The 288,358-nt window shown below is 47.8% G+C and overlaps 1 protein-coding gene across 4 annotated transcripts; it reads right to left on the reverse strand.

Moving 5' to 3' along the window:
- Positions 1-23,445: 23,445 nt before the first annotated feature.
- Positions 23,446-194,909, reverse strand: PTP4A3 (protein tyrosine phosphatase 4A3). 4 transcript variants are annotated; one of them, XM_067558337.1, is made up of 7 exons: positions 194,758-194,909; positions 142,822-142,945; positions 62,065-62,849; positions 52,045-52,137; positions 36,724-36,854; positions 34,781-34,855; positions 23,446-32,853 (listed from the first exon to the last, which is right to left on the reverse strand). In XM_067558337.1, the coding sequence occupies exons 3-7, from the start codon at positions 62,167-62,169 to the stop codon at positions 32,736-32,738; spliced, it is 522 nt and encodes a 173-aa protein (XP_067414438.1). In that variant the 5' UTR covers positions 62,170-62,849; positions 142,822-142,945; positions 194,758-194,909; the 3' UTR covers positions 23,446-32,735. The 4 variants fall into 4 exon arrangements, with proteins under 4 accessions (XP_067414438.1, XP_067414437.1, XP_067414440.1 ...); XM_067558336.1 differs by having other exon boundaries at positions 62,065-62,816; positions 194,758-194,908; XM_067558339.1 differs by lacking the exons at positions 142,822-142,945; positions 194,758-194,909 and adding an exon at positions 116,488-116,621 and having other exon boundaries at positions 62,065-62,816.
- Positions 194,910-288,358: the final 93,449 nt, after the last annotated feature.

Below are 288,358 nucleotides of genomic sequence, written 5' to 3' on the forward strand. Positions count from 1 at the left end.
AGCAGCCGCAATGTGCGAGGCGCTTTCCAGACATACAAGGGATGCTCCCTGCCTGGGGGAGCACATGGTCTAAGGACCGAAAGGTCTGGGAAGGGACAGAACAAAAAGAATTTTCGATACAAGTCAAGAGGCAACACTAACTCTCTGGCCGCATTACAGACAAACCAGGTGCATTAGCCCATTGGGCTTTAAGAAATCAATCAACCTTGAGCTTCGTGAGATATTTCCATCTCCCACCTGAACTTAAACGAGAGATGGGCCCCAGCCCCAAACCTTAGAACCAACCCACCTTGAACTGCTGAGCCGCCACCCCCAATCGAATTTCATAGCTCACCCAGATTTCCACCAGGTGCTGAGCAAACCGCCTGGGTCCCCACACCCTGAACACTGGCATCGTGGGAGGAGGTCGATCTCTAGACCCAGCCTCCAAATGGGCCTTAGCACAGGCTATAGCTACACATACCTTTAGTGAGGCTTTGTGTACAAGCAGCGCCCCCACCCCCAGTGTGCTCGGTGCTCCCCACACTGACAAGATCCTGTCTTAAAGAGCTCACAGAAAGAGAGAAACCCCCCCAATCCAAATAGATACATAGTAAATTAATATCAGTGATCCCCACATGAGCCTCAAGCCAGAGCACTGCTGTCCCAGTGGTTAGAGCAAGGGCTGGAGACTGGGATTCATTTCCCCCCCTTTGCCACAGACTTCCTGTGTAACCTGGGGCCAGTCACTTGGCTTCTTGTGCCTCAGTTTCCCCATCTATAAAAGGAAGATGATGGCACTGCCCTGCCTCACAGGTGTTTCGTGAGGATCAATACAGCAATGACTGTGACAGGCGCCGATACGAAGGTGATGAAAGCTGTGTAAGTACCAAAGGCAGATAGATAGAATCCAGCCCAAATGAGCAGGCTGGCTTCTTGTAGGTGTAACAGCAGAGGCGGGGCTTGAGGAGGAAAGGGGTGTGGCCTTCCAGGTCAGTTCAGAGAGGATGCTTTATACAGAAGGTTTAAGACAGCTGTGAGACATGGACAAACTGGGGATGAAGGCTGGCATCACAGGAGAGCTGCGAAAGTCCTTGAAGTTAAAGGTAAGCAATCTGAGCTTCATGTTCCAGGTAAGGGATTTGGGGGGGAATGGGTTAAAACCAGGAGAACATTTGGCAAGGAAGGTGATCTTAGCATTTGGACTGGGCCAGGCTGTGGCAGGGAGGATGGCGATGACAATAGTAACAGGCAGAGCAGGTCGGAAATGTTCCGATTTTTCTGTCGGAGGGTTTCCAGGGAGCACGTTTGATGTCAGAAACATCAAACTAGTCCTGCTGTGGGAAAGTGTTGGTGTCTCTGAAAGGAAATATTTGCAGGATTTCACTCCCATGGAAGATGCTGGGGTACCAGCTTTGCATCCTGACTGGGGAGGGAAAATATTTCCAAAATATCAAAACAGTTCCCAGGCCAGCTCTAGTCACAGAGAGCGTCACGAGTCAGAAGAGGGCTTCAGATGCACCACGAGTTCACTTTGGGCTACTTGAGTTTAAGATGAAGGCAAGTGATCACACGCAGGAGAGGTCAGAGGGACAGGCCCAAAAGGCAGGGCTGATGAAAAGCGGAGCAGTAGGTTTATGTACATTCACACCAATAACTGGCACTCACACTGAACGTGGAGGTGTCTCTCCACATCTCTCCAGCCACTTGCCTGCCGAGGAGGTCAGGTTAAATCTCCTGTAAACAGAGAGCCAGTGCAGGAACTAGGTTATTGGGGTCTTATGTTTGGAGCACATATTTCTATGTCATCCATCTATACCCTGAGCCTACTTCACCCCTAGTGGTGAGCCCGATTGCTGATTTTTTATAGATCACATCTATCCAGAGGGCTTTTATGATCTTTTTTCCTGACCAGGCCCAAGGAGAGCTTAGTCCCACCTTCATTTCCCAACTCGTTTCTCCTCCACTGAAAAACAACGATTTACAATAGTTGCCTTAAAAAAGAAAATGCTCCAGTGACCTCTGGTGGCATCCCTTGGAATTAGTGGACAATATAATCAATTACTGAACCATGCTGGCCAGTCTTCAGGCCCAGACTTGAACAAAACAGAAGACTGGACGAAGAGGAAGTTATGTTTAGTCTCTTTGTTTGAAGGGATGTTCAAGGCAGGCGACTGTGATTACAGAGGAGAATTTTAAGGCTGATCCTTTGCTCGTTTTGGGTCCATGACGCTTATGCACCACAGCTTCAGTCACCATCACATAAATAGCAATTGTTTCAGTGCTGGGCCTTCTAGTAGAAACCTCCAGCTATTATAAGACGGTGAGCAGAGAACTGCAATAAGCATCTGATGCACAGCTGTGTTTGCAAGAAACAGACTTTGCTGCCATGTGACCATGGAATAATCTGTCCACTGTCTCCAGTGGATCCCATTACAAGTACCACCCCTTCCTTCACACTCCCATCTCTTGCTCCAGAGTTTCCCAAAGGCACTAAAGCACAGGGGTTGCAAAACCCAATACAACATAGCAAAGTGAGGATGATATTGCAAAAATTCAGCGAGATTGTTATTAGAGCTGGTCAACAAACAGGAAACAATCTGAGAAACTTTTTCCCACTCATTTTTCAATCAAAATGTCAAAACATTTCTCCCAGCTTTAATCTGTATTTTAATGCTTCTCTGCAGCGTTGGACACCCAAAACCAACAGCACTCTGCTATAGCAGCACAACACTTGAGTGAAACTGACAACAAAAGGATAAGTGACCGGTATTTTTTCCACAGTCAAAGATGTACAGAATGCAAACAAAGAGCTGGAATGGTTTAAAATATTTTTTTTTTTAAAATTCTGTTTTAAGAATCTCAGGGTGCTGTTGGTGACATGAGTATGGACAGTTTTTTGAATGACAATTTTAATCTTTGTGGGGTCTCTTGAAAAGCTGTGAGCTCCGCTCTAAACCCTGCAGCACATTTCTGATGATCGTATACAGCAATATTCCATTACACTAGTTATTAGTCATTTTCTTTTTCATTTTTACTAATGGAATTTTTTGCTTATAAGGCCCACACTGGGTGGAAATACAGTGAGATGTAAAGTGCTTCAGAGCCTGGGATTTTACAGCGTGATTGGAGGTTTACAGAAGGTGCTTAGGCTCTTCAGAAGTAAAACTCATAGAGCAGATTCCTTTTCTTTTGTTGCCCACTCACTCTATACTTAAAACATGAGGCAAAACAGAATCCTCTGCTCTGTCAGACACTCCCACTGAATTGCTTTTTCAACTGCAGTCAACAAACCAGATTACCATAAACTGAACTTTAAGAACCTCACGTACACTGGATGAATTGGAGAAAAAACATAGAAAAAAACGTATGTCTTTTTTTTTTGGTCCCTAATTTTGGTCCTTCAATTCATCTGGCCTGCCAAGTTGTGACACCATCACAGCTGAGAAGAGCTATGCTATCCTATGTTCCGACAGTGGCCAATGCCAGGTGCTTCAGAGGGAATGAATAGAACAGTTAATCATCAAGTGATCCATCCCGTCGGCCATTCCCACCCTCTGGCAAACAGCAATCCCTGCCTATCCTGGCTAATAGCCATAGATGGACCTATCCTCCATGAACTTATCTAGTTCTTTCTTTTTTTGAACCCCCTTATAGTTTTGGCCATCACAACATCCTCTGGCAAGGAGTTCCACAGGTTGACTGGGCATTGTGTGAAGAAATACTTCCTTGTTTGTTTTAAACCTGCTGCCTATTAAGGGACACACACAAAAAGGGGAGAGAAAAGAACAAAGATAGAAAATGCAGCTTCTCTCTCTGATGTTGATATGCATTTGCAACCTCACCACTGGAGAAACAAAGGCTGGCCTCAGAGCATCCTAACTAAGCACAAGGAAAACTTCCAGAAAATTTGTGCTGGCTCCCATTTGGGGTGCAGGCTTCAGGGACTGACCCACTGAGTTCCCGTTCCTGCCATGAGTATCTTTGTGGTGACTGCAGACACCTGGCTAAGTGTGGCACTTTCATAGTTCTGTAGGCCCTGCCCCAACATGCTATAATTGTCTTCTAAACAAATCAGAGACGTTTAGGCTATCAAGTCCATCCTTCTGGGGCCAATGCAAAATGCTTCTCTGAAGTCTATTCTGGAGTGCTTTGCTCTAGCTAGTCTGGTGGTCAGTAACCTACCTCGGCCTAGTTACCCCTTGGTGCACACACAAAGTGTCCGTCTTTCTTGCCAGGAGGGCAGCTTGAGTTAGCTCCAAGTTTTTCTTTATTTTTTTTTTTATCGTTGAGTTTAAAATCTTTGAAATAAACGGTTTTCACTTAAATTTGAACTGAATCAAAATGATTTTTTTTTTCAGTTTGAGCGTCCGCCCACCCCACTCTTTGCACCTTTTTCCAGGAGGGGGAAAAAGGACGAAGGAAGACACGGTTTCATTTTTTCAGGGTTTTTGCCAGATTTCATTTCCGATCGTTTCACTGAAAAGTCAGAAAACTTTGAGCAGTACAAACATTTTCATGTTCCTCAAAAAGCCATTTTTAATTAAAAGTTCCCAGCCTGTTCTACTGGCAGGGTTTCCTCTTCCCCATGTCACTAATAGCACCCAAAATTATCCAAACAACCAACTTTCAAAAGCTCCCTGTAGCCATCAGCATCATCCACCATTCAAAAGAAATTAGAATGCCAGTGCCTCGATCCACATGTTACACTATGTGGGACTGGAGTGTGTGTGTGTGTGTGTGTGTGTGTGTGATCTTGAACATTTTCTTAACTTAGTTTTACATTCACTATTTGATTAAAGGGCAGAGATACAACCAGGGGTGATGGGATTGTAACATCAGATTCAAGCACATGCCTGTCCGCTCCCTGCTGGATACATCTTAGTTGCTCTCTGTTCCCTAAATGCCTTCTGCTTGTCTTGAAATCAGAGACCTCTCGCATCAGTCACTTGTCTTGGCCCATAGAAGAATGGCCAACGGCGAAAGCCACAACATTGCTGACTTGTATGTGTTTTGATGAGCCTAGGTGTGAAATTCACCATTAGCAAACATTGCCTTGGCCAGGTGTTAAATCTCACATTTGCCATTCAGTTAACGGGGGTTTAACACACAGGACAGTTATGGTGCAAGGAGTTGAGAACCAGACTAAGGGGACACCCCATTTTCCTCCAGCCTCATCTTTGTGGGGTAACCCCAACAGCATTCTCCCCCAGTAGCGACAGTCTAGTCCCAGCAGAGCTGTGCAGGGAAGCCACGCTGCTGATGGTTCAAGGCGGTTGTGACTGCAGCCTGGATTGAAGAATCTCTATAATTACTGGGCAGGTAGCTCGGCACATCACTGGGAAAGGCTCAGCAAATCTATTCGGGGCAGGCATTGGCCCAGAAAACTTGTTTGATGAAGAGTTTGATGGAGAGTTCATTGCGCCTTTCCTTCCAGCTTAGTCAAGCATTGCAAAGCCACGAGGCTTTAACCTTACAGCTTTACGCTGACGGCCTGAAGCCAAACTCTCACGTGCCGTTGACCTGAAGAGACGTCGGCTGAAGGGAGGACAGGACTCGGATGGGAGAGCGCCTGGGGAAAGCCCAGGTGCTCCAGGCGTGGTGATGCAGATACACGAGGTGGCGCTCTCACCTCTGCGTCTGCGTCCAGCTGGTGATTCAGTGTCCCAGTGCAGGTGAAAGGGTTTGCCCATCACATTCGGGAGCTAGTCAGTGGAAGGCACGAGCTGCCTCCATTACCAACACCACAGAGCAAGGAGTGGCGGGCTGACAGGTCATGGCCCCGCCCTGTCTGCGCTCCTCCTGGCTCACGGAGCCAAGAGCTTGCTTTCCCCGCTGCCCGCTCTCGCTCTGCCCAGCGCGGCCGCAGAACGCCAGCCACAATGAGCCAGCAGCGCGCGGCCCCGCCTTTGGCCTGGCCTCAGCTGGGGAGAGCCGTGTAAAGGCCAGCCGCCAGCCGCGGGTCAGCGGAGGAGGAACCCAGCCGCTTCGGCCGTCTGACAGCCCAGTTGCACCCTGTCTGCTGGTGGGCGCGGATCGGTGCAGAGGGACCAGTGCCAGGAACGTGGCCCACCGGAGAGGGAGGCGAGAACAGCAGTGGGCCCAGCCTGAGGATGGCGGCTGGGAGCCTCCGTGCTTTGGTGCCATCGGGAGGGTATTTCAGGTGCGGCCAGGCCGCTGACGCAAGGCACGGCCTCAGGGCAACACATAGTCGTGATCCAGGTCCACAGCCCCACGGGCAGTGGCGGGCGTCCCTGCACGAGCTGACCCCAGCACTGCCGGCTGGTGCTCTGAATTCATCACCTACCCACCCCTCTCCCGGGCACGGGCAGCCGGGTGGGCCAGCCTGTGGGTGAGCGGCTCAGCGTACACTGGCTTTCCGAGCCAGCAGGGCCTGTTCAACGCAGAAGGCTCAGACCCTGCAGAAGGGGAATGGGAGAGACGAAGGCCCCCGAACCTCACTCCTGGCCCGGAGCTGGCATTGGCGAGATAACAGGCTAGCCAAAGGGACAGCCGGCAATTCAGCTGGGCTACCCTTGGTCAGAGCCGCCCATTGTATTGGGAGGATAAATAGATGCTGGAAGAAGAGGAGACATACACCATTAAAATGCATGGTTAACACCCTTCCTAGCCCCAGGATCCAGGAGGGATCCAACACACAACATAACTCACACACAACGGGCTCAGGTGCGGAGGTTGGGTGGCAGGTAGAAGTCTCCTGCTGTTCTGTTTCTATGACTAATGCTGTGATGCACCCACAGCCCGTAGGGTTGCATAGCTGGCACTGTGGCTCCTTGCATCATCATCATGACGGCAGAGACAAAGGACTGATTCTCCTGCTCTGGGAGCACAGACCTCCAGCACTTGAGTGAGTGTGTCAGCTCTTTGGGCAGGGGCTGTCTTTTTGTTCTGTGTTTGTACAGGGCCTGGCGCAATGGGGGCCTGATCCATGATGGGGGCTCCTAGGTGCTTTGGTAATACAAATAATGAATAATAATAAATAATAATAATAATAAAGGAGAATCCCTATTGGCAGTGTGGGGCCTCTGATACACAGCTGAGCACTTTTGATTCCATCCAGCAGAGGGCAGTGGCACTCAGACACACCAGCCATCGTATTGTAACGCTTTGCACTTACTTAGCATGGGGAGCACTTCAAGCGCCTTAGCAAATGACAGGTTATGGGGGTGACCCTGAACACAGGCATAAGGGGCTGAGCAGAATGAAAGGGGAAGCGTGGACAGTGGGGCAGGGAGAGACACAGACACAGCGCAGCTGATTCTTTTACTGCAAGAATGATCACAGCAGGTCTGAGCTCAGTTATTCACCGCCTCCATCCATCTGTTGAGCATCCACAGCCAAACAAAAGCCAGCGCGGCTTTGTCTGGTGCCGAGGTCTCCTGGCTACGTCCTTGAAGGCAGGAAGGGCACAGCCTGTATTCCGCACACAGACATCCAAGGAAAGGGCTCTGGGTAATTAAAGTGCAGCTCACATTCGCCTTTGCTGGCTGGTGTCAGACAGGGGATGTAGAAAGCTCGATAGCAGCAAGAGTGAGGCAGACAAGAAAAATGGGAAACACAGCGCGGAGCCAAGCGTTCCATGTGGAAACTGACGGCAGCGCCAGACACTCTCCGTTTGAAAACGGCCCCCACGGGCCTTTGGAAAGGAACGATTTAAACCTGCCGTTCTCCCTGCTGGCACTTCCCCAGCTAGCAATCCCCCACTTTCCTCCTCCTTCGATCGCCCGGAGGTGCCGATTCCCACCCTCTTTGATCGGTTTGATGGACCCTGCTCAGGATGGAGGTAACACACCCGGGGCGGGGCTGTTTTTGCGCAGCGTGTTCTGCTGGCATGGCAGCGCTACTGGGCATCATCACCTTGCCCCTCTCCCGGCCGGGGAAAGCTCATGACACAGACGGAGCAGTAACTGAATGACACTCACCGGGGCCGAGAGCCCTCTGACTAAGCCAGAAAAGAATCTCTGATGAGCCGTCCCTGATGTAATGAGTGGGAAGGAGCAGAGCCCAGAGTGCAATTGAGTTTGGCAGCTCTCTATGGACAATCAAAGGTCAGCCTGAAGTGTAACTTTTTTTTTTGGGTCTGTTCCATGGCTTTTGTTCAAGGCTGCCTCGGCCTGGAGGACAAAGCTCCTCTCCCCCCGCGGAGAGCTAGCAGCATGGGTGGGCAAGTGGCTCTTTGTTACAGCAGAACTTAGCATGCCAATCACTTTGCTTTAACACAAGCTGCAGGGGGTGGAATCCAGAACAGACCCGTGGTGGAAACGGACAAAAGATGGAAAAGTGCCGATCCCGGCTCCGGCACCGAGGCTCGTGCCTCCTTTGAGCTCCATATTTTTATTATTTGTTATATTTGCAGTGTTGTCATTTGCAGATGCCCCAGTCAGACTAAGGCCCCGTTGTGCTAGGTGCTGTACAGACACAGACCAAAAAGACAGTCCCTGCCCCAAACAGCTTCCAAGCGAACGTAAGACACCGCTGGTGAATACAATCCGACCGATGGGGGAAATACAGAGAAACACTGCGACAGCATTCGTCAATGGGACAGGGAGCAGACTCAGCACACCAGCAGCCTAACTTTTTTTTAGGTATTTAATATGTTAACAACTGTCCAGTCATTTTAGACCGTAAGCTGGTGGGGAAGGGACAGTTTCCTAGCCTCAGTCATGATGGCTGTTTCACCTGTTCCAGTAATTCACATATGAAATAATCACAGACCGGGGGGCTCCACTCCTGGATTTCACTAGTGTTACCTGTTGTGCCATTTTATGCTCACAGAAGGAAAGGAGCGAAGAAGCTGTTGTTCCACCCCAGCCTACGTTTCCATCTCTCTAACGCCCTGTGTATAAGAGAAGCAGCACCCGCCGGGCTTATCTAACCCAGCCAGGGGCTAGTGGGTTGGAGGGGAGGGGAGGATCCTCACCAACGAGAAAAACAAGCCCTAAAGTGTGTCAATTGGAAATCAAAGCGGCCATAAAATTGACCATCCACCAGGCTCATTGCACACAGAGGCGCACCCACACGGCGTCCCACCGGCTTCACTGAGTTAGCTAGAGCTAAACATGAAGTGAAGGAGGGAGGGCTATGAAATGGCATGAAGGCTGTATATATATTTGCAGAGGGGATCTGCAAGGAGGTGGAAAGCCAGGGCAGTGGAGGGACAGGGAGGCTGTTCCAGACGTCAGGAGCCAGCCAGTGGAGGAGATAGTGTGAATGGATGGAAAGGAAGCCAGTGCTACATAAACAGGAGGGGACAGGGGAGCAGAGAGGGACGAAGGCCTTGAGAGAGGCTGGAAGAAGCCCACGGAAGAGCCCAGAAAGGGCAGCTTTGAGAAGTGGCTGGCAAGATGAACGGGGAGCCAGAGAACCCTGGCCAAGGATGGCAACAGCTATGTCTGTGCTTCAGGGCACATGTGCCTTGCCGCGACCCCTGAGCCGTGCCACTAACGGTAAGGAGGTTGCACGTGTGTGTAAGTCAGCACGGCAGCGTCCTCCGTCCCTGCCTCTGAGCACCCACATGTGACCATCCCTTCCCTCTGTCTGATCTTCTGCTTCTCCTTCCTCAGCGGGGCCCCTCCTCTTTCTTTCAACATGCCCTGCTCCCACCACAGCATCGCTGGTCACTTCCATGGCAGCTGTACACGGTCCTGAGACAATGTTTTCACAGAGAGTCAGTGCCTTCAGGTGGGGAAAATCCCGGGCACAGAAGGGCCCTTTGATCTAGCAAAGTAAAGCACAACAAGAACCAATGGCTGGAAGTTACCACCAGGAAGTTACCATTTCTCATAACACAAGAACTAGGGATCACCCAATGAAATGAACAGGCAGCAGGTTTAAAACAAACAAAAGGAAGTATTTCTTCACACAGCACACTGTCAACCTGTGGAACTCCTTGCCAGAGGATGATGTGAAGGCCAACAGGGTTCAAAAAAGAACTAGATAAGTTCATGGAGGTTAGGTCCATCAGTGGTTATTAGCCAGGATAGGCAGGAATGTAAAACCATGCTCTGAAGTGTCCCTAGCCTGTTTGCCAGAAGCTGGGAATGGGTGACGGGATGGATCAATTGACGATTACCTGTTCTGTCCATTCCCTCTGAAGCACCTGGCACTGGCCACTGTCAGAAGACAGGAAACTGGGCTGGATGGACCATTGGTCTGACCCAGTATGGCCATTCTTATGTGCTTATGAGAAATTCAAAATTAGAAATAGGCCCACACTTTAACGGAGGGCGATTAGTCACATGGGACATGAGCCAGCATCATGCATGCCTCACAGTCAGGGCCCCGACCAGAGCACAACACAGAGATGGCTCTAGTGGCACTAAAAGACAGTGTCCTCGGGTCCATGGACACAGGTAAGATTCCAAGGCTGGGATCGTGCTGCTCGGCTTCTCTCCAGCCTTGGGCACAGTGGACCACAAGATACTAAATTGCATAGCAGGAGTAGATAGTCCAGCACTACTGCAGCTCTCCGGCAGAACTCTGGGGGGTGATGGGTAACTGCTCCTCTGCTCTGAAGACCCTCACCTGCATGGGACCATACGACCCCCGCTTCTCTTCAGTATCTACAAGAGACGACAGAGATGGAGATCTGCCTTGGGCTCAGCTGCCATCTCAGCTACCAGCAACGCTCGGGTGTACCTCTCCTGCTTTGAGCCGGGGGTTGGACTAGATGACCTCCTGAGGTCCCTTCCAACTCTGATCTTCTATGATTCTCAGCGGATGCAACCACTGCCATGACTGTAACGTCAGAAGACCTACAGGAAATCAGCTCTTGGAGGAAGAGTAGCTGAACCCAGGTGAGACCAAAGGCACACTCATTGGAAAGGAGAAACACCTCAAAGAGCTGGCCAAGACGCCCTCTCCACTTTCCCCTGAAGGCTCAGATCCTCCATTGCGCAGCCTTGGGGCCAGCTTTGCTCCAGGCTAAGAAAAAGTTGGCAGGGGATTCAACTGATAAAAGAATTAGAGGCCAAGAATACACTCAGTAAGAGTCAGCGGGTTTATGAGACAAGGTCATCAAACAAACCAGATTTCATTCTTTGATGAGGTTAAAAAGTTGGTTGATAAAGGTAACTATGTAGGCCTAATAGACTTCGTTAAGGCGCTTGATTTAGCACTGCACAACACTGTGATTAAAAAAAGGGCACGGCACAATCTAAGTGGAGCACACCCTAAATGGAGTCAGAACCGGCTAATTCACAGTCTCAAAAAGTAGTGGGCAGCATCGTCTAATGGGGGCGTTTCTGGAGGGATTGATGCTATTTAAAATTTGTCATCAATAATCTGGAAGTACATATGTAATCACTGCTGCTGACACAGAGACTGGCAGAGTGGCATATAACGGAGCTGGGCAGAAACTGGTCCTTCGGGTTTGCGGAGGAGGCTGATTTTGAAATGTGATTTTTGTTCCAGTTTGGAACAAAACCCAAAAATGTTGACATTGTCTCTGAAACAGAACGACTGTTCCCCACCCGGCTTCTCTGGGAGCCCTGGCTCTGGAGCAACCTGCCTGGTGGGCTGCCCTGGAGCTGGGGACCCTGGAAGCTGAGGGGGCCCTGAGCCTGGAAGCTTGGGAACTGACACTGCCAGGTTTCTGGCTCCCTGGTAGACCACCAGAGAGGCAGCAAAGGAGCTGGGTGGATGAGCTGGCAAGAAACCAGAGAGGGTTCAGAAGATGTCTGGTAAGCTGTGCTCTGTGGGAGAATTTTGTCGAAATCAAACTTTCTCTGCCAAACCTTTAGAACCAGCAAATTCCAATGACAAATGTTTAGTTAAAATGTTTCCAAGAGTAAATAACGATGAGGGCAGGGCAGTCGACTAGAGCGATCTGGATCACATGGCAAGCTGGGCCCATTCAAACAGAATGCCTTTTCATAGAGCTAAACGCAACGTTACACAACTAGGAACCAGGAATGCCGGCTATACCTACAGAACGGGGAGGTGTTCCTGGAAAGCGGTGACTCTGGAAAGGATCTAGGCATAAGTAACGCTGATGGAAGGTTTTCTGCTGTGCAGAAGAATGTTCAGGACAGCTGCTGAGCAATGCACTTTCTCTGCACGTAGCCACCGATAAGCTATGCTGTGAGGTGCAGCATTTGGAGATTTAGGGGCAGGACTCATCCATGGTTCTGTGTCAAGAGGTCTTTGGTCACTGGCAATGGCAAAGGGGTCCTGAGAGGACAGAATGCGGACGTCTGACTACCATGTCTGTTGCGGCAGGTGGGAGCGATAAGGATCGTTCTGCCACAATCTTGCTTGAGTTTGATAAGAGTTCTGGGAATCCAGGACACCGGTGAGAATGCATAAAGCAGGTTCCTTGTCCCACGGAAACAGAGACACATGCAGTAATGATCCAGGGCTGAGACCTGCTCTGGAGCAGACGTGGAGACATTTCCTGTTCTGTCAGGTCGCAAGTAGGTCCTTGGATGCAAAACCCTCTATGCGAAACACCCAAGCCAAAGCATTCAGGTTTAGAGACCACTCGCAGTTTAAATTGAAGGATCAGCTCAGATGATCTGTGAATCCATTCCGAACTCAGGGCAGGTGAGATGCTTTTCGAGTGACTGAGATCTGAATACACCATTTCCATAACTTGACTTCCTTCTGGCCAGGGCTACTGGAGATGTCCTTGCTGGTTCACATAAAACGCTGCCGTGGTGGTGTTGGTGAGAACCTGGACTGTCAAATCCAGGAGCGCCTCAATGAATTCTATGGTTTGGGCAGGCAATAAGACTGACTTCTCTCTGTTTAGTTGCAGGCCCAATGTGTTGAAGAGACATAGAGAACAATGGCCTGAACCTGGTGTCTGGAGCAGCCCCAAACCAGCCAGTTGTCCAGGTAAGGACACACATGTATGTCTCGTTTGCGGAGGTAAGCTGCTAGCACAGCTAAGGGCGTGGTAAAAGCCCTCCGGGCTGACGATAGGCACAACGGCATTCCTGTGAACTGTGGTTGTGTCTTACTATGAACCTTGGGACCTTCCTGTGGCCAGGCTGGATTGCCACGCTGAAGTAGGCATCCTGTAAGTCAAAGGCGGCATAGCAGCCTCTCAGATCTAGGGAAGGGATAATCATGGCTGGGGAAACCATCTGGGACTTTGTCTTCCTGATGGATCTGTTTAGGTTCTGAAGGTCTAGGATGGGTCTGAGACCTCCTGTGACTTTGGGAATTAGACAGTACTGGGAATAGAACCTCCTGTCCCGATGGAGAGGGGGCACATTTTCTATCCCGCCGAAAGAATGTAGAGTCTGCACTTTGTGTCTTAGCACAGACCCATGAGAGGGATCCCTGGAGAGGGATTGGAGGAGAAAGGGTGGGTGGGGAAAGGCCGAAGAGTAAAGAAGTGCAAGGTATATCCTGGTTCCACCATGCTTAGCACCTATTTGTCTGAGTGGATGAACTAGGCATATAGGAAATGGGGCCTATATACCACACCATCCCTAGCAGAGCAACCTTTAGTGTTAGTTATCACCTTCCCCCTCACCATCACCAGTGGTCGTCATCTTGGCATCTCCCAAGGCACGCAGGCCGGGATACATCTTTTAAAATGTTATGCCGATGCCACTATGTCTAATGCATACTCAATGCGGGTTTCTCCTCTTTTCCTAATTTGGAGTTCCTCACCCTATTAATTTTGGTGCGCTCTTTTCCCATAGGTTACAAGTCCTTTATTTCAAACTTCTTAGCATTAGTTATGGTGGCACTCTTGTATTCAGACATCTGCTGATTCTCCTAACTTCAAATCTCCCTAGCAGGTATAAATGAGCGTCTTGTGGTTACCTGGCAACAAATTAGTCATTACAGCATTCTATCTTGTGATATCTGAAGATCTAGGTGAAAAGTTCCAGAGGGGTAGCCGTGTTAGTCTGTGTACAGCAAAAACAACGAGAGTTCTGGAGCACTTTAAAGACTAACCAATTAAATTTCTGCAGGCATGAGCTTTCGTGGGCTGCATGATGGCATCTGACGAAGTGGGTTGCAGCCCACGAAAGCTTCTGCCTACAGAAATTTAATTTGTTACTCTTTAAAGTGCTCCAGGACTCTTGGTTTTTTTTTTGAAGATCTAGGGTTACTCCTGGTTAACTACTTATGCTAAAGTTTATGGCCCTTATGATTGGATTAATTCAGTGAAGCTATTGTCTTACAGGCCTAGAGGCTTGTAGATTCATTGCATTATTGCCTTCACTTATATCTGTGCCTTACCTAGCAAATACCTATACGCTACCGTCCCGCAAGACCAACCCAGGGAGTCCTTTCCCTTGCCTCTGCTTCAAGCCTTTCCTTCTTCTCTGGACCAGACTCTGATGCTGGAGGCATTCTCTCTGGGGCTGGATGACTTTAAAGTCTATCAAGAGCTTCTCAGGAAAACGGCAGCTTCTCTGGGCATCCCAATGGAGCCTATGGAGGAGAATACAAACTAGTTCATTGCCATCCTCCATCCCACTGTGGGAGGGAAGGTGGTCCTGCCTATGAAAGAGGATATCATGCAGCCAGTCAAAATGATCTGGCAGACCCCTTCCTGCACTCCTCCAGTGGTCAAACAAATGGACTGGAAATACCAGGTTCCGTCCCAAGGGCTTGCACAGTTCTATTTGCATCATACCCAGACTCGTTAGCTGTGGCTGTGGTGCATGAGGGAAGTCGTCAGGGCTGTGCTAGGACTACCACCCAACAGCAAAGACACTAAAAATGGCAAATCTACAATTCCAACTTGCTAACTGTCACAACCTATGACTTCTCCAATTGGCAGGAGGCCATCTCCCACTTCATCACCCGCTTGCCTGAAGATAGAAAGGGAGCAGTTGCTGGTTCAGTGCTGCAGGTTTCCCTGGACATAGTGGACTCTGCAGCCAGGGCCGTGGAGACAGCTGTAATGACGCACCATTCCTCCTGGCTGAAATCCTTGGGAATTCCTACAGTGATGCAACAGACAGTTGGGGACCTCTCTTTCGAAAGGTTCTCATCCAAAACACAGGAGGCTTTGCACACCCTCAAGGACTTGAGAGCAGTTCCGAAGTCCTTGTGCCTCTCCTCAGCCTAGACAGCAATATTACCGCTTCTGTCAGGCTGACCAACCTAAGGGAGGCAAAGATCACAGACACATTCCACCTCCTCAGGTCTGAGGCATCCCCAGGCCTTGAAACAGCAGGTTTGACTTCTGTGTTGAGGACGGCATGCCACCCGGCCTGAATCTATCTGGCCTTTTCCTGCCTTTCTACTTCCATCCCTATGTGAGTATAGGGATACTCAGCTCCTTCTGTACTCTCTCTGCCTACGTTGCTGGGCTGGTGTGTTTGTAACTTTGCTAATAGTGGTAACAAAACTATTCCAAATACAGACAGTTTTCCCTAATTGTGAGTGTTGCAACGCTGCATGTCGGGGTTCCCAGTTAAACAGGAATTCTAATAATACTGAGCCTGATCTTGGGACAAGGACCTACCAGACCAATAGATCAGGAACCATGTATGTATGTGTACAGTGGCTGTTACAGAGCTGGCAATGGTAAATCAAATGCACGGGAGTTGGGAGGCTGCTCCATACCGACTGTTGTCGGCCTCTCAGAGCTGGTGGGGAAAGTGTGCCTCCTGGGAGATTGACTCAGACAAGACGATGGAGATCTGGAAGCCGGAGGCATCCCACAAGGAGACACACCGAACTGGGCCCCAGTTTTGCCTGGCCCAAGTGACCCAATCCTTGGATGGACCTTTCTCTGAGCCCTGGCAACAAGAAGGATGACAAGAGTGAGCTCTACGCTATCAATACTGGGAAACCTCAGAATCGACTTCAGAGTCCGACAACAGCTTGGAGTAGCCGGAAAACCAGGGAGATGTGGTGCTGGGAGGAATCCCCAGGGACCTCAGTCAAGACCTAGGTCTGGAGTGCAGGTCTGTGGGCAGCATGGACGGCTTCCCAGCTACTGGAAAAACTCAATGTGTGGGGGATCCATGGAAGGTGGCAGTATCGAGCCTGAGGCAGGGGGTGCCACGGACGAGCCGACGTTGACAGTCTAGAAGGCGGCGTCAGGGCTGAGAGAGGGTCTTCACCCTGAAGCAAAGGTGATAGTGATGGATAGTGATGCCCACAGGCATAACAAGTGTCTAGCCATGGCATAAGCCTGTGGCGTGGTAGGTACCGACGTGGATGGCTTGACCTGCCGTGCTCAGGGGAGATGGTTGTGCCACAACTGGAGAAGTAGCTGGGCTCAGAGGTCCCTGAGAGGACACTGAAGTCAGCTGCTCAGATCTCGCTGAATGAGTCGGTTCCAGGGAGCCGAAGGGTTTGCTGTACCTTTGGTACCTGAAGGCGCCTCTGTGGAAGAGACCTGCACCCTAACCTTTGAGCTGCCAGACGCAGACTTTTGCTTGTGCTTCTGAGGCCGGTGGCTCTGATTCCCTGGGATCCTCTGAGGCCTCTTTCAGGCTGATTTAACCAGGGGAGCACTTTGGGAAGGAGTCTTTGAAGCACTTCCTTTTAGATGACAGAGGGGGCTCCGACGCCGGTCTAATGGCAGCCTCCATGAGGCTATATCAGGGATGCTCCTCCCCCATCTTCTTCGTCCTAGCCTTGAAGCCACAACAGATAGAGCATCGAGCTCTGATGTGGCCCTCACCCAAACACAAGGCTGGGGTATGAAGGTCACACACAGGCCCAGTTTCTGGCAGCCTGCACAAGGGTTGACGCCCAGGGACACGACCATAGGTTCTCCCAGCACAGGTGGGGTCCTGAGAGCCACTGAACCGGAAAAGCCCTAACAGCCAGGCTACATCAACAGAAATACACTTAAAATTATAAACTAGTAAAAGAAAAGAAAGCTTCCCAAGAGCTTTTTGAGTTCCATGAGGTAGTTCGAGTGGCTATTCACCAGGAACACTACCACCACTAACAGTACGCAGGAACTGGAGGAGGGCCCAGTCTCTCCCCTTTATACTCGCTCATGCAGCACGAACTTGGCAGTGGGTGGGGCCAGTCCTCCAGTACCGCGAGGGAAAACTCTGCATGAATCATAGAATCATAGAATATTAGAGTTGGAAGGTACCTCAGGAGGTCATCTAGTCCAACCTCCTGCTCAAAGCAGGACTAACCTCAGCTATATCATCCCAGCGTGGGCTTTGTCAAGCCTCAGCTTAAAGACCTTTAAAGATGGAGATTCCACCACCTCCCTAGGTAACCCATTCCAGTGCTTCACCACCCTCCTAGTGAAAAACTTTTTCCTAATGTCCAACCTAGACCTCCCCCCCTGCAACTTGAGACCGTTGCTCCTTGTTCTGTCATCTGCCACCACAAAGAACAGCCTAGCCCCATCCTCCCTGGAACCCCCTTTCAGGTAGTTAAAGGCCGCTATCAAATCCCCCCTCATTCTTCTCTTTTTCAGACTAAACAAGCCCAGTTCCCTCAGCCTCTCCTCATAAGTCCTGTGCTCCAGCCCCCTAACCATTTTCATTGCCCTCCGCTGTACTCTCTCCAACTTGTCCACATCCTTTTTGTAGTGGGGGGCCCAAAACTGGACACAATTCTCCAAATGCGGCCTCACCAATGCCGAACAGAGGGGAATAATCACTTCCCGTGACCTGCTGGCAATGCCCCTCCTAATGCAGCCCAATATGCCATTAGCCTTCTTGACAACCAGGGCACACTGCTGACTCATATCCAGCTTTTTATCCACTGTTACCCCCAGGTCCTTTTCTGCAGAGCTACTGCCTAGCTCGTCGGTCCCCAGTCTATAGCTGTGCATGGGATTCTTCCTTCCTAAGTGGAGGACTCTGCACTTTTCTTTGTTGAACCTCATTAGATTTCTTTTGGCCCAATCCTCCAGTTTGTTTAGGTCATTCTGTATCCTACCCCTACCTTCCAGGGTATCTACCACTCCCCCCAGCTTAGTGTCATCCGCAAACTTGCTGAGGGTGCAATCTACCCCATCCTCCAGATCATTAATGAAGATGTTGAACAAAACCGGCCCCAGGACCGACCCCTGGGGCACTCCACTTGTGACCGGCTGCCAGCTAGACATGGAGCCATTGATCACTGCTCGTTGAGCCCTATGATCTAGCCAGTTCTCTATCCATGCTCGCTGTGAAGTTGATGCCCAGGGTCCAATGCCCTTCAATCCCAAAGGGAGATGTTGCAACAGAAGACACCTGCAGTCAGGGAGGAATGAGAGAAAGCTTTTAGTGGCTGCTACTGTTGGCAGTCAACTCCTTCGCTAAGAGAACCACCCGTACCTCTCAGTGATGGGCTGTCGCGGACAAGCTTTGGTGGAACAGCACCTTAGAAGACACAGCAGTTTGCAGCAGAACCCGGCACTAATACTTGGTCAGCTTCATTACAGAGAAATCACAGAACTTTTTGCCAGTCGTCGGCTGGCCATGGTCCTGTGCTGACACCTCACACACTTCTGGTACAGAGAAGAGCCAGTGCGACAGCAGGAAACTGTCCTGGAGAAAGAAGAACATTCTGTGTGTCATTTGCACTTCATTTTTTAGGACTGCTATGAAGAAGATTCCCAGGGAGCTATTTAGCGTGAGTGGTTACTTCCTTGCAGCTTGCACTAGCTAGAATAATGACATCTCTTCAGGTCTCCACTGAAGCATCTTCTACCCTTGCCGCTGAAACGTTTTCCTCTCCTAGTGAAAAAGCTTTTCCTAATATCCAACCTAGACCTCCCCCAACTCCTGCAAATTGAGACTGCTGCTCCTTGTTCTGTCATCTGCCACCACTGAGAACAGCCTAGCTCCATCCTCCCTGGAACCCCCTTTCAGGTAGTTAAAGGCTGCTATCAAATCCCCCCTCATTCTTCTCTTCTGCAGACTAAACAAGCCGTGTTCCCTCAGCCTCTCCTCATAAGCCATGTGCTCCGGCCCCCTAATCATTTTTGTTGCCCTCCGCTGGACTCTCTCCAATTTGTCCACATGTGACCAATACATCTTAAAACAACCATTGCGCTTGCCCAAAGGGGACTCTCATGCTCAGGTAACCCAACCACGCACCAATGCCTGCTCAAACAGATGGGCTGTGCATCAGCCCCAGAAGGTCAACAGACTGAGGGTGTTTCACTTACCTCCAGGGGTGGAATTCCAAAGGAAAGGACAGAGCTCCACCCGCACTCCCACCCATGGATCTCGAAGAATGTCCAGCCAGAAGACCACAGACCTTGACCTGTCGATGTTGCTCTTCCATTTGTGCAAAACGTGCACTACCCGGATGCACATATTGCCAGGGGCTCAGGGTACGTTGCACTGCCAACGTTGACCAACGCAACGACCTCCAGTGTTACTGCAAAAGGGCAGTTGTGGGCAGCATGAAGGGAGTGGAGATCACGTTTGTCTTGGATCCAGTAAGCGCAGCGATGCCACGCGAAACCCCGTGTCCCAGCTTGTAGGGGAGAACAATGTTTAATAGCAACTGAGATGGAGCCAAATAATGACGATGCTTAGCGCTTATCCACAGATCTCCAAGTGCCTTGCAAAGGATGGATTAATACTGGACTGGAAGCTCTTTGGTCCAAGGGCTGAATTTTTGTTCCGTGTTTGTACAGTGCCCAGCACAATGGGGATCTGGTCCATGACTGGGGCTCCCAAGTGCTAAGGTTTACTTGTATTACAATACCCTCTTTCACAGAAGGGGAAACCAAGGCACAGAAAAGCAGCAGGACTTGGCGGCGGTCACCCAGCAGGCCACTAGCAGAAGTGGGAATAGAACCAAGATCTCCTGATTCCCAGTGCTGGACCAGACTGAAAACAGGTGCAAATGATTTCTAGGCAGCCCTATAGACTAACAGCTGCCTAAAACGGCGTTGTCAGGATATATACGGTAGTATAACATGGGACTGAGTCTGATCAACAGCTTGCTGTCTAGCTGGCAGCTGGTCACAAGTGGAATGCCCCTGGAGTCGGTGCTGGGGCTGGTTTTGTTCAACATCTTCATTAATGATCTGGAGGATGGGGTGGGTTGCAACCTTGGCAAGTTTGCAGGTGACACTAAGCTGCGGGGATGGTAGATATACTGAAGGGTAGGGCTAGGATGCAGAGGGACCTAGACAAATTGGAGGATTGGGCCAAAAGAAATCTGATGAGGTTCAACAAGGACAAGTGCAGAGTCCTGCACTTAGGACAGAAGAATCCCATGCACAGCTACAGATTCGGGACTGACGAACTAGGCAGCAGTTCTGCAGAAAAGGACCTGGGCTTACAGTGGACAAGAAGCTGGATACGAGTCAGCAGTGTGCCCTTATTGCCAAGAAGGCTAATGGCATATGGGCTGCATTAGTAGCATTGCCAGCAGATCAAGGGAAGTGATTATTCCCCTTTGTTCAGTACTGGTGAGGCCACATCTGAAGTATTGTGTCACTTTGGGCTCCCCACCATAGAAAGGATGTGGACAAATTGGAGAGAGTCCAGAGGAGGGCAACAAAAATGATTAGGGGGCTGGGGCACATGACTTACGAGGAGAGGTTGAGGGAGCTAGGTTTGTTTAGTCTGCAGAAGAGAAGAGTGAGGGGGGATTTAATAGCAGCCTCTACCTGAAAGGGGGTTCCAGGGAGGATGGAGCTAGGCTGTTCTCAGTGGTAGCAGATGGCAGAACTAAGAGCAATGGTCTCAAGTTGCAGTGGGGGAGGTCTAGGTTGGATATTAGGAAAAACTTTTTCCCTAGGAGGGTGGTGAAGCACTGGAATGGGTTACCTAGGGAGGTCGTGGAGTCTCCATCCTTACAGGTTTTTAAGGCTCGGTTTGACAAAGCCCTGGCTGGGATGATTTAGTTGGGGTTGGTCCTGCTTTGAGCAGGGGGTTGGACGGGATGACCTTCTGAGGTCCCTTCTAACCCCATTCTTCTATGATTCTATGACTGATCTGCAAGAGGGTTGTGAAACCAGAGGTGCATTTTACAGCCTGAAATCTGAGGGGGAGGGCGACTGCTATAAAATGTAAATGCTCATTCAGAAGCAGCCTTAGGCCGTCTGGTTGGGAGCTAATCTCCGGCGTGTGACCTGCACCAGTAATGAGGCTGATTGAAGGCACAGCTTGTTACTGCACAAACCTGTGGGCAGCTGGTGCCTTGCAGATGTAACATCAAATGCCTGGTTCAAAGCTAATGGTTAGATAACAATCTTAATTGCAAAGTGTGTAGGGATGGTACGGGCAAGCCAAGGACGACTCCAGCCCTGTTATCTGTACTCGCCTTTCCTCCGAGCCAATGAGTCACTTTGCTTCACATCGCACCTTAAAAGCTTTCCTGAGCCTCCTGCTTGCCAGTTCCAGCTTCCCTCTCCCTGCCCCGCGTACCCCACCCAGCCCTTGCTGTACTGATCCGGGAGCTCACCGTCTTGGCTGCATTTACATTTCAGCCTTTTCCTTTAACGACATCGAAGCCCCTCGGCTGAGCTTCCCGGCAGAACAGCACAGAAAGTCTTTGCCCGTCTGCCCCAGCCAGCAGGTGCTGGATAAAAGCTCATTTTCCTGTTTAATTCACAAACTCGGGTTCGAGACGTGGGCAAGAGTCACCTGGAGTCGGCGATGGTGTTCGTCTTCCGAGGCCTGGGCCGTGCAATGGCAGGCATGGGATTGAAACAGGTCCCCACAGAATCCCTCTGACGAATGAGGGCCTGCAGCTGGGCCTGGGATCCGCGACTGAAACCCCGAATGGGCTGGATGGTTTGCCTGGTGGAGCGGCTTTGCCCAGCAGGAGCACTTGGTCAGCTGCTTGTCAACGCTCCTGCCTGCAGCTGTGATTGTTCCGGCCATGCTCCAGTCTGCTCCGGCCCTGGGGCCCAGCTCAGTTGCTGACCCCAGTTCTGAGCCCCGGTTCCCGATTCTGGCTCCGACCACTAGGCCTGACCGCCCACACCCTGCTCCATGAGAGTTTGTACAGCCCACACAAAAAAGGAGGAGGTAAAGAAGGGGTGTAGGAATGGCTCGGTTACTGAAAGACAACTCGGTGGGGGGGGGGGAGGTATAATAGAGGTCTGTAAAATCATGACTGGTGTGGAGAAGTAAATAAGGAAGTGTTATTTACTCCTCCTCATAACAGAAGAACTAGGAGTCACCAAATGAAATGAATAGGCAGCAGGTTTAAAACCAATAAAAGGAAGTATTGCTTCACACAACGCACAGTCAATTTGTGGAACTCCTTGCCAGAGGATGTTGTGAAGGCCAAAACTATAATGGGGTTCAAAAAAGAATTATGTAAGTTCATGGATAGGTCCATCAATGGCTATTAGCCAGGAATGCAACCCCATGCTCTGGGTGGTCCTAAATCTCTGACTACTGGGAGCTGGGACTGGATGACGGGGGACGGATCACTCAATAATTGCCGTTCTGTTCATTCCATCGGAAGCACCTGGGACAGGCCATTGTCAGAGACACTGTCAGAGAACTGGGTTAGATGGACCATTGGTCTGACCCATTATGGCCATTCTTATCTTATTTGACTTTTCCTTCCCACCTGTCGTACCATTGATAACTACTCGGAGTACATTTTTTTCCAACTAATTGTGCACCCAGTTTAAAGCAATTTCATCTAGACTTTGCTTATGAGAATGTCACATGGGGCTGTGTCACAGGCCTTACTAAAAATCAAGATACAGCAACATGTACCGTGCAGTGCTGGTTTCCTGGTGTACTGGTCTCTAATCGGCAGTTCTGAAGGCATGTCTATACTCCTTCCTTCTCATCCACCTTCCTTAGGGGGGGAGACTGCCCGTGTGGACATCCTGTAGCTTCTTCTCTTTTTACCTTGGAGCAGGATTCAGGAGGATTCCAACATGCAGACAATAACTTACCAGGGCACTGCTGTCTGCCACAGAGACAAAGGACACAGTAAGCTGGGCTTGATTCCCACAAAGGAAGGCTCGGTGGTAAGGAACAAGAGTGGAGATGTAGGTGGGGTGGAGTGGGGACCTTGTAGGACAGGACAAAAAGCACTGAACTGGGAGACCTGCATTCGATTCCTGCTTCTGCCACCAACCTGCAGTGTCATTTGGGCAAATCACTTCTCCTCTCTGGGCCTCTTTGTCCTTCCTCCCTCGTTTAGACTGTGAGCTTTTGGGATAGGGATTAATTTTTAATGTGTGTCTCTACCGCGCCTTGTAGGATAGGGCCCTGATCTCACCTTGGGCTTCTAAGCGTACGTCTACTCAATGAGAAGCGGCATGCCTCAGAGCCTGGCTTGACAGATTTGGGCTACAATGCTAAAAATATCTGTGTAGACTTCGGGCTCTGAAGCCCCCCCCCCCCCCAGGCTTCAGAGCCCGAACCATGTCCCCACAGCTATTTTTAGTGGAGTAGCCTGAGTCCTGCAAGCCTGAATCTGTCAACCCAGACTCCGAGACTCGCTGCCGCGTAGACATCCCCTCCGCGCCCCCGTGACACAAGCAACACCCAACAGAAGCTTGGGCACGTAGTACACGAGACAAAGCTCTAAGGCCGACGCTAAAGAAAAATCCACACCACCAGGTACAAAACAGTGAATCCTTTTATTTTGATTTTGCTGTTGTTGCTGGAGGCGAAACCCCCTTATAATCCACTTCAGGAATTTCATAAAACTCAAAAAAGTGATTACTAAAAGGCAGACAATTTTACACGAGACATAAGTAAACAGACTTTTTTTTTTAAAAGGTTATAAAGTGTCAAGATCCTATACCTCATCTGCATACCCCAAGTGATGTTGTCTGGTATAAAAGCACTGGATATAATAATTTAGCTATGGCTCAGACCAAAAAAGTCATCGGGCTTATTCTATATACTACTAACATTGCCCATGGAGATTAAGAGGAAAACTATACGCAGTTCTTTTTTGCAGAGAAAGAAACAGCAGGGAAATCAAGTTCTTTGGGGAGAATATTATCTAAAGTAAAGCAGAACACTTAAAAAAACAAAACAAAACAAAAAAAACCCCTAAAAATGTTGGTTATATGCTTGAAAACGTGGTGCCCCATGTCCCATAACTCCACACTGAGCAAAGACGCCAGGTGAATTCTCGTCTCACCAGACAGTATCCATAATAAGATCAAAAGCTGAAGGTACTTGAGCTTGGGTTAGAAGCAAATGGGATAGAAGAACTTGTAAACTGCAGTTTAAAAAAGGAGCTTCCTTTCGCTTCCCGGTGTCAGTTTTGAAAAATAAAGCAACTTACCCATCATTTTGTTTGGACAGAGGAGACTCTCGGCATCTTCCCAAATCTGCTAATGGGAATAATCTCGCTGAAAGCTCTTTCAGCCCAAGCACGGTGGTGGTGGCTTTATCTCAAAACCCGTAATATAATTTACCGATACACATTCTTTAAATAGGTAGAAACAAATCTGAGTTAAAAAGGTGGCCATTTACAATGGCGGTTCACACGCCTCACGACTGTTGCCTTTTATTATTTTCTTTCTTTTCTTTCTTTTTAATCACAAAGCATTGAGAACAGAAGGGAAACATGATCATTTGAAGCCAAAACATTGGAACACACACACAGGAAATGCCTTCCCCTTCCTGTTAATATTTCCCACCCCCCATTCGAGCTCAGTTAGACAATTCCTCTCCTTCAGGAATAGCGCAAAGGTTCTTCATATGCTGCTCAGAGAGTATCTGTTTATAGCGATCATGCTGAATTTCTGAAATACATGCTAGGGTTTGGAGCAATGTCAGTGCTATGAATTTAAATATTTAAGATAATTCATTGGGGAAGAAGGATACTGTTTAAGATGCCTGCAGATCAAATTTGTGCCTTTTTATTGTTGGCTTCCTTATGAGAGACAAAGGAGACAAGCAATGTTAATTTCTCCTGCTTTTTGTTTTTAATCTGAAACGTCAGAAATGTCAATCAGGTTCTCCCCTAGTTGGCTGGGACAATCCAGAGAAGTGGTTCAGGAACAGTCTTTATCCTTAATTGAAGTGGCCAGGGCACCGATTCTTTAACTAAGAGTTCTCTTCTTCCAAATGTTTGTTGGGCGTTTGATGTAAATGAGGGTTAGCAAAACCAAAGAAGTACACAAATCACTTCTGCCACTGAGCTACTCTCACGTTGTTGTTACGGTGCCGCCAATATCAGAAACCTGCTTGCTTGCCAATTGCCTGAGGAAGAAAGGGTGGACAAAGCAGGAAAAATCCCAACACGTCAGGCCTTTTCTATTTCCTTTTAAAATACTTTGCGGCCAAGCTGTTCAGAAGCGGGTACCTCAAGTCAGGCTCCGCACCCAGCAGCTCCCACTGAAGATAGGGGTGGACGAGCGCTCAGCCCTTCTGAAAAAACAGCGCCCTTTCATTTTAACTGCCTAAAAATGGACTTAGGCGCCTCACTTTAGACACCCACTTTTGAAAATCCTGGACCACGAAGCACAAAAGGGCACAAAGCTGATTTTTCCATTCTTTGCAGGTCACCTTGGGGAAGGACTCAGTCAAGGAGCCGGGGGAGAGAGGGGGGATCACAAGTGAACATCCTCGAACCAGACCCATGCGATTGTTGAAATGCCGCATGCATGAATGGCTGTTTCCGGGTTCATCATTTCAAGGCAAAACAGTAAGGCCCTGAATCAAGCCACTGAAATGATAAAGCAACGTCAGGGGTAAGAAGGAGAAATGACAGCCCTTCTCATCCGTTCCATTTTGGGGAGTGGAGGCAGAGACATCGCTCTGGTTGGCTGTTATAGACTAGTGCTACTAGCCAGAAATGGTGGCAAATGTGAGAGACAAACAGGAAAATCTGAGCACTTTTTCTGGTTTATTTTGTTAATCCCACCTAGACAATCCCAACTGCAGGCTTTACAACTGCATCTTTAAGACTCCATCCCTTTTCTGTACACGTATTTCCCATCCTCCCCAATCCTAACCCCAGCTCTGCTCCCCCCAATCTCTTCTACTTGCCGGTAATGACCATGCAGGCTCATAGATTTGTTCAGAGAAGTTCTGTGGGACTGACACTTCTGAACCAGCCGTGAGCCCGAGAAAACAAGAATCTTCCCCACCCCCTTACCAAAAGCAGAGGTGCCTCAGACCCAGAACTACACACTTAGCAAATGGAGGTAACAAGTTCTGTCACAGGAGAGAGATGTCCATCTAAAACCAAGTACAGCAGGCAAGGGGTGCATGGTTTTGCAGTGACCTGGAAAGCTGGTCACCACTTTAACTCTCACGGGGGCTTCCGAGGGATTTCACAATACTGATCCTCAAAGCAAGGCGGAGACAGTGGTCTCCTCTCACGTCACATCTACATGGCGGTCGCGCCATGACGTCAAAGGAATCGGTTCTGATTTACAGTGCTGGGAAAGGAGAATTGCCACCAGCGTGCTTAGCCTGTGACTTCTGCTCCCCTCCAAAGAAAGAGAAAGCCCACAGAGCTCAGACCACACACACTGTGACAGACAAGAGCCAACTGCTTCGATCTCAGAACTCTTAATGGAGTCGGTTGCACTTAGGGGCTCCCAGAACCGAACCAGGCCGAGCTCTAACACTCCCCCCGACCAACCTACTAGATTCGAGGCCATTGCCATGCCGTGCTGTCCTGCGCCACCGATCACCACTGAATGCCCCAAGCCTTTGTGATGATGCCCCTCCTGCTCACCCCGGGCAGCAAGGCTGTTACCCTGAAGGTTACGGTGAGGAAGGGACCTCACATCACCAGGCTGCCGCCGTAGAAACATTTCCACAAGCGCACTCCAGGCATTTTGGCCAAGAGGGACCGGGACCATCTGGGTGGCTAGGCCAAGCACCCTCCCACCGCTGTTTGACTAACGCAGCCCTGATGGAGGCGGGTCACAGCAGCAGAACTGTGCAGCCCCTCTTCCAGGCAGGAAGAGGAGGAACTCATGATACATCCACGACAATCTCTGTTCCCTTCCCCCAGCCCACAGGTAGGGCAGGATCTTGCTTCCACTGACTGCAACGGTGCAGAATCAGGCCCTTCCAGCAGCTTGTGATTGACACCCACCCCAACCAGCCCCTATCCCACTGGCGTCTTGCCCAGATGAAATGTGCTAGTGAAATGGATTGGAGGGGAAACACCCAGGGTGATAGGGAGTTCATGGGAGCTGGGTGGGCATCTCCCAGAGAGCAGGGGACAGGCTGGGTGGAGATGCATGTACTCCTAGAACATGGTGCAGAAGTTAAGAGAACCTACGATGACTGTGCAAATCCCTAGTGGTGACGGAGCATCTTTTGTTAACGCCTGCAACTAAACCGACAGGAGAAAACCAGAGAGAAACAGAGCATCCAACCTGTATCAGTTAAACACCACACTTAACCCCTCTTCAGGCTGCTGCTGTAGGTCTCTGCCATCTCTAACCTCGCCGATACTCACACACACTCTACTCTCCTGGCCCAGGCATCTTTGTAGAACATCTGCCAATTTCAGAAGGAACCAAGATGGGGATTTCTGCAGCGTGGAGTCTGGACAATGGAGAACCACCGTGGATGTCGCCAGGAGAATTTAAGGAGCCCCTCTGGGTGGAGAAGTGCATTCCCTACCGTGGAGAATACTGGGAGTGAATCAAGGACAGGGCTGGGGAGAGAGCTCGTACTCTAGACTCTGTAGACAGACAGGACCTCAGTGTCATCTCACTTCCATGGAAAGGCAGTGAGCTCGTGGGAGATCTCTGCCGAGAGCAGAGGCGGCTGAGAGAAGAGCTGCTGGCAGAGAAATGCAGGAGTTACAGAACAACACACTGCAGGCTGCGCGGAGGCACCGGGAAGGCGACGGATTGCTCGGTGACGTGCGCACCTGAGGTCATCGCTGTCTGCGAACGGCACACAGAACCAGCCAGAAGAATAACGCTGGCCTCGGTGCAAGCGTTCTGCGAGGTGCTGTCAGTGACTCGAGAGGCGGCGTTTGGGGGAGACGGGCAGCATGGAATCATTAAAGCTGCACTGGGCTCCTTTGCAGATGCCTGAAGCGTCTCTAAAGCCTTCCTTATGAGATCAGATTGGGACACGGCACGGCTAAGATCTTCAGGAGTGGCCGGTGAATGTCAATTTTAGGAGCCCAGAATTTGAGACTTCAAATGGTGCCTGATCTTTGGGGGTGGACGCTCAGCACTTCTTGAAAGTCAAGGCAGCTCAAGCTGGGCTCCCCAAAAACAGAGGGACTCCAAATCACTCGGCATTGTTGATAACCCGGGCCCATCCACACTAATCGGCTCCGTCCTGCTTCGATTTCTGCCAAGGTGTAGATGAAATCAGTACTTTTCTGATCCCCACGGGGTATTGACTGAAGATGTGACGACTGCACGTTACAATCCCATATTACGCAGAGAGGCAGAATCCTGTCCATTAGCGGCTCTGTGTTGGTCCAGCACAGAAGGTGAGAGGGCCCACGCATATTTGCTACCTTTTCAATTCTGGATGCAACAAGCGTGAACAAGTTGGTTTGGTTTCCTGGAAGGAAGGTTTTGCAGTGGGCTGTGGCTCATCTGCCCTCAGGTCTTTTGTGTTCTGTTCAGGAGGGGGAAATTTGTATTTTTCTTCCCCTTTCAGGGGACTCCCAGCCAGCATTTCTCGACAGATGAGCTGCAATGCCCTGGAAATGGAGCGGATGGGAGAAGAAGGGCCAGACGACATGCGGAAGGCAAATACGTTCCATCTTTAATCTGTTAATTTCCTCCTGCCCTTGCCAAGAAGAAAACACATTTAAAAAAGCCTATTGTGGATGGGTGTTTAAATATGTCAAATCTGCCACTGGACAGCCGCCCCATTAGCACGCCCTGCAGTGTTTCTGACGTAATTGTCGCCATGTGTTTTCACACACCCATGCCGCAGCACGCCTGCATTAAGGATTTCGATTGGGGGCGGGTGTTTGGCGTGGAGCACGTAACAGCAGATTCCAACGCCAAAGCCAGGCCCTGACTCCGAGGGCGAGGAAGGCGAGTTTGAAGCACGTCCAGGGCATGCAGCTTGCACGCGGTTTTGCTTGGAGTTCTTCCGGCGTCAGCGCAAAGCGGCGCCTCCTTCACTCCTGGCCGAACAGCAGTTGCAGGGGTTGTGTGGTGGGATGGGAAAGATGAATTGCTGAGCCCACACACGCTTCGGAGGCCTGACAAGGAGGTGCCGGCCGGCAGAGATACTGACCTGGGAACCAGCAGATGTAAAAGCTCATAGCGCTGACAAACTGGGAAGCAGATAGCAGTGTAGAGGGCTAAGGGAGGGCAATTCCCCCATTTACCCCCAGACCTGCCCCTCAGGTTAGAGGGGACGGAGAAAAAGGCACAACCTCTGCTCTCACGCTGACCTACGGTCCTGCTGCTATGGAAACCAACCAGAGCTTTGTCCCGGGGCCCACACTCATCAATGGCAACGGAGAGGTGTCTGGAGGGAGTCACCTCCAACCCCCGGCTCAGGAAGGAAGGGAACCTCTCCCTTTTGATTGGGGAAGGAAACGTTCCCTCCAGCAAGAAAGCATTGCAGCGACAACGCCCACGCCAGGACGACTCAAGACCAGATGGAGGGCCAAGCGGATCAGCACCACGGCCTGCTCTGCCTTCAAAAGATGGCAGCCAGCTACCGCCAAGGGTGTCCGCCAGCAACAGCAGCAGGCCTAGGCCGGGGAGCTTCGCCGTTACGGAAAAGCCAGCCTTACTCCTCCTCCTTCCTCTCTCCTTCATGTAACAAGCTTTGGAGGACGTCAGCCACACAAGTCATCGGCAACCCATAAACACAAGCTCTCTGGGGGCGACTGGTTAGCCCAGCCGCCCCGTGAACTGATCAGCACTTAGATGCTGCCTCACCTGCCACACGCCCCCCGGCCAAATTCACACCTGGCGTAGGGGTGAGCTAGCATTGCACTGGCATCTTATGTTCTCAACCGCGCAGCGGGGAGGGAGGAAATGGGCCAGCTCCCACGTCGCACGGCCTTAAGCAACAGGGCGCATCTCCAGCCAATGCAAAGCATCCTCTGCAGAGCCAGGGAGGTCTCCGATGGGGACTCAGGGCAGCTGCTGGGTGGAGAACTCCCTCTCGCTAGATTCCTTGGAGCCGTATCGACCTGGAGGTCCCATGGACCTCTCCCCCTCCCCCCCCAAACACTCCTTCGACTGCAGGTTCGATCTGCTGCAAGGGACGGTGGCTGCTTTCTCTCCATTTTAAACAGTTCCTGGATATCAAAGGGGGGGAGGGAAGATACTGTGGGACTGGCCAGCTAGCGGCAGGACCTGGAACAGCCAGAGGGCTGGGAAGGACGGAAAAAGCCCTTCCCTGGGGCTGCCCATCTGAGAAGTGTCCCTGAAATGGAGTTAGAGACGCACCCCAAATCGGCCCCCGGCTAGGGAAGAGGAAGCTGGCAGTGAGTGATTGAGACTGGCTCCTTTAAGAGCCTTGTTCTGGGCTCCGAGAAATACCCAGCCACAGGCAGCAGCAATGGCAACCGGCCATACCAGTCCTCACCATCGGCGAAGCAACATGGGGCCCTCTTCTCCCTGACACAGAAGAAGGGAGAGACTCCCCGGGTTTCCCCACCCCCCATGGGACCTGCATGCAAGAGACCGGCCTGCCTTGGCCCCTCTCCGAACCCAGATCCCCGGTGGCGTTCATGCAGATTAGCACGGGAAGCGCCGAGGAGGGCACCACCACTTAACACGCTGCTAACACGCGATGGCTTCTCGGCACTTAGTGGACAGACATTCATCCCTCCTCCCTGCCCCTCTCATCTCTTCTTTTGGGACACGGACACCCACACCCGTGACGTGCACGAGCCACAGGGGACGTGTGTGGCGGAGCTGGGATTCTAGGCACTTGCCGTATGTTCTGCCCGCCAGCCTTCAGTGGCAGCGTCTGAGCCAAAAGCTGCCCACGGCAGCACCTGTTCTCCTTCCCATCACCAGACAAGCAACAAATTAAACATTTTTTAAAGCTTGTGCCTTTAATAAAGAGGTCAGAGGTGACAGTACACACGTGGGCAGGGACTCATGGAGATCTGTCACTCGCTCTGCCCTGGAGTCCCTTAGAACGGAGGAAGGGGTAAGAAAGAATAGTAGCACCTTTCTGCACAGGCCCAATCCTCTGGTCCCCCTGTAAAGCTGCAAGTTCTGGCTAAGCAGAGTTCTCCTGCAGTCACCGCTTCACCAGTGTACTGGCTTGGCTTCCTTCTGTAACTGAGGTGTTTCTCTTCCCTGTCTATTGCACTTACCCATAACATGCGTGTCAGGGGAGAGGGGCGCAGCTTCTCCCCAACCCTCCGGGGGAGCCCAGGGCTGCAGCAGCTTCTAACATCCGGAGAGCACCCAACAACTCTTAGTTCTTGCATGAAGGTTGCCCAAGGGCTGTGCTATCTAACTGCAACCCTGGGTCATGGCCAAAGCCGGACGTCACACAGAGCAATCGGAACCGGAGGGCTAGCTACCTGAACGGGACCCTGCTGCAGCAGACGCTGTGCCAAGGGGGAGATTAGACCCAGCCAGAGGGGAAAAGACAACCAATTTCAAGAGAAATATCATCCCCCACCCCCTTGTGCTTCCCGGGGGTTCACTTGGTGTACAAAGCTGCTCTGTCTTCCAGCCACATGGCGGCTTTCCAGGTGGAACAAGCACATCCTGACTACTTACACTAAAGCCGAACCAGACGGGAAACTCCTACGATCCAAGAACGAAGCTCAAATTTCACATATTCCCAATTACCATGCATGCTTTGCCTCTGCCACTTCAGATGGTTGGGCTGCCTCTTCTCCCTTCCCGTCAGCCCCCGGCCCCAACCCAGTCCCGGAGTCTCTCGTTGTAGGTGGTGAATATGCTTTGGAACACACCTGTCCAAAGCCTGTCCACACCTTCTAAGCCCCACTCGGCCCGGCTAGGAGCCCCTTGGCTAGCCCTAGTTCTGCGCACTCCCTTCCATCTCCCCTGGCTCCAGTGCACAACCCCTGCCCCCAAACGAAGACCCTTTGATTTCAGAAGGAGAAAAGGAACTCTACATCCAGATTCGTTTCAGGCAAAGGAGGGGGGTAGCCAGGAGGGGGAATAGAGCCCTTGAAATATGAATGAACCGAGTTTTCTGGCTGAGAGTTAAGTTCCTGCAGGACACACAGGGGACGTTCAGCACAGGACTGGTTCTCAGGAATGGAGCAGCGTATGTACGGTGTCCTCTCCTCCCTCAGCGACACCCTGCCCTGAGTGACTGACGAGACCCCAACTCCACTGAACCCTTTAGGGAAATAAAACAAGCCACTCGCCCTGAATCCTATGGGCCCCACTAGCACATGTAACGGTGTTGCCCTAACGAAAATCATCGCACAGAGAAGGGAGGGGGAAAAATGCCTGTGACTGGTGCAGAAACCCAGCCTCAGAGCACATCCTTCCCCACGATCCAGCAAAGCCAGGGGAAAGGCTGGCACAGCATGTATTTGACAGAGCGCTGGATGGCGGCTATCCCATTCCAGGCAGCAGGCAACTTTCCCTCCCACAACCCATCCCCTGGGGGGGCGCAGCGTGGACAGATCTCTTCCTGCACTTGGGTTCGGTCCTACAATGGTTTTCACTCTCTGTGCAAAGAATTCAGATCAGCTCAAGCTGCGCCTGCATGTGGGGAAAGGGTGAGAAGGAGGGAGAGAGATTTTTTGGGGGGTGGGAGGAATGATGGGTTAATTCTTTGTCCATTAAAACCAAGAGCAGATGCCTAACCAGCTACCCTCCTTGACTCTAGCCGGCCAGAAGTGCAGTGATTCTTTAAAGAGAGAGTGTCCTCATTGCAAGGAAAGCTCAGCGCCACCTAGTCAAAGCTCCCCGCAACTCCACCGCCCGACCCGCCTGTGTGTGTCTGCGCGTGTGTTTTGGCAAGAAGTTGCTGAGGTTACATGATGCAGCATTTGTTCTTGTGGTTGTGAGGGTCCTTGAATCGGAGTCTCTGCTTTGGCCGGTACTTTTCCAAGTACATTAGCTGCTTGCTGTTGATGGCGCCCCTGCGCTTCCTGGAACACAAAGAGAAAGCCATCAGTGCTCCCCGAACCAGCCCTGCACCCCAGCACTCTGCTTCACTCATCTCTCAGGGCCCACGCGGCAGAACCCAGAAAAATGAACAGGGCCAATGTCCAGCAAGGGGCTCTAAACGCTGTGCTGGAAACAACAGGCACCTCAAAGGCTGGGAGTTCAAAGCCAGAGGTTGCTGCTCAATTAGCAAAGCCAGGAGGCTCGTTCCTAGAAGCTGAATTTCTCCCCCTTCCTCACTCTCAGACTCAGTTGGCCGCACCAGCATTAACCCTGTTACCTGGGGAGTCAAGACATAGGGGATGGAGCAAACTCCCCTAGGCTGAAGTTAAGCAGAGGGAAATTTAGGCTGCATGTTACCCTAGCAGCGAGATCTATTAGGCTCTGGATTAGCCTAACCCAGGGGAGTGGTAGGAACCGCCTGGTTCAGGGGCTTTTAAAACTGGACTGCTATTGATAACAGACTAGAGAGAACACAGGGTTGGTCTGGATCTGCCAAGTGGCTCTTCTTTTCCTAGTCCCCGATTTACTCAAGCATTTCACACTGCTCTGTCCTGCAAACACAAAGAAAGCTTTCCACTGAGCAGGAACGTCTGAGTAGGACTGGTCCTCTGGGGCAGGAACTGGGGATTGGACCCTAGACAGAGACTGATTGACTTGGTGTTCATGGAAAACCTGTCTCCCTCCTGCAGTCATAGCTGGTGTCAGAGAAAGGGGAAAGACAGAACATATTTGCCACATATTTGCAATCTAAAAGGGAGCTTCAGGGCATGGAGCAGAATATATTCTGAAGACCAGAGTGGGATTGTAAAAGAATATAGAAACGCTGGCTAACAGCAAGTATCAGCTATGAGAAAGGACATCTATTTTAGCCCAGGCTGACTTACTCAGCCAGAGGGCCACAAGCCAACAGAATTGGTCAAGAATTCCTTCCAGAGGGTTTCCCAGGATCCAAGAATGCCAGAGATCCGAGCCCTTCCCCACTGCCCCTTCCCCAGATCTGCAGACCGGCAAGATATAAAACTCAGTCATTAAAAAAAAAAAAAAAGTCACAGCACGTCCGGGCTCGTTCTCCCATACAGTGCATGACACTCACACTGCTCTCCGCGCCTGCTTTCTGTTTAAGATGATTGCTGGTCTAAAAACAGACTTATCCACTCAAATGATGACCCAGTTATTTCACCGCCCAGGACCACTGTAATCTTTGTTTCATTTAACGAATAGCTGTCAATGCAGCAGAGTTGAAGGCTCAGCCCTATGCCTGGGGGATCCTCGCTCTGCTAATGAACTACTCCGGACTCCAAAATGAAGTCTGCATTAATAGGTCACTAGGAGTTTAGCAGACTAATTATTCCCTGATCCCTCTGGCCCACAACCACCAACATAGCTGGGAAGCAGTAACCGATGAGCAGCAAAAACAACCACACAAAAAAAAAGGTGGGCTGGGTCTACACACACTGACCCCAGACAGACAGCTGGACGCATGGAACACAGTGCAGCCACGGGGAAAGCAAAGAAAAATATAGTGCCTGGTTTGGTTTTAAAGCTTATATGATGCTGGTGTCTAATTTAGAGCTAGGACACTGACAGGCTTCCTTGCCTCTCTCTTTGCAGGCAATAGGCACGTGGGACTCATTGTCTCCATCTCCTGTCAGTGCGGGAGAGGATAAAGCAAGCATCTGAAGGTTATTTCACCTTGCGTCCACCCAACCACTCAGAGGAATTAACGAGTTCGCCTCCGAAGTGCATGCCCTCCCGGCCCCCGGTACAGCTCTGAAACAGGACTTGCCCGTCGTAAGCACCAGTGATTTATTCCCTGGGGCACACCGGCACGGAGTAGCAAGAGCACCATGTCACTCTGGATATTTTATGCTGTCGACTTAGTGCAGGGGTTTATTATAGGGCACTTACTGTCTGATGAACTGAATGGCGTCTTCATACTTCATCCCACTCTCAATCAGAGCCAGTGCTACAAGAACAGGAGCTCTGGAAAGGAATTAAGAGAGGAGTCACTGCCTGCTTTAATTAAAGAAATGCCAGCAGTGGAAGGAGCATTTAACCAAAAAAGCCCAAATATTCATTTACTCTGTCCAAACCCACTGTAATCACATCCAAACAGTCCCTCCATCATGAACGCGCAAAGAAAACCAATAGCGTCCCAGGTCATGCAGGGCCCTCACAAAAACAGAAACTCCAGCATCCAGCTTCTCCTACAGTAGGTTCCCAGAGCTAACTCCAGCTGCACGGTTACAATCACGTGTTCATTGCCATTTCCCACCATATAAACTCTGGTTTTCAGGCCTTGTAATTTGGCCACAAAAATTAACCTGTGGTTGGAGCTCTGGGGCGCAAAGTATCCAAAGCCTATAGAAATGACAGTCCTTTTAAAGCGAGGACAGAGTTTACAGCTGGCTGCTGCTCTCCTTATAAAACACAGCTTTGATTTCAGAGGAATTTGGCAAATGACTTGCAAAAAAAAACCCCCAAAAAAACCCTAACACCAAAAACAAAAAACCACAAAATAAACAAAACCAAACCAGACTGAAGTATCTGAAAAGTGGCTTCTAGTTTTAACGGGGGGAGATTTTACAAGCCACATTTATAGGATAGACCTTAGTGAAACCTACATCATTGTGACAATTCAATACGTGAATAATACAGGTTTTCAGGAGCATATTAAAATCTGTTGCAGATGGCGGTGTGACAACCTGCACCTGGAGTTCTGCTTTGTTTCTGTTTTTTCTTAGAACCAAAAGAGAGATTCATTCCCAGGCAGAGGACAGGCTAGAGAACCCATTATCATGCATCACAGCAAGGGAATGACAGATCACGCCTCTAATACAGGGAAGGGATGAAGCCATCACTCTCTTTAACCTGCCCAAGTTTGGCCAGGCAGTTGATTTTATTCCTTCCCCAAGTACCTTCAAGGGCTTTCAGAAGCGACAGAGTGAGCAAAAAGAACTGCCGCTGTGCGCTCCACCTGCTCACACCTTGAGTGTTGGGCTGTGAGTTCAAAGCCATCTCATGGATCCAGTTGCCCAATTCCCATGAAAGCCAAGTGGGTGGCATTTGTGAGATGCCACCGTTTTATTTATTCAGACACCCAAACTAAGGAGCCAAGCAGAGCCCATGGGGACATTCAAGTCGCACATGGGGGGAGCCAACTCAAAGAACCCAGCGGAGTTCCTATTTTGAACACCTGCCATGAGCGATTTCTCATCATGGCGACCCGTAGGCGAAGCTCATAAAAGTCTCTTGTTGAAATCCAGCACGTTTAAAAAAAACCCCTAAGGAATTAAGATCTCTTCCATTGCTTTGGGCAGTGCTGTCGTAGCTGTGTTGGTCCCAGGATATTAGCGAGAGGAGATGGGGGAAGTCGTATCTTTTACTGGACCCCTTCAGTGGATGAAAGAGACAAACTTGCGAATTCGAGCGCTTGAGTCGCCTGAGGGTTTGTCTCTTTCCCCAACAGACGCTGGTCCTGTAAAAGACGTGAGCTGCCCCACCGCGTCCCTCTAACCTGGCCTGGGTTCTCCTGCCAGGATCGGAATTTTTATGATCCCGTTTTCTTGGTAAAAGGTTTTCCCCCCTTCCTGTGTTGCGGCCTGAAAGACACCGCAACCCCTCCAAACAATGGGGGAGCCTGACACTACAAAGGGCAAGGTGAGTCCCACTCTAAGCCAAGCCTGATGATATGCACAGCCCGGCCCAGGGCACAAAGGAAGAGCTGGGAAAAGGAGGGAGAATTTATCTTCCCCTCAGCTCGGTAAACTACAGGGGATTTAGCCGTTACTTGTAACAGGAGATGTGTCCCTTTCCCAAGAGCTCCTGGCTCCTTTTGAGCCCTCACTTACCGGCCCAGGCCAGCCACACAATGAACTGCCACGCAGCAGCCGGGGTCTTCGCAGAACTTGGTTTTCAGCAAGTTGAGCCAGTCTTCCACTATTTTGCCGGGAGGAGGAGCGCCATCATCGAAGGGCCAGTCCTAATCGAAGGGCAGGTGGCAGGGGTTAGCGACAATACATGAAGTCAGCACTCTTAAAAACATTGTGAGAAGGAAGGCACTTGAAGCTTCCCCCAATCTCCCATTTCACCAGGGCTACACTTCTAAAGCACAGCGTCCTCCATACAACAGAGGGAGGGAGCTCCGTGTAGCTCCATCGTAGAGCTGTGATCCAGAGAACTGGGCTGTTCTTCTCTGCCACGGACTTTGGCTAAGTCGCTTCACATCTCTCTGTGACTCAGTTTCCTCAGCTGTACGAAGGACTCGTTGCTATGGATTACTGGTAGGCAGTGTACCTAGTGGACAGAGCACTGTACTGGGACTCAGAAGAACTGCCCCTGGCCTGCCGGGCGACCTTTGGAGAATCACCTCTACGACTCAGTTTCCCCATTTGTAAAACAGGGGTAATGATACTGAGCTCCTTTGTAAAGCCCTTGGAGATCTACTCAAGAAAAGTGCAGGGAAAGAACAGACCTCACCAGGGTGGGACTGTGAGGCTCGTAATTACAGGCTTTCAGATCCGGGAGTGAGTTGCTGTAAATGTTTAGCAATAAAAGCCACACACAGCTAAGAAGGTAATGAGGGGGATCCTGGGTTTCTAAGCAAGTTAAGTTGTAAGGGAGCCTGCCCCCCAGGGTAACTTTACAGCCCTGACTGCAGAAGGTAACAGATGTCGCTTATAAAGGTTCATTTCTAGGGTACGGCTCCTTCTCCAACTCATACTGCTACAGATAGAGAGCGGCCAATCCATCTCCGGCCCCCATAAACTCAAAACACATGCGGCGTTTGGCAGATGTTGCAGGTCAGATGTTTGAGCTGAGTGTGGGTGGGAACAGTGACTGCTGGCTCAGACCCTGCCGGCTACAGCCACAGGGAGCGGGAACTCGGAGGAAAACGGACTTCCTTCCCGAGCCAAAAAGTTACAACTTCCGAAAGGCCTCCCCCTCCGGCCCCATCCCGACCACCGAAAGAGAGCCTGCGAGCTGGCCTGCGTCCCGGAGACTGACACCAATCAAAGCACAATTAAGCAACCAGTGGAAGGCTAGCCCTCCCCTCTCTGGGGAAAGGGCACGCAAGGTCAGAAGGACGGTAAAACGAGGAGGCTTCTCACCACAAGGGAGATGGATACAGATAGCGAAACCACAATATTCCCTTGTTGAACTTGAAACAAGCACTCCCTGTCCCTACCCCTCACTGCCTGTTCCTGGCTAAACAAAGGAGCTGGCGGATACAATCCAGGACTCCAGGGCGCAGATGCGATGGGTTCTAGAACTAGCACGTGCTTCAACATCTGGCTCGGGCGCTGAAATAAAGAAGCCCAGCAGACAACGCGCAGGAAGCGGAGGAAGCAATGCCCTCACTGCCTCACCGTTCCAGCACGCCCCAAGCAGCTGCCGGGCGTATCGGACAGGTAATGAATGCCCGTGTTCAGCCCTCTGAGGACTTTGGGAGATCAGGTTACAGCCATGGGCCAAATGGCTAGTGATTTCGGACACCCAGCTTGACACACCTGAAAGAGACCGGATGTTTAAAGGCCAAGTGCGCGACTCTTCCTGGAAGCCAGGACCCTCTAAGATGCCTGCGGTTTGGCACTTAACTGTAGGGCCTCCTGAAATCATCCTCTCGTTTGGAAATCTCATTCATGAGACTTGGAATGAAATCACTTTCCACGTTGCCCAACAAGGCATTGCACTATGACACACCGTTGCTAACCGTGAAGCCAGGAACCCTGGGCACAGCTCACTTGTCTCTTGAAGCCTTTAACTCAAGACTGGCTGTCTTCCTGAAAGCTCTGCCCTCGCTCAACCACCAGCTACGGGCGTGGTGGATGCCGCACTCGGGCCTTTGTTAGGCTGGAGGTCAGACGAGATCACCAGTGCGGAGGTTTTGCAGCTTTAAGAGCTATGAATCCATAAACAGACTCTGGCCCTGCACATCGGACAGGATCCGCGGAGAGTCAAGACCAAGGGCAGGGGTGTGTGCAGAAATTGAAACTGAAATGCTTTTGGAGGGGCACGTTAAACACACACAAATTAAAGGGCCCTGTGATCTCCCTCCCAGATTTCTTGAGACACTCAGCAACAAGGGGGCAGCGACTCCCCCTGGCAGCGGCACGCTCCATGTCCCTGCAGCCCGGGGAGGGAGGAAGCAGCAGGGTGGCTGGCTGCCGACTAAGCTGCTCCTCTCACCCCCTACCGCAGCAGCCTGCTGCTTCTCCTTCCCTGTTGCTAAAGTCCCAGCACTGCTGCAGACCGAGTCACGGGGTGGAGGCGGGGGCACTGTGAGAAGCAACAGGCTGCAGCTATAAGGGGTGGGGGCAGGAAGAGCTCAGCCGGCAGCCAGCCACCCTGCTGCTTCCTCCCTCCCTGGGCTGCAGGGACATGTTGAGATTTTGGTGGGGGCCCCGCCCCTGCTTGCTACCCCTTGTGCACACCCCTGACCACGGGCTTTTAGGGTCCCAGGAAGCCGCAGGGACACTGTTCTTCACATGGCTCGGTTCAGAGTTACTGCGAGTCAAGTGAAGAGCTAACGAGGGGGACAGAGCAGACACGTACCAGGGATGACTGTGACCCATGTGAGGGAGGCCAGGGTTTGTCGGGAAGGTAGGTGTGCTGTCCCCCTTCCGGGCTGCCTACGAAGCAAGTCTGCTGTTAGATTCAAGCTAACCTGCTGCCTTCCCCGCTCTGGTCTCGGTCTCCATACGCACGACACACACAGATTACCCTCACAGGCAATCGTATCGCCCACAGCGATTACACATACAGAGGAACGGGTAGGCAGGGGCTGTGAGCTGGGATCGCTGCTTCTGATTGGCTACAAGCTGTCTATGCTATGGCATCCTTCCATCCCTGGGCATCTCCCATCCCCGCCCCACCGCTTGTTTGCCTCAGCCACCTGTTGTCTTGCAGGCACCAACCACACAACTGACAGGCACGAGTGGGTTGTTCGGGTTAGCGAGGCTCTCTGTGAACACAGCAGCACAGGACCCGAACTCCGGACCACCTGCTCTTTGGACAGTGCCCGAGCCTGGCTGAGGCCTCTGGGTACAGCCAATACCAGCAGTAAGGCAACGTATGGCCCAAGTTTTCCCTTTCATTATTGGGTTTAATGCATAATAATACTCAAGCGAGAGTGGTAAGAATTAGTGCTATTGTTATTTCCTCATCTCTAGCCACTCAGGACATGCAGCATGAAGCCAAGATTGGCGAGGAGCTGCGTCGGGCCGCAATGTATGCTTTTCATGCAACGTGCCAGGCTCTGTATCCAACAGGCTCTGGGGAGAGTGTGTAGAAAACCAGCTACGTATTTGACGCACATGGCATGGGAACTGGCTAGTTCCCACTCTGAGTGGCCACTGGGGAAGGGGGGCTGTGCCAGGAAGGAGGGAGAGTTCCCAGCTCCCAAAACGCGAGACCAACTTTTCCCACCTCACCCCTGTCGGGGCCCCTCCTCCCCCAAGAATCCTGCCATGCCCTGCTAGGGTCCAGCCCGTGCGGGATGGATGCAGCTGTACAGAATCTGCAGTGGGAATAATGAGCAATATGGGGGGGAGGCCGTAGGGCTGCTCTATGGGGAAGGGTGTTGTGAAGCTTCTAGAGAGATAGGAGAGCTCTGCTGGCGATGGAGAAAGGCTTTCCTTGTTGGGGGCGGATGGGAGGGAAGGGGCTGATGACTGGCGTGACTCGGTGCATTCTAAGCTGTGTTACAGACAGACAGGCGGACGGACAGCTTGTGAGTCAGGCACCCTCAACAGATAATTACCTACCATGCTAAGTGATGGCTATTTCATCTTAAAGCAGATTAGTCGGCTAATCCCATGACGCTTCAGATTGCCCCGTACATGGCCTGAGCCTTTCTGATCTGTAGCGTGGGTGGCAGCAGAACACAGAGCTGTATGCCTCCCAGCTCCATCGCGCAGACACAGGATACCCTCACCCCCCTGCTATGTACATCCCACACGCTGGACCACGGATCTGAGGTTATAGGCAGCACCACACATAAAAGACACAAGCCGTGCGTTATTCCAGCTTTTCGCTCCTCCACGGCTACTGCTCATTCTGCCCCCAATTTCAGATCACAGCAGGTCCTCCTGTCATAATTTTCATGGAACAAAAGCTCTGGTTGGTTTGAGTCTCACGAGCGGGGTTGATGCCCTTAGCAAAGCGGGGTGTGCTAGATCTTTCAGAAAGCCGCACGTGTTTGTGTGTATAAACTGTTCACTATGTCATTTACAGACCCCCACCCATTGTGACAGCTCATTTTCACTGCACACACAAGCTTAAGTGAATGAAAGCTTTAGGCGAGTCTACGCCCCCATCATCAGTAGGAACGTTTAGAAAGATGCTTCCCAACAGATTTACAGTGCTGTCCTACTCTCAGATAGTGACAGTGGCTGAGAATTTCAGAAATGACGAGTTATTTTTCGGTGCCCAACTTGAGGCAGCTTAAAGGGGCTGATTTTCATAAAGTGACGACCCTCTGGGGATCAGGCCCCATTGAAACATCTCAAGTCGGGCACCCGGAACAAGCAGCCACGTTTGAAAATGAAGTTGCACAGGTGCCAACAAGGGCAGAAGAGAAGGAGAATGGGGTTGCAGAGGAGTGACTGAGGGCCCCAAGTTGGTCTGTAGAACTTGACTACTGGCATTGATACGCAAGTAAAAGAGAATCCAATTTGATTCAAGCGCTGTCTAAACACAAGTTTGCATTGGTTTAATTATACAAGTGCAAACCTACGTGGATGTGTTTGGGTTCAGAGCAGTTTATTTTGGTCTAGCTGAAATCTGTTTCTAACTGACAAGCTAAAACTGAAATAAACCAAGTTTATACCAAAGTCAGAGTGTCCACACAACCTTTTGTACTGATTTCAGTTCAATAGGTTTAAAAGGGATCATAACTTTAGATGAACGGATGCAACCCTGACTGCCGACAAGCCCTCAGAGCCCTGAATGTGTTTGCAAGGCTGCTGGGTGTTTTGCTTGTCAATTATTCCAACACAACGAATGGGGAAACTCCACAATGCTATTTCACCGAGCCGTATTTCAAAGCAGAGCGGCTCTGAATCCATCAGGACAAAAGCACAACAAACTAGTGCATTTTATGAACACAGTTCTGTAGTTACAAGTCCTTTGTGGCACTTTTTCTCAAAACATTTTGACTCTTAAAATGAGCACATCTTCTAAGTGCTATGGGGGTTGAACCGCATCACCCCCAGCAATTTAATGGGCCTCTAATAGTTAAAACCCCAGGCGGTGCTTGCAAATAAAAACTTATCCACAAGTTTTCAGACAGAATTCTTAATGGATTTTACTGCAAAACAAACATCGGTGGAAGTTGGTGGACATGATATACCTTGACTTTAGCAAAGCTTTTGATACTGTTTTCCACAGTATTCTTGCCAGCAAGTAAAATAACTATGGGTTGGATGAATGGACGTAAGATGGATAGAAAGCTGGCTGGATTGTTCGGCTCAATGGGTAGTGATGAACGGCTCACTGTCTAGATGGCAGCCGGTCACAAGCGGAGTGCCCCAGAGGTTGGTTCTGGGGCTGATTTTGTTCAACATCTTCATTAATGATCTGGATGATGGAGTGGATTGCACCTTCAGTGAGTTTGCAGAAGACACTAAGCTAGGGGGAATGATAGACACACTGGATGGGTAGGGATAAGATACAAAGTGACCTAGACAAATTGGAGGATTGGGCCAAAAGAAATCTGATGGGGTTCAACAAGAACAAGTGCAGAGTCCTCCACTTAGGACGGAAGAATCCCATGCACAGCTACAGACTGGGGACTGACAGGCTAGGCAGCAGTTCTGCAGAAAAGGACCTGGGGTTATAGTGGATAAGAAGCTGGATATGAATCAACAGTGTGCCCTTATTGCCAAGAAGGCTAATAGCATATTGGGCTGCATTAGTAGGAGCATTGCCAGCAGATCGAGGGAAGTGATTACTCCCCTCTATTCAGCACTGGTGAGGTCACATTTAGAGTAGTGTGTCCACTACAGAGAGATGTGGACAAATTGGAGAGAGTGCAGCGGAGGGCAACAAAAATGATTGGGGGCTGGAGCACATAATTTAACAGAAGAGACTGCAGGAACTAGGCTTATTTAGTCTGCAGAAGAGAAGAGTGAGGGGGGGATTTGATAGCAGCCTTTGTCACTAGGAGATTGGAGAAGCACTGGAATGGGTTACCTTCGGAGGTGGTGGAACTCCATTCTCAGAGGTTTTTAAGATCGGCTTGACAAAGCCCTGGCTGGGATGATGTATTTGGGGTTGGTTCTGCTTTGAGCAGGGGGTTGGACTAGATGACCTCCTGAGATCCCTTCCATCCCTAATCTGTGATGAGTCAGTTCTGCGGTGAACTTGACTCTCAAAGCCTCCCATCCTGCAAAGACTTACAAACATGCATATAACTTAGAACTCGATGGGGCTGCTTGCACTGATGGAGTTATCCCAGCTTTGTTCACTCTGCCATTTGCCACATCCCCTCTGTCATTTTCTCCCCTTTTTCTGAAGTATTTCTTTCTTTCCCTCTTTTACCAAGTCTAATTTCACTCATACTAAACTATTTTAGACACGATCACAGCTTGACATTTCTCTTTTCGGTCGTTCGTTCCATTTTGCTTTCACACCCATGCTTATTTTCCCCTTTAGTCTTTTTCTTTGTATTCAGTTGCATTCCTGCAATCTGATGGTTTTTTTCCCTTCACTAAAAGCTTCCACAGAAACTTTTCTTAAACTATTTTTTTTTTGGAGGCCGGGGAATCCACACACTCCTCACAGTTTTTCATGATAAGTTCAGTTTTCAAAAACAGGCCAAGTGTCTTCAAAACGTTCTAATCAGATCTTTCACGAGAGAGCTCCAGTGTGAAGACAGAGCCCATGGGAGGACGATGTGCTGACCTATCTGAAATGAAATACACATGCCTCAGAGAGTCTATGTATAGTGTGACAACTTCATCCTGGTGGACTGGTCTACATGGAGGGGACCTGGTGACAAGTCTAGAAAGGGAACATGGTCCAGTCAGTAAAATGGGATGGAGTCCGGAGAAGTTTATTCCCAGCATTGCCTGTGACCTGTTGCATGACCCTGGGAGAGACACTTCACTTCTTTCCTCTCCAACCCACAGCCTGCCCTTGTCTACTGAGACTGAAAGCTCTTTGGAGAAGGGACTGTCTCTTGCAAAATGGGGCCTTGATCGTGGATGGGACCTCTAGGCACCAGGGTAACACAAATAAAATATAATGTATCTACTTCTGGGGTTATGGGCTATAATTATGTATGAAGAGCACCTATCCCAAGCAGCAGATGATGACTCAACATTGCAAATGCTGTACAGAGCAGAAAGAATGTATGTGGTCATTAAAGCCCTGTGCTGAAGTCATCACTATTGTAAGGTCATAAAAAACCCTGTCGACTTTTTAAAAAAAACAAAACAAAACACATCAATGATGCAATTTCAACTATCCACAGCGCACTGCTGGAGAACTGGTGCCCTGTGCACTAGGGAATCCGACTGCCCAAGTCATCCCATCTCTTGTGCAGCGACACTGTGTGTGCTTTGAAAGCGCTTTGCCTTCTCACCACGCAGAGGAAGCTGCAGCTCAGGGATGGAGAGTGACCACAATGCATGGTTTATCAGGCTGTTAAGCTTAAAGTGATCGAGGGTTAGAAGTAGTAAGCATAAGTCATTCCCATTAGGCTATATAAAATGGGGAATAGTAGACCGAAAAGCACTTATTCTTTTGCAGAAATTCTGTGCAGGTCTTCGATCTGTACAGCACATGTTCAACTCAGAACATCCCTTATCCCCTGGGAACGAGCGCGATGTGATTAGAACACTGTGTACGGAGTTCGTATGGTGCCTCAAAAAGCCTCAGATGTACTGGCACCTTCTATCTTGCTTCGGAAAGTTTCCCAACACACTCATCCTTGCCACGTCTCTCCTCCAAGAGAGACTCAAAAGCCTCTTAAACTCCTCCTGAATGCATGTCATGCACAGCGTCACATGGGGGCAAGCTTGCAGAACAAAGATTTCTGCTCCTTCAGAGAGAAACCCAGCGATCTTACTACACAACCGGGTTTGCATTGTGCGGCACAGGGACCGGGTCTGATAGGCGCACGAGTCTCATTGCAGGGCCTAGTAATCACCACTTCTGAATCCTACCCGGAAGCAAAGCACACTGCAAATTAAGCCGTTTCAGATCACACCCTTACTGCAACTGCATCGCTTTTGTTCGTCATCTGAGACCGCTAGGGCCACGGGGTGTCCTCAGCCTCTACAGATCCAAACGTGAAGCATTTCCATCTCCGTTTGAATGGCCAGTGCCCATGCAACCCTCAGCCGAGCCGCAGCTGGACGGCCGCGTTGAGTAGCTTCAACATTTGCGTATTGCTCCCAACAGCAACTGCGTATGGAGGTGCTCGAAAGAGAAGGGGCTCATTGAACAGTGCGCGTGCATGCAGGCAGAGTATTGGGGCTGTGTGCGCTGTGCTGTGCGCACGTACACTCAACGGGCCTCATCCCTTGAGCGCCCCGTCCGCAGACGCTGGGAGAGCACCGCAGACGGGCAGCCCAGAGGTGGGCACCTCAGGGTCATTATGTGCTAGAACTATTGCATGCAGACGGTGCATACTGAAAAAATTAAACAAGGGGCGGGAGTTACATCCAACATCGTCCTCTGCACTGCATTGATCAACTCTGCCTTCCACAGCACAGATGGTGGAATCACTCTCTGGTGCGGGCCAGTAACAGACAGGCTCTCTCGCCTATAGTGGAGCAGAAATGGACTGAGTTAGAGAGTACACGGTGGGGGACAGGGACCGGAGGCCGTACAACATCTTCACTTGACACAGCTTGGATGGGCAAAAGATCACCACCGGCCCCAAAGAAAGTGGGCAGCTGCCCCTCTCCCTAAGCCAGGCAGGTCGAGAGAGCTGTCAGCTGGGTGACAGCTGCTCACGTGTTTAAAAGGGAAAGGGAAATGAAAGCTGCTAGGGGCTTTAAGCACTGCGGGGTAACGAAACCAGGAGGGCTTCACAGTCATTTCAAAGGATTCCTCCCACTCCAGCCCCCTTGCTATTTATTCTGCCTTTTTATGGGCCACTGATGGCGGTGTCAGCTTCCCAGCCTAACCAGCTGGTTCTGCTGCAAGCTCTGTTGCAGGAATGCCCCCCCAGGCAGTGCATGGGTGTCTGCGTTCAGCCGGCCTATTTTACAGGGGTTAGTGTGTAAAACGCACAGTTGAAAAAGCTTCTGCTGTTGTGGACTTTGTCTGCCAGACCAACAGGACACATGGAAGCCCAGGCTATGGAGCTGCCTTTTCTAATTTAGCGTGTCTGATTTGGGGAAACGATATATATTTTAAAAAGTGATAAAGGGCCCCCAAAGATTCCCCCTTCCTACAAAATCTGATCTCCCCCAGCTCCTTCTACTTTTACTTCCAAATCCCCCCTTTGCCCTCACTGGCCGGCCCTCAGCAGCCTGGTTTAGAAGCTGACCGAGCGGCTGGTTCTGTATCCCAGTCTGAGTTCTGTGTAGTGGATCAGACAGCCACGCTCCGAGTCATACGGCTCACTGCTCATCCCCGCCAGACAACACACTATGCTCCTGAGACACACACCGCCCTCCCTGCCCCCCGGCCTGGTCTCCAGAATCCTCCCAACGCGTCGCTCCTGGAGTTGTAATGCAGCCGTGCTCCTCTCAGACGCGCACGTGCGACACTCCAGTCACCTTGGCACACACCGGGACGGACCTGTCGTCTCTCCAGTCTCACCTGTGCGCTAGCGATAAGGGCTTCTTGCCATCTGCTTTATTTTAAGTGAGCCAGGTGTGCCAGCTTCACATTAGTCGCTAATCCGACTCCTGGACGTCAGCGCCACAGGTAGGGAACAAACACCACACACACTCTCTGCATCCGATGTGCATATATAACGCAGTGAGAGCGACCGTCTGTTCTGGAGAGAGAACGTCCGATTGCCCTCAGCGTTTCAGGCGCATTACTGAGGAAGGGAGCTGAACAGATTACCTGGCAGAGACCTGTAAGAACTCGGGAGCGTGGCTCTCATGCCTGACCTCATCTTCAATTATTTCTGATTAAAGTCAGACTAGGCAGTTAGAAAATCTATGCCGGCTTTTTGCTGACTGACTGCCTTGAATACTCAGCAACTGCTGAGACAGCAAAAAATAAAGCGTAATTTTCATACCCTCTGGATGAGACAATACAAGCGGGGAACATGAGCAGCGTCACTCCCTGAGGAATGGAACATTTACAACCCTGGGTGTTTTCCGGCTCCCAGTGGAGATCATGTTAATATCATCCCCACTCGACTTGATTCCGCCTTCTTCTCTTTCCAGTTTTGAGGCTGTGGGGCCCTGGCAGGAATCTGCAGTCTGAATTCCAGTTATTTCAGTAGGCCATTGGGAATGACCAACAGTGAGCTACAGAGTTGCCGGGCATATCATCAATTCACAGCACAGAGGGGAACGTCTGCATTTTAAGAAGTGCCTCTAAAACTGGGTGCTCAGCGTAAGACACCAGGGGCTTGGATCTGCAGAGCGGTTGTCGCTTGTTCACACCAAATGAAACCAACGGAAGTGGAGGGCGCTCAGCACTTGACTCTGCTGCCAGTTGGGACACGCAGAACAGAGGCACAAAAAGCCAAGGGCTGCCGTCGAAAACCGAGCCTTAAACTTTTCTCAGGGACCGAGAAACGTGTCAAACGGCGGAAAGGGTTTGAAGGAGGCCGTCAGCGGAGCAGAACCAGCTTCATGGTAGCAGCGCTGGGCTTGCGGATTAAATCCCGGTGCTAGGAGACTGGCAGCCACAGAATTTCCCGTGATGACGGTCACTGGCCTGCAATGGGCAGGTCTCTCTGGAAAGTCTCCTGAGTGGCTGGAGGGGAGAGTGGGGGCGGAACCTTACAGTTTTGGGCAGCAGTGATTGGTGGCTGTACACACCACCTCAGTCACCCATCAGACAGCCAGGGGGCAAGATGCCTAGCAGGAAACATGCAGAAAAACGGTTTCATGGTTTCCAAAGCCGCAAGGACAGAGCGTGGCCAACTCTCAATACCCTTGGGAATCCTGGCCTGTTGTCTGTGGGCACTGGGGCTCCCTTGAAGGTCCATGGGTCTAGGTGGGTGCCCAAACTGAACAGCTTTAACCATAATGATCTCAACTAGGAAAACAGGCTTGCAATAAGAAGCAGAGATGGGATTGATCTAAGCTCCCCCTACCCGGCATGAATAGGCCGTCTCTCAAACTTCCAGATCTGAACACCCACAAAGTTTGGGGAGAAAAAAGGGCAGGCAAACTTTGCATCTCGAGTCCGTATCTGGAGGGGGGAATAAAGAAATAAGCCACTCTTTCATAGGGCAGCCTCCGAATGCTGCAACCAAGACAAACCCCAGAAAGTCAATAGGCCTGTAGCCTCCCCTTGTACGGGGTTTTTCTTTTCCCTTTAATTAAGAGCAGTTGGATTTGCTTCCAAGAAAAATTCAAGGCTTTGCTTTTTCTGGAATTGCCCTCTTGTTAAAAACACCCCTTTCCCCTGTGTTGTTTTGGAAGCGTTCGTTACAACCCTCTTATTAAGGAGACAGAATTTTAGCTTCACTGGGTGAGAAAGGCTCAGCTGCCATTCCAAGAGCTCAGACAGCTGCCAAAGCCACACAATAGGGACATTTAAAACTAAATTAAAAATCAGGCCAGCTTGAAAGGGGGCTCCACGATGCCCTAAAAATACAGCTAATGCAGCTAAATACACAAAGCCTCAATAAACTGTCCTCACTGTTACCTTGCTCCCTTTGCTTACACACACACACACACACACACACACACACACACACACACACAGCCTCAAGGATGTCTTTTAAAGGGTGAGTTTGCTCATCCTTAAAGGTGTCTCTGATCAAGGCGCGCTAAGGTCTGGATATAAAGCAGCGGTGCTTAGCTGTTCGAGAGCTGCACCTGGCTTCCGTGCAGCTGAAGATGTTGGGACATTAGAAATCTCTCTCCTCTTCCTTGCTCGCACATGCACATTCACTCCTTCTAGCAGGTTCCAGGGAGGGAGGAAGCGAAGCACCCAGCTTTAGAAAAATGACACAGGATTTCCAGGGGGTTATCTGATACCGAAAAAGAGGAGCTGAGGTCGATGAGAAGCAAGCTAGAGCTCACAGGGAAACCCAGGCTGGCTGTGAAAGCACAGCTCTGCCTGACACTAGCATGTGGCATCCATGCAGCCTGTCTGCACAAGTCCTCCTCTCCAAGTGTTAAAGCCCAGGGACTTTACAAATTTATAAGCACACTAACTGGTTCTGAAGGCTTCCAGAGCTTCAATTACCTGCCCTTTGCACCTAGCATTAGACAGCAGAGGAGAAAAAGGCCTGCACTAACTTCTCCCCGGTCACACAGATTTTAGAATAGGAACGCAAAGCCCAAAGGAAAAAGAGGGAGCCATCATGCGTGCTAGTGCTCGAAAGTGTATCATTTGGTCTCCACTGATAGCTCCTGCCAGAAGCTTTCACACCAGTAGTTCTGTGGTTACTTCAATTATACCTTTAGGGCTTGAAATCCCTCTAGAAATTGTACGTTTCCTGGTCGCAAGGAAAGTGGTTCATGGCAGTATCCATCCATACAGGGATTCCACAATGACAAAAGGAATGTGCATTGACTGGCATGCCAAAGTGTATAAAATCCTGTAACCTACAGCTGATAAAGACGGGTTATTGGGCAGTCTCCCTGTCAGGACAGGCTTGTCTCCCTACTTCACCTGACATACATTTGGGCCAGTCTAGTTTCAAATGTGCATTCCAGAGTATAAATGAATTTAGACACAACCAGAGCAACGTACTCATGCACGCAAAGAGTTAAGCATTCAAGCTAGCTAAGGTCAGGCGATCTGAGCTCTCTTCCCCTCTCCAAGTGTTGGCCGGGAGCTTTATTCCTCATTTCTGTCTGATGCATTGCAAGAGGATCACAGAGCCATGTTTCACTGCATCACTTCTGTGCAACTGGTGGGAGGGAGCCTCCGGCAGAGGTGAACTTTGGTCCCTCCTGTCTCCTATGTCGCTATGACTAAGATCTGGCTGACGCACAGAACTTGCACTGTTATACAGGCACATCTTTGTGTTTAGACAAGCCCTGAGCATGACGAGGGGCATGTCTGACTGGAGCCTGTCCTAATTAGCACCGATTTAGCACATCTCAACATCAAAAAGCTTTGCGAACACTAATTAATCCTCAAAACACCCATCCCAGAGAAGTAAATAAGTATCCTGTGTTCCAGATGGGAATGTGCACACACAGAGACTAAGGCCTGGTCTACACTGGACGCTTTTGTTGACAAATGTCAGCTTTTGTCGATAAAACAAGGCTGGTGAACACACTGCAGTCATCCCCCTCCCCCCCGACAAAACGGCCCTGTTTTTTCTGACACAATAAAACCCCCTCGTCGAGAGGCATGGGGCTTCTATCGGCAGAGCGAGGGCGACACAGTGTCACTGTAGACACCACGTCCCCTTAGAGCGGTGGAGGGGCTGCCATACATTCACCGCTCTGCTATAATTATAGCGGTGGCTGAAAGCCGACATATCTTATGTTGACACATTTTTGTAGTGTAGACAAGGCCTAAGTGTATTGCCTGAAGCCACAGAAAGAATCAAGAGTCCGGGTTACAACTCCGAGGCCCAATTCTGCACAGACAAACCTGTGTGAATGTGGACTAACACCATCATTGGCAGAAGGTTACTCCATAACTGGCCATACTGGGTCAGAACAGTGGTCTGTCCGTATTCTGTCTTCTGACAGGGGCCGGTGCCAGAAGGAATGAAGAGAACAGGGAAATGTAATGAGTGATCCATCTCCTGCTGTCCAGTCCCCTCCTCTGACAGTCACAGGTTAGGGACAGAGGCTGTCCGACTGTGGATGGGACCGCTCTACTGTGTCCTGGGAAGTCTCCTCTGTGTACCTCTCTGTCTTCCTTAGCTCCTGCAGCTCAGCTACTCTGGTCTCAAGAGCCCGTGCTCAGTCTCAAAGGGCCATGTGCTGCTTGCACTGAATGCACCAGACACATAAGCCACCTGCCCACAAGGCAGGTAATCATACCTGCTGCATTGGGTGCAATACATTGGATAGCCCTCCCTCTGCTGCTGGACTTCTGCCTCCATTATTTTTACTCCTGCAGGGGTGTGCGCGCGGGTTCTGGATCTATATTGTCATAACAGGGTAGAGATTTCGGGTCCCAGGAGCTCCTGGCTTCCAGTCCTATGCTCACTCCACCCCTCTCTTAGAAGCGGTAACCGTGTATCTGTTCTTAAAGCGGTGCGGTCTCCTGCAGGGGCGTGGGCACATACAAGGCGGCAGCTGACGGTGGAAACCCTGGGGTTTATTCCTTTCCCCTTTAAAGTGATCAGCATCTTTACAGCATTTAGTCACAAAGCAATTGAGCACTCCTATACTTTTATCACCTCAACGGAGACACAACAGCAGCGACTTATGGCGCTGAACAGAGGCGCCACTTCAGAGGCAGCTGCTAGCTGAGACGTCATTGGGAAGGTCTGTGATGGCAACAGAGCAAGTATTTACAAAACTGAAACATACGGGAGAGGCCAGGAGCAACAGGTACTGCCTAGGCGCGGGCATCACTGCCTGGGGTAGAGAAGGGGCTCCCGGCAGAGGCATCTGCTCTCACCATTCGCAGCTCAGGCTATGTAAGTCAGTGCTATTACTTTTGGCTGCGACTAGCCGTCTAGCCTCTCTAGTCTCGGCTGTCTAGTCCCTCTGCTGGGCCGATGCCTGGGTGTGGCCCGCCTCTTTCAGTCCCAAGTGGAACGTGGGCTGCTCTGAACCCGAGCCGGGCTTGGCGTGGCCTTGGCTCTGCCGTGGGTTATAGCAGGCACACATCGGAAAGGGAGGCCGTGGGCTCTGCCTGGGAAAGGGGAGGTCCCGCGTGAGGACAGAGAGCGTGCAGTCACTCCAGAGGTAAGGAGCACTGATCTAGCCCATCTCCCTTGCACTGTAACAGGCTGGCTACGCCCAGTCGGACCTGGAGGAGATTCTACTGCCTCCCGCAGCCGCTTGTGCCCGTCCTCAAACTGGTGCAGAGACCGAAAGGGGCTACTAGACAGGGGACTCTACGGTGAGGACCAAAGCCCTGAAGAGGCTACGTACCATTACTGTGATGCCGTCCTTCTCCAGGGGCGTCTTGTCGTAGGTCACTTCACACACCCGCACGACCGTTGTCGCTCCGTACTTCTTCAGATCCTGGGAAGGGAGGGAAGGGAGACGTTTTACGTACGGGCAGATCTTCTCTAAAGCAATTCTACCTGAGGGGAGACAGGTACCCGCCCTCTCTTCTCACCAGTGCTATTTGTGTGGCTCTCCTTCCACACACAGGCCCGGACTCAGCGAGGCACTGAAATGGGTGCCAGCAGGAGCCACATGCTGTGCCCACGCTTCCGCGCCTTGCTGAGTCAGAATCATAACGTGCACGGCCGCATGTGCAGGGAGCGCTTCAGGGCTGCAAGAAGTTATTTCGCCCTCGCCCGCTCCACATTTACATTCATTATCCCCTTGATCCTCCCACCAGCCCCTCCGATGTGGCTTCCCCTGGCCCCTTTCCAGTGCTAGCCCTGAAAACAAAATCCTGCAGCACACACAGCTGCACCCCTGCGACGGCATGGCCTGCACGTGGTCTGAGCACAGGAGCGTAAACCAAAACTCCTGGCTAATTCTGGCAGAAACCAACTCTCTGGGACCTTGGGCAAGTCAGCATCCGTGTGATGCTTTGGGGGGTCAGCCAGACCAGTAAGGGGTTCTGTTGCCCCCTGCCCAGTAACCTCAGGTGCCCTACGGCTGTGTAAGTCCAAACGCTAACATCAGCGCCAGGCCCACAACATAAAGGTCTCACCCCCAGCTTCGGTAACCCGTGCCTGCTTGGTGTGGTGCCCTGTCCCCTCCAGTGGCATCTAGACCATGTAGAGATTAATGAGTCTGCTATAGCCTTAGCTAATAGTCCCCTGGCTTTTAGCTTATGCACTAGAGGCCCTCACACCAAACTTCAGAAATCCCAGGTTTGATCCCAACGTCTGGCAGCGTCACATTTCCATCACCCAGTTACTCCTCTACAGGGTGACCCCAACAACCCTTCTGGTCCTGAGTCTCCCCAAATCCATCTCCCCCTGCAGTATCCAGTCCCTCTTGCCGAACACTGTCAGAGGTAACAGCAAATTGGATGCCTCCAAAGAGGTGATCCGTACAGCAGCTTGAAAGGTCAGCTGGGGCGAGACATGTCACTTTAAAACACAACACTGAGTGGGTGTGCAGTAAAACTCGGAATGAGTTTATTAACAAAGAACGTAGAGTCAAGTGATTTCAAGCCAGAGTGAAAGAGACACAAAAGGGTTACAAACAAAACCAAACGAACCTGCTTTCTGGTGTCTAATTCTTAATTCTAGCCAGATATCACTTCCTACTCACACCAAGTTGTTAGCATTCTCCAGCATGACTGGCTGTTCCAGCCAGGATCCACCCTTCCTCCCGTGAAATGGGGACCGTGCTACATGCCTGGCAGAGGCGTTGTGAGGATTAATTAGTATTTGTACAATGAGGTGGGAAAGCTATGTAAGTGCTGAGTACTGGAATGGCAAAGTTTCCCTTTTCCTACGCAGGAAAATGCCTTTCTAAACATCACTATAACAGGAACCTCACCATGAGTGATCTTCCCATGACCTCACTAGACGGTGCATTTCCCTACATCGGAGGTCCTTATAAAGGGGCATATCTGTAATAGAAAATGTTTATCAAATCTGCCAATAATTACTATAGTGCTGATGTAGTTCTGCTGATTAAGCTCTTTGGGGCAGGGCTGGTCTTTCTGTTCTGTGTTTATACAGCACCTAGCACAGATGGGCTTTGGCATACCTGGGGCTCTTGTAACAATGAGCGGCAGTGTAGTTCAGTGGTCAGCGCAGTGGACTGGGATATAGGAAGATTGGGTTCTATTCACTTCATTGCTCCATGCCCACTTCAGCTCTTCAGCGAGCATCCCTTGTTCTGTATTTGTACAGCACCTAGCACAATGGGGCCCTGATCTTACTGTAGATCGTTAAGCACTGCTGTAATGCAACATATTTTTATGACAGCTACTGGAATCTAACCCTGCTCAGAACACAGCTACATGACACTGTGTTCAAAAGCCCTGTGTCTTGCCTAGAGAGACTTGGACAAAAACCTTCACGTAAACGAGGTTAAGAGGCTGACAAATATGAAATCAGCGGCTCTCAACCTTTCCAGACCACTGTACCCCTTTCAGGAGTCTGATTTCTCTTGCGTACCCCAAGTTTCACCTCACTTAAAAATGACTTGCTTACAAAATCATACATAAAAATACAAAAGAAGCGTCCCAGGACGCTATTACTGAAAAACTGCTAACGTTCTCATTTTTACCATATAATTATAAAATACATTGACTGGAATATAAATATCGTACTTACATTTCAGTGCATCGTATATGGAGCAGTGTAAACAAGTCACTGTCTGTATGAAATTGTAGTTTGTACTGACTTCGCTAGTGCTTTTTATATAGCCTCTTGTAAAACTAGGCAAATCTTTAGATGAGTTCAGGTACCCCCTGGAAGATCTCTGCATATCCCCAGGGGTACGTGTACCCCTGGTTGAGAACCACTGTGTTAAATCACAGGGCGTAAAGATAGAAAATCTGGCGTAGGGAAGAGTGGGATTTTTTTAAGCGACAGCCAAAGAGGCAGGACACCTTCGCCGCTCCTTCAAGTAGTAAACACAAGCAAGGACATTTATTTTGAATCCAAGGAGGTATGCAAAAGCTCATCTTGTTGCCCATGTAACCAATCAACATTCAAGGACAACATAACCAATTCTAGGAAAATGAAGGGCTAAAAACAGCACATTGGCTATGGTCCCAGGTGCTCAACGGAGCAATACCAGAGAGCGAATTTTTAGCTCCACACACAGATAACGTGAGCACTCTCTAACTTGTCCTCTGCTACAGAGCGTTTTCCTCGTGCTCTGCATCAAACACGGGTTTGCCTCTGCACTGCAGACACTGCACCGGTTTTCCCCAGGGCGTGTTTGCAGCAGAAAGGTGACAACTAGTTCAGTTAACAGGGCCCTGGGGAGGAAGCAGGGATGTAAAAAATGAGTTTAATTAAGAATCTGTTTAAACGTTCTAAAAATAGAACGTTTAAACGGTTAAATGCCAGGCGGGGAGAGAGGAGGAAGCCATGTTGGACTCGGGCAGCTCTCACTCAGGAGCTGAGACCATCTGCAGCTCCTCCCTTCCACTCCCCACTGGGCTCCATGCTGGGCTCCGCGCCTCCCCCCACTCGCTAGCGGGGAGCCGGCCCAGCTGCCGCTCCCCCCCCAATTCAAATGGTGATCAGCTGTTTAAAACGTTTAAACAGCTGATGACTGTTTAAATGGTTAACCTTTCACATCCCTAATCGGAAGTCAGGCACGGATTCTACTCTTGGCTCTGCCACTGACCTGCTGAGTGACCTTGGGCAAGTCCCTCCGTTTCCCTTGTCTTGCCTATTTTAGACAGCTCGCTCTTTGGAACGTCTCTTGCTCTAGGTTTGTCCAGTGCTAGCAGATTGGGGCCCGAATCTCAGCGCGGGGCATGACGTATATTACGGCAGCACCTCGTTAACAATAATATAACGAAGTGTGAAATCCTGCAAGTTTCCTCCTTCCTCAGTAAAATGCTCACGGTGCACAACAGCAGCGATCCAGGCACACTCCGGAAGGGAGAGATGGAGGAGAACGTCTATTGTATTAACAGGAGTGTCGTGTATACGACACAGGAGGTAACTGTCCTGCTCTCCTTGGTTCTGGTGAGGTCTCAGCTGGAGTACTGTGTCCAGTTCTGGGCACTGCACTTGAGGAAGGATGTGGACAAACAAGAGAGAGTTCAGAAGAGAACAACAAAAACGATAAAAGGTTTAGAAACCGGACCTATGAGAAAAGGTTACAAAATTGGGCACATTTAGTCTTGCCAAAAGACGACTGGGGGGGCGGAAGGACACCCGATAACAGTCTTCAAATACATTGGGGGCTGTTCTAAAGAAGACTGTGATCAATTGATCTTCACGTCCACTGAAGGTAGGAACAAGAAGAAATGGGCTTAATCTGCGACTAGTGAGATTTAGGTTAGATAGTAGGTTAAGGTCTGGAACAGGCTTCCAAAGGAGATTGTAGAATCCCATCACTGGAGGTTTTTAAGAACTAGTTGGACAAACACCTATCAGGGATGATCTAGGTTTATTTGGTCCTGCCTCAGCACAGGGGGCTGGACTTGATGACTTCGAGGTCCCTTCCAGCCCTTCATTTCTATAATTCGATGAGCCATATTATCTTCTGCCAGTGCAGTTATTGTCTGTAGTATATTCCTCCAGTGCTTTGGCCAGGCCAATTTTTTAACTGCTCAAGCAGTGGGAAACATGCAGAAATATTTGGGTATAGACAGATTATCATGGGGAGAGGGAGGGGGAGGGGGAAATCAGTCTCACTAACACCTCAGAATGCAAAAACGACCATCTAATAAGCAATATCCAGTGTGTTCTGATTACTATCCATTATGCTTATATGGTCCCCATCACCCCAGTGTTAATGCCATTTTATCCTCACAGCATCCTTGGGAGGTAGGGCAGTGCTATTACCTCCATTTTACAACTGAGGAACGGAGAGGCTAAGTGACTTTCCTATGGTTATAGAAAACGTCTATGGCAGATTAGGGTATTGAACCCATGTCTCCCCAGTCCTAGGCTAGCATCTGAACCATTGGACCAAGCTTTGTCCCTTGCAGTGTAAAAGTGCGTGACCGCGCTGTGAACATGCAACTACCCAACGTTAGGTGCTCAGAGGACAGAGCAATTGTCTTCTCCAAATGGGGGCCGAAGTCAATGGCCTTGTTTTCTGCTTATGTCAGGGCTGACTTTAGCCCTTAACATTTTGCAGGTTCCTTACAATTCTCATGACCATTTTCACATCACCACTATGTTTTCTAACGAGTGCAGGTGACAGCTCTGGTGATATTTTACTGCACGTCCCGAACAGCTCGTTAAAAAATATAAACCTGACGAACAAAGCTAGTCACAGCTTAGAAGTGATGACACCTGCTTCAGATTTCAATGCAGCAAGCAGTTTGCCAGTACGTGCTCACACACATTAATGACACATACAATCCACTGGAGCCAGATGTGGAGCCACTGAGTCAAGTGGAATACACTTTCTGAACGACTGCCAGCTTGACATTAATTTTTTTAACCTACTATTGTTGCAAGTAACACTGAAGATTATGATAAATAACGAGAGAAAAATAATTATTTCTTTATGGTTTGTGCATCTGACAGCTTCGTGTATAGTAAGTTTTACTGCTTTCTTTATATTTCCAGTCAGCTGGTCTGTCTCCTGGGCTGTTTGAGTGCTTGTCTTTCACACAGCAAGAGAGAAGAGGACAGCCATTTAAATAAAATAAAAAAAGTTAATTGGAAAACTACAAAATCTGGTCGGGGGCTCTGCATGGGAGTAAAATTTGAAGTGACTTTAAATTCTTTTTGAAATGGAACAGATTTAAAATTGACTACGTCCCTGTAAGCAACACATGCATAATAGGAGCACTCTGTAATGTAAGAGTGGCTATTAACACTCAACGGTAGACATCAGAATCTATACCTAACATGGTAACCAAGAAGGAAAACGACTTGATTACAGTCTGTGGGAAACACATATTTGATAATGGGCTCTTCAATCTAGCAGACAAAGTCTAACACAATACAATGGATGGAAGTTGAAGCCAGACAAATTCAGACTGAAAACAAGTTGGACTTTATTTTTTTTTAAAAACAGTGGGAGAAATTCACCATTGGAACAACAAGGGTCAAGGTGGATTCTCCTTCACTGACAATTTTTTTCAGCAAGATTGGATGTTCTAGGAATAAGGTCTGGGGAAGCTCTGTGGCCTGTGCTAGGCAGGAGATCAGACTAGATGTTCACAATGATCCCTTCTGGCCTTAGAATCTAGAACTCTATGAAAGTTGGGAGCCAGACAATGTGTAACATGACGTGCAGGCTAAAGTGTACACGATCTAATTGAACCCCAAACCCAACTACATTTCAGTTTGCTGCTCTACGTCTATGCCTAAACTAAGCAGTGTCTAACCCCCAGTGCCCTTCTCACTTATGCAGGTGCAACTCTTCAAAAGGAAGAATTTCGATTTCCTTTTACAATGCTGTGCAAAAAACCCCACCTCTGATGTGAGAGATTCTCCTCTATAGGTTCTGGGTCCACCACTTGTTTCAGTTTCACTCACCAATGCAGTAAGGAATTTGCAAATTACATTGGGCATCTTCTTGACACACCCAGATGTTTTGTTGCCACATCCCTCAAGAAATTTACTTGGATGCTACAGGCAGTCAGAGACTTGGTCCATTTCCAGCATGGCGTGGACTGGCCTCAAAGTTCGATCTGACAAAATCAACTGACTTACACTTTACACAAGATCATCTGAATTGCTTCTTGCCTGAATGTGGCAAATCTACTCTCATACCAAATGCTTCAAAGTTATGAGCACAGAGAGAACGTTTTATGTTGCTCTCCCTCCTCCCACCACGTTCAAAACGTTCCCCTTCCTTCTCCCTCCCACACACAGCATACATACCCACCCCCTTCAGAATCTGCGAGGCTCACACCTGCTTTGGGGGGTTCTTTGCACATGTAAAAAGGAAGTCTCTGGTGTCGGCAGGTGTTTGCTTCTCAGGCTCTAAAGTGATTACGTTTTACATCTGGGACAAACAGTTTATTCTTTGGCTCAGATGTGAGCACCAGCCATGTCCCGGGGAAAGCATCCTCAGAACATTTCTGACCGTTTTCTAGTGCTTGGCATTCTGACGGGCAAGCCATTACAAGACAGCTCCGGCTCATGCCTTTACAAGGATGGTGCCGGGAACCCTGAGATGAAGGTGAAAAGAGCGGGTCTAACAAGGTTTTATTTTATGACACAAACATGGCTTGTGATTAACCTCCTTATTTCCAACTTGTCGCAAACCAGTTGCTTGAAATCTCCAGCTTCAGGTCAGCAACGCACATGAAGAGTTGTGTGTTCGTCACCTCACGCTGTTCTAATAAATTCTACTTGTGCTGCTTCCCAGCTAGCAGTGACTTAACACTGACAGCTCGTGCACAGGTGACACTGACTCACACGGAACCAGTAAGTGGAATGCTCCATGGACAGTGCAGAAGAAAGAACTGTAAGCTAGATACTACTCCATGTTCCAACCGCTACACACAAATACTCCACAGGTGGGCTTGTTTCAAATGGTAGATGAAGTCAGTTTGCATGTTAAGTGCCTTGAGATCTTCTGGAATGGCAGATGCTGTATAAATGTATGGGGGGATGTCACGTGTTAAATCAACAGAAGAACATGCGCACGTAAGCGTGGGATTCAATCTGCATTCATGCTGTCATTGGCCGGCCTCTCCCCCAAACCACGTCCACAGTTTGATCAATGGAAGGTGAATGGAAATACGCTGAACAGAGCAATCCTTCTTCTTTCCCACCCCCCAGCCTTGCTCCTCTGGGGAGAGCCCCTGCATTTGCGCACAGCTGCTTTGGGATGAATGCAAGGTGATAAGGTGCGCTGCACAGCTGCAACTGTTTCCAGAAGGAAAAATACATACATCTTAATGGAGAAGCCAGAGCCACACAAATGCTACCAGCAAGTGAAATAAACTCAGCTCCAGAATAGGCTCAGAATAGGAGAACTCCGTTTTCAGATCGAAGCCTTTTCCATTTTGGTGAGCACAGAGTAAAACTCTCTCTCCTTGGTGGAAGAACACGGCTCTTGTCAAAGCAGCACCCTTCCTTTCCCACACACGTGGGAAGCGGCGGATAATGCCAGACACACTACTACTAATTTTACCACCCTGCACGCTGCAATAACTTGCTTTGCCGGCGTGATATAGAGCCCAGCCAGTGAGCTCATTAAGATTGTTATCTGTGCGATGCATCGCTAGGCAAGCATCTCTATCGCCTTTAGCCTGCTAAGCCTAATGAGGAATAGGAGCTACTGGGCTGTGGCTGGAAGACTGTAATTTATAAAATTCCACAACTGGTGGAGGTGGAGGGCAGGGAAGGGTGCACGTGTGTGGACAGAGACAGGAGCTTACTCTGAATGCTGCGGTGATCAAGTGCTATAACGAAGCAGTTTCTCTGCTCTCTGACTCAAACGGCGATACAGCTTGAGTTCAAGAACATCTCAGTTCTGCCTCTGATAGAGGCTGAGGTACAAAAGCAATGAACAATGGTGTTCTTCGATGCGATGCGTCTTTGATTCTTCTGAGATGCCAGAAGGCTAAGCATGAACAGAATGGCTCACAGCGATCTGGAGATGACAAACATCATGGATACTCTACCACATCTTGGAGGTTTTGGCATGACAAGGGAGATTACAGTCAGGTCATCGACTATATCCCAACTCCTCCCTCTTTCCTCCTGCAGAAGCAGCCACAGAAATACTTGCAGAGCAATGTAGTCAGCTAAGTGCAGTCATGGAGAATACAAAGAGAAGCTCAAAAGTGGGAGCCTGGGTATACTAGATTGAGACAGACTTCCTCTAATGCAGTCCTTGAATGTATAAACAGGAGCAGGAGTGGGGAGATTTTATTACCTCTGTATTTGGTATTGACGCACCTGTTGCTGGAATACTGTGTCCAGTTCCGGTAACCACAATTCAGGAATGATGTTGATAGATTGGAGGGGGTTCAAAGAAGAGCCACAAGAATGATTAAAACAGGGAAAACGTCTGACAGGGACAGAGCCAAGGAGCTCAAACTATTTAGCTTAACGGAGGGAAGGATAAGGGGTGATTTGTTCACAGTCTGCAAGTACCCACATGGGGAACATACATTTGATAAGAGGTCTCTTCAATCTAGCAGACAAAGGGATAACAGGATCCAGTGGCTGGAAACTGAAGCTAAAGTCAGACTAGAAAGAAGGCACACTATTTTTTTTAAAAAAAGGAAGGCAATTAACCATTGGAACAACATTCAAATCCCCAGATGGTGATGGATTCTCCATCACTGGAGATTTTAAAATCAAAGTTGAATGGATCTGCTCTAGTTCAAACAGCAATTAGTGGAGGGAAGTCCTATGGCCTGTGCTAGGCATGAGGTCAAAGCAGATGATCACACTGATCCCTTATCTGTGGCTAAGCGCTTCTGTCCGGAAAATAGGCCTCCAAACTGCTGTGAAGATGGTGCTGTGTATTATGAAGATTGAGCAGCTTAGTGGTGAGTACTCGCAACGGGGAAAGCAACCTCCATTTTCAGATCCAGATATTACAAGATGTGCTCCCCTCCTCGGCAAACAAAGAGCTAGGTGACAGGCTGCCCTGCGCTCAGAACTCGGGTCACTCAGAATGAGTCCCAAGGTACCGGGGGGAAAGGCTCTGGACTGACATACCGGCAAAGGAGGAGTGTTATGGCCTGTATTACAGCACCACCTCTCGGCACCAACTGAGCTGTGCTGAGAGGGCTGCACATACACGTGGGGCGGGGCTGGCAGAGCTGCCTAGAGGGCTGAATGCCCAATTCCCTTTACTTTTAAATCTCAGTCATAGAGTCCCTGCCCCAAAGACCCTACAATCCTAGCAGACAAGACAGACCATGGGTGAGAGCAGACAGCACAGTATTACTGCCCTCATTTTACAGATAGGGAGTTGAGGCACAAAGAGATTAAATGAACTGCCCAGGGGCACTTAGGTAGCTTGTGGCGGGGCCAGGAATTAAACCCAGATCTCCTGAGTCCAAGTCCAGCAATGTAACCACTAGCCCATCTTTTTACCCACAAAACAGGCAAAAGCAGTACAAGCTTCCTCTGTAGTTTACCAATGGGCTGCACTCAGACAAGGTGCAGCTAGCTTACTCCTCCTCCACTGAATCCCTTGGCTTCTCTGCTGAGAATGCCAATTATGGTGGTGTGCGCAATGTGGGCATTAGTTGATGGGAACCACATGGAGACCAGCAAATTCACTTCACAGAGGCCAGACGGATGGCCGTGCTGGCTGAAGCTAGATTTGAACTGGTGTCCCTAGGAGTTCAAACCTCTATAACATGCTACCAGCTCCCTGAACCACCCGCTCCCTTTGCCTCCTTACCTCTATGAAGGTGCTGAGTGTTGCATTGGTGGGGTTGTGGGTAATCAGGAACCTCATGTTTTTGTAGCAGACCTCCACTGGCGCAGGCCGATTCATACGGGCCATGGTGACGTGAGGGAGGGAGTGGGAAATAAAGAAAGAAGGGCGAGATGTACAAAGCCCTGGAGTTCCTTTGGGGGAAAAAAGTAATTTAAAAAACAAAACAAAACCCCAACACAAATGTTGTGCAAATATTCCCAGCTCTTGGGAGTGTGTTAGATCCCCCAACACACCAGAAAAACCAAAACCAAAAAAAAAAACCCCTGTGCTTGAAGCCAAATAAAAATAATAAAAAATAATAATCTCCCTTTGTAGTGTCAGTTTCCTGTGTGTGTGCAATCCAGAGCCACCGCCTTCCCTGCCTTCTGCGCCGTCCGGTTTCCTTGCTCTCCCCTCTAGGAAGGCCTCTGCCTTGGGGAACCTCCTGGCGTGCCGTTTCGCTGCGTCACGTTACCCCATCTGGATAGGTGGAATACTTAGGAGCAGCGACGGGGGCCCGGAGCGGATCAGGCTGTGGCAGCAGCCAGCAGAAGTCCCTTGGCTGCGAGAGCCATGCACGGGAGATTTGAATGGTTAAACCCAAGGGCACGGACCCAGGGGCAGGTGAGCCAGCAGAGACCCTTCCTCAGTGGACACAATGTTGTGCGTGGCAATACTCAAAGCTGCTCTCCGGCACCTCCATAAATCCACAGCCACTCAACGGCAGAGAGAGCCTGGAAGGGAGACACACACACAGGATGAAATCACTTTGGGGTTGGGATTCCAGTAAACAGAAAGCTAAGCCGGGCCACGTAGTGCAAAATTAGTAGGGGACACAGCTGCTGTGTCTGAAGCCAAAGCCTTTCCCACCCCTGCCTGGAGTGTCACGCTGCAGGAACGGTCACACACCGGGCCGCCTGAGGTGGATGTAATGAGATCAGACCAACGAACAGCGAATGCCAGCAACAGAAACCAGGCAGGCGAGCGGCGGAGCAGAGAGCTTGCGGCCAGGTCGCCTGGGCTGTATTCCCAGCTCTGCCCTTAGCTACGCAGGGAACCTTGGGGAAATCACCTGACTATTTTCTCTGCCTCCGTTTAGCGGCAGGTGTGCCCTCTGCCTGGATCGGGGGGTGCTCTGAGGTTGAGGGGCTATGATGTGCTTTTGTTGGCTAAAAGGTGTTAGAGGAACGCACGATACGCACTACGCGGCCCGTGCTGCTTCTTCAAATCCCCATCTCCGGCTATTGCGTCAGGCGGAGAAACTCGGGAATGGCTCGCCTTCTGGGAAGGCCCGTTTTCAGATACTGCTGGCCAGCTCCACATCTGTGCTACACCAGGGCCAGCCCCCGGCTGCCCGCCAGGGTGATGGGCAGCTGCGCCCTAGCACTGCTCGTCGGGATACCCCGCGGGATGAACCCACAGAGCTCAGCCAGGTACTTATCTGCTTGGAAAACAATCACCTCTGACCTGACCCCAGAGTGCAGGACAATGCAGAGGCTCACCCCTTCGCACAAAGGCTCCTTCCCTTCCCGAAGCCTGGCAGAGCAGGCCTGAGGGTGGGACTGGGAGGCGGGAGCTCAGAGGCCAAGGCCCTCCACTGGAAAAGCACTGCCCCGCCAACCCAGCTCTGCTCGACCGAGAGAGACGCCCAGCACCCAACACGTGGATCTGCAAAGCCCGAGCTCAGCTCTTGGGCCTGAAGCCCGGCCGTGCTCTGGGGAAGAAGAAAGGGGACCGTCTCCCTGTGGTTCACAGTCCCACACACGGGGGGGAACTGCCTCTCAGCCCCCTGGTGCTTCCCTCTGACTGGCAGACAGCTCACTGTGCAACACCTTGCAATTGCCTTCACAGAGGCAGGCGGAAACACGGGCACTATTGTCCAGGGCACTTGGCAATCTAGCAGCGGACGGGGAGCCAAGCACACTGCGAAGCTCTCCTATCAAACCGGGATTTGGTGTGACAAAGATCACAGCAAATCCTTGCCCTGGTTGGATTGTGCGGGCGTGGAGAGGGAGCTTCCAGTGCGGGGCCAGGTGTTCATCAGCTTAGCTTCAGATGGGCAAGGTGGTCACAGCAGGTTGTAGGCTGAAGTTAAACTGCCTTGCTTAGCTCTGAGAAACTCCCAGCGAGGCGCTTCCAGCCAGCTCTGTCTGAACGTGAAGGCTTCCTTATCAGACACACTGGCAGCTGCGCTCTTGTGCAAGCCATTTCTATTAAAAAACCTCAGACAGCTGCAGAGAAACGCAGCTGTCTGCTTTGCAGAGAAACAACAAACCAAGCCCCGAGTGGATCCATCCCACGCACCTTGGAAATGTGCAACAACCACTAGCTACACCTGAGAATGGGTTACTGGATCCTCCGGGGCGGGCGGGCAGAGGCGCCCTGGGGGCTTCACGAGGGGGTGGGCGGGAGTTTTAGGCCATCAGAGCGTGGCAGCAGGATTTCTTTAGGAGCTTCACCAGACCAGTGCCTGATAAGATAACCAACTACTGCTGTGCAGCTTCCCCCTGTAGGAGCACCAGCACAGGAAGGCAGCTGGTAGGAACTGTGACGCAGACCCTCCCCCTGGGGCCACACGATTTCTCACTTGTCTGATTTAAATTAAAGGGACAGAAATGAGGGTTATCCACTTCATTTGTGCTACTATTATCCCACTAATACCCCCCACCCCCACTTCAGTGCTCCAGCATACCTCCGTCCCACATGCTATGCCAGGAGCCCTCCACCCTGCAGCAGTCCATCCTTTACAGAGTCAGTACTGGAGCAGGATTTGAACGTGGGCTTCAGCACGCCATGACAGTATCACACGGGTCCTTTTAAAAGGCGTCTAGAAGCAACAGCTGCTTAGCGCTTTCCATAGACCCCGAAGCACTTTATGACACGGCATAAAGACAGACAGACACCCCGAGGCACGGAAAGAGATGTTCCAGGACGCTGCCGCCTGAACCATGCTATGATTGACCTAGTCCAGAGACGGATGCAGAGGTGTGATGCTCACACACATTATCTAACTTGCACTAAGTACACGAAGCGCTTCAAACCTGTTAGCTAGCGTGTGTTAAACCGTACCTGCTAACATCACACCTTTACCTCCTAGTCCAGACAGAGCCACAGGAACAATCCAGTCTCCCGACGCAGGGACCCTTGGTCACAGCAAAGGACAGCAGAAGAACCTACCCCGCTCCCTCTGAAGAGGCATCTAGTACCCCAGCCCCACGGTATCTAGGCTCTGCCGCCCCCTCCCCACAGATACAGCGCTGCACGGCTAGCCACCTCCATGACGGGTTTATTGCCTCCCTGAGGCTTAGGCCACAGGTCCTGGTGAACGCGCCAGGTCCTTCGGCCTGATCCGCTGCAGCAAATTCTAATGTCGCACCGAGGCTGCCCGTGTACCCAGAGGAGAAAGACAACGCAGCAGGGAAAGATGTCCAGGATTAAAGCACAGGGAAAACCCTGGATGAGGGTTTAGAGCTCCCGGGTGGGAAAAGATCTCACTGGGTGGATAATTTGAAGTCTGATTTTTAGACCTGCAGACTCCAGAGGTACCACCTGTAAGAGAGGGAGTCTCATTCACTTCTCAATTATACCTGCCTACAGAAGGACATTCAAAGCCTGAAGTTTTCTTCCAACTAGGTACATACATGGCCCTCACACTGTAGTATCTGAGGCCTCAATCACTGAGGGATTTTATCTTCACAACACGCCTGTGAGGGAGGAAGTATCTCAACTTTACACAGGGGGAAGGAAGGCAGAGAGGGTCTGTCTACACAGCAAACAAACCAAAAACAAAACCACATCTCACGGCAGTGAGACACCAAGCCAGGTCAAACTGACTCCAGCTTGTGCTACAGGGCTTAAAAAACAGCGGTGCAGACATTCCCGTCCGGAGCCCAGGCTCTGAAAGTGCGTGAAGGCTGGGCCTCAGAACCTGGCCTCCAGAATGACTGGGAACATCTGCATTGCTATATTTTAGCCCCATCACTAGAGCCCCATAAGCCCAGGTCAGTTGACCTCTGAGACTAACTGCTGTCAAGTTGTTTTTTTTTATTGCTGCGTAGACATACCCGGAGAGACTTGGTGACTGACTTACCCGAGGTCACAGGGGAAATCTGTGCAGGGCCAGGAACTGATCCCAGCTCCCCCGCCGACTCTCGGTCCAGCTCTTAGCTACTGCCCTCAGCCCTCCTGTTGGGATTTCCCTGCCCTTTGAGTGACTAAAACAGACAAACAACAAACACGCTCCGCTTGAAAGAGCAAGCCCGTGATTAGCCACAGTGTCTGCCTGAGATCTATCCCTGTTTTCAGTCAGCTCAACAGCGTTTTCACAATCGCAGACTCTGCAACACCACTGAAAGCGACAAGGACCTCAGACACAGGGAAAGCTGAAGAGTCCATTCTAACCACCGAGATGCCAAGGTGACCATCCTAGAAAGAGAGGAAGGATAAGGGACCCTGGGTTCAATTCCTGCCTCTGCCACGTTGCTAGTGTGACCGTAGACAAGTCAGTCACTTAACCTCTCCGTGCCTCAGTTCCACATCTGTACAATGGGGATAACAGCCCTACCCTGCCTCATGGGATATTGTGAGGATAAAGACATTAGCAATTCTGAAAAGTTCCAGCGGGGTAGCCGCGTTAGTCTGTATACAGCAAAAACAATGACAGTCCTGTAGCACTTTAAAGACTAACAAATTTCCGCGGGCACAAGCTTTCGTGGGCTGCAACCCGCTTCGTCAGATGCACGAAGACGCATCTGCAGATGTAGATGCATCTGACGAAGTGGGTCACAGCCCACGAAAGCTTGTGCCCGCAGAAATTTGTTAGTCTTTAAAGTGATACAGGACTGTCGTTGTTTTAGCAATTCTGAGGCACTCATATTACGAGGTCCAAGAAACCAAGACAGAGAGATGAATGTGCTGGTTGGTCCAGGTGAAATGTCTCCTTACACGGCCCAAAAGCCTCATCAATTACAAGAAGCCTGAAAAACGGCAGCGTTTCAGAATGGAGCCTGGATGGTCACAGAGGCCTGCGCAGAAGTGGCTGGCACCGACAGGATCAACAAAGATAGATTTCTCATCCCAGCCGTGCTGTCTCCAAGCTCCAGGAGCCAACAGTACTGCACTCCTGTCACTCAGCCAGGAACGGGAGATTTGATAGGGTCTGCAGATCACCCCCCGGAAGGGAGATTCCTCTGCCAGATGGAGGGTGGCCCTGCCATGGCAGGGTTGAGAAATTAAGGGTCTAACTGGGATGCATTGGATGCCCCTCTCTCTGCCCAAATTAAAGCAAACTAGAGGAGGGCCTCTGTGACAACACTGATTCCCCTTTGGATTCTCTCCTGTTTGAGTCTGAGGAGTGCAATTAATAAATGCTACTTAATAAAAATAAGCGTCTTCCCTCCCTTCTACTTTGTTCTGTGTTTGAGCAGCACCTAGCGTCATGGGGTCCTGGCCCTTGACTAGGGCTCCTACATAGTACAACATCACAAATGAACAATTACTTATGCGCCTCCCACCCCGATACACCATCTCCTGGTGGAGAGAGCACCGGGATTTAGCTGGATATAAGTTGCACACTGCCTGGTTTCCTTCTACTGGAAATACTGTATTCCATTCCAAAACCAAACAAAACTAAGGCCAACTTAGCTGACTCTATATGATCCAGTTAGTTAAGGTGCTAGCCTGGGACTTGAGAGACCTGGGGTTTAATTCTGTGCTCTGCCACAGACTGTGTGTGTGTGTGACCTTGGGCAAGTCACTTAGTCCCTCTGTGCCTCAGTTTCCTCATCTGAAAAGTGGGGGGCTAATAGCACAGCCTTACCACACACAGGGGTACTGTGAGGATAAACACATTAAAGACTGTGAGGTGCTCAGACGCTATGATAGATAGATAATGTCTCCTCACCCCATCCCCCAGCTCTGGTTGATTGAAGCCAGCTAGATAGAGCAGTCTGGGCCGTAAAGAGCCACTTCTGTGTGTTTCCAGAGGAGACTATAAAACACAGAAGTGAAAAGTGCACAATGCGCTCGTTGAGTGCCATGTACTTCTGCTTCAAGATGGTCTGGGCAGGTTTAGCCTGCGTTCAGGGGGCAGCTCACAATTGGACAGCTAAGCAGCATAGGTAGGGAAAGCTGTGGGGGAAAGAAAATAGACATAACCAAGGAGGAAGAGGGTGTATTTCAGCTGGCAGCTGATTTTGTAAGGCACCGAAGTGCAAGTTTGCTGGAAGCTGGTTTGTAACAGTCTGCTAACAAAAAGCTGGAGAGGGAGGAGGGAGCGAGTAATCTCTGCCTGGATTTACAGGATAGGCAGGAGATTAAACACAACCAACATGCAATCTAAAGAGAGGTCATTACAAAGTATCAGCGGCGCTAGCGAAGAGAGCCATGGCAGAAAAGCAGCTCGCACTCACCCCTTATTTATGGCTTGGAAAGCTGGAAGTGAACACTTTGAAAAAGTGCAGTCAACAGCCGGTGCAGCGCCACGTCCCTGCACAGAACATGGGCTAGAAAACTAATCACTGCTCGGTGCAGTCCCCTACTGCCCAAGACAGAAGGGAAACGGTTAAAAGCAGATACAAGGCGAACACTTGCGTTTATCTTCCCCCGACAACGAACTGACACATTGCTAAGACAGAGGAGCTGCCCCAAGCGCCACTTTAGGAATACAAACATGGAACTTTCCCCTCCAAGTGCAAGTGCCATCTGCCACAATTAAAGCTGATCTCAGCCAGCAATCGCTGAGAAAAACCCTTCAGCATCAAGATATTTTGCTGTTAACACTCGATAAGGAAACATTTGAGATTAGGGGCTTTACAGCCGTGTCTAGCTAGGTTTCCAAGCAACGGCATGCAATTTATTACACACGCACACCCGGAACAAAAGAGTAGCAGAAATTTCTATCCGTATCTTACCTTTAAGTTGCTAGTATCCAAGCAAACACAACACAGTAGGGCAGGAGAAACCACATGCTATTTCTGTCCTGAATAACTCACTCCGCTTGTAAGCAGTCAATCTGCCCTAAGCGGCCACATGACACTGACACCGCTCAATGGTTAATGTCAAACAAATTCACCTCTAATACCCATAGGTCAACTAAGCCTTTCCCGCTCTCTTTTTTTGGTTCGTCAGTCCATGCCTGTTCCTGAAGAATGAAACCAGAGGTGCATTCCACTCAGAAACCTCCTGAGGTGCTGGAAAGCTATTAATAAAACTATTAGTACACGAGAGGACGAGGGAGAGCACAGAGAGTGTCCTGGTGTGTGCAAATAAGTAACCAGCAGCAATGTGAAACATCAAGGCTGTAAGAAGGGGCATGAGGAATATGCTAAAGATGAACATCCCCAATAGCCATCCTGGGGAAGGGAGAGTGCAAGGCAAATTATAACGAGCCTTTCCCTATGAAAGCTTAGCTGGCTCTGGTGCACGTGCGTGCGTGCACACACGGTGTGGATGCAGGTGGGTTAAAGAACAGGAGCTGATCAGAGCTCCAGAATCACTGCTGACACATATAGCAGCGCCACACACCCAGGTCTTGGGGTGCAGGGTAAGAGGTGGCACATGACAAGTGTCCACCGGTATTCCAAAGGTGTAAAATGGATGGGGCAGTACATGGGAGTATATCGAGCCAGAATAGGAGATTAAGGAAAGGAAACATGGAGCTAAAAATCCCTTCCAAGGGGGAAATTTCAGGCTGTGGAAGAGTCTTCCAAGGGAATAGATAGAAGTGCCAGGGACCTGTTGAGTTAGACTCATTTTAAAGGGAGAGAATTTGGATCATTTTCCAGGCAGGCTTTGGAGTAGCTCCCTCCCGGGAGGGAGGATTTTCTTGTGCATTTCACAGTGAAACACATTGTTAAAAATGAGCCACGTTCAGCTGCCCCTCATTCAAGCCACTGCTGCTCAGCAGTGAAACTAGACAGAGCACCCTGTGAATACACTGCAGGGAAGAACTGTGGACGGGTCAGGAGAGTGTGAACGTGGGAGAAACGGGGGAGCTGCCTCATTTCTATGACTTGAGGACATCCCGCATGTGGTCTACAAGCCGCCTGGCTGAAAGAGACGCTCCCCACCTGATCACCCCACTCAGCGCTGGCAGGAACCCCCCCGACTCTTGTTTGGAAACTCACACCTTCACCAGGTCACAGGCTGCTTAGCGCTGCCCGGTCAGATACTCAAAATAGCACATAAGCACATAAGTAAACAGAGCTGGGAGGCGGCTGAGGACAGAAACGTCTTGGTTTGGTTCTCTTGTTGTAGAGACAGCACAAAAAGCAACTGGAGCTGTCAGAATGCTCCGCGGCACACCTGAGAGAGGAGGCGACCATCAGAGGCTTAACCAAGTCCGTGCCGTCCTCTACCTTTTACACTACAGGCGGGACAGCGCTAACACCGCCTTGTCCGGCGTACCCAGCTGTTTTCTTTCCATTTAGTGGGTGCCTCTGAAAATCGCTGACAAACACCCACCAAGGGGGTAAAGACGGAGGGAGAGGGTGATGGGCCATCCAACTGTGTCACCTTAGGGAAGAGCCTAAAAGCAATTCCTGTTGCCGCTGGAGCTATGTACCCGCTGTTGTTAGAATTATGCTGCACCTGAAGACTGCAAGCAAAGTCAGGGCCCCACTGTGTTACGCACAGTATAAACCACATAGTAACGGCCCATTTTCTGCCTGCAGCGACGACAGTGTAAGGGGACAAGATGAAGGGTGGGGAGAAAGGAAATATGATCCTCCTCATTTTACCGAGGGGGAACCCAAGCATGGAAAGATTCAGGGCCCAGACTGTCAAGGCGATGAACACTTCTGAAAATCTGGCCCCGAGCTCTCTTGACAAAACTGGACAGTCAGATCTCTCGTGTCCTAACCCAGTGCCTGTACCACAAGCCAATCCCTCCTCTCCTACCTAGACTCTGTGTCCACTCAGTCAGGGCCAAGTTTTCTAATTAACGGCCTGACTCCAGGTCCCCAGAGTCAAACGTAGGGCCCTCGTTTCAGCAACCATCTTTTGCAAACTGCTGCAGATCTCCACAGCCGTAAGCATCCTAGCTGTGCTCCCCAATGCTCTAAGCACGCACCGGACCAGCAAGTCTCAAGAGGACAGAAAAATAAACTGACATCGAGATACAGCAGATTTTCCTTCTCCTTCCACCTCTGCTCTCACAGCTCGTCCAGCTTTCCCAGTGTAATGACACTCCGTGAGAAGATCCTTGCCCACCCCTAAAAACCCTCTGACAGGCTTTATACCTTGACATGGGGCAATGTGGACCAATAAAATGGTTTCATGCGCATGAAGCCCGTGGCACATTCAAGCACTGCACAAATACCAACTGATAACTCAGGACACCACTCCAATGAGATGGGGAAAGATTTACCTCTCTGTGAAATGGGGATAACAGGCTGAGGTTAACTGACTAGCCAATTTCCACACAGCGAGTCAGAGGCAGCGCTGAGATTGGAACCCCGACCCCTAACTGCTGCTGCCGTCCAACGGGCCACGTGGCTTCTCTGACCACTCTCCACAAAACCTCACTGGAAATTTGGTTTCCTGCCTGGGAAACTTAGTTTGTGTGAATTCCTTTGTGCTAATGTAAGGCTGTTGGGGGTTTTACCCTCCCAGGGCAGTACGTGGAAATCAGACAAGGCCAAGCAGATACCACGCTCCGTGAGAACTGTCAGCTGCCCAAAGCATGCCAGCACAATTAATGATCCCACATTGGAACTTATCACTGTCCAGCGTGAAATCAGAATATATGTGCATGCTGGGCTCTGAGCAATGTAAAAGGGGAGCTGAGAACATACTGCATTTGCACTGGTGATGCCTGAAAGGGCACCCAGGGACTTAAATTAAAAACAAAAAACAACAAATCAGCGCTCCATGCGTAACGAGAACTCTATCTCCTTGTACTATATAAAGGGCAGCCTGGAAAGAGACGCTATGCCCTCAATTCACAGTCTTGGAGCTCTCCACGGAGATGGCTTCCCCTCTAAAATGTCTAGGTCCCCTGACAGGTTTCAGAACGACAATCTAGCCCATGCACCTCCAACAGATACCGGGGGGACCGATCACGCTGCAGAAACACTGAGAACTCCTCCGTAAATGTAGATGACTCAAGTCAGTCAGCTTGTCTGTCTAGAAGTCTGAGTAAATCAGCCGTGTTTTCCAGGGACCACTAGCAGATTGCTTCGGGGGTTACGGCTTCAGTCAGAAAGAGAAGCAACTCCCCTCATGTTTTCCCACCAGAACCTACCGTCAGAATCTTAACCACTGCATGGTGTGTTCCCCACAGCACCGGTGGGGCTCAGCAATGTTGAATTTCTAAGGAAGGCGTCTCTCTACTGCCTGGAGCTCCGAGCATCAAGAGGCGTCTTTTCCCGCTCTCACTGCAGCGAGCTCAGTGCCTGGAAACGCTTCTGAAATCTTACCCACAGCAAGGACGGGAGCATGCCAGCCCTGGGTGTCAGGATGACAAAGTCTTCCTTGCGCTGGAAGGGAGGAGGTGAACACGGTCCCCTGCAGCCAAAGTGCTTAAATATTCTATTCTTCTCCTTTTAAAACTTTCCCGGAGGAAGCAACCTGATGAGAAGCAGACCCCACTGTCCTCTCGGGAAGCGAAGTAGCTGAGTATCACGTTTCTGAGGGCTATTTATAACGCGCCACATCACACAGGCTTGCCCAAATCACCACAGTCAGGATGCAGCAGCTTGGACGGGGTTGTTTTGAAAGGAGTATCCGGTGAAAGCCCCTCTGCACTTCAGATAAGCACTGGGGCACTTCTCTTTCACTGCGGACACCTGCTTTCTATATTTAAAACCCTGCATCTGTTGAATACATTCAGCTTGGCCATAAACAAAGCTGTAAAAAGCTACAAAGGTTGTTTTTTCGGGGGAATGGGAGGGGGCAGAAGGCAGTAGTACACACAGTGAGACAAGCTGGACATTTCCACTAGCTCCCTGCTCCTAGAAAAAGAAGAGAAACATATAGAGCCTTTTTTGGTCACTGCATCGGGGGAAAAAAAAGAAGCTAGTAGCTGGCCACCATGGCAAAAGAATCTTGACTATTAATGGGCAAGGAACTGTTATTAATGGCTGTTAAAATCATGAGTCTTCTTCCTCCTGTTAATAGATTGATTATTATTTGCATCATACTAGTGTCCAGACACCACAACTTTGTCAGGGCCACATCGTGCTAGGTGCTGTACATATGCATAGTAAAAAAAAATAGTCCCCTGCACCAAAAACTTTACAGCTTGGATTTTTAAAAGGAGCTGAAAGCATGTTAAGTGCTGAAATTCCAGGGAAATTCAATGAGATTTGGACCCTTACTCCCTCGGACTCCCTTGAACAAGCAGGGAGAGGACAGGCTGGCAGGAATTCAGGTATGGTTTTTGCAGAGTTTTGCTGCATTTGCAAAGTCTGTAGGGGGTGCGTGTGTGTTACTAGAAGCTGCAATGACAGCTGACCACCTGTCTCCCTATTATCAGCTGGCAGTGTTCCATAGGCATCGCAGTAGAAACAAGTCTTAAGGAGGGATCTGAAGGAGGATCACTCAGTGATCAAACTATTAACTGGGTCAAATCCAGATTTCAGTCACATTGAAAGCTATAGAAACAGCGTGAGCCGAATCATTTCCCCCACACTGCACAGGTTGACTATAGAAGTGCTAGTTGTACCATGAGAGCATTTGGTGCTTTCACCCTACCTGACTATAAATAGAGTTTCTCTAGAGTTGAGCTCACAACAACCAGGTCCAGCTGCTCTTTTTTTGGACTAGGAACTACAGTGCCGCACGTGTTTAGCACACATTCTCTCTGTGCTGGAACAGCTCCAATGCACAACTAGAATGAAGCTAAGTTTCAAATAGGCAAAGGATAGTCTCATAACGAAAGCACAGGACTGGGACTCAGTTCAACATGGGAACTGCTAGACTGGATTCACGGTCCAGTATCTGTCTCTGACAGTGGCCAGAATCACATGCTGCAGAGAAAGGTACAAGATTGGGATAATCTGATCATCACATAGGTGGTCTCTTAATCCCGAACAGTTAGAGATTGGTTTAAACCCCGAAGCATGAGGTCGAATATCCTTTCCAAAATGGATGTTCACATTAAATGTAACAACTCTGGCTTCTGTTATCCATGTCAATATCTAGGCCCTTTTTAAATCTTGCTATGATTTTGGCATGACCAACATCCTGTGGCAGTGAGTTCCACGGAGTATTTCCTTGGATTGGTTTTCGCTCTCCCACTTTTTCATTTTACTGATCACCCTTCGTACTTGTGTTACAAGCCAGAGAATGGAAGTTCCCAGTTTACCTTCCCTACACGGCTGATTCTATATAATCATGCCCCTTCTTATCAATCCACCCTCTATGGGAAGCAATACCAATCTTTTCCATCTCTCTTCATATAAGAGCTTTTTCTTCCCCTCTATCCCTTTCACCACCAATGTTCCATTCCTGTTTCTGCCACAAGCTTTCTGGTCAAGACACTTCTCTTCTGTCTGAGTTTTCTCATCTGTAAAATGGGGATATCATGGTCCTACTTCAAAGGGAGGTGTTGAGGCTAACTTCAAGTTTGGAATGCACTTTGAGACCCTTGGATTCAAGGAGCCATAGAAGGACAAAGATTACTATTAGATCTGCTGATCCTTTGGTTAGTGTTACTTTATTTTTTTTTTTTTAAATGATCGTGACTGTGAGATTCGGACACTGCATTTACCACAAGGCCACACCTCATCCTTGAGACACACTTATCAGAGAACAACATTCCGGTTCACAGCATGTCGTCACATAGATGAGACACATCACCAAGAACTGGGGATTCTTAAAATGCATAGCAACGTGGAGTAAATTACCAGTAAGGGCTGACTTCTATGATCCACCACTAATAACTGTTACGAACTGTTACATGCCACACCTGTATAGCACCAAAACTCCACGAGAGCATAGTTGAGCACAGACTTAATGGTATTCTGTGAGTCCTTCGCTGTTTTCATTCCACATCTCTTTACTGTGTGATCATCAATTTCTAAAACTCTGGCCTTTACCTGTTGCAAAATCCAAAGACAGAAAGCGATAGAATTACAAGAGATAGCAGCAGTTTCTCATCGGAAAGTTTCATTCTGAGAGCCACTGATTGGACACTGCAGCATGGAAATCTACATAAGTCTTTCATTGGAGTTTTTACATCACTACAAATGGAGCCTCAATATACATAGAAGCCAGGACTTGTGGGTGACCAAGGCTAAAAAAAGATTCTGAGTTACACTAGTAAAGTGTAAATTAATACATACACCTAGTAAAAATGAAAGCCAGTGCCACCACCAGCACGAACTAAAATGAGACGAACACTTTTCCCGTGGCTATTTTCTCCCAATCTCCACTGGTCTGCATGTCATGGTTTCACATATACTGGGATGGGAAACAGACATTTGCAAATGTAGCTGAATTTTTCTTCATGTTATACAGTCCCAGGTAATGAGATTTACATTGGTTTGAAGATTGAGACTTGTTACTGTCAGGGTTGAATCTATTGAAGTTTAAATGATGCTCACTCATTTTCAAAGTATCTTTAATTTTTGCATACGCACCTAGAAACAGATGTGCTTCAAAATTTAAATATATTCAGCCAGGAATTACTAGGAATCTCAGATTCCCACCAGCATTTACACTAGCAATTCTTCTCATCTTTTGCAGAATATGCACTAACAGACCATAAAAATCATGTCATTTGATTACCTTCCTTACAATGCACATCAGTGTATTAATTGAGTGCCACAGGTTTATTCAGCACTTTAAAGACCCATGAAAAGACAAGGAGACGCTCACAATCTAAACACACCAATCTTGTTTGTGATAGTTTCAGAGGCTGTTCCCTGAACAACTTTTAGAACTAGAAATAATGTTAAATGTTTCGACTTTTGAAATGTTTAGTAGCCAGCTCTCAGATTGCATGCGTTATTGCAACACTAGTGCCTCAAGAGATTTCACCAAAATTATAGCAGGATGAGAAAGAACTAAGCTGAAAAAGAATGCCATGAGTTATATCATCTGATCTATCACGACCTAGCTGTGTTCAAAGCATTTTGGCACACCAACCTCAATACTTTCAAGACCGCCAAAGTCTTCCAAAGAAAGGTCCTGAATGAGCAATCAGTAAGAAACCACTGAAATCCCTGACAGCTCTCTTAAAGCATTCCACCCCCAGCTCAATATGGCAAAGACACAACTCCGACACTTAAATAATAATCAGAAGCTATTTTGGACTTTTATCCCAAACATTAAGACCTGCAATAGACTGAGGGAGCAGAAACCTGCATTCCACATAGGAAACAATTTCTTCTTTTTAAGTCTCCACAGGATCCAGCCCTTGCTCCAGAAAAGCTGCCAGTTCCCAGTCTTTATTTACTCCCTCCAGAGAGTGCTTTGCTGCAAAAGGATGATCCGTTTGTTGACAAAGTGTTAAGTAGCGTGCTCCACATAAATCTCCCTATTTATTATCAAGGCTGCATGTACATTCATCAACCACTGCCAAGCACTTAGCAGCTGCTGCATTCCCCTTCAGTGTCACCACACTACCAGCGTTTATCCTTGGGCTTCACAAAGTGCTTTGAAAAGCTTTTATGTACAACCCGCAACAGCGACTGTACATAAAACTAGGGTTACGCTGCTTTCTGTTCAGAGCAGTGTGGCCTAGTGGCTAGAGCATTGGCTTGGCACTCAGGAGATCTGGGTTCTAGTCCCAGCTCTACTGTTGGCCTTCTCGATGACCTGGGGTTCAGCATGTCACTTCTGTGCCTCAGTTTCTCCATCTGTAAAATGGAGCTACGATACCGATTTCCTTTGTAATGCCCTCTGAGATCTACTGATGATACGTGCTATGTAAAGAGCTAACTATGATTATTAGTTCTACTTTTAGGTTTGCCAATCACCATAGAAACTCCGGGTTGCTATGCTATAGATGCATCTTGGCCTGCGTCTGAAGTAATACTTTGCAATGACATACCACCATCCAGTTAAGCATGCCACATCACTTTACAAGCATTAGGATAGCATCTCACAGGGGCAGATAAACACGCACATTTTACGTGGAGGGGGAGAGGTTAAGGCCCTGATTTGCAAAGCAATGAGCATCTGCAGCTCCCGTTAAGCTCGGGGAGAGCTGTGGGTACTCTGTCACTGCAAATTGAGCCAGTAATTCAGACACAACTTCAACAAGCCCAGTTTGCCATGTCTGGCCCACGGCCATGCCTGACATTACACTTAGTCAATGGGAATGGCCGGGGATAGACGCTGGAGCCCTTTGTGTTCTAGCCATGCTGCTGAGAGTGCATTTCTTGTGCCAGCTATAACTCTTGGCAACTCCTCTTTCCTTTCATCTAAGCAGATGAATTTAGGTTTGGCCAAAAGGAGCATGTGCTGGGTGGAGAGTTTTCTAGGGCTACAAAGCAGCTCGTCTGTGGCCCTCCTGCACTCCCAACACAGACCCACTGCAATACGGGCAAGACATGTATTACCTTCTCCATCGCAGCTAAACAGCCACTGGCAGAGAAACCTGCATCGGTCCATGCACTTCTGGCCCTGGCATTATTTACAACAGGGACAAGAAGCGGCAAGGGGCTGACGGAGTTGGAAGCAAATTCAGGGTGTTTCACTCCAAAGCGGGTGCCTGGGGTAAGAATTCTCACAGGCTTGCAGAGAGTCGGCAAACTCAGGCAGTGAAAGAGACCTGGGAAAAGCTGAGCTTCCGAGTACTATGCGTGCACAATCCAAATGCCAAAACTGGCACACCAACCCCCTTCCATCTTGAAAATGGAGTAACCCCAAAGGTTTTATCCCGGGGAAAGAGTATCTTCTCTTCCCCGTCACTGACAGCTAAATTGTGAGGGAAACACAATTTCTTGTCAATCAGACCGGACCCATTGCTAGAATCTCAGACCTGTATGGGAAGAATTAAGCACATTCACTATTTAAGGAGATATTTCCATAAGCCTCCACAAAGAGCTCATGACCCTCCCTTAACATAGCCCTGCTGGAGAGATGTACAACATGACCAAACTGGAGAGTTCAGAAAACGGCTTCTCAGTTCCTTATTGACATTTCAGTTGGTGGAGCTCTGACTTGCCAGCTTCAGCAGACTTGTTTCATGGGGTAGCCAAGAATTCGACACGCAGACCATCTCATTTATCCCCATCTCATTCCTGAATGATTGTACTGTCAGCACACACACAGTTCAGCCTGGTGGCGCCACGGTCGCCATTTCTCAGCAGAACGGCATTTCTGAGAGTTAATATTTCAGATATTGGACAGTGTCTCTACTGCTCCCCCCAGCATGCACCCCCACCAGCCTGCCTGCAGCCAAAGAAGTCACATAAGAGGTTTTTTTCTTTTTCTTTCAGAAATAGATCTTTTAGGGTGACCAGATGTCACTTAGTTTTTGGTTCATGCCAAAAACGCAGGGCTCCAGATAAGCGTGGGGTAGAAAAGAAGAGAGCCAAGAACCTGAAGAGCAAATGTTTCCCAAGAGAAACTCACTGGCATTCTCTCCAGCAAACTGTTTTCTTTGTTTTGTTTGCTTAAAGAAAGGAGGTTAAAGCTGAAATCCTTTAAAGAGACAGCGAAAACAAATCCTTCCCAGCATCCTACCCACTGAAACGCTGGGTATTATCAGTATAGCTCTTACATAGCGGTAAGTGACGCATTCGAAAGAGAGGAGCTGCCGCAATTACTACTTCCACCAATTTACCTGTAATTGATTTGTTCCAGCACCTCCTTCTGACATCTTTATTGCCTGAAAAAAGTAGCTCACTCCCCAACACCCTCTGTAGGGAGGACTGACGCAAAGAAATATTTCGTTTCTTTGCAGCATCCTTATTGTCTTTAATTGCTCCCTTCACGCCACTCCATTGCACCTGCTGATTATTTTGCAGGCTTCCAGCTTCTGATACACACAGAGGATTTCTTGTTTTTTATTTTTAATGCCTTTGGCTATTTGCTCTTCACAGTCCTTAATTTTGGTATCTATCATTGTTTAAGTTCCTTTCTATTGGCTTCACCTGGGATGGATTTCCATTTCTGAAAGATAGCTGTCCGGCTCAACTAACCTCTGAAAGCTTGTCCTCTACCCCCTACTCTATTTTTCCCTCTTGATTTTGCTTCCATTTCTGTTAGGGGCATGCATGCCTTGTGTGATCATGGGTGTGGTTAAGCAGTCATACCATGCTGAGCCCATGGATTTTAACTTCCTCAGCTTGGATTTTTAGGCCCTTTATGACCAGCTTCCTCTTTTAAAATCCTCCTTTTAAAAGTTTCATGCTTAGGGGGCAGTTTCTAGCACCATCCTTCCGCAGAGGATGCTGGACTTCATTAAGTCAGGATGCATGTTAGCTACTTAGTGCTTCAAGAATGCCATGAGTGAAGCAAGAGCTGTTTGTGACATAGGACTCAGTGGAGGGCAATACATGATGACTGAGGAGATCTGGGTTTGATTCCTGGGTCTGCCACTCTCTGCCTCAGCTCCCACCTGTACAATAGAATCACCTTTCCTTTCTTCCCTCTGATGCCCCCCTACCCCATTTTGTCTATTTACAATGCAAGCTTTTTGGGACAGGGTCTCTCTCTTCCTATGCATATGCACAGGTTTATGCATAAGAGGTGCTGATCTCACATGAGGGCCTCTGCTAGCAGAACACTTGCATACCGCACTCTTCCGAGATGCAGTCATTTAAGGTAGCGTTGAGAAACTGCTTCTCTAAACCATGTCCTAGCGTGACCTACAACCAGTTTATGTGCTGGCAAATGAAACGACTGCTTTATGAGACTGGGTTGCTCCTGATCTCCCTCGACAGTGCATACTCTCTATCCTCTCTCCAGATCTGGAGGTCAGTAGCATAACCAGATTCCTATGTCTTGGGTTTTGAATCCCCCCTCTTCACTCAGAAGTGTTTTCTCGTTAGAGTCAAGATTTACAGCTAGAGCCAGAAGGAGGAAGCAAAGACCACAACAGAGCAGGGCATCTACGCTCCTTGAGAGCACTGGGGACCTTTTATTCCCTCCCAATCCCACCTTTCCCTTGGCACACGCTGCATCTTCCCAGCCAAGGACCTGAACAAAACTGCACCGAAGACTGCTTGGAGATCAGCATCAGAGCTGTCTGCAGAGCAAGGAAGGAGCAGTCACCCCCTTCCCCGACACCTTCGGGGAGGAAGACATTCTGAACCATCACTTAGTGCAATTCACAGGAACAGGTTAGTAGCAACGTAGGAGGGGCTAGCACCTTGTTCGGCTGCCAAGTTGCGACTGGTTAAACACAACACAGAGGCTTAGCTCTGCTGGAGCGTGAACAGCTGCTTGCTGGGAACCTTGCAGTCCCTGCACTACTTAGCAAGGGAGCCCAGCACAGCTTTCTGCACCGCTGTTCTCAACGCTTTGCAGACTCGCCGCTGCCCCAGCTGAGCGTTCCGTCCGCTCTGCGCTAGGGTCAGCGAGCGGGGACCCTGAGCATGGTGCTGGCTCACCTGCCTCACTCTTAAATAGCACTGACGCCTTTTGCTTTAACGATCAACGGCGCCCGCACTGCACACGTTGTCTGACTATTGTCCAGTGTTCTCAGACCCCGGGAGAGGGGTTATCCCCATTTTACAGTCAGGAAGACGAAGGAAGACATTAAAACTCCCATTTCCAGAAGTAACCAACTGTTGTCTAATGCTGGGTGCTCGACCTGAGAAGTCCCGGGCTTGGTTTTCAGACGTGCTGGTACCTACTGCCATGGAAGCTAGAGTTGCCCAGCCCCTCCAAATGGCAGGACTTGGGGTCAGTGGTCCCCCAGTGAGGCACGCCTCCCTCAGCGGGGCATAGAGGAACATTCAGGGAGCGTGTGGCCAGGGGTGGGGTTGGGCCTGCCCCCACGAGGGGTGGGGAGGGAGCACCACGCTTCCAGCCCTGCTCCACTCCCGCCCCAACCCCGCTGAGCCGCAAGCCCCCCGCCCCACCTCCACAGCCAGGCCAGGGCTGCCAACTTTCCAATTTCTGAAAACTGGACACCCCTGCTCCACGCCCTCCCCTGAAACCTCCCCCCTGCTCGCTCCCCCCACCCCCATTACTCCCTCCCCTTCAAAACTAAAACTGGCATTTGATTCTTGCTGAACACGGTGTAACTGCTTTGAATATTGTGAAAAGAAAAAGTTAAAACTTTTTCGAAATAATGATTTATTTGTAGAAGAAAAGTTCCAGAGAAAAGAGAAGAAGTTCCCGTAATTGTCGCTGTTCACACATTCTCACCTTCTAACCAAGGGTTGTGAATAGGCCTCATCTACTCTGCCTGCACTGACTTTGTTAGCACTTGCCCTCCCCCATTGTTGTTTCTTACCCTTGGACGTATATATACATACCTCCTATCTGTGATTTCCATCTCATGCATCTGACGAAGTGGGTTGCAGCCCACGAAAGCTTATGCTCGCAGGAATTTGTTAATCTTTAAGGTGCTACAGGACTCTCCTTGTTTTTATTTGTAGAAGAGAAATATAAGGAAATGTCCACCCTCCCCTAACCCATGCATTCTCTAGCCCTGAACATCAGTAACTTCACGGCAAGGGAATGTGTCTGTCCCTTCCTCTATATATTTTACCTGTGATTTGCATTAGTCTCATTTTCTAAAATACATTATGACAAGCTATTTACCTCAGGCCCCAGCTTTGAAACCCGCTCCTCTCCCTTTTAGGAATTTCACTAATAAATCACTGTGCATAATACGCCAGGCTTTCTGATATGAATTCACAGCATTCCCTTAAGAAGCGGTTGTCCTGCCCTGAAAGCTTGTGTATTACAACTTGCATGTGGATCCAAAAAGAATACTAAAAAACCTCATGTTATCTCCCTTGTCTACCCAAAAATATCGGGCTTTGGAAAATCTGGGAAGTATCCCAGCCAAACTGAAAACCTTGTCATATGTCTTTATATATTGACTTGAAACAGATGAAGCTTTAAATTGTCAGCAATAATAAGCATAAGTATCTAGTCTGCTTGCAACAGAATTATACGGTAGCAATTGTTATGTTCTCATTTCTCCTTCTGGTTTTTTTCTTCTTGCACAAAGCACCTTTTATAAAAACAAACAAACTTTGGACAGCATTTGAAATGCAGCCGAAATAAACATCTTTAGGGGGAAAAGGCTATTTCCTATTCCCATCCTCTCTCCTCTTGGGAGGGGGTGTTTAGTTTGGGTTTGGATTTGTGTTGTAGCCCTGTTTAGATGCTGGGATCTCAGAGCCTTATTCGGGGGCTAATTCCTGGGCTCTGAAGCTGGGGCAATGTAGATGAGACACTAAAGAGAGATTTTAAGCTTTGACTGGAAACATACAGCCCAGCCAACCACACACACAGCTCAACACAAACACAGCCCCAACACAAAATACTCATGCAGTGCAACACAAAACATACACACAACAGAACAGCACACAGCATAACCCAAAACACACTGTATAATCCAAACACCTGCCACCACCTGCATACACAGCACAGCACAAACACACAACCCCGGCCTTGCATCCCTGCCCCACAACACCCGCAGTCCTGTCCACCGCAGTCCCGCGGGGCACCCAGAGACGTTCCGTGTTAACCGTAGCAGCCGGGCGAGTCACAGCTGCGCAGTGGGGACGGTGACTTCACGCCCTGGGACCTGCTGCTGGGAAGCCCAGAGCGAGCCCTGAGGAGCAGGCAGGTGAACTTGCGGGCTGGAGAGAGGCAGCACGGGAGTGCGAGAGACAAGCAGGGAACTGGCCTGGCCCATCTCCTTCTCTCCCCTGGGACTCACCTGCCTCCTAGAGCCAGGCTGGGAGACTATCACAGCCATGCTGTCCCCTGGATCTCTCAGCAGCCAAGTGCCACGTGGCGCCTGTTTGCCCCAACTGTTCTGGCGCCCCTGCAGGCGGTCACCGGACTTTGGCGTCCGGTCAATGTTTCTGACCAGACACTGTCGGGTGCCCTTTTCGACTGGACTTTCATCTGGACATCAGAACCAGGCAGGCCTGGCACCCAGCCAGTGCTCAAGGCATTATTTGCCAGTGTGGCTTCTCACCCCGATAGCCACATGCTCTGAGTGTTATGACGACACTTCCTTGCAGCACACGCAGCTCCTTGTGGCAGGAGATCGAGAGGTGGCGGGTAAACAGTGACCCCATGTTTTGCAACATAATTCCTGGGCACATTTGCTCAAGCGGGTCTTGGTACAAATGGACCAAGTCAATCCTATTCAAATTAAAAGAATGATGTTTCCATAGGCAAAGCAGGGACACGCTGTTCCTTTCATTGTTCCTATGACCTTTGGTTTTAATGGGAAAAGGAGATTTAGAAAAAGCCAGGAGGAGAAACAGGAAAGCAAAAGTTCATCCTAAGGTACCCGCGTTATTCTGCATTCCACACACAACAGACATGGCTGTAGGTATTTTATTAACGTTTCCTTTTCTGCAATGAATCCCTGCACAGTTCCTCGCAGGAAGTTTAAAACACACACGTGAGACATAGGGCCCAGCAAACTTGGCTTCAGTCACAGACATCTCAAGTGGAACACGGAATGTAAGCACAGCGAACATGTGCAGCATAACGAGATGGCAGCAGGTCCCTGCCAGCTGTTGCACATCGCCGGAGGGGAACAGCAGCACAGTACCCATCATTTATATTAATATGCTGCCTTGTGTCACGAAGGATCGCAGGCTTCTTCACAAAATATATTCAGAGCGCACTAGGGGAACTGCAGCTAATTCTGGGGAGCAGGGTAACGACCAACAGGTGTACAGCACAGCACAGCAATCGTGGTCAAGGGCAGTAGGGTGATGTCCTATACTTGCCTGAAGTATCACAGGAACTTGAATGTCCCCAAAGAGCAGACTAGACCTTGGGTTCGAATTATGCATCTGATAGCTCACAGAGCAGACGCCATGGAACTCTACTTGAGAGAAGTTAAGGGCTGAGCTGAGAACGTTAAGATCTGAACTGTATCTGAAGGCATTTCTGATATGTGAAGCCTGATGCTCTGTCTGTTAAGTTATTCCTTCTGTCCTGTAGAGGAAAATTTGATACACTGCAACACTAGGTTTTCTTTTTAAAACCGTCTTTCTTTAGTTCATCTTCATGATGTCTCTCCCATCTCCAACCCAAAGGAAAACTGCATTCACGTTTCATAAGGACGCACCCGGCTAGTTTCACAACACGCTACTTGGTTAACTTTATGCTCACAGAATTGTCCTTCAGCGCTGCCTGAGAATCAGGTCACAGACGCATACACACTAGAGATGGAAAGGCCATTCCCAAGCTGCTTTCTCTAGGCCTTCTCAATAGCTGAAAGAGTCTCTCAACCAGCCCTCTTGTAGGTTACAACCCAGGGGGACCCATCCCCCCCAAAATAAGTGACTTTGGTTCAAGTGTCATTGCCAAGTGTTGCTAACAAGCTCAGTCACCAAGCAGGAGTTTGCTGCCGAGGACTCCAAAAGTGGGGGGTGAAGGGCGGATCGTGGGATCCACGTTGGCAACATCTCGAAGACCCACAGTTACTGCCAGGTGAGTAACCACTCTGCCTTTCAGGTCTGTGTCAGCATGGATCCCACTATAGACGGCTGGCAAGATGCATCCTCACTGGATGGTGGGAGTGAGGCGTTTCAGCTGAACTACTCCTCTCCCAAACTTGGCACCTGACCTGACTGCCATGTCAAGATGCATAATAGTCATCAAAAGTTAGTAGGCTGCGCCATGGAGATCCCAAAGGCTGGCACCTTTCTGAAGCAGGCTGAGGCTGCTGCTTGTGTCTGGGGGGAATGTGCCTTAACGTTTGGAAGGAGAGACTTGCTAGTTAGTTGACAGCAGGTGGAAATGCACTGTGTGATCCACTCAGAGATCCTCTGCGATGAGATGGCCTGGCTTATTGATGCACTGATGTGACAGTCTGTACCCCATGTTCACCCCTTTTGCAAGACTCTGTTAAACTTGGTACAAAGCATACTGTGTAAGATCTGATTGGCCGATCATTATTGTCCGGGAATAATGTGTGTGGCAACATTGTAGGTAAAGTTATAAGATTCCACTGTATAATATTACAAAGACAAGTTGCAGCTCGTTCGGGAAGGCAGTCACAAACAAGTTCCCCAGAGACAAAGGCTAGCCAACGCCTTGGCCAGGTGTCAACAAGATCAAATGGCCCATCACCTGATTAAGTGGCCAGTCTTCTGCAGGAGAGAGGGTCTGGGCAAGAAATCTACATTCTGACAAAGAAGCAGCTCCTGGCAACACAGAGTTTCTGTCTCCTGAATATCAACTGGAAATGATTTTTGCACAAGAGAAAGGGTGATAAGAGGAGACAGCAGATGTCACAAATTATTTCTCTCTCGCTCTCTACCCACAGCATCATCAACACCTGAAGAACAAAGGAGGCTGCACTGGACTTGGAGGAGTTCAGCCACTAAGACTGTTTGGAACATGTGGCGAAAGAGACCTTTGCTTTGCATTCACTTAGCTTGTTAAGTTAGGTGTTAGTTGCATTTTACCTTTTATTTCTTTGTAACCAATTCTGACGTCTATGCCTCATCACTTGTCACTTAAAATCTATCTTTCTGTAGCTAATACATTTGTTTTGTTGTTTTTTCTAAGTCAGTGTGCTTGGACTAAAGTGTTTGGGAAACTGCATTTGGGATAACAAGATCTGTGCATATCCTTTTCTATTAATAAATGATGGACTTTATATGAGCTTGCATTGTCCAGCAGGGTGCTGAGCAGTACAAGACACACACTTCTGGGGGAAAGTCTGGGGCTGGGATTTTGCTGGTGTTGCCCTGTAATGTAACTCATGGGTGGCTGGCTATCGCACTCATACAATCGAGGTCCAGGTGATTTACATGCTGGAGGCTCTGTGTGAGAGCAGACCAGGAGTGGTTACTTTCACAGCAAGGAGGGTAAAAGGCACCCAAGATTGGAGAATTTGGGGACACAGCTGTCCATCAGTCCAAACTGTAACCTGGGTAATGTCACAACTGGATATGGTCACAAAGAGGTGTGGAGAGAGTCTGAAAGGCTTCGTCCTGTTATAGAATCATAGAAGATTAGAGTTGGAAGGGACCTAAGGAGGTCATCTAGTCCAACCCCCTGCTCAAAGCAGGACCAACCCCAACTAAATCATCCCAGCCAGGGCTTTGTCAAGCCAGGCCTTAAAAATCTTTAAGGATGGAGATTCCACCACCTCCCTAGATAACCCATGCCACTGCTTCACCACCCTCCTAGTGAAAAAGTTTTTCCAAATATCCAACCTAGACCTCCCCCACTGCAACTTGAGACCATTGCTCCTAGTTCTGGCATCTGCCGCCACTGAAAACATCCTAGCTCCATCCTCCGTGAGACCCCCCTTCAGGTAGTTGAAAGCCACTACCAAATCCCCCCTCACTCATCTCTTCTGCAGACTAAACAAGTCTAGTTCCCTCAGCCTCTCCTCGTAAGTCATGTGCTCCAGCCTCCTCATCATTTTTGCTGGCCTTGGCTGGACTCTTTCCAATTTGCCCACATCCTTCCTGTAGTGTGGGACCCAAAACTAGACACAATACTCCAAATGTGGCCTCACCAGTGCCGAATAGAGGGGAATAATCACTTCCCTTGAGGGTTGAGGTAATAAAGCAAAGCTCTGCGGACATCCAAAGCATTCAGCTTCTTTTCTCCCAGCGCCGAGACTGGTTTAGGCTGCTAAAGCACTTGGTTTAGGCAGATTCCCGAGACAGCATTAGGGATGCACTTGGGGTGTGGCTTAGGGCCACCTTGTCGTCCATGTGAAAGGAAACGTGAGGCGGTCCAGCCATGATGGCTTGAGTTCATCGACTCTCCACATTGAGATAATGGCCACAAAAGAGATTGTCTTGATGGTAAGGTAGTGCATGGAGCACTCCTAGCAGTGGTTCAAGGGAGACTCTGTAAGCTTTACAGCAATGACATTGAGGTCCTGCATGAGTTAGGTCTCTGCCTGGAGGGCAAGTATGAAGGAGCCCCTTGAGGAATTTTGGTAGCGTAGAATGTGAGAAGACAGCACGACTTCACTGGAGGACAACATTATATTGCAGCTAGATGGACCTTAAAGGAATTAAATGTTGACCATGTGTGTTTCAGGAGCAGCGTGTAGTCCAGGATCTTCAGTATCATGGCCTCCATTGGGTTAATGCTATTCTGAGTTGCCCACTTGGAAATTTTTTTTCCATATTGAGGAGTATGTTTTCTTGATTGAAGGCTCTCTGTTTGGTAAAAGAAACTCCTGAACCCATAGGGAGCAGTCACGGTGGTGTTCAGGGATCCAACATTCAAGCCAGCAGCCAAGCTGGAAGGTGTATGGTAGGTTGCTTGGACGTCTGTAACGGGTCCAACAGGCAAATCTATCTCAGCCATGATGGTGACAACCCCATCCCATCTAATGTTGGATATATTCCTAGAGATCAGGAAAATTGGTGGGAAAGCACACAGGAGTGCTTGAGTCCATTGAAGGAGAAAGGCACCCAGCAGGGATCCTGAACTCACGTCTCCTGCAGAATGGAAGTGTAGACAACTTGGTGCTGTCCTTGATGATGAACAAAAACTACCACTTTGTCTAGGATGGATTTCCGCAGTGACTATTAATGGCTAATTACAGCTACCCAAAAAGTCTGGCAGGCTGTTGCTGGCCGCTGGGAGATGCAGAGCCAACGGGGTTACCCACAAGTTGACCCCACAGTCAAATCTCCATGGGTTGCTGGCAGAGAAGGGCCGACCAAACATCTCCTGACTTGTTTATACAGTACATTGCTGACGTATTGTCTGTCGCACCATGGAGTTGCACAGAACAAGCAGGAATGCTATGTAGGCCTGTCTGATGGCCCTCAGTACCAGGACATTCATGTGTAATTTCAGATCACCCTGGGACTGTGCACCTTACATTTGCGGATGAGTCAGCTGGGCACCTATGCCTGTCCCAGAACTCTCACAGGACTTGAGGTGGGACTGTGATACTTCTGTTCATGTGATGGCTGGAGAGGGGTGCATGGACCTATAGTTGCCAGGGCCAGAGGTGAAGTCTGCAAGTGGTGTCATGTATGTGCAGACCGACATGTGGCCTATGAGTCTCAGACATGCATACACTGCTGTCGTCAGGTGTGGCTTAGGTCACGTACCAACTGCAAAGATCAAAACCTGGCTTCTGGGAAGGTAATCGCTGATCTGCAGTCGAGCAAGCTTCTGTTAACTGTATCATCTGTGACTGGGGGAGAATGCTGTGTTGTTCACAAGGAGTCCTAGTCGAGAGAACAGCGAAAGGATGCATTCCAGAGCTGTCTGTCTCCTGTTGGGACCTGCCCCCATCAGCCAGTTGTCCAGGTATGGTAGTCACAGATTCCCTGTTTCCTTAAATGCATTGCCACTAACTGACAGGTGAATGCTCTGGATGCCGTGAAGAGCGTAAAAGGCAGAACCCTGTACTGACAGTGCTTGAACACTATTGCGAGTCTTATGTACTTCCTGTGGGCCAGGTAGTTGGCTATGGTGGAGGCTGCTTCTCGATGTCCGTGATGGTGGGCCCCAGTGCTCCCATAGGGCTAGAGGTGAGTGGGTGGATTGTTGTCCAGTCCAGTGCCAATCTAGATGGGCTGGCGGTGGCAGAGACCCGTAAGAGAAGCCTATATGTCTGCTAGGGCGTGTCCATGCACCACGCAGCAGCAAGTCTTGGAGTCTAGGTCCACAGAGTTGGACTTGTGCTACCACGCTATCAACGACTGTGTAGACCTTGGGGCTGGGGCTTGGACTCTGGAAGCCACCCCCCCCCCCCCGCCTTAGACTTTGGAACCCAAGTTCTGAGACTTGCCTCCCTGGGCTGCTGCTTGCTGCGTAGATGTACCATCAATGACGGACCTCAGGGGAGGGTGTTCTCTGGAGAAGCGAGAAGAAGTAAACCTCTTCTGGGGCAGTACTGTCATGTAAGACAATATCATTCCCTGAGTCTGTACCCATGCTGGTAGGCGTCGCAGCACTAACAGCAGACCCGATTCCACCCTAGTCTCATCCCCTCGAAATCAAGGTCGACACCAAGGGGTGCACTGTTGGAGCTGGGACCAGTGCCGGTGGAGCCTGCTGTATTTCAGGCTGTTCCTTCTCCCCAGCCTGCGTGGGGGTTGGTGGACATCTTACGGGAGGCTTTGTGGGTCTCCGTTCTTACGGAAGCTCCTTCTTGGGCTTCTGCTTCCACGTTTGGTGCAGCCCTTTCTGGTTTCTCACGGACGCTGGGGGTGTTGATGCTGGATGCAACGTTGAGACCAGCTTTGGGGCATGGGAATCTGTGTTGGTGCCGGATCTCCTTTGCGCTGTCTTCTTTGTGCTGCTCACAAGTGTTGTTGGTCTGCTCAGTTGGAGGAGGTGGGGGGGAGGCAAGATGATGCTGGCTTGTCCGCTAGAGGATTCAGGAATCTGATTCCTCGGGCTCTGATGAGACTTGCATGGACTGTTCCAGAAGAGAGGGTTTCAGCTTCATGTCTCGAGAGGTGTGCAGTCTGGCGGAGAAGGACAAGCGTTCCGAGCAGCTGCTCAGAATAGGAGATTCCACCAGGCAGAAGAAATATCTGCTGAGTCCAGCCTTCAGGGGGTTTAGACCATTGCAGGAGGGCCAGGGCTTGAAGCCTGCAGGTTTCAAGTCTGCCATGTTAAGGAGCCCTGTATTGCATGTGTATCTGGGGAGGTGGCAGGGATCTGACCAGTAGGTCAGTCCAGGTGGGTTAGATTAGTTCAGGGTGGTCAAGTACCGGAGATGTGAAGACTCCGTCCTGCAGACTTCAGCAGGGTTTGAAGAAGTTAAACCTGAGTTAAGAGCTAGTTGGTTGGACGTTTTCCAAGTTCCATCTCAATGCTGATGGTGATAAGAGGGAACGACCCCTCCCTGCCTTTATGCCCTTGTACAGGAGCACGAGGCAGTAACGGATTCGTACGCATCCCTAAAGGACACTGCTATTGAAAAACCCTCCAGTCTCACGGCCAAGAGGTGCAGGCATACCTCCAGGGGGATCCACACTGGTGCTGGCTTGAAGAAAAACAGGGGGCCAGCTTAACTCCATCACCACCACTCAACAGAATGTGCAGTCGACCACGCACACGTCCATTTTGCAACTGAAAGAGCTGGAAATACTTCCTGCCTCCCTACGCCAACCTCTAGCTGTTGTACAGCAATGTGACAGAGCTCATGAGCCATCATCATTTGCGAGAAGGCTGCTTTACTCTGTGCAAAAAGAAATCCTGTCCACCCATCATGCTCAGTGAAGAAATAACAGCCTACAGAGACGGGTCTGCTCATAGCCTTGTCAGTCCATCCATCCATCCTGCTGCTGGTCCCATGCCATTCGCCGTTATCTTTAGCTTGCCACATAGCAGCACCTGGCCCCATCATTATGTGACACACTCATTATCCCACAGGGGGGTGTGAGGAACCCAACACAGCAGAGACTAAAAATGATACATCCCGTTACACACCCAAGTCTGTCATTTGGAGCCAGCAGTATGCGGCACTGCTTCCAAGTAGCAGATTTTAAAAGAAAGCAAAAACATAAAGAACCAAAGAAGGAAAAGAAAATTAAGAACAGAGGCTGGGGGTTTTGAGGAAGCAGTGAAACGTATTCTCTCCATTGTGACTGCTGGAATATTGGTGATCAGCTGAGTCGGAATTAATGTCCACATGCCGCTGGTTGCATGCAAGAGTCTAAACCAGCATGGACTCACCAAGGAGCTATGCTTAAGCACGAACTTTATACTCTTAATGTCAAGACCAGCCGATTGCATTGTCCCGCTTTAAATACCGTCTGAATAATGATTTGCACGTCACCAATCCTGGGCTGCAAAGATTGACGGCATAATGAACGACGCTTCAGCCATAACAGCGGCTGCCAGCGGGAGTGCTAAGAAATGTCGCTTTTAATTAAAAACCTTGTTTTGAAATACACCGCACAAGTTCTACATGGGGAGAGAGGTTTTACCCACCGCGGGAGCGAGACGCCATGCAGAGCTGAATGGGCACAGCATTCCTTCCAGCCGGGAAGGTCGGACACAAGAACACGTGGGCACAAGAGGCGCAAGGTATTATTCAAAGGCTATGTCGAGAGAGAGTCAAGTCTTGTTTCAATTGCGTTAGCAACTTTCCTGGGCTTCTGGGAAACGCTCTGCGAAACAGCTGCATTGAACAGGGCTCTATGCTTGACACGCCCAAGGCACCACTATTTTCACTTGGTCGTCTAGTGCCACGGCAGAGGTTTTCAAGAGCAGCTAGGAATTTTGGGGATCAGCTTTTGGATGCTGGAGTACAGAAACTTTCAAGGGGCCCAATTTTCAGAAGCCAAAGTGCTCAGCGCTTGCTGCAAATCAAGCCCCTTTCAGTGCATCTCAACCTGGGCTCCTGGAAGTCACTAGTCACCCCCTGAATTCCAGTCCTGTGTTCTAACCCCTCCCACACTGCCACCCCCCAGAAAAGGAACGCCCAGCCAACATATTATTAAGAGGGAGAACTGGAGCAATATAATGTCAGGGGTATTAAAAGAGGAGTGATGCAAAAGGACTACTTCCTTCCCTCCAATAAAACCTGAAGCTTCTGCCCATGTTTTAGCTGGTTCCAGCTGCACTGATGCCAAAGCAGCACGAAGGTACAATAATATGCTCCAAGCATTCACGACAGGCTCAAATACAGCTCTGTACAGCTTTTTGAAAAACAACAATGCAACATTTTCAGGACTTGCATCACATTACTTGCACTATTACTCAAAATTCTGTTGGAGAAACGACCACGGTCCTGCGAACTACTGAGAACGAATACTCTGCAACGTACTTCAGGAGCTGAGGTTCACTAGGAAATTTTTACCATCGTCACTGGGTAGCAAATGTCAGACATGTGATCCCTATTCTATACGCATTCAATATTTTTTATTGGCTTTGGTCCATTGCTGCCAGTAATCTGGATTCAGTGGGAACTGATTGCATATGAGCAAAAAAAAATACTAATTTCCCACAAGGTCTAATTTTCCGTGGAAGCATGTCAGCTATTTTGGCAAAACCACGTTCTGGCAATTCAGCCCTAGTCCATAAATTCTTAATGGGTTTTCAATCACAAATCATCCCGGCAATATAAGCTGCAATGCCGATTACTATATTAAGCATGACAGAACAATGTAAAAAGGGTTTTTCAAGCAATATTAATAACCTATCAAGTGAATAAATATCCTTCCCACTCAAGAGCTACGGGAGATCTGGACACTGCGGAGGAATTTGCAGTAAATAACCTTTTGGAGGAGGATAGCTTCCCCCAGCACACAGTCCTAGGTGTGCCTTGGCTTTCAGACTCTTGCACTGCACAAACTCAACCAACTACTCAATCTGACAAGGCCCAAAGAAGGGAATCTGAAGCGAGGGCTGTACGGAGAGCTTTGTGTGGCCTAGCAGATAGAGAACTGGACTGAGAGTCAGGAATCCTGGTTCTATTCCCAGCTCTACCACTGAATTCTGCTGGGTGACCTTGGGCAAGTTACTTAACCTCCCTGTGCTTTGTTTCCCCTCCCCTTTGTCTACCTTGTCTATTTAGAGTACAAGCAGTCTGAGGATGAGACAGTCTCTCAGTGATTATACATGTATTGTCTCTACACAATGGGACCCAGAGTCCTCATCTACCACCTCTAGACACTGCTCTAATATAAAGAACAGAAGGAGAGCAATTGCTTCACAGCATAAGCAGCCCTTCCTAGAGCCTCAGTTTTATGATTCATCATTATCCATGATAAAGACAAAAGAGCAACCAGGAGAGATTGGTGCCTGATTGTCCTGAGCACAGGGCGGGGGGAGCAGGAAACACAGCTGTGGTCTGGGCGCTGAGAGCCAGGACTCTGTTCTTAAGCCACTTCACTCCTCTGTGCTCCAATTTCCCCCGTTTGTCAAACCAGGATAATGCTCACCTCACCTTTAGAACACAGTGGGAGATTTTAAGGATACAAAACCCCACTAAGTGCAAAAGCACTATTAGTAAGAACAATAATCCTGACCTAACCGGCCTCCTAGGCTAGTGTCCCGTGGAGAGTAATTATTCCAGAAAGAGACACTCCAACAGGATCCCAAAAGAATGTACCACTGTTTAACTGATTACAAACACACACCTTTCCTAGTGAAGACACAATTCAGGACTTCATGACTATCAATATTATGTAATGATGTGGCCCTTTGGAAATTCACAGCAGCAGTGGTGATAGAAAACAGGGTCTTCCTGGTCCAGAGCCACAGCTCTTTAATGGGTGAGCTAAAGGAGAATCTCTTTTAGCTACAAGCAGTATAGGATCTTGGACACAGCTGAGCAATTCTGATTTCATCCAGCAGAGGGCAGCATACACACTACAAGACCCAATATATGTCCATGAGTGATGCTTTAACATACCATTCTTTCACCTCCTGGGTTCTGGAGAGGATGCAGTAAAGCAGCGGTTCTCAGCCTGCGGCCCAATCAGCACACAGCTGCAGCCCACGTGGCACCCTCAGGCCCATACAGGGAGCAATGGCTGAGGCCCACAATGGTAAACAGGTTGAGAACCGCTGCAATAGTCATGGCTCAGTGGTGTGTGAATGGGAAGCACGGCTGTGAGTGAGCAGAACTGTTACACCTAGCCAGGCCGTAAGTGAAACACACACGGGTCAGTATCTGTGGACCTGCCACATCCTCAAGCGACACAACAAGGCATGTTTTGCTTACCGGCTTCGGCAGAAACAGGGCTTCCGTAGCAAAGGATGCTGGCAGCTCAGTCGAGGCACCGGGTGTGTATGGGAAGCGGAAGGCTCCTGTCCTTTTAGTCACTTAGCTGGGGCCACGGGGTCCCCATGCAGAGCACTGAGTTCAGCCATATTTCAAAGTGAGTACGTAGAACCACAGGGGGTTTTAACCACAACTAACTGCCGACAGCCACGCATCACCGGGGTGTGTATTATACACACAATCGGTGTGGACGGCGCACACAGCATACGAATCATCTCACAGCTAGCGGCAACCTTCCTACCTTGCACTCTCATTACCCTCCGCTAAGAGCGCGCTGAGGCAGTTCTATCAGGCGAGGCGACAGAAAGCCCCCAACTGTGGTAACGAGCAATGTTCCTGGGGTGCAGCAGCCCAGTAGCATTTTGATGAAGAGTTTCAAGCTGCAGCACAGAGGGGAGATGGACGGCTAAGAACAGAGAAGCAATGCAACAGCTTGTGCTGCAGGAGGTTGTGGAACTCCCCGTCCCTGGGGCTATTCCACAGCTGGACCATAGACATCCATCTAGCTGTGACGGTTCAGGGATGAAACAGTCAAGGGTCAGGAGGATGGGCCAGCTGACCACTGGAGAACTCTTCTGATCCACCCAGTTTATCTGACTAGCATTAATTACTACGTTAGATTCAGCTTTCATCTAACAACACTGCTTTGCACCAGCAGTAAAACATACTGTTTTAAGGGTATGCACCAGCAGAGGGAAATGGGGGTGCGGGTGGGGGCTGTCGAATCAAAGACAAGCTGAAGCCGAATATCACTTTGAACAATTGGCCATGAATAATCTGCCCAAGACTCACCTTGGCTGCGTCTGTACCTTTCAGAAATCCAGCCACCAGTTTTGCAGTCTCAAATGAGGCAGGAAGCCACAAAAAACCCAGTCCGTCAGGTTGCTTTCAGCCCGCTTGGTATTTAACATTCTGCACAAAACAATGGCTTAAGTCTGCTACAATCTGTCTTCAAAGTTGGGTTTTGCATTTTAATTTACATAGGCAGAGGCATTAATTTTCAGGTCTGAACTGTCTGAAGCTCCAGAACACAAACGGTTTTTTTTCAAAAGGCCCCTGAAAGAAACACAGATCAAGCAAATTGCGATTTACATTTTGCCACAAGCATCTTTTGCTGAAACCTCAACTGCCAGTAACTGTAGGATACATGAGTGAGTGATAAGTGGGCGTTATCAAGCACATTTATGAGTATGTCTCATTAACCCTTAAACAGCCTCCTCCAGGAGACAAGCAAAGGATTGCATTACTTAAAACAAAGAGCTGCATTCCTCCCAATTCTTCTACTTGCTGCCTCATCAGTGCTGAACAGAGAGGAATAATCATTTCTCTTGATCTCCTGGCAATGCTCCTATGAATGCAGCCCAACATGCTGGTACCCTTCTTGGCAACAATGGCACATGGTTGACTCATATCCAGCTTCTTGTCCACTGTAGCCCCCAGGTCCTTTTCTGCAGAACTGCTGCTTAGCCAGTCGGTCCCCAGTCTGTAGCTGTGCATGGGATTTTTCCATCCTAAGTGGAGGACTCTGCACTTGTCCTTGTTGAACCTCATCAGATTTCTTTTGGCCCAATCCTCCAATTTGTCTAGGTCACTCTGTATCCTATCCCTTGTGGACCTGCTCCATGATTTTTCCAGGGACTGAAGTGAGGCTGACCAGTCTGTAGTTCCCCGGATCCTTCTCCTTCCCTTTTTTAAAGATGGGCACTATATTTGCCTTTGTCTAATCATCTGGGACCTCCCTCAATTGCCACAAGTTTTCAAAGATAATGGCCAATGGCTCTGCAATCACATCAGCCAACTCCCTCAGCACTCTTGGATGCATTGCATGTAAATGATATTTTCCCCAGAGGGATGGTGCATGTAGAACTAATGGATTTTAATGACAATTTAGCCATTTGCTTGTCTCCAGAAGGAGGCTGTTACCCAGGGAGGTGGTGGAATCTCGATCCTAGAGATTTTTAAGGCCCAGCTTGACAAAGCCCTGGCTGGGATGATCTAGTTGGGGTTGTTCCCGCTTTGAGCAGAGGGTTGGACTAGATACCTCCTAAGGTCCCTCCCAACTGTAATATTCTATGATTCTAAGTTCACCCTTATTTTTGTGCTAGTAATTCACCTACAAACAAATAATGATTTATTAATTTATTCTCCATTCAAAATTGATCAATGGTTTATTCAAACAAATATCAGCTTATAGATTGTTTGCAGTGGATAGCCGAGTAGTGAGACTCGTCACCTAAGTCACATGGCATAAAGGCTGCCAACACTGTCTTTCAAAAATACAGGACGTTTGATTGATGGAGGGGTGTCCAGGCCAATCTGAGCGGTCTTGCGACCCTGGGCATTCCATCCGCATTCTAAATCAATACAGGACACCTTTTATCCCGTATTTTAACCTAAGGTGCAGTGCTTCCAGAGACCTGCTATAGTATGGGACAGGCTATTTTTTATTTAAATAAAGGACATCCCTTGTAATACGGGACTACTGGCAACCCTACAGAACACCTGCTCCCCAATCAGATGACCTAACCTTTATGTACTAATTTTGCTTCTGCCCAAAATGAAACCTGGTTAGTCACCAATTCACTTTCTTTTCTGAATTAAACTCTGGCCTGCAATTTGGCCTTCACAAAATGCTTGTAAGAACAAGAGCTCACTCAAAGATCTGTGAAAAATGTCAGTGCAACAAAGCTAATTCAGAGTAAGTTTCCGAAATATGTTAGCAAATACTTCTCTGCACTCTGCCCAGATCTAGATACAAGGCTCAGTTTTAGTGAAGCACTTTATGATCCTTGGTTTCTGGGCCTAATTAGTGCAAATGTTTATTACTATATTAAAAACCCAGACTCAGATCTGCCTCTTGTTATGAGCAAGAGTGAAGCTGACGGCCCAGCCCAGTTCCTGGAAGGTACACAGCAGGAGGCTGTGGTAACACAGAGGCAGAGTCATTTGGGCAGAAGCTCAGTAACCTGTGTGTGTTTGTAGGCACAGATCCATTGTGAAACCTGGGGGCACACTCAGGGCGGAGATTGAAAACACAAAGCACTGGGGCAGGCTGCTTCAGACTGATGGAGAGTTGGGACTTAAAAATATCCCCGCGAAGACTCACGCTGTTCAGAGAAAGACCACCTGTAGTGAATGCTTCTGTACACAGATGGGATTGGATTGTACCCTCGGAGGTCAACAGTTTCTGGCAGACCGACAAGGGGAAATAAAGGACTCTTGGCCAATAAAAAGATTCCCTTGTTCTAGATCCTGAATGTTCAAATTTAAAGTTACCAGGAAAGCCCAGGCCGGGGGGAGCTTGTTAAGGAACAAGGATCCACACTATATAAGGGTTTACAGATGTTGTCAACTATACTGAAGCAAACAGGTAGCCAGTGCAGCATACAGAGCACTAGAAATGTACCTGAGATCCCCTGCACCATTAACTAGGCAGGATGTTTCTGTCGGCACTAGCTAAAGATCTGGAGCCATAAAGCTGGAGAAAGTCAAGCCACGAATCACCATGAGGGGGTGGGAGACTGTGTCAAATGGAGATGGAGAAAAAGCTCCTGGCTACTTCCCTGACCTGGGAATCCAGGTAGAGTCCTGCTGATCAGTAAGAACTCCTAATCTGCATGCCTCTGACAGCTATCTGTAATGCAAATCACTAATTACAGGTGCAGCTACTCGTTCAGGGAAGATAGAACATTTACTAGATGGCTTGTGAAAAACGAGAAGCCTCAAATAAAGCACATAGCCAGAGATTTTTTTCCCCTGCAACTCTGACTCACCATTTAAAACCCTCTTCACACAGGCAGCTTGCTCACAGGCGAGCGCGACCCACACCTCCGCGGGGCTGCTACTCCCCTCTGACAGGGCAACACGTGAATCAGAGGGGCAGAAAACATCCCCCGCAGCGTTTACGGATGGAGACCGCATCAAGCCATGGAACTGCCAAACAGCAGCACCCCCGGTGAAGAGGCGAGTCCAGTGCCCACGCTAGTAAGAGAGAGGCCATAGATGCCCAAAACAGGAGCTGGCTCCTTATACAGGACGAGGCTGATAGCCAGGCATTGTTCAGAAAGGCTCCCAGACTTTATCTACATACTTCTACGGCCCTCGTCACCACGGCACCAGAGTCTCACAGTCAGCATAGGAAGTATTATTGCCATTGTACAGCTTAAGAATCAAGGCACAAGGCAAAATGTTAACAAAGGGCCTACATCCAATTTTGAAAAGGGACTTCAGAGAGGAGACCAGCGTAGAAGACCCGGCCCGTCCCAGCTGTCACGCCACTCGCCCACGGTCACAATGGCAGCCTATGTCAGAGCCAGGAATTGAACTCCCATCCTGAACCTCATCCCAGTGCCCCTCCACAAGACCACCCTTCCTATCACGGCTGGGGAACGTGCTTCCTCCGACCCTTTGGTCTGGCAGAGCTTGGATTCGTGAGCCTCCCGAACGCCCTGCAAGACCCGCCTTGGTGCCCCAGTACTTGGGCAAGAGGCTGTCCTACGTGGAGAGGTTGGCACTGGATAACTGCAGGTCTTGGCACTGACGGCAGGGTGCGTTGTGGTAAGATCGGATCGCAGAAGTGCCCAGAACAGGATGGGAGTCTCTGGGTCAGACAGATACGCACTATACGAATTGAAAGGCAAAGCAAGCTAACAGCAGCACTGATGGAGAAAGGCACAGCATAGACAGGTCCTCTGCATTCTCCCACGCACATGCACCTCAGTGAACGTCTCTTGGGACCCTAGTTCCCATGGTCTCCTGTTACTCCTGGAGAGAGGCTGCTACACAAGCCCCATTATGTGTGTTACACACACCCAGGCAGGATGAGACCTCGAGATTCGCTCTCACGTGTAAAATGAACTGGCCAGGTGTGCAGAGGGGAAAGGCCTGTCCTCTAACAAACCCACTACGCACCACACCTCGCTTTGCCCATTGGGTGTTTTTGCTGGGCTCGGGAACGCCAGTCATTCTAGGTGGTTCGCCATTGAAAAATGCACGTCAAATCGTTCTGATTGCTCAGTGCTCCGTGTATCCTGTGTCTCCCCACCCCATGGCAGCCATCTGAGCTGCACTGCAAGCCGCCTCCCATCTGCTCGAAGGCCTGGGAATGTCAATCACGCCGCTGTCAGCTTCCCTTAGGATCAGCACGCCACTCCCTGCTCTGCCCACGGGCTGCCCGGCTCAGCGACGCCAATCCGGAGGAGAAGAGCGAGCCTGGGGGTGTGGGAGCAGCACTTGTTCGCACAGAGAAATGAGGAACGGACGGGACGGTGGACAAGCAGCAGCGAGGTTCCCTATTCCAAGGGTCGGGGCCCCCTGGCTCATAGAGGATCTGTGCCTTGACCGGCAGAGCTCAGCTCACAGCTGAACCCTAGTTATCCCCACGTGAAGCAATCAGAGAGGAGTCCAATTCAGCCCTGGAATCATTTGGCTCAGAGTTATTGCTGACTAGCAGGAATTAAATTTGAACCGTAACCAGAGTCATTCCCCCCCCCATACCTACCCCATCACTGTCTAGCCAGCAGCTCCATTTTCACTGGTCCCCAGCATGCAGGGGCTGCCCCAGAACCGCTCCAGGTGCAAGGCCCAGCTGTCATTCCTGCAGCTGAATCCCAACGCCGGCCAGCAGGAGAGGCTCTAGATCAGAGTTTCCGGGGGGGCACTAGCTCGCGCCAGCAGCGTTCTGGCACGGGGAGTGCCCGGCTAATTTGCTGGAGCGTGCTGCTTTGGCACCCACGTCTGGAACGAGCACAGGAGAAGCTGCCTCACGTGGCGCCCTCGTTCTTTCAACGGCCACAAACGGCACAGAGCACGGATGAGGTTTTCTCGTCTCTCCAAGTGGGGCAGTGCCGACTGACCCGGTGGGGGGTAGCACTGCTCACCCTCCATTCCTTCCCACCACGCACACATGCAGGCTCATGAAGTCTCTGCAGCCGGGGAGGGGGGGGTCAGGGGCAGCAATCCCTCGTGGCGCCACTCTAATCTAACCCGAGGTCGAGAGGGACACTGGGACTGGGACGTTCGCTTAGCTCAGGACCCGTTCACAGAGGACGGCCCACGGGACACACACAGCAGTGAGCACAGCCAGGCAAGCTTCGGCGATCCTGCTGCTACCCCACCAACTTCAGCACGAAAGGGCGGTTCAGCTTTGCTGGTCCATCTGAGCTTCGGTTACCCTGTTGGGATTGTCCACAAAGGGGGCACGCACACACCTACCCACAGGAACAATACAGAGACAGGCAGGCAGCATAAAGCTAGTGGATAGGACACCGGCCTGACTCAGGAGACCTGGGTTCAATTCCTGGCAAACCACAGCCCTCCCTGTGCCTCAGTTTCCCCACCTGTAGAAATGGGGATAAAAATATTGACCTCTTCTGTAAAGCACTGAGATCTATGCAGAGATATTATTATACACAAGCCACCAAATAGCCATCAGACAGTAACAGCTTCCAGCTACTCCTAGTCCATACCAATCAATACCATACTAATACCATACCAATCATATCTGATCCGATCTCTATTGATCCCCTGGGCAGCCCCTTCTCTCCTAGATATACAGGGAGGCGGGAGAGAGAGTTACCCACAGCTATCTAAAACTTAGTACTAATGAGTTCACGCACTCTCACCGGTTCGACCATCACTCTATATATGCCTCTAGCAAAGTGTCAATAGCGCCATTTAATCCCCCACTCTGGTTGTAGTCCGACTAAGGTTACTTATTGACAATAGAGTCCTTTCAGTCTGGAGATCTGTCCCAAAAAAGCCTGCCGCAGCTCTCAACGGAGTAGGTGCGGCTTTGTTCTGCGCCATGAAGTGCCTTTTGTTAACAGAATTGCTGTACTGAACTCTCTGAATACGAAACTCTCCTCTTGTTGGATGAGGACCTGAATTTCTGTGTTTTCTTTTGGAAAGGGAATAAAGAATTACGTGAGACAGGCTCTTGCCCCATCTGGGGGACCACCTTAAGGGTCTAATTTCCATCTTAAAGCTCCCGTTTCTCTAACTTGCCAAGTAGCCCTTGGTTACCAGCGGTTTTTCAGTAGTTGAAGGATCTGCTGCTTTTTCCGTCATCTCTAAACAAACTGAATGGAGAGCAGTTCTCTTTCATGCCAACAGGCTTGAAATGCCGCCATCCTGGTGTGAGAGGTCTCGTCTACTTCCATAGAGCTTTGCAACTCTATCACACCACTCTTACTGCAGTTACAACACACCACACGTCGCCGTGCACAGACTCTTCTTTTCAAAAACAGGTATATAAAACCAGTGCAGGACAGAGGTGAGACTGGAAAGAAATCTCCACAGATAATCTCCTTGATAAATGAATCTACATTAAGCTATAGGAAGAGATCCTTCCTTCACTTTATTTACAGAGCCCAAACGGCCAAAATTCTCACACTTCACCTTTGGGCAGAGATTGTTTTTGAAGAGGTTTCACAGCAAGGTGTATTACAGGAGAGAATAGGTGTTTGGGTTTTGGTTTTCCCAGCCATCTCAGTGAAGAGAGCTAAGGTTGAACATTACTCAGGCTTAGCACACACTTACTGGGAAATTCAGCAGCTGTCGACGGGAGTTATGTAGCTTGTGTAACTCCCGTGGACTTCCTAACTTCCCTTCCACGTGGCGTCTGCACTGCGCTGTGCCGACGGGAAATGCATCCCTGTCGACGCAGCGCTACGCCTTTTGAGGAGGTGGTTTAATTGAATCGACTTCCAGATCGATTGAGCGGGTCTTCATATGGAGTCTGATAAAATGCTTGTCCTTTAAACAAAGCTTATTTTTACCCTTAAGAATTCTTACTGGCTATAAAACAATCAGTGGTAGAGGATCAAAGGGACAGGTGAGGGGACAGGATTATTTTCTTGGTTGTGACGGAGGGTACACCTACACCTCAACAACAAAAATCTCCCACGGCAGAGAGTCTCAAAGCACGGGTCAGCTGACCCACACTACAGAGCTAAAAACAGCAGTGTAGACATTCTCATTTGGGCTGGAGACCAGGCTCAACACAAGTGATGGTGGTGGATCTCAGAGCCCAGACTCCAGTCCAAGTGAGGACGTCTACATTGCTGTTTTTAGCTTGGTACACGAGTCCAAATCAGTTGACTTGGGACCCTCTGCCACAGGATTTACTTGCAGTGTAGGCGTAGGCTGAGTTGCAGAGATGGGGATTGTTGAGAGTTGGAGCATGGGCCAATATTTTTAAGAGTGCTTAGCGATTTTTGGTATTCGGCTTGAGACACCTTGAATGGGGTCTGATTTGCACAAAGTACCCAGCACCCGGGTCTCAAGTTGGGCACCCAAAGGACTGAGGCCTCCATGATTGCTAGTCACTTTTGAGAATCCTGGGCGTGCATTCTTACCTCTCATGCAAGGTAGCAGATTAAAGGAAAGGTAAAATGTCAGCTGCAATAAAACGTAAAGCAACAGCAGCACGGGTCAAACTATTGCGACTAGAATAGATGGTGTCTGGATGTGTACATCCAAGTTTGTGATAGACCTGATCAACGAGAGAGTTCCAGTGTAAAGACCTTATGGAAGGTATCACAGTTGTACCATCCAACCAGGACTCTGATGCCACTGAGAAAAACTGTATCTGACAACAAGAGAGATTATATTGGCTACAACCCATAACCAAAGCAAGGGAACTGCCAAAGGAAAGAAAAGTTCAGAAATTCCCAGTGGGAGTAAGGGCGTGGAAGGAAACAGGAACTAAAGATGAAAGGCCTGGAGGAAAATAACAACCCAACATCTGTACACAGCGCGCTAAGTGGTGATCGGCCCAGGTGCAGCCTTGCCAAACAGCCGGAAAAAGCAGATCAGTGTCACCAATTTGGGCCTCGCTCGCTTTTAACAAAAGCCAGGAGCCACCACACAGTCTGACATTCAGGCGGGACATATGCATCAGTCAGTAGAGGGAAGGAAGAGGCACGTGGTGTAGGTACATCTGCCTCCAAGAAGCTGCTTGAAAAAGAAGTAGAGCTGGTAGGAAAATGCTATGTCTCTTGCCATGACAAAGTCTGAAATAAATGCAAAATTTGGGAGGTTTCCTCAAGATTTTTCAGTTTTCGGAAACTGGGGTTTTAGAGTTGGGGGTGCTGGCAGAGAAAAGTGGACATTTTTAAGACAAATGAACATTTGTATTTAGAATAGAAGAGGCCATTTTTCATTGAAATTGTTAGAAAGCAAAATATCGACCTGCTCTAGCAATAAGCATGCAAGGGAGTGACAAACCCAGCCATGTTGCAGAAGGAAGAGGAGAAGGGCTAGAGAGTATAAGTCAGGAACACATACACAGATACAGCGTGCACATGAAGAATTCATCACAAAACGTCTCCCACTCTCCTTTGCAAGACATGGCAATATCTTTGTCACCAGGCTAAGGTCCAGTACGGGATGGTGGCAGAAAGCACAGAATGGAAGTATATGGACCTCCCAGGGTCAATGCAAAGCCTGTTCCTGGTTGAGAGTTTTGATCAAGATGAGCAGGCCCAACGGACAATAAGAAGGAGAGGCTGTATGTACTCTGAAGAAGAGCATTGCTGAAGGCCTGTGGCCCTGCAGGGATGGTGGAGGAGTCATGCAACCAAACCGTTTTCCAAATGACAGCAAGGATAGCCCGGTGATTAGGACACCAGCCTTGGGAGACATGGGTTCAAGTCCCTGCTCTGTTACAAGTGACTGTGGGCAAATCACCAACTCTGTCTGCATGTCAGTTTCCCCATCTGTAAAATGGGGCCAATGGCATTTCCAGATCTCACCAGGTGTTGTGAGGGTTAGGGGTTCCAATGCTCTAGTGACAGGGGCCATACGAGCACTTAAGACAGATCCCTATTTCACAGAGTTTTCACAGTTCTGACCACATTTATTGACTGATCGCTATTTGTTAGAAACTACTGACCACAAGTTGGATAAGGTCACGTGATCCTGTTTTCACCAGCTGCCTCGACCATGTTTTCCCAATAGGTGCAGGCCTCACACCCCACCGATAGTCAATTTTCCTCCAATGGACAGAGCAATACATTTCACACTATAAAGTCAACCCCAGTTAGTGTCTGTATCTCCCGACACACTGCTGTTAGTGCAAGTTGGTAATCAATTATTTTGACCTAGACTTACTGCATTGCTTGACTTGCAGTGACCGGAAGACTTGCTTCCATGCATGCCCCTTTCGTTTAACCCTTCCTTCCCCACACATCCCACAAGGTGTGACAAGAGAATCTTGCTATCGATTCCTATGTTCTGCAGGGTAGATGAAGCATTAAAAAACAACCACCAGCTTTAAAGACTGACCTCATACAGCGTTTAAGTCAGGTGCTAGTGTGGAGGTCTACATGTTGCGGGGAATTACTAGGTGATTAGGTTAAGCTGTGTAAGGATGGGTAAGGGAGGATAACAGACGAGCACTGCTCAGAGAACCTCAGCTCAGTTGCTGTGGAATGCAGCTGAAGCCCAGAGAAGCTGAAATTTCTACCAGTTGCCATTTAATTCTTTACTTCTTACTGAACTACAACAGTTTCTGCTCTTAGCAGAAAGCAGATAGTTTACCTACCCAGCCTCAGGGCTTGTCGACCCTTGGAAACCTACAGAAGTAGCTATTCCAGGATAATCTCTTATCCTGGAACAAGAACACCTACACATGGACACACCCAAACAGCTGTATTGGGAGAGTTATTCTGGTAAGTTACCGAATGTACACAAGGCCTTAGTCTCCTGCATCATTTAGGCAGTCTGTCCCTGCATACTCTAGCTATTGCAACAAAATGATGACGGAAGTTACAGTCTGGAAGCCCTGATTTTATTGTTGTATAAATCAAGAACGAACAAACCGAACAAGCCACATTGCTGACGCAGATGACGACTGTAAAGTGCTGCTCTTTAGCAACAGTTTGCCTAACCGAGCAAGGACAGAGAATAAAAATTGCCTTGAGCAGTACACTGAATTCAAGCCCATGGCTTACCCTGAACCAGAGACACAGGACAACAACAAAAATCCAAACCTGCCTGTCTGCTCTGAAGAACATGTACCGTTAAGAACTGTTTTATTATCTATGATGTACCGGCAGGCTCCAATGAAGAGCAATGGCCCAATGTACTAGGGCAGTGGTTCTTAACCTTGTTGGAGGTACTGAACCCCGCAAGTTTCATACGTGCATTCACCGAACCCTTCATAGTTGGAAAAATAAAAATGTTTTTTTTTTTTCAAATTCAAAACATAGATATATATATTTTATTAGTGCACAAAATGAACCATGCATCAGTTGCACATAAAATCACTGTGTTCAAAGAACAAAACCAACAAAACATGAATGTCACACAAAAACAAAAACATAACTCAATGAATATTTACTGCAAATCAATGTGACTTTTGCTGTTGCCTTTCAGAGACAAGTTCAGAAATGCGCGGCTTCACCTTGGCAAGTGCCACTCTCATATCATTTTCACAACAAAGTCTGTTCCTTTTCTTCGTTTTTATGTCTACCATCCTCGAAAAGGATTGCTCGCAAAGATATGTTGTATGAGTATCTCAAGGGCTTTCTTAGCAATAAGAGGGTACGGTACGATTTGGTGACACCAAAACGTTGAGAGCGTTGTTGTTCTGAAGAGCTGCTGTTGAACCGGCTCTGCTGAAGTTCAATGATTTCGTCGAGGTACTCATCATTGACATCTGCTGTCGCAACACTAAACGTGAACGGCTGTCTCACCCATGCTGGATATGACCCTCTGGTGGGGAAGTATCCGTCAAGAGACTTTGCGAGCTCATCTAAGTGCATGGCAATTGCTTGCTTCAGTTCCCCGGGTACAGAAATGTCTCCGATTCTAGACACATGTTCGATCTTACTTACACAGTCGTCCAGCAGGGGAAAGTTTGCGAAGTTATCATTCTCTGTTCGTCGTTTCCATAACGGTAGCTTTTTTTGAAAAGCCTTCAGGTTTTCTTCCGCTTTGATGATGTTGACTCCACCCCCCTGCATCTGTTGATTGAGGATGATTGAGAGCATCGAAGATATCGGCCATGTACGCCAAAATGAGAATGAACTCAGAATTTTCGAAGCAATCTGCATGACAATATTGGTGCTCTCGCAAAAACAGGGCTAATTCCACACGCATGGCAAAAACACGATTCAGCACCTTTCCCCGGGATAACCACCGAATGTTAGAATGGTACAGAAGTACCTCGAATTCAGAGCCCATTTCATTACACAGCTCTTTGAAGATGCAGTGCTTCAGAGCTCTATTTCGCACACAGTTCACACATTCCACCACAATTTTTAATACTTCTGCCAGTTTTGGAGGCAAGGTTTTTGTTGCCAACGCATGCCTGTGCAGAACACAGTGCGTAACAATGATGTGTGGAGCATCGACTTTCACCAGTGCACCAAAACCAGAGTTTCGTCCCAGCATGGCTGGAGCTCCGTCCGAACAAATTGCAGAAACCATATCCCACGAAAGATCATTGTCTCTGAAAAAGTCATCCACAAGTTTCTTCACGTCGGCTGCCTTAGTTGTTGTTGTAAGAGGCTTACAAAATAAAAAATCTTTCTTTATCATGTCGTCTTTCACATAGCGCACAAATACAACAAGCTGGCTTAGACTGGAAACATCGGTGGTCTCGTCGAGTTGGAGGCTGAATTTTGCTGAGCTTGATATCAGATCTGCAACTACTTGAGCCAAGATGTCATTGCTCATGTCATCTATTCTGCTGCTGATGGTGTCATTTGAAAGAGGAATTTGGGACAACTTATTTTCAGCAGCTTTTCCCAGCATGATATTCGCCATCTTCAACGCAGCTGGTTTTACGAGTATTTCACCAATGGTGTGTGGTTTTCCCTGCTTTGCGATCAGGTACGCAACTTCGTATGATGCTGTTAAGATCGGTTTGTCGATGGGTACAAAGCCGAGAACAGGCAGAGTAGCCCTTTCATCGAATCTGGCTCTCTTCACCTTGAATTCAGCAAGTGTTGTGTTCTTGTATTTCCCATCTCCATGCTGCTTTAGGAAGTGTTCCCTTAGTTTTGCCGGTGCTAGACTAGAATTGCTCAACTTGGCATTGCAAATCATGCATTGAGGACGCTGACTCCCATCACATTCCGTTATACACGTGAATCCATATTGTACGTATTCGTCCGACCACTTTCTTTTTTTGCTCGACATAGTACGAAGGGATTGGAATATTAAAAAGGAAATCACAAATGACGTACAATCACGACAGTCACAAGTCGACTACTGAGCGACCAAGTTCTCTGCAGCACAGATATCAAGGCCAAGTGAGCAGCCAATGATGGCCGTGCGGAGCGTGACGTCACGAATCATACGAGTGGGGTGAACGGCAGGGCTGCCAGGTCGTGCCATGTATGGCATTTTTTGCCATAAATTACGCAACAAATTTTAGAATTTGCCATAAATATTCGTCAATATCCTTCAGTTTCTTATGGTGAAACATTGAAAATGCCATAAAAGTATTGTGTGAATGCCAAAAGTATATTAATGCACCTGGCAACCCTGGTGAACGGAATGGACACACACACACCTCTGCCGAACCCCTGAGACTGACTCACCGAACCCCTGGGGTTCGATCGAACTCAGGTTAAGAACCACTGTACTAGGGGCTGTACGCACACACACAGAGAAAGTCCCTGTCCCAAAGAGTGTATTGTCTAAATCAGTGTTTCTCAAATAGCGTTCCGCGAAATAATGTTCCGCGAAAAAGCAGAACCGCACCGCCGAAATTAAGAGAAATCGCGTGCCGCCGAACAGCTGGCAGCGCGCCGCCGAAAATGGCTTAGAGAGAGCGCGCCGCCGAAAACGGCCTACACCGCGCTGCCGAAAGGGGAAAATTTCCTCGACTTGTTGGCGGAGGGTATGGCATGGCCGCGCAAGGGTTCCGCGGCGAAATATAATTGAGAAACACTGGTCTAAATAGACAAGACCAAAAGGGACTAAGGCCCTGTCTCAGCACGGTATTTAAACATGCACCTAACTTCAGTATGAATGCTGGCATGCCGGTTAGGCTCATGTTTAAATACCCCACTGAGCTTTCATAGATTCAAGGCCAGAAAGGAACCTGTAATCACCTAGACTGACACCTCCTGCATAACATAGGCCAGAGAATTTCACCTACTGATCCTGCACTCAGGCCAAAACTTCTGTCTGAAACTGGAGTACGCGTGCTCCCTTTAAGGATACGTCTACACAGCCAGCGGCAGTGAGCCTCCTTGCCTCAGTGCTAGGCCTCTCCCTAGGCTTCAGAGCCCAAGTCATGTCGTCTGTACAGCCTTATTTAGCACTGTGGTGCACGCCCCATGAGCCCAAGTCTGCTGACCCAGGCTGGGAGGCCAGATAAACAGAATTAGTTGAGAGTCAGCAAAAGAACCTAGGACTGAATCCAGTTTCCAGTCCACAATGAACAACAGCTTCACAATGCATGATAAGCTCCAAACCCCAGTCCTTCTGCAATATCATCTACTAAATCCCAGCAACCTCTCTGCCCAAAGCCATTCTTAGCAGCCTCAATTGCAAAGTCCAAGGCTGGTCCCGTGTAATGCCAGACTTCTCGATGTCTAGCAGGAATCCAATCAGTCACTGCTTGCCTGTCCATATCCTTTATAGTATTCCTGGCTGGATTCCTGGGAACAGTCCAAAAAGTAACAAATGCTCAACCTACAAGGCAACTGGGCTGGATTATCCATCTCCTCTAGGGGGAGAGGTAACCCCGCATCTCCTGGCATGAAAGCAGAGCTCTGTTCCTGTGCACACAGCTTCCTTATTAACTAAGGAGACTCAGAATGTTCCCCTCCCAGATGTTGAGAGCATGACTCTTTAAACAAAAAAAAAGAGAAACCCAGCCTCAAGCATGAAATCTGTACAAAATAGCCAACACGAGAAGCTCTCATGACCCTGACAAATTTAGTTTTATGAAGACTATACTGCCAGTTCCAACCATCTGAGTTTGCACCAAACACTATCTAAGAGGCTTAATAAAAGAAACCTTTACAGAGACACGGCTGTGCTTTTTTTTTAAAAAAAAATTTAAAAAAATTTTTTAAAAATTTTTTAAAAAATTTCTGGATCCATATTTAAAATATACTTGTCAGGAAGACACAGATCAGCCAATTGTCCGGTGAGAATGCAGCAGAGGCGCTCTATTTCTCACAAAAAGCTTGTTAAGACTAGGTCGAGCTACTTGACTTCTCAAGACAGTCAGGAAAAAAGGTTACCCCGAGGCCAGCCAGAATGTACGGATAGCAGACCCTTTTTTCCTGCGTTGCCTGTAAATCTGGATACTTGAGAGAATTAGCTAAAGATTTATTTACTTTTCACAACCCACCGCGTGCATCATATCAGCCGCTCCCACGTGGCGCTTAACTACTCCAGCTTGAAAGAATTAGCCCTGGACGGCAGCGCAACAAGCCGCCAAGTTTTCAATATTTCAGCTTTTCAATGCGAAGAGAGACATGACAGTGAGTACAAGATAAGAATCAGCCGCAGACAACTCACTCATAGCCGCGGCAGTGACTCCTTCTGCATGCGCGCTACCCCCGTCGTGCTCAGAGCGAGATCCCCCCACTCTTCCCCAACAGCAGCCCGGAGCTCTCCGAAGGCTGCACCACCATGAGAGCTTTTCCCAACTCGGATCCCAATCAAGGATGATAAAACTTACGGAAGGGAGGGGAAAACCCAGAGAACGAGGCAGCTCTGAGAAACCTAATGCACACTCTGAACTACAAACACCAGCTGCTATCTCTGGCAGCGGTTAGTTACGCCTTCGGCCCGCAGCTCAAGCCACATCCAGACCCACCTTCAGCCTCCAGACAGCAGCAGCAGCCCCCTCGCCCCTGTTTCAATGAGCTAGGAAGAAAGCAAACCCAGGGCTGGGGGAAGAAGAGGATGAATCAACGTGCTCCCTGCTGTTGCGCGCTGCGATGTCTGTGTTCAATTAGTGATCTCAAATGCCAGTTCGGAGCAGGGGGGTGGGGGAAAGAGAGGCCAACTCCACAGGGAATCGTAATATAATCATTTAAGCCGGTTGCCTCGCAAATCACAGAGCTCCAGTCCTGCGCTGGCGTGGCGCCAAAGCCTGGAGCGCTGCAAAAAGAAGCCAGACTGGAAAGCAGGGAAGCTAGCAAGTGTGGCTTGGATTTAAATGTCGGTACCAGCCCCGGAGGAAGCTGATCCAGATCACAATAAACAAACCGATTACACATCAGGCTTTCAGCAGGAGAAGAGGAACAGAGAGAATCTGAGATGCTTTCTCCTTCTCCAGCACCCCAATTATTCCCCTTTGGGAACGTTACAGGTGGCGCACAGGATCGCTCCATTTTCTCTCTCTCCCAGAGTAAAATGCTCAGCTGTGAGGGAGTTCAGGAAGCGGGCTGTTCCCCCAGTTCAGTGTCAAACCCAAAGGGAAGGCCGGTTTGGTGGCTGAGGTGCTGGACTGGCACTCGGAGATGGGGGTTCAGTTCCCTGCCTGCATCACTTAAGCACATAAAGGTTAAGCTTCTCTATGTCTAAACTGGGGATAAGGCTACGTGCCCATCTCCCAGGGCTGCAGGGAAAGCTCATCCCTTAATTAAAGTCTGCAGAGTGCTCCCAGATCATCTGAAGGAAAGTGCTATAAGAAGCACAAAAGTATGATCAGGACTTGGAAAACTGTCCCACTGGCTACAAGGCAGGATGAAAAAATACTTTGGGGACTGGAAATGGGTATCAACTGAAGCCATGATCCCCCCCCCCGTCAGACTGCGTGTCTACGGCCTGCCACTGGGAACCTAATGGCCGAGACGGGTGTTCTCATGTTCCACGTGGAACTAGCAGGGGAATGAATGACGATGAGCAGACACTCCACAGGACCTGTTTCCTGGCACTGGGGGAAGGCTCCAAAGTAAGCCGGAGACATCAGCACCTCATGTCGGTCCTATAACCTGAGCTCACATGACCGATTTCCCATCGTCCTCCAGACAATTCAATGCTCCAATGTCTCCCTGGGTTGCTGCCGTATCTGGAGTGCAGTGATCATTACCAGGCATCTCAGTGCAAGACACAGGAGGGGAGTTCAGAAAGGAGGAATAACAACAAAGAGGCTGGAGAGAACATTTCTATTTTAAGAGCTTCCTCCTGCTTAGCAACCTGAATCTGGTACCCATCGTCTCTAACACTGGGTGCCAGGTTCTACCAAGGGCTGATGCACGAACAAACAAAGCACAAGAAGGGTTGCAACATGTGGAGGTGGCAGGAGTGGAGGGACATTTGCTGGACTACTTCACTGCAGTAGCTGACCCGCAAGCGGAGATTATTCCATAGGGAGTTTTGCAGAAAAATGAGTCCATAGGTTCCACATGGCCCAAATCAACTCAACCCTCACTAGAGGATATAAGCAGCTATGTTTGGGCTCATTCAAATTCCTTGGCCTTTCTCCAAGACAACCAACAAAACCAGCCAGTCACAGCAGTGGCTGGGGACATTTATTCCCTAGAAACGGGACTGAGACCATCATACCGTTTTATCTGCTGTACGTGTCCGTCAGAGGGTAAATTTCAGCCCTTGCTGAACTGGGCTGGATTTGAACCCTTGGCCTCAAGATAAAAGGGTTGCGTAACTATACATGCCCTGTCCATGTTTTAAGAAGGAGTTCCCACAAAAATACCACCATTAGCCCATGGAAAAATCCCTGTCCTCCCAGAGTGAGGGATTCTGCAGCGGCAGAGGAAGGAATCTATTAATCAGTTTACCCTCAACTTAAAACAAAAATTCCCTTCAAACCAGTTCCAGAGGCAAAAGGAACAAAACCTGCTCTTCAGATGTATTTTGATGAGCCTCAGGGCCATGGCCTCTCTGGCAGGGATTAACAGAACCAGAGAAGAAGGGGTAAGCCTCCAGCGATAGGGAAACCTTTCCAATTTAGCAGAATTTTAACAAGGCGCTCACCTGACACCCTTCTGCACCACATTTCTGTCTGCAGCGTATCATCACTTCCCTCAGTCATGGAGTCCTCAGCTCCCATCTGGTATTCCTGTCAGTCTGTCCGCACCTTGTAGGCACGGGGCTCCCCACTGTTTCCTCACCTGGTTGGTATCTCCAGCCTATGCCAGGCGTGATTTTTGCAGTGGAGGCTTTGAATGCCACAGCTGGCAATGGGCCTGTGGGTTGTTGTAATGCTCTATAATGGAGGCAACAACAGCTTTTTATAGCTCTCCTGAAGCCATTGTCTTTTACTCATCGCAGGCCCCAAGCAGCTTTTGGCACCACACAAAGGCTCCTTATGATGTAGCTTCACACAATATCCCAGCTTGCTGTCAGGCTATTTCCTTTAGGGAGGCTGGGGGCTATTTACACGAGAAGGGAGAGAGGAAAAGCAGAGGGTGGGTTGAATGGTTTCAGCATAGGATTAGGAATCTGAAGGTCCTGAGCTCTAGCCACCTCATCTGCCTCAGTTTTGCCATCTATAAAATGGGGATAACACTGTGAGAGACCTCATTCGCTGATGTCTATACAACCCTTTGAATGTGGAAAGCGCTCCGTAGGTGCTAATGGTCATCGTACTATCTGGCCAAACAAGCTACTTTTCTTAAAGGAAAACCAAATGGCTCCCCAGCCACAATTAAACCACCTTTCCCAGCACTGCTGGGTTAAGCATAGCTCTCAAGGAGCCAGGGAGTATCTGAGTCTGGGCTGTGTTTACACTTAAATCACTACAGTGGATCACTCACTACAGCAAAAGAAGGGCCCCCCCCCCGCAGTTAATCCTCCTGCCCGAGAAGTGGTAGCTAGGTTGATGGAAGAATGCTTCCATCAATCTAGGGCTGTCTAAACCAGGGGCTGGGTTGGCTTAACGACAGCACTCAGGGTGGTGGATTTTTCACCCCCCCGAGTGGCGCAATTGGGTCAACCTAACTTTTTAGTGTAGACCTGGCCTGCGTGTAATAACTGTTCTCATTGTTTCATGTTTACATAGGGTATTTTTAATCCAGTAGGACCCCACCAGTCTTTAGAAACATACACAGGTATGGTCTTTGCCCATCCCTGAAAGCCATCTTCCTCTGAGAGGGAACACAGCAGCGGTTTACGCTGTTCACATGAACTCTTAGCTCTTTAGCACAGCAGGTGAAGAATCCTATATGCGGATAATCTAAGATACCCCACTGGGGTACAAACAGCATATTGGCATATTTAGCGGGGAAAGAAACCTGTGCTTAAAAAAGAACTTCATAGTTAGTGCTGGCCAGCAAGACAAAAAACTCTGACCAAAAAAATCCCAGAGGAAATATCTGTCCGGTTTTCCTACCCATGCTAATTCTGCTGTTTAAGACAACGCACGGTCTACGACAGACGTAAATAACAGCTAACGTGCACCACGTAGTACAGGCTGACCATCAGCTGCAGCTGAACAATGCATCACAGAGTAACTCAAGAGACTCCTCATTCTTTCCCATGGAGGAAAAATGCCATGGGATGTTTAAATGAACACCGCCGGTCAAGAACTAAATGACTGCATCTCATCACCGTGCAGTGATGGTGTCAAGGATAAAGCATCTTCTGCTCCCAAGCCAGGCAGGGGCCATGCAAGGTATCTGGGGGTCTGGAGGGCGGAAGGACATCAAGCCAGCCAGTAACTCTGTTTCACAAGCCCTGCTACCATCTGAACCATTAAGCACCGAGTGGTAGCATGGTGAATCAGAGCCACTCTGCATGGGGCTGTATCCAGAACAGTTTGCTAATCAGCAACGCTCAGGACCTCACCCAGAACCAGTCCAACTCTATCTGTTCACCTGGGAGTTTGCAGCTTGCCCTTTAAATTATTCCCCCATGAAAACTCGCCAACTTGCGCACCCTCTTGGGCTTCCCACTGAGTCCCGCCCTTCTGTCCCAATCGTTTACACTGTGAATTCTTTGGGTCAGGGATTGTGTCTATCTGGGTTCTTATGCAGCCTCGACCACCATGATACTGAACATCTTCGCTTTGCAGACTTTACGCTTGGGGCTGCACATTTATAACCACCATTCCACCGCAGAACAGAAAAGAAAATGATAATTTTATCATGATCACGATCAACGATCATTTGATCATGGTGTCAGCAAATTCCCTTTTTGGGTATGCAAGAGGAATACAGCTGCAAAGATACAAGAGATACGGAAACCCAAAGCTTTTTCCCTGCCATCACCCTTCCCCCGCACCACACACACAACCCTTGACTCAGATTAAACAGAAATAATCACAACGCCAATATCTCCATACTGGAATTTGGGGTATTATTTCAACCCTTCCTTGACAGTGTCTATATACACAACATGATATGCGCTTGTCTCCAATCCAAGCAAACTTTTCTGGGCTGTCTTGTTCAGCTCTCCTGCTTATCAGCTAGTTCCAATGGCTTCTCTCTCAGCTTTCTTTTGTTCAAAGGTATTTCAGACCTCCACACTCAGCCATCCCTCCATTTTCACAGCATCTATTGTCTCCTGTATGACTCAGTCCCGAAGAGCAACAGTCTCTTTTATTTTGCCCAGCAGCGGAAGGCTCATTGCTGTCGCACATAAAAAACTATCTTCGGCCTCTGACTCTGCTGCAGACACTGACAGACAGAGCTAGAGTGATAATGTGCCAGAGAGCATTACTTACAGTGTTGGCAGCAGGAGCAGCCGGGGCTAATGAAGTAACTTTTTTCAATGCATCGTGTCCTCTGGATTGGCATCATTTTGTAACCTACCTTATTACAGGATCTGTTCAGTCTTGATAGGATCCAAAATGCAAATTAGGAATTTATTACCAAATTGAGCTGACTCAGGATAACACCATTTTGCCAGCAGTAATTTGCATGATTTGTAATCTAGTCTCCACAAGTGCACAGCACGCAAAGATGCCTGCATGCAGCACTTGGAGCAGACGTCTGTTACATCTGCTGCCGCCCAGACCCGTTTCTGGCTTGATGCGTAAGAAACAATCAGGCTGCTGGTAAAGCACTGCCTCCTGATTCACAGCATTGCACAAATGCCAAATCTCATTACTCAGCTGTCGTTATTTATTGGTGCCCGAGTTCTTGGGTATTTATCTGCTTTGTTTCTTACACATCAGGCCAGAAGGCAGTCTGCAAATGAAGCCAAGGCTCCACTGAGCTAGGCACTGTAAAACACTAAAAATGCTAAGAGATCGTCCCTGCCCCAGGAAGACTTACAATCTAAGGGTATGTCTACACTGGAGCCGGGGCTGTAACTTCCAGCTCAGGTAGATGGATGTATGTGAGAGCTTTGAACAACCTAGCGCGCTAAAAACAGCAGCACGAGCAGCCCAGTACCTGACTGGCTACCTGCCCCACATACGGTCTCAGACATGACTGTACTCGGGGCAGCTAACCTGTCCCACCCACTCTGGCTATCCTGCTATTTTTAGTGCACTAACTTAATCAAAGCTAGCACATGTACCTGTACCCATCTGGAAACGACACCTCCGGCTCCAGCATAGACGCACCCCAATCAGACATGGAAAGAACACAAGATTGGTGGTTGGGTGGAGGGGAATAGATACATGAAGGTGAAGTAACTTGCCCAAGGTCACGGCACATCAGTGGCAGGCCCAGGAATAGAACCCTACATCTCTTGACTTCTGGTCCCATGTACTCTATCCGCTAGACCATACTAACCTGCTGATCAGCCTGCAATATACGCCCAAAACGACTAACATAAAGTACAGCTTCTCCCTTCCTCAACCAGCTACCTCTAGTGTGGTGAGACCCAACCTGGAACTCTTAAGCTCAGTTCTGGCATCTCGCCACCATAAAAAAAGGATAAATTGGCAAGGGCAACGAAGAAAATAAACAGATCAAGAGGCTGAGGACTTGGTTTAAGAGCAATGATTTAAAGAGCGAATTGTTTATTGGTTATAGAGGGTCCTGCCAGCTGCCTACACTTACCTGCACGGTGCATCATTAGGTGTAGTGAATTAAAACAGAGAAAGCGAAGATTTAAGTTGAATATCAGGGGCGACAGCCTGGCAGATTTCCTGTAACACTGTTGAATAGTTTCCCAGAATTTTATGGCACATGCAAAATTGGACCGGACAATGATACTCAGTACCTATGTATATTCTCATGCACAATACCACGCCCTGTAGCTGAGTGTCAGCAGAGTTAAAACCTGCGTATTTTACTCATATGTTTAGCTATGTACAAATGTCTATCAACTTACTTGTTGTTTGGACAGAACAACAGACTAGGGAACACTACAGCAGCGATTCTCAGACTCAGCCTAGCGAGCTGCATCTAAAACACAGAAGTATTGGATGCAGCACCTGTGTGATCTTAATCAGTGCAGCCGTAATGGCTTCTTAAACTGACACTACACATCAAAGACATTTGCTCATTGCCTGACCACAGTCTACAAACTACAGTCCAACAACCAACAGTACTAGCGAGTCTATGCCAACTGTGGAGGAATGATCTAGAGGGCCTCAACAAATCTTTTCTTTTTCTATGTACAGAAGGATCCCCTTTATCCAGTCTTCTGAGCGCCAAATGGGTGGGTACGAGAGACTCAACCTTTGTCTCTCTTGAGCAGCCTGTCCAAGCCAACTAGACGTGGGGCCAGCATAATGCAGAAGCAGCCAAAAATCAAGCCCAGCTCACCTGAAGGATGGGTCACTTGGAGGAGAGCCAGTGAAAGGACAATAAGGCGGTGAACAGATGAAGCAGAAGAGACCTATCCCTCTCGAAACACAGCAGAGATCCCAGTCGACCTTTTAACGGCACACAGGGATTTCCATGTTGACAGAAGGGAATGCTGGAACTCAGCAACCCAGAACATGGTCTTGTGCTGAAAAGAACGGAAACGCCTGCCTTAAACCATATCTATAGCTTAAGGAATGGAAACAGTTTCTCTACTGAGAGAGTGGAAGAGAGCGTGCGTGTGTGTGTGTGAGGTTTGGAGACAGAGTATTATTCACAAAGTCTCCTCTTTGCCAGCCAATCAGCACGTCCCAGCTATCGGCATAACAGAACGGGAACAGCTTTGGCTCCCTCCCACACTTCTGGCAAGCCGAAGGCTTTCTGGTCTCTGTCTGGGCTGTGAACCAGAAGCAGAAAGTAGGTTACTGTCTCAGCAGCAACAGCAGGCGTAGCCGCCGCCACCACTGCAAATGAGTGTTTCAAACACGATCAGTGCAGCAACACAACCGGACTCAGCAGCCCCTAGGCATAAGCCCAGCTGCCGAGACTGGCTTTCAACATGGCAACGTTCCTGGGAAATTCTTCAATGCTCCTGAAGATAATTTTTTTCAAGTTTATTTCTCACCCACGAGCCAACAGAATAACCTCTAAGAACATAAGAGCAGCTATGCTGGGTCAGACCAGTGGTCCATCTAGCCCAGTATCCTGGCTTCTGACAGTGCTCACTGCCACAAGCTTCAGAGGGAAGGAACAGAACAAAGCAATTATCAAATGACCCATCCCATGATGTCCAGTCCCAGCTTCTTAGGGACACCCAGAGCATGAGGTTGCATCCCTGAACATCTTTGGAGAATAGTCATTGATGGACCTATCCTCAATGAATTTATCTAATTCTTTTTTGAACCCAGTTATAATTTTGGTCTTTGCAACATCCCCTGGCAGCGAATTCCACAGATTGACTGTGCGTTGTATGAAGAAGTACCTCCTTTTGTTTTTTTTTAAACCTGCTGCCTATTAATTTGATTGGGTGATCCCTGATTCGCGTTAGGTGAAGGGGTAAATAACACTTCCTTATTCACTTTCTCCACACCAGACATGGTTTCACAGACTTCTGTCATATCCCCTCTTAGTCTCTTATTTCCAAGATGTACAGTCCCCGTCTTTTTTAATCTCTCCTCATATGGAAGCTGTTCCATACCCCTAATCACTTTTGTTGCTCTTCTCTGTAATTTTTTCCATTCTAATATATCTTTTTTGAGATGGGGTGACCTGAACTGCACACAGTATACAAGGTGTGGGCATACCATGGATTTATATAGTGGCAATATGATCTTTTCTGGTCTTTTATTATCTATCCCTTTCCTAATGGTTCCTAACATTCTATTAGCTTTTTTGACTGCTTTGAGCTGATGTTTTCAGAGAACTGGCCACAATGACTCCAAGATCTTTCTAGAGTGGTAACAGCTAATTTAAATCCCATCATTTTGTATGTATAGTTGGGATTATGTTTTCCACTGAATGTTACTTTGCATCTATCAACACTGAATTCATCTGCCATTTTGTTGCCTAGTCACCCAGTTTTGTGAGATCTCTTTGTAACGCTTGGCAGTCTGCTTTGGACTGAACTATCGTGAGTAATTTTGTATCATCTGCAAACTTTGCCACTTCTCTGTTTACCCTTTTTTCCAGATCATTTATGAATATGTTGAACAGCATTGGTGCCAGTACAGAACCATGGAGGGACCCCGCTAAATACCTCACTGCACTGTGAAAACTGACCATTTATTCCTGCCCTTTGTTTCCTATCTTTTAACCAGTTGCTGATCCATGAGAGGACTTTCCCTCTTAACCCATGACTGCCTACTTTGCTTAAGACACTTTGGTCAGGGACGTTGCCAAAGGCTTTCTGAAAGTCCAAATACACTATATCTACTAGATTACCCTTGTCCACATGCTTACTGACACCCACAAAGAATTCTAGTAGATTGGTGAGGCATGATTTCTCTTTTCAAAAGCCATGTTGACTCTTCCTTAACATATCGTGTTCATTTATGTGTCTGATAATTCTGTTCTTTACTGTAGTTTCAACCAATTAGCCCAGTACTGAAGTTAGGTTTACTGGCCTGTAACTTTCAGGATTCACTCTGAGGCCTTTTTAAAAAATGTGCATTACTTTAGCTATCCTCCTGTTATCTGGTATAGAACCTGATTTAAGCAGTAGGTTACATGCCACAGTTAATAGTTCTGCAATTCCATATTTGAATTCCTTGGGTGAATACCATTTGGTCCTGGCGACTTATTACTGTTTAATTTATTAATTTTTTCCAAAACTACCATCTCTATTGACACCTCAATCTGGGACAGTTCCTTACATCTGTCACCTAAAAAGAATGGCTTAGGTACGGGAATCTCTCTCCTATGCCCTACACTTAAGACTGATGCAACGAATTCATTTAGCTTCTCCACAACAGCCATGTCTTCCTTGAGTTCTCCTTTAGCACCTCAGTCGTCCAGTGGCCCCACTGGCTGTTTGGTGGGCTTCCTGCTTCTGATTTACTTTTTTTTTTTTTAAATGTAGCTGCTAGTTTTTGTGTCTTTTGCTAGTTACTCTTTGAATTGTTTTTTGGCCTGCCATACTATACTTTCCACTTCACTTGCTAGAGTTTATGTTCCTTTTCATTTTCCTCAGGAGGATTTAACTTCCAATATTTAAAAGATGTCTTTTAGCCCTACCTCCTCTTTTACTCTGTTATTAACTATGGTGGCTTTTTTTTTTTTTTTTTTCTTGCTTTCTTACTTTTTTTTTAAACTATTATTATTACTTGGGGTTTACATTTAGTTTGAGCCTCTGATAGGATGGTTTTTAAAAAAGTTTCCATGCAGCTTGCAGGCTTTTCACTCTTGTGACTGTTCCTTTTAATTTCCATGTAATTAGCTGCCTCATTTCTGTGTAGTTCCCTTTATGAAGTTAAATGCTACTGTGGTGGATTTCCCCAGCACTGCTCATATGTCTGTCTAGATGTCTCGAGAGATCCACAACCTTCGCACCCGGCAGGCAAGTCACCCTGTGGCTCTCCCGGTCATCACCAGCCCAGCTATCTATGTTTCTAATGACTGAATCCCCAATTACTATTGCCTGTCTCTTCCTAATAACTGGCGTCTCCTCCCCTGGAGGGGTATCTTCAGTGCAAGAGGATACCATGACATCATCTGGAAGGGGGGTGCCAACTATGACATCATTTCCCTACATTTCCAGCTTCATGTTCTCCTTCCCTGAGACTTTCCTCCTTAACAGCACAGAGGCTGTCAGACTGGGGGTGGGACCGCTCCGCCGTATCCTGGAAAGTCTCGTCTATGTCTCTGTCTGTCTCCCTTGGCTCCGTCAGGTTAGCCACTCTGGTCTCAAGAGCCCGCACTCTGCCTCTGAGGGCCATGAGTTGCTTGCACCAAATACACACATATGCCACTTGCCCTCAAGGCAGGTAATCCTACATGCTGCACTGAGTGCAGTAAACAGGATAGCTCCTACTCTGCTGCCGGACTTCTGCCTGCATTATTTTTGTTCTTGCAGGCTTTTGTTTCTTTGTGTGTGTAAGGGGTTATCGGCTTAAATTGAGAAATCTTTGTTAGGTGTATCTGATTCTCACCACCCCCCCAACCTCTGTCGCAAAACTCCCGTATGCTGCTGCTGTTTGCTAGCTCCTCTGGTCCCTTACAAGCTGGCTTTTTAAATCCCTGTTCTCCCTGAGTTCACCCCTTGTCAAGCAATCCTAAGGGGTAGGGATCAAAAGGTGGCAGGCTACAGCCTTGCTAGAAAGCACTCAGCCTTGTCTAGCAAGCCACAAGTCTCAGCACACGGTCCCCTAAACAGATCCCACTACAAACGTCAATCAGGCAGGCACACGGCAAGTAAGCAAGCACACAACAGCAAACTAACAGAGAAACAGAATAAACAAAGTGCGGTGCCTGATGCAGCTAAGAGTGCGTGGGGTTTCCCTAGCACATGAACAGAAAAAAAAGTTAAGTTCTGAGAGGAGGCATACAGAGGAGAAATCCGATTTCCACTCCACCTGCTACTGCAGACAGAGGTCCATGCTCCTGTAGTTATCTTTGGGACTCGCTTTCCATTATAAACTCAAGAGTCACATTTATGACCTCCCAGTTGAAAAAGAAAATAAAGACTCCTTTCCACCTAGAATGACATGGGTCCTCTTGACAGAGGAGACTTTTGGGGGAAATGTTGAGGCTAACCAGACAGGGGACACAACAACAAAGGAAAAGGAAGCAGCAGATGTCCAAGGGAAAAAGCCACCTTTCCTCTAGCTGCTTTTGTGGAAGATGGAACAGATTTGATCTCATGTGGGCCTTTGTTTTGCAATAACTATTGTAAGGTGGTCCAGTGCTGGGAGAATGAAAACAGGATACAACCAGATTAAATGGGTATTCACCTTGCATGTTGATGAACACAAGGAAATCCAAAAGAGACTATTACTATCACCTTCCGGAGATGCTTTAAATCACTTCAGACAGGAAAGGAACTGGGAGACCAAAGAAGGGACTGTTGGCCGGAGCAACTCAAAACCAATCTGATTAGCTGCCAAGAAAAGGATCTACTCATTCATTCTGTATTGGCAGCACAGAGCTCGGGGAGAGCTTCCAACTTCAGACATTGCAACACTGCCTTAGAGGCAAGCATCAGGACAAATCTGGCCCAAGATGCAGGTTTTGCAATAAGGTTTCACATCACCTAACACGATTAGAAACGCTGCCATTACACTCTATGTAAAGATACAGCTTTTCATAAAAAAGGCTGTTTCCATTGTAAATATTCCTCTGCAAGGTTGGCAGCCCCCTGGAGTGTCTGCAATGTGGCAATCCCTGATAGTGACACGGACTATCAGGTCATTCTCAAGCTGAGAGAAATGCAGACGTAAATCAGATGCATAAATATTGAGAAGTCCGACTGAAGACTTTCAATTTAATAGCCAGCCACATTTCTGGTAACAGTGTGATTTAAAGAGGGAAAAAAAAAAACTTGACAGCGTCCCTCAATTATAATATGAGATAGAAACATTCATGTGGTTGATGAATACATTCAAGATTCAGTGCTGTCATGGCAACCAACTATTACTGAAAACTGAAGCTGAAATGATCCAGTGGAAACCAGAGTTAAACCCGGAGTTCTGTATTGCAAGCCACTGGACACTGTTGCTCAGAAATAACGTAAACTGGAAAACTTCTGAGAGACAAGGCCTTCAGAGATCATTAGCCTTAACTTTGCTCTCCCATATTTTTGACTAATCTCAATTTATATTCCCAGAACATCATCCTCCAATACAGCCCCTCTTCTGCGTTTCCAATATGAGTCGTATAGAAATATCGCAGGAACACAAGGCGTGTGTGTGACCTATTCGTCCAGAGCAGATTAGTGGCCTGGTAGTCCAGTAGCCTCTCTCTCCGATAGTAGCCAGTTCTACATGCCTCAGAGGAAGGTACGAGAAACTTCATAATTGTCCAGTAGGGAACCATTATCCCATGCTGCTACTTACGGGCAGCTCTGTAACCACACAGCGCCACCCGCAGATACTTTCACATGGTACGCCCGCTCCCCCCCTCCACACTGACCCTCCTCTTTGCCTCTCAGGAGTGTGCCCTCCCCCCACACTAGCCTGACCCCCACGGTCATGAGACCCTATATCCATCCCCTCTCAGGAGTCCCAGCTCAGGGAGTCCACCTCCCTTCATGGGAGCCCCTGCCTCCCTCACCCCAGCCCCCACTCCTAACCGCATCCTCCTGGCAAACCGTGGTACAGGAGCCTCAGCTGCTGCATGGGTTCGTGCCAGCTGTGCTCCCAGCGGCTATGTGACCTGTGCGCTGCAGTGGAAACAGCCGCTGATACCCACGCCTGTAACAACAGTCGCCAGTTGCAGTTGCGCGCGCGCACACACGCGCGCACACACACACACACACACCCCCACGGTAGGAAATACTGGTGATTCAGAATGTGGCGTGCTTCCCTCCAAACTAGTACTGAACGCTCCAGACTGGTGCCAGGAGGTGCCATCTTTTAGATAAAGCAAACACATAAGAATGGCCATACTGGGTCAGACCAATGGTCCATCTAGCCCAGTATCCTGTTTTCTGACCAGGCCATTGCCAGGTGCTTCAGAGGGAATGAACAGAACAGGTCATCATCAAGTGATACATCCTATCAGTCATTCCCAGCCTCTGGCAAACAGCAATTCCTGCCTATCCTGGCAAATAGCCATTGACGGACCTATCCTCCATGAACTTATCTAGCTCTTTTTTGAACCCCGTTGGCCTTCACATCGTCCTCTGGCAAGGAGTTCCACAGGCTGACTGTGCGCTGTGTGAAGAAATACTTCCTTTTGTTCATTTTAAACCTGCTGCCTATTAATTTCATTGGGTGACCCCTAGTTCTTGTGTTATGGGAAGGAGTAAACAACACTTCCTTATTTACTTTCTCCACCCCAGTCATGATTTTATAGACCTCTATCATATCCCCCCCTTAGCTGTCTCGTTTCCAAGCTGAAAAGTCCCAGTCTTATTAATCTCTACTCATATGGAAGCTTTTCCATACACCTAATCATTTAATTTAGGCACACTTTTCTGTAGCTTTTCCAATTCTAATATATCTTTTTTGAGATGGGGCGACCAGATCTGCACGCAGTATTCAAGATGTCGGTGTGTCACGGATTTATAAAGAGGCAATGTGATATTTTCTCTCTTATTATCTATCCCTTTCCTAATGGTTCCCAACATTCTGTTAGCTTTTTGGACTGCTGCTGCTGCACACTGGGTGGATGTTTTCAGAGAACTATCCACAGTGACTCCAAGATCTCGTTCTTGAGTGGAAACAACTAACTTATAAAACTCATTTTATATGTATAGTTGGGATTATGTTTTATGCATTACTTTACATTTATCAAAATTCGATTTCATCTGCCATTTTGTTGCCCAGTCACCAATTTTGTGAGATCCCTTTGTAACTCCTCGCAGTCTGCTTTGATCTTAACTATCTTGAGTAGTTTTGTATTATCTGCAAATTTTGCTTTTTGACCTTTTTTTGTTTACCTCTTTTTCCAGATCGTTTATGAATATGCTGAACAGTACACAGATCCCAGTACAGACTGGGGGACACTAGTATTTACCTCTCTCCATTCTGACCATTTATTCCCACCCTTTGTTTCCTAAGTTTTAACCAATTACTGATGCAGGAAAGTACCTTCCCTCTTATCCCATGACAGTTTGCTTTGCTTAAAAGCCTTTGGTGAGGCACGTTGTCAAAGGCTTTCTGAAAATCTAAGTACACTATATCCACTGGCTCAACCTTGCCCACATGCTTGTTGACACCTTCATAAAATTCTAGTAGATTGGTGAGGCATGATTTCCCTTTACAAAAACCATGTTAACTCTTCCCCAACAAATAGTATTCATCTATGTGTCTGATAACTCTGATCTTTACTATAGTTTCAACCAATTTGCCTGGTACTGAAGTTAGGCTTACTGGCCTGTAATTGTGGGAATCACCGCTGGAAATTTTAAAAATTGGTGTCACATTAGCTATCCTCCTGTCATCTGGTACATAAGCTGATTCAAATGATAGGTTACATAACATAGTAGTTCTGCAATTTCATATTTGAATTGTTTCAGAACTCTTGGGTGAATACCATCTGGTCTTGGTGACTTATTACTGTTTAATTTAACAATTTGTTCTAAAACCTCCTCTAATGGACACCTCAATCTGGGACAGTTCCTCAGATTTGTCACCTAAAAAGAACTACTCAGGTTTGGGAATCTCCCTCACATCCTCGGCCGTGGAGACCAATGCGAAGAATTCATTTAATTTCTCCGCAATAACCTTGTCTTCCTTGAGTGCTCCTTTACCATCTCAATCATGCAGGGGCCCAACTGGTTGTTTAGCAGGCTTTCTGCTTCTGATGTACTTACAAAATTTTTTGCTGATACTTTTTGAGTCTTTGGCTAGGTGTGCTTCACATTCTTTTTTGGCCTTTCCTAATTACATTTTTACACTTCATTTGCCAGAGTTTATGCTCCTTTCTATTTTCCTCAATAGGATTTAACTTCCACTTTTTAAAGGACGCCTTTTTGCCTCTAACTGCTTCTTTTACTTTGTTGTTTAGCCATGGTGGCACTTTTTTGATCCTCTATGTTTTTTAATTTGGGGTATACATTTAAATTGAACCTCTATTACGGTGTCTTTAAAAAGTTTCCATGCAGCTTGCAGGCATTTCACTTTTGGCACTGTATCTTTTCATTTCTGTTTAACTAACCTCTTCCTTTTTGTGTAGTTCCCCTTTCTGAAATTAAATGCTACCGTGCTGGGCTGCTTTGGTACTAGCTGCTCCAAGAAAGCAGTCATTTAATGCCACAAAAGCTCACTCGTGGTGATTAAAGGTGCCGTGGGACTTTTCCCAGGAGCATAAACCCGGATGCCTTGGCTGAAATTGGGTCATTGCATTCGGTCCATCTAAACTCACCCTGGGTACAATGTTATTGACTCCCTGTCCTAAACTATGACACAGCATTTCTGTGAGCTATTCAGCTGTTCCTCCAAGAACTGGCTGCATTGTGACAATAGGGGAAAAAAGCACGAGCCACCAGTATGTAGTTTGGGATTCCTCGGGAGAAAAAGTGCCATAGGAATCTACATCATCAACAGATACAACGTATTGGCACATCCCCTACCTAGGACAACACTGTAGAGCAGCTGTGGTATGACTTCCTCTCATCACTTCTGAAGCAATGTTCTGACCCTACGTGACTTGCTTTGGAAAGAAAAGCCAAGAGCTGTCTGTAGTAAATTGATCTCTACCCTTAATCTTTGCTACTCCAAGTCTCCAGCCCATGAAAATCGCTTCCAAGAGGAAGCGCTGTTGAGGTGATTGTATCCCCCCCGCCATCATTCCTCTGTTGTTCCTAAGCCAGGCAGCAGGAATGAGTCCAAGCCTGCACAAAATGCACTCAGAAAATACTAGTCTGGTGGCTCAGGCGTGGTGCACAGGAGCCAGAGCAGCCGCACCCAGGTAAGCGCTATACTTGAAGAGATGCTCCTGAACTGAGCTTCCAAAAGCAGGGGGAGAGGAGGGACGACCTGCTGGCCTGGTCCAAGAACAGCAGGCCTGCAGGCACGGTCACAGAAGTGCTTGCAGAACAGAACCTTACAGAGCATGGAAGAACAGGCAGCTCTTGTAAGCCTGGTCCATGCAGGGGAAGGAGATGATGTCCAACTGCGGCCTGAGCCACGGTAGCACATCCTGCAAGGCAGAGACAGTTTGCACTGGTTAACGCAGCGCAGGGTAAACTGCGTCTGCACGAGAGCTTTGCACCAGCGACTACTCCCAGCACCCATAAGTCCTCACTCTTTCAGCAACAATTTCCACTCTTGCTTTCAGCTTGCAGCATGATTGTTGTACAGCAGAGCTGGTAGGTGACGCAGACAAAGAACGGGAATGTGATGGGGAAGGTTGAAATGAAGCTTTGCACCAGAGCAGTTTCTAAGCACCCATGCTTCTCCCGCTTCCAGGGTGCACACAGACCATTTATCGCCTCCCCCAGCTTTTATTAAAAGTCCTGCCCCACCACCGCAAGAGTCCACGCCAGCTCTACTGATTTCATGATACAGTTCCACTGCTCACCATGTAGGACTCTGCTCCTTTCTAGAAGTCCAGTCCTGAGATTCTATACCCACCTCAGGGACTTCAATCGGATTTCCGGAGAGCAAAGAGAGACCAGCGCAGGCCTCAAGGCTCATCATGCCATAGGTACAACCTTGTTTCATACTGTTACCCTGACTAGCATGAATAGGTGGTCGCAAGATGGCTCAGGTGTTAACAATCACAGTTAAGAGGTTTCTGCATCTTCCATATGCCAGCAGGCAGCCTGGAAATCAGAGGTTTCTATTACATATGCACACTTCTAAGGTACCTGTCGCAGAAAGCCTGTGGGTGCTTGAATAGAAATAACTGGAAGCAACTGCATTTTTTGTATCATAGATGGAAAAGAAATTAGGAACAATTTAATAAGAGATGACTACTGGCTTACTGTGCTTCGAGCGTCTAGCATGCATTAAGCTAAGATTTCTTAGTGAGTTACATCAGACTAATGCTAAATTAAAGCACAAGTAAATGAGAAACAGAAGTGAACGTGTACAGAATATCATTAGCCATCCCCTCACAGAACAGAGGTTATCTGTGGATCACATCGGACAGTCGCCAGCGTACGGACTGTTCACAGATTACTGTAACCAGTGTTACAGATGAGGAACACAACCGTCTCACACAACTATGAGAACGCAGAGGAATGGACTGGGGAGAAATCAAAACAACATTTATATTTACACAACACCTCTCATCCAGAGAGCCCAAAGAACTTTACAGACAAAGTGGACCCTTACCCCACAAAGGACATGCAATCATTTCTGGGGTGGCATACACCAGCTCTCCAACAATGCACAGCAACACTACTGAACCGCTTAAGGCCGGACTGGAAGAATACAACATCCAACTGAAACTGGAGTGGGAGTGGGGATTGAGATGGGTAACTGCTAGAGCCCCGTGTTTTCAGCAAATGCAAAACACCCAAACATAAAACAAGAACTAGTGTATAAAAAGAATTAAAACAAAAATTCACCTCACAGTAATGGCTCCTGCAGCTCCTATCCCTCGGGGCTGGGCCGGGGCCTGTGTTGTGACCTGGCACATGAGGTCCAGACACCCCTCAACCTCCAGCTGGACCTCCTCACTCCCTTCCACATGGGTAAAATGCAACAAAACAAAATTCCCAAAACACTCAAACAAAAAATTACTAAAAAAATTCAAAGAATTTCACGGGGCTCTAGGAACTGCATCCCACCTCAGCCAGAATTCTGTCAGGACAGCAGGGCCAGTAACCTTCATATCTCAATGAGCAATGTGGGACCATCAATAACCTGAGTGTAAGCCTCAGCCTCTCGTGGCCCAATGTCCCTGGAACACCTCCCCCCCAGCGTGGCTACTCCAGACTGATGCTAGCATGTCACTTACTGAATAACCTGCTTCCCCAATCTCTATCACAGATTGGGGTGAGATCTATGTGGGTGGGGGGCAGATTAGCCCACATCTGCCTCCCCTGTGGTTCTTACAGCTTCCGTGAAAGCATCGGGTCCTGGCCACTATTGGAGACAGGACGCTGGAGTAGTTGGACCATGAGGTCGACCCAGTTTGGTGATTCCTATGTTCCTGCAGCATCCCCTTGTAGGCCTCCTATCTAAGTACTGCCCAGGCCTGACCTTATTTAGTTTCTGAGGTCTGACAGGAAGATAACAAGGCTGGGGAGTAGCCAATGACTACGGCTCTTTCTTTTTGGTTTTTACCAAAAGTGTCCTGGGTTTTACTAAAACCATTAGTTGGTTTGGACTGATTTTCACCTCAATTTTGGAAGCGCCGCAACTCCCTGGCTCCCTGCTTTGCAACGAAAGATGGTAGCGTGGTTACCTGAGTGGCCCACGTTCCCCAGAAGCCATGTCTCCTTCTGGAGCAGGGTGCCGGGTCAGAAGAACCCTCGTAACTCAGGCACTGGAGTATGTACTGTTGTCAATCCCACGCCCACCACATACACGTTACCCGCTTTACAGACAGCACGGAGAGTTACCAGCATTCAAAGTAAATAAAAGTTAATGAGACTAGTTTTCATACTATAAGGGTTTGAAAATGAAAAGCTGTATCTAAGTTTCAGAACATAAGCAGGGGTAGGGGGTGAACATTCAAAAACACCACAGGGGCGAAGAGAGTGATATTTACCCCCATATTTGCTCAGAAAGCTGCCAAGTTAATTTTTTTGCATCAATTTACACCAGTTTTTAAATGTTTGCAATAAACACTAATTAAAGTGTCCTGGGAAATTTTAAACAAAAATAAAACCCAAAATCAGGGGCCTTTCCAATGACAAACCATTTTTCTGTTTTTAAACAGAAACAGGCTGTGCAGTTACCGACACTCAAAAGGCGGTTCTGTAAGAAAACCCACATATGGAAATGCATTTCCCTTGGGTCAAAGCAATTCTGAAATGGAGAACTCGTCAAAAAGAGTTGCTGACTCCCCACGGACTACCTAGAAACGTTTGCTGTTTAGCACAATTTTGCTTAGACTTTACTTCCTTAAGGTTGTTTGCATAAAAAAAGCGTCTTCGGTGAAAGGCAAATATTTTACAGAAATGCTGGTGTTTTACATACTAAATGTCCCTAGAGCATGCAAGAGAGGGAGAGGCAGTATTCTCTACATTTCAGACTCTGCAAGCCATACAATCAAGGTCCAAATTGCTACAATTCCCCAAAAACGCAGCATTCTGAAACATCACAAGGCCAGGAATGGCAGGATTTTAGCATACTGCATGGTTTCTCATTTTTACTGCACCCCTCCCCTTTGGGCTACAGAATAAAAAGTTCATTTTAAAGCCTCATAGTCACACAATATACTTAAACCCCCCTCTAGTCTGAGCCCATGTGGGATGGGTCCAGAGAATTCCTGGCGCCTACATGGAATCCAGTGGAATTCCGGGTAGCTGGGACACCTCAGAATGAGGCATTTTGATGCACAAGAATAATCTGGTTCCTGCTGGTGACGTTTGCTCATCTCAAATGGATTGTGTGCCGCATGCCCTCACTTACTTACTGCTGGGAGGGTCATCAGGCTTGGGGAAAATACGTTAACTTATCCGATTGCAACCTGGATCTTGCTTACGGCTGTCCCAGAAAACAGGAGTGTCCCTTTTTCTTGGTGTCACGCTGGAGTTAACTAATACGTTAAGCTGTGTTGGATGCAAGCTGTATGTACCTCTTCCTTCGAGGATAAGTTGCTCTGTCCTTACTTCCATGTCCGCCTCCTGAAAGCATCAAATAATCTACGTGTCTGACAAGAAGAAAATCTGGCTTCCCAGCTCCTCGTGCCCTGCCCTGCGCTCTAGGGACAGCACATCCTGATAGGAAGTTGCCATGTGCACTGGTCCCAGAGCGCAGCATTGGCTGGAAGGGCCCGTCCAGGCTGGAGGTTCATTTTCTCTTAGGTTGAACGAGCTGATCCAGTACATGGACCTGAAACGCCAAATCTGCTCAGCAACACGTCCCATCCCAGCCTCCGCTGCCAAAGTCACCTCCAACATCACCCACCTCCTCGACCACACCCCTCCCTTCTCACTCACCTCGCTGGCTCCCAGCTGTGCTACAGAACAAGCTCAGGCGTCTTCTCTTGACTTTCCAGGCCCTACACACCTCCGCTTTCTGCCCCAGTGACACCTCCCTATCTGTCCCTTACAGCCCCTCTCTCCCATGCAGCCTCTCCTGCTCCGAGAGCCCTTCTCTTTGCCGACCTCCCACTCGTATCCCTCCTACCAACTCAGCCGTGGGGGTTTACAATTGACATATGTGACCCCAAACCAGCTAATGGGACCATTTCAATTCTGTCACCTCCCCCACTGCCTTTTCATCGATTCAAAGGACAGAAGCAACCGCTGGGACCCTCTAGTCTGACCTTCGGCAGAACAGGTGTGTCGCTGTATGCCTGTCGCATCCATAGTTCAGAGCGTGTGCTCTCTAGGGCCACGGCCTGCTGGGGGGATGGTTAAGCCTCTAGAACATTAGCAGGCACTAGAAATTAGGTTTTACTTAAATACTTCGATTTTGGGTCACAGCTGGGTGGGCAGCCGAATCCTAGACCCAGGCTGGCCTGGAACCAGTCAGCTCACAATATTGTTACCACGCAAGCACCCAGGCCTTTTCAAACGGAGCGTTTCTCAGAGCTCTCGCAAGGTCCCAGCCCCAGCATTTCTGCCTCCGGAGGGAATCCCGAGGGAAGTTGGTGAATCGAGCCCGGGAAGGAATGGTACAAACGGGGTCCGTCGGCCTCAGTTCTGCTCATTGCTGAGCTCTAAAGATTCTCCCCCTCCCCGTACTGCGTAGCAAGCCCTTCGCTGCTGCAGAGTGCAGACTTGGCAGCATCCCCAGTGCAGATCAGGTTCACTCTGTTTGGAAAGGGAGTTCAAAGGGGAGGGTAGAGCAAGCTGGCCCCTCTGGAGGGAAATATTCTCCCACCAATGGTGAGCTTCTGCGCGGGAGAACCGAAGCGTATGCATCTGCATCAGGAGTACAGTTTACCTTGACCTGCATTAAGTAATCCTAGCCCAGCCCCCACCTACGCTGAATGAATTAAAGACGCAGTTGAAGGGTATAAATCATTATCATCCCTGGGTGGGTGGGTGGGTGGATATCCCGGCACAGAAATCTGGTTAGAAATGATCCCAAGGTGCGGCACGAGAAGTCCCAGACTCATATCAATACTGAAACGCAGCCGCTTCGGAGGTGGGGTTCCAACAGGCTCCCAGAGAGAGCGGACTGAACATTTCCAGCCAAGGATTGCTCACCATGGCAAAGATTTCCTCTTGCATAAAGTGAGGGGGAAATCCAACCCCCAGGAGGAGCAGAAGACATCTGTGTCTAGTTGCTCCCCTGTAACTGCACTCCTCACCCAGCAAACCTCACAGCACCTCCCTCATGAGTGTTCACCCAGCACTCACTGCACAATACTGGGGTACGCAGATTCATTACAGCACAGAAGCCTTTGGAAAAAAACATACCCCCCACACACTGCAGCAGCCCCGCCCAGCCTCCTGGGGACTTCAGGCTCACTCCAATCAGTCTCAGTACAGACCTGCCCCAGCAGTGGTATTATGCAGAGATTTTCAGGCGCCCGTTGGGCAGATCTGCTAGGGAGAGAGGATAGCGTTTCCAATGCTTACAGAGTGTCAAGTTATTTATAGCCAGTGCTGTGCTGTAACTTCTCCTTGGATCTATACACAGGTTTGTACGTCAAACACCACCGGGCAGCCGGATTGGTTTGTCTGAAACAATGCACATCTCTCCACGGCAGAGAAGCTGCCCATTCTCTTATCTACTGCCCATGTGCTGTAGCTGTGGGCAACCTGCGATGGGAATGACATCACGGGATGCTGCAAAGCCATTTCCCTGATAATGTTATGGCACCACCAGAGGCACGTCTGGTGATTTACAAGCCCCTGTCACGAGGAACTTAGAGGTGAAATGGCTTCAGGTCCCATTTAAGTCCGAATGGTCCAGCAGATAGAGCACCGGACTGGGATTCAGGAGAACTGGGTTCTATCCAAACATCCTGCTGCGTGACGACTTCTCTTGCATGTCCCTCAGTTTCCACATCTGTGAAAAGGGCTAAAATTGCCAACCTCCTGTGTAATGCACCTGGTGATCAACGGGTGAGAGGCGCTCCATAAGAACTAGGTATCATAGCCAGTGACACCAGGGCGAGCAGGATTAGGCCACAGTTTAGACACAATTCAGATCATGGGATCTGCCCTTCCCTCCACAAGTACCAGGCAATTATACAGTGGGAATCATCCCGTGCTGGTCCCAGGGCAATGAACCAGCTGTCCGTTTCCAACAGGCCTTTTTCAGCTCCAACTCCTAAGAAACAGGTGTGAAGAGGAGGCTCACCAGGGCTTTTCATCACATAGGGAACATGGACGTTGATTTGGTGTTTCGGACACAACCACTGTTGCTGCATCTTTTCCCAGCAACATGGCAATCTTAGCTGCCACAGCCAGAAAGCCAGTTTTCTGTGCACTGACCACAGGGCAGGTCTCGTCCCAGATGCAACAAACTAATCCCTCCAGAGCAAGACTTTTCAGGCTGCCCTGCGTGTAACACAAAACCCAACTCTCTTACAGTCAAGGTAAGTGAAAACAGCATGCAGCTACTTCCCAAGGGAGCTCTGTCTGGCCAGTGTTTGAGGACGGTCAGAGTTCCTTAGCAAGTTCATCTGACCAACCACCACCGACAGCATCCCAGCTTCTTGGGGAAGCTGAGCAGGGAAGAAAGCGTCAGGGCTATTAAACCCTCCAAACGACCACCACAAAGCAGCGACGGAGAAAAGGAGTTACTGACAACCCCGCCTCCCGGGCCGCAGTCATGCCCTCGCACAAACTAAGCAGGGTCTGGCTGGGTCAGTACTTGAACATTCCCTGCAAGTCTCCTCTTCTGAATCTGAGCTAGCAAAAGGAGGCATAAAACGCAATGCTCCAGGAGAGCATCAAGCAGCACTGTGCAGTCAGAAGGGCTGGGTAAATTGCAGCCATGCCAGCACTTATGCCCGGGACCAATGGCAGCTCCATGACATTCTGCTACTTTCACTCACCCGGCACTTGCAATGGCATTGAGTTTCTTCACTTTGCTTCCCAAACCGCTGTGCAGCATGGCTGCTCCTCCACTCCCGCAGTCTCTGCACTGCAGCCGCTAGCTAAGCTGGGTGTTTTTATGCTTTCACTGGTATCGCCCAAGTAGACCCAAAGTTCACGGAGAGCTAAGGGAAGCACTTAAGGAAGCCAACTCTATGAAAGTTGACGCACCATGAAACAGCCTTTGGGACGAGGCAGAAAAAGCAGCGCCTGGCTCCTGTCTGCTGACTCGCAGCTTTGTGTTCAGGCTTTCTCGCCAAGGTCTGTCAAAAGCAAAGGCGTCACCTGGTGCTGCTGCCATAGCTCGTCTCTTGAAGAGCCCAGCTTTCCAGTGGGGCTGGGCCCTGTAACTGAGGACAGACGTGGACTCTGTGACGGAGTGAGAACAGAAACCAAACTGATCTGGTGAAGAGGGGAGGGGAATCTTGTCCCGCACTATTCTTGTATTCGATCTGGTCGCTCCCAACAAGCAGAGTCAGGAAGGATGCAATTCTTTGCCCGAGGATCTCAAAGTCAATTGCAATATGGAGCACCTGGCAACGTGGCAGCTATGGGGCACTCACCCTCACGCTGGCCCTGTGATGTCAGCGGGCATCCTTACTTCAGAAGCATGCGGCTGCGCAGCTGACCCAGGGACACACAGAGTGGGGGACGGAACCCACGCTCTAGCCACTAGACCACAATCCCCTGCCAAGCCAGTCTGAGCTCCGATCAGCACGGCACACACGTTTCTAACAGCCAACGCAAAGAAACTCCTCCAGAAAAGTCTGCCCACTGGAATGCGCTATGCTACCTGCTGTCAAAAAGCAAGTCCAGTTCACACAGGGAACAGCAGGCCTGCAAGTTAAAAATGAATGAGCATTTCCTGCACCCTCTCCACCGCATTTGCCTGAAGCGAGAATGATAAATTAAACTACAACCTGGTATAATGCATTCATCACTGTCCAGGAGGTCTCAAGACTCTCAGTGGAAGGCAGATGAGAAACAAGTACAAAAAAATCATTCTTTTTTAAAGTGGAAAAAAAAATCCCATTTAAGAATCCTGATGGGGAAAGATAAAGTTCTATATGGGAATGCAACACACTATGCACCAACTGCGAGCTAGGTATTAATACTACTCCCTGGGAGCCAGAGGCGATGCCTGATGGGGAGCAGAGGGGGCATGTGGGGTCAATATGCCCCCCCCTCCCCCATTTGCTGCTGGGCTTGTACTGAGCATGCTCTCAGAAACATCTGCTGAAGCTGGCTGCCCTCACTCTGCCCCTCCCCTCCACCCCCATCGTCAGGCATGGGTCGTCTCCACTGGGAGAACCTGAAGAGAATTTCTAAGCTAGTGGCACCCGACCTTTAAATAGCAGAATAGCAACGCTGCAGCCGTGAAACGGCCAAACGTCTCGCTAGTCAGCCTCCTGCCACCCCATCGTTGTTTTTAAAAACCCATGATATTTTTAAACCAATGGGGCAGGGAAGGGGAGGAAGGAGGCTTCTGGCCTGAGTGTTCAGGGAGCACATGGGACACACAGTCAAGCTTTTTTTCTGAAAATATGCAGGCGAAAGCTCAGGGTCTCGCCTCATCACTTGCCTCCAGGAGCTGGGGCTTTAGACCTGCATTAAAACTCATGAGTCAGGGACACTGAACTTCGAATGAAGTTGCACAGAGCTACTAAGAGACCTTTTTAAAGGTAAGCATGGTAGGGAACAATCATCTTTATTTAAAAAAAAAAAAAAAAAAAAAAAGCTAAGCAGGCTTCAACCTGAGCAATGAGACTTACCAGTTAGTCTGCTCCAGATTTTTGAAAATGAGGCTCCAGAGACATCTCCGCTACCTGCATTTTTGCACGTTCCTGTTCCCTTTGTGTGTATGATCTTGTGCTGCTTCTTGCAACATAGCCAGTTAATTGCCACACGTGCGTAGCTACAGTTACACAAGGAAGTGCAGCCTCTTTCCACAGCGGACAGGATTGACCTGTCTTCTCAGCGCGCAGCCCCGTGGTTAATTCAGAAAGGTATATCTGCACCCATCACCGAGGAACTTAGGTGCTTTGCATCAGTAAAATCATTCAGATCAAACACCTGTTCCCTATTATGAAGGTCAACCAAAACCCTGGGCCAACAGAGGTCTTCTGTCTTGAGGTCGGTCAAACTCTGGGTTTGACAAGCCCCTGGAGGGAGCGGGTCACGGACACACAAGAGCCCGCAGGGGGAGCGACCCATCTGGGATTAGTGCTCAGGGTCTGCTCATAAACACAGGCTTCCATCGTGTAAATTAAAGGAAAATCTCTGTTAGTGCCGGGAGAACTGTTATGTACAGTAGCCATGTAGCTTTAAGCAGGCCAGCCACTGGAGGGACATACAACCGCACAAGCAAGTGCAACCACCAGCCGGCAGAGGGCAGTAAGTCACATACCCCCACTCATCCCCCCAGCCCGGACAACGCGTTCCATAGGCTGGCATTTGCCTGGGAAGTGCCTCGTCCAAGCCTAATCAAGCCTTCTTTAATGATTGGCTTTTCTTTGGTGCTCATGTCCATGGTATCCCTGCACCGCAAAACCCAAGGAACGTATCCTCACCGTGATAAGGAAACAACACCTCCGTTTTACAGTCAGGGACCAAAGCACAGATATTGAGTGACGTGACCAAGATCACACAGGGAGTCTGTGGCAGAGCCGAAGATTGAACGCAGGTCTCTCAAATTCCAGGACAGTGACTTAACAGAAAGTCATCCTTCTGCTCTTGCTCAGCTTTCAAGTTCACCCTCCGCTCCACCCTGCCCCAAGAGAGAAACACCAGCTGCACCACCCAACCGGCACTGGCCACTGTCCTGTAGGCTCCATTGAAGTGTGAATGACAACACACGAACTGAACAAGCCTTAAAGCACTCCCCCCCCCCCCACCCAGCCCCACTTTCCTTTTTGCACTTCCAGCCCCTTGCCTACATGTCTTAGTAACACCCCATCTGCTGCCTGATTCCCTGCCAGCTCCTCCCCCACCCCTCCACATTCACCCCCTTCTCACTGCCTGCCAGGGGGCAGAGCCTGATGCAGTGGGCTGTGGATAGAGACAGGGAAGGACCGGAGCAGCCAATGCAGGCACTCGTGCCCCGGCTCGGTGGGCACTCTCAGAGGAGCAGAGCGTGCTGCTCCTGCGGTTAGAGGGGAAGGCAGGCAGTCGGACGTGAGCTGCAGAGGACGTCTGCCCAGCAGATCCCCACGGGGCTCATCCCCTTGCTGCTTGCACATGAAGCAGAGGAGCTGGGGGAACAGCACTGCCCATGTAACCCTTTAGGCATAAGGCCAGCAGTGCCCTTTCACCCTTCTGCTGCTCGCTGAAGCAGCTCTCCGTATGCAGCCACGCATACGCACGGCATGGCAGACAAGATCAGGGCTCTGATTCTGGGAAGGCCGTTTGCTCTCAAGCATCCAAACACAGCCTCCTCAGTAACAGGTCAGTGAAACGGTCTGAATTGTATAAGCAATGTTATGAGTAAACACACCGCTGGGCAGGTGACAACCTGAAGGAAGCTCAGGACAACGCATCAGGGAGTGATGACGCACTCAATTCTGGGACACGTGACGGAGGAGAGGGTTGTACCAGAAATAGCATCACAGAACAAGGTCCCCGGGAGTGGCTCTGGCACACTGGGGTGTGCAGGAGGAATTTGCACTAGTGACATAGCTGAATGTCGGCTCACGTGAAGACTCGCAGGGACCCGGCATGGAAAGAGCAAGACACCTGCTAGCGAAACTCCACTGCAAAAGCCAACCTTATTCGGAAAAACGCACGCCCAGCTCAGCATCCATCACCTTTCACCTGCCGTCAGGGCAGGTTTCTTCACCATCTCAAAAAGAGGTGAGGACAGCAGTAGGCGTTGGACCGTGTGCTGCGAACAGCTTTTACCTCGCCCTCTGCACCCGCCAAAGAAGTGGTGAATGCCTCTCGTTTTGTGAAGGACTCTCTTCACAAATGGTTTGATCTGGTGGGCCATGCAGGAGTGGCGGTCGGGGGGGTAAGGCAGGGAAAGTCAGGACTATTCCAAGCTCAGCCCACAATCCAAGATATGCCCACTTGTGCCAAAATGAGCCGCTCGTCAGAACATTGGGAGGTCTTAATAGGAGACTCCCCCTGTCTTTAATGCTGTAACCTGCAGTGAAATAGCTAATGAAGTTGGTATTGAAAGAGACATTAGGATGTAGAGTCAACATCCTACCTCGATGAACAGGGGACAACTTAGGCCTCTCAGCTCTTGTTGCAGGCTGTTTGGAGACTCCTGCAGACATCGTTTCATTGCTTTGCACTGGATCCATATTTTGAAGGTTCTCTTCACAAACACAAAGGGCTTAGAGGCTCAATACTGGCTTAAAAATTAAGGCTTAGATACTGGAGATACCAGTTTGCCAAGCTACCCCAATTCAACCCAGGATCCCTCTCGCTCTCCATGGCTGTCCTTTCATTCCCCTTTCTGTCTGTCTTTAGGTGACCCAAACTGTCTGGGCAGGAAAGCACATCAAAGGTGATGTACACACTGGGGTAAGTTACAGGCTGCAGGGCAGGATTGCAGCAGGAAAATGACCCACACGGAGGCGTGACGTCCCTGCACTGCCCCTTTGCACACACTTCTGCCCTCCAGTTGGTTGTTTTTCCTGCTACCATCCTGCCCTTCTGCCTCCTTTGCACGGCACTAGCATTCGATATGACGACTGCACACTGCATTTGCATGTGCAAACACCTCCACGTTTGCATGTAAAAACCACCGCACTCACCTAACAGGCAATACAAACACTAAATTGCACGCACACCCTTAAAAGATTATTAATGTTGCAAAGCCAAGGACGTGGAAGTTAGGAAATGCCAGAATTAAGGTTGCTGGCTCTTGTCCTGTCTGGACCTAGCAGGAGGGGCTTTCACAGCAAAGGAGAGAGTTCTGGGGTTTGGACCTAGACCTGGGGTGGAGCAGCCGGTCACCACAATTGCAGGGAAAGTCCGTCTCGGCCCCAGGCTGGAGCATGCTCACCGTGGATGGAATCTTCAAGGAATTTAGCAGCAAAGATTTAGCAAGTCTCTACGTGCGTTTTTTCAAAGGCTTATAGCTTTGCCAGAATCGGGCAGATTTTCCCCGGGATGATAAAAGGTCCATCCCTGGACACAGGGATCACCCCCTGCCAAATTTCAGGCCCCCGAGCGAAATCATGGGGGCACAAGAGCTTTAAACCGAAAACAAAAACGTTTTCTGGTGACCTCTCTTTTTTTAAAACATCGCAAAACATCCTTTTCCTTAGCCTCTTTCTCTGCAAGTTCTGAGCTGTTTTGGCTAAAAGACCACATTGCCTGCCCGCCCTCCTCCTTCACCACAGCCTGCCCGCCCCCCAAAAAAAGCAGCACGAGGCAGACACCTGGCATGAGAAGTTTCAGCCTAAAGAGTTAAAGTCTGCCCAAGTTATAAGCAACTGAAAACACAGAGGGTGGTACCAGCTCTGCCTACAATATATATACTGTAAGGATGGAAGAGATTACTGTGCTGGAAAGGGTTAACTATTTTCAGTAAGCGGAGCTTCCAGTTCACATCTGCACACGTCAGTAATGCCTTGTAAACTAGCTTAAGAAGCCTCCTTTTCTTTTTCTTTTTTTTTTTTTGAATACACACACTTACATATGCACAAAGCAAGGCTTGTGAACCAATGCAAGACTTTCTCAGACCCTAGCCGAACATGTGAAGAGCTCTGGAAAGGAGGCCTAAACCACAGACTTTCCCATCTCCAACATATCTGAAATCCCATCAGATCCAAGCAGCCACTTTTTGACCTTGGGAAAAAAAAAAAGGGGGGGTTGGGGAGAAGGGGAGGAAACACAGTGAAAACAGGAGACCTTCTTAACGTCACTCGGTGGAAAGGGAACTACCCTGCCTGTTCCGAATCTGCCAGCGACCCAGGTCATGTGGAAGTGTTTAAGATTTAAGTCCCCCTAAGGGACTCGTTTCAACATTCCTATCTTTCCTGAGAATGCCCCTTCTTTTAGGCTTACATCTCCCCTCCCCCTTTCCTAGAAGAGCTACTTACTTTGCTGATGTGGTTTAACTACTTGCTTTTGAAATTAAAATTCTCAGCACAGCCCAGGGTGATCTCTCCATGTCAGCTCCCACTACCATTGTAATTGTACTTATGTGCATCTGAAATGGCCCACAGCACTCCAGTTTGTGGGGCAGGACGGATTCAACCCTCTACCTAATAGTGTCTACACTCAAATGAGGCGTTTAATACTCTTCTTAAAAAAAAAATCTATATAGATATATTGTTTAATTCATAGAGAACTTCAGGAATGAATTGAGGGAGAATATTCCTCCCAGAAAACCCTGTCAGGCTGCCAATGTACTTTAGAAGGGGGGGAAAAAACAAACAAACAGCTGAAGATTTTATTTATTTATTAACTTTGAGCCATTTCCTTTAACCCTCTGCAGAAGGGCAAAGGATGGGACATAAGAACCAATGGTCCATGTAGCCCAGTATCCTGTCTTCCGACAGTGGCCACTGCCAGGTGCTTCAGAGGGAATGAACAGAACAGGGCAATTATCAGGTGATCCATCCCCTGTGGTCTATTTCCAGCATCTGGCAGTCAGAGGTTAAGGGACATCCAAATCATGGGGTTGCATCCCTGACCACCTTGGTTAATAGTCATTGATGGACCCTTCTCCATGAATTCTCCAATTCTTTTCTGAACCCGGTTATAATTTTGGCCTTCTCCATATCCTCGGCAACAAGTTCTACAGGTTGCCCAGGCACTGTGTGAAGAAGTACTTCCTTGTGTTTTAAACCTGCTGCCTATTAATTTCATCGAGTGACACCCAGTTGTGTCACTTGAAGAGTTACATAACACTTCCCTATTCACTTTCTCCATAGCATTCATGATTTTATAGACTTCTATCATATCCCCCTTCGGTCATCTCTTTTCTAAGATGCATAGTCCCAGACTTTTTAATCTCTCCTCAATTCTAAGATATCACTTTTGAGATGGGGCTACCAGAACTGCACGCCTTATTGAAGGTGTGGGCGTACCATGGATTTATATAGTGGCATTATGATATTTTCTCTCTTATCATCTATCCCTTTCCTAATGGTTCCTAAAATCGTTAGCTTTTTTGTCTGTGGCTGCACATTGAGCAGATGTTTTCAGAGAACCATGCATGATGACTCCAAGTTCTCTTTTCTGAGTGGTAACAGCTAATTTAGACCCCATCATTTTGTATGTATAGCTGGGTTTATGTTTTCCAGTGCTCATTACTTTGCATTTATCAACACTGAATTTCATCTGCCATTTTGTTGCCCAATCACCCAGGTTAGTGAGATCCCTTTGTAACTCCTCGCAGTTTGCTTTGGACTTTACTCTCTTGAGTGGTTTTGGATTGCCTGCTAACTTTGCCACCTCAACGTTTACACCTTTTTCCAGATCATCTATGAATATGCTGAGCAGCACTGGTGCCAGTACAGATCTGTGGGGGACACCGCTATTTACCTCTCTCCATTCTGAACACTGACCATTTATTCCTGCCCTTTGTTTCCTATCTTTTAACCAGTTACTGATCCAGGAGAGCACCTTCCCTCTTATCCCATGACTGCATAGTCTGCTTAAGGTCCTCTGGTGAGGGGCCTTATCAAAGGTTTTCTGAAATTCCAAGTTCATTATATCCACCCTTATCCAGATGCCTATTGACACACTCAAATCATTCTAATAGACTGGGGCATGTATTTCCCTTTACAACAGCTGTGCTGACTCTTCTCCAACATATCATGGCTTATCTATGTCTCGGATAGAATTCTGTTCTTTGCTATAGTTTCAACCAACTTGCCTGGTACTGAAGTCAGGCTTATTGGACTGTAATTGCCAGAATCGCCTCTGAACCCCTTTTTAAAAAAAACCGATGTTATAATAGTTACCTTCCATTCATCTGGTACAGAGGTTGATTGAAACAACAGATTACAGACCAGATTTTCAAGAGCTCAGGACCCCAGCACGCCCAGCTGTGTGCTCTCTGTCTCGGAGAGCCTGGCCATTTCATTTAGGTGTCTAAATTGGAGCAGCGTTCTTTCGAAACCCTTGGCCTCGTAACGCAAGCTGAGTTTGGAAAGGGCAAGGTTATCAAAGGTAGCAGTTAGCAGTCTGGGATGGGCAGAGCTGCAGCCAATGTGAGTTGAGGTGACATCAGCATTTGTAGAGAGGTTGAGGGTGGCCATTTATGACGAAGGAGCTTTGTCATAACGAAGGAGTTAAAAGGCACGTGCCTCCACCAACCACTGCTAGATAGGACCAGAAACACTCAACTCCGCATCATACCCTGAGCGCTCCCGATACGAACGGCATCACATGCACCTGAGATAATGACCCTGTCTGGGCAGGTCTGCATGGCAGAGTTAGCCTGGGTGGCTGGCATGTGGGTCGGCTTCTTTGTGCTGCAGTAACCCAAGCTGCTCTATGATCCTCTCCCAGGGAATTGTGGGAGAACTTGTCTCCCGTTCTGGGAACATGGGGCAATTATGGGAAAGCACGGGAACAGCAGTGGAGCGATTTAGCCCACGTTCCCACTGCAACGTGGGTGGGCTACCGCCCCGAATGAAAGCAGAACCACATCCCCAACCAGGCCAGCTAGCCTGGGCTGAAAGTGCCAGACTCAGGTGAGAGGGTTGGGTGTGTGGAGGGGAGGGGGGTTAGGGCAACACCCGGGCTAACTCTGCAGTGAAGAGACACCCCCTCTGCCTCCCTCAGCACCTGGAGCAGAAGAGCAGGGCGACGGAAGTTAAGCTTTGCTCTGGTAAAACGCAAGCTAGAAGGGTGCAAGGTTTTAATGGGTGAGAGCGATTAACCTGGGTGCACAGTTCCTGCGGGTGAGGGTTAAGATTCCGTCACGGGTCTTTTTAGTAAAAGTCAGGGACAGGTCGCAGGCAATAAACGAAAACCCACAGAAGCCAAGGACCTGCCCTTGACTTTTACTAAAAATACCTTGGGGTGGGGGAAGGAGACAAAGCGCTGCTGGGGCTGGCAGCTGCTGCAGCCCGGCCCCAGTGGTCCCGGAACCCAGGACCTCCATGACAGAACCGCATCCTTACTCCTGGTGGATTCTCCATCACTGACACATTTAAATTCAGATCGGACGTTTTTAAAAAAGGTGTAAGCTAGGAATTTTTTGGGGGGGAGACGTTTTCTGGCCTGTGTCACACAGGCGGGCAGGCTAGATGATCACAATGGTCCCTTCTGGCCTGGGAATCTATGTTGCTCTGTTCTTTCGGGAGAGGCTGTTGGTTCTGGCTGAGACTGGAGTTCAGAATAACAGCAGTAACAAGCACCACCCAGCTTCAGAGACTCTTATGTGTGAATGAACACAGTGGTAATCACCAAGGCACCTGAAACACAGCCCAGGGAGACTGTTAAAAGTTACTAAGGCTCTGTCTATGCAAGAATTGTACTGTTTCGACTCTACTGGTATTTAAAGCACGACAGCGTGGATTCTGTCACATTAGTATGACTACTAGGAGTAGAACTAGTCCCAATCGGGGAGGTGAATACAACTGCATGAGCATATGGCACCTGTATACGATACGACTGCTTCCAGGGCTACGCGCTGTACCAATCTAACTATTTTGGTAGGGGAAAAAAAATCACGCCCCTAATTAAGAGAGTTAAATCAGTACAAATGTGTTGAGACCAGACCTCAGAGTAATAGAAAGGTTTCCAATGGCAGTGTTTGTAAAACACTCGTGGGAAGGGTGTTATCTTTGTTAACTAACTAAACGTAAGTTGCCCAGCAGTATTTGCAACTCACATATTGAAGCACTGCACTAATGCATGAGAACCTAAAGGTGAAATCAACCAGAAGGTGACAGTCTTTCTATATTTCTAGTCCAACCTGTAAAATTGCAATGTAATTAGACAACAATGAATGAGATGAAAGTGTCTCTCAGTTATTAACAACAAAGATGGTCATAGTACAATCTTTCCATGTAAGGAAAAACCACAAGAAAGTCAGGCCCTACCTAATTCAATATGAATGTCCTTGTAAACCCAGACAGATCCACTGGCTGTTCTCAGCAATTTCATCTCCATTTAATGGCTTCTCTTCTGGACCCGTTCTTCTCAGGCACTACCCACGATTCATATCTGCAAAGAGTAGAAAATAGATCTCTTATTACAGAGGTCCCAAATTACGTTGTAAACATTGCAACCAATACAAGTAGGGTAGTAAACAGATGCGTTACACAGGAAAAACCACATCAGAAATGTCTTGTTTTTTAAATATATAAAGCATGGAAATGCCTACATTCAGGGACACCACCTTCTTAGGAGAACACTGCTGTCAACATCTTTTAAAATCCCCCATGGTGGCAATTAACACCCAAGATCACTATAACGGGAAAAGATTGGAGAAACTGGATGCTTTGACCAGCCAATGTGTTAAAACTACACTTGGCTGTGTCTACACTAGAATTCGAACATGTGTGAAAATACACTTTCTTACTCGTGTACATGTGACCTACATGTACGTACAGCACCCAGCACAACAGGGACTGATCTCCATGGGGGCTTTTAGGTACCGGTGTACTATAAAGTCCCCTGCCTTCCCACTTCCCTGGCACTTTTAGCACAAACCAAGGAAATAATTGTACCACCCCTGTTCCAGAGAACTACTCTCCTGCTTATCCACCTATTAGAGCAATTACATCCCATCTGTATTAGTTAGCATGCCTTCCTCACTTACTAGACATACAGCAGAGCTCCACTGAAGCTTTACTTGCTTACATATTCAACTCAGAGTTCATGTAGCTAGCCAGGAAGCTCAGAGTCCTCAGAGATGCAAACCCCTCCACCCCCAAGGTGAATAGTTGAAAAATCTGCCTGCCTGCCTGTCTTCCCCCCCGATCTTGCTTAAAGAGGGAGAACACCACATGGGGCAGATGCAAATCACCAGTGGTTAAAGTAATGGAGGAAAGCTCCCCTGTCTCTGCTCCATTCCCCTTAGGATTCCATCTACTTTAAACACAGCTAGTCACAGCACCTAAGCCACGATTCATCAAAGCGCTTAAACATGGGAGTGTCCTGGTGAATCTAGCCAGAGTATGGCCCACTGTATCTCGGCACCTCACAGCGCGTTTAACCTCCAATACCCCCGCTGGACAAGGAAGTACTTTGATAGCCCCATTTTACAGAGGCACAGAGACACTAAATTGAAGACCTGCTGGGGCCCATGCTCTGAATCCTGGCAGGGTGGCATGTGGGATCTCGGAGCCTGGCTCCAGCCTGAGCCGAAATGCCCATACGCTATTTTTAGCCCTGCAGCCCAAGCCCCGTCCAACCAGGTTAGCTGAGCTCTGAAACTCGGTGCTGCAGGCTTTTCTTTGTAACACATACTAAGTGCTAAGTGACTTGCCCAAGGTCACCCAGGAAGCCTATGTCAGAGCAGGGAATTGAACCCAGGTTACCTAAGAGCCAGGTAAGCACCCTAGTCACTGGGCAATCTTTTCCTCGTCTAATCAACGGGACTGCTTACATGCTTTGTTGAATCAGGGCCTTTGTGCAGCGAGATGCCAAAGGGATGGGTGCTCTACAAGAACGTTACGGGAACAGATCCCTTGTGGAGGGATTTGGAGTTTACAGGCCAAGACCTTGGAGTTAGGCTCCAAAACACAACATCAGACAATGTAACAGAGGTGAGTGAAATCCTTGTGGGTTTCTCAAACTGGCCCCTCGCTAATACCTTGCCCCATTACTCCCTGGAAACTCTCCTCTGGCTGAGACACATGGAGGTACTGCTGGAGCTTTGTCCACGTCTGGAAGAACGGGTTGTCTCATAAGTGGACACAAAAGGGAAAACTCTTTAACCTTGGCGAGACTCCTGCCTGTCCTAACTGCAGTATTACAGAGAGACAGGAGTGGAGCACCTCTGCTCTCAAGAGAATTAAAACTCATTTATTCTTAGGCCTCAGCTAGACCAGAGATGTTGCACCAGTTTCTCCGAAGTGATTTTAAAACCAATGTCATTAAACCAGCGCAAACCCCTAATGCAAACAAAACCCAACCTGGATTAACTCTTGCTCCAAGTCAGTTCAGCTTGCATCGACACATCTCTTCTTATATGGATGTGGGATGCTAAACGTAAGGTTTGCAGGCTGCATCTGAACTGCCCGAGGTATCTGAATGGCCTGCGTGACATTTACATTGTACAGACACTCTGTTTTCATTTTTTAAAAGGTTTCTAGCCTTCACAACTCTGAAGAAAGCCTTCCAAAGCAAACACTGGGCAAGCCGCTGCAGTGTTGCCTTCCTGAGCCTACAGACAGAGACAAAAGCTTGGAGAGGTGGAAATCCTCAGTCTGCTATCAATCACACTGGAGCATCCACTTAAATGACACTGCTGTGAACAGTAACGACTGCCCTGCTGATTATTTTGATGGATGGAGTGGGGAAGGCGATGGAGAAAAACCTGGGAGTGGGGTGGGGTAGTGGGAATGGCCTCAGGGAAAGAAATGCAGTTGGAATAAGAACAGAAGAGGGAGAGAAAAAGAAAGGGAGGATGGGCAAGGATTACCCCAGGAGTACAGAGTGAATTACACCCACCTGTTTGCAGCACAGGGGAGCCTTGCCTGCGCTCACTGGGGGGGACTTGCCCAAAACTACCGGCTGCTGGCAACTAAATTGCCCTCCTCCGGGCTCTGCAAGCCCCGTTTTCCCTCTGCAGGAAAGCCATTTTCACACCCCAGCCCTTAGTCTCCCAAAGGGAGTATTTGGGGCAGAGCAGAGAACATGGGGCAAAAATCTAGGGAGATATCCCCCAGACTTCTGCTCTGATTTGGGGTGCAGGTCCCTCCAACCTGTCTCTAAAACCCATATTGTTACACTCGAGTGCCTACTCCCTCGACTTCTGGACACCCACTATGCATACACTTTTGCTGTCTCCATGTGGGCAGTGTCCCTAGTTCACTAGCTTCATCTTAGTACAACACTCTTCCTAGCCCAAGGAGAAGTTTCTCTGACAAAGCTTAAGATAAAGATTCCAATAGAAGCCAGTATGAGGATTGGAAACATATGGTCATAGAGAAGAGAAAAAGATAAATCACCATCCTGAGCCGGTCCTTATTAACAAGCTCATTTTTGGTCTACTGAGGTATTTCTCACCCAATGGTCAGTCCAGCTGAGGGAGCTAGGATCCCTTTTCATGAGACACTCCCGCTGGCAAAGTGTCACCTCCATAATGGATTCCATCCCGCGCCCTTGTTTCTTCTATTATACGGTTCCCGATCTTTTGTCTTGTTTCATCACCAGGGCGTTTCGGTAACTTCATTTGCCCATCATGGTCCCCCTAGTCAAGATCTTTTTCGTGGGCTTGTTTGTACTTTGTAACGGCTCCAGCCGGCACCTCGTCTAGACTGTCAACGCGTGGCTGGGCTGGGCTGAAAGATGTCAACTCTTCTCTCTTGACAGAGTTAGCCTGGAGAACCACCCCGCCCCCAGTGACCAGTTTCACCTCCAGCAGCTTTTGGAACACACCATTCTACACGTTACACAACTCTTCGCATGTTTTCCACACGTACATCCCACCATAACCATGACAACCAGCGAGTTCTTAGCTTTCGGGAGACACCACACCGCCCCCGTCAGGGAAATATCGTGAACAAGGCAATCACAAGGGAAACGTGCCCATCAGAGCATGTCCAGGCAAGTCCCTGGATATAGACTTGTAACCATCTGCCCAACATGGGGCACCTAAGTCACAGAAAGGAAGAGGGGAGGGGAATGCATGTTTGCCCACCAATGATATTAAAAGTAACAAAACTTGAAGAACAGGAACTATAAAGTTTAACTACCCTGGCTCACTGTGCAACCTTCCCATTGATACTGGGGTCATTTGGTGTGGAGGAAGGGGGTGCACCCTGAGCTTCTGCCCTGGCCTACAGACCAAGGACTTGAAGTAGAATTTCACCTTCTCCACTGGATGAGTGCAACGCCCAGCCTTGGCCGCACGTTGAGGAAGAGCAGTATCCAGTGTGTTGATGGAGCTTGGACGGGTGTCCCAGGATCTGACAGCTCAACCTTGCAGTCCCACCTAGCAGCTGTCAAACATGACAAGGACCAGGACTGCTGGCTTGGTGGGAGAGGTGTGAACCGACCAACCCTCATTTCCTCCATTCCCTGAACACAGACCTGTTGAGGCTCTAGCTAGGACACCCCTTCTATCCTTTGTTTTCAGCATGGCCACAGCTCTCTCTACCTTTAGTCCGTGGTTCACATCCAAATTGTGGGCCTGTGATGGTCCCCTCTCTTCCCTACACCACCACTGCCTTTCAAGATCCCTGTGCAGGGCTCAGCAGCTCCAATACTCCGCATTTCAGCTGTGGCCAGGTCCCTAGAGCCAACAGTCCCAATTCAGGCTGCTACAGGCAGAGAGCTGAAGCTGCCTGGAGGGCAGCCTGCAAAAAGAGTTTGGGTAGCCTGAACATTTATGAAGGCTTCTTTTGGCTGTAGCAATTCTAGTTCTGTGGCTCACTCATTGCATATCAGCAATGTCCAATGCTTACAGCATACAGCACTTTGCATCTGCACGTCACAGTGCAAGCGAGTGAGTATTATCCCCATTTTACAGACATGGAAGAGTGAGGCACAGGAAGATAAAGTGACTTTCCTATGGGCAGAGAAGGAGTCCATGCCTGTGTGGTGCTGGCAAACCAGATGCCAGCTCATGCCAAAGCCCCTAGACCTCACTGAACATTGACAAATGCATCGCTGGAAACCAGCCTGGCTCACCTGTGCATTAATATTGTTAAAATAGGTATTAGATTTATAAAAATGTGTTTAGTCTCTGTGAAATGCTTGTAAGTTGCAGCATGCATTCATCTCAGTAACATGGGATACATATATTGTTAGACAGTAATATTGAAGTGTTTGTTCTGTGACTATGAAAGTGTTTGCTCTGAAGGTTCAGGATAATCTAGGCATGGCCCAATATCTAAACAAATACTTTGCCTCTGTTTTTAATGAGGCTAATGAAGAGCTTGGGGATAGTGGCAGGGTGACTAATGGGAATGAGGATACGGAGGTAGAAATTACCACATCCGAGATAGAAGCCAAACTCGAACATCTTAAAATGGGACTAAATCAGAGGACCTGGATAATCTCCATCCAAGAATATTAAAGGAACTGTACGTGAAATTGCAAACAAATTAGCAAGGATTTTTAATGGATCTGTAAACGCGGGTTATACTGTATGACTGCAGAATTGCTAACATAGTTCCTATTTTTAAGAAAGGGAAAAAATGTGATCCGGGTAACTATAGGCCTGTTAGTTCGACCTCAAATAGTATGCAACGTCTTGGAAAAAATTTTGAAAGAGAAAGTAGTTAAGGACATCGAGGTTAACGGTAATTGGGATGAAATACAACATGGCTTTACAAAAGTTGGTCTGGCATGATCTGCCAAGATCTCCTTTTTTGAGAAGATAACAGATTGTTTAAACAAAGGGAATACAATGATCTAATTTACCTGGATTTCAGTAAGGCATTTGATACAGTTTCACATGGGGAATTATTAGTTAAATTGGAAAAGATGGGGATAATATCAATATTGGAAGGTGAATAAGGAACTGGCTAAAGGGGAGACTACAACAAGTCATACTGAAAGGTGAACTGTCAGGCTGAAGGGAGGTTACTAGTGTTGTTCCTCAAGGATTGGTCTTGGGACCAATCTTATTTAACCTTTTTATTACTGACCTTGGCACAAAAAGCGGGAATGTGCTAATAAAGTTTGCAGATGACACAAAATTGGGAGGTATTGCTAATACAGTGAAGGATTGGGATATCACACAAGAAGATCTGGATGACCTGGTAAACTGGAGTAATAGAAATAAAATTAAATTTAATAGCGGAAAGTGCAAGGTCATGCATTTAGGGACTAACAACAAGAATTTCTGCTATAAGCTGCGGACGTATCCGTTGGACATGACAGAGGGGGAGAAGGACCCGGGCGTATTGGTTGATCACAGGATGACTATGAGCCGCCAATGTGATGTGGCTGTGAAAAAAGCTAATGCAGTCCTAGGATGCATCAGGCAAGGTATTTCCAGTAGAGATAGGGAGGTGTTAGTACCGTTATACAAGGCACTGGTGAGACCTCATCTGAAATACTGTGTGCAGATCTGATCCTACACGTTTAAGAAAGATGAATTCAGACTGGAACAGGTGCAGAGAAGGGCTACTAGGATGATCCATGGAATAGAAAACCTGCCTTATGAGAGGAGACTCAAAGAGCTTGGCTTGTTTAGCCTAACCGAAAGACAGTTGAGGGAAGATATGATTACTCTCTATAAATACGTCAGAGGAATAAATACCAGGCAGGGAGAGGAATTATTTAAGTTCAGTGCCAATGTGGACACAAGAACAAAGGGATATAAACTGGCCATCAGGAAGTTTAGACATGAAATTAGATGCAGGTTTCTAACCATCAGAGGAGTGAAGTTCTGGAATAGCCTTCCAAGGGGAGCAGTGGGGGCAAAAACCCTAGCTGGCTTCAAAACTGAGCTTGATAAATTTATGGAGGGGATGCTATGATGGGACAGCCTAATTTGGCAACTGACTGATCTTTGATTACGAGCGATAAATATGCCCAATGGCCTGTGATGGGACGTTTGATGGGGCGGGTTCTGAGTTACTACAGAGAATTCTTTCTTGGGTGTCTGGGTGGTGAGTCTTGTCCACATGCTCAGGGTTTAACTGATCGCCATATTTGGGTCAGGAAGGAATTTTCCTCCAGGGCAGATTGGCAGGGACCCTGGGGTTTTTTCACCTTCCTCTGTAGCATGGGGCACAGGTCACTTGCCGGTGTATTCTCTGTACCTTGAAGTCTTTAAACCATGATTTGAGGACTTCAATAACTCTGACATAGGTCAGGGGTGTATTACAGGGGTGGGTGGGTGAGGCTCTGTGGCCTGCACTGTGCAGGAGGTCAGACTAGATGATCATATTAGTCCCTTCTGACCTTAAAGCAGGGCTCGATAAATTTGTTTTGGAGCTAGGAGACAGCCCAAAAATTAAGGAGCCAGACAATGTGGGCCCAGCGGTGGGGCGCCCTGGCCGGAGCGTGGCGGCCACTCCCCCTGGAGAAATACTAGGCGCCAGACTTAAATTTCTAGGCGCCACGGCGACCTGGCGCCCGGGGTTTGTCGAGCCCTGCCTTAAATCCTATGAGTCTATGAAACTGTAAACCCACACTCAGGAGAAAAGCATTACCAAACGTGAAACACTCATTTACCACAAGAGGTGTCATCTCCTGCCCTGCAGACATCAGACAAGATGCTGTGGAACATCAGTCCACAGACCACTTTGTTGATTGCTCCACCCACACCCAGGAAGAGGAGATGTGCACAAAGACCGGTCCCATCGGCTTTCGCTCTGGAGGAAGGGAATAAAAATCCCTGCCAAGAAGAAATTGTTCTCTCTCTCTAGTGCTTGAACTCTGGAGAGGCAAAGACTTCTAAGCAAGGGAACCCCAGCTGTTTAGTTGCCCGGTGCAGTAATTTGTGATTGAACTGCATGGCACGTACAGTCAACACATGAATTCACCTGCCAGCTGAGAACCCCCATTCCTGGAATTTCTTTTCCTAACGCTTCAGAGTTCTCCTTGCTCCACGCAATTCCTACAGACTTGTGTCCATAAAGGCAAAAACCAGGAATTGTGCCAACAGCTGGTAACCCAGGCAGATTCCTCTGATGTCAGAATGCCCATAAAACACTGGTCCTTGACCTGTACGCTCCAATAAAATAAACATAACTTAACAAAATTATCACAGCCTATTTCAGTTAATGCTCTTTCATTCTGCCCTTGGAGCTTTACCACTAACCTTATCTGATGCCAATTTTAGCAGCTAGCAGAAGGAATTTTTGCCCAACTGTATGCTTTGCTTATGCCAAGTTCCAACTACCGTGCAGATATAATACAAGTTTGAAAAACACAGGGTGAACGCACTGGACGGTGCAAAGAAAAGTTTTAACTTGCAAATTCAGCCTAATGGCCCAAGCTCATGCCTCAAACTTCTGTGGCAAAGACGTACTTTACCTTTGTGGCAACTACAAATTTAGATGTGTAACCGCCCATACGATACCTCTGGGCATCTGTTTCTTAATTCTTCTGTTCATGATATTAACTAACCTGTATGTGCCAATTGGTATTTTTAAAAACTACAATCAGAATAGATGGCAAAGAAATTACAAACACCCAAGCAAAAATCCATTAAAGACATCAGAGGAACACATTAATTAAAACAGGCAAGATACACAGCTTTTGAGAGGAAATCTGAGAAATTGTTTGTTTTCTATGGAAGTGGGGAAAGGAAATTCAAATTATCAATATTTTCAAGATCCCTTTTTTCAAGTAAAAGCCTAAACAAGGCTGCCCTCATCTGCAAAAGGTATGACAATAACCGCATTAGAAAACTAGTGTTTAAAAAAGGGTCTAACAGGTGCTTTGATTCTCAAAGCAAAAAACTTTTCAAACCTTGGGTAAAATTTTCAAAATTGCTTAGATTAGAGAACCCAAGTCCCATTTTCAAAAGTAACTTAAGCACTTGGGAGGTTAATGAGATTCAGGTACTTCTGAAGACTATAACTCTAGTCTCTAGAAGTTAGGCTCCTAAATTCATAGTCAGGCACCTAAACAAAAGTGGCCCAATTTTCAAGGGTGCTGTATTTAAACAGACTAACTTTTAGACATGCAGGTATGATTTTGAATAAAGCAACTTTCAAAATTCTGTTCAGCATAAGTCCCTTGAAATGTTCCTCTTTGGCTTATAGCCGTCAAATCATGTAGTTTCGAGTTAAGTACGTTTTCAAGTTAAGAACATATGAAGTCAGCAAGATGCAACCTTCGTTCTTTTTTAAAAAGCAATTCAAACCCCATGAGTTTAGAACATGGGCTTGTTTCCTATTCCAAAAAAAGCTACTCAACCAAATTACTTCAGGCTTGGTTCTAGGCCTGAAGTCTCAGTGAGATCTACAAAATAAACCAGGTCTGAAGAACCAATTTGTGCAAAAAAGTGCCAATTTCTATCATAGTAACTGGCATATTTGTAATGACAGAGAGATACATATTTTAAAAAAGAGACAAAGTGGGTGAAATAACATCTTTTATTGCTCCAACTGCTGTTGGTGAAAGAGACAAGCTGTCGAGCTACACAGAACTCTTCTTCAGGACCTGAAAAGAGCTCTGGAGAGCTTGAAAACTTGTCTCTTTCACCAACAGAAGTTGATCCGATAGAAGATATTACCGCAGCCACCTTGTCTCTCTCATGGGTACAATAACTCAGCTAATCATATTTTAAAGACATACTGTAAGTACAAAGGAGGCAGAGCTAAGGCAAGGGTTGCAATTTTAACGCTGCATTTCCTGATTTCTGGGCATTTGATTTTTCAGCCCTAGCGTTGCATTAATATGAGGGGTTGTTTGGATAGTTATTTTTAAGGGTGACAGTAAAATGCAGTCAAGCTTTCATACTCCGCTACATCAGTAGAAGAGCTCCAGCTTCCTTACTTCACTCTGCTGAATTATATTTTTGGCCTGCAAAGTAAATAAAACAAAAAACTTTTTGGCACTGGTTGAATCTTTGCAATCCAAAAGTTCCAAGAAAACCAAAGCTTTTAATACGCTAGTTTGTTCGTCAATAGTCTGATTTTGAGGGACCTGACCCCGGATTTACAGAGAGAAGCACTGCACTGACAATAATATTTTTGGTTCCTATGTGAAAACCCCTGTACTGCTCAGCTGCCAAGTCTTGAAAAAATTCCCAGGAAACTAACTACAGTTTGCAGAAAGTCTGTTCCTCAGCAGATCTCAGATAGAGCGTTCCCTTGCTGACTTACCACCACCTTGAAAGGAAGGTCACATCCATCGTATTGCATGAGAAGTTGCAGAAACATTTCAGTGGCCAGCAAAGAGCCAAATGATTCATCAAAGCCTGCCTCTATATCAAAACATGCCAGACTGAACTTCCAGATATTTTGCAGCTATCTGTCCATGTACGCTACCTGCAAGGTACTTATATAGAAAAATTTACCATAACTTATCGAAAAACTTCCTTTCTCCTAATGGAAAAGTCACAAAACCAACATACCTGGCACATGAATTATAGTTAGAAGAGCTAGAATTGTCATGCACTCTTTCACTTTCCTTGCAAGCACATTTTATATTACCTATCTCCTCCACTAGTTGGGGTCAAAATTTGAAATTGCTCTGCAATAGGAAGTGTTCATATGAATTTACTGCTTTAATAACCCATGAATTAAAGTTTAAAGGATTTGCTTCCAAAGCTACTTTGTAGAGCTCTCTCAAACTGGCTAGGTGTCCACATGTGTGGCCACTCCCACTCTGTCTTGACAGACAGGTCTGGTTCTGCCGGCATCCAGCTCCAAGCATGAGTAAGTTCCATTGTAAGACACCTGTGTGCTTTCCCATTAGAAAAGGAAATTTCCAACAAGTTGGAATTTTCCTATTTTTTTCCAGGGAAATTCTGCAGCTCCATTACAAAGGGATGCCCAACAACAGTGCGTCAGTGAAGGGGAGGGGGGAGGAAACAAAAGACAAACAAGGAGATTTATAGTAAAGAGAGACATCAGTTAAAGTGGAGACCTGGGAGTTCTATTGGAAGGATAGCCCTTGCAATGACTGTGGATGGAAGATGACCAAGAGAGAGGCCAAAGACACGATACATGGACCAGATATCAGCAGACCTTAACAGAGACCAATTTGCATGACAAACCAGATTACAATCGTGAGTTTTAGAGGAAGGCTATAAAAGTTGCTGACTCCGAATAGAGAAGTGGCAAGAAAGAAGATGTAGAGATCAGTTACCAGATGAGTACAGTATGCAGAGCCCTTCCTCCAATGGCATGGACCAATAAGGCCTGCACATTTAATTAATAAAAAACTTAGTGAAAGTGTGGAAACATTACAAGGCGGCCATGCTACACATCTTTATGTGCCAACCTCGTAGCTGAAAGCTCGTGCTGTCACACAAGTTTAAGTCGTAAAATCATGTAAGAAAGCTGACAGTGCCTGAAAACTTAAACATTGAATGATAACAGACCACAAACCCCAGAGATGACTGAACCTGGGGATATTCTGAACAAGAACAGCTCTCAACCATGTTTTTAGCTGCTTGTATTACTTCACATGGACTCAGACATTTCAGGTTCCAGAGTGACAATCCTGGAATCCTATTACATAGATAATCTTCCAGGTCAGGACGCTTCCATAGCTCTGAATGAATGAGCACGAATGGTCAAGGGGAAAGGCAGCTTCTACAAGCAACATTTTTTTAGCTGTCTAATAAATGAAGCCCTGGTGATGTTTTTTTCCTTTGTTTTAATAATTTATTTATGCTGGGTATTTTTGACCAATAGAACTAGAGATTCTCACCTGGTTACTACATTCGTTGATAATGTTTAGAACTTTCCTGGCATCAAAAGTATGCCCGAGGTGCTTGCATTTTTTAAAATTTATTTACCCCCAGGATGTTTTGCATCCGGACAAAAAAAGATGAAAAAACCCTCCCCAATTTCTTGTAATTGGGTTCATTTTAGGAATAACTCTTAGCATGGCATAGTGTTAACTCTTAACACGACTTCGCCCTCATGAGACGTGTTGTGCTGCTGTTCCACTTTAACCTCCAGAACTGCTCCTTTCCATCATGACTACACACCACCTTTCAGTATAGAAAACCTATGGGCATTTCTGACAAGGGATGAAAAGATGCTTAGTTAGGGTGTTTAACATAAGATTTAGGTCCCAAGAGTGAGTTCTCCCTGGTGTAGAATTGAGAAGCACGGCAGCTTTAAGAAATCTGCGTATGTCTGGCTGAAGGGACAGTCATCCACTTCATTTCACCAGCGAACTGGAAAGGGTTACCACTTGGATGTTAGCGTCTGAGATTTGAGGCCCATATAAAGACTTTAAGAACTGCAAGAAAGATTGGCTTTGCCCTTGTCTTGACTGGATCCATCCAAGCCAAAGGCTTACCCCTATGTCTTACCCCTAGACTGGGCCCTTGAAGAAGCTCTTTTCGTGGAATACTTTCTCAAGGCTCCAAGGTGTGATAAACGCATCCGAATAACCGACTGTGATTCGAACCTCTCAAATGTCCTGTAGCTAGACTAACTATTGTGTGCTTGGGTGTGGAATCTGGTCCTTGAGAACAGATCATAACTAAGTGGTGGTTGTCATGTGAGTCAGATGTGAAAACAAGGACATCTTCAGACAATGTGTGGCCACCAAGCTCACTACTTTTAATTATCCTGGAGAACAACATAAACAGGAAGACAGTCGCGCTTCTGGCCATGGGAGGAAGTGCACGATCAGAGCTGCAGCCTATTCATCTCTTCATGTGGAATAAGACTTCAGTACCTTTGCAGGATCCTGGACACAAATAGGTCTTCTGGGTCTTTTTTTTGGGGGGAGGGGGAGAATACAACTCGGGGCATCCAGCAGTGAGCCAAGTAGGGCGCCCTAAGGTCGGACGCGCCTCGTTAAAGTGCCTGGGGAGATAGGACAAAGTAAGTAGTTGTCCAAGAAGCTCCTTACCATTTGTTGGTTGCTGCGTGGCTCTCCCTCTTGTCCCTCCATGACTGTGAGAAAGTGATGGAGCACAGCCAACGCATAGCGCGAGCAGGATCCGGCTAGCCCGGCAGGGGCGGCACAGCCAGGCTCCCGGCACCCTAGATAGCCAGTACATTTTTTGCATCCTTTTCTGCCAGCTTCTCTGTTCCTCTGGTTGCTTGTGAGGTCTGTTCCTGCCAGAAAGGCCTTCCCACGTGTGCTGTACCAGAGATCGTTGCAGCCAGCAACTTCAGTATTGGAAAGGGGATTCCAGCACACTTGCCTTAGAGACCCCGAGGCTCAACATCAGCCCAATAATGCTTCGACTCCAATAAGCCAAATATTGATAAAAATGATGCCTCGTGGTTTGCTTTTTTTGTTGCTGTTGCTCTGAGCAGGCGGGCTAGTAAAGTCTGCCTACAGCTCCAGGAGCCAGGTTGATTTGACTGGGTGGGGCCACTTCCAAGCTGCCTTAATCGACAGGCCTGGTTCTGCCCCCAGCGAACTGTTCGCAGGAGCGCGACCCATTGTAATGGATCTTGCGGAGAACAGCAGCAGCATCTCAGTGCCCCAGGACACCCCTGGGAGGTAGGGAAGTGCTATCCACCTGTCAAATGGGATCATGACGGAGGTAGAGGGACTAAGGGTATGTCTACACTGCCGGATCGATGCCGCGGGATCGACTGAGTGGGCTGTGGAGACTCGCACAAATCGATCCTGGAAGCGCCCTCTGGTCGACACGGTGACCCATGAACAGCATAAGGCTGCATCAACCGGAGGGCATTTCCTGTCGGCGCAGCACACGGTAAGTAAAAGTTAGTAAGTCGACGGGAGGTAGGCAATCTACTCTACCAGGCCTTAGTGTTTTGCCCAAAGTCAAAATCTGTGTTGGATCAAGGTAATGAACCCATGTGCCCAGAGTCCCAGACCTTCTGTCCTGCTGCTGGCCTTCAGTTCCACACAATCAGAGCCCTTTGAAGATAAAGGTACTAAGTAACGTGTCACTGCGTTGCCTCTGCTCCCATTCCTGCTTTGTTCTTTAAAGAATAAAAGCCATGACACTGATCTTACATTTACACAGCGTCTGTTATCCAGAAGGATCTCAAAGCATCTTACAGACTTTAATAAACTGCACAGTACAAGTTTCACTTTGCCTACCACTGAATTGCAGCTCTAGTGGGTGTGAAACACAGCCACAGTTCAGTGGAACACAGCACTGGGAGACAACAAGAAAGTGAAGAACACTGCACCCAGCTGAAACTGCAGGGTGGAAAATTAAACTGATTATATTTACTTTTGCTATGCAGAGAACAGCTACTCCATCTGAAACACAGGCTAACACCCTTACCGCCACCAACTGTACTGGGGGATCTTCAACAGTCACAGGTGGCCGGGAGCTTGGTTTTACAGCTCACTTGGAAGGAAAAACTTCCAGGAGCACAGCATCCCAACCCAGTGCCAATTCAATAGCATCGCGAAGAAGAGTGCCATTCTACTCAATCAACTCCTGCAACGTCCATCCAATTAACCATTTGGCTGAAGACCACGGAGCTTATGAATTCCAACAGAATCACAACCTGAGCTGGTGTGGACATATAATTTTCATGACACTTGTGCAATTATTATATGGATAAATAATTAGCATTCCTTGTTTCCCCCCTCCTCACCTCCTCCCAAAGCCTTTTTGCAATAACTCTGTTTTACGTGATAAGGATGTGTGAATGAGAAGAGGTTTCACTTTGCTTATAACTTATAATTGACATAACTCCTATAACTCATTATTGATTTATGTTTCGCCCCTTTAAGCAAATAGTTACATCAATCAAATCCTAACTAGTTTAGCACATGAGCCTCTAAATGGAGAGATGGGAAGGAACCACCAACACACTTTAAAGTTGCTCTGCTCCATTTACTAATATTTCGTGTTTATGTTCAGCTACATCTTCAAAGTGCCAATACAAAAATTAGTTAGTCCTCACATCACACGTACGGAACTATGGCATAGAATGATTAAGGGCAAAATTTTCAAACTTAGTTGTCTAACAATGGACACCTGACCAAAAGTTGCCTCAAAGTGGGTACCCAAGAAAACAGACAGTTGGAAATTCTGGTATTCGTGACTTGTCAAGGGAACAAGGACCAATTGTGGAGTTCAGACCCCTCTACACAATACTCTAGACTCTACTGTCTGAAGTCAAATGTAAGGGAAGATCGAGGATTTACAGGTCCTACTTCAGAACTGCAAACGTGGATTTAAAAGTTAGGCAGATAAAAGCAATTACTCATGAGTTCTGGAGATTACAGACCACACTCGAAACGACTCAGGAAATCCACCATCAGATTCATGCAGCTATGTGGGAAATGCAGGTCAGAATCAGCAGAACTTCTCGGATTCTCATTACGGTAGAAGCAACAATGACTGCTAAAGCCAAGCTGCAGAACCGTTTTCATCCTAACCAGGGCCTGTATCCAGGTCCCGCAACTTTTTCGAAACTTTTGCCTTTCAGGCTGAAGCTTTCCCGGCTTAGTTTCTGCCCAGAAGTGAAGCTCTCTGTTAAGTTTGAGCAAAAACTTTCAGTCGTTTTGGGGAAAGATGAAAGTTCTCTTGCTAAGCTGCGGAAGGCAATCCACTTGAGCGTGCATTCACCAATGACTTGCCATGTACCCACCCACCCACACACACAGAGGGGCAGCTTGGCCTCACGCACTGTGCATCACATGAGGTGCGCGGAGGTGGAGAAGAGCTGTTCTTCTGCACAACTTAGCAACTCTTAAGGTTCACAAAGGAGTGGATTGTTCTCAGAGGAGGGACATATAACATACAAGCTACTGATCTGATCAGCCCGTAAAAGCTCTGGGTGCCCTACCTGACCATTATGCCCACCCACAGGTGGTGAAAATGGAATTTGGACTCCTTCCTCTAGTTCCTTCTAAGCGACACCAAGTGGCAGAAGACATGGATTCTCTGACCAGCCAATCTTCTACTTTAACAACTGACATCTGTTCCATAACACGTGCCACAGGAAAAGTGTACAGAGAGTAGGTTCTACTTCTAGTACACCCCTACCACCATTCTGAACAAGAGCATTCTCTCATATGTTTTTTTTTTAAATGACTCTTCAAGTTTTGCAGATCATTATGTCCCCATCCCCCAACTTCTAGCAGAACTGGACATAATACCGGGATTTTTCCACAAAAGTTTTCCATGAGAAAAATCCCCCTTTCCAAAATTTTCCCCCATCAGGAAATTCCAGATCTTCTACAGGAAGTTAAAAATAAGTGGACTCTTTGGCCCAATTTCAGGTCATACCCCCTGCGTCCCTAAAACAGCCAGAAAGTAAGAATAACTCCAAAGTGAAAAGTTTAAAAAAAATGGTTTATCCAAAAAGTTTTTTTAAAACTGACAGTTTTTTCCATGAACAATTTTGTTCTCAACTAAATATGATTTTCCAAAGGAAAAATAAAACAGCTTCCATTGAAAAGTTTCTAGCCTTTAGTGATACAAGCTTAACAGCATCTTGGGAGTCGGACATGATTTTTTCCACTTCTATTAATGGATTATGTTAAGTGAACTCAAGCAAAAGGAAGCCCATTAAATGAGCAAAGTAGCTTTGAGTGACAGAAAAGAGAGACCTTGACCTGACCTCTTACAGGGCAGATTCACCCGAGTGAGTTACTTTAGAGACTGATATTTAAAACCATTTAAACAAGATTGTAAATAAAATAAGCTCCTGCCTTCAACACCTTACAATTTAAGTTTTAAGTCAGGTACGGACACGGTTAGCTTTTAAGCATGATAAGTAAGTCAGTTTTTATACACACACATTTTAAAATAAGCCTAAAATAAAATGTAAAAAAACGGGCTTTTAAAAAAAAAAGAAAAAAGAAAAAAAAAGATTCACCCTCATCGGAACAATTATTCTTTGATTAAACAAATTTCCTATCCCCCCCTTTCAGACATCTGGTCACCATATCACAAACTTCAAGGTATTAAAGGTATCCTCACCAGCCAGTTTCACTGGACATTAAAAAAAACTCACTACTTTCATGATGAATTTGAAAAACCCAATAAAAGGTGTGTGTGTGTATAAGCAGCATTAACTTTCTGAAAAGTGGTCACATTCCCCTCTCAATTTTTTTTAACCTATTGTTACGAGCAGCACCTAATACAACTGACAGAGAACATATATTTCCTCCCTACTATGCTCACTTTATGCATTTGACACACCGTGCGTACACTGTTCCTCGTAGCAGAATCGGGCACTTTTCTAACTGTGCAATTTGCACACACTGGCAAAGGGAGGTGGCACTTGAAATTATATACGGAAATTTGATGTTCAAATTAGGGCTCAGGTGTAATGACAGAAACAACTTGTAACTCCTGCTCCAAAAGGGACTCGATTTCAAGCTGATGATGTCCCTTTAAACTCTGCAAACTTCATTAAGAGATTTCAGAGATGTAGAATAGCCTAGTGGCAGTTAATCTTGGTGCCAGGCACCAAATGGGATACAATGGACATCAAAGCATTCCTAAGATTTGCTGGTAACACGTACACACCCTCCCTCCCGCTGCTGGCTCGCAGAGGACCGGTGGCAGGTAGGAGACCATTGCTACTTTCCAGAGGTTTTTCTATCGCTCTAGAGCAGCGTTTCTCAAAAGCAGCCACGACAACCTCCCGGGCAGAAATGGGGCAGGGGGCAAAGCAGCGGCCCTTTCCTGCAGTGCCCAGGGACTCCAGCTTCCGCCTCCCTCCGCCCCCCCAGCTTCAGCCATAGGGCTCCAGGAGCAGACTTAACACTCATCTACACCTTCAGCCGTTGGGCTCTGGCAGCAGGCTCCACGCTTCAATTCTCCCCTCTCTAGCTTCAGCTGAGGGGCGCTGGGCTTCAGCCCCCCAAGGCAGCTGGGCTCCAAGCCACAGCCACCTCCCCCCTCCTGGATTTCAGCAGGACCAGCCTTACTGAGCTTCATGGTCAAGCGGCAAGGAGCAGGGCGAGCCTGGGGTGCAAGGCTGCAGAAGGGAGCTCAGGACAGTGGGGGGAAGCGGTGGGGGCCGGGGGGGCAATGGGGAGCCCAGGGAGGCGGTGGAGGGCCAGGGACACCAAAATGTAAGTGTACATTAAATTTATTTTATTGAGTCTCCAAAAAACAAAACAAAACAAAACAAAAAAACCCTACATAAATAAATGAGAATGGTTCGAACACGTCTCTGTGCGTATCGATTTGTTTTTCCTAAAGTTAATTAAGTATTTTAGGAAAAATTTGTCAGAGCAGCCAACAGCAAGAGTCGCTGGCCGCACCCCGAGGCCATCAAAACATTTGTTCAAGGTTTGTTTCAATTACAATTTGAGGGCTTGACCAAACGGATCTCCCGGCTAATCTTCTAATCGGTTTAACGGGTCACAAACGATCAGTGCTCCCAGATTTCTCACACTTTTACCCCAATGTCAGCACGAGTCAGACCAAATGTTCAGAGGTGCAGAGGGGGGCAGGGAGGAAGAGAACGCAATGTTCTCTTAATGGAGCACCACAGCTATGTCCGTCTCATAAAAGGATAGTTCAGTGCAACCAAGATAAGCTGAATTTTCTCATCCAGGAATGAGAGAGTCGTCTTCTCTGCCCCTTCACAGCAGCTGGGGTATTTTCTCTTGCACATTCCTCTGCCCCCAATGATTTTGGGACAGCCTGTGCAGTCCTCGTCCTCGTCGCTGGAGCTGGGGCAGCGTTCCAGCCACAGATGGAGCTGCCCCAGCACAGACAAGTGAAGCAGTGATTTACACCAGTGGAGCTTGGTCGTGGGGTAGTTGCAGCTTTCCATATCTATGCCTGGGGTTTGCATGGGGGCAGCTACCCCAGAAGATGGCCATTGGTTGCTGGAAATTGATTTGATTCCTGTAGACAAGACTCCAAGCCTGGATGTCAGAACTGATCTGAGTGAATGGCGGGGGGGGATACTGGCCAGGATCCTGGTGCCATTCACAGCCCTTTTCCAGACGGGACCCATGGAACTGCTCTTGGCCCATGGGATGTTCACAAACAGGCAGAAGAGAAGGAGAGGGGCCAGGAGACTGGTCTCATCCAGGTTAGGCTTAGATGTGGGGTTGGTGACTGGGTTAAAGGACAAAGCAGAGATCGGGATGATGGGGCTGAAATACCACGAGCTGTTCTCAGAGGTCAGAGCCCAAGTCTTGCATTTCCACTGCCTGTATTTACACCAGATCCAGAAGATGGGTCCCTTTGGGCTTTAGATCCAATCCAGACTCAAAACCACAATGGTGGGGGCCAGAGCAGAGGCACCGAAGTTAGGGGGTGCAGACATGGGGTTCCAGTTTAAGCCAGAGATGAGCTTCAAGTCCCAGCTGGTGAACAGCACCTCAGCTAAGTCAGCTTCCCTTGTGCTGTCCTGGGGCATCTAGCACTGGGCAAGAGACCAAGTCTCAGCAGGTAGGACGTAGCCCATGTCCTTCTGGGCTAGTGGAGGACATGCTGCACATTGAACCACACAGACAACAACACGCCCATGTATGCTGGGGAGCGTGGAGGGGGTTAAATACTTTGCTCATCTCTGGCTGCAATTAGAGTCCTGCATCATTTCCCAGACCAAGTCATTTGCACGTCCACAACGCGAGCCTAGACCCACAAGCCTGGCTGTCCCCAGGAAATGCAATGACAAGTGTGCCATCACAGAGAAGGCTCAGGGCTCACCATCACCCTGATATCTAACTGTGCTCAGCCGGGATCAATCTTTGCAAGCACAGACGCACTTTTCCAGCCAACCGTGGGCAGGGGAAATTTCAAGAGGAAGCCAGGACAAAAACTTGGCAGCTTCAGCTGCGTTTCACTAAAGAGCAATCCTTGGGGGTTCGACAGTCTTCAAACTCAACGTGCAGACTATGAGAAGTCAGTCTCAGTCGGGTCCTAGGAAACGTAATCATCGTACTTTGGGCATCCAATAACCTTGGGTTTCTGTTGTACGTGCGAGTTTGCCAGACAACAGTTGGTAATGGCATGCTGATGCTGCCTCTGTAGCTAGAGAAGAAAGCTGTGTGCATGTTTCTGCTGGGCTCGTTATGCAAAAGATCACCTCTCCCCTTCCAAGAATCAAGAGGGGAAGTTCCCTTCCCAAAGTATTGCTGTCTAACCCCGACAGTGTCCTTATCTTACCCAGAGTATTCACTAGCTGCACGCACGCAACTGGCACCGTCTTCCCTTGTGAACGTGAAATACCTCCCCTTGTTCAGAAATGCTTTAGATATTTACTACCAGCGCTTCTGGGTAAAACAAACTGTGCATTCCCACCTAACCAGTATGGACATCAGGGGAAAGTAGCTAGCCTGAGATTCCCCTGTGTTAACATGGACAGGGCTGGGTCCCTGACAAAGCCCCTTTCTCTGTGCACCACACCCAGAGTGATTATCCATTTTCAGTTGCTCTGCCTGCCTGTCACCTCAAGAAAGTTGCCTCAGTTTTTCCGCCTGCCCAGGCTCCAGAACCAAGTATCTTATTCGTTTTTTTCAATCAATTTAGCTAAGCTGGTGCAAACCCTTCTGTGGGCAGTTATTCTGGTTTCGAAGTGGCTTCCTTTGGGTTAGCTTATAAAACATACATTGATTTAAGAGAAGCAGAAATCCATCTCACCTTTTGCATTAATTAAAAAAAAATTAAGGATGTGTTTAAACAAGCCACAGGAATCAGACAGGGAACATGCTTAATAGTCTAGTCCATAACCTAGAGACTAGCTCGGCTCCCTAGAGGATATTCTCATATGCTTTGTCCTGTACAGTTACAACACAAAATCAGGGAGCTTTCGCCATTTCCCCTGCACCAAGGGAAAATATTGCAGAGTTTAAATGGACAGCAAGAACAGTTAGCATGAATATCTGGAAACATTTCCTATCCATCCAATAACTCCTAACTCTCGCTGGGAATATTCTAATTAATTCTTAGCCCCGGCACTATACATATATTTTCTTTACGACTTTCCCTTTAAACCATTTTCCTTCAGTCCCTCAATTATTTTTGATTTTCCTTCTCCATATTCATTCCAATTTGGAAAAATCTTTCAGGCATTTAGTTTCCCACAACTGCACAGATAGATGCATGCTCTGGCTACTTGATCACAGCCTTTATATCTCTACGTTTGCAGCTCAAAGTTGCTTTCTCTTTTTCTGGATTGTTGGACTGCAAGCTCCTACCTGATCTGCAGTTCAGTCACACCCTGGCCTCTTCCAGCATTATTGCTGCATCAATTTCTACTTCCTATTAAATATGTGCATTTGGAATTTTATACACATTTCTTCACGGTGAATCTCATTTGTATGTTTTACTCATGATTCTAAGTTCTTCAGTTCCACTTGTATTACTTCTCCCCTGACTGGTCTTTGCATCACCTTCCAATTCAATGTCTAAATTTTGTTATGCCGCTTCTTGTTCCCTCTTCTAGATCATTAAAGATGATAAATAGGACAGAATCGAACCACTGGCCATGCTAGCCTCTTCCATCTGAATACATGGCTATTTATTCCCATTCACTTTGTTCTTCCCCAAATTTCGAACCATACGAGAGTGCTCGTACTCAAGCCAATGTAATCAATTCAGATACGATTTCATGTGACACCATTAGATATTTCAGTGAAGTCCCAACATGTTACTACTTTTCCATCCATTAAATATCTAGCTTCGTTTAACAAGCTATCATAAGTCTTTCTGACATACTTCTTCAAAACCCAGGCTCTTTACTGCTCATGGTTCCTTCCCTCTACTGTTTTAAATATCCTCCAGCATTTGAAAACTCTGCTCTAGTCAGATCTTTACACTGTGTCCATAACTGTGATGTCTATGCTTTCCAGTAGAACACGAAGTGATGTGACTAACATCTGTTGCGTGTGGTTCTTTTCCACTTCCTCTCACGAGAGAGACAAATTGCATGGGGATTTAAAAAGAATTATAGCTATGCTTTGCCAGCGGAAGCAGCTCACAGAAGTACATGGGCAAAATGTGAAGACTGGGCTAGGTTTCGGACTCAAGGCCCTCCATGAAATTGGACTTGGCCCCCTAAGACATCAATCCCATTCCCTAAGCACCCTACAAATACTGCAGAAATAGCTGGGGAAGCACAGAACTACTTGCCGAGTGGGTTGCTATTTGTGTAAATGTGCTGTATTGGAAGGAAACTTGAAGAACAAGTCCCCTTTTATAATGTATTCCATGCTGGCAAGATGCCCATAAATTAGGAGGAATTCAGAGAGGAGCAACAACAAAAAAGCCTAAGGGTCTGAGGAATTAGTTTAGGAGGAACAGACAGAGCTAAATGTGTGGGCCAGTGCATGGGGCATTGGACAGGAAGTTGCACCTGGGTTCTATTAATAATTCCATTTCTTGCTTGTCATGTATCCTGGGCACGATACATGTCTTCTGTGTCTCCATTCCCCATCCACAGGACTGAGGAATCTATTTCCCCCCCTTGGTGAAGCAATTTGACTTTGACAGGTAAAAAGCATTAAGTGCTAACAACAAACAGTGTTAACAACAAACACTATTGGACCACATGACGATGCCGTGTGTGGTAGGGGAACAGAAGCTGACAAGTAATTGGATGGAGAAGAGATATTAGCTGGAGTGATAGGGTGACTGCAGGGGGACAAATTTAAGACACATTTGGGAAAAAAAAGTGTCCTGATTCCGGTGCCTTCCCAAAAGGACGTGATGGAAGTCTCATTGTCAAAGATATTCTCTACTGAACAAATCACTGAAGGACATACTGTAGCTAGTGCTGCAGAAGGCGGAGTTGCAATGGACTAGCTAACCCAATTCGTCTTTTCTTTCTCTGACTGTTACGTTTCTGTGTTTGTGGCCCTGAAGACCCGTGGTATTACGCCCTTCATGCTGTGCTTGTCTGCAGCCAACCTGTTCAAATAAAAATGGCACCAAAGCAAGATGGTAACAAAGTTTATACACCAGATTGTACAGCTGAACTGAAGTACCGGGTTAGCCACTGAGTCTCATCTTACCACCTCCATTGCTGCTGTCATTCAGCAGCCAGACTCCTCCTCTCTATCTGTTTGCCTCTCATCCCCCTTTTCCCACCTTCGTTTCCTCTCTCCTACAATTCCTTTTCACCCTGATGGGTTTCTGTAAGATATTAACAAGTGTTTGCAGCATAGAATAAAAACTGAAACAAGACATCTGTCTGCCATCACCCCGGACACTCTCCTTGTACGAGGTTATCCCTTTCCCACATCTTTTACTGCTCATGTCTTTCTGGGGAGCTAAATCTTTGGGGCAAGGACTGCCGTCCTGTAGGGCTCTGCAACGACTAGTGCATTTTGGGCACATCTGTAGTTCACGGATACGGTGTGGAAGAGTCACGTAAAAGCTGTTGCCTTTCTGAATCTGCCTCTGCAGCCACTCTGCAAAGCTAAGTTAATCAGACTCAGCGCAGTTCCACTGATGTTACTCAGAACCCCATGGGCAGCAGCAAGATGGTCAAGAATCGTGTCCAACCCAAGGCTCCAGTGGCCAGGGAAAGTTACGAGGAGCAGCAATAGCAAGGCGAGTGGCTGTTATACATGGGGAAGAGGACGCAAAAGCAGAAGCTGTGGACAAATAGTGGAGGTCTTTCTTCCTCTCTTTGTGCAGCGGCTGGGAGGGTGGGGAAAAGGCAGTGCATCAGCAACCCAGCCTGCCTGCTGTGGCAGGAGACTCTGGAGTGGAAGATGCAGACAGCTCCCTCTTCCTTCCAGCAGCTAAAGAGGGAGAAGCTTCATGTTTATCAGACCCCTAAGTAGCCAGAAATCAATACGACACTTACCATTCCCCAGCAGTGTTGAGACAGCACCTTGGTACCCCAGCACCTTCCACATAGGATCCCAGGGAAAGACGGAGCTCTAGGTTTCTCAAGACCCCCTACCTGTGCCTTTTGTAACTCCTCCTGGCTAGCAGATGTTTAGCAAGGTCTTCAAAACTCCCAAGATTAGCCTATAGCCTCAGCAGTATGGCAGTTCCACAATTCCAATATTTTGGGGATTCCTAACCTTGCTTACAAATGGGGTAAGCACCAACAAAGCAAGCTGTGACTTTGCTTGGGGCTTACACGCATGAAGTTATCTTGGTTATTGAAATCAGGGCAACCCGATCCTCCCGATAGACAAGGCCTCAGATACATTAGTTAGTGGTGATATATTACAAATGAGCACAGCCTGTTCTTTGTGATTAATGCAAAAGTGACTTAAGAGGCTTGTAGCCCGTTTCTGCTTCAAAATTCCTAATAAGAAACATATTGCTACCAGGAAAATTTCTACTTTTGGAAAACTAACGTGTAAGCTTTTGGAGGGTGGGAGTGTCATTGTCTTTGTTTGTACAGCACCTGGCACAATGGGACTCTGATGTCAACAATCTCTAGGTGTACTGCAACGTAAGTGTTAAATAAATAATAATCCTTCCCGGCCAAGAAGAGGGAGTGGATGATCAGATAGGTTTTTATCCTGTGTTTAACTTCTGAGAGTCTATGCTTGGTTTTTCTCTCGCTGAAATACTCTCTAGCCTAAAGCCACCTTAAAAAAAATTCAGTGGAGATCACTCAGTTGGTATGAGAATTTTCAGGAGTATGAGAAAGGGACCACATTGATCCAAAATAGTTTTTAAAAAAACACTTGTCAGGGAGTTCTGAAAGAACAAGAGTAGCTGCAAGGTTTGTTTGTTTTTTGTTATGTCATGTTACCAGGCAAACATGAACAAAGAACGCACAATGAACTGCACTGGTAAAGAAAAATCTGTTTTAATATTAAAGATTTCCAACCCCACAAATAAACGCCATTCAGACACAGCAGCAAAGAAATGGTTAATACTAAGCTAGTCTGATAGAACATATAGCCCTCCACCATAGATTCAAAACTTCAGCTAAAATAATATTGAATCTTATCAAAAGCTCGTCTTAGTTTAGAAGAAAGCATGTTTCAATAAAGCTAGACTTCATATAACTGTGACACTCTAAAACCAGCGTGTTTTAATTGTTTAGTTCATCAGAACATTTCCTAGTTTCCAAGATAATTAAACCCATTCCCTTATCCCCTTCTCTGCAATGCCATGGTCCTGTGTGGTAGAGGAGAGAACTGCCAAAGCCAGCTCTGGAAAGTTCAAACCCTTAAATACTTGGCATCGCTCTTTTAAAAAAAGGGAGAATTTATTTTAAAAGCCGCTTTAATGGCAGCTGGGAATTACCATGGAGGCACTTTGTTCTGTGATTTCCCAGCTGCTGACCCGGTTCACAAGAACAAGGCTTGATGAATACTCCCAGCTCCAGAACACGTGCAGCCGGTCGATCTTACTAGGCCGTCTGTAATGAGCAACATGAGCTGTTGAAAGAGCCTGTTCTGCACCCCTGCGGCCCCTTGTACCACATTCAGGATCCCTTTTAAAAAGTCATGGTCTTCTTTCTACATCCCTGCTGGCTACTACAATGGCAAGATTACTGTAGCATTTGCTTGATTGTCTTTCAGGCATTCACTGGAAAAGGAGGCTGTACTGCACTTAGCCCAGGCACACTGGGCAAGAATTGATTTGAAAAGGCAAAGAGGATAGTTATATGTCAGCATTTTGTGTTTTCCTGCAAGCAGCTCGTTTTATACACATGAGAGCACCTACTCAGACCAGGTCTGCAGATGGCACGTGCTGCTATGTAAGGGGCTGTCAGAAAAGGCCGAATGGCTCATGACACTAGCCCCCAAGAACAGGACAGTCAGGAAAACAGAGCCACTGAGGGCTGCTTTCTCTGGGCTGACACTTCTCCTCTGCCACCAGCACATCCAAAGGTTCTCAAACGTTTTCTTGGCACAAAGCGCTTTAGCAGCGATCAGCTCCAGGGAAGCCTCCCAATCACCAGCCCCATTTGCGATCATGCATCACCTTCTTACACCAAATGGGACTCATGGTTAGCTTAAAAAAAACCCAAACATATACCGCAGCAGGTGCTCTGCCACTGCTGAGAAATATTCATCACCCGCCCCCTTTGCTCGGCTTTTCATTGCCTCCTCCCCATCTGCTCTGTTCCAGCCAGCCCCACTCCACGACGCACTCCACCCTGCTTGCCCGACCCTCCATGTCTTTCTGGCATACCCTGCTTCTTCCCTACTCCCCCCGCTCCTGATCTCCCCTACACACGCTGCCCTTTATCCCTTCACATTCCCCTCCAGAGAGATGACTTCAGACTCAGAGGCTCCCGCAGATGGCTGGAAGCTCCAATCCCTCAAAGAGGCTCCCCCCTTTTCCTTCCCTAGGCAGGAGCAGGCAGAGGAGTATCATCAGGCTGGGTCCTCGTTAGCTGCCGAGCTAATAGTGAACCTGCTCGGCGGTAAAAACTGCGGGCAATGTTGCCATGCTACCTGCCAACTCCCCGTGGACCCCCAACAGGCGCACCGCACCTGGGGACTAAACTGGCTTTCCTTATCTTCTCGGCCTCTCGTGGAGTCCCCACCGGCCGGGTCTCGTCTCCTTCTATTGCCCCTTTCACGCTGCCATTTCCAACATCCTCTCGATCCACCACCCCCTCCTCAGTCAGAGGCTGATTGCCGCACCCCTCCGCCACAAGGCAACTGCCTCCAGGCAGAGGAGAACAGGGGCTACCTCGACCCCCACCTCCTGACCACCAGGACTTCTATGGGAGAGTGGGGCAGTTTGGCTAGTTTCCCCTCAGTTTTTTTTTTTTTTTTTAAAAGTCACCATAAAGAAAGAGATTCTAGGAGCAGCTAGAGACTGCACGCACACCGGCCCCCTCCAGCACAGGATTCTCTCCCGCTTTGCGACCCGCCGCCCTCCCCACATCCCTTTCTATGCATTAGACCAGGGGTTCTCAACCGGTGGTACGCGTACCACTAGTGGTACGCGGAAGCCGGCTCGGTGGTACGCCAGGCAAAACCCCGCCGCCGATTCCGCCGCCGAATCCCCCCGCCGCGCCGAGAAACCCTGCTGCCGCCGATTCTCCCCCTCCCCCCGCCGCCAAATGCTGCCGCCGATCCCCCCCCCGCCGCCAAATGCTGCCGCCGATCCCCCCCCCGCCGCCAAATGCTGCTGCTGCCTCCCCCCCACTGCCGAGAAAGTCGCCCGCCGCCGATTCCCCCTCTCACCGCCGCCGAGAAAACCTGCCACCGCTGCTCCCCCGCCTGCTAAAGAGAAGCCACCAATGCCGTTCTCCCCCCCCCCCGCCTGCTAAAGAGAAGCCACCAATGCCGTTCTCCCCCCCCCCCCGAATCATGCCGCCGCCGAAAACGGGCAAATGGCAAAAGGGTTTTGGCGGAGGGTATTGACTCAAAGTGCACACAGCGCTTTTTTTCCCCAGTATTACTCAGGCCAGGTACAGTCAGGCGAAGTGGTACTTGGCCTGACTGTACCTGACCGGAGTGGTACTCGTGAAAAAAAGGTTGAGAACCGCTGCACTAGACCCTGATCCAACATCTTCGACTGCAGGGGTCTTGCTAAAGGTTAATCCACTAGTAACTGCATTTGCTTCCAACCCAAACTTGCCTGCCTTGAACACAGCCGTCAATTCCTTCCTAAGCTCTGTGCAATGGCAAATAGCACTCGCCTGCCTATGGGGAATCACCAGCGCAGCAAGAAAGAGACGGGAACAGCACAGCACTCGCTTCGTTGGTCTGCAAACAGAAGCTAGAAACGCCAGCTCAGAGGGATGCAAGCGTCTCCCATCCAGTCAATGTGATGTTGACTCGGACGCTGAACGATGACATTTTACCTCAATGCTTCCTCTTATTTCACGAATATCTTCGTAGTAACAGTTAGATAATGGGGGTTATCCCTTGTTGTTGGACGCAGCAGCAGATACTCTCATGGAGTGTGTAACAAAGGTGGGGGGTGCTCTTTCATAACACTGTATCTGCATCTGTCTCGTACAATGGAATGGACATTTCACCCCATGGCTCTGTCTGGATAGTGTCACCCAACAGCTTACACTGAAAAGTCATTAAGAGGCAACGCCAGACCAAGAAGTCTTACTAGCCCGCTCCCCTTGGGGGGCACCTAGCCCAGTGTGAACAGGGTGGGTCAGACAGAGAGAGAGAGGCCAGGCCGAGTCCCCCAGACCCAGAGGACAATCGGAGCTTCGCTAGCAGAATGTTAATTGGTTCCGTTTAGTTACAGGAAGAGAAGAGGAAAACCTGTCTAACTCAGCTTGTCGGGAAGGGCTAAGTTTGACTGCGGACTGGCAGTCATTTTAAAATCCTCTCGCTCTCGAGCTTTGTTCCAACTACTAGATAAAAACCCTTTGGTTTAAGGAGGCTGTTGGTCGCTATCCATGGTCACAGGTTCCTGATGGGAGGGCAGGCAGGGGCCTGGAACCCAGCCAGGCCTGCAACACGATTGGGGTGGGCATGCAAGGGGTGATGTGCCCAGGTTCTGGTCTGAGAGGGGTTAGATTGTGAAATTCCCCCCAACACAGGGAAAGGCAGGGGCTGACCTGAGAGGGTGCACTCAGAGACCAGAAGGGGGGCAAAGATGCAGCTAGCCCTGTAACCATGATGGGAGCCTGGCTCTTTCCTGGGGTCTTTCCTCTCAGAGCACCAGTGAACCTGCTCCTATTTCAGGCAGCCACCACAGCTGCACAGGGGTGGCTTTTCCCTGCCACTCACTTTCTATGGATCCACCATCTCGGCTGCCAGGAAACGATGGTTATCCAGAGGAGAGGAAAGATCATTGCGCGCCGCTGGGGAAGCGAGAAGAGGTTTGGGGAGGTGGCAACACATCTGAGCAGGAAGGATGGGCTTGGAGTCCGGACAAAGCCGCTCTGTGCTGAGTTAGGTGCAAAGAGCTCCCAGCTCCGATGCACTGTGCCTGCCCAAAGGCAGTACAATGTAGGCGGGAAGCTAATGAGCAGGGCCTTTCACTCAGCTCCTGCTTGCCTGGCAGCTCCACCAAACCAACTAAAGCACCTCTATAACTCTGCTTCCCGAAAGAGCAGCTCCCGACTCATCTGTGACAGGGCTGGCAACAAGACACCTCCGCCAGCGTTGACATTCAGGCTTGGTCTACACTGCCGGCAGATTTCGGCAGAAGAAATGCGAAGTAGCCTGGGTGTCTCCCATCAACTTCCTAACCTCTACTTACCGCAGCATCCCCACTGCGCCGTGCCAACGGGAAACGCCCTCCGGCCGACGCAGCATTACTCTTCTTGTGGGGAGTGGATTAACGGCGTTGACTTCCAGGTTCGATTGAGCGGCTCTCCACACCCCGCAGAATCGACCCTGCACAGCCAGCAATGCCACCAGCAGAGCAGACATACCCTGAGCTGACTTCTGAGGGCTGGACTCCCCCCACCAGCCACCGCTTTTATTTATTTATTTATTTTGGGGGCATGATCTAACAGGAAAAAAAAGTTATGGAAAAATAGGAAGAACAAAGAGAGAAATCTTGACTGACAGGCTTTAAAAAAAGAAGAAAAAAATCGAGCGTGGCTCCAAGGAAAGGTTACACGGCACCAAAAGGCCCAGGCGTATCCTTTTAGTGCCGGACTCCCAAGGGCGCCCTCCAAGTGTTTATTTAGCAACTGCGAGGTTTTCTCCTCAACAAGCTGGCCTGGTAAACCGTTGGCATGAGGGGCTCAATCTGTGTTGGGAGAGACACACTGAGACTATTAACCCATTGGTGGAGCGTCACGGAGCAACACACAAGACACTCAAGGGACAAACTCAATTCGGACCATTTAAGAGCATCCAGCTCTATTTTCACAGTTGCTGCCATGGCAGCAGCTGCTCCTTGCTGCTGTTACAAGTTTGCCCATGCACAGCGAGACAAGCAATGCGCTAATTAATTACCTGCCTAACAGCAAAGCCTAGAGGCCCCAATACCATCAGGGCCCTATTATGCTAGGCACTGTACAGACACACACAAACTCCCTGAACAGCTTATGATGTTAACAGCCTAAACAAAAGGTGGGAGGGGAAACTGAAGCCCAGATAAGTGGAGCATCTTTCCCAAGGTCACCCAGCAGGTCCATGGCAGAGATGGAAACAGAACCCAGGTCTCGTGACTCCCTGTTGAGTGCCATCCCCTCTAGGGCATGCTGCCTCTCAGCAAGCTGAGTACACTTCAGCCTGACCAAGAATACTTGTCCCCTGTACTTGCATCCAGGTCTTCAAACCCCCATGTGTCTTGCCCACCGTTAGCCTCTCAACAGGGAGAGGAGGAAACCCCTCTTCCCCCGATGCAATGCAGTGTTTACTCCTTGCACGTGTGCAGATTTCTATGACCGAAGCAGAGAACAGCTACTCGTGGGAGAAGAACAAATATAATCACTTCCTTGCCAATAAAAGTAAGCCATCACCTGCACTCAGGATCCCCTTGCTATGGCTGCTTCAGATCTGTAACCTGCAGAACATTTAAATGGTGTTAAAAATACAAGGCTGGTTACACAGCGCAAGCAGGAGAGATCTGGTCTCACGACTTAGCTCAGTGGGGGAAGCAGGTCTTGGCTCCCGTAGTCTGCCAAGGACTTGCTGCGTGATCCTGAGCCAGATGCATGACCACATCTGTCAGACGGGCAGTAAGAGTGAGCTGACTCTCAGGCGAGGCTGGGAGGATGAAGGGTCTGCTGTGCACTTTGAACAACAGGTGAAGCAGTGCGAGGTACCGAGCAGGATCTGCCCCCTGATGTGGATTTTTATTTCCCTGCCCCACACCCCTTTGCAAAGAAAGAAAAGACTGTTAGCAGAAGGTTCCTGCAGCTGGCTTACCAGCCCCAGCCACGACTAGCCAGCATATGAACCAAGAATGTGTCTTTTGATCGCAAGTGTTCAGCTCACTGAAAACACCCAAGCCGGCTGAAGAAAGGAACACACACAAAAAAGAGAGAGCGAGTTCTTATTGCAAAGGAGGTTCCGGTAGGCGGATAACAGGACCAAAACCTTCTGTTGTGCAACGGCACAAGCTGTGCCCATGAAGACATCTCAGAACAGTCACTCTAGCCCTATGTCGGGGAGTGGCATGCTGATGCTATACAACCATGCCAAACGATTTGACTCCATTTTCAGAGTGACCCTCACCCCATCATTTCTGCCAGAGCGAAGGAACCTCCCTGTCCTCCAGCCATCTATTTAGGATTTCCGTTTGGTTCAGCCACCCCAATCTTCCGCTAAGCCTGGTTCTATTACGAAAGCACTGGATGGTGCGACTCAATGCAAAGGTCAGTGTGGTGACGGGGGCGGGGTAGAAATCCCCTTTTTCACACCGTCATGATTGGATCATGTTTCCGTATTTGACAACACTTCAGAGACAAACCATTTGTCTAGCTCAACTAACTGTTGCAAAAGAAACATTTTAAGATGCTCCCTTTTGGCGGTTCCCCCACCCCGCTTCACGTTCCTTTCTTTTCCTCTTAGAATCATAGAATATTAGAGTTGGAAGGGACCTCAGGAGGTCATCTAGTCCAACCCCCTGCTCAAAGCAGGACTAACTTCAGCTATATCATCCAAGCCAGGGCTTTGTTAAGCCTCAGCTTAAAAACCTCTAAAGATGGAGATTCCACCACCTCTCTAGGTAACCCATTCCAGTGCTTCACCACCCTCCTAGTGAAAACTTTTTCCTAATGTCCAACCTAGACCTCCCCCACTGCAACTTGAGACCATTGCTCCTTGTTCTGTCATCTGCCACCACCGAGAACAGCCTAGCCCCATCCTCCCTGGAACCCCCTTTCAGGTAGTTAAAGGCTGCTATCAAATCCCTCCTTATTCTTCTCTTTTGCAGACTAAACAAGCCCAGTTCCCTCAGCCTCTCCTCATAAGTCATGTGCTCCAGCCCCCTAATCATTTTGGTTGCCCTCTGCTGGACTCTCTCCAACTTGTCCACATCTTTTCTGTAGTGGGGGTCCCAAAACTGGACACAATATTCTAAATGCGGCCTCACCAATGCTGAATAGAGGGGAATAATCACTTCCCATGACCTGCTGGCAATGCCCCTCCTAATGCAGCCCAATATGCCATTAGCCTTCTTGACAACCAGGGCACACTGCTGACTCATATCCAGCTTTTTATCCACTGTTACCCCCAGGTCCTTTTCTGCAGAGCTGCTGCCCAGCTCGTCGGTCCCCAGTCTATAGCTGTGCATGGGATTCTTCCTTCCTAAGTGGAGGACTCTGCACTTTTCTTTGTTGAACCTCATTAGATTTCTTTTGGCCCAATCCTCCAGTTTGTTTAGGTCACTCTGTATCCTATCCCTACCTTCCAGGGTATCTACCACTCCCCCCAGCTTAGTGTCAAACTTGCTGGGGTGCAATCTACCCCATCCTCCAGATCATTAATAAAGATGTTGAACAAAACCTATTCCGGGTTCTCAACAGGGCAGTAAGTTACAAACAAGTCTGAAGAGGGGAGAGGCTGCAGCCATACTCCTTTTCTTTATGGCTAATCCAACTTTCCCATCACCCCCTCAACCTCAACCCCTTCACCACAAATACACATGCCAAATCAATATGGGTTGGGGTTTTTTACTCCTTTTCTTTTCTGACCACTGGTCCAGGCCATCTGCTGGATCAGAAAAAATGCATCTAGTCTGCAATATCACATGATCCCAGGACAATAAATACCCATCAGCTCCCTGGGAGCCTCAAAAGGGAGGCAGCAGGAAGAGAGGAGGAAGATAAAACATAGGATTAGCTAAACTGGATCAAACACGAGACGGATATTCTGCCTCCAGCAGTGATCAGCATCTGACACGTCAGAGAAAGTAAATAAAACCAGCTAGCCAGGTGCTTTGTGATTCTATATCAATGTATATACTGGGGGAGAGGGAATCCCCTTCCTGATCCCTGCAATCAGTTCATGTTCTGATGCATGAGATTGAATTACCTGCATTTTAGCACCTAGGGGGAAGAAAAAACCCAGACCACATCACGTCAGGTTTCTCCATGTTAAAAATCAAGTTTGACTGAAAACCTGCCACTTGCGGCAAAACATGCAGGCGAGTTCAACATGAAAGACTCCGCGGAGTCAGTCTTCCATAGCGTACAGAACGGTGTATGGGAACTGCTATTTCTCCCTTTCTCCCCATCTCCACTTGCAACATGACAACACAGAAAATTGCTGTCAGCTCCCATGTTAAACACCCTGTGAACATCAGTGACGTAGGCAGGAAATTATCAGGCAAGATTAAAAAGATGCGATATGGCAAATTTACCGTTGATCAGATGAGATACCACAGCACAAAGATGTACATATAAAATAGATCCTTCCCACCCCATGCCTTTCTAATCATCCAGTGTCATGGGAAACTAAACCTGACATCCAAACAGTCAAACGGTTAAGATACAAGAGACTAATAGTAAAAATATTTCTAAGATAAAAAACTTGCCTTCCACGAAAACAGTTGGCTACAGACACTGCACAGCTGCAAACACCCATCAACTCCATGCCTCCTGCACAGACTTGGAATTCGAGGGGCGGGAGAAGGGAGCGGAGCTGCAAGAGGCTCTCAGTGGACCAGCAATCTCATTGGAAATTCAGACAGTCTCATGTGGAACTTGTCTGCAGATCCCGCACAGCTGAGAATCAGCACGTCTGTGAACTGCACACACAGCAATCCATCACATCAAGATCCCTCTTCCAACTGCTTTTTCTACGCGCACAACCCACATATACTCCAAACATTTTTTATGGGAATGGAGCAAAACCCTACGTTATCGGAACAGCAAATCCCGCTTAACCTCAGAATACCATCGCTATCAACTTTGGGGGCACGAAGCAAGGTCCCAACGCCCTTTATGTTTATCGAAGCTCCAGAAGCCTGCGAGAGGCAGGCAAACAGGTAGAGAGAGATTACGTGACATGTCCAAGGTCAAAACAGCAAGTCAGTGTTAAAGCTGGAAAAGAACCCAGATCTGACATACTCCCTTGCTCTAACCCCTAGACTAGACTTCTATGCAGTTGCTGGTGCACGGGTTTACATGTTTCTAGGAGTCCTACCTTTCCAAGTGACAAATATATTTCCTAGTGAAAATTTTCACCATCACAGACATGAACCCCTCTTTAGCAGTGCAGTGAGGAATTCAGACAAACATGGGTAATATGCAGAAGAACTGGAACCAAACTACAGCAGGGAAATACTCTCTCCAGTTGTCAGCAGCCTGGCAGGTTCCATTTATATTTGCATTTCTTCCCTTTCCACCTACTTTTTATACCCTACAAAAGGTGTTTTCCAGCAAGAGTCTTTGAGAAAAATCCCCATCACTGAGGACTGCCCATGCAACACCACCCCAATTACTGCCAACCACGGCTATCTCCAACAGCAGGATTAGAGTTGCAGAAATTGCTTCTGATGATGGGGCACCGGAAAGACGCAAGCTTTTATCAGCTGCTAGTTGTGCAGCAGTTACAGCTACTAGAGAATTTGCTTTGGTTTTTTAATCTACAAAGAAGCATGACCACAAATAACCCCTCCTTTACAGGACAGTCCAAAACCTCATTTAAACCACTCATTGTCTTGTTCCAACCAACCATCTAACACACTGGCCTCCTTTGTCCCTTCCTATAATCTGGTCTTGGTAAGAGCAGGCTTTTCCTTCACTCCCACCATCCTGAACAGCCTTCTTGTATCCAGTGTCTTTACATTTTATTTCAAATCTCTTTCCAAGCCATCATTTAATCTTTACCCGGATCACTTAATGTTGCTTGCGCCACATTTGATGCAAAATCTAGGATCTGTAAAACGCTTTTTCAGAAATTAGAGACCAACAGAGAAGTTTCAATTAAAAACAAAACTTTAGAAGCAGCAGGTAGAAAACCATTCCCTTGCAGTGTCCGCAACTCATACTGTAGCACCACGCTACAGAAATTGAGAGAAATTTGAGAGAAATTAATACCAACGGTAAATTAACTAAACTGACATTAGGGTCCAATGCTAAGAGAAATACAAAGGAATAGCAGACACTGCAACAATTCTTTTAAAAGTACTTTTGGCTTTAAGATCACGTGCAGTTTGTTAGTAATGGGTAAGGTTCTCTTAAAAAAACTGGATTATGATTTTTAAATTGAGTGCCTCTTAAATATATAAACCCATCAAATGCAGTGAGTATTAAAGAGGTGGAGAACTCCACTCATGGGGAAAACAAAGTGACACACTGACATGCAGAAATTCTGATGATGGTGCCAGGTTCTGCAGGGAGCTCTAACTATACCACAATAATCAGGATTGGCTGGCCTGAAAGGGAAACGCCTCTACAGGGCAAGCACCACCAGACAGAAGAAATAAAAGGGGAATGTGAGTAGGTGAAACCCAAACAACACATATAAAGGGGGGAAATGCCGAAGATACCCCCTGCTCCCCCAATAAGATCATGTCTTCACTACAGAATCAACTCAAGTTATCGGCACTCAAGTTACCCTAGCTTGGGTGAGCACGACCACACTACGAAATACCACTCAAGGTGCTAAGAGTGGTCCTGTTAACTGCGGAGGAGTTGCGCTAAATTGACCTGTAGCCAACGCCTAGGCTTAGCAGAATTCAGGGTGGTTTTTTAAATTCATTTTAACAGATAACACCTATGTTTATTTTAAACATTTTTTATTTTTATCTATTTCAGTTTTCACAGTGCTGAGAAACTGGGGGGGGGGGAGGGTCAAACAATGGAAGGGGGTCAGAATCACTTAATGACAGTAGACGTTGAGACTCAAAAAGTTAAAGCTTTGTAACAGTTAAAACACGCACAGTCAGCATCAGTGTCAAAATATACGAAGCAAATATCCTTAAATCAAACTCTGACAGGTTCTCAAGCAGCATTTTTCTTACTTTGTCTATCCATAAATTTTGATCATCATAGATGGAAATACTTTTGTGTGTATGGTGAAATTGACATTTACCAATAAAAAACTGACACATCCAAGACTATCTGCACTCACGTGGCCAGCCAACTCAAGTAAAAAAAGGTCACCAATCCTCGAGGTAAGGGTTTGTGTTTGGACAGGATTAGAGTTAGGGGGCATCTTTCTAGTTAGGGCTTGTCTTCACTGCAGAGTTAAGCGATATAAACTAAAAAAAAAAAAACCTGACAATCTCACCACTGTGATTAGCAACTTCATAATGATCAGTTAGCCGGTGCCATTGTACACAAATGGATATGTTCACCCAGCACTAGTAGCTTGAGAATGAAGCCTATTAATCAGGTTGAGAAATTCCTTTGCTGCTACTACTTCCCAATCAAATCCCTGCAATTTAGAGGAATAAGAAAGTGTCTTGTTTACGGAGCCCAGTATTTAACAATCAGTTTTCTAGTCGATAAACACTCAAGCGTAATGCACAGATCTTCCCTTGTTCCTGTAAAACTGGCTGGCTTTGCTCCATTTTACTCTCTGCTTTTCTGTGTGCGATCGTGGCATCTCTTCTCTTGCACTGACTTCAGTGCAATGTTTCTGCAACACCTTGGCCGAGCGCCCCTCTGCACAGTCCCCAGTCTGCTGTGAGCAGATCCAACCGCTGGGTCCTGCATGCTTCCAGGACAAGTGGGGCTGGGTTGAGCGGACTCTGTTTCTAGTTCCAGGTCCACAGAGCACAAACTTCACCTGACACTACCTTCCTTGTGCCATGGGACTGCACATACCAGCTGCCCTAGACCTTGAAACCACTGCCTTAGATCCCCCCGACCCTCCAGAGTTCTGCCCATGCTCTGGGAACTCTGGTTCTGGGACAACATGGAAAGAAGCAAGAAACAGGCTTGGGAAAAGCCTTTGTCACAGTCACTTTAGTCTTAAAAGTACTTGAGAGCTACAGATCTTTGCAAGACGCAAGTCTCTTGACACCTTTCCTTAGTTGGTTTTCATCCCATCTGTGAACATGGAGTTTGCCAACATTTCAGGTTGGGCAGAGTCCCTCCTGCATAGCCTGCTTCCAAGCGGCAATGGGCAGCTTCCCGACCCTCTCCCCCTTTCAACTCAACTCAGAGCAGCATCCCACTCAAAAAGTCTCTCTCTTCTTGCCATGTGTTCCACTGGAAAATCAGTCAGGCTCACCACATACAGGGAAGAACACAAGAAACAGCCATTCTGTGTCAGACCAATGGTCCAGCTAGCCCAGCATCCTGTCTTCCATCAGTGCCAGATGCTTCAGAGGAAATGAACAGAATAGGGCAATTACGGAGTGATCCATCCCCTGTCATCCAATCCCAGATTCTGGCAGTCCGAGGTTTAGGGACATCCAGATCATGGGTGCATCCCTGACCATCTTGGCTAATAGCCACTGATGGACCTATCCTCTGTGAATGTGTCTAATTATCTGTTGAACCCAATTACACTTTTGGCTTTCACAGCATCCCCTGGCAAGGAGTGTGTTGTGTGAAAAAGCACTTCCTTTTGTTTGCTGTAAACCTGCTGTCTATTCATTTCATTGGGTGACCCCTGGTTCTTGTATTATGTGAAGAGGTAAATAACACTTCCCTATTCAGATTCTCCTTTACCATTCATGATTTTACAGAAAATCTGTTGCTCCATAAGCGTGAACAGGTGGTTGAGAGAGAAACAGAATCAATGGATGGCTTCTCGGTGATCGTCATTCAACAATGCATCAAAAACCTTTCCTGGGCAGGCACTGTCTTCAGTGCAATACAATAAGCTGCCTAGGGAAAGTTGTGATGGGTTCAGCACATAACACAAAAATGAAGGTCCTAATCCAAAATGGAGTTCACAATTTGATACACACATGCCACAGTCATGGTTTCCTGCTCACTAACCCTACATTGTGTCCTATCCCTCCTTTACCATATTTTCCTCTTGATTCTCTCAAATACTTCACTTCTCTCAGGGCTTGTCTACACATGGAATTGCTCCTGATTAACACCATTTGCAGACACTTGCTCCGGAATAAGAGTTATCCAGGAACAGCCTTTGTGCTTTAAATCCACACCCTACCTTAATCTGCCCTTGTAAACAAGTCCTAATTTATCCCATCAGTTTCTCTTCGCCCATGCACACCATTGTACACATCCATCCATCCCATTCACACAATTCAGTGAGCCTTAATTAGCACAACAATCAATGCAATTGCTTCCAGAGTGTGAACACATAGACAGACCCCTCTGGATTCTGCCTCAGCAGCAAGATCTGCCCAGGCCAAAGGCAACGCACTGTGCCTGGGATTTGATTCCATGTGTCTATTTTTCAGCAGGGTCCAGGCCTGATCCAGTGTCAGACTGATACACAGCACAGTGCCATCACTTGAGTATTTTAACCAGTAACGCCCAACATGGAATCCCTCCACTCCACCTCCTTCATCTGAGGAGGCTTCTGACATTCCTGTATGGACACTGTTCAGCAGTCTTGTCTTTCCGAGCAAGCTCTGGCTAGCTGGAGTCTGAAAAGTTTGAGGTCTTTCTTCCCATCCCTCTCTGGATGTTGGAAGGGATTAAAAACCACTCGGTATTTGGCACCCACTCCCACTCCAGAGCCACCTGGCTGCTGCAGAGATGGGAGAGCTTCTATTGGTCTGTGCATCCCAAAGTCTCTTTTGGAATTGTGATTCTTTGCGAAAAGCTCCATTCCCTGCCCTAGAATTTCCCAAGCACCAGCTACATGAAATTGACCCGACTGACAGTTTCACAGGTGCCGGCAGGATACTCAGTAGGGGCAGTGACTACTGAAAAAACTGCCTGGTTGCAGCAGAGGCACTGGAGCCATCTCCTGTCAGATTCAGAAAGCACTGCATTGGTTTACACACTGTTCACATTTCGTAGTTCATCATCACAGCCATTGGAGCTGAAAACTATACATAAGTTTTTAGTGAGTTCTTAGAGTCTCAAGAGAGTACCGTCAAGTTCAGCTGAAAGGTACTCATCAGAAGGAAGCGGATTTTTTCCCAAGACTCAACAATTCATTGCCAAAAAGTCTGCTCACCTGTTGGACACAATTAGTTGCCAGATAAATGCTCTCATCTAATCTAGTAGAGCGTGAATCCAAACAGATGTGTTTAAGATTTTACATTTTTCATAGCCAGGCAATTTTATAAATGTATACGAGCTGCAGGAAGGTCTAATACCACTCTTTTGGGAGATCTTGGAAGAACTGTTATTCTTGGCTGTAAGATCACTTATTCCCAGGAGGTGGAAATGACTAAAACTACCATCCCAGACTGAATGGTTGAAAAACAATCTCTAAAGGCACTCAAAACCCCATCCACTTGAGAAGTAAATGCTAGATGCCCACAACAAGTTAGTTACATAAGAGTAGCATTCAGCAAGTTGTAGAAGGTGGCCATTGGTCCAGACCATTGGTCTATCTAGCCCAGTATCATGTCTTGAGACAGTGGCCAATGCCAGGTGCTTCACAGGGAATGAACAGAAAAGGGCAATTATTGAGTGATCTGTCCCGTCATCCAATCCCAGCTTCTGGTAGTTGGAGGTTTAGGGACACCCAGATCACGGAATTGCATCCCTGACCATGCTGGCTAGTAGCCACTGATGGACCTATCCTCCATGAACTTATCTACATTTTTTTTTTAAATCAGTTATATTTTTTGGCCTTCACAACGTCCTATGGCAACAAATTCCACAGACTGACTGTGAGATGTGTGAAGTGGTTCATTTTGTTTGTTTTAAACCTGCTGCCAATTCATTTCATTGGGTGACCCCTAATTCTTGTATTATGTGAAGGGGTAAATTTGTAATTCTATGCAGTCAATTTAGGACTTTATTATCTTGAGTAATTTTGTATCATCTGCAAACTTTGCTTCCTCATTGTTTACCCTTTTTTCCAGACCGTTTATGGATATGTTGAACCACACAGGTCCCAGTAACAGATCTATGGAGGATCCCACTATTTACCACTTGCCATTGTGAAAACTGACCATTTATTCCTACCTTCTGTTTCCTATCTTTTAATCAGATACTGATCTACAAGAGGACCTCAGACTCACCGACTTTGAGGCTAGAAGAGACTATTGTGATCAGGCAGTCTGATCTCCTGCACATCGCAGGCTGCAGAACCTCACCTGCCTCCTTGTGTAATAGACCCCTAACCTCCAGCTGAGTTATTGAAGTCCTCAAATCATGATTTAAAGTCTTCAAGTTACAGAGAATCCACCATTTAAATCCACCAAATGACCCATGCCCCGTGCTGTAGAGGTAGGTGAAAAAACCACAGGTGTCTACCAAAAATTCCTTCCCAACCCCAAATATGGTGATCAGTTAGACTCTGAACATGTCAGCAAGACCCACCAGCCAGACACCTGGGAAAAGAATTCTCTGTAACAACTCAGAGCCATCCCCACCTACTGCCCCATCCCTGGTCATTGGGAATTTTTGCTACTAAGAGTCACGGATGGGCCACATACCATTGTAGGCAATCTCATCATACCATCCCCTCCATAAACTTATCAAGCTCAATCTTGAAGTCAGTTTGGTCTTTTGCCCCCCTGCTCCCCTTGTAAGGCTGCATCAGAACTTCACTCCTCTGACAGTTAGAAACCTTCGTCCAATTTCAAGCCTAAACTTGTTGATGGCCAGTTTATATCTATTTGCTCCTGTGCCAACATTGGCGGTTAACTTAAATAACTCCTCTCCCTCCCTGGTATATATCCCTCTGATGTATTTATAGAGAGCAATCATATCTCCCCTCAGCCTTCTTTTGGTTAGACTAAACAAGCCAAGCTCTTTGAGTCTCCTCTCGTAAGGTAGATTTTCTATTCCTCAGATCATCCTAGTAGCCCTTCTCTGCACCTGTTCCAGTCTGAATTCATCTTTCTTAAACATGGGAGACCAGAACTGCACACACTATTTCAGATGAGGTCTCACCAGTGCCTTCTATAATGCCAACAACAGTCACCTCGCCTGATGCATTTTAGGATTGCATTAGCCTTTTTATGGCTGCGTCACACCGGTGGCTCATAGTCACCCCATGATTGATCAATATGCCCAGGTCTTTCTCCTCCTCTGTTGCATCCAACTGATACATCCCCATCTTATAGCAAAAATTCTTGCTGATAATCCCTAAAGTGCCTGACCTTGCACTTTGCACTATTACATTTCATCCCATTTCTATTACTCCAGTTGTCAAGGCCCTCCAGATCTCCTTGCATGATATTCCAGTCCTCCTTCATGTTGGTAATACCTCCCAACTTTGTAGCATCCACACATTTTATTAGCACACCCTTTGTGCCCTCTTTGGTGTGGGATCTTCTCAAAGGCTTCCTGAAAGTCCAAGTACAGTTGATCATCCTTGTCCACGTTTGTTGACCTCTTCAGTGAATTCTAATAGATTGGTGAGGCATGATTTCCTCTTTACAAACACCGTGTAGACTTTTCCCCAATATATCATGTTCATCTATGTGTCTGATAATTCTGTTCTTTACCATAGTTTCAACCAATTTGCCTGGTACTGAAGTCAGGCTTACCAGCTGTGAAGAAGTGGAGATATTCTTGGGGTTTTCTCTGAGTGTTGTGTACGTGCCTCAGTTTCCCTCATATGTTACTCGTGTATTTTGGTGATGGGACCTGGGTGTGTGATCATTGCAAGGGCCACTAGAGGCCTTTCCCCAGCCACACATATACAGACAAAGTCCAGACCCCTTTGCGCTCCTGGGTCAGACAGCTGCAACAGGAGGCGGAAGGCAGAGACCAGGAGTTCCACCTTGTTCGGGAAGGAGACAAAGGACTGGGGAGGGGCAAGGGGGTAAGGGGTTTGTGGGGTGGCTAGACGGAAGGACAGGCCCCCCCAGAAGGAGGCTCGGGAGCAGAGCCTGAGAATGGACTCTGACGCTCCCTAGCTGTTTGCTGCTGTAACCTCTAATTAAGCTGCTAACAAAAAAGTCTTTCTATGCTGAGATCCTGAGAACTAATAAACCCTTCTGATTTCCACGCTGGCTGTGAATCACGTCTGACTGCAAGGCGGGGTGCATAGCCCTTTGGGGGTGTGTAGGAGCTTCCCAGGGCCCCATCTAGGGAGACTCACAGGGGGAGCTCAAGCGGAGCAGGGGAGCTGAACGCTGTGAGACCAGATTCAAGAGGCGGCTGCGCTGGTGTGGGGAGACCTGGGGGGAGAGAGGGGCAGACTCTGAAGCACCAGAATCCTGACTGGCTTCACCCCGAGTGGTTCCAGAGCCCTGCTCCTGGGGGACTCCCTCACACCAGCAGAATGGTGAAATTGACAAGAATGACAGTCTCACAGCCGACGTAAGGGACACAGCGTCTACACTGACTCTGCGTCACGCTAACTAAGCCAACATAAGCCCTACGCCTCTCGTCAAGATATTTTTATTGTGTCGACATAGCAGGGGAGTTACATCAGTGAGGAGGAGCATTTAAGTCTGTACACCTCCACTGTTTTGTCCACAAAAGCTAACTTTTTTCTGGTGCAGAACTGCAGCCGGGGCAGGTCTGGGGCCAGGAGTGGAACTGGGGGCAAGGCCGGGGGCGGAGCTAGGGACCGAGGCCAGGCCTGGGAGTGGAGATGTGGCTGGGAGGCAGGGTCAGAGCAGAGCAAGGCTATGTAGCACTCCTCCGCTCCCCATGGAGGATGGCCCTGGCCTGTCGTGCCCCCCAAACGTTCCTCTGCACCCCCCTGGGGAGACACACCCCACAGTTTGGGGTCCTCTGCTTTGGAAGAGCAGTGCATTCTAAACTCTAGTGAAGACAAAGCAGTTTGCAGTTTTCACACAGGTTAACAAGTCCAAGGTAAACCCCTGGTCCCCCATAGTCTAACCCGACCTGGTAACTCCTGTGAGAATGACAAAACTGCCATGTCTTCACTCAGATTTGACTTGAGAACAAACAATCTTAAGATGTTAGAAGAGAGCTAAGTAGGAAGAACCTTGCTTAAAACCCAATTTTAAACCATGGTTCTCCTGCAATCCATTTTTTTTTAAAGACTTATTAACTTATAATGAGCGCTGTAGTCAAACCTCATTGCTGCTACTATTGATCGCTTTTTTACTGGAAGCAACCAAGCGATTTTTAGCTACTAAGACATACAACAATAAAAAAAGCATGTTTTTGCTTGCATTGTATAAGAATTATTTAAAAAATCAATGAGTGTTTCTTGGGAGCTGTTACATTACCTAATTAACAGCCATGTACCAATGACATTTTTTAACTTCTGTGAAAGTACCAGAAATCTGACTAAGTAATTACATTGAATTTATTGTATTTGCTGGAGTGCGGCAGGAGGACCTCCTATAGCAGGTCTTCCCCCAGTACGGGCCCAATTATCTTCTCAGTGAACGGATGATTTGTCAGAGGACTGTTAGCTCTCCTAAAAGCACCAGCTGCTTTATAGATCTGCATTTACTCATGCTTCCCCTGAAGTGTAATTAATTCTATAGCAGAAGTTAACATGTGATAACACCAATAGATGGCATTGCCTAGAATAAAATGAAGAAATATGCACATGTAACTAAGAACAGTTGCTGGCAGTTGTGTACACACTGCCCTAAAAGTAACTGTGATGCACTATCTTCAGAAGACAGTAACAAGGCACAGGCCATGTCTACACTAGCATTTGTGTTGGCAAAACTTTTGTCACTCAGGGAGGTGTAAAAAACTCCCCCTGAGCGACCTACGTTTTGCCAGCATAAGCGCTCATGTGCACAGTGCTATGGTGGCAGGAGATGTTCTCCCGCCAACAAAGCTGCCGCCACTCGTTGAACAGGTTTTATTATGTTGACGAGAGAGCTCTCTCCCACCAGGATAATGGGGCTAGAAGAGCTCTCTTACACGAGTGCTGCGTCGCTGTAAGCTTGTAAGTGTACACCTGGCCTTACTCTGATTTCTGAGAGCTGTCTCCTGTTGCATGACTTGTATTTAAATATATAACCATAACTCTGTGTGCAGATAGGTATTCTGTACTTGGGACCCAAATCCAACTCCCACTGAAGTCAGTGGAGGCCTTTCCTTTGGCTTCACTTGGCACTGAATCTGACCCCCTAATGTCCTTATTTTGGGCTGCCTCCACTAGAGAATTTTGTCAACAAAAGTCAGTTTTAGTCGACAAAACGGTGGAGGTGTACAGACTAAAATGCTCCTCCCCACCGACGTAACGCCCCTGCTATGCAGACATAATAAAACCTCAACGAGAGGTGTCGGGGCTTACATCGGGTTAGTTAGCACAACGCAGTGTCTATACTGACAACTGTAGACACTGTGTCCCTTACATCAGCTCTGAGGCATCATTCTCCTCAATTTCCGGAGCAGCAGTGAAATTGACAAAGGAAGCCCCTCAGAGAGAGGAGTAGCCTGGGCCTTCTCCAGCACCCTTGTCAATCTCACAGCTCAGCCATGAAATTAACAAGGCTGCCCAGCTCAGGGCAGAAGGGTGGGAATCTGGGACAACTGGACCCCACTCCCCAGGGGTGAGAAGCCCTGAGCAGCTTCCCCTGGCTCCCGGTGGGGAATGGGAAGTGGGGGGAGGAGGGGAAATGGGCAGCCTATTGAGAGCCCAGGAGTCTGTGTGGCTGAGCTCTCAGCTCCCCACACTACCCCTCTTAGGTCAGTGGAAGTTCTCCTGGTGACTCCGCTGACCCCAGGAGAGTCGTGTGGACAGCAGCCACTGCCGTAATTACTGTGGTGGCTGTAAGTCGACCTATGTTAGATCGACTTATTTTTCTAGTGTGGACAAGGCCTTAGTTTAAAGGTGTCTCTTCACAGAGTTAACGGACGTTATCAACATTTAATTCAATTCTCTCGCATTAGGCTCACTCCAGTGAAAGCAGCCACACTGCGGAAAAGCTTTCAAGCTGCTGTGTCCACACTGCTCTGCACTCACTCATGTGCGTCACTAAGATTTCTGGGGGCATTCCCCTGGTTCTTTGCCCTGCCGTAAGCTGAGCTGCTCAATGAATTCTTCCCCAGTGAACCGTAAGAGAACTTTGTCCTTCCTGGGCACACAGGAGGAATTCTGGAAAGGCACTGCAGGAAGCAGCCGTAAGTTGAGCTGGTCTACATCCACGTAGTAGTCACACTAGCAGCTGGTTGTGCTTACTCTAGTTTTAGCCTTTCCCCCAGCATGCCAGCCAACTCAAGTTAAAAGAACCACCACACTCAAGACAAGTCCACTTTGTGTGTGGCCAGGACTTGCGTTAGGGGTTGTGGTCAAACTATAACTCAAGTTCCTCAACTTTTCACTGCCTCTCAGGCTGACCAATATTGTCTCCTAGTATGCCTCTGTCTGTATCTCTCTGCCGTCTCTTGCCTTATACATAAGCCTGGTCTACACTGGAGAATTTAGTTGCCAAATTCAGCTTTTTGCGCCAAAACAGTGCTGGTGTACACACTGAAGTCCCCCGTTCCCCCCAACCCAACTCTCCTAACCACCTTGACGAGAGGCGTAGAGCTTTTTGTGCCAAACCTTTCGTGACAAAGTAACAGTGCAGACACCATGCTTTGTTATGTCGTGGTAAATAGCCTCCAGGGAGCATCCCACCATGCCCATCCTGACCACTCTGGCCATCAGTTTGAATTCCACTGCCCTGCAGCCATCCACCCCTCTCCTTTTAAAGTCCCAGGAATTTTTGAAATTCCACTTCCTGCTTGGTCAGTGTGGAGAGCTCACATCTCATCTTCCATGCTGACCAGGGTGGCTCCACACACCCAACACTCCTGCTTGGAGTGCATCAGAGCTTCTGGATCTGATCAGCATTTGGGGAGAGGAGGCTGTGTAGTCCCAGCTCTGCTCCAGCCGAAGGAATTATACCACCTACGGTCAAATTTTTCATTCAATGGTAGAGAAGGGCTATGCACTGGACATGCTGCAGTGCCGTACGAAAAGCAAGGAGCTACGGCAGAGGTACCAAAAGGCTAGGGAGTCAAACGATTGCTCTGGTGCAGAGCCAAAGATCTGCCTCCTCTATAAGGAGCTGGAAGCCATCCTCGGCAGCGACCCCACTTCCACCGCCAAGAGACCCACGGATACCTCCATGGGCCCGGCAGCAGCAGACACCAGACTTAACCCCGACAAAGAAGTGGTGGACAAGGAGATCAAGTTGGAGGATGATGTGGAGCAGGGGACCAGGTTATTTGCTGACATGGGGAGCCAGGATCTCTTCTCAATCCGAGGGTTTGAGCCAATCCCAACCCTACAGCTCCGGTGTGCAGGATGCAGGAGAAGGAGCTTGGGTAAGTGATTTTTTTGAGCTGATGCTGCTCCGTTATATGAGATACAGCTGTCCTTTGCTTTCTTGCATGATATAGCTGGTTGAAGAGAGAGAAATGCACAAGAGTAGCTGTGTTTGCATGTGCTTCCCATTCCCCTGTTCTGCTAGGCAGTGCAACGGAAAAAGTGTGTTAATGCACACAGATTTCACAGGAATCCTCCAGAGAGATCTGGGAAACTTTCCTGGAGGTAGTCACCAATCCTTTACTGGGAGATTCCTCGGCAGAGCTGTTTCGTTTCTTCCCCTGCTGGAGAAAACTTTCCCGTGCCAATCGACAATCACCTATGCAGGGACCACAGCGGCGAGCAGCATAGGGACCGAGTTCGAAGCTGCTCGCAAGGAGGAGATGCACCCTAGCGTTCCTGCTTACTCTCAGGAGTGAAATATCGGCTTCTATGGCCCCCACCTATGGAAAGTGGTGACACAATTTGAATTTTTTTCCCTATCTACCTGCATTAATACCCCAACCATCCATCCAGAATCTTTCCGCAGCTTAAGTGCCCCTTCCTCCCCCCCACCACCACACACACACACACCCCTGGGCACAACTCAACATGCCCAGGTTGATTGTCAAGCTGTGTGCTTGCCAGCTGACAGTGAGAAAGGGGGGTATTTTACAGTTATGCGGCAATGCTGTTAGTGCACGGACAATAATGCTTCTGTTCATTGTTTATTGTGCTCCTACAGATGTGCCCCTGAGGGGGAACCCCCACACACACCTGCCAAGTGCCTGCAACTGATAAGAAAACGACCACGGAAAAGCAAACAGGAGATGTTTCAAGAACTCCTCCAGTCCTCTGAAGGGGAAAAAACAGGCATGGAGACATACTGTGCCCAAAAATCAGAAAATGTATAGGTAGGAGAGAAGGGAAAAACAGAAGCGAGTGACAGCGTATGATAAAAGCCATGGAGGAGCAAACGGAGCTGCTCAAGACACTCAATATTGCAGTCTGAATTCATGCATGCCCCCACCCTTGCAGCCAATACAGAACTGCTTTCCCTGCCCTTCCCAAACTCCACCCACACATTCTTACCAAACTCCCGGCCCGTCTCAGTACCCCATTCACTCCACCACTTCAGACAGCTTCCAGAACGATAGCTGGACGTACACCTAACTGTCATAAGCTCACACTGCACCTCACTGCTTACTCCAACTTTTCATGTGTGTTGTGAATCATTGTTATTTAATAAAGACAATTTTTGTGAAGAATAAGCGATCTTTGTCTCTTGCACACAGCGGTTGCACCTCACATTGATATGCAGTGCAAGCTGAACAGCAGACATAGCATGGCACTGTGCTGTTTATAAAGACACCTTATTGATGCTTAGTGTCAAAACAGTTCCTCAGGCCTCCCTGATTCGAATGGCCTCCCGTTGTGCCCCTCTAATAGCCTTAAATCTAGCTGCCTTGCAGCTGAAGATGAACAATCTGCCTCTGCGCTTCACCCAGGGGGAAATTTTTCACCCTTAGCTTTACATATATCATGGAGCACATAGCAGGCAGCTATAACCCTGGGAATATTTTCCTCATTTAGGTCTAACCTGCCATAAAGGCATCACCAGCGAGCTTTTAATCTGCCAAATGCACATTCAACAGTCATTCGGTGCCTGCTTAACCTATTATTGAAGCAACCTTGCTGCTATCCAGATTGCTTATATAAGGCTTCATGAGCCATGGCAGTAAAGGGTAGGTTGGGTCCCTCGGGATAACTATAGGCATCTCAACATCCTCCATTGGAATCTTTTGGTCTGGAAAGAAAGTCTCTGCTTGAATCTTTCTGTACAGGCCAGTGTTCCTGAAGATGCGTGCATCATGCATCTTGCCTGACCAACCTGTGTTGATGTCAGTGAAACGCCCACGGTGATCCACAAGCGCCTGCAGTACCATTGAGAAGAGACTTTCCCTCCAATTTTCAAAAAATAAATAAATATTTAGACATCTCTCCTCTGTGCTGAGACCAAGAATGAGAAATTTCAGTTCTTCTTGGTCCCAACTGAAAATTTCACCAAATATTATGCATATGAAAACAAATGAGGTTTTAATTTTGCCGGCACAGACTAAAGATATGGAACGACACCAATGTTTGAAGCCAAGTGATCAAGAAGCTATTGCACTGCAGTGATGCTCCAGAATTTAAAATGTCATTGTTTCAAAAAATTAAGTTTCTAATCTTTATGGTTGTGAAACAAACCTTCCAAATGTGAACTGAATTTAGCTTGATGCAGCCCTGTCTTCCTGAATTGCAAGCAGCCTGAAATAATAGCTCAGAAGAGTATGAATTACCACATTCCTCTCCACTGATTAACTCTGGAACTGAATGACAATTGTGATGCCCTACTGGGTGCTGCTGAGAGTCGCAAAAGTGGAGAACTGGCAAGGACATCTGTATTAAGCATTTTTGAAACAAGATAGAGTCCCAAATCAGTAAAATCCCCCCGTTCTGAATTTACTTCCAACTGTTACAGAATACAGCACCAACATGACACAAATCAGGGTGCCTTGCTGAAGAATTTAAATCCAGTTTGCTGCAAAGTAAAGGATCTTATGAAATGAGTTGGTTATATACACGATGTATCAGCTTCCATTGACTTGTGGTTTGTATCTTTCTATCAATCACTGCATATGCATCCTTATAAGGCTTTGTCTACAGTAGGTGAATAGCTGTATACTATATCGAGAAAGCACTCCTAGTATAGATGCAATTATACCGGCCACTACGCTAGGGACTTCTGCCGGCACAACTATGTTGGCCAGGGATCGCCTCTCTTCACATCCCTGACCAACGCAGCTGTGCACCCAGAAGTCTGTAGTGTGGACCAGGCCTGAGGCTTGTATTCTTGCTGAACTAGTTTGCCAAGGAGGCTGCACATAAAAAAAATCCATTCATTCTGTTTAAATCTCAGTTCCTTGGGGTGGGAAGATAAAGTCTAATTGAATTAGTTAGAAGCTGGCAGGAACATAAAACCCCAAGAAAGATTTAGACTAATTGCTGGGATTAGTAATTCTGGTTCGACAAGATGTACACCACACACATTTTGGAATAAGATACCAGCCTCCAGAGCTACCGTCTCGAAAGGATCTGACCAACTGAACACTGAAGTTCGTTAATCTATCTAGGCCCCAAAATGACGGTCACATGAAGAAGAGGTTGTTTTTTATTATTTCTATCACAGTAATGCCTAGAGGACCCAAATGAGATCACTGCCCCATGAATCTATTATGCAAAATACTGTACATATGTGTGTGCAGACACTCTCCTGAAGAGAGCGTCACTGCCCCAAAGAACAAGTAGACAAGACATACAAAGGACAGGAAGGGAAACAGAGGCAGATAGGTGAAGTGTTCTTATGTAAGCGACTTGACTAAATTCATAGCAATTCAGTGACAGAACTGAGAACAGGACTTCTGACTTCAGCCCAGAACCCATCCACGAGACCATACCCCTTTATCATTTTCCATAACAACAGATTCAGGACATGCAATACGAATAGTTTACAATAATTTAAGTTAAATACATGGCCTGGGAGGGAAACTGAGGGCTTGTCTACACGTATAGCTGTGCCACTGTAGCACTTTAGTGAAGACGTTACTACACCTACGGGAGAGCTTCTCCTGTTGGTGTGGTTAAGACACTTCTGCAAGAGGCAGTAGCTTTGGGAGAAGCTCTCCCATGGACACAGCCCTGTCTACAAGGCGGGATGGGTCAGCATAACTACATTGCTTAGGGGGTGTGGATTTTTCGTAGTTATACTGATGTAAGGTTGTAGTGTAGACCTGGCCAAAGCCGTCATGAGAGTCTAACAATTCAGACACACATTCTGGTGAGAGATCCTGGGGACATTCCCCAGACCAGTCTTTACTTACTTAAAGCTGAAACTAATGTCAAGGAAAAAGATACTCAAGTGTCTAGATCCTGGCCTGTTCCTTCTGTGTGGCCACTACCACTTTCTCCATGAAGCATCCATTATTTCTGCTCTTCAGATCCCAGAGTCCTCATGTGCCACTGAAATTTGAGCACAGTATGCAACAATGTATACCATCCCAAATACACTCATAAGAACATAAGAATGGACATACTGGGTCAGACCATCTAGCCCAGGGGTTCCCAACCTTTCTGGCTTGAGGGGGACAAATTTCATTTTTACAACCCTGAAGAGCCGGCAGTCTCCGCCAGCATCCTCCCCTGCAGCCAGACGGAAGGAGTTCAGCAAGGAGGCATCCCCCGGCTGCAGCAGGGAAACCGCACGCGTCCTGTAGCCCTGTGCGCTCCACCTGGGTCCCTAGGCGCTGGGGTCCCTTCTGCAGCCAGGGGGGATGGGAGATCAGTGCTCCCCTCCCTCTGACTCCAGCAGGGACCCCAGTGCACAGGGACCCAAGCAGAATGCTTTGCTCTCTGCTAGAGCCAGGGGAGGGGAGCGCTGATCTCCTCTCACTCTGGCTCCAGCAAGGATCCCAGCACTTAGGGACCGAGGGGGAGCGCTTTGCTGCACTCCCTGCTACAGCCGGGGGAGGGGAGCACAGATCTCCCATAAACCCTTGGCTGCAGCAAGGAGCCTGCCCCGGTCTTGTACCCCAGCAGCAACGCGCTCCGCGTGGGTCCTTAGGCAGCAGCTCCCTTCTGCAGCCAACAGGAGGGGAGCTGCGGGCCATTTTGAAAGACCCCTAGGGGCCACTTTTGGCCAGCAGGCCATGGGTTGGGAACCACTTTCTAGCCCACTATCCTGTCTTCCAACAGTGGCCAATGCCAGATGCTTCCGAAGGAATGAACAGAACAGGGCAATTATTGAGTGATCCATCCCTTGTCATCCAGTCCCAGCATCTGGCAGTCAGAAGCTTAGGGACACCCAGACCACCCTGGCTAATAGCCATTGGTCTATCCTCCAGGAACTTCTCGTGTTCTTTTTTGAACTCAGTTATACTTTTGGCCTTCACAATGTCTCCTGGCAACAGCTTCCGCACGTTGACGGTGCATTGCGTGAAGTAATTCCTTTTGTTTGTTTTAAATCCGCTGCCTATTAATTTCAACATGTGACCTGTGGTGCTTGACTTTCTCCACCATTCATGATTTCATAGACCTCTATCATATCCCCCCTTAGGTCATCTCTTTCCTAAGATGCAAGGTCCCAGTCCTTTAACTCTCTCCTCATATAAAAGCTGTTCCACACCCCTCATCTTTTTTTTTTTTTTTTGCCATTCTCTTTTTCCAATTCTTTTTTTAAGGAGAGTGACCAGAAGTGCACACACTATTCAAGGTGTGGGCATACCATGGATTTATATAGTGGAAATTATATTTACTGTCTATACCTTTCCTAACGGTTCCTAACACTGCTAGCTTTTTTGACTGCCACTGCACATTGAAGGGATGTTTTTAGAGAACTATCTATGATGCCTCCTAGATCTTTTCCTTGAGTGGTCACAACTAATGTAGACCCCATCCTTTTGTATGTATAATTGGGATTATGTGCGTTACTTTGCATTATCAGCACCGAATTTCATCTGACATTTTGCCCTGACATCGAGTTTTGTGAGATCCCTTTGCAACTCGTTGCAGTCCGCTTTGGACTGACCTATCTTGAGTAATTTTGTATTGTCTGCAAACTTCGCCACTTCCCTTTTTCCAGACCATTTCTGAGTATGTTGACCAGTACAGACCCTCGGGACACACCACTATTTACCTCGCTCCACTCCCAAAACGGACCCTTTATTTCTAGCCTTTGTTCCTTGACAGGTTAGCTGGGCACAGTGCTCAGCATGACTCCACCACCACCATCTTCCTCCCAGGGCAAACACCTTCGGCGTGACACTGCCTCAAGCAGGATGCTCTTCACTGGAACGTCACCCCATCAGCACCCCCCTCGCGGCTCTCCAGCACGACCCCTAGCACCCCCCGAGTGCACAAAGCTCCAGGACACCATATCCGGGGGGGGCATCCTCCATCCCGCAGCTCCAGGGCATCCCCCTCTGCAGGAGACGCACCCAGCTGCAGGGCATCCTGTGCATGGGGGGGGGGCTTTTGCCACCCTCCAGGGCAGCCCAGGGGCAGGGGGGGCCGTGCATGGATGTGGGGGGAGAAGAGAGGCTCATCCCCAGCCTGCTCCGCGCACGGGGTCCCCCCCCCCCAGCCAGCAGCCCCGAGCGGGTCAGGGCAGGTCAGGGCCCCTCGCCCATTGTTGCAGCGGCAGCTGACGCCGCCCCGCCGCGCCCCGCGGCTCGCGCACTCACCTGCCGCGCCCGCACCGACCCTCAAAGGCGCCGCCGCAGCTCACGCCCTCCCCCGCCGGCCGCGCCGCGCCGCACCGCACGCGCTGGGCTCGCCCGCTCTCCGGCTGAGTGAGTGAGTGAGTTCCCAACCCCCGCCGGGTCCGGCGCGCGCCCGCGCACGAGACACAGCCGCCCGGCCTCCACTTCTCCGGCGCGCGCGCGCGCGCCCAGGGCTCGCTCCTCCCCGCCCGTACGCACGCACGGTAGCCCCGCCCCCCCTTTCCCTGCCGTTCGGAGAGCCGCTGGTGTCACGTGGGTTCCGGGAGAGCCAATGGGAAGTGTTCGAAGGGCTCTGTGTGTGTGTGTGTGTGTGTGTGTGTGGAACGGGTCTGAGGGGAGGGGGGAGGCGATTAGAGACGTTAGGGGGGCACAAAGGGGAGGAGCCAGGGGGTGGGGGAGGGGCAAGAAGATATGGGGGGAGGGGCAAGGGGGAAAGAAGGGGGCGGGGTGAGAGGAGGGAAGGGGCAGGGAAGGAGGGGGAGAGAGAAAGGGGCCAGAGGGGAAGACAATGGAGGGGCAGGAGATGAGGAGGGGGCAGGGAAGCAGCGAGGGTTGGGCTAGTGTAACTGCACCGCGGCCCTGACTGCCACGGGGCGGTGCTGCTCTTGCCCACGGCCCCAGCCAAGTCCCAGGAGCCTTTCCTTGGGCGACTCGCACTATAGGGCTAGTGACACACAGACCACAAGGAGTCGTGATGCTCTGCGCTGTAGGACGAGGGTGAACTCGCCTGCTAAGCCAATGAGCTGGGGGAGGAAGCCGGTGACACTGGGAGGCATCCCAGAGGCAGCGAAGTGGCAGGGCACGTTGCAAACGGACGCGTCGCTTGGCCGAGTGTAACCTCACACGGTTGTCCCAAAAACAGGTGAATATCTCTTCAAAGACACCAAGAGCTTGGAACTTGCAGGATCCTTTGAGGAAGACGGCTTCGGAGTCTTAGCCAAGTTACCTGCCCAATGTGAAACAGCTGTTAAAAAAGCAACCACTGTACTCGGGAGCATTGAACAAAGGTGCAGAAAAATAATATTGAAAGGCACTAATTAATGTGTGTGTGCACCCCTAATCTCTACTGCAGGGAATCCGGACTGTCCAACCGTGTGTCACAGGTTCTATACAATAAGCACCTGATGGTTTCTTTCACTTAGGTCAAATGGAAAAGGCCTTATCCAAAGCCTACTGACTTCAGAAAGATCTGGCTAGGAACTTCCAAGTGGGCATGCTGGCAGCCTGTTGACAACCAAGAAGCCATAGGCAGTCAAGAGTTTGTACAATATCTAAAATATTATTATGACCTGTTATCAAAGAATGATCTGTCTTCACTCTGGAGTACTGTGGCCAACTCACTTTAAACAGAGATGAAAGGTTCAGAGAAGTGCAACAAGGATTATTAGAGTTACTTGCATACGGTAAGAGGTTGCAGAACATCAGATCAATAAGCATGGGAAGGAAAAGCATTAAAATATAAAGAAGCGTCACTTGAGTGATGTGTTTAAGATTAGAAAGGATTAGCATAAAAACAGAAAAATCCTTTCCTGCTTAATCCATCCCCATAATTCAACAAGGGGTTACTTGAATTTAACAGCAGATTAATTTGGCACAAACATGGAAATATTTCTTCATACAGTGCATAGCCAGCTTGTAGAATTGAGTGCTGCAACAGTTTAAAAAGTCAAATGCTATTGCAGGATTTAAAAGAAGGCTGGATAATTTCCTAAGCAATATACATAATAAATTTTATATGGTGCAACTCACAGTAGCAATGCCAGATAAACTCTAGATGTGATGACATTACATCAGTGGTCACTACCCTGGAGATGTGGGTGATTTAAAAGCTGGAAATGCTTAGCTCTTCAGGGCAGGGGCCTTGTCTTAGGCTGTCAATATGTTTTTTTTTTTATTATAAATCACCATGTATATCTAGGGTGCTATATAAATATCTTAAAGTTGAAGGAATGAGAACAGAGCACCTGTCTTCAGCACTAGCTGCCTCTCAATTTATTTTTGATTGATAGGACTCATCACTGTAGCATCTGAGTGCCTCACAGACATTAAAGAAGTATTATGGTCTGTTTTTTACAGAGACAAATTGAGGCACAGAGACAGATTAAGAGCCTGGCCTAAAGTCACACAGAAAATCTATAGTAAATCTACAAATCGACTCAGAAAAGGGTTGGAAGAGAACTCAAGAGATCATTTAATCCAACCGCCCCCCCACGCACACACACACACACACTAAGGCAGGACCAAGTATGGCTAGACCATCCTTGACAGGTATTTGTCTAATGGTTAGACTCTAACCTGTTCTTAAAAACCTCCAATGACAGGGATTCCACAACCTCCCTTTAAAATCTATTCTAGTACTTAACGATCATAATTAGAAAGCTTTTTCTAATATCTAATGTAAACAGATTAAACTAGCTCTGAGGAGTCCCAGAGATACGCTTTAATCTCAAGACCATCTCTCTTCTTTGGTGAAAGACACTAAAAGAGAAATGCCTGAGAATACTTTTAATTTTTATAAGCATTATTGAACTAAGCCACACAAGACCCTGCTGGTATCAGGATTTACAGATGAAGAAATTGAGGGCATGTACACCCAGTAAATGAAGGTGTGATTGTAGTTCAGGTATACCCATACTATCTTTAGCTCGTAATGAAGACATGTCAGCATAGACTAGCAATCCGGCATGTACCCAGGTCCTCGGCAAGCTAGTACAGGGGCAGTTACATCTTCCCTACTATTGTTACATGCACTAGCTAGATTAAAGCTAGCACAGGTATGCCTACCTGTGATTACACCTTCATTTGCTGTGTAGATGTATTCTGAGGATCACAGAAACCTGTCCATGGTTGCATCACACGTGTGTCACTTTGAGATAAAACTATCTTCTGGATATCTTCTATTCTATGATTCCCATCACTGTGATATCTGAACACCTTTTTTGTCTATTTAAATTTTGAACTCTTTGGAGCAGGGACCATGTCTTTTGCTGTGTTTTGGGAAGCACCAAGCACATTATTGGCTTTCAGCATGTAACAATAACTGTGACCAAATCAGGAATAAAATCCAGTGTGCTTGGCACTATACAAAGCATAGAGAAGGATACAATTCCTGCTCTGGAGCTTACAGTCTAAATAGATAGTACAGACATAAAATGCCCTGAATGATCAGAGGAAGGGTCTCTATTACAGTGTTGCGAGTTTGTTGTTCTTTTATGATATGATGTGACAATATTTGTTATGTGGGTGGGCTAGCACATGTTGGCTTTGCAGAAGGTATGAGTTCAAAGGAGAGATTGGAAGAAAGAGAGGTTGCCTAATGCACTAGGATTATGAGAGATTTCAGGCATAAAAGAAAGGATAAAAGAAAGCATGAAAACGAGTGAGGGAGAATATAAGAAGAGCAGTGAGGCTGGAGATGTGGGCAGAATGAAGTGGGGAATGGGTGGGAATGAGATCAGAGGTGCAGCAAAGAACAGCACTTGACACAGTCTTGTGAGGATGAGAAGTTTGAACCTGCTGCGGAAGAGGAAGATGGTTGGATGGAGATGCAGCACTTAAAAGCCCTAGATATGGATCCAGATGCAGCTAAGGCAGGAATTCCACATAGTCATTACAAGTTTTCCCAGGATAATTTTTATGTATGATCCAGCAAAATGTCTGATCTACAGGTCAGCCTAGACCTTAGCTCTAGGAATTTTAATGTTACTTAAGAGATGTTGTGGTTGGTTTGTTGCTTTATGTACAGAACAGGAAAATATGGTTTTAAGCTACCTGTGGCCAGATCATGATAAATGTTAAGTGCCCTCTATACTGTTTGGATTTAATACCTTACCGAAGGTGCTCTGAACCTCATGGCCTTGGGCCAGAACATTCTAGTTCATGAACACATGTAATTCCATTTCCTTTATTTTAATGTAAGTTACTTGACTAATGTATCATGTCTAGATTAGCATTAAAGTTTTGTTGTTTACTGTATGCCTTACAGGTGACCTGCAAAGTTAAAACAATACAGATCTGTGCTCTTTTTAGGTTTGTTTATTATGTGTCACTACATCTTGAAAGGTTGGGGAAGTTCCCCCCCACACTTGTTTTTTTTGTGTTAGAAGTTCAGGCCTGATGTAGGCCTGGAAAACCCTATTGATGGTGGAAGAACTGGTAGGTTTATGATATCAGAGGTACCATGTAAGTGAAAGCAGACTAATTGAGAAGGGAAATTATTTTTATTCTAACTGTGTAGAACCCTATGGGGTTCTGTGATAGGGCTTACACCCATCACCTGTTAGACAAGGGGTTAAGAGCCAATTAATGCACCTGGGATTCATTGATTGCTTGCCTCCTGGCCAGAGGGGGTAGAGTTAGATAAGGAGCATTAGGCACCTGGACCTTATAAGGAACCAGAGAGAACTAAGTAGAAAGAGACACATTCTTCCTTGGTGAAGAGGATAGGATTTTCCTGTGGCTAGAAACCCACAGAGCAGGTCAGGTTCCTGTAGGGGTGGTAGGTAGGTAGGTAGGGTCAGTTAAAACACTTGAGTGGAGCCCAAGAGGGATGAAGACTTAATGGCTCAATAGAGAATGGAGACTAAGCACAGGCTGCAGGAAGCAGCATCAGGGGGCTTAGAGGTAGGAAGCAGCTAAGGAAAACAGTAGCACATCTGAAGAAGTAGACCTAGCTGCTTAGTGCAGGGGTCAAGCCCAGAAACTAGAGTAGATGGTGAGCCTGGGTTCCTGTACCAGCCCTAGAGGAATGAGAATGCAAGCCAAACGTAAGGAATAGTGAGGCCAGAAGGGGGCTGAAGACTGACCCCCAAGGGCTGGGCTGAGGAATAGCCCAAACAAGTCCACAGGCAAAACCAGACATGACATTTCTAATATTTCCATGGTAAAAAAACAAGCGGAAGAAAAACCTTTGAAAATAACTTTCAGGATCCGTTTATGCATCATACACAAGTAATAAAGGATATAATTCCATTTTTTTCCCCCTTGGACGTCTCCTTTCCTTTCACCTTTAAGATAGCAGGTTTTGCTGTGTAACTCCCTCCAACCGCCTGAAACTGATGACAAACTAAGTTAAAGAGGAACAGAGGCTGAGGATGGAATGACTGCTGTGTTCATTAAATAGTAAGTAAATTGCTTTTGGTGTTCACAGGCTTGATGCTGCCAATCTGACTCAGATAAAACTATAGACTTCCTCTCTTTTGACAGCATTGGATGCACAAAGATTGTCTGCTAAAACAATATAGAAACATCAGCTGTTTCCTTTAAAAAAAAAAAAAAAAGAAGAAGAAGGAAACAGGAACAACAAAAAGAACAAAACCAAACACAAAGTAAAAGTTGCCAGCCACTATAGTTGGTAGAATATTTTTGACCAAATCCCAGCTTCCCTACACTAGTGTAACCCCATTACCTTCGATGGAACTGAGGGCAGAAGTTAACTCAATGTACATTTATTTATTTGTTCCATGTTTTCTTTAACCCAATGCAGTGCTTTGCAGCATTGTTGCAGCCATGTCGTTCCCAGGATATTAGAGAGACAGTGGGTGAGGTAATATCTTTTATTGGACTAAACAAGCATCACTGTACTTCTTCAGTAAGTGCTAGAAACCTGACCTGGTTATTTCTTCATAAGTGAAATGGTAGTCACTCTCTATGTCTCAGGGCTTGACTTCACCACTGAGAGTGCAGATTAGTGCCAACTGTGGTGATGATTTTTGCAAGGTAAACATAGTCTTCTATGAACTGCTCAGAGGCCAGCAATACAAAACCCCTCTAGGTAACAACTTCAGGTCTCTTTGCCAGTCTGGGTCCATATCCCATAGTCACTCTAGCCCTGCCAGACTTCTGTCTAGTTTAGAGAGAGGTTTCCACATTTGGGCCATTGCCTTAAGAGGATCAAGTTGAATCTATGCTAACTGTAATTTCCTGGCTTTGGAGGGATTATTCAGCACAAATATTGACAATCTCCTTGCATTTCAGCAGCTTGTAATGTCCTTTTCAGCATAATGCACTGAAAAGCAATTTGGGATTATTGTAACCCTCCTGAAATTACTAGTTTTATAGGGTTCTATCCCTCTAGTCAATGGGACTACGCACGTTCTTAAAGATAAGCACATGCCTAAATGCGTTAGTGGACTGGGGCTGCAGTATTCAGCACTGTACTGGTTCAAGTTCATAAAAGGAAGAGGAGGCTTTTTCTGCCATAGCTTAAGTTTTTAAAGGGAGGATTTTGGACCCTTGAAATGATTCTCAGATGCCTGCTTTGTCAGTTTCTGATCCCTGATATTTCCTTTTTCAATCCTTCCCTGCTCTGAGATAATTTTCATTTCAGCAAAATTCAAGCTCTTTAGCCTAAGATGCCAGTGTACTCAATCAGTGGAAATAATTATCCTATTCTGTATCACTGCTGACAATACCGCTCACTGCTTCTGCAGAAAAGTGATTATGTATTTCTACAGTTAATTTACAAAAAGTTGCTACAGAAACCACTTCTCCAGGACTGGTTTTTTCTTTCTGAATGAGCTGGAGAGGAAACGAGACAATCCAAATCCTCCAATTTTTTTCTTTATTAGTCTTACCTTCTCACAAAGGTAGAAACTCCAGCCTGTGCCTGTCAAGAGTCACCGGATATATAGGATCAAGGTCTGGAATTCACGTTAAGACTCGGACTAATTGGACTGCATTCCACACATGAATGAAAGTGAAATTCTCTCCCTTGTGGTACCACCTTCTTTCTTCCCACTCATCAAAACCATGGTTGTATGCTTCAATTATTACCCAAGTATTCGTACCCACAGCAAGTTCAGGCCATCAGGAACTAGGAGCCCTGAACAGAGACTGCATCCAGACCTGGAAGGTTATATGTGCAAGTGACCCTGAGAGAGAAGTATAAAGGTCTGACTACACAACAGCTGCATCAGATGACCTGGTTCCATTGCAGCTGTCCTCTAACCCAGTTACAGTTCAGTCACATTTTGCCATGTAAATGGGCCAGTCCAAGGCTTTAGCATGGTCTGAGAACATGGCTAAATTCCTGCATGCACTGCAGTGTGGAATGGTGGCTTAACCAGGTCAGGGGAAAGGCCACGTTGTAAGTGGGTCCACCAACATGGCAATGTTTGTAGAGTAGACCGATCCTGTGGTGTAGGGTGTGCACATGTGCAAGAGTTAAAGGGAGTGTCTTGGGCTGCTCTTCGGTAGCCATGTCTCTGACAAATGCAAGGCTACTGAGGAGACAGTTATTAAAAAAAGAAAGAGAGAAAGCAGGGGGGAGGGGGATGTTACTAAGGAATTGTGGAGAATCCGTTGTGGCGCCGAAGTGTTAAGTTTTATGTTTCAGCCTTAACACCATTTTTCAATGTTGTTGAACTTATTTTCAAAAATACCAAAGTGAGCTGGCAGCACAAGCCATGCTGAAAGTCAACGAGGTGGGATTTTATAAAGCACCTGAGTTGAGTGTCTAATAGGCCTAGTGATTGCAGATAATCAGGAGTTAGTAGATAGGGAGTCAACAGATCCTCGGGTAGTGTAAACTAGCATAGTTCTACTGGGGTTAGTGGAGCTATGCTGATTTATGTTAGCTGGTGATCTGGCCCTTGCTGCTAGTCAGATTTCCTATGAGAACAATGGAAGCTGCACACTCAGTTACACATGGAGTTACCCTTGATTCACTACATATGTGGAAACTGGATTAAGAGTGGCATGTTCCTGTTTAGTTTAACCCTCTTTGAAAGTGGGCAAAGCTAAACACAAAGGAGCACATTCTGGGCTACCTCCACAAATCCTCATAACTGGGCAGAAGTTGGTCCTTATAATGTTTTTCATCCTCAAAGCCTTCACAAATGTTAAGTAACGTTTACAACACCACTAGGGGAGAATAGATATCTCATCTTTAGGCTGGGCAGAATTTGATTTTTATATTTTATCATTTTGATGGATAATATTGATGTTTGTTTTTAAGCATTTTTTCCAGTTTTTATGGATTGAAATTTTCATAGTTTGCAGGAAATTGGGGGTGTGTGAGAGACAATAATTATTTAATGACAGTAGATGATGTGATTTAAAGAGTTAAAGCTTTATAATGATTAAAACACAAATTGTTAACATGTCAAAATATACAAAGTAAACGTTCTTAAAACAAGCTTCAAGTTCTCAAGCAGCATTTTTCTTTCTCTTGCCCCTCTGTAACTTTTGATTATTTTCAATGGAAGTATGTTTTATGTGTATGGTGAAAGTGACGTTTACTGACACTTCCAACCTACTCCTCTTACAGCTGGGGAAACTGAGGCAGAGAGGTTACAGAGACTTGAGCAAACTCCCACCATGACTCACTGCTGGAACAAAGATTAGGACCAAGGAAGTCATGGGAGTGCAAGGCTGTTTTCTCTCTCCTCTCTATCTTAAGTAGATATCTGGCCTCCATTACCATAGCATCTGAGCACCTCATAAACTATAATGTATTTATCTTCACAACCCGTCTGTGAGGCAGGGAAGTGCTATTATCTCCATTGTACAGAGAGACTAAGGCTTGATCCTCAAGGTGTTTGGGCACCATTGATTTTAGTAGGATTCTTTTGAGGTCTGGGCCTAAATGACTTGACCAGGCTCACTCAAAACAACTCTAGTGGAGCAGGAAATCAAGGCTAGGCTAACCAATGGACCATCCTTCTTCCCAAAACAGCTGGAAGGAGTGGGCGGAACAGAGGGGAAAAAAGTGACTTGCACAAAGTCACACGGCAGATGAGCGGCAGAGCCAGGATTAGAATGCAGGTCTCCTGACTCAGTCATTTATCCTGTCTGCTAGACCACAGTGAACTTTCCTTCTCTCTAGTGTTTAAGAATCTAGAGGGGAATTAGAAAAATACCAACTGATATTAATTCCAACTGAGCTTGATTGGACATGCACAAGCAAACTGGAGAGGGAGATAATTCTGGTTCAGCAGAAACTCCACCCACTGAAGCTTCCTAGCAGGAAATTGAGTTGCAAACTTTACATGATCAGAATAAATTTTCATACACTCATCCTACCCTGGGGACAGGATGCTTTTGCTAGCCACATGTTGAAGCAATAGCTTTATACATATTAACCCTTTTGTCAATATTGTGTGTAATGTGTCACATTTCAACCTTAATCTGAGCCTTCAGGATGACAACCAAAGGAAACAAATTGGGTTTAGGATTTTCTGGGCTGCTTTATAGTGTATAAAGAAGTCCCAAAAGCTTGTTTTTGGGGGATTTTTTTTTTTGCTTGCTTTTTGTATTCAGAAAGTGTCTAATCTATTATATATTTCTTGGAAGACTCTATAGCTAAGTGGAGAACTGGTGGTTTATGACAGTGGAGATAAGTGAAACCTTATTAACAAAAGGGAAAGTGATTTTTACGCAGACTGTTTAAAACTCATTGGTTTTTGTTAACATCTATTTCACTCAAATGTTTGAGAAGCTATTAGGAGAAAAACTCATGTTAAAAAATTCCAAAACCTGCTGCTTCAGCTAAGAACTAAGAAAGATCACGAGCCCATGTCTAAAGTCTCTAATGCCTCTTAGGGGAAATAATATTTGACATTGCTAATATCTCTGAAAGATTTTAAAGAAAAAGAAGAACAAATCATATGGCCTTCTTTATACGTCATAAATCACCAAAAAGAGGTCACAACCCATTTTTTCCTCCTCAGGTTATCATAAAAAGAGATGAATGTTTGAAGTTCAGCTAGAAAGGCTGTAGCCATATGTGGATGGGTCACCTCGTTACAGCAGTACTCTCTTCTTCCAAGTGACGAGGGCTGTTGGTTCCATTATTTGGTGAACTGAATTGAGAGGGAGACCATGTCTTCTTTTAGTGGTTGATCCCAGTTGTTTATGTGTGTGTGCATGTTTCCTTCTAGGGGTGGTCCTAGCGAGCTTGCATCCTACTGTCATCTCAGAGCTGAAATTCTTTATTAATTCAAGTGGCAGGCATGCCATTTTGGTGCTGAAGGTCACAGGGCTTGATCCCCGTGGGTGACAGTTGTGTTTTTGTACATGGCCACAATTTGTTGCATGTGCTTCTTGTTGCTGTAGCCACTAGACCACATCTGCTCCTGCCAAGTGAGAGGGAAGAGGGGCAGAGCAGCAAAAGGAAATATAAATAGATTTCCTCTAAAAGGCTACTAAAATGGGGAGGGGGGAGAGAAGGAGAGAGCTGTGTTTCCAAGGTAACTGCCAATGGTTTATTTAAGAAAGACAAGGAAACAAAAAAGGCAAAGCCAAGGGGGAATGAAGATCATTGCAAAACCCCATGCACATATTGATGCCTGTATATTTATAGTGAGATTCAGTGTAAGAACAACGATCTGTTACAAATGGTGTGCTTAAAAATTCATATCACTCTGTCTATTAAGAATACATCTTTGAAATGTTATTTTTAAATATTTATTTCTGTTGCGGGAATAAAGGAGGGGGGCAGAAAAAGAGGAAATGCACTATAACAAATGTGAAATAATGATGAAATAATCATGAGTGGAGCAACCGATTCTATCTACTCTGTCAGAACACAAATGAACATTACTTCAGCTTGAGCTCTTTTTCCTACGGACTTTGCAAAGAAACAGCCGAGGACAGTCCATGGGAGACGTGCAGTGCTGCTGGCCTTCTTGCTTCTGCATTTCATTGACCAAATTCAGCCTTGGCAAAAATGGGTGCAGCCTTTATTGATCTCGATGATTTTGTTTCCATTAGGATCAGGGATATGGGAGATTTTGCAGCTTTGAGTGGCTTATGTCAGGACTTTCCAACCACTGACACAAGGCAGCATTATTGGGACTTCAGACTTTTGTCACTGGTTGCTCTAGGCTTCCATTCCCTCAATGCTAAGCCTGTGTTTTAATTCGTTTGCTACCTTCCATTCAAGATGCACACCCTAATCCACCACACTAGCTCCAAACCAAAAACTCAGCCATGAGAGCAGACCAATCTTAATAAGGTGCAGAATGAAGCCATTAGTCTAGTAAAATAGGTGGTATTTTTCCCAGTGTATAAATGGTGGTAGAAGAGTTTACCTTCCTTCGGGCCATTGAAGTCAGATCATGTGCTAGGGTCAGGTGGGTATAATAAAATGTACTGGCTAGAATGTATATGTCACCACAACCTCCCACTGGATGTGATGTATGAACTGTTCAAATACATGTGCAAACTTTGCCGGCTAGAGGCTGCAGCCGACTAGTGGTGGTAGAGTTTATAATCTCTACCATCGCTACAGACAACTGACATTCCCTGTTAGCTCCCCTTTGTTTCTGGAACAGAAGGTCCTGAGTTATATCCCCACCAAGGACAGGCAAGTTCACGAGACTGTGGCATACGGAATACCTGCCAGTTATGAAGTCTCCGTGGCCATGCATTATTACAGCACCACAGTCTATTGCTTCTCTGAGGGTGGACCCCAGTCCTACCCTTCTTCTTTTGCTAAGCTTCTGTCAATGGCTGACATGCAATGTGTCCCTGTGATGGCCTGGCTCATGTGACAACAGACAGGTAGACACACCTGACTTAGATGGCTGAAGAACAGCGGCCTCTAAGAATTTGTTTCTACAGCTGGCTAATTTGAAAGTGCGCACAGCCCCCCCAGCATCTTCCACAGAAAGCACATGAGTGAGTCTGGGCCGTGTACACAACTCTTACTGCATCAGACAATGATGTCGGTGTCATCTATCCCCAATGGGCTGGAAGAACAAAATATCCCTGCCTGCATTTCTGCACAATACAGACAGTGCACATTGTCTGTGGGTTTCTCAGTCTCTTCCACACCTCTACCCTGAGCAACAAGATGGGGTTTTAGCCGTCTTTTCAGAAGAGAAGCTTCAGACACATCATGTGTGGTATCATCTAGGATCTCCAGTCATGGACCAGGACCTCATTGTGCTAGGTACTGTACAAAAAAATGAACAAAAAGACAGTCTCTGCCCCAAAGAGATTACCATCAACGTGTTGTCCTGACGGAAAAGCTTCTGCCAGGCTGCATGCAGAGACCTGTAGATGCAGCTATGCCAGTCAGATCCTGTGTTCCAGCTGTCAAGGTGGGCTACAGCAGGTTACATTCTCCCTCTTGTGGGAGTTCATTCTTCTGGACACATGGGGAGCACAGCACAAGAGCCATGGCCTGTAGAGATGGGGAAAGACCTAGTAGGACCTCTAGTCCATCCTTGGCCAGTGCACGGTGGTTCCTTTACAGTAGATTTGCTGGTACTAGATCCTGGTGTGTCACAGGCAAAATGCGTGATGGTGTATACAAACATTTCTCTAAATGCTGACTGGAAACAAATGAGATACTCAGAGATGCTAAGCAAGATGAGATGGGTGCAGAGACAGACACGCTCAGGTCTCCTAGCAGAGACACGCTGGAAGTTAATTGCACAGAGGCCATAAAGATGCTAAAGGTGTTTGGTGTCTCTCTTGTGGCATCTGAAACTGCACTGTTACTACAGTAGAAAATGGCTGCCTCAGTTGGGTTTAAAAAAAATAGCAGTTACCCTTTTGACTACATGATAGGCCTGGACTAGTTATGGCAGCTGTTGAGAACTGTGAGACTGAGACACATTTACAAACAGTTGTTCGCACATTCTGAGGGGAGGGATTGAGGCACTGGTCTGTGAAGACCTGGGTTCAATTTCTGCCCCCAGTGTGCTCTGTGACCTTGGGTCTTTCACTTCGTCCCTCTGTGCTCAGTTCCCCATCGGTGGGGATAGTAGTATTTTTCTCTTCCCTCGTGTCCGCATGGGTATTTGGACTGTAAGGTCCTGGGGGGGCAGGGTTGATCTTTTACTACTGGTTTGTACAGCTCCTAGCCCAGCGGGGCCCTGGTCCCGGTAGAGGCCTCTGAGTGCTACAATACAAATAAATAATAGTTCTTGAATATGAATGGGTCAAATCCAGCCTCCCCGGGTGAGGCTCTATTCTGACATACTCAATACTGCAATCTTACATTTCACTTTGCTGACCACGCGGGAGCTCTGCCGGCATAGGTGCCTGCATTCATTCAGGAGCAAACTTCAAAGACTTGGAAAATGCTGGCAGCGCTAGACACTGCTGACGACTCTGAATGTCACCTTGCTTTTGCCCTCAGATGTTTTTGGTCGGGTCTTTTACATCATGCAACCTTTCCCCTCATCTCTGGAGGGGATGAAGAAAGTCTCAGCGAGACAGTGTCACCAAGTTGCCAGCTGCCCCAAATCTGCTGTCTGCACATAGCTAAGAGTCGACTGAGCCCTTTACGGGTAAGGACTGTGACTTAACCCTGCTCTACACCTAAAATTTAGATCGATCTAGCTACGTCTATTAGGAGTGTTAAAAATTAAGCCTACTTAAACCCTGGTGTAGATGCAGCTAGGTTGATGAAAGACTTCTTGCTTTGACTTCTACTCCCACTGGGGGAGGTGGATTACCTATATCAGTGGAAAAAACCTTTCCCTAGGTGTAGGAAGCATCTGTGCCACTTCAACCTCCCTTACTGTGTGTCTATACGGTGCCTAGCTCCATGGGGCCCCGCTCCTGATTGTATGCCCCCCGATAGAAGAGTTAAATAACAACAAAAACAGAAGGCTTTGGCAATACACACAGTAGGCCCAACTCAACCCTGGTGTAAATGGGTTCCACTCCATTGAAGGAAATGGTATAGAATCAGCTACCACAAGGGCTAATTTTAACTGCATATCTCTCAGCCGATAAAGGATGGAGTGTTTATTTGGACCAGCTGATCAAACCACAGAATCCCTTTAGAGTAATGGGGCCAAAGCCTCAGCTGGTGTAAATTGATTTCAATAGAGCTACGTGGATTTACACCAGCTCAGGTCCCTGATATTTATTACTCCGTGATATGGAGATAGCTGGTTGAAAGGTGTTAGGGAGAAAATGAGATCAATTACAAATATAAAGCTAGTAAATGGGAAGGCTGTTGTTTCCTTTTGAGTTGTCCAGTCTGGGAATCTGAAGGTTGAAACTTAAAGCTTTACAGTAGCCATATCTCGCCGTAAATCCTGCTAAGCGTGCTCCTGGAGCTCAGAAATTAAGGCTCAGGATCCGAGCAGCTGGCCCTGTGGCCATCATGCAAGAGACTTGAAAGGGTGGAAATAACTAAACAAGTAAAGAAACATTGTGGCTAACTCTCATGATTTAATCACAAGTCTTGTGATATTTGGTGTTTTTCTTAAAGCCCCTGCACCTGGAGTACTGTGAATATGTGAGGCTTTCCTTTTGTTTAGAATAAGTTTTTCTAGTCTTTATGATTGCAGAGAAAAGCTGGAAAATATGAACTCTAAAACCTTACAGAGCAGAGGGCAAATGAGACCGCACATTTATTATTTTGAAAAATCTCTTGATTATTATTATTATTTTTTTTAATCCAATCTCATCATTTTTGGGGCCCTGACTCATGATTTTTGAATGCTTGGGATGGCAATGCTGGAATAGAAAAGCTTAAAAACAAAATAAAATACCCATTAAAATGGAGGCTAGAGCAAAGACTTGCAGGAAGGGTTTGCTTTCTTCTAACACTGAACCAGAAACCTTATTAGAACAGGGAAGCTACTTTATTGCTTTGCTTGCTTCACTGCAAGGCATCTGCCTAGAGACCCTTCCCTGTCCTGCCTGGCTTCCTGCTATAACTTTAAAGAAAGCGGTACACATATACATGAAAGAGGAAGGAAAAATAACCTCACTGTACAACACTTTCCCTTAATTAGGCTTTTCTCTGTTTCGATTGCAAGCTATTAGAGGCAAGGAACTCTCTCCTTCCATTCTCCTATAACGAGGTGTGAATAATAACAGAGATACCCACTGGGTAAAATAACTATTCTTGATTATCCATTCCTATTCAAGATGAAATTTGATGCAAAACAAATTGAAATGTCAATGTCTCCTGCGTAAATGAGCATGGAAAATGTGGCGGAAGCATGTACATTATTCCCCAGCCCCATTTCAATTAAAAGGGTCCAGTTTCTGTGCAAAACCAAAGTCCACAGTTGAGTGGATATAGGCTCGGTTTTTTAGCTAAAATGTTTTTTTACCTCTGGAACGTGACAATGAGACAAAGTGGTGCCTGAGTCACCTCTCACTTACACCCATTCTGCCCCCTTGTAATTCCACTGACCCCCAGGTTTACCCCAGCCTAGATGAGATCAGAATCAGGCCCTCGGAGGTTGTGCAAGCAAAAATAAGCATTTAATTCAAAGCACAAATACAATGAAATTGGAGAGGTGTGTGAAATTACACCAACTGGCAGCTCATACCATGGGATTCTTAAGACAAGCTTTCTAGAGAGATTTCACACTGCTCTGGTCATGCCTTTGATGTCTGTTAGCCTGGGAAAGCTGTCCTTCCCAGCCTGGAAGGTCTCATTGTTAATATCTTAAAGAGATAACATTCCCTTTTGCTTAGGACCGCGCGGGCCAGGCATGATATTTGCCTCCGCACTGCTGGATTGCAGAAGAGATTTCCTTACAGCCAGGAATATCTTCCCCCAGTTATGCATTCAGGCATCCTTGGTGACACCACACAACCCACAGTTGTTCCCTGGCAATAAGAGCTGCCCTCCTCCCATCTTCTCACAGAGACTGGGTTATGTGAAGCTTTGACCCAAGCAGGACGGCTGACGGTCACAGGGATTTGGCTGATCTTCTTAGTTCCCTGTGAAATTTGCAATTCCTTCTGGGGAGCAGAGTTTTAGTTCAAGCTAACTTGCAACGTAAAAATAAACCAAACCCATAATGGGCAATTAATAGCTCCTTAATTTCAAAGGGATAGCCAGTTCAAGACATCCATCCCAGGAGAACACTCCTCATTTGACAGCTGCCATTGGAACCTGCTATATCACTTTTTTCCGACACTTGGTTCCCCCTCCCTACAGCTCCCCCCTCCCCCAACACACACACACGCTGGCTGCATGCCACCTTTCAGCTGCTGATTTCAAAATGCTTTGCAGATATTCATGAAACCTCATATCAGGCCTCCAGAAATTAGGCTGTAAAAGGTTAAGTGACCTAGGAAAAGTCACCAGCAGAGCTGGACATGGAATCCAGGCATTTCCTGAGCTACACAGTAGACACATTTTGCTCCTCCAAATCCTAACAATGGGAAAACCCTTATGCCACAGCCCATCATCCTCTGGATAGTCAGATGGAGTGTACCAGCACTGAATTGCACTCATTGCTAATTAACGGGGCTTCAATTCTGCAAATCGCTCTGTCCGAGCATTGGGAGTTTTTTGCAGCATCTGACTGCACTGCGCTGAATTTGTGCTACTGTTCTTCACCCCCATAGCCTTTGCCTTGATGTTTCCTCCCTGCATCGTTCATTTCCTTGCTGTGTGAAAACCAGAAAGAATTTTACTGCAAACTTCTTTCCTCTTTTCTCACTGTCTGCACTATCTGATCTTGTCACGTCCTGAATGCTGAGGGGATGCAGATCTTGCCCTTTATGCAGCTTGCTATTTTCAGCTGCTTTTATTACACCATAATGCCAAGCTCACAAGCTGTTCCCAGCAAGAATGACATTTATTACACGACTCCCTAGGTCTCATAACCTACCCTCTACATTTTATCACACACACAAAAAAGGAAAGTGCAATTTATTTTTTTGGTAACTGAATAATTCAATTCTGGTGCTGCACAGAGATGCTAGTCCCCCTTTGTATACCTATGTTTGTACGCTGATCTTCAGGACGAAGAAATGTCTATAAATGTCCTGGCTTGCATTGTCGATGCAGGTCAAAGGGTAACGAACTCCTTCCTAGCATTTTCACTAGATTATATTATTAGATATCCTTGAGAATTCAGGTGTGTGCTGGGTATTTGCAAACATGTTTGGGAATCTCAAAGGTTTAATGAATTTTAGCATGGAAATCCACACCACAAATTCAGTAGTAATTCTTCTCCTGTCTTAAAAGTTTCAGTCCTGCAACTGGATAGCAGGTGACTTAGGTGACGGATCACGCAACACAAATAGCAGAACCATCAAACTGTGCCCATTGCTAGCCTACGTAAACACACATTCTCATTACAGTTATCCTCTGTGATGAATCGGGGTTATATCTGTACAATTTATGAATTCTGATTGATATTGTGAAGTTGTATTAGGGCAAAACTGTTGTCTCATCTGTACCTTTAAGTATGTGGCTCCATCACTGCTGACAGGCCCTGGAGCAGATACACACCAGCCAGAACAATGGAAACACTTAAGGTTAATGATGGTACTTAAAACTCACAAAAAGATATGCCAAAAAAGCAGCTGCAGCCTTGAATCAAGTTAGCTGATTCCTCTGAAGAGAGATGGGGAGGTAGGAGCTGCGGAAAGCTACTAGGAGGAACTAAAGAGGCCAGGTGACCAGGAGGGGTTTAAAATAAAGAGAGACACAAGAACAAGGGTAACTCAGACAGGAAGAGGAAATGTGGGGCAGGAGACAGCAAGGTCACAGAAGTTCAGTAAGGGGTTCCATGAAGGAGAGAGACCAGGTAGCATACAACAGTCTGCAGAAGATGGGACACCCTGCCTGGATACCGATGGTCCCTAAAGCCTCCCAAGAAGGGTTGAGATAGGAAGGGAAATGCATTTAGTGCTTACTCTTTTGTATGATCTGCCCTCTCCTGGGCATTATATGATTAACTATAAAAGAGCATAAAGGTGTTAGGTTGTGCAAAATGAGTGTGTGTGTGTGTGTGTGTGTGTGTGTGCTGACTGCTTTACAATTGCTGTGTGGCCCCGAGAGAGTTAAGCTGTAACCCGAAGCGTCACACCTTTGGGGTGGAGTTCGGGGACAGGGTATGTTTAAGTAATGGTGGTATCCCAGGGGTCAGCACTGGGACGGGCTGAGGAGCCCCATTTCCAAGAAGGTGTAAGAGACTAAGGCTTGGTCTACACTTACCCCGGCGATTTGGCGGCAGTCGACGGGAGTTACACAAAGTACACAAAGAACTTGCGTAACTCCTGTCGACGGCTGTGCTTCTCTTCTGCATGCCGTCTTCACTGCACTGCGCCGACGGGAACCGTGTTCCCGCTGATGCAGTGCTATGCCACTTGTGGGGGTGGTTTTAGTGAGTCGACTTCTGGATCTTCACTGACCGCTCAGTCGATCCAGATAAGTCGATCTGACGGCGGTGACTTTGCTGCCGTCCGTGTAGACATAGCCTGAGAGTCAGTGCCCAGGGAATGTGCCCGAGAGGCCAAGGGAGGAACCAGTCTGCAGCCTGGTGCGGATCCAGGAACTTGACACCACTGGTGATCCAGAGCAACAGAGACTTGGTATCCAAGAGAAGGCAGGGAGAACTCGCTAGGATATGTGACGCCGGCATCCTTCCTTTCCTCTCCCATGCACATAAAAGTGCCCCGGGTGGAAGGGACCTGGCTGGAAGGGACCTTGAGATGTCTTCTAGTCCAGTCCCCTGAACTCAAGGCAGGACCAAGAATTATCTAGACCATCCCTGAGAAGTGTCTGTCCACCTACTTCTAAACATCTCCAATAATGGAGATTCCACAATCTCCCTAGGCAAAGTATTCCTGTGCTTAACTACCTTGATAGGTAGGAAGCTTTTCTTAATGTCCAACCTAAACCACCCTTGCTGCAGTTTAATCCCATTGACGTTTGTCCTATGCTTAGAGGGTAACAAGAGCAATTTTTCTCCCTCCTCCCTTGTAACAACCTTTTATGTACTTGAAAACTGTTCTCATGTCCTCTCTCGGTCTTCTCTTCTCCAGACTAAAGAAACCCAATTTTTTTTCCTAGCTTCCTTCATGTGTCATCTTTTCTAGCCCTTTAATCGTTTTTGTCGATCTGCTCTGGACTTTCTCCAGTTTGTCCACGTCTTTCCTGAAACGTGGCACCCAGACCTGGACACAACACTCCGGCTGAGGCCTACTCAGCGCCGAGTAGAGTGGAAGAATTACTTCTTGTGTCTTGCTTACAACATTCTGCTAGTGCAGCCCAGAAGGAGGTTTGCTTGTTTTGCAGTAGTGTTAAACCGCTGACTCCGATTTAGCTTGTGATCCACTGTGAACCCCAGATCCCTTTCCACAGGACTGCTTCCTAGGCAGGCATTTCCCATTTGGTGTGTGTGCAACTGGTTGTTCCTTCCTAAGTGGAGTACTTTGCATTTGTCCTTATTGAATTTCATCCTATTTATTTCAGACCATTTCTCCAATTTGTCCAGATCATTTTGAATTTTAATCCTATCCACGGGCAACCCCTCCCAGCTTGGTACCATCCGCAAACTTTATTAGTGTACTCTCTATGCCATTATCTAAATCATTGATGAAGATATTGAACAGAACTGGACCCAGAACTGATCCCTGCGGGACCCCACTTGAAATGCCCTTCCAGCTTGACTGTGAACCATTGATTACTCTCTGAGAATGGTTTTCCAACCAGCTACGCATCCACCTTTGAGTAGCTCCATCTAGGTTGTATTTCCCTAGTTTGTTTATAAGAAGGTCATGTGAGACAGAATCAAAAGCCTTACTAAAGTCAGTATATATCACATCTACCGCTTCTTGTTAAAGCTCAGGGTAGGTTTTATTGCTGGCCTCCCCAGAGATGGTGGTACAATCTGGTAACGAGATGCTATTGGCATGAGTTTGAGATGGCTGCATTAGTCATACGTGACAAAACCTGGAGTAGAACCCAGCCCCAGCCTGTGCTTTAACACGACACCATCCCTTCTCCCTCATAGAATCATAGAAGATTAGAGTTGGAAGGGATCTCAGGAGGTCATCTAGTCCAACCCCCTGCTCAAAGCAGGACCAACCTCAGCTAAATCATCCCAGCCAGGGCTTTGTCAAGCCGCAGCTTAAAAACCTCTAAGGATGGAGATTCCACCACCTCCCTAGGTAACCCATTCCAGTGCTTCACCACCCTCCTAGTGAAAAACTTTTTCCTAATATCCAACCTAGACCACCTCCAAACTCATGACATGGGCATATATGAATGAACAACAATGAGCATGTTGTAATCAGAGCAGTGTTGACAGACACAGCACTGGATGTATCTAAAGAGCGCAGGCCTAGAAGCCAGGAGACTGGTGCTGATTTTAGCTCTCATGTTGACTCAGGCAAGTCACCAACTGTTGCCCATGTGTAAAATGGGGGTAAAGAAATGTCTTTATCTACCCTGTAGAGATGTAGTGAGCATCAACTATCTCGTGTTTAGCATTTTAAAGATGGGCAGTGCTAAGTACCATTGCTAATAACTAAGGATACAATTCTGTCACGGAGATCATGAACTCCATGACTTTCTGGGACCTCCATGACTTCTTCTGGGGCAAGGCTGGAGCAGCTTTCAGCCCCGGGGGCTTCCAAAGCAAGAACTGCTGGAAAGCTGACAGCTGACCAGCTCCGGGTGGCTGAACAGCTGACTGGTGGTGGCCAGCCTGGGGTTGCCAAAAAGCTGAACGTGGGCCAGCCCTGAGCCTGCCGGAGCAGCGGCTAGGGTAGGGTCAGCCCCCCTGGGGCAGGAGCAGTAGCAATCAGCCCCTGTTTTTCCCCGCCCGAGTTTTTTTAATAAAAGTCAGGGACAGGTTGCGGCGTCTGTGAATTTTTGTTTATTGCCCGCAATCTGGCCCAGCCTTTTACTAAAAATACCCGTGACAGAATCTTAACCTTACGAATAATGCACAGTCACAGACTTGGATAAATGAGAGAAACGGGTTATTTCATCAGGAGTCCGATTGGATCCGTGTGGCGGTGGCAGAGGGGAGAAAGTTTGTTTCGTTAGGATCGGGATCAGCGCGCGGCCGTTCAAGGGGTTTATTGTGCAGTGAATGGCATGTGGCTCTTTGCCAACTTCCACAGAGAAGGGTTTTATTCTTGCAGTGTATGTTACTAGAGTATATTTAAAGTTCTCCCCAGAATTCCCTGGGTGGGTTATCCCTAGAAATCACCGGATGAGAAGCAGGATTAACGAGCAGCTGGATCCTCTTCATCTGAGCCCCAGGGGCATCTCTCTGATGTCACTCAGTTTCATGAATTGCGTTTACCACCAGCTTTGAGGGGATGTGTGTGTGTCATTGTTTCCCTTGTGAGTATCTATTTATTGCTGCATGTGGCATGCAGCAAACCTCCGAGTCAGGGGCCTGAAATAGATGTGACAGACTGTAATTGGCATAGGCGTCTTGGAGCATAGAGAAGGGGCCTAGCAGAGGCTAAGGTGCAGAGATAGCTCTGATCCGGGCACATCTCTTGCCCATCCCAGCTGAAACAGACGGGTGGCCCTGCTTCGCGAGAGCAGTGGGGTTTGTGGTAAGCGCTGTCAAAGCGAGAGAGAAGGAAAATGCTGAAGCAGTCCCGGGAGCTCAAGGGATGTGGTTTATTTACAACCTTGCAACGCGTTCCAGTGTGCAGAATATGCAGACAAGGGCCCTGGCTCCATAAAGAGACGAGACCGGAGAGCCTGGCTATCTCAGCTGTCCATGCGTTGCCCAGGACTGGAAGGTGAGATGACTTTGAAGTCAAATGTCAACATTAGCCCGGACTGACACACCAGGCAAAATTCAGCCCACCGAGTTCACAAAGGGGCTACACTTCCACACCAGTCGGGCTCGTTCTTCATTCTTGTGACTTCTGTGTTGTGCAGTAGCACTCGCAGTCCCCGATCAGCATCTGGGCCCTAGTGTTCAGACACAGCCAGACGACTAGTCTCTCTGAGGTCAATGAAGCTAGCCATCGTAAGCATGAGTTAGAGCCTGAGCTATGTATTCATTTGGACTATAGTCATAGCATACCTTGAACTTGTAAAGTGCTTTTCACTTCAGCTGCATTGCTGGGGGCAGTGCACAGGTTTAGGGAGAGAAAATAAAGATCAAAGCCCTTATGATGGGGTGTAAAAACCCAGCACTGGGCTACAAGGGGTTAAGGAGTGACTCTGGCCCCAGCTAGCACCACCCCGCCACGCCCCTAGCAAATGTACCAGCTGAAGGAGGAGATAAAAGGCAGGGGAGCAGCTCATTTGGAGGCAGCCCAGAGAAGAGAGCAGACCTGCTACCGGCAGCTCCAGGAGAGAAAAGCTGAGGGAAAGGCAGAATCTCTCCCCAAACAGCTGCCTGAAGATCCCTCCCTGCTGCAGAGACAGCCTGAGAGGGCAACGTTCCCTCTCCCTCTCATACGGACTCTGGGCTTGGTTAATCCCCCTTTATTTTTGGTTGAACTACCCCAGCGGGGGAAAGCCCTGGGATTAAGCTGGCTCAGAGGCTGGGCCATACCGCCGGAGCAGGCAGCTGCCACCCGAGAGAGGAAAGAGAGCGACCTCGCTACACGCAGATGCCAGAGGGCTCCTTTCGGTGAGCAGACACCCCTCACGGCGCCTGAATGCGGACGGCGGCTCTGGGACCATGGCAGGGAGGTGGTAGGAGGTGGCCCAGGGATGGCAGCCTTGAGCAGCCCTTGTTGTCAGAGCACTGACAGCCCTCAAAGAGCCCTGGGTCACGGCCCAATGGAGTGGGAGGGCCTGGGCTCCTCTACCAACAACCCCCCCACACGTCACAGGCCTCAGCCCCAACCACTAAGCAACACTCCCCTACCAACCACCCTGAGCAAGGACTGTCACAAAATGGTCGAGAACACAGGCACTTTCCCTCCCCTGAGAGAGGGGAGGACGGACTAATCTAGACGGCCATACAGCCTGCACTACGACGACGTGGACCTGGTAGGTCAGCCATTGTGGATCCGAGGGCGTTTGCCGCAATGGATGGCAGAGAACCAGCGGGAGCTGCGGGCAGCCTGGCAGTGGCAACAGCAGCAGCTCCTGCAGCAACTGGTTCAGGACGTAGGGCTCAGCAACAGGAACAGTAACAGTGATGAGGTCAGCAGGTGGTAGCTTTGAGGCAGCCCCAGCTGTCCCTGCCAGGCCCCCGCTCCCATGCCGGTGAAAATCACAAAGATGGGCCGGGAGAACCACCCCTTACGCTTTCTTGACCATGTTTGAACAGGTGGCCATGGCAGCCCAGTGGCCCTCTGACCAGTCGGCCGTCCCGTTGGCACCCTCCCTGGCGGGGCTGGTGCAGGCCGCGTATCGGGGACGGGATGCTGAGTCTGCCTGACGCTACACCCAGAGGAGAGCAGCCATCTTGGACTACCTCGACATCACCGAGGAGACTTCCACCAGAGGTTCTGGGTGGGGAGGTACCCGTCAGGGGCCTGACCCCTGGTCATTGCCCAGACCTGTGTTGGAGGTGGCTTAAGCCAGAGACACAGGAGAAGAAGTGGCCAAGCTCATTCTGGTGGAGAACTTCGCCCATATCCTCCTGACAAGGGGGAGGGACTGGGTGCTTAAACACCAACCCGAGTCCCTAACAGACACTGGGCAACTGATGGAGAGCTGTCTGGTAGCTGAGACTGCTCTAAGTACTGCACCCCAGCCATCGCCTGGTGCCAAAGGGATCCCTCGACACAGGAGAAAGCACAGCCATAGGTACTGGAAAATAGACAGGGTGGTCTCCAAGACCCCAGCCTATCAGTGGTTCAGCCAGTCCTTGAGCCTGGGCCTGGGACTCTAGAGGCAACCTCAGCCACTCCAATTCTGGCCCAGACATAAAGCCTGGGGACCCTGAGGGACTTCCCCACTGGAAAGTCAGGAGATGGAACTGGGCCAAGCACCTAAGGTGGGACACCCCCAGGTGTCTGGCTCCCAGCCAGCAGATCTTTGGCCAACCACTGGGGCCTGTTTTTCTTGTGGGCAGCAGGGTCACTGTTACCAAGAAGGCCCCTATATAGAGTCCAACTATGGGCAGATGTGGACAGCAGAAAGCCGTGCCCAGAAGCGAACCCCTGCAAAGGTAACAGTCCCCATGCAAATAAACAGGACTGAGATAACAGGTGTAGTAGACTCTGGGTGTGCCCAGACCCTAGTCCGGGATGACTTAGTCCCAAGCCCTGGACCCCGCGGGGAGATCATATTCCTGCAGTGCATTCATGGAGACATTAAAACCTATCCCAGTGCCTGGGTACAGGTAACCATAGAGAAGAACATGAAGCCCCTTGTGGGCCTAGCCCCAACCCTCGCCTACCCAGTTATCTTGGGTCAGGACTAGGAGCATTTCTCTGACATATTAAGAGGATGTAATTCTGCTCCGGAGAACTCCGAGGAGGCACCTGAGAGGGACAGAGAAGGCAAGGACCCACGAGCCGTGACAATGGCTGGAGTAGATGAAGAGCGGGACCCCACGGAGGGGAGTTCCAGCCAAAGGGAGGTGCTATCAGAAGAACCTCCTAACAACAAGGCAATATGGACCCCACTCCAGGAAGGGGACTACTGACCCAAGAGACAGACTTTGTGAAGGACCAGAGGGACGATGAGAGTGTTGCAGACAACTTCCTGGTGCAAGTGCTGGAGCAACCAACCAGGAGCCATGCTCCTCTTGACCTTCTACTCACAAACAGGGAAGATTTGGTAGGGGAAGTAGAAGTGGGTGGCAACCTAGACAGCAGTGACCAAGAGATGGTCGAGTTCAGGATCCTGACAAAAGGAAGAAAGGAGAACAGCAGGATACAGACCATGGACTTCAGAAAAGCAGACTTTGACTTCCTCAGGGAGCTGATGGGCAGGATTCCCTGGGAGGCTAATATGAGGGGGAAAGGAATCCAAGAGAGCTGGCAGTATTTTAAAGAAATCTTATTGAGGGCACAGGAACAAACCATCCCAATGTGTAGAAAGAATAGCAAATATGGTAGGCGCCCAGCTTGGCTTAACAAAGAAGTCTTTGGTCAGCTTAAACGCAAAAAAGAAGCTTACAAGAAGTGGAAGCTTGGTCAGATGACTAGGGAGGATTATAAAAATACTGCTCGAACATGCAGGAATGAAATCAGGAAGGTCAAAGAACAATTGGAGTTGCAGCTAGCAAGGGACGTGAAAGGAAACAAGAAGTGTTTCTATAAGTATGTTACCAACAAGAGGAAGATTAGGGAAAGTGTGGGCCTCTTACAGAATGGGGGAGGCAACCTAGTGACAGAGGATGTGGAGAAAGCTGAGGTACTCAATGCCTTTTTTGCCTCTGTCTTCACAGACAAGGTCAGCTCCCAGACTACTGCACTGGGCAGCACAGAATAGGGAGGAGGTGAACATCCCTCAGTGCTGAAGGAACAGGTTCAAGACTATTAAGAAGGATTGGACATACACAAGTTCATGGGGCCGGATGCAATGCACCCGAGGGTGCTGAGGGAGTTGGCTGATGTGATTTCAGAGCCATTGGCCATTATCTTTGAAAGCTCGTGGCAATTGGGGGAGGTCCCTGATAATTGAAAAAAGGCAAATATAGTGCCCATCTTTAAGAAAGGGAAGAAAGAGGATCCAGGGAACTACAGACTGGTCCACCTCACCGCAATCCCTGGAAAAATCATGGAGCAGGTCCAAGGAATCCATTTGAAGGCACTTGGAAGAGAGGAAGGTGATCAGGAACAGTCAACATGGATTCACCAAGGGAAAGTCATGCCTGACCAACCTGATTCCTTTCTAGGAAGAGGTGACTGGCTCTGTGGATGTGGGGAAAGTGGTGGACGTGATATACCTTGACTTTAGCAAAGCTTTTGATACAGTCTCCCACAGTGTTCTTATCAGCAAGTTAAAGAAGTATGGGTTGGATGAATGGACTATAAAATGCATAGAGAACTGGCTATATCATAGAGCTCAATGAGTAGTGATCAATGGCTCCATGTCTAGCTGGCAGCCGGTCACAAGCGGAGTGCCCTAGGAGTCGGTCCTGGGGCCGGTTTTGTTCAACACCTTCATTAATGATCTGGAAGATGGGGTAGATTGCACCCTCAGCAAGTTTGCAGATGACACTAAGCTGGGGGAGTGGTAGATACAGAGGGTCCTAGACAAATTGGAGGATTGGGCCAAAAGAAATCAGATGAGGTTCAACAAGGACAAGTGCAGAGTCCTCCACTTAGGACAGAAGATTCCCATGCACAGCTACAGACTGGGGACCGACGAGCTAGGCAGCAGTTCTGCAGAGAAGGACCTGGGGGTAACAGTGGATAAGAAGCTGGATATAAGTCAGCAGTGTGCCCTGGTTGCCAAGAATGCTAACAGCATATTGGGCTGCATTAGTAGGCATATTGCTAGCAGATCAAGGGAAGTGATTATTTCCCTCTATTCAGCATTGGTGAGGTCACATTTGGAGAATTGTGTCCAGTTTTGGGGCCCCCCACTACAAAAAGGATGTGGAGAAGTTGGAGAGAGTCCAGCGGAGGGCAACAAAAATGATTAGGGGGCTGGAGCACAGGACTTATGAGGAGAGGCTGAGGGAACTAGGCTTGTTTAGTCTTCAGAAGAGAAGAATGAGGGGGGATTTGATAGCAGCCTTTAACTACTGGAAAGGGGGTTCCAGGGAGGATGGAACTAGGCTGTTCTCAGTGGTGGCAGATGACAGAACTAGGAGCAATGGTCTCAAGTTGCAGTGGGGGAGGTCTAGGTTGGATATTAGGAAAAAGTTTTTCACTAGGAGGGTGGTGAAGCACTGGAATGGGTTACCTAGGGAGGTGTAGAATCTCCATCATTAGAGGTTTTTAAGGCCCGGCTTGACAAAGCCCTGGCTGGGATGATTTAGCTGAGGTTAGTCCTGCTTTGAGCAGGGAGTTGGACTAGATACCTCCTGAGGTCCCTTCCAACTCTATGATTCTATGATTCTAACTTCTGAAAATTTTAATAAGTACCCAACACTCAATATTCCACAGGATTTTATATTAAGAGACTAATGTGAGCCATGTGTTGGAAGAAGGGCTGAGTATATAAGGCCTTGATATGACATGTCAGATCTAGTATGGGTAGAGTTACCACCTTTACACCAGGGGTGCACAACTCAAGTATGTCCCTGGGCTAGAGGTGATGTTGGCCAAAGCTAGGAGGCTTTCAGCGGCATGCCAATGCTGGGGAATATAAAGCACCGCACCAAATTTTTTGCCATAGATTTGAGTGGAGGAAGGGGTGAGAGAAAGACAGGGAAGGAAGGCGAGAGAGAGAGAGAGACAGGAAAAGAGGGTAACTGGTGAAATCTGGGGCTGTGTCATAGTTGTCAATGTCACTGCTCAGCTAGAGCAGTGACATTGACAAATTTTCTGGGCACTAGGCTTTGAGCCAGGGAGCGGAGCTGCCACCTGGGCAAGTTGCAGGCGGCTGCTGCCTGGCTGCCAGCCCGGGAGGTGGGTGACTGCCATCTGTTCTGAGGAGGAGGCTTCCACGCAGGCTGGGACCCAGGCATGTGGGCAGGCAGCAGGCGGTTGCTGCCCATCTTCACTGTGGCACTGGAGCCGGTCCCTCGGCAGGGAGCCAGGGCACGGGTGGCTGCCAACCAGCTGCGAGCCAAGGTTGCAAGATGCAGGAGGTTGCCACCGAGCTCCCACCTGGGAGCTGGGACCCGGTGGGAAGCAGGGGGCTGCTGCCCGCCTCCCCAGAAGCTAGAGGCTACTGCCCGCCTCCCAGCTGAGAGCTGTGACCAGGCAGGAAGCAGGGGTCTACCACCCGCCTCCCAGATTGTAGCTGGGACTGGGCTGCTGCTGCTCGGCTTCCCCAGAAATCGGCAGCTGCCACCTGCCTCCCCTTCACTCCGTTTTTCCTGGGGTACCCCCTGCCTGTGTCTCACGTACCCCCAGGGGTACACGTACCACAGGTTTAGAAACTATGGAATAGACCTCGTTGGCCCCCTGGAAAAAAGTGCACCTGAATACAAACACTTATTGGTGATAGCTGATTATGCTACTCTCTGTTCTGAGGCAATCTCCTGGTGTAGCACCAATGCTATTGCTGTGGAATGGGTGAAGGTCTTTGCTCGAGTAGGGGTTCCTAAGTAGATCCTCATGTTACCTGTCAGCTCTGTGTTCTTGGGGAATCAGGGTGCAAAACCCCGACTGTCTGACTCCCCTGAACCCGCTCCCTCCCTTCCCCCGGCTCTGCTCGGACCAGAACTGATCAGAGATGGACTTACCAACAGCAATGAACAGGCCGTGGGAGACACACCTAAACCCCTCTGGACAAGGGTGACAGGATAAAGGCAACTCCCCTAGCCTCATCTACATCGAAGCTGGAACAAGGAAACATCTCTATTAGCACACCGAATGGAGAACCAAGCTCCAAGGCAGGAACCGCACGGAACTCTGGGGTCAGTGAAGCACGGCATGATGGGAGATCTCTGCTCCAGATGTTAATGAACCCACGCCTGCACACACCCAGCTCCGCAGTTATCAGACCAATTCTAGTCATAGATCCTTTATTGATATCTAAAACACTGAATCTGCCTGACTGCATTGTGAGCTCCCTCGAAGTAACATCGCCCATAGCAAGAATGATCCGTTCCTATTATCCAGCCTAAACAAAAGGACTCTGTTTTACTCCCTTGAGTCATTGTTTACCCATAAACAAACCCTGGAACCATTGTTTCTTCCCTACAAAAACCCCTACCCAAGTTCAAACCTCTGTTCTGATGCCTGGATCCAAAAGCTGCATCAGTTCCACTGGAACTTCCCCTTTTCCTGACTGATCATGTTGCGGGCTCTGCTTGTCTCAAGCACTCGCTCTCTCTAACATATTAAGCCCACTTTTTCCTGCCCAGACCTAATTTGATCTCTCTTTTTCTTTGTCTCTCACTCCAGGTGTAACTTTCTAAACCTGACTCTTGTAATCAGACTTGGGCTAGATTTGCCCTATACCCCAATTGAAACCGTGTAATATTATAACTGGTTTGTTTAGTGCTCTCTCCTTGTATGGCTATTACCGGCAATAAAATAACGTTTATAATCAGGCTGGTTGCCAGACTCTCTCCGAACTTCGTTTACTCTTTCGTGTTCCCAGCTTCCCTATCTTGCTCGGCAGCAATGCTTCTCTTACCTAAGCCAAAGATCCCTGTAACACCCAACATTCCTGTGGGGTTTGCTCATCAAAGGGGTTACTACCAGAATAATTGTAACGTGAAAGTGGGGATAGGGACATGCTGAGCCTGTGGCATATAGGGGTGGCAGCTTGGAAGTGCTGTTCGACCCAGCCTGTTGAGTCTAGGGGCATATAAGGGTATCGGTTTGAGAGTGCTCATTGATCTGGTCCACTCAGATGCACTCTGTTAATCTGTGAATGTGTGTGTGTATGTGGGTGTTTATCTGAGTCTGGGGCTGGAGAAACCCAACCTTGGGAAACTAAGGTCCTGCAGGGTAGCTCCATTGGGAGGGGACTTGCCGAAGGGAGAAGTAAAGCTCCATATGAAAACACAAGTGACACAAGCAGTACATGAATGGAATTACTACCCTCCCCTCCCCCAGGAAAGTAACCCTAATAAATGAGCACACCCCAAGGTAATGGGCAAATCTGGTAACACTCACATATCAAGGCACGAACTTCACATCTCGCCTGCTGAAGCAAGTCTGTGACCTTCTAAAAATAAAGACCCTACACATCTCAATCTATCACCCACGGACAGATGGCTTGGTTGAATGCTTCAACCAGAGGCAGATTTTGAAGGAATTTATGCAGGAGGACCTGTGCCATTGGGTCAATTGATCCCTCAGTCCCCACTCTTATTTGCCATTTGGGAAGTCCCACAATCATCTACTGGGATTTTCCCGTTTGAACTCTTGTACGGGAGATGACCCCAGGGAATACTCGACCTAGACTTGTACAGGAGATGTGGGAAGGACAGACTCCTAGAACTGAGAATGTCCTACAATATGTGTGAAAGCTCCAGGAGAGACTTGGGACCGTGGGGACCTTGGCTTAAGAAAACCTCCTCACTGCTCAACAGACCCAGGAGTGCGTCTGCAACAAGGGCGTGCGGGTACACATATTTAGGCCAGGCGATTGGCTATTCCTTCTATTCCCGAGTGTGGAGTCCAAGCTACAGACCAAGTGGCAGGAACCCTACAAAGTTGTGTGCCAAGTTGGGCCAGTTAATTATGAGATTAGACAGCCCCACAAGAGGAAGCCAACCCAGATCTATCATGCCAACCTTCTGAAGTCGTGGAAAAAGCGAGAAAGCTTATTGCCCCGTACTCTTCTAAACCGGAACTGTCCCCAGACTCTATCCAAGTGGGGGAACACTTTCGCCCTGAGCAAAGGATCCCAGTGAGGAGTGCCATAAAAGCCTTCTAACTGTGTTCCCCTCCCAGCCAGGAAAGACTCCTCTCATGCACCACCACATCCAGACAGAACCCGGACAGCTTGTCTAGGAGAACCTCCGACCACTTCCCAGGAAAATGTGAGAGGCTGTGAAGCAAGAAGTCCAGGCCGTGTTGGAGCTAGAGTCATTGAGGAATCCTGCAGCAAGTGGCAGAACCTGGTCGTATTAGTCCCAGACTGGATGGCACGGTCCTGTTTTGCATCCACTTCAGAAAGGTCAATGTGATCTCCAAATTTGATGCCTATCCCATGTGTCTAGTAGACTAACTAATAGACTGGTTGGGTGAGGCCCAGTACATCACAATGTTAGACTTGACAAAGGGGTACAGTCAGATCCCACTCACGCCAGACTCACAGAAGACTGCCTTTGCCACTCCATATGGCCTCTATCAATTTTGAACTATATCTTGCGGCCTCCATTGGGCACCCATGACATTTCAACACCCCGTGGATCAGGTTTTATAACCACATAATGTATATACAGCAGCCTATATAGATGATGTGGTCATCTACAGCCGAACCTAGGAGGAACATCTGCCACAAGTTGTGGCCGTACTTCGGTCCCTACAGCAGGCTGGACTAACAGTGAATCTTGCAAAGTGTAAGATTTGGAAGGAAGAGACAACCTACCTGGAATATACTTTGGGGAAAGGACAGGTCCAGCTCCTCATAGATAAAGTCCAGGCCCTCAAACCTGGTCCTATGCCCAACTATGAAGAAATAGGTCAAGAGCTTTTTGGGACATGCCGGCTACTACCACCAGTTTGTTTCCCAATTTTCAATGGTAGCAGTTCCTCTCATGGACCTAGTTAAATACAACAGCCCCAAAAAGGTGCACTGGTTGGAGGACTGCGAAAAGGCCTTTCAAAAGTTGAAAGAGCTTCTTTGTAAAGAAACTTTTCCAAAGAATTCATTTTACAGACTGATGCTTTGGATGTGGGACTAGGCACCGTCTTGTCTGAGGAAGTAAATGGAGAGTAACACTCAGTAACTCTACCTGAGTCGCAAACATTTCCCACAAGAGCAGTTCTATTGCATCATAGAGAAAGAAGGCCTTGTGGTAAAATGAACTGTGGACTCCCTCTGCTATTATCTCCTGGGACATCTGTTCAAACTGGTCACCAACCAGGCCCCCTAAAGATGGTTAAATGCCTTGAGGGACACAACCCCTTTGCTGATGCACTGGTATCTGTCTCTCCAGCTCTACGCCTTCCCAATTCAGCATCAGGCAAGGAAAGGTCAGCAGAACACTGACTTCTTCTCCAGGGAAGTGGGGGAGCAATCCGATAACCACAGCTCCCTTGGCTCCATTTTGAGGGGGAAGGTGTGTGATGGGGTGTACAAAGCTCACGCTGGGCAACAAGGGATTAAGGAACGACTCTGGGCCCAGCCGGCCCCGCCCAGCCACACCTGTAGCAAATGCACCAACTGGAGGCGGAGATAAAAGGTAGGGGAGCGGCTCATTTGGAGGCAGCCAGGGAAGAGAGCAGACCTGCTACCTGCAACTCCAGGAGAGAAACCCTGAACAGCTGCCTGAAGGTCCCTCCCTGCTGCAGAGACAGCCTGAGAGGGCAACGTTCCCCTCTCCCTCTCATACGGACTCTGGGCTTGGTTAATCCCCCTTTATTTTTGGTTGAACTACCCCAGTGGGGGAAAGCCCTGGGATTAAGCTGGCTCAGAGGCTGGGCCATACCGCCGGAGCAGGCAGCTGCCGCCCAAGAGAGGAAAGAGAGCGACCTCGCTACACGCAGATGCCAGAGGGCTCCTTTCGGTGAGCAGACACCCCTCACGGTGCCTAAACACGGACAGCGGCTCTGGGACAATGGCAGGGAGGTGGTAGGAGGTGGCCCAGGGAAGGCAGCTTTGAGCAGCCCTTTTTGTCAGAGCACTGACAGCCTCAAAGAGCCCTGAGTCACGGCCCCATGGAGTGGGAGAGCCTGGGTTCCCCTTCCAACAATCCCCGCACATGTCACAGGCCTCAGCCCCGAGCACTAAGCGACACTCCCCTACCAACCACCCTGAGCAAGGACTGTCACAGCACTATATAAAAATTACCAAAATAACCTTCCCAGCCAACCTTTATGTTCCCACATTAATGCATAGCAAAACCAGGAAGCAGAAAAGGCAAGTGAAATCCGTGAGAACATATAGCAGTGTCAGCAGTTTGGGAAGTAAGAAGGGGTGGGGCTTCTCGCAAGCTCCTCCCATGATCCCAGAGTCCACAGGTGTTTCTGTTAAAGCATTAGCAGTGAAACCAGTAACAATGTTGACACAATTGTCGTCATCCTACGGTTTCTGAGTCGACACTTCATTGATCTGAATAGGGAGAGTTCATGCTGGCCTTAGAGGTTTTTTTGCAGAATAGACACATCCTTTCTCAGAGTTTGGGCTCTACATTACTATATGTAGCCACAAGCCTAAGGCAATTGACCTGGGTTCTGAGAGTTGCTGCCGCAGAGGCTTTTTTCTCCAAGAGCACCCGAAGAGACATGTCTGTCACTGCCTGCCAGCTCCCAAAGATGTCGCAACATTGGCTCACATTTGGAAAGTTTTTTCTCACAGACTTAAGGGCTAGAAATTTAATCTTTAGACTAAGCACCCAGGTCCCTTTTGGATGTTGCATAAAAAATAATTAGTTCTTTCTCAAGACTTTCTTCTTTCACGAAGCCCAAGAGAGCTTAAATCATTTTTACTTTAATCACTTTCATAATTATTAGTACAGTAATTAAATAATAAGAATTCTAACAGTACTGGCAAGACGTGCTCATGCTCACATGGAGTCACTGCAGGATTTTATTGCTTTCTCTTGTCACCAATTAGGCCTTGATTCTGTGAACAGATCCAGATTATCCTGTGTGGAACCCCATTATATCAATAAGGTGCGCCTATACAGATCCATTCACAGGATTCAGGCCTTAAATTGCATGCCCTTTGTGGTGGGGACCATATCTTCCTATTTCTAACCCTTGTCTGTAAAGTAGCACCTCTTTTTCATTTCTAGAATGGCCTGCTCTAAACATTCATTCCGTTGTGTGTAGTTAGCCTACGGCTGTGGATAAGTGCTTAAATTATAATTGGAAATAAATTCAGTAATAGAGAATCATTAATTATTAAAAAGCCAGATTCTGCTTTACTTACTTACTGAATAGCACTTCCCAGCGTGGGTGATGGTGGCAGAGTCTTGTTCATATAGAGCAATGCCATGCTTTTCAAAAATGATGAACGATTTTGGGTGACTCGACTTTTGGGAGCCCAGCTTGAGACACTCGTTTTCAGAGGTTGGTGCTCTGAACTTTTTGGACTCAAGATCCTTTCAAGGTGCCTCAAGCTGGGCACTGAAAAAACAGAGACACCCAAAATCACTTGGCGCTTTTGAAAATCTCAGCCTAGAGTCATCGTGCTCTATGTGATGATACCAGTGGGCGTAGGGCCTTCAAAGACATCAAGAATGCAGAGATCCTGGTCTAGCTTCTTTCTGTTAGACCAGTGCAACCTCATGGGTGTCATTTCCTTCATGGAAGTCAATGTGTTGCACTGGTGTGACTGAGTTCCTGGCAGTTCCCAAATGATGTAATACTAGAGGCTCAGAGGGCAGAGAGGAACGATAAGAAGAGCCACAGGAGGCCAATGTGGCTGCACGAAGAGCTTTTTAGCTAGCTAAAAACCAAAAAGGGGTACATACAGGGATTGGAAGGAGGGGCACGTCACCAAGGAAGTACAGATGGGAATAGAGTGAGCGTGTAGGGACAAAATCAGGAAAGCCAAGGCAAAGAATGAGTTACAGCAATGATCCAGACAACAAGAAGGGGTTCTTCAGATATGTCAGACAAAAAGAAAGATCAGGGATGGTGTGAGTCCGCCACTCAATGGAGAAGGTGAGCTGGTGACGGAAGATGATAGGAAGGCAGAGCTGCTCAATGCCTACTTTGCTTCAGTCTTCTCACAAAAAATAACATGATCAGACAACTAGCAAAGTTACCATAGACAAGAAAGGGGAAGGTTGCAGACTGGCATAAATAAAGAAAACATCAGAGGTCTTCTGGCCAATTTGAATGAATTCAAATCAGTATAGCCTGATGCTAGTCACCTCAGGGTGAAGAAATCTCAGAGCCACTGTCAATAGTATTTGCAAACTCATGGATGACGGGAGAGGTTCTGGAATACTGGAGAAGAGCTAATGTCGTGCCCACCTTTAAAAAGAGGAGAAAGGAGGAGCCAGAGAACTACAGATCATTCAGCCTGACTTTGATACCGGGAAGCTACAAGAGCAATGGATAAAACATGGAATTTGCAGAAACTGGAGGATGAAGGGGTGATCACTAGTAGCCAGCCTGCATTTACTAAGAATAAATCATGCCAAACCAGCTTGAGTTCCTTCTTTGACAGGGTAACCTGTTTGGTGGGTAGGGGGGGAATGCAGTGAAAATAAGATACCTGGACTTCAGCTTGGCTTTTGACACAGTCCCAACATGACATTCTCATAAGTCAGCTGGAGAAATGCGGACTTGACAGAACTACCACTAAGTGGATACATAATTGGTTAAACAACCACAAACACAGAGTAACTATTAATGGAATGATGTCAGATTGGAAGGAGATCTCACGTGGGGTTCCACAGGGATCTGTTCTGGGTCTGGTGTTGTTTAGCATCTTTATTAATGACCTGGATGTAGGAATAGAGAGCATACTGATCAAATTTGCAAATGAAACGAAGCAAGGGGAGGGTTGCCAACACTTTGGAGGATGGAGCTAAAATTCAGAGGGATCCGGATAAATTGGATAACGGGGCTATAGACAACAAAATGAAATTCAGCAAAGACAAATGTAAGGTGCTACAATTAGGGAAGAAAACCCAAATGCACAAATAGAGAATGAGGGATAACTGGCTTGGCAGCAGCACTGCGGAGAAGGATCTGGGAGTTGTGTTGGCTCACAACCTCGCATGAGTCAGCAGTGCGATGCTGTTGCACAAAAAGCAAATCCAATGTTAGGCTGCATTAACAAAGGCATAGTGTGCAAGTCCCAGGAGATGATGGTACATCTCTACTCGGTGCTGGTTAGGCTTCAGTTGGAATGATGTGGCCATTGTGTAGAAAGGATGTCGAGAAATGGGAAAGGATCCAGAGGCGAGCGACAAAGCTGGTCAGAGGGATGGAATGGAAGCCATATGAGCAAAGGCTGAAGGAACTGGGTATGTTTAGTTTGGAAAAGAAAGAGGAGATTAAGGGGGGACGTGATAGCTGTCTTCAAATACTTGAAAGACTGCCATAAAAAAGATAGAGTAAAGTTGTTCTCTTTTCTAACAGAGGGAAGGACAAGAGGCAACGGGTTCAAACTACAGCTCAGCATTTTTAGATTAAATCTCAGGAAAAACTGCCTAGCTGTAAGAACAGTAGGACAATGGAACCAACGGCCTAGGGAGGTCGTGGAATCTCCTTCACTGGAGATTTTCAAAAGGCGGCTGGATAGCCATCTGTCTAGGTTGGTTGAGACACAACAAATCCTGCATCGTGGCAGGACGTTAGACTAGATAACCGTTGCGGTCCCTTCGAACCTTTGATTCTATGAAAGCTGTGAGATTGCCTAATCAGATCCACAGAGGGAGTCTGCACTGGATGGTAGAAATACTCTCAGGAGGCAAGGCAATTCAGCTAACATAAGAATCACACCAACAAGACAGAGCTCTGTGTTGAGGTTTCAGATCAGTTAACGTTCTCATGTGTGTGTCTCTCCTGCCGGTTCCCACGCCTCTGCACTTCCTTGTTCAGCCCGGGCCCGGAAGCAGTAAATCTGAAATATCATGAGGAGAGTTGTTCTCATGGCGTTTCCAGCCCAAACAGAACCAGGATATGCTGGACATCTCATGAGGGAGCCTGTTCTTGACAGGCTTCCAGCCTGGCTTCCCACTCAGAGGTACTGGGGGAAGCAGGCGAGGTTTTGGAGCCGAGTCTGAACCTTTCAGAGCCATTGCTGCCCCCTGTCCATAAGCCGGAGAGCCTTCGTGCAGAGAATCGCAGTGGTTCTGCTGCGGGGGTGGCAGCACGATCATGGTGTTTATGCTGGAGGACCAGAGTCCATGTATTACTGTGGGGCTCAGCCCCATTCTGCCCCAGGGTGTGTCAGAGGGAGAGCAGTGGCTCTGGCGCTGGACTGATTGACATGGCCATTCCCTCCGTCTCTGAGGGTACACTAACGCCACGAGGGGGGCTACCGTAGCCCAGAGATGACAGCAGAGACCGTGGAGCAGCTGGGTGAGGCAGGATTTCTTCTCCTTGGGAACAGATAAACTTGTGACACGGGGCAGGATTTGGGACTTTGAAAGCAGCCAGTCACTAATTCCCAGGCAGACAAACTGGCCCCCAGCCTAAAACGTGATGCAAGGAGCAGGTCTCCAGTAGGCTGGCCTTGGGATGCATTTCAAGCAGCCACGTGTCTTCACTGACCTCCTGACCTGTGAGAACACAGGAGGTGGCATGGTGGCACATACCAACGGGCTGCGTGATTCCTTGTGATCCATGCAGGACGCGTCAGCGGACAGCCTCAGCCAGTCCTCGCTCTGCGCTCCACGGTGCAGTAGAACACCCGGGGTGGCACAGAGGAAGGGGAAGATTTCAGCCTGCCCTCCACTGACGTTCAGTTGACAGATCAATCCTTGTCACCTTTCTCCTAGCGTGACTGCCGAGGTTCATCTTGTTCATGAACGGCGAACGCCTCATCCCGTTTGCCTTGATGAAAGCCTATAGCAGCAATCTCCACAGGCTAAGTGTGGGGCTTGGTAGGGGGTTGAGAAAAAAAAAAAGATTTCCTTGTATCTGGATTACATTTGTTGCCTTTCACTCCCATGGAGCAATCATGGTAATTAAGAGTCTGCAGCTTTAACTTCTTCAGCGCTGCTGGCAGCAGCAACAATTAATCCCCTACGCAAACACAGCCAGAGTGCAGAGCAGATGAACAAAACAACGCTGGGGACAGATAATCTGGGGATAATTTATTATCCCAAAGCCATGCTCGGAGCCGGAGAGACCGCTGGGGTTTGCTTGGCCTTTCATTTCAGGGATGAGGGCTTGTTACTTATTTATAATGCACTGGATGTTGGCTGGCTTATTCGTCCTGTCATTTGCATGGTTCCCCTCCAATTTTATGGTGCTGATTAACTGTTTCGGGATGGATTTTATCTTGACTTAAAGCTTCAAACTGTCAGGATCAATTCTGTGGCCGGCTGCTACCGAAATGCTGAGTCTGAAGCCTGGCACCTACTATAATGATTGACCCCTGGCCAGAAGGGCGAGCTAAAGGGTGAAAAATGCTACCGGGTTGGAATGGTAACAAACCTGCACCTGTAACCCTTCTGCCAGGAGATGGCGGCAGTAACAAGGGTTCAATACCTAGGGGTTCCTCTTAATATTACAAAACAGAACTGGCTCAAGCCTTCACCCAGGAAACTAATCACTACCCCGTACCCCCTCTAAGAGATAATCCTTTCCCACTCATCAGCACTGAGTCTGTATGACAAAAGAAAACTTTTATTAAATGGCGAAGGAAACCCAGTGTTAATTTGGGAAACCACTGCTACAATGACGCAGAGGTATGTGTACCCTAAGTAAAACACCCACCCCACAGTATCTTGGGCAGTGTCCTTTCTCCCAGTTCCCCAACTTGCAGTGTGAAAATCTGATGGATGAATGTCTCTTTAACACACCACTCCCCTTTCCCGCCGCTGTAGCCCACTCCTGGATGGTTGTCTGAGATCAGCAAAATCCCAGCGTCCAGGGGTGTGGGCAGGTGGGTTCAGTTCCCATCAGTGAGGGGAGAAGGATGCCTCCACTGCTGTTCACCGCTGCACCTCTGCCGCCGCTCACCAGCACCTCTGCTGTCAGCTGCAATGCCATGTCCTGAGGTTCCTCCACTTCTTCCAGCCCTCAGTGATTTCCCTGGGTGGTGGGGAACCTCTCGGCTGCTACTCTTTTCGCACTGCCTTTCAGCGCAACACTGTCCAAAGCATCAGGTCTCAGGTTTGGTCTGCGCTTAAAAGTTAAGTCGACATAGCTCCATTGGTCAGGGGTGTGAAAAAATGACACCCCGACTGAGTCACATCTCTGCTGATATAACTCCCAGTGCAGACACAGCTACATTGACAGAAAAGTGCTTCCGTCACCCTGGAAAACCCCCTTCAACTGGCGTAGGTTGTATCTACACTATGGAGTTACACCTGCCTAGTTCAGATAGAGAGGAAGGCTGAAGCCCTGTACTAGTTTATCAGTGTTTCCTGTTCCAGCGATCTCTGAGGAAAAACCAGAACACTCAGCTCTGTTTTTAAATACTGGAGGGAAAGTCAAATGACTTTTAGAGCCCTTTAAACAACTCAGCACCACGTAGGAACACCTATCCCTTCTGCTCTGATATTCCCTTAGATTGGGCATTCCCCACCCCTCAATTTAGCAAGTGAGGTTAGCGTTAGGGTGATCTGCTAAATTAAGGCATGTTAAGTACAGGTCTACTGCCCTTTAGTCACACAGTAAGGATAACAACAATTCGTTACCCCTGCATTCAAGAGAAAAGTAAATTTTAACCTAAAACAGCCAAAATGGATCACTTTGGCAAAGCAAATCTGGCTACGGATCACCTAGGCAAAGTAGGTGTGTCTATGCAAATATGATCTGCTCCTGAGGAATGTTCCCCCAATTCATCAATAGCTGGCAGAAAGAGCTCATCCAGACCCTGGCTCACACACCCACTTTGCAGAGGTGTCAGTAACTGCACTTGGTGCCAGGCAAGAGATCCAGGCCACAATCCACTGGGAGTTCACCTCTCTCTTGTCTAATTGTCATTCTGGGGTGTATTAACAGGACTGGCAGATGTGAGACCCGGGAAACGTTTGTCCTGCTCTACGCACAACTGGTGAGGCCTCAGCTGAAGTGTGGTGTCCACATCTGGGTGCCACCTTTTAAGAAAGATGTGAGCAAACTGGAGAGAGTCCAGAGGAGGACAACAAAACTGACCAAAGGTGTGGAAAACTTGACCTATGAAGAAGGGTTTTTTTTTTAAAAAGGGGGCATCTTTAGTCTAGAGAAAAAGCAATTGAGGGCGAACCTGATGATAGTCTTCAAACATGTAAAAGTGGTTACAAAGAGGACAGTGATTAGTTGTGTTCTCCATGTCTACAGAAGATAGAAAAAAAAAGTTTGCAGCAAGAAAGATTTTGTTTAAATATTAGGAAAAACTTTCTAATGATAAGCACTGGAACAGGATACCAAGGCAGCTTGTGGAATCCCTGTCATTGGCTGTTTTTGAGAACAGGTCAGTCAAATGCCTCTCAGGGGTGGTCCATCCAGGTATGCATGGTCCTGCATCAGTGCGGGGGGGATGAGCAAGGTGACCTCTTGAGGTCCCTTGCAGCCTGGCATTTCTATGATTCTGTTGCTGGGCCCTCGTGCCATGGTGGTGTTCTTTTAAGTGCCAACGTGTCTTCGGGGCGTCTCGGAGGGTCCACCACGTTTCAGGGTAAAACATAGGGGTGTTTTACCTCTCAGACTGTGCGTAGTACAAGGGCAGTAATAGCAATATGTTAAACGGAAGGGGTCAGGTTCTGATCTCACGCCCATGTAGGCCTGGAGTAACTCAGTTGACTTAGTACAGTTTGTCTGTATTTGCGTCAATGAGATCAAAATCTAGCTCATGGATCTTTCATCTGAGGCTCCCAAGAAGCTTAACAAACATTAATGAATCCTTGCAAATGCCCAATGAGGTAGGCAGATGTTACTGTCCCCTTTTTACAGGTGGAGTAACTGAGACACAGAGCTATCAGTGGCTTGTCCAAGGTCACCCAGCCCTGAGTGAATTCAGTGGAACTATACAGGTGCATAAAGTTCATCCTGTGTTTAGCTGGCTTGGAGTCCGGGTGAAGGCCTGATCCAAAGCCCACTGAAGTCAATGGGAGCCTTAGCAGAGACGGAAATAACACTATAGAGCTTTTTCCTCCCAGCCCTCCGTGCTAACACTGAGACAACGCTGCCTGCCTGGGGTGTTTCTCCCCATTTATCAAGTACATTGGGCAGGGCCAAAGAGGTTAACTGCTGGATGATTTGTGGTTTTCTTAGTTTTTTCCATTTTAAACACTGTGGGATAAAATGTTCAAAGCACGGGGCAGTGTCTGAGCCATGAAACTAACACCGATGATAATAATAACTGCACTCCTTGGAATCATGCCTTGGTGTGATAGTGCTGTTACTTAAAAGGAGACTGTGATTACAATATAGCTTACTTAATCAGGGAGGCCACCTTAAGGGGAACCAAATTAGCCTAAAGATAAAGGATGTTATTGAAGAGTGTGCAGGGGTGAAAAGCCAGAGCCAATTCCTAGTGACTACAGTGTACCCAAGCGAGTCTTTACTAGGTGTGAAAGTCCAAGGGTTGATCTTTTAATAAGGATGTTGCTAAATAAAAGGTTAACAGAAGACATAAAGCTTTGAAAAAAAAAGCTGAAACACACTGATGCTTTCAGTATCATTCTTACCCTTGCATTCTTTGTATTGTTCTTATTCATTACAGTATTTAAAGTCAATTGAAATCTTTTGGGAATTTCAGCCTCTTAACAAAGGAATGTAGGACATAGAACTGGATGGGACCTCCTGGGTCATTGAGTCCACTCCAGTCCCTGCTTTTGCAGGCAACCCCTTTCGTAAACTTATCGAGCTCCATTTTAGGTTGTTTGTGCCCAGCTCCTACCATTGGGAGGTTGTTCCAGAACCTCTGGTGGTTAGAAACCTTCTAATTTCCAGCCCGAATTTGTTCATGGTCAGTTTATACCCATTTGTTCTCGTGCCAACACTGTCCTTAAGCAGTTCTTCACTCTCCCTGGTGTACACCCCTGTGAGGTATTTACAAAGAGCGTATCATATCCCCTCTCAGCCTTCATTTGTCTAGGCTAAGCAAGCCAAGCTCTTCTCGTCTCCGCTTGGAAGCTAGGCCCCCTCCGGCTCTGATAATCCTAGTAGCTTTTCTCTGCACCTGCTCCTGTCTGAATTCATCTTCCTTGAACATGGATCACCAGAACTGTATATAGAATTCCAGATGAGATCTCACCAGTGCCTTGGCCAATGGCAGTATTACTTCCCTATCTCTACTGGAAATACCTCACTTGACACAGCACCTTCTCTTAACAGGCCCTGCTGCTTAATGGGTACAGCACAGCAGGGCTAGTATTGTTCATGGCAAATAATTTATCCAGCAAATTTGGTTCATTTTCCACCCCTTTGGGCTAATTATTTAAAAACCAACTTTAGATTTTATGAATCCATTGACAATTGCTAACTGAACGGTTTGTACAAACATATCAAGCCGCCGACGGGTTGTTCACCAGATCTTTGCTGCCCTGATGTTCATGATTCGTGGTGTATGATTGGACACGTAAGTCAGATGGTATAGTTTCTGTTCCCTCATTGCATGTCTGAAATGTTCTTTCCCAAGAATGAATAGTGGATACGGGTATTTCACAGGTGAATTAAAAATAGCCAATCCCCAAACTTACATGTGGACAAACTGGAGAGAGTCCAGCGGAGGGCAACAAAAATGATGAGGGGGCTGGAGCACAAGACTCATGAGAGGCTGAGGGAACTGGGCTTGTTTAGTCTGCAGAAGAGAAGAGTGAGGGGGGATTTGATAACAGCCTTTAACTACCTGAAGGGGGGCTCCAGGGAGGATGGAGCTAAGCCAGTGGTTCCCAATCTTTTTGGCTTGAGGGCCACAAATATCATTTTTACAACGCTGAAGGGCCACCAGTCTATCCACTCATAAAAAATGTATTGACATACACACCATTAAGGACTACAAATCAGTACATGTTTAAAGGGAACGTTTTGATGCTCCTGTGCTCATTTTTACATTCACCGGTTTACACCTACAAATGACTCACAGCGTGTCACACGCTCACAGACAAAGCACTGGTGTAGATGAGTGATGTCACCACACACTGAAGCACACAGCCTGGTGGCTAAGTCACGGTGGGAGGGCTGCTAAGTGCAGGCCAAACTGGAAGGCCCTGATTTTTAGAGTCCTGCCCCTCTCCTCAAGCATGGTGGGTCCTGGTTGCTCAGCTAGCAGCTGCGACCCCCACCCCCTGCAGCCAGGCAGAAGGAGTTTAGCAAGGAGGCTGCCTTCTTGCTGCTCTTCCATCCCTCTGGCTGCAGCAGGGAAACCTTCCTGTAGTCACACGGCCTGTAGTCCCATGCATTCCACCGGGGTACCTAGGGTTCCACTTGGCTCTCTTCTGCAGCCAGGGGGATGGGAGACCAGTGCTCCCCTCCCTCTGCCTCCAGCAGGTTCCCCAGCGCCTAGGGACCCAGGCAGAGCACTTTGTCATGATCCCTGCTGGAACTAGGGGAGGAAAGCGCTGATCTCCCACCCCTTGGGTGCAGCAAAGGAGCCTGCACCGGTCTTGTAGCCCCACGGCAACGCGCTCCGCTTGGGTCCTTAGCAGCTCCCTTCTGCAGCCAGCGGGAGGAGAGCAACGGGCCACTTTGAAAAAACCCACAGGCCACTTTTGGCCCACAGGCTGGGAACCACTGAACTAGGCTGTTCTTAGTGGTGGCAGATGGCAGAACTAGGAGCAATGGTCTCAAGTTGCAGTGGGGGAGGTCTAGGTTGGATATTAGGAAAAACTTTGTCACTAGGAGGGTGGTGAAGCACTGGAATGGGTTACCTAGGGAGGTGGTGGCATCTCCATAGGTTTTTAAGGTGTGGCTTGATGAAGCCCTGGCTGGGATGATTTATTTGGGATTGGTCCTGCTTTGAGCAGTGGGTTGGACTAGATGACCTCCTGGGGTCAATTCTAGTCTTCCCTGATGTGTGAGTGGACCAGCCACTATTTTGGTCATGACCAAGGCTTGACCCAGGGACCTCGAGACCTAAAACACAGGAGTTTTTACTGTTTGAGCCAAAGGAAGACATCCAGCTAGGGGCACCTATAACAGACTCGCATCCCTCTCAGCTCTAGCACAGAGGGGCACATGTAACACACCAAGCAATGAGTTAAATGTTTGAAATCCCATTCATGAAAACTCAACCCAAAAGGGCCCCCGGCTGATTGAACTGACCAGCAATTTGCAATTGCACCACACAATGACAAGCGCTGTGCGACTATAAATTGCTTGACAAATGATGTGCAATGAACAATACAAGCCCTGTTGTATTGTACTCTGCTGTGATCCTGCGGGGCACGTTCTCAAAAGGCACTCGAACATATTAACCAACCACACGAGCGCACCGCCCATGGCGTAGAGCCCTGAACACATGCAGTTATTGTGCTGCCAGTGGGTGCCACAGAGATGCTGGGCTTGATTTTCCTAGTATTGTCAAGTGCCAATCCCAAGCAATCAACATTTATGAGTCAGGCCCCCAAAAGCCATGAAATTTAGCAACAAAATCTCATGATTTTTAAGGGGAAAAAAAAAGTTGGGTTCCTTCTATTTGCCTTCTGGTTCTAAGACTATAGGTTACACTCAGGTCGCATTTTCAAGCTTTCCTTTGTAAGTCCAAGGGCTAGTAACTTAGATACAGCCGAGATTCTCATGCCATCTCTTGCACTGAGTAGCTGGGGCTTGAAGAAAAACACCAAACATTGCCGGACTTGTGATAAAATCTCAAGAGCTGGCAACAATACATTTCCCTCTCCCTTCCACCGGTGTAAATCAGACGTAGCTGCACTGAAGCCAATTGAATTGACACACGGATAAACCTCACGTGAGAGGAGAATCCGGCTCTTTTGGAGACACAGCCCCAGGCGTGACCCGAAATAATAGCACTGTAATCCTCTCGTCTTGCCTTTGCCATCATCAGCAAGCACCACTGGGAAGTGGCTAACAAAATCCTAATTCTCTCCTCTGCATCCTCACCACCATGAGCTGGGACTTCCTGTGGTTTGGCAGAGTCTATGTAAACATGTTCCTTAACGTGCCGCCCCCTGCCAGTCACGATCACACGCTTTTCTAAGCGAGGAAACACTCCCAGCGGCTGGAATGTGGGAGGCTTATTCGTCCTTCTGCAGCGCTGGGGTAGAGGGGGGTTCTAGTGCTGGAGTTCATTCCCCTGGCAGATGTACAGCTGCCACTTGTCTATCTGGAAAAGCCCAGCCACCGTTGTTGTGTCATTGGGAAAATATACAGGAGATTGTCAAGTGGCTTATGTGCAAGATTGCAGCACCAGTGAGAGAGACGCTTTCCACCTGGCACCCACATCTGGATCTGTCAGAGCAGCGCCATCCAGCCTTTTCGAGCCCACGGACCTAACACGGGACTTCACGTGGTCTCAACCGAGACTTGCACTACTCCTCGCCTAATGCACAGCCAGCTGGACTCCTCTCTTGGTCTTCCTGGGGCTCCCACGGTGTGGTCGCAAAGCAAGCCACTGGGCGTCTAGAACTACTCGCTCCTCCTTCCCCTGCAGTGCAGCCGGCAGCCAGCGGGGGAGCTCTTGGGCAGCTGCGAGGAGGAAGGCCCAGTAGCTGCTCCCTGCATGCCCAACTCACCCCAGAGCTACTGCTGGGCTTGCAGGATGGTGCTGGGAGTCAGCTGGGGAGGCAGCGCCCCCTACTGCCGCCTGGTATTGCCAGGCCCTTCAGTTTAGAAGTTGCAGGATGGCGTGCAGAGCCGCGTTTTCCGTTTATAAACAGACACACATGTTCTCCAAGGCCACAGGTTGGACACCCCTGTGCTAGGCCAGCATTATCTGTGTGCAGTTGGGACAGTGGAGTGAGAAAATCCCAGCCCTCTTGGCTTTGGGTCCCCATGTCTTTTCTAACCGATTCGTATCAGGGTGTCGAATGCGAATCTTGCCCCTTCCGGTGGAAGGGCGTGTTTGGAGGGACCATCCGGGCACTGACATTGTATGGAGCCTTCCGGCCTTTCCCCTTGAAATCTGGGGCGCTGGATAGGGAACGGGAAAGCATGATGTGTTGGCGACACCCAGTGGCAAATCGGAGTAATACAGGTCTGGTTTGTAATCGGGAGTCTCTCGTCTGAACTCCATGGAGGCACACCGGTATCAAACTGGTGTAAGGACTGTCAGCCAGAGAAGAATCAGGCCCTATGGCTCTAACAGGGCATCATTTGCCACAGGAGAAGGAAAGGTACCAGGGAGGAAGGGAGTAGGGGGACAGAGACAGGAGGAGGGAGTTTTGTTTGCATGAAATGAGTGAATCGTGGGGCAGATCCTTGGCTGGTGTTAATAGCCAATTGACACCAGCTGAGGACCCAGGCCCTGATATTTTCTGTAGGATTTGTGTTTACACCGGTGCAGTGCCCTGGGCTTGATTCTGCACTGCCCTACACTGTGTGCAGTCATCTGCAGCTGTGCCGAGCTACCATTCCGACATGGCCAGAGCTTACACCTGCCCTGCACGAAGGATAAACAACTACGCAAGGAATAAAGCGGGGGACTTCTTCAGAGTTACACCCAATTTACGCCAAGCTGGACCATTGCTTATTTCTTTAGTTGCATGCCAAATAATTACAATGATCTAATTAAAGGACTCCAAGATAACCGCTCTCCTTTGGGACTCCTGGGACACCTCTTCTTATCTGTGAATCTCTAGGTCTGCAGGGCAGAGGTTGTCCCTAATTCTGTGCCTTGTGCATCGCTGAGTACATTGCTGGCACTTCACAAATAAACAATAATCATTATAAAATATGTAGCACTTCCTAGCTTCAGGCCTGGAGGAGTCTGGCTGATTCTCACAGCAACTTCTGAAGGCAGGTCAACATTATTATCACCCACACCAACCTTTGGCAGGCCCCAATCCGGCAATGAGTTTGATATAAGCATGCTCTTGTAACCAGCACGTGAATGGCCATATTGGGTCAGACCAATGGTCCATCTAGCATAGTATCCTGTCTTCTGACAGTGACCAGTTCCAGGTGCTTCAGAGGGAATGAAAAGAACATTAATCATCAAGTGATCCATCCCCTGTTGCCATTCCCAGCTTCTGGCAAACAGAGGCTAGGGACACTTCAGAGCACGGATTTACATCCCGGCCCATTCTGACTAATAGCCATTGCTGCACCTATCCTCCAGGAACTTATCTAGTTCTTTTTTGAACCCCTTTTATAGTCTTGGCCTTCAAAACATCCTCTGGCAAGGAGTTCCACAGGTTGACTGTGCTTTGGCTGAAGAAATTCTTTCTTTTGTTCGTTTTAAACCTGCTGCCTATTAATTTCATTTGGTGACCCCTAGTTCTTGTGTTATGAGAGGAGTAAATAACACTGTCTTATTTACTTCCTCCACACCAGTCATGATTTTATAGACCTCTGTCATATCCCCCATCAGTCGCCTCTTTTCCAAGTTGAAAATTCCCAGTCTTATCAATCTCTCCTCCTATGGATGCTGCTGATCTATGGATGCCAAGATCTCTTTCTTGAATGGTAACAGCTAATTTAGACCCCATCATTTTGTATGTACAGTTGGGATTATGTTTTCCAATGTGCATGACTTTGCATTTATCAACACTGAATGACACCTGCCATTTTTTTGCTCAGTCACCCAGTGTTGTGAGATCCCTTTGTAACTCTTCACAGTTTGCTTTGGATTGAACTATTTTGAGTAGTTTTGTATCATCTGCAAATTTTGCCACTTCACTCTTTACAACTTTTTCCAGATCATTTATCAATGTGTTGAACAGCACTAGTCCCAGTCCAGACCCCTGGAGGACACCACTATTTACTGCTCTCCATTCAGAATAATGACCATTTATTCCTACCCTTTGCTTCCTATCTTTTAACCAGTTACTGATCCAGGAGAGGACCTTCCCTCTTATCCCATGACTGCTTACTTTGCTTAAGAGCCTTTGGTGAGGTACGTTGTCAAAGGCTTTCTGAAAATCTAAGTACACTACATTCACTGGATCACCCTTGTCCACATGCTTGTTGACCTCCCGCAAGGAATTTTCCCTTTACAAAAGCCATGTTGACTCTTCCCCAATGAATCGTGTTTATCTAGGTAGCTGATACTTCTGTTCTTTACTACAGTTTCAACCAATTTGCCTGGTACTGAAGTTAGGCTTACCAGCCTGTAACTGCTGAGATTCCCTCTGGAGCCTTTTTAAAAATTGGCATCAGATTAGCTATCCTCCAGATTAGCTATCTCGTACAGAAGCTGGTTTAAATGATAGGCTACACATGACAGTTAGTAGTTCTGCAGTTTCATATTTGAGTTCCTTCAGAACTCTTGAGTGAATACCATCTGCTCCTGGTGACTCATTACAGTTTAATTTTTCAATTTGTTCGAAAATCTCCTCTAAGGACACCTCAATCTGGGACAGTGCTTCAGATTTGTCACCTAAAAAGACTGTCTTAGGTTTGGGAATCTCCCTCACATCTTCGACCGTGAAGACCAATGCAAAGAATTAATTTAGTTTCTTTTCGATGGCCTTATCTTCCTTGAGTGCCGTTAACTTTTGAGTCTTTGGCTAGCTGTTTTTCAAATTCTTTTTTGGCCTTCCTAATGATATTTTTACACTTCACTTGCCAGGGTTTGTGCTCCTTTCTATTTTCCTCAATAGGATTTAACTTACGCTTTTTAAAGGACGCCTTTTTGCCTCTAACTGCTTCTTTTACTTTGTTGTTTAGCCATGGTGACACTTTTTTGGTCCTCTGATTATGTTTTATTAATTTGGAGCATACATTTAATTGAGCCTCTATTATGGTGTTGTTAAAAAGTTTCCATGCAGCTTGCAGGGATTTCAGTTTTGGCACTGTACCTTTTAATTTCTATTTAACTAACTTCCTCATTTTTGTGTAGTTCCTCTTTCTGAAATTAAATGCTACCGTGCTGGGCTGCTTTGGTGTTTTCCCCTGAACAGGGATGTTAAATTTTCTTATCTTATGGTCACTATTACCAAGCGGTTCAGCTATATTCACCTCTTGGATCAGATCCTGTGCTTCACTTAGGACTAAATCAAGAATTGCCTCTCCTTTTGTGGGTTCCAGGACTAGCTGTTCCAGGAAGCAGTCATTTAATGTGTCCAGAAACTTTGTCTCTGCATCCCGTCCTGAGGTGACATGGACCCAGTCAATATGGGAATAGTTGAAATCCCCCATTATTATTGAGTTTTTTATTTTTATGCCCTCTAATCTCCCTGAGAATTTCACAGTCACTATCACCTTCCTGGTCAGGTGATCGGTAGTATATCCTTACTGCTGTATTCTTATTATTGAAGCATGGAATTATTATCCATACAGATTCTATGGCACAGTTTGGTTCACTTAAGATTTTTATTTCATTTGACTCTAAGATTTCTTTCACATCTAGTGCCACTCCCCCACCAGTACGACCTATTTTGTCCTTCCGATGTGTTTTGTACCCTAGTATTACTGTGTCCTATTGATTATCCTCCTTCCACTGAGTTTCTGTGATGCCAATTGTATCAATATCCTCAGTTAATATGAGGCACTCAGGTTCTTCACCCATCTTAACATTTATACTTCTAGCATTTGGATATAAGCACTTTAAAAAATGGTCAGCTTTTAGCTGCCTGCCATTATGTGATGTAATTGAAAGGGACTCTTTTTCATCAGATCCTACCCGTATTTTATCATCTTTCATCCTCTCCTCCATACTAGGATATAGAGAATCTCCATTAATAGATATTCTCCTAAGGGATGTCTCTGTCCCAACCACATGCTCCTCCACACCTGCTGGCTTTCCCCCAGCCCTTAGTTTAAAAACTGCTCTATGACCTTTTTAATTTTACGTGCCAGCAATCTGGTTCCACTTTGGTTTAGGTGGAGCCCATCCTTCCTTTATAGGCTCCCCCTTTCTCAAAAGGTTCCCCAGTTCCTAATAAATCCAAACCTACAGCATTCTCGCGTCCACGCATTGCACATGGAACTGTAAGCGTTTCACAGAATGCTACCATGGAGGTCCTGGTACGCTTTGCAGGATCAGGGCCTATGTGACTTGCTCAAGGGCACAGCAGAGCCACGGGGATATCAGAGCTGGGTTTAGAGTCAAAAACTCTCAGGGTGGGGGCAGACCACACCTTCCATCGACAGGGGCTGATCTTGCAGCTGCTGTTCTCCCAGCACCCCTCATTGACTTCAGTACCCAGATCAACAGCAGAATGAGACCCGAAGCTGAAAAACAAGGGCTAGTTGGCTGAGATGAGACGCCAAGTTTCAAGGGTGTCTGAGAGCAGTGGTGGGAATTGCGGTACTATGCGAGAGCCCGGCACGTCGCTGGTGGCCATCAGAACAGTCTGCAGCGCCATCTGTGGAGAGCACACGTCCCTCGCAGACACAGCACGCCAAAAAGTCCCCAGTTCCCAGGCCAGTTTGACTCAGCTCTGGCTTTGTTTCTGTGGATCATGTGATCAGAGGTACAGCAGCAGTCATGCAGCACTGTCCACTTAATTGGGACAGGCTGAATCAGGAAACCTGCTTAGCTGGGATGTCTCCCTGAGAGCTAATCGAAACCTAATGATACCTAATGGCAGTGACGTCTGGGTAATGGGGACAGTCCTTCCCCTAACTTGAAGGGCTCTCTGGGGATTTAATGGAGTGTCTGTGTCTGTGTCTCTCCTCCTCGCACTGCATCTAGCTCTCTGCTCCGAACAGCAGTTGCCAGCCCCACCTGCAGGCATGAACATCGGGTGAAGGGCCTGCTATCATCCCCCGGACATGCCACCCTTGTGTGGTGATAACAGTGCTGGGCACTCCCCAGTTCCCATGGCAGGGCCCCCTCCTGAGCTTCATAGAATCATAGAAAATTAGAGTTGGAAGGGACCTCAGGAGGTATCTAGTCCAACCCCCTGCTCAAAGCAGGACTAACCTCAGCTAAATCATCTCAGCCAGGGCTTTGTCAAGCCGCAGCTTAAAAACCTCTGAAGATGGAGATTCCACCACCTCCCTAGGTAACCCATTCCAGTGCTTCACCACCCTCCTAGTGAAAAACTATTTCCTAATATCCAGCCTAGACCCACTGCAACTTGAGACCATTGCTCCTTGTTCTGTCATCTGCCACCACTGAGACCAGCCTAGCTCCATCCTCCCTGGAACCCCCTTTCAGGTAGTTGAAGGCTGCTATCAAATCCCCCCTCATTCTTCTCTCCTGCAGACTAAACAAGCCTAGCTCCCTCAATCCCTCATAAATCTTGTGCTCCAGCCCCCTAATAATTTGTGTTGCCCTCTGCTGGACTCTCTTCAACTTCTCCACATCCTTTTTGTAGTGGGGGGCCCAAAACTGGACACAACACTCCAAATGCGGCCTCACCAGTGCAGAATGGAGGGGAATAATCACTTCCCTCAATCTGCTGGCAATGCTCCTACTAATGCAGCCCAATATGCTATTAGCCTTCATGGCAACCAGGGCACACTGCTGACTCATATCCAGCTTCTTATCCACTGTCACCCCGAGGTCCTTTTCTGCAGAACTGCTGCCTAACCTGTCGGTCCCCAGTCTGTGTTAGCAATAAGTGGTGTGATGAGCAGGCAGAGTGGCAGGCAAGAGAGCTATGCCAAGTTGCCAGTGTTGCAGGCTGAGGGGCCCATGGTTGTCTGATAGCAGCTTAAAGGCTCCCTCGCCCTTCTACCTGCCAGAGAGATGCTGGTGCAAGGATCTCTGGTTCCCTCTGCAGAGCTAAGATGAGTTTCAGGCACCTGCACTGCCCACTTCACCTGCAGGGAGGTTAGTTGGGGCAGTTAACCCTCTGTCTGCCAGTCCCTCCTAGGCAGGGCTGCTGCACCTTTGGATTCACAAGTATCTGCCCTCATTTCAGGGAGTGCCAGGGACCCTGAAGGGGAGAAAAAGTGGCTAAGTTCAACCTCCAGGTGGTGCGCATTGACCCCTGGCTGCGGGGAACCCATTTATTTGGCTAGGGGGCTGTTTTTCCTTTACCTGGCTTGGCCTTGGCATGATGTTGTCTTTGGTTGTCTATCTACATAGCTGACACCTTTGTATGGACTGGGCCAAACTCATCCCTCATTGCAACTTCATGTTGTTCTGTGGAGTTAGCCCACGGAGGTATCTGGCTCGTTGCTTTTAAAGAAAGCCCAGCTGCGGCGCAGGAGAGGGGTGTTATGAAGAGCTTGCCTACACAACCAGGGCTTTACCGGGAGAGTGATGCTGGCAGACTCTGCAGTGTAGACTCAGTGTGAACGAACAGAAGGCGTTCTCTTGCCGGCACAGCTGCACCGTCACCCTGAATGACATTAGCTAAGTGGGCTGAAGCGCTCTTCCGTCAGCACAGTTGCGTCTACACGAAGGGTTTTGCCACACGGGCTCTGTCTAGACTTAAAGTGCTACAGCAGCAATGCTACAGCTGTGCCACCACAGAGCTTCAGTGTGGACGCGACTACGCTGATGAGAGGGGCTCTCCCATCGGGACAGGCGATCCATCTCCCTGCGATGCAGTAGCGAGGTCGATGGAAGAATTCCATGTCTGCACCATCCCACCGTCTAAACCAGGGGTTAGATTGGCCTAACTATGTCGCTCAGAGCAATGTAGCTGGGTTGGCTTAACTTTTTACCATCGCTGTGTTGGCCAGGGTGTGGGATTTTTTTTTCTCCTGATTCTAGCCGACACAGCTGTTTTGGCAAAGCTATGTAGCGTGGTCTGAGATAAAATGCCAACATGGCTTTTATTTTGCTAATGTGGCTAATATTTTGCTAAAGGGTTTAGGGGGGAATCAGGTGAGTCAAAGAATGGATATGGAGGAAATAATCAAACCGGAAGGTTGTTGATTATGACGTCTTATTAACCCAGGACAATGGAAATCATAGAATCATAGGACTGGAAGGGACCCCACTAGGTCACCTAGGCCAGTCCCCTGCACTGAGGCAGGACTAAGCATTACCTAAGACCATTCCTGACAGGTGTTTGTCTTAAAAAAACCTTCAGTGATGGAGATTCCACAACCTCCCTAGGCAATTTGTTCCAGTGCTGAACTACGCGGACAGTGAGGAAGTTTTACTTGAAGTCTAAGCTACATCTCGCTTGCTGCAGTTTAAGTCAATTGCTTCTTGTCCTATCCTCAGTGGTTAAGGAGAACAATGTATCACCCTCTTCTTTATAATAACCTTTTACATACTTGAAGACTGTTACCATGTCCGTCCGTCCTCCCCCCAAGTCTTTTCTTCTACAGAGTGAATAAACCTATTTTTTTCAATCTTTTCTCACAGCCCTTCAATCACTTTTATTGCTCTCCTCTGGACTTTCTTCAATTTGTCCACATCTGTCCAGAAGTGTGGTGCCCAGAACTGGACACAACACTCCAGCTGATGCCTTATCAGTGCTGAATAAAAGAAGAATTTCTTCTCATGTCTTGCTACTACGCTCCTGCTGATATAAAGTCCTGGGGGTAACAGTGGATAAGAAGCTGGATATGAGTCAGCAGTGTGCCCTGGTTGCCAAGAAGGCTAATAGCATATTGGGCTGCATTAGGAGGAGCATTGCCAGCAGATCGCAGGAAGTGATTATTCCCCTCTGTTTGGCACTGGGGAGGCTGCATTTGGAGTATTGTGTCCAGTTTTGGGCCCCTCACTACAAAAAGGATGTGAACAAGTTGGAGAGAGTCCAGTGGAGGGCAACAAAAATGGTTAGGGGGCTGGAGCACAAGACTTATGAGGAGAAGCTGAGGGAACTAGACTGGTTTAGTCTGCAAAAGAGAAGAATGAGGGGGGATTTGATAGCAGCCTTCAACTACCTGAAAGGGGGTTCCAGGGAGGATGGGGCTAGGCTGTTCTCAATTGTAGTAGATGACAGAACAAGGAGCAATGCTCTCAAGTTGCAGTGGGGGAGGTTTAGGCTGCATATTAGGAAAAGTTTTTTACTAGGAGGGTGGTGAAGCACTGGAATGGGTTACCTAGGGAGGTGGTGGAATCTCCATCTTTAGAGATTTTTAAGCTGTGGCTTTACAAAACCCTGGCTGGGATTATTTAGCTGAGGTTAGTGCTGCTTTGAGCAGGCGGTTGGACTAGATGACCTCCTGAGGTCCCTTCCAACTCTATGATTCTATGATTCTATATAGCCAAGAACAATGCTTGCTTTTTTTGCAACACTGTTATGTTGTTGACCCATATTTAGTTTGTGATACACTATAACCCCCAGATTCAATGTTGTAGTATTCCCTGCTAGACAATCATGTCTCCTTAAATGGTCCTTTAAAAACCTGCCAGCTCTCCTCGACTCTTTTCCTCCTTAGATTCACATCACACGGGATCTTACCTACCAATTCTCTGAGTTTGCTGAAGTTTGCCTTCTTGAAGTTCATTGTCTTTATTCTGCTGTTTTCCCTCATCTCATTCCTTAGAAACAAGAACTCTGGCATTTCATGATCACTTTCACTCAAGCTGCCTTCCACCTTCAAATTCTCACCAGTTCCTCCCTCCTCCTCAGAATCAGATCTAGAACAGGCACTTCCCCGGTCACTTTCTCCACCTTTTGCATTAAAAATGTGTCTCCAGTGCATTCCAAGAATTTGCTGGAGAATATGTGCTCTGCTGTATTATTTTCCCAACAGATGTCTGGGTAGCTGAAATCCCTCATCACCACCAAGTCCTGTGCTTTGGATGATTTTGCTAGTTGTTTAAAAACACCTCATCCACCCTTCTTCCTGGTTAGGTGGTCTATCACAGTCCCCTACCATGACATCACCTTGTTCTTTACCCCTTTTATCCTTATCCAGAGACTTTCAACAGGCCTGCCTTCCATTTCAATGTCAGCCTCACTGCAAGTGTATACGTGTTGTCATGGGTGTCAAACATCTCCTCCCTTTCTTCCCTCCCTGCTCTTTTGGAACAAGCTGTCCCCTTCTATACCAATATCACAATTATATGAATTATCCCACCAAGTCTCTGATTCCAGCTATGTCATAGTTGTGATTATTCACTGATAATCAGAAACTACAGTTTCTGTTTATTCCCCATATGCCTTGCATTAGTATACAGACTTCTAAGATGTTCATTTGATTTCCCCTCGTCTCTCCTGGTCCCTGCTATGATTGTCTATGTCCCCCCACCCCTGATTATGACCCTTCTCCCAGGTCTCCACATTCTGAACTTACTTGTGGGCTTTTGTCTCCTGCCCCCATCAAACCGAGCTTAAAGCCCTCCTCACTGGGTTAGCCAGTCTGTATCCGAAGATAATCTTCCCCTTCCTTGATAGGTGGCCCCCGTCTCTGCTCAGAAGTTCTTCTTGTTCATCACGTTGCCTGGCATTGCTCACCTCCGATAGTGCCAGACTCAGGTCTGACTGTCATAAAACAGGGCAGACACCCCCAAATCGGTGGTGTATTCTATCATTAGATTTCATCAAACCAGTAACCACTGTGCATGCCTGGATTACTGTATTAGTGTTACCATGGAGTCACAAACAGTTCCTCCTAGGCTCTCCAGTGCATCTTGTCACCCAGACAAACTGGACTGAGTGATGAAAGGTTATTGAAACCCAAATTCACCAGGCATTGGGTCACTTCCAACCCCAAAGGGCCAGTAACTTACCCCAGGTCAATGGATACTCTTGATCTCACACCAAAGACAACATGGTAGCCAATTTCTCTAGTAGACTAACTAAAGATTTATTAGCTAAGAAAAGAAATGAGAGGTTAAAGCAGGTAAACACATTACAGGTGAATCAGAGTTTGGAAGTCCAAACGGTAGCAGAGGTGAAGTAATCTGCTGGTTTGTCATAAATCTCTGCGGGTTACCCAAAATGACTTTGGGGATCTCTGTCCAATTGCTCAGAATCCTCCTGTCAGAAGCCATCAGTCCAGAGACACAGGATCGCCCCCAGGGTTCATTCGTATAGCTGTCTCCCCCAGAAAGCAGTCTGGCATGTGTTCCCGTCACAGCATGGGTTTGTAGATTTCCCATTGTTGAATGCAATGACCCATGCTCTGAAGTTAGTATGATTCCTCATTTACAGTTCTAAGGTTTCAATCCCGGTTAATGGGCAATCCAATTACAGAGAGATACATAATGCATTTAGTTACAGCCATCCAGACAATCTTTCCTTACTTTTCATGAGCAATGTGATAGCCAGAAACAATCCTTCACTGGTTTTCATGCAGATCTACAGCTTGAGAAAATTCTCATCTAAACGCTAATACATCTTTTGATCTAGGACTAATTAAGTACAGGGAGATATAGAATGTACATTGTAATGTACCAACATTCAACAGGTTCCAGATAAACAAAGACAAAACCATCACATCGCCTTGGAATTGTGCCAGTGCACAAGTGAATTGGCCTGATCACATTACACGGATGCTCAGCCTAGCTTCTCTTGTAGCTCTCCCATCTGCTTCTGGAGAGATTCTACCAGTAGACACCTCTCACACTGGATGGTCTCCCGGTCTGGCTTTCTGTGATGGGGAAATGTAGGCCACGGTATCTGCAGAGCCACACCAAGACCTAGCCACACCAAGATCTGTGGTCGGGTTCTCTGTTGGGACACAGGTGGAGGTGGAGACACTAGGAGCAGTGTTGGCATTGGCCATGTGGCCTGTCCAAACCATGCCAATTTTATTCTTTCTCCCTCCTACACACTCCCTCTCAAACTCCCCTGTTCGTTGCCCCCCTATTTGCTACCTTGGGCTATTTTGGGGCTCTGAGCTTTTTCTGTCTATTCACCTCATTTCCAGGAGCATAGAACTCAGCTGTTAATAGGGGCAGATGCAGTGTTGAGTCTTTGCTATAGTTGGGTTTGTTGCAGATGTTTGTTTGCTTTTATGTTTTCCTGGGCTCTTTTAGCACCTCCGGGATCCACTAACAGCCCCATAAATGGCTTGCTGACTCATTAACACAGCCCAGGAAAACACGCATTATCAGAACTAAAGCAATTGTGTGACTGATCTTCTCCCACTTAACGATCATAATTAGCAACATGTAGCACTTTGCAAACTTGAACCAATTAATTTTCACAGCACCCCCCACAAGAGAGGTGTGTTACTTTGATTTACATTTGAGAGATATGGAAACTGAGGAAGAGATTTGCCCAAGGTTATCACAGAAGTCAGTGTTGTGACACTGTCTGGAATATACGTGATCATGTATATTGATACCAGAATCGCAAAATTACAATGAGTCTTACAAAACATGCTGTGTCGGATACCATTGGAAAGGTTATGATTTGCAAAGTATAATGATATTGTTTATATGTCTATATCAGTTTTGTATTATGAGTTCTAAATAGGTCTGGTATATTTGTGTTTCAAACTTGTGTGGTGTTCCTGGGTGACAGCCCCAGACAGAATGGCGTCAGCACTAAACCTGCTTAATGGCCCCTGAAGGGAACCCAAATGTACAATCAATCCAATGAAAGATTCATGAATCCAGGGCCCAAACCTTATGAGACACCAAAACATGTAGGAATGTGCCCATCGTAGCCTATAGGACTAGCCTGCTTGCTTGCGTATATCTGTATATCTGTTTTTATAGGTTTAAGTGTGGTTGTTTGATTCTAATAGAGTCATAGATTTATATTAAAGTATTGTAGCTGTAATGCAAGGGACCCTACAGGCCACATCCTGTGTGAAAGCTAAGCAGTTAGTACACACATGGTCGGGACCTTTGGCCCAGATAAGTAATGATGAGTTAAAGAATAAGACCTATATGGTTATAACCTTTACCCTAGGTAAGTCAGGAGGCATCAGAACAGGGGGGCTGTCACAGGTTATGCCCCGAGTAAACTTCACAGGTACACCACAGAACCCACAAAAGGGCCAGAAATAACAAAGGTGAGATAAACGAACTGTCTGGAACCGTCTGGAAAGGATGTGGCTATGCCATTAATACGCACGAACCTGCCAGCCTATAGAATAGGTGTACCCTAATAATTTGGGGGTGATGAATTCAAGTGTGGACTTAGAAGGAGGTCCCATAGTGCTCAGGGGCAAATTGTGCTACTTGGGGCGATCGATCATCAGCTACTCCTGCTTGAAGCTTCCTTTAGTGAGTGTTAAGATTTTGTTCTTTGTTTATACTTAGTATTATTTGTAGTGTTAGTCTTAGTCTAAGTTCTTAGCCCTCGAGCGTTGCCTACTCCGCCCCTCTACGCAAGAGTTGAGGAACCAGACATCTCTCTCAACCAGGTCATCAGGGAAGGGTGTGAGTATATTAATCCAAAGCATATCGTAGAAATATATGTCATATGAGTCTCTAAATTAAGATTGTATTATCCATTTGATTATTCATTTTCTTTATACCAGTCATTTGTCTATCAATTTATGTTACCTTAATAAAAGCTTATATAATTATTCAAATTTGGCTATCACTAAGAACCTTCCTGCTGTGCACCCCGGGGTCCCTATAAAATGCTTCTGGAGCCTGGTTCCGGGACAAGAACCTTATTCTCTTCTGATCAGATCAATTGGTGAGCCTATAACCCCATTCAAATTACTAAAACATCCAAAATCAGGTTACACCGTGGACAGGGGCCGGGATTTCCCACGCCATGTGCTGTGCGGCTGTTTGGGACAAAGGAAGTGCAAGCCTCATGGCAGAAACTATAAAATGCAGCTGCACCATCTCCATCTTGTTTTCATTCCTGCTTCCAACCTCTGGATCAACTCACCTACAACTGAACCTGTGAAACAAAGGATGGAGACCCATCCAAGTACTGGATGTATGCCAGAGGAACTGTACAAGCCTGAAAACGCCACAGTTGTGCTGAGAATCTGATATATATGGACTTTAAAGTCATTTGTATGTATCTGTTTGCTTTGAACATTTAACATCTCCCTTCTTATTTGTTTCTTTCCTTTTATAATGAACCTTTCGTTTTAGTTAATAAAGGATTGGCTGGCAGCGGGGTGTTTTGGGTAAGATCCAAACATATACTGATCTGGCAATATGGCTGACCCTTTGGGAATCAGGAGAACATTTTTGGTAAAGGGAATAGAGTTTTAATAACTTATCCCTTTACTGGACCTAGTTGCTAATTGGGGGCCAGAGACTGACATACAGTAAAGGGGGCTGAGTAACTTCTTGTTTTTAGCTTCTTGATAACCAGTGTGGGGGATCAGAAGCATTGTTTGTGACTGGTTGGTGAATATAACTGCAGTGTTAGCTACCAATATTGGGAAGATTTGCTCTCCTTTTGCAGCCTGCCCTGACCTTGGCATTTTCAGGGGGGTTACCCTAGGCACGGACGGGTCACAAGTGCCGGAGCAGGGATTAGAAATCCACTGTCAGTCCTGAATGCAGACCATGCCTCTCTGCTTGTTTCAGTTATGCTGAGTTAGTTAGAATAAGGATGGTAAAGCCACATATTTCACAGAGATGACAGATATTTTTTGATTGGAAAAATGACCTTTTTTTTCCAAAATGGGACATTTCCTCAAAAAATTGTCTCCCCCCCCAATTTTTGGATTTTTTAAAAAACGAAATTGGAAAATGGAAAATGGAATCTTTTTTGCCTTTATTTTCCCCCCCTTTCTTCCCCATCTCTCCCCTTTAAAAGGAAAAAGTATAAATAATTTCAAAAGCAAAAATTTCTCAAGAAGAAAGTCAAATACATGAAAAATTGTTCCTTGTCAGAAACTGTGAAATACATGATTTTGAAATGTTTCGTTTCATTTCATTTCATTCCCCCCTCTCCCATTTTTCAAATCAGCTGTAATACATGACTTGGTAAATATGTTTTTTTTTTAATTTATTTATTTTTATAATAATTTAATTATTATAATATATATAATAATCTATTTTTATGAATTGTACTTTTAATGGTTTAACCAAGATCCCTCGATCCCATAGGATTGCTTATTATATTTGCTAAATCCAGAGAAGTAACTGAAATATATGGGCCTGATTCTCCAAAGTGCCAAGTGCCAACGCAATATTGCCAATTCTTGTGATGTTATCGTGAGTTTGGCAATATTTGCTGTTTTCCTGCTAATCTTAGCTCTTGGATTCACCTGAATATGTGCGAGTCTCAGCCTTCATGAATAAAAAGTAAGACCTTAGACCTCATAACCGGAAAACATGAACTCTAAAGGCTGAAACACTAGACGGCAAATAGAAAGATTCAAATATTATTTTTAAAAATCTCATGACTTTTAAGCCAATCTCATGAGTTCCTGAGGACTGACTCATGATTTTTCAGTGGATGGCATTGGCAGTACTGTCTACAGCTTCAGTCAAAAGCAGGGGGAAGTACAAGCACACTTAGAAACCAAGCCTGATACAGGCATCTGTTTCCATCAGCCCCTTTGGAGCATAAATGTACCATTTATGGTCGTCAGTGAAATGGCCAGATCTTAGTGTCAGTGCCAGAATTCCCATTGACTTCAATGGGCCCAAGCCTTGAGCTGTTATTTACTGTAATGGGGTTCACACATCCCTGAGACGCCCCCTTGTGGCTGGGCCTGGAGATCAGCTCTCATCCGGTCTAGCGCTCCCTTTAGCCTCTTACTTGCCCCGCAACCCCTCTCACTCTCCAAGACTCAGGGTGCTTTCTCCTTGACCCAGCCCTCTGGCCAGGTCATTATAGTTTTCCCTTTCTGGGATATTAACATGATTCTGGACCAACTGTCTATACACCATCCCAGGCAGGCCTCTGTGCCAATTCCCAGTCTGTGTCACTTCCCCAGTGGCAGGTAAGGGAACCGGGACCCACCTGCTACTCCAGGATCCAGCCCAGGGACTCCACCAGCAGCAGCCAAGGTACACACCAGGGGTAATCAATTTTTTTTTTCAAGATCCAAATTTCTTGGTCAAGGTCCAGACTCCAGAGAAAACAATACAAAAATAAAAACAGTAACGATAATAAGTAAATAAAAAGATTTCATGGTCCGTTCAAAAGCATCTGGCAGTCTGGATTTGGGCAGCGGTTTGCCTAATGACTACCCCTATATACCCAGTCTCAACTCTTGCTGCTTTTTCCCTGGGTTTCTTCCTACTCTGTCTTTCCCAGCCTTTCTTCCCTTCAACTCCTCTGGGTAAACCCCTTCTGCCAGGGACAGGATCCCATGGCTTTTGCTCCCCCAGGTTTGCTCCCACCCACCTCTCTGTTCACAGAGAACCACCGCAGACTCTCTCTACCCCCTACTCTCAACTTCCTTGCTTTATACAAGCTCCACCTGCCCCATCCTACTGGACTTCTTTATCCATTAACCGCATCAGTCAAGCCTGACTCTCCTGCAGTGTGGCTTATAAAGTGAATTGGCCCTTTCTGAGCCATTTTAACTCCCTGAGGGCAGTGTGCGGTGAACACCCCATCTCATTTACACATAGAAAGACAATATGAAACCCAGCATTTAACAATCAGACCTTGTTAATAATAGTTCCAGAGGGTAGCCGTGTTAGTCTGTATACAGCAAAAGCAACGAGAGTTCTGTGGCACTTTAAAGACTAACACATTTAATATTTGTAGACATAAGCTTTCGAGAGATTTCAGCTCTCTTCTTCAGATGCAGTAATACAGAAAATAGGAAACACAGAGACATCTTATAGATATCCAGGTGCATTGAGAACAATGGGGGAGGTGGAAGACTTAAACCTAATGACGACCATTGAGTAGGAGGTGAGAATGGGTGAGCAAAGTAATTTACCTTCGGTAGTGAGATAGCCACTCCAAGTCTCTGTTTAAACCCAGTTTGAATGTGTCAAGTTTGCAGATCATTTCTAACTCAGCAGTTTCTCTTTGAAGTCTGTTTTTGGACTTTTTTTGTAGAAGTACAGCAACTTTCAGGTCAGAGACAGAATGCCCTGGGGAATTCAAGTGTTCTCCCACCAGTGGAGCTTCTACAAAAGGTTCTACAAAAGGTTCTACCACCAGCTTCTACAAAAAAACTCCAAAAACAGACTTCAAAGAGAAACTGCTGAGTTAGAAATGATCTGCAAACTTGACACATTCAAACTGGGTTTAAACAGAGACTTGGAGTGGCTATCTCCCTACCGAAGGTAAATTACTTTGCTCACCCATTCTCACCTCCTACTCAATGGTCGTCATTAGGTCTTAAGTACCGGACTCCACCTCCCCCATTGTTCTCAATGCACCTGGATATCTATAAGATGCCTCTGTGTTTCCTATTTTCTGTATTACTGCATCTGAAGAAGAGAGCTGAAATCTCTCGAAAGCTTATGCCTACAAATATTAAATGTGTTAGTCTTTAAAGTGCCACAGAACTCTCGTTGCTTTTGCTTGTTAATAATGATTTTGTTTATGAGGCTCCCTGCCCAAAGATGCTTAGGGTTTGTTGGAAAAAGATGTGCAGACATGTATGTATCTGGCCCACATCACTGCAGTATGAGAGTTCAAGCCTAGATCCAAACACCCCCACAGTTTGGGGGTGCTAGAATACCAAAGCAAAAGGCAAATCCAAAGGATGCAAATGACTCCTCTCTTTATAACCGGCTGAACAAAATCCTGAGATCTCAATGGCTCAGAACTTTGCAGGTTTAAGAATCTAGATGTGGATCTAAATCCAGATTTTCTGGCATGGGCCCAACATTTTCCCAAACCAGACCTCAGTGGGCTGGGCCTATTTCAGGCTTTCTGACCGTCTTTTCCGGAGGCAGGTCTGGGTTGCTCTGGCATGTGTTGTTGTCTGGGTCCTGTGTCCAGGCAGACATACTGTAACACTCCCATTCTGCTCTTTGCCCACTTGATGGCACTTGTGGACTACCTGAGGTAAAGGCGTCTGTGAGTGATGGTTTATCATATTAACTCGCTTTCCAGCCCACCAGGCTTATGAACTGCAACTTCAGGAGCCAAGTAAAACAAAACCTCTTTTGCCCGGGAAACATCTATTATTACGGGAATTGAAGAGTGCCCGAGTATTAATTAGAAACCGAGTGGAAGGCAAAGAAGGGTGTGATCGTCTTCCACTGGCGGAGTGAAAAATACAATTCGGCTCAATCCTGGAACTAAGACACCATCCAGCTCCTCAAGAAACCGGGCCAAGCTACCATGAATGCAAAGAGAAGGGGGGCTGGACATTCAGGATTTGTAGGAAAGGGCTTCAGTTATTAATGGTTATTGTGGTAGCAGCTGGAGGCTGCAGTCGGGAGCTATCTGAGGGACTTGTCTGGGTCCCATCACCACAGCATCTGAGCACCTCAGTCACGGATGCCTTGATACTCACAGCAGGTAGGGAAGTGCTAGTCTACTCATTTCACAGAAGGGGAATAGGGACACAGAGGCGAGGTTCCACAAAGGGACTTAGGCACCCAAGTCCCAGATTTAGGCACCGACGTCCCACTGCAATCCACAAACCCCCTGCTCAGCTGCCGCCTACCCCTGTAGGCGCCTATGTTTTCACTGTAAAAGCTCCCCCAGTGCTGCAGTGTCTGTCTCTGGGCACGCGCACTGCTGCTGCCCTCCAGGCGTCCAGATGCCCGTCTCATGCCTAAACCCCAGAGCGATCCAGGGAAGACAGGTGCTCCTCTGCCTGTCTTGCCTGCAGAGCCCCTCAGCCCTCCTACTGGATTGGGCCCCCTTCAAAATTCAGTCATGCAGCCTCCATTATGACCTCTAGTCCAGCAGTCAGGGCATGCACCCGGGAGACATGGGCTCAATTCCTCCCTCTGTCAGAGCAGGGGAGAGGGTTTGAACCGGGATCTCCCACCGCTCGAACCACTGGGCCCTTAGTTATATTTACATTGCTGTGCTGCAAACCGAGGGCTCTTCCATGCTGTGCTTCAACTGCTCATTGGGGCTTGACGGAAACACCTCACTGTTGGGAACCTGGCGCAGGGCGTGCGGTCTGCCTGCCTGCAAACCTCGGCTGCCTCAGGCTATGATGGTGCTGCAATGAACTGGCCGTTGCGTACGTGTGCTGCTGCCCTGCGTTCGACTCTGTGTCGTAAGGCCCTTGGGTGCTAGCAACGAGGGGAGGCTAGACACACTGTGGGGGAGGGACAGATAAGCACGGGTCTGTGATCTTGGAGAACAAGGAGCTGGGTTCCCTCCCTACTGATGCAGTGAAGCTCAGAGAGCTGTGAAACCGCCACCCAGTATGAGATGATGATATCTGGGTATAGACGCCCGTGGTATTTTACCTTGGGAAGGAAAAACGGGAACTAAAGAGATGCACTTGTACAAAGGCCTAGTTCATTATCATCCTAGAATCATAGCACCATAGAGTTAGACGGGAACACACGGGTCATCTCGTCTAACCCACTGCCAACATGCAGGAGGCTATCCAGCTCCTTTGGGAAAACCTCCAATGCAGGAGCTTCCACTACCTCCGTAGGCAGTTTGCTCCATTGTCCTACTCTTCTCACAGTTAGGAAGTTTTCCTGAGACTTCATCTAAATCTGCTCTGCTGTAGTTTGAACCCATGGCCGCTTGGCCTGCCCTCTGTGGCAAGAGAGAACAATTTTTCTCCATCTTTTTAATGACAGCCTTTCAAGTATTTGAAGACCACTATCATGTCCCCTGTAATCTCCTCTTTTCCAAACTAAACATACCCAGTTCCTTCAGCCTTCGCTCATACAGCTTGCATGCCATCCCTCTGATCATCTTTATCGCTTACCTTTGGATCCTTTCCCGTTTCTCTACATCACTGTTGTAATCCTCATCCTCCCAACTCCCCGGGCCCTGCCATCCCAAACTGGGCCATGTCTCTCTTAGACTGTAATGGACGAGAAGAGACCCGTTTTCTTTGTCTGCAAAGTGCCATGCGTACCTATGGCACTGTGAAGTCATAAACAAGAATGAAAGCACGGGACTGAGACTTAGTAGATTTCTTGTCCCTGGCTTGGTCACTTATCTCTTTTGTGACCAAGTCACAAGGCAAGTCACTTTGACCAGTGTTTGCAAACACAGGAGCCTAAATACATTAAAGGCTGTGAAGCGCTTTGACATCTACTGATGAAAAATGCTGTGTAAGCCATACCCCAGTCCGTAGGTAGACACCCAAATATGTGGCCTAGCTTTCAGAGGTACTGAACCCCTTTAATTCCCACTGAAAAATCTGGGCACTTAGATAGATTCCTGAACATAGATTTTGTTGCCTAGTTTGGGGGACACAAGTTTGAAGATTTGGGATGTAACCTCTCCATTCCTCAGTTTCCCCATCTGCGAAAAACGCCGCAGAAAGCTACTACTCTATTACTAATAAACTGAAGCTCATGGGGTGCCCACTCTTGGAGATCCAAAGTGAAGAAAAAGTTTGTGCGTGTCTGTGCAAAATGAGCTGCCAAGCACCAAACAGCTGCACTGTGCATCTTCCTTGATTGTGTCACCGATTGGTTTGCTCCAGAAGAACTGGGAAGCAAACCAGAAAGTGGCCAAGGCATCTGAGCAGGAGCTTCATGTTCTCATTTAGCACTAAAGACCAAGGGAAGATGGGGCCTAAAGGCAAGACCAACTGTGCTGAGATTTATGCTCTTTGTGAAAGCTTTAATTAGAATCATGGCGAAGAAGGGAAGAAAAGATGGACCGGCTTCCTTGCAGTTCCTGAGAGGAGCCAGTGACGACTTTTGGAAATGAAAAGTGGCAAAGTGATCAGTGGGAGAGAGAAGCAATCAATTGGTGACAGCGGCTTTGCACAAAGTTAGTGAAATCCTTTTTAGCTTTTTGAGTCTGGCAGCCCAACTTCTGCACCCACGCTGGGTTCAGAGCCAGGCAGAGGGACGGGCTGCTGTGGGAAGCGCCAGCACAAACAGGACCAGGTTTATCGAAGTCGGTTTCCCTCCCCCCCACGCCCCGCCTTAGTTTTCAACACATAAATGATAGAACAAGAGGCACTCTCAAGATACAAAGCATGCCACGGTGAAGATTTACGCCATCCATTCACCTCCGGGCCTGGGCTGACAATAAAAGCTTCACTGTGGATCTCCATGGCATTTCTGACTTTCGAGAGAGGATGGCTGGAGAACTCTGCAAAGGATGTCCTCACAGCGCCTGCGGAGACACTCAATCTGTCCCCCGTTGCAGCTCATTGGCTCTGCACTGCAGCGGGCACCTCGTGGTGCCGACGTTGTGTCCCGCAAGCATGTTCCCATGGTGTCTTGTGCTTGTAGTTACACAAACCCAGACCCTGGGCCAGCTCTAGGGCCGGACGAGCAGGGCAGTTGGCCCGGGCGCCAGCTTCCAGCGGCACCATAGCGCTGTGCTGCTCAGCGTTTGTTTCCTTTTTGCTTCGCTTATTGGCTGCCCCTTTGGTTTTGCTCTGCTGCTCTGGGGGGGGGAACGGGGGAAAGGGGGGAAGGCAGAAGAAGGAGGGGGTGGTTCACTGAAAATGGAGTCTGCCCTGGCTGGCAAAACACCTGGTTCCTGCCCAGAGCAATGCTAGCCTTTCCTGCGTGGGTGGAGAGGTTCATGTCTACAGCTGAACTCATGGCGCTCTGGAGGGCCGGGGGTCCGACTAGGGGGCACAGAGCACAGCTGTGCACTGGCTCCCATCACACACCCATGGGAGCTGGAAGGTGGGGTGCTCCTTGGGTGTGGCCTGGGGGTTTTCCCAGGTTCCCTGAGTGCCAGTCCTGTTTACTAGGGCTCAGGGTAGGTCAGTGTCGCCAGCCGATGTTAGGGAATCAATTTACCAGCCATTGGCATTCGAGGAAATCCCACTGAATTCCTGCGGGGGATAAAGGACACTTCTCCCCTGCAGGGCATGAAGGTATTTAAGCCACATGGTCTGTTAAAGCCAGTTGACAGTGCACAGCACTTTCCTGGGTCACAAACTAACAGGGGGGATCATGCAATCAAAAGGAAGGACAGAGCAGTGGCGCTAGTCCCGCAAGACATGCTCCTCCAGCCCCTCTCTGCTCTTTCAGACGCCTAGAGCTGCTCCGAGATTAAATTACCGATGTTGCTGAGCAGCAAAATGTAATAGGAAATGGACCTGATAAGGGATCAGCGTCCCATAAATGAAGGCATGTAGCATATGTGCCAAAGCCGAGCATATTTCACAAAACCCTGCAGGCCTGTCTCATATGAAAGAGGGAGCTCTTAAAGGAGCAGTGCTGTTAAAGGGAGGAACATTCTGGTGTAATAAGGTTATTTGCTTAACAGGTTCCTACAGGATTATTTTCAATGGGCTGATTTCCTTCCAGTCTCTGTCTGCGATGAACAGACTGGAAGGAACCTAAATTGCTATTTGAAATGTTACTCTGCGACTCAACATTCAATTTCCGCCCCCTTCGCCACCCTAATTATACTTCCATCTGGCTTCTGCTTGTTTTATAGGTTATTTGAATCTTGTTGACCTGTTTCTTCACGGGTCTGAGGATTTATTTATTTAAAACCCCTTTTTACTTATTGCAGAAGTAGCCTGTCTGCATCTCTGCTTAACGGGAATGGCCTTTATTACTGTTATTTATTTTTCACACCTATTTGAGTTTCTTCCTTCAATATTTCCTAACTTTTCTCAATAGATTTCTCACTGGCTGCTGAACGTATATCAAAATCCCCCAGGGCAGTTTTTTTATTAACTCTTATTTCCTAGAGTCAGAACCTTGATATGGAAATCCAGGCATCTCGTTAGAGATAAAGAAGCTCTCTCTCTCGAGAATCATTTCCTTATTTATTTTGTACGGGAGAGAAGCCCATCAGAAAAATGTCTTCCTATAGAAATAATATCCTGCGTAGCAGAGACCTGGTCTTTATTGCATTTCTGAAGGTAGGGAGAGGTGAGGAGGATGTGGAGGCTCTCAGTTGCCAAAATGATCAGCCAGGTAGCTAAGGGTGGAAAGACGGCCTCGTGGCTAGGACAGTGGGCTGGGGCTCATGTAATCTGGATATAATTCCCAGATCAGCTGCAGGCTCCTTCTCTGCACCTGGACAAGTCACTTTATCTCTCTGTTCCTCAGTTTCCCAGCTGCAGAATTGTGCATTGTTGGGCGCTAATCCATTTATTATGTGAGTCACTCAAATGAAGGCCATGTAAGTATCTGGATAGATTTCAGTGCTGAGTTATTCTGGATTAACTCCAGGCTAACTGAGAGCAGAATCTAGACCTCTAAGTAGATTCTTGGAACCGACAGTTTCAGTGGGATGTTTTGCATATGAGCCAAATTTTCAAAACCAGGCACTTGCATTGTGCCCATAAGCAAAGCTGTGCAGGCATCGGTGGTTTGTTTCATAGGCTGAGTCATGTGAAACATTGCTTTAGATCTGCCTGGGATGGCACTCACTGACATTTTGCATCAAGGTAAGTGAGAATGAACCCAGAGACCAGAGGTGAAGAGCAGCTCCCCTGAGGAATTCTGCATGCATGATGCATGTCGCTACAGGGCTGCTTCTCTAGTACTGCTCCTTTAACAGTAAGACCTGCCTTTCTGTGGGAGCTGCAGGTAGCCTTTGGTGTGTGAACTTTTGGGCCGAAGTGGCTGGTTCTGAATACTTGCCCCTTGGACTTTCCTGATTTTGTGTATTTTCCAAGGTCTCTTTTCTCAGCCAAAGTGCTTTGCGTTGTTCCTGTAGTTCAGTAGGATGCCACCAACAGCTTTCCTTGGCTGTAATGCGGAGGAGCGGTTGCCATAACTTTGGGTCTTCGGGGGACGATAAAGTTGTAGGATCCTGGAAGACTGGATCAAGAGGAATAAATGGTCAGCTTTCAGAATGGAGAGAGGTAAATAGTGGTGTCCCGCAGAGATCTGTACTGGGACCAGTGCTGCTCAACATATCCATAAATGATCTAAAAAAAGGGATAAGCAGTGAGGTGGCAACATTTTTAGGTGATTTAAAATTACTCGAGATAGTTAAATCCAAAGCAGACTGCAAAGAGTTACAAAGGGATCTCACAAAAGTGGGTGACTGGGCAACAAAATGGCTGATGTAATTCTATGTTGATAAATGCAAAGTAATGTTTATTGGAAAACATACATACATACAAAATTCTGGGATCTAAATTAGCTGTCACCAGTCCAGAAAGAGATCTTGGAGTCATTGTGGATAGTTCTGTGAAAACAGCAAATGAATGTGCAGCAGCAGTCAAAAAAGCTAACAGAATGATGGGAACCATTAGGAAAGGGATAGATAATAAGACAGAAAATATCATAATGCCTCTTTATAAATCCATCTTGTATACTGTGGGCAGATCTGGTCGCCCCATCTCAAAAAAGATATATAGGAATTGGAAAAGGTGCAGAGAAGGGCAACCAAAATGATTAGGGGTATGAAACAGTTTCTATATGAGGAAAGATTAAAAAGACTATGAGAGTCCTGTAGCACTTTAAAGACTAACAAATTTAATTTCTGCAGGCATAGTCTTTAAAGTGCTACAGGACTCATTGTTTTTGCTGTATACAGACTAACACAGCTACTCCTCTGGAATTAAAAAGACTGGGACTTTTCAGTCTAGAAAAGAGATGACTAAGAGGGCCTGTGATAGAGGCCTATAAAATTGTGAATGGTGTGTGGAAAGTGCATAAGGAAATGTTGTTTCCTCCTTCAAGAACCAGGGGTCACACAATGAAATTAATAAGTAGTGGGTTTAAAACAAACAAAAGGAAGTACTTCACACAATGCACAGTCAACCTGTGGACCTCTTTGCCAGAGGATGTTGTGAAGGCCAAGACTATAATGGGGTTCAAAAAAGAACTAGATAAGTTCATGGAGGATAGGTCCATCAATGGCTATTAAGAAAGATGGTCAGGAATGCAGTTCTATACTCTGAGTGTCCCTAGCTTCTCTTTGCCAGGGGATGGATCACTCAATGATTGCCTGTTCTGTTCATTCCCTCTGAAGCACCGGGCATTGGCCACTATTGGAAGACACACTACTGGGCTAGAGGGACCATTGGTCTGTCCCAATATGGATGTGCTTCTGTTCTTAAATAGCCTGATAATACCAAGGCGGTACTCCATTCTCCTTGGTAGAGATTCTCTTCTTGCTAGACATGTACAGTATGTGCTGGAGGGGCTCACCATGGAAGGAGAGGATTTTGGGAATGTCCCCATCACATGAGACATTTGAAAATGGACTGGATGCATGAGACTTTACTGCAGAAGGAGTCCTGCCCTGGCTGCATGGGTGAAAGGAGTAGCTGACCGAAAGAATCTCTTCCACCTATGATTCGATAGCTTATCCACACGGCAGCCCGCTCATTGCCTTGTGAAACACAACGTCCCCTCCTTTTCTCTCTTTAAATAGGTAGATTAGCTTTATTGACCCAGTAAACCTTGTAAATGAAAACATCAAATATCTTCAATATGGATTCTTTACAGTGGCTGATTTGTGATCTAATAAAAGGTATACAACCCTTTCATCACAATAAAAGGAGAAAGCTCATGATTCTGTTTAAAAATCCCTCCAAGGAATATTTTTTTCCACCTCTGCCTAATGTGCTAGCGTTGACGTTTGCACCGGCAAAGTGTGTCAAGGAAGACATGAAATATCATGCAGAAATATTCTGTTCGCCTGGCGAAGGCGTTGAAGGGAGTCTGAATAGGTCAGGATTGGATCAGGATCGGGAGCAGAACAGCTACTGCCCCAAGGAGCCTCCTCGGACATCAGCTGAGTGTGAAGAAGTTTAACACTTGTGCTGCTGAACGGCCCTATGTGACGCATGGAAACAGAGCCTCGAGCCCAGCTATGCATGCCCCTGCCTACGGCAGCCAAGGAGCATAGAGAGCCTGAGGGCTATAGAGGTGTCTAGGCCTTCCGCTGGTTCTCTGCATATGGGCAAATGTCAGCATTGCCCAATAAACCCTTGGCTGATATTTGTTCTCATATAAACTGTTTGGCCAACACTTTAGGTTAACCAAGTAATTGGCAGGAATCAGGATCAGTTTGTGAGCGAGTCACAGACCAGTGAATCGCTCGTACACCCTGTGGTACCCACCATGTGGTTAAAAGATTTCATTATGCAGGGCTGCTAATCCAGCATCGTTCACCAACACAACATTGCCTAGAGAGAGACTATATTTAAAGCATCGCCCATTCCAAGTCTATTGCTCATGGAACTATCGGTTCCCATGCATGTTTTCCATCTCCAAAAAGATTTATTAGAATTGGGACAGGTACAGCAAAAATGATGGGGGTATGGACAGCTTCCATATGAGGAGAGACTAAAAAGACTAGGACTGTCCAGCTTAGAAAAGATGACTAAAGGGGGATTTGATAGAGGTCGATAAAATCATGAATGGTGTGGAGAAAATAAATAGGGAAGTGTTATTTACCCCTTCACATAAGGTAAGAACCAGGGGGTCACCCAATGAAATTAACAGGCAGCACGTTTAAAACAAATGTAAGGAAGTATTTCTTCACACAATGGACAGTCAACCTGTGGAGTTTGTTTCCAGGAGATGTTGTGAAGGCCAAAAGTATAACTGGATTCAAAGAAGAATTAGATCAGTTCATAGTGGATAGGTCCATCAGTGGCTATTAGCCAAGATGGTCAAGGATGCAACCCCGTCTCTGGGTGTCGCTAAATCTCTGACTACCAGAAGCTGGGAGTGGACAACTGGGGATGGATCATGCAGTAATTGCCCTGTTCTGTTCATTCCCTCTGAAGCACCTGGCACTGGCTACTGTCAGCAGACAGGACCACTAGTCTGATCCAGTATGGCCATTCTTCTGTTCTGTGCCACACACAATACCAACGTGTTTTTAGATGAACTGAATTGTTAAGTTTCTAAGAAGAATGAATCAGCTGACCCTTCAAAAGCAGTGAATTTCCTGGAAAGCTCTTTAATAAGCAGCTCCGCGTTTTCTGCCTTGTAGACTTCATAATGGCAACTGCTTTACAATAACCAAATGAACTGCTAAAGCTCATTAAACTTATTTATTCAGCCTCCATGTACTCCTGAATATTCATCTTCCCCAGCCGCGGGAATGAAAAAGATCATTTCTGACACACAGGAGGAAATGCCTTACGCAACTCCCTGTCTTGGTTTTGTCTTGAAGGATATGCTGCAAGTGCCATTGGCAATGAAACTAGCAAATGAAGGTCAGTGGCCTAGGAACATGAAGGAATTTAACGTTTTTGAATCTGGTGGTGAGAGGAAGGGGTTGAGAGGCCACGAATGCTGGGTTCTTGTCCCAGCAAGCTCACTGACTCATTAGTCTGTAGTCTTCACCCCCTCAGGCCCTTGCACGTGGTGTCTGTGATGTATGTAGAGGTTGAGGAACCTGCCTCAGCCCGGAATAACAGACATAGGCCTGTTTGCTCAGGTAATAGAGGTTGGTGCATTGAAATCCAGAGTTTCCAGGTTCAGTCTCTGTTGTCAATGGTCCACCCAGGTCTATGGCATCACACTGCCATGACATTATTATTTGTATTAGGCACTGTAAGATATATGAAGATCTTACCATTTAATCAGGCAAAAGGGACAAAGGTGGGAACGGGAAAAAGAAGAACAGAAAGATGAAGAGACCTGAACAAGATCAACCAACAGATCAGTGGGAAGAATGGGAGCCAAATCTTTTGACTTCTGCTGTCTGGTCCACAAGAACAGTGGTTTTCGACCAGAGTTACGTGTACCCCTGGGGGTATGCAAAGGTCTTCCGGGGGTACTTCAATTCATACAGCTATTTGCCTAATTTTATAACAGGCTACATAAAAAGCACGAGCAAAGTCCGTACAAACTAAAATTTCATACAGACAAAGACTTATGTATATACTATATATATATACTTATATATACACTCTATATACTATATTCTGAAAAGTAAGTACAATATTTATATTCCAATTGATTTATTTTATAAACACATGGTAAAAATGAGAAAGCCAGCAATTTTTCAGTCATAGTGCACAGTGGCACTTTGGTATCTTTATGTCTGATTTTGTAAGCAAGTAGTTTTTAAGTGAGGTAAAACTTGGGAGGACGCAAGACAAATGCGGCTCCTAAAAGGGGTGCAGTGGTCTGGAAAGTTTGAGAGCCACTGCCCTCGATCACACTGTATTCTGATGATCATCCCTACCTCTGCACTTAAGTAAGTAGAGTTGGTTGGAAACTTTCCAACAGAAAAATGTTTTTCATCTGAAAAATGCTGGTTCATCATCCCAAAAGTGAAATATTTCACAGAAATGTGTTGACTTTGACAACATTTCATTGAGAAAAAAGTTGGAAAGGTGTGTCCCGATAAGGTCAACATATTCCATTCCAACCTCTTTGGCATGGAATATTTTGATTTTCCATTTCAAAAGGACTTTTTGTTTCAGTTTGGTTTATTTTATAATATAAAAAATATTTAAAAAGTCAATACCAGAATTAAACATTTGATCAGCACTAAACAGTTTTTTCTCCCTGTAGATTTCGTTTTGCAGGATTTTTTCCATTCTATTTCAGAATAGGAACAATTTAGAAATCACAGAATGTCCTCAAAAAGTGGAAATCCCATTCCTGTCCAGCTGTCGGACTCAGTTTCCTTCTTTCTTGTTTCTTTCTTCAGGCAACAGAGATGGGAGAAGTCGGGGTTTGAAGAAGGACATCCCTTCTTAAAGAGTGTTCCAGTTCCAATCACCTGAAGTGCTCTGGGTAATACTTGGCAGGGACTGGAGCAATCATTTCCTCTCTCTTTTTTAACGTGCCTCTAGCATTTTTGAAAAACTGGGATGATTTTGTGCACTTCATGGTGCGGATAAGCAGGGCTGAGTGGTGAGAAAGCAATTCAGGTAGCAAGCATAATAAATGCAGCTCCAGCTTAATGGAGAGGAGAAAAGCGCCATAAAAACATTGAGAAACAAATTAAAATGGCATCAGATAAAATAGTGACCGTTGTGCAGGGTGACAGTTAAATACCCGTCTTTTGCTAGACACTTGTTTGGAGATAGAAATAGAGCGAGATACAGCTAGAACCACCTTTATTTTTATTCTCTAAAGTGCTAAGGTTTCTTTCCCACCCCCCTTGCTATGTCACAGCACAAGGCTTGTATTTAGTGGTGAGACTCGGACTACCTTTCCCAGACCGGAAGAAGAGCGCTGTGCAGGTTGAAAGCTTGTCTCTTTCACCAGCAGAATTTGGTCCAATAAAAGATCATAATCTCACGCACCTTGTCTCCCTAATATCCTGGAACTAACACGGCTACAACATCACTGCAAATAGCTCAAGGATGTCACTTGATTTGTCAAGGATGTCACTTGATTTTGCCATGATTATCGACGCAGCAGGAGTCACATTAGAGGCAGGATTGTTTTCTCCATGGCACCAGCAAGCAAGTCCAGGTTGGTATAGACAGAGGGAGCCTGTGTGTCTCATGGTGGGGAAGGGAGCATGACCAGAGGATTTCAGACCTTGTCTCTGTCCTCCCCTGGCTCTCCTGCATCATTACGCATCCTTAATACACCTGCTTTAGGGATGATTTATGGCCTGCTGCTGCCAGTGGAAATTCCATCTGAGGATTCAATCTTCAGCCTAAGCTTTCAGATGTTAATCACCCTGGCATTTGGGCTAGCATCCTCCGTGGCAGTCAGGAGACAAAGAGACCCGAGGGAGCCAGGCAGGGGAATTTGAGTCATCCCTTGTTGTTTATGTCAGGGCCTCTTTCTTACTCAGAAACACTGGATGGTTATAGACACTCACTCCATGTGGGGGCATCTGTCTCTGGGTGCCACCACCAGCAGGTTAGTGGTGGTGGAGAAAATCAGATCCAGACACAGAATGAATCAGCATCTCCTCAGCTGAGGGGATGTGGGTCTCTCTCAGACAGGCTGGGATTGGTGGGGCACCAGGCTTGGGAGCAGGAGATAGGAGGCCAAAGGCTGGCTGGGCCACCAAGACCGAACTTCACTCTGATCTCTGCAATTGCTTGAGTCACACACATGGGGCCAGGTTGTCCTAAGAGCTCAGGATGCTGGGTGCTCTTTTGGGGCTCTGTAAATGTCACCCTGGGAGCTGCGGGATTGTGACATTCCCCCCTGCAATCTGGACTGGTGTGTAGTTGTGTCACCCTGATCTCTCACTCCTGGGCCCCGACTTACTCTGCTTTGCTGTGTGAACCACCCACTCCTGGGTCGGCCCACGCCCAGCCTTCTGAGAGTAATTGGTCCCTGTCCTAGTGAAGGAGTGCTTCTGGCCAGCCGCTCCTGGGATTGACCCACAGAAAACACCCCCGTCCCAGATGCAACCCCGGGAACTGCTGTTTTACAGAGCCGTACATTGCACCCTGCAAGCTCATTACATTAATCTGTCAATTTATCAAAGAAACTGATATGCACCAGCTCTTTCACTCTAAGTGAAGTCCCTACACACACTCCATCCACATGCACGGCTTTAGATAAAACAAACAAATAAGTTTATTGATTGCAGCAAGATTTTAAGTGATTATAAGCCAGAAAAATATGAATCAAGATTTGATCACAATTAATTAAAAGATAACTCGCATTCTAAACTAAACTCAACACTTTAGTAGTCTCATAGTCCCAGATAATGCTCACCACAGGCTGATTGACTCTTTTTCAATCAGCCCCTCCCCTCCCCCATGGGTTCAGTGTCCTTGAAGTTGCTTGTAGACGGATTCCAAGGGAGAGCTCCAGAGACAAAAATGCCTCTGCCTTTAACTTGTTTCCTCGTCAGCACCGGGGGTCAGGAGATCGGCCATGTCCAGCAATGGGCGTGATTTCCTCCGTCTGAGTCAAATGAGCGTCGCCTTATCAGGTGCTTAGGCCAATCCATTGTTCCTGGATGCATGCCTCCGCAAGGCGTGAACCCCCGCTCAGCTGCGTGTTTGCCTGGATCTATTCAAGCCACCCACTTTGGGGAATGTTACATAGTGGAGTTTCATAACTATGCATGTATGACATCGCAGGAAAAATGCCATCATAACAATAAGGTTCAGCATGTCATGAGCATTCCAAAAACCCCTGACATGACACACTTTGCAATAAACAACACACAGTTACACTATAAGGGTGAACATGAATGGTACACAATCACACATGGGATACAGCATGTCACAGGGGTGCGGAGCACTTTTGGAAAGCCTAGCCCCCAGCAGCAGATACTAAATGGTAAAACATCTGGCCCAGAGCTGCTGGGAAAAATATCTAACCTATGGCATGGGGGAAGCTTACCCTGCTACGTCTTCCTCTGTGGATGAACAGTGAGCACTCTAGTCACCACAGCTACGGTCACACTTCTCCAGCACCCTTCCCTAGTGGTACTTATCAGCAAGTTAAAGAAGTACGGGTTGGATGAATGGGCTATAAGATGGATAGAGAACTGGCTAGGTCATTGCGCTCAATGGGTAGTGATCAGCGGCTTGATGTCTAGTTGGCAGCCGGTAACAAGCGGCATGCCCCAGGGGTCAGTGCTGGGGCTGGTTTTGTTCAACATTTTCATTAATGATCTGGAGGATGGAATGGATTATACCCTCAGCAAGTTTGCAGATGACACTAAAATGAGGGGAGTGGTAGATATGCTGGAGGGCAGGGATAGGAGACAGAGTGACCTAGACAAATTGGAGGACTGGGACAAAAGAAATCTGATGAGGTTCAACAAGGACAAGTGCAAAGTCCTGCACTTAGGATGAAAGAATCCCATGCACAGCTACAGACTGGGGAACGACGGACTAGGCAGCAGTTCTGCAAAAAAGGACCTGGGGGTTACAGGGGACAAGAAGCTGGATATGAGTCAGCAGTGTGCCCTTGTTGCCAAGAAGGATAATAGCATATCGGGTTGCATTAGTAGGAGCATTGCCAGCAGATCTAGGGAAGTGATTAGTCCCCTCTATTTGGCACTGGTGCGACCTCATTTGGAGTATTGTGTCCAGTTTTGGGCCCCTCAGTACAGAAAGGATGTGGACAAATTGGAAAGAGTCCAGTGGAGGGAAATGAAAATGATTAGGGGGCTGGAGCACATAACTTATGAGGAGAGGCTGAGGGAACTAGGCTTGTTTAGTCTTCAGAAGAGAAGAATGAGGGGGGGATTTGATAGCAGCCTTTAACTACTGGAAAGGGGGTTCCAGGGAGGATGGAGCTAGGCTGTTCTTGGTGGTGACAGATGACAGAACAAGGAGCAATGGTCTCAAGTTGCAGTGGGGGAGGTCTAGGTTGGATATTAGGAAATAGTTTTTCACTAGGAGGGTGGTGAAGCACTGGAATGGGTTACCTAGGGAGGTGGTGGAATCTCCATCTTTAGAGGTTTTTAAGGCCCGGCTTGACAAAGCCCTGGCTGGGATGATTTAGTTGGGGTTAGGCCTGCTTTGAGCAGGGGGTTGGAGTAATTGACCCCCTGGGGTCCCTTCCAACCCTCATCTTCTATGATTCTATGATAGTTAAAGAGACATTGCCTGTTCGGTTCACAGATGTAGTGATACTTCTGTTACAGCTAGCGGGAGTTATGCCATAAAGCAGCACAGAAAGAGCGGGATTGCTGTATCAGTTCAGACCAATGGTTCATCCAGTCTGGTCTCCAGCTGTGGCCAGCGCCAGGTGCTTCAGAGGAAGGTGCAAGAAATGCTGCAGTAGCACTTCTGGGATAAACTATCTGCAGGGAAAGTTTCTGCCTGACGCCCATGAATTAGAGATGGGTTCATGTCCTGGAGCATCAGGGTTTATATCCCCTGCATCACGGTCAGACAGAGGCCTGTGGAAGCGTCAATGGTGGGTGGCCTCTCCCTAAGTCAGACAGATGCTGATAACAAACAGCTGAGTGCAGCCCAGACAGAAGTCACGTTAAGAGTATTAGATGTTAAGGTCAGCCGTGAGTACTGGAACATCTAGTCTGATCTGTAAGTCACAGACCAGAGAATTTCACCCAGTTATTGAGCCCATTTACTCATGCTGGATAAATCAGACCTGCCAGAAAGGCATACAGCCTTTGGGGAGAATCCACCACTTCCTTGGGTAGTTTCTTCCTGTGGTTACTCACCCACAGTTAGAAATCTGGGCGTTTATTTCTAACTTGAATTAGTCTGGCTTCAGGCACTGGGTCTTGTTCTGCCTTTCTCCACTGCATTAAAGAGCCCTTTAGCAACCGGTAGTTTCTCCCCAGGAAGGTATTTATACATTGGAACTGAGGCACTTCTTGATCCTCTTTGTACTCAGCTGAACAGACTGAGATCTTTAAGTCTCTCACTGTTAGTCATTTTCTCCTGCCCCCAAGTCATTTCTGTGGCTCTTTCCTGCACCCTTCACAATGTCCTCTTTCCAATGCAGACACCAGAACCAGATGCACTATTCCAGATCACAGCGTTGGCTGGGCTTCAACCAAGCCCTTGCTACTCAGGGGTGAGCCTCCACTTCCAGAGGAAACAGCTTTCCCCCAGCCCACCCTCTCCCTTCCGGAGTGGAATAATTAGCTCCAGATGAGCTAAAGTTTCCTGGTGCCTCCATGAGCTTGTGGGTGTATAAATCCCAGCTCTGTGCCCACACAGATGACAATGGCCAGCACCTTAGCAAGGCATGTGATCATGAGAAATAACCTGGGGAATACGTGCACCAGCCTATGCTATGTTTTAGTACCATGGGCTAGTGGCTAAGGCAGTGGATGGGGACTCAGAGACCTAGAGTCAATTCCCACTCTGCCACTGATCTGCTCTATGTCCTTGGGTAAGTTACTTCACCTTCCTATGCCTCCACTTCCCTTCCAAGCTCTATGGGGCAGGGTGTGTCTCTTACGATGAGTGTATACAGTGCCTGGCATAATGGGGCTCCGATCTCAGCTGGGGCCTCTGTCTGCTACAGAAATACAAACAACAACTGTAATTTCCGTCTGTTAAAATCAGTTTGTCATAAGAAAGAGCGGATCCATGTTTCCTTGTACTACTAATAATACTCTGATCTACATGGCATGTTTCATCCAAGGATCTAAACCTGCTTCACCAAAGTGAGTAAGTAGTTATCTCCATTTTATCAATAGGGAAACTGAGGCACAGATAATGACATGACAAGTCCGTGGCAGACTGTGAGACAGAGTCCACAACTCTAAAGCAGTTAGATCTGTTTGCTAACCACCCCTCTGCTGTTTTTCCTCTAGCCTGAGAAGTCGTAGGGACAAGTCTCAGGCAGCTGGTGGATGACAAGGACGTAGCATGCAAGTTCCAAGTACAGGGGTTGGAACATGGGTGGAATAGACCATCTGTTCTGAGAGTTGTTTACCAGCCTGCCCCACAGCCTTTACTGCAGCTGCATTTTCCTTTCCCACCTCTGGCTGCAGAGTAATTGTACAGCCTCTCTGTACATTTCAGACTCAATTTTCCCTCTGCAAAATCTTCCTCCAGGGCACACTCAGGATAAAGTAGGTGACCTGCCCCCGTCCTCCCAGGGGAGAAGTGATGAGCTGGGTGTTTTTCAGTACAGGGCTGGGAGCATAGCTACAGTGACATTGGCTGCTATCCGACACCCAGCGCTCCAGTACATCACCCCATGGGAAGGCGCCCTCACATCGCTTCAGAGAAAAGGATTCTGTTATTTGTGCTGTGGCAGGTGTGATTTAAATAATTGCATTTGCTCGCAGACCTTCCCCTACTGGCAAAGGCACTCAACCATCGAAGCAATGAATTGCCAACCATAAAAGTGCAATCTGAAGAGGTGACCTCTGCAGTAGCCCCCGTGAATCTGCTTAAACACAACATTTGCACTTGACTTTATGGGGACCTGGCAAGTCATTAGCTGAGGCGGCAGGGATGTGGATGTGCTGAGGAGACAATATTTTTGGAGTCTGGAATCTCAGAGCTCTGGCCCCGATGCCTTTAACGAGCCATTTTGATGAAAGACTCTAAAGTGCCTGCATTCCGTCAGTTTGCAAATTTCATCTGTGCTAGAGAGGCGTGAAATTCGAGTGATTGTCAAGTGCTCGGAGCCAGGTGCTGGGAATCAGGAACTTCTGATCCAGACTCACTTCATGACCTTAGGTAAATCCTTTCCCGCTCTGTGCCTCAGTTTCTCTGTCTATGAAATGGGGACAATATTCCGTCTTTGAGCTATTATTATTAAAAGGTTTAAGGCTCATTTCAGGCAAACAGTGGAACACGTGTCTACCCCAATTTACCAAGACACAGGGACGTTGCCCATTTGGGGCCTGCCCCTTCTCTGATTAGGTCCATGGAAGTTTTGCCCCTGACTTAAATGGGAGCAACACTGGGCCCTTGCTTGCTTTCTTCATCATCTGGGAGTCTAGGTGCATGATAGTCAGAGCTGCACTAGGGGCAAGCAGCTACCAGCCCCCTGTGTTAAAGAGATATCAGCCTTGCTTCCCATCCCTTCGTAGTGCCTAACGAACTTCCTGCTCTTCTCATGTGGGTATTGTGCTGGGCTGTGTGTTGTGGAGCATTCCCACATTTTTAAGTCTGCTGCTTAGACAAGTGACAGGCCATTCTTGTGCAGGATAGTGACGCACTCCAGAGTGCTGACATTATTTTTGTTTTGAGAGCACCCTCGCTAAATGATGGTAGGGTTGTCCAGAGCAGATCTGCAGCTTCTCTGGCAGGTGGCTTGGTTTTCCAGGCAATATGGTGAAGCCTGGCTTACAGGATCAGCCAAATGTCTGCTGCTCAAATTCCGGTGGAGCAGAACTGTATAGAACATTGTCACAGTTCAGGGCAGCTGCACCTGTATTTCCCCCTCCCCTTGATGGTCCCCCAAGGGCAAACCCTCTAGGCGCCTGGTTCCCCAGCTGTCACCTCTCTTGGGCAGAGATGCACATGTTTCCCGCTTAGCTCAGAACAAGCACACCCATGAATCTGAGGGCAGGTCTACACTAGCAGTGCTACATTGGCACAGCTGCATCGGCGCAGCTTCGCCACTGGCGTGCGTCCGGTGAAGACGCTGTATGCTGGAGGTGGAAGCTATGTCAGCAGGAGAGCGCCTGGACAGCATTTAGGTCTCTGTAACTTGCGTTGCTGGGGGGGCTGTCTTTTTCACACACCTGAGCAACCTAAGTTAGATGGACTTACTCGGTAGTGTAGACCTGCCCTGACAGTCACTCCTTTATCCAGTTTGGGCCTTTGATCCGCAGAGTCCCTGAATAGGTAATAAGCCAGACAATGATTCCCCTCCCAGAGTGAAGCTTCAAAAGGTTGCATCTTTGCAGAAATAGAGGTGGTAATTTGCATTCCCTCCCCCCCCCGATATTTCCTAGGAACCCCACTTAATGTGTCAGACAGACAAACAAAGTTGTTTAAAATAGTCCTTTGAAGCTCATAACCCTTCCCAAGTTTTACATTCGCCACGTCTCCCATCTAGAGAAGTTACAGACAATCCCACAACGACACATAAGCTTTGCATTTTTAGTACAATGGACTCCTAAGATACTTAAATGTAATTCAACGACGTTTGTCCAGGATAATGCAGGAATTACCATATCCTTCACAAACATGTTTGTAGATACATTGGGCGTTGAGTGGCAAAAGTCTAGATTTCACTGTATCGCTTTTTGAGAATGTGCAGATTTGGCCCCGTGCCCTCTCTGAATAGCCGGTAGCGGGACTGAACTGGCCACACTTACACTGGTATGTAAGAATTATCGAGATGCAGCTGTGACAGGCACTGGGCTGCGAATCAGGAGATCTGGGTTAATTTCCTGCCTCTGCCGCAGACTCCCTGTGTGACTCTGGGCAAGTCCTTCAATCTCCCTGGGCCTCAGTTACCCATCTGTAAAATGGGGATAACATTTCCTTTCTCCGACCATTTGTCTATCTTGGCTATTGCTCTTCTGGCAGGGACTCTTTCTTAATGTACGTGTGTGCAGTGCCCAGCACGACAGGGCCCTGATCTTGGTTACAGCCTGTAGATCCTACCATAGTACAGATACTAAATAGTAATAATAATGCTGACAGTCTGAGTAAGAGATTGGAATCTAGCACTCCTAGCTCCGGGTCTCTGAGGTGATATGAACCTGCGGGGTGACCTTGGACATGGCCCAGTCTCTGTGCCTTCAGTTTACTAATCCATAAAATGGGCAAATAAATACCTACCACCCTCACACGGACGTTGCCAGCTCTCATGATTTTAGTATGTAGGGCTCCTGCGTCATCTGTAACACCACCGAACTCTGGACACAGTAAGGGCTGATTCTGCAAGCACTTATGCACACAAGTAACTTCATTCACTAAAGAGTAGTCCCATTGATTTTTGTGGGACATGATTTTATCACAAGACTTGCAATATTCGGCGCTTTTCTTGAAGCCCCAGCTCCTGGAGTCATGTGACTACATGGAACTCTCTCTGACATTTAGGGTCGGATCCTCAGCTGATGTAAATTAATGTCGCTCCGGTGAAGTCATTTTACATCAGCTGAGGATGTGGCCTGTATCCGTCAATATATCATGAACCACTCAGTAATTCACATACTAGATTGTTTTAACTGCAGACTGCCAGCTAGCGATCTGTTTCTCCAAACATGTATGCAAATGAGTAGCTTTACTCCTGTGAATAGTCCCACAAAAAACAGTGGGACTACTCTTTAGTGAATGAAGTTACTTGTGTGCATAATTGCTTGCAGAATCGGCCCTCACTGTGTCCCGAGTTCAGTGGTGTTACAGATGACGCAGGAGCCCGACATGCTAAATATTAGGACAAAGTGGAAATTTTTAGAATGACGCTAAATAATTTCTGACTTTTCTTTCTCCTGGTTGGGAAAGATGCAGATATTTTAGGTCTGGAAAAAGACTGTCCTTTCCCTTGGTCACAGCAGCCCTTATGTGTTGGATCTTATCAGGATACATATAAGATTTAAAAAAAATGTTTCCTTAATGAAAACATTTCCTTGCTGTGCTGGGAGCCACCACACAACAGTCATGTGCCACTGCACGAGACACAGGAAGTGAAACCGTGCAGTTACGCTTTAGTCTGAATTCACAGACCAGTTTTCAAGTTCGCTTGCAAACCCAAATACAGTTTGCAAACCTCTAAAGGCCTGATTCTCCATTGCCCTGCACCTTGCGCCATCTTTTACACCCATTCAAAAAAGGACTCATGCAAAGAGAGTGGTGGGGTTTGGTTTTTTAGCAAATAAATCTATACTAGTTATCCCTTTGGATAATAACTCCAAGAGGAAGGAATGAAGGAGAAAAAGATGCTATAGAGAGAGGTGTAGCAGCACACACCAGTGAATCCTGAATTATAGACCCCTGAATGATAATCCTGTTTCTGACTCCCTCTGTGCCCTTGGTCAAGTTGCTTATCCTCTCTGCTTAACCTACTCTCAGACCCGAAGAGTTGAGGAGCTGCCACAATTTAAATAAACAACGGGACAGTCCAGTCTGAGTTCAAAGTCTTCCGACAATCCACCAGGAAATATACAAACTAGGTTCCAATTCCACAGCTCACAACCACGAATGCAGGGTCCCCACAAAGACCCGGAGGATTTGAATAGAAAAGATAAGAGACCAGAGGAGGCTGGAAATTTACAGGTTATCAATTTGTCTTAAGGAGAAAAAAATATGATCTGAGTTCTGGGCTCCTTTCGAGAAAGCTCTAGCTGAGTTACTTAATAGAGGTGTTCTAAAAATAGGTCTTCTGCTAACCCAGTGCAATCTGTCAGTCAGCTCAGCTTCTGTCACTTCCCAGGCAGAAGAATCTCTTATTCTCAGGACAGAAACAGAAGAAAATAGGACATTTCTGTTCTACTCACAGTAATCATAATGTAGCAATTTCCTATCTACACTGAGGGTTGAAGAAAGCATATCCCAGCAGGTCTTTTGGGATACGAAAAGCAGCCAGAAAGAGGCCCTCAGCTACCACAGCGATAGGTTGGTTTATGGGCCTGATGCACAGTCTAGAGAAAGGCTCTCGCTTACTTCCATGGGCTCTGGTTTAGGGCACAACATCCCGACCATGTGCTCAAGGGTTTTGCTGGATAGGGGCTTAATATCCTGATTTTCAGAAGCGCTGAGCAGCTACGACACCCGTTGACGCCAATGAGAGTGTAGAAGAGTGGATTCATCTTTGGTGCACTCCCTCATGGTAGGACATGGCTTAGCAGCCTCTCCCCGTCTAGCACCCCAAGCCAATGGCCGCTCTGCCCTCATGGGGATCTGCCTCTTGTGGCTCACCCCTCTGGCCGGGTCACTATTAGTCTCCCCCTTCTGGGGTGACTAAAAAGTCCAACAAAGAAAAGTGCAATAAATAATGTCAAAACTTTGTGTGAGGTCTCCAGCCCCTGACTCTGGGCCCAGTGGCCCTTAGCCTCTTGGGCTTCATGACCTCTGTGGAAGAACCCAAACTTAGGGGTCCTTATTATAACAAGTTTTCTTGCTCAGCAGAATGTCCTGAAACAGCCAAACAACAGATTTAGCAAAGTCAATGTTTATTTTTTACATAAAGAAGGTGATTCCTTCAAATATAAGGAATGACACCTGCTTCCAAAAAACAGACCGTATTTATAGAATGGTATAAACAAGTTTTTACACATTACAGTTTCCATGGTTATACATACTAAAAAGTATTATCTAGGAATTTTCTAACTGAATACTTGCAACTTTCCTTATCTAAGTTACAAGGTGTTTCTCTGCATTCCATCTCTACTATTGCCTTTCTTGAGTCAGGTTGAGAAACACTGGTCTAGACCTCTTAACTATCTCATTACTACAAAACATTCTAAGATTAAATAACTGCTAACAAAACATTTTCTATCTCAAACTTTTTACAGTAAATTCTAAAATCAGTTCTCAGCAAAAACAGAGACCCCATCTTGTTTTCCCTTCACACCTCTCAATCTTCCCAGGCTCCATGGGCCTCTCCAGATTCACCCTTCTTCCAGGGCAAGGGCTGCCCCCCTGGAGTCCTCCAAGAAATCCTGAATGAAGATACAGGCCTCAACCACTTCTGCCCTCCTCAAGCTCAAACTTTTGCCCCTCTTAGGTTTCCCCATGCTCCAGTCCTCAAACATATGCCACCCTCGGCTGCTTCCCTGAAGCTAGAGTGATGCCTTTCTGTGTGGACTCGCCATCAGAGCTTACTCCACTTCAGTGGCTTCTTCATCTTTCTCCTTGCTTCTTTCCAGAGCTCTCTACTCAGGAGATCCCAGGGCCAATTCTTCCCCTGGGTTTCCTACTACACCCTGCCAGTGGTCTAGTCCCAGAGAGGTACTGCAGAGTCCCTTCCCCCTTCTACTCTGGGCTTCCCTCGCTTTATAGGAACCACCCAGTTCCTCCCCCGGCGGGGCTCACCTTCAACTGGGCCTGGCCCAACTTCCAGGTGCAACCAGGTCCCCTTACCAGTTAACTTGTTCAGAGCCAAGATGGCCTAGACATCCCATCACAGGGAGCTACTCAGTACCTGTGAAAATCAGACCCTAAGGAGGGGCTTCAGAAAGGTATTTAGGCACTGAATGCCCAGTGAAGTCAATGGAAGCTAGGCACCTAAATCCCTTTGTTAATCCCCTAGAAAGCCCCTAGGCAGATAGAATCAAGGGAGGAGAGGAAAAGCGCTCGGATACTGTGGTGATGGCCAGCATCATAAGGGCCTGAGATAAAGGATAGAATCTAATCATCTGTAAGTATTTTAAGGGATGTATACCACAAGAAGGGGGAGGAGTTGTTTTGGGTGGTCCCAGGGGTTATAAATAGGAGCAATGGGATCAGATTGAACAAATTTAGCAGTGTCAGGAACGGTTTGCTAATGGTGTGATGTGCCAAAATGGGACCAGATTCTGCCAGATGGGCCAGATTGTGCAAAGGGAAGTGGTTGAGGCCCCGTGTTTTGAGAAAGGGTCTAGAAAAAAAAAGCACAGTGGGAAATGGACCAGAGAATGCGGGGATGTGAAAAACCAGATCCAAAAGAAGGCAGAGAAAAATTAGAATGGAAGACTAATCATGGCTGAGTGCTGTCCCTGGGGCAGCCTAGCCGTGAACAGGGAGATGGCAGGGGTTGTCTTTTATCCCGAAACCACAGCACATTCTCTCCTTTTCGCTAGAGCTTCATTCTGAAATTGAATCTCATCTGGAAACCAGCACAGCTTTCAATTACAATGAGGTCTGGGATTCTGCCTTCCCCATGGACAATCTGGAAGGCCTTCAGCTCCCCTGGGCCCAGTTCCCCATTGTCGTGTGGCTCATACCATTGTCAGCCCCCCCCCAGAGTGAAGTGGGTGCATCATGCTCCTGGATCTGAAGAGCAGCGTTCTACACTCACTTAGCAATGGTGACACAAGCATCAGGGCAATGGGGGATCAGGCCCCACGGATTGCTGGTCCCTACATTATCCATACGTCATATGTATACTCACTGTTCTAGGGTCCTGATTAGGGCACAGGTCTTATATGTTCATACTAGGGCTCTGGTTCCTGGGTCACGTAATGGCACCAGAATTGCAGCTTTCACCAAAAAAGAGAAAGTTTCTAGCCTTCTTTTTGTGAAGAAAAGCTCCGACATGTGACCTGCGTGTAACCAATGCGGCGATGCCTGCCTGAGTCTGCAGACAGCCTGAAACAACAACTCCGAGAGAGGGAACTTCCCCAATTCATCTCAAGAGGGTGGGCAGACCAAGACCACTGCTCTGGTAAGGGGTCTACCCACACCCTGCGGCCGAGGGCACTATTTGTGTCAGGAAGTGTGGGTGGCCCAGTGCATGCCAGGAAAGCAGATACACCCCAGCTGTTGGGGTATGTACTGCCCTCAGCCTGCCCAAAGAAGACTACAGACACCAGCCTGCAGATGGCTCTGGTGTGGGCGGCCCCTGTCCCCACCACTCCAAGTGGGACTGGGGTCATGGCATGAGGCCCCATATTGCGTTGTTCCTAGGGCCCCAGGTTGCCTTAATCCAGCCCGGATACCCTTCTCCTTTCTGCTTGCTTGTTGACTATAGCAACGGATGCTGGTCCCGATACCCACAATGCTTGGCCTATATTGTCTCTTGCAGAGACTTCTCAACACCGTGATCCAGACCCGGTAGTGAGCACGTGCACCATAAAGCCAAATCCATCCCGCCTGAACCCAGTAACTTCCAGGGATGAGCTGGGCTTCCACATTTGGCTAAGGTCACTTGTGTTCCCAGTCTGATGTCATTCAGAGAACTTTTCTGACTCCAGCTTCTGGGCTGTAGGGCTACTGATCACGCAGGGGGTGGAACCACTGTCTGCCTAGGAGCATCCATGACCGCAGCAGTTGAATCTCTGTCTCTGTAAGTGACAGTACTGCTTGGGTTGCTCCCCTTCTCCAGGCCCCATCAGCGTGTTGGTGTTACTGTACTGACACGCAGCGGGGACCCAGGAAGTAGGTTCGTTTCTTCTGGGAGAGGCAAGTGAGTATGCGGCAGATCCAAGATTATTAAATGATCCAAATCTGCTTTTCTTTGCAGCTGTACAGTTCCCGCAGACACAGCCTGTGAGTGGAATGGGTTGGCTCCGTCAACGTGGTGAGACCCAGGCCTGCAGATAAAGGTTGCCAACCCCGGTGTCACTTCAAGGTCTTCCGGGGCAATTAGGGTGACCAGACGTCCCCATGTTAGGGGCTTTGTCTTATATATGCAACTATAACCCCGCCCTGAAAAAAAAAGTGTCCCGATTTTTCACATTTGCTATCTGGTCACCCCAGGGGCAGTTCTCCATGCTCCTCTCTCCAGCAGCTTCTCTTCCCAAACTCAGCCTGTGGTTCTGCTCCAAGCTCGAGCTCTGCATATGAAGCCATGTCCCAAAGGTATCAAAGAGCACATGGCTGCAGGAGCTGTACTGAGCTAGACGGGGCAGTGCCCTGGCTTCGTTGGGTCGCCATGCCTATGGGCACTTGGCCTCCTACCCCTTGATAACGACGCCAGACTCATCTGCTTCTCCTCTAACTCTCTGTGTGCCTCCTTCCATCCTGCACCTCACGCGTCTAGCTCTCTCTCGAAACTGATCTGTCAAGTCTTTACCGTCTCCTTCACTTCCCACCTCCGCCAGGATTCTCAGAAGCAATAGGCCAATTAATGGTGGCTGGGTCTAGCGTAGAAGGAGCAGAGGGCACCTACTTTATTTTGTTATAACGATATGTCAGGCTAAGACTACAAATACACATATGTACATTAGTGCACCTATTTGATTATATCCCACTTCCCCCTACCCTGCATATGGCACCTGATTTCTTAGACTGTAAATTCCCCGAGGTAGGTTTGATATATTCCTACAGCCGCTAGCACAATGGGGTCCCAGAGCGAGTTGATGCTAGCCTAATAATAATCACAGATGAGATCCTTGTTTTCTGGGGGACACTGGCTTGCACCCAGATATTTAACAACTTGGGATTTGGCTAGTTTCCTAGGTGGCCCCTGGGGAGGAGAGAGGGTTTCTGGGTTCTGCCAGGCAGGACAGATCAGGATTTTTTGGGAAAAGTCCTTAGGGCCCCATCACGGCCATTAAATCCTTTTCAGAGGCGCTGCTTCCCAGCATACCAGCCCCCATTTTGTAGGCGTGGTCTGCATTCCTTGTTCCTTTGTGTACCCACCTCTGCCTCCATCTGTGGGATTCTCACTGTATGCTTAGATTGTCATCTTCTCCCTGTGTGCGTGTCCAACGTTTCCTCGGGCTCTGATCTCTGTAGAGTGACGCTCACAGCACCGACACCCCTTTCTGTCCCTATATCCCTGCCAAATAAACAACCCAGGCTCACCCCAAGCACACATTGGGCCTCAAAAAGGAAGCGGCAGAGAGTCCACGAAGTTCACTAGGGACTTTGCTGTTGCTATTGATTTTACGTGGCAGGCAGGCAGATACTCTGGTGATGGGCAGCGGTATAACATCTGGAGATGGAAAGGTAGGTGCTACTGCAATCAATACATCATAATAATTAATAATAAATATAAACATTTCTCTGACCTCTCACTGTTGAGGCATCGCGATAAAAGGGGATCTGAATCTGAATCAACCCTGGTTTGGCAATCCCAAAACCCAACTGAGATGGAGCAACACCCAAACCTGCCCCAGGCCCAACACCCGCCCAGATTATTTTTAGTACCCATCTCCGCTGATGACCATCATACTACGAAGGGCACAGAGGACACCGCGTTTTTGTACCATTGTTTATTTATACCAGCCCATGAAATCTCCATGGAGACTCCAGCAACTCCATGGAAATCTCCATGGTTCCTCCAGCAACACCCACTATATGCGTCAAGAACAACCGTCATATTTATATTAAAAGAGAGAAAGCTGTAAGCCACCGAGGGCAAATAGAGGAACCACAGTAACCCCACACCTCCTTCTCCTCAGCCCTGCCCTATTGCTTCTTGCTCCGGACTCATCATGTCATATCAGAAATCTAGACAGTGAAGTGAATGGTGCAGGGACTGTGTGTTTGTGCAGCGCCTAGCGCAGTGGGGTCCCAGTCCATGACTAGGGCTTCGAGGTGCAACCACAATACAAATGAATAATAAATATTCATAATAGAAAATAGTAAACAATGGCCAGTCTGAAGTTAGGCACCTTTGTGGAAGTGGCCTGCTACTGAAAAGGGCTGAAGATCTGCAAATCCCATTGACTTGTATGGGGATTGTGTTCAGCGCCTCTGAAGTCTCTAAGGTCAGAAAGACCATTATGATCATCTAGTCTGATCTCCTGCACGACGCAGGCCACAGAGCCTCACCCACCCACTCCTGTAATAGACCCCAACCTCTGACTGAGTTACTGAAGTCCTCAAATCATGGTTTAAAGACTTCAAGGTACAGAGAATCCACCAGCAAGTGACCCAGGCCCCATGCTGCAGAGGAAGGTGAAAAAACCCCAGAGCCTCTGCCAATCGGCCTTGGGGGAAAAATTCCTTCCTGACCTCAAGTATGGTGATCACCTAAACCCTGAGCATGTGGGCAAGACTCACCAGCCAGACACCTGTGAAAGAATTCTCTGTAGTAACTCAGAGCTCACCCCACCTAAAATCCCAATCCATTCGGCATACTTACCGCTAGTAGTCAAAGATCAGTTAATTGCCATATTAGTCTGTCCCATGATACCATCCCCTCTGTACACCAGATGACACGTATTTAGGTGCCTACGCTCAGATTCAAGGCCCAAACACGCGGCACCGTGGGTTGAAAGGTTTGGCCCATCACAACAGAGGGACGTTCTCCTCTCCTAAACCTCCTGCCAAGCAGCAGCTGCTGTTTTAAACCCATCATAACACACTCGCCCAGGCCAGTAAAATCCCCACATTTGTCCGCCTAGTGAGGAGAGCGGTGTTTAAATTCCTCGTTATGCTCTAGCTGCTGAGCCCTTTGCTTCCAGGACGAGAGGAACAGAGAAATCCTGAAAGTCAGCAGCATGTGGAGGGTTTTTTAAGCACGTAAAAGCTTCCTATCAGATCCAATTTTATTCCCTCCTCCCATGATTCTCTTTATCTGAAAACATTCTGTATCCAGGATGACACGCCAAGCGGTGGGGTGTTACAGAGGCAACAACGCTTACGGTACATCTTGCTCTCCTGCCCTGCGGGCTGCTTGGCAGGAGCTTTGTAAAAGCCGTCGATCTTCCTGTCAGCTAGCGTAGAGAGTACAGGCCGCTGATGGACAGCGGCAGGATCCTTGCCACGTTTATTCGCTCACCGGAACAACTCACCAACCACAGAGGGGCTCTTCCTTCGGGAGTCTTGCTGCTAGCAACGCACTTCTGAGGCCTTGGCTAAGCGCAGGCGTTGCGCCAGTCTAGCTGACACCAGTTCAGACACACACAGAGCGGTGACTAGACCGATGGTGTGTGTCCCCACGCCGTACCAACCGCATCACCAAAGGGGCCACGGGGCCGCACTGCACTGTGCTGTGATGCAATACGGGTGGGTATCCCAGGGTACGTCACTGCCTCCAGGCTCACAGCGTTCTGGGGAGTTTTCATGAGCTATTTCCCGGAGGCCAGAGGAAGGGAGGGGCCCTTTAAACGTGTTAATGAACAGTTGTGTTTGTCGGCAAAGGGGACGCAGGCAGTGCTCCTGGGAATGTCAGAGAAAGAGACAAAGGGAAGCCCAAAGGCAGCTGTAACAACCCACACAATAGACTCACACGGGGAACGTGGTTTGGCTCAGAGCTGGGAGCGGGCTCTTGGTTCCTGACAGGTTCCATCCTCAGCCGATCAGTCCAAACCGAGCAACCCTCAGGGATCTTCCAGGGTGAGCGGATAGAGGGAGAGGGGGAGAAATAAACACTAAGAGCCCTGATGGTGACTTACTATCATTTTCAAAGAATAACCGCCCACCCCTCCCGCTTCTGCTCACCCCAGTGATTTCACCGCCTCCCACAGCTGTGGAAAGGGGACTCTACTGCCACACACGTGGGCAACACTGCAGGTGAGCGGCACGGCCAGGGAAAGCTCAGCCCTGAGTCAAGTTCTGGGGACGGGCTCCCCTGTTGAGCCCAGCCTGCCCCGTAAAGCTCCTCGTACTGGCTGGAAACTCAAGGACGCCGTGGAGGTGCCCTGGGTCACCCGTTTTGAAGAGGCTGGTGCCGATAACTTGCTAGCTTCTCAGCCTTGGGTGCAGGGGAGGGTTAGAGCTGTCAGGGTCTGGCCTCTGCATAGGTGTGAAGGGGGTGAGACACTTGCCTCCCTTTCTCACCCTTTGTGCAAACATGCAGGGCCAGGTCCAGTCTTCGGACTATAGCATGTCCCCTAGGGTGAGCGCCCAACCCAAACTGGGCGGGAGAGTCCCATATACAGAGTTCAAGTCCTGGGCCCAGGCTGAGTGACTCTGGGACAGCATTTGTCCCAGGTTCCCTGTGGTGTTGCTCTGAGGCTCAGGGGCAGTGCCAGCTGCCCTCTTCATGGTGGGGGGCTGAGGTGGGCCTTAGGCCCCCCCCCCACCGTCACCATGAGGCTCTGCCACTGCTCCTCCTCTTCCCACCCTGGCCAGGCTGGAAGCTGGAGCTAATCTGTAGTAAGAGCCGCACAGGAAGTCCAGAGCCTCTGTGGAGAGCCCGCAAGTCCCAGGCTCTCCACCTGCCCTGGGTGGCATGTCCCAGGGGACACGGGCTGGGGGCTGCGCTTGGGAACTTATCCGAGTTTAATTGAAGAATGTGTGCATTGTATGTTTTGACAATCTGTGTTTTAATGGTGATAAAGCTTTACCTTGATATCTCAACGTCTATTGCCTCTAAATAATTATTGCCTGACCCTCCCCCCCTTACCCAACTTCCTGCAGCGGTGAAAATTTAAATGGATCAAACCTGAAAAAAGGCGTACGAGCCGTAATTCTGTGCCACTGTGACAGTGGATAAAAATTAAAAAAGGCTTAAAAATCAACATTGATGTTATCTGTTGCAATTATGTAAAAAACAAAGCTCTAATTGTGCCCAGTCTAATTAAAGCACACACTGCGTTGATCAAAATGCCTGGTTTTCTTAGACATGCGGTGCTGGACCCCTATTTAAATGTTTTGTGAGGGTTTTTTTGGTGGCAGGTATTCCATTTAAATTAGACATTTGAAGTGCTTTTCATGGAGGAGGCTCCCGTAATCAGAGTAACAAGAGCGCCTAGGCACACAAAGAGGGGGCAAGTGAATATCTCACCATCCAGCGAGGTTATCGTTGACTGAGTTTTGTTTTTCCTCTTCATTAATGCGGTTCTGCTTCCAAAGACGGCTTATTGGCGAGGAGCGGCGTTAGCTTCGCAGGCGAGAGATGCAAGCGGGAGGCAGTATAAATGAAAAAGGGCGTTAAGTGAGAGGCCGTTATATTTAATGCAGGCTTGCAAGTTTAAAATGGCAGGGAGGAATTTTGGTGGGAGAAAACACTGTGGTCCCGATTCCTCATAACACTGGTATGAACGACTTCAGTAGTCTCAAAGCAAAGTGTCGATCCTGATTTGGCAACGTTTACCCACACCTCACGCTAGAGTAAACGATGACACGAGATGCTGGGGAATGAAGAATTAGGCCCTGTGGCTTTCCTTTATTCTGTGTATTAATTTTGTGCCGGCCCAAAGCCCAGTGGAGTCAATGAGAGTCTTCCATAGGGTTTGGATCAGGCATAAAGGCACTTCAAAAAAAAAAAAATTCAGCTCCACCATTGACTCCTTCCAAGGTGGGACTGGAATTCCTGACTGGGCTGGGGGAGTTTAAATGGAACAAAGGGGTGAAATTCACTTCCTGGTTTTAGGTCTCTCATTAGTGATAATTGTAGCTAAAAATGCAAAGTCTCATTAATCACTGGCCCTGCCAGCGGGAAGCACATACGGCCTCTAGCCGTACTGAGGACAGATCGGCACTGCACAGTCTGCTCAACATTCATAGTAATTTGATAAGAAAGAGAAAAGCACATTTATCTCAATTAACAGCAACGAGCTGGCAATTATAGAATTCTCTTCTTTCCCCCTCTGCTCACAGACAGTAGCACCCCTCCCCCCATTACTTGCAAATAGCAATTTATTGAACTAAGAAGCAAAGCTGGAAATAATCCCCTTGCTCTTCATTTGATCTGTCTAGGTGCCTGTAGGATCCCATCTCTGCCGTAGCTGAGAGAGATGAAGACATGTAGCTTTACAACACCCCTGGGAACTGCGGCAGGATCATTAGCCCACTTCATTGATGGGGACCTGAGGGAGCAGGGAGGTTAAGAATCTTGCCCAAGGTCACACGGAGACAGCCAGGAACTAAATCTAGATCTCCTGAGGCCCAGCCCACTGCTTAACCTCAAGATCATCTTAGAATCATAGACCGATAGTGTCAGAGGGGGCCACCAGGGTCATCTAGTCTAATCCCCTGCCACGATTCAGGATTTGTTGTATCTAAACCATCCAAGGCAGGTGGCTATCCAGCCTCCTTTGGAAAACCTCCAGCAAAGGAGCTTCCATGACCTCCTTAGTCAGTCTGTTCCATTGTCCTGCTGTTCTTACAGTTAGGAAGTTTTTCCTGAGATTTAATCTAAAAATGCTCTGCTGCAGTTTGAACCCATTGCCTCTTGGCCTGCCCTCTGTGGCAAAAGAGAACAATATTTCTCCATCTTTTTTTATGGCAGCCTTTCAATATTCTATCATGTCCCCCCTTGATCTTCTCTTTTCCAAACGAAACATATCCATTTCTTTCAGCCTTTGCTCATATGGTTCCATTCCATCCCTTCGTTCATCTTTGTTGCTCACCTTTGGATCCTTACTGATTTCTCTACGTCCTTTCTATATAGCGGTGACCAAAATTAGACCCAGTACTCCAGATGAGGCCTAAAGAGTGCTGGGTACAGTGGTACTATCACCTCCCGTGACTTGCATGCTATGCGACCCAAAATTACATTTGCTTTCTTTTGCAACCTCAACGTGTTGCTGACTCATGTTGAGGTGGTGATCCACCACAACTCCCAGATCCTTCTCAGCAGTGTTGCTGCCAGTTATTCCCCATTTTTTATTTGGGCATTTGGGTTTTCTCCCCTAAGTGTAGTGCCTCGCATTTGTCTTTGCTGAATTTCGTTTTATTGTCTATAGCGCAATTCTCCAACTTCTCAAGATCCCTTTGAATTTTAACTCTATCCTCTAAAGTGTTTGCAACCACCCTTCAGCTTTGTGTCATTTGCAGTTTTATCAATATGCTCTCTATTCCTACATCCAGGTCATTAATAAAGATGTTAAACAACACCAGACCCAGAACAGATCCCTGTGGAACCCCATGTGAGACCTCTTTCCAATCTGACATCGTTTCATTAATAGTTACTCTTTGCTTGCAGTTGTTTAACCAATTATGTATCCACTTAAAGGGAGTTCTACCAAACCCGCATTTCTCCAGCTCACTTATAAGGATGTCATGTGGCACTGTGTCAAAAGCC

This window comes from Emydura macquarii, unplaced genomic scaffold, assembly GCF_026122565.2.
Source record: "Emydura macquarii macquarii isolate MOO-44397 ecotype Brisbane River unplaced genomic scaffold, CSIRO-AGI_Emac_v2 contig_1947, whole genome shotgun sequence".
NCBI lineage: Eukaryota > Metazoa > Chordata > Testudines > Chelidae > Emydura > Emydura macquarii.

Bases quoted from the DNA above. Each gene is read 5' to 3' on its own strand.
- PTP4A3 (XM_067558337.1), bottom strand. From the start codon at position 62,169: ATGGCCCGTATGAATCGGCCTGCGCCAGTGGAGGTCTGCTACAAAAAC. The intron at 52,138-62,064 runs GTAAGGAGGCAA...CTCCCTTCCCAG, and splicing joins CACTCAGCACCTTCATAGAG to GATCTGAAGAAGTACGGAGC. The intron at 34,856-36,723 runs GTAAGTGAGGGC...ATTCCTTTCCAG, and splicing joins TGTGTGGCTGGCCTGGGCCG to AGCTCCTGTTCTTGTAGCAC.